The sequence below is a fragment of the Sminthopsis crassicaudata genome, chromosome 3 (genome assembly GCF_048593235.1).
Source record: "Sminthopsis crassicaudata isolate SCR6 chromosome 3, ASM4859323v1, whole genome shotgun sequence".
NCBI lineage: Eukaryota > Metazoa > Chordata > Mammalia > Dasyuromorphia > Dasyuridae > Sminthopsis > Sminthopsis crassicaudata.
The window spans coordinates 235338964-235561866 of NC_133619.1; the positions used below are offsets into that span (position 1 = coordinate 235338964).

The 222903-nt window shown below is 33.6% G+C and overlaps 1 long non-coding RNA gene across 3 annotated transcripts; it reads right to left on the reverse strand.

Moving 5' to 3' along the window:
• Window positions 1-22795: 22795 nt before the first annotated feature.
• On the reverse strand, window positions 22796-203376 carry LOC141559445 (uncharacterized). 3 transcript variants are annotated; one of them, XR_012487424.1, is made up of 5 exons: window positions 203280-203376; window positions 189206-189303; window positions 101137-101384; window positions 88787-89020; window positions 22796-23269 (listed from the first exon to the last, which is right to left on the reverse strand). It is a non-coding gene; the product is annotated as an uncharacterized LOC141559445 (long non-coding RNA). The 3 variants fall into 3 exon arrangements; XR_012487422.1 differs by lacking the exon at window positions 203280-203376 and adding an exon at window positions 202256-202520; XR_012487423.1 differs by lacking the exons at window positions 88787-89020; window positions 203280-203376 and adding an exon at window positions 202256-202520.
• Between the last annotated feature and the right edge of the window lie 19527 nt (window positions 203377-222903).

Here is a 222903-nt window from a genome sequence, read left to right on the forward strand (position 1 = left end):
ATTTATCAAAAATAATTTTCTACTTATCCCTAGAAAGAAATGCTAGATCATAATCAGTTTTCAAAAAGAATATTCACCAGAGAAGTTTAACATCATTTACCTCTTAGTATGATAGATCTTACAGCCAAAAGGGGTCATTTATTTCAATCCATCATCTTAAATAGGAGGAAACTGAGAATTTAGATGCTATGTCTGAAGGCACATAAGCATCAGTGGCAGAACTGGAATTGAAACCCTGGTTGTTCAACTCTCTATTCAACATCCTTCCACTATGCAACACCATATTCTTCTCCTGATGCTTTGATTTTTAGTAGAGGAAATTGTTTAGCCTCTTCAAATCTCAATTTTGTCATCTATAAAATGAGTGATGCATTGAGTGCAATGAGCATGGGGTTTGAAGTCAGGAAGTCTCATCTTCTTGAGTTCAAATCCAGCCTCAAACACTTACCAGATGTATGACCCTGAGCAAAACCCTGTTTCTCTGTTTCCTAATCTGTAAAATGAGCTGGAGAAGCAAATGGCAAACCACTCCAGTATTTTTGCCAAAAAACAAACAAACAAACAAACAAAAAAAACCCTAAAAAGGGTTGTGATGAAAAAGACACAACTAAAAAACGATTCATCCAATTATAGATAAAAAGATGGGAAAAAGCCCAATAATCCCAGGTAATCATCTCTTTATTTTTACATAATAATGTGAACTTGATTTCTGTCATGAATAGACAGCTAGGTGGTACAGTAGATAGATCACTAGACTTGGAATTTTTCCTAATTCCTAATTCCTAAAATTCAGTTTAAATCCTTCCTCAGGCAGGAAAGGCTATATGTTTATTCATATTCTTTTTAGCATGATATTTTCAGCAGTGTTGTCAGACACCTTCAACCAGGATGAAAAAAAGCATCAAGTTTAGCTACCATGCTACTAAAGATAAATTATTTAATTTGAAAAAGGCATAAGCCAAGACTAGAGAGGAGCAGAATTTTGTGAATAACTTTTTGTTCTCAGATGATATTGCATTCAATGCAGCCTCTGAGGCTGAGACATCTCCACTCCAAATGTTCAAATGTACTCTTTGTTCCCACTCTAAGTTAAAGGCTTCTGAATTCATATTAGTCTGATCAGGCACAGTCAGACAGACTGTATCTTGACTACAACATAGTAATATCATTTTTTATCTTATTTGAAGAACAACCACCCAACAAGCTAAATTAGCCTCTCAATCTTAGTTTCTTCATCTATAAAATAGGGATAATAATAACTGCACATGCAAAATGTTTTCAGACTTTAAAGCATTATATAAATAATCCTATTATTTACTCTGTTTTCTTTTTTTTTTCCTCCTAAAGGCTGTGTCTTTCTTTCCCTACAGTATAATGGCTGACTTCTATTTTGACTAATGGCCCCCTGTACTCATAAATGTTTTCTTCCTCTACTCTTGCTCTGTACCTCTCACTGAAATCAATTGCTTTCCCCTCATGCTTTTACCCAAAGTAAGTGAGGGTAAGAATCCAGAAAGCATTATAAGCATAAAAAGACAGAAAACTAATAAATTTTACTTCTATAGCTAAAGTCAAAGGAATATGTTGAATCATGATTCAGGTCACTTTCAACCTGAAGTTAAAGGGACCAATAGAGTTGGAAAAAGGATTGCCTTTTGTATAATCCATAATATTATTCTTTGGATACTATGATGATCCCATCTTACATCAATATAATAATACCCATAAAATGTTAATATCAAAGAGAAAGGGTTTTGCTTTCATGGGAATTTGGGGATGAACAGAAGAGTTTTGCAATTTTCTGAAAGTAATTCTGCTTTTTTTTTTCTCCTTTCTAGCTCACTGTCCACTTGTACTTTCTATCCCAAATATGCATACTATTGTTAAAAATCTACAGGGTAAGTGCACATTGAAATATGTACATTCAATATTCTTCAACCACTTGATTTTTCCTGCGTGGGTGTGTCAGCCAACTCTTATAAGAGATATTTTAAAGTAAGAGATTTTTATCTTTTCCAATAGAATCTGCAATACACTAAGATTTGTTATAAGTAAAATGTCATCCAAAAAGAAGAGCATCTAACGGGCTTTACTATCCACAGGGAATTTCTCCTTGATCTGAATATTGCCTTGGATCTTCTCCATCATAAAAACTCATTAATTCAGATTAAATAGAAGAAAATTTTAGGTTAATAAAAAGTTTGAAGGAGTATTTTAAAAGAAAAAAAAAGGTCTTCTTTCACTGTCTTTGTAACCTTGGGCAAGTTCTTAACTATTATATATAAGTGTTCTATAAAATCAGGAGGTTGTACTGAATGATTTCTGAGTGCTCTTTCAGCTTTAAATTCATTATCATATGATTCTAAAATAGTTAAGTGATCCTATCTCAGCTAAACTCCCTTTTATCATTTCAGAAAAGGAGGAAATTTGCCCAGTAAAAATAACATAATAATGATAAAAAGAAAAAAAAAAAAAAAAAGAAATGAAGATCTTAAAAGAAAAAAAATAATAAAAAAAGTGGGGAGGGAGGAATTGTGAACCAACAATAGCAAAAACAAATATGCACTATGGAATAGAAGAAATTGAGGACAATTCTCCTAGAGAAAGAAAAATATTGACTAAAAACTATATAAGTTTAAAAATAAATTTAGCATTACAAATGACTTAATATTTACATGTTTCAAGGAAAAGTTAAGACTTCAATAGTCCTACCTCTCCTGGGGGTCCCTGGTAAGAAAAGAGAATTCATCTGGAAGAACAAAAGGTCAAGAATATCAAAGGAAGTATTTTTTTTTAATGCAAAGGAAGTCAGGTTTACCATGCTAGATCTAAAACTATATTATGAAGCAACAATCATCAAAATTATTTGATATTCACTAAGAAATAGAAAAATAGATTCATGGAATAGGTTATTTATATAAGAAACAATAGTCAATGACTATAGTAACCTACTGTTTGATAAACTCAAAGACAAGATTAAAAGGAAAGTATAAAGCTAGGAACCAAATTTTACAGCCAATATTTCTGCTAAAGGCCTCATTTCTAAAATATACAGAGAATTGAGTAAAATTTATAAGAATGCAAGTCATTCCCCAAATGAAAAATTGACAAAGAATATGAACAGGCAGTTTTTAGATGAAGAAATTAAAACTATCTATAATATGAAAAAAAAAATCTCTGAAAAACTATTGATTAGAGAAATGCAAATTAAAACATCTCTAAGGTACCATCTCACACTTATCAGATTGGCTAATATGACAGAAGAGGAATATGGGAAAATTGGAACACTATAATGTATTGTTGGTGGAGATGTGAACTGATGCAACCATTCTGAGAGCAATTTGGTACAATGCCCGAAAAGTTATAAAATTGTGCATACCTTTTGATCCAGCAATACCATTACTATGTTTTAAAGAGATCATAAAAAAAAGAGAAAGAATGGACATGTACAAAAATGTTTATAGCAGCTTGTAAAGTTCTGTCATCTCTCAATTATAATCCTTCTCTGGGAGGAGGTTTCTTTTCTGTATAATCTTTTCCTCTGTGTGCAGGTTTCTTGGGAGGCTTCTGGAGCCTCCAGCCAAGGAGAAGGTAGAATCTCGAATCCTCTTCTTCCTGAATCCTGGCTCTGAATCTCCTCAAGCTTCCCTGATGTTCTCTCAGGAAGTCTTGTCCTTCCCCAATCCAGACTGTTCTTCAGACTCAATGTTGCCTTGTTTTATCCTCCCAGAGAATGGGCATGGGATAACTCAAGGGCTTGTGGGAAAATTACTTCAACCAATGAACTTGCTCCTTTTAAAAGTTGTGTAAACTCCTTTTCATATGTAAACTCCTCCTCAGAAGTTCAAAGGGGTAAACTCCCCTTAAAGGCCAGAACCAAAGGTATGAACTTAAGAATTATTAAGTACTGACTTAGCACTTAGTAAGAACCTAACATCTCCCCCTTTTTTTTTAATTTTAGAACATAGGGTGGTCATGACCTTGAAACATAAATCCATCAATATGGCAGGCATTACACATAATTACATAAATTACATAAATACATAGTAACATAACACATACTACAAGTGATGTAACAAATAACACGATCATAAATTGAGAATTTATAAAAGTCCATAAGTCCATTCTCCATTAGTCTCATCTTGTGTTAGAAAATCCAATGATTCCTGCTGGTTTTAAAGTTCTTTAACAGTCTCTTTATCAGCCATGCTCTTTCAGTGTCAGATGTTTCTTAGATCTTCTCCTTTGTTTTGAGGTTTTTCTCTTTTTTCTGTCTCTCTCTGATGGACAAGGCGAATATGACTCATTGGTACCCATCTGATTCCTTCTCCATCTGAAGAAATACAAGCAAAACCTCTCCCCCAAACAGTTAACCTATCTTACTAAGAACCTAATAGCAGCTGTCTTTGGGGTGGCAAAAACTAGAAATCAAGGGGAATGCCCATCAACTGGGAAATAGTTGAAAAAATTGTGGTATATGAGTGTAATGGAATACTATTATTCTATAAGAAATGATGAGCAGAGAAATTTCAGAAAAACCTGGAAAACTAACACAAACTGATGCTGGATAAGCAGAAAGAACCAAGACAAAACACATAAAAACAGCAGCCTTATGTGATGATCAACTTTGATTTTTTCTCTTCTCAGCAATGCAGTGGTCTAAGACAAGACCAAGAGACCATGATGGAAAAAGCTCTCCACATTCAGAGAATGAATTATGGAGTCTAAATGTATATTGAAGCATACTATTTTCACTTTTTTCTTTGTTTTTACTTTCTTGTGGTTTTTCCCTTTTGTTCTCATAACATGACTAATGTAGAAATATGTTTAATATGATTGTGCATGTATAATCTATATTAGATTGATTGCTCTCCCCAGAAGAGCCTTCAAAATGGTTGTTCTTTTATCTTTGGTTTCCACTTTTCATCCAACTTTCATCTATGGCTCCAAGTAGCTATAGTATATGTAGCAGCCACATCCAGGTAAACTGTCTCAGTAAGTTAAAAATAACTGAGAGACTTCAAACCTATTGGTGAGTGAGGAGCATGTCTATCCCAAACATGTAAAAACTTTCCCTAATAATGGACAGATGAGAATACTCTGCTCCCAACCAGGAGGATGGCATGCTTAGAGTTTGGCCAGACATAAAAAATGCCAAGGTCATCCACTGCATCCTGGGCCATCACTAGTCATCCTGGTCACCCTGACTTTTGCCTCATCACTGGACCTTGATGACTCTGGAAGAGAGGGCAAAGCTCATGACTTTTTGCAATTCTGCCTCACTTCAATTCAATTCACATTTAAGTCAAAATATCACCCCATGATATCATTGGTACTCTTTGAAAACAAAAGACAAACAACAAACCTAAGTAATACTATCCAAGTTATATACATATACTATTGTACTAATTAACTACTTACATAATAATATTTACATAAAATAGAAATTAAATAAGAAGGAGATTGTATGAAATCACATGTAGCCCCAAAGTCACAGGATTCTCCTGGATTCTATTTTGTACAGTGACATGGCCAGACTTGCTCTTTAAAAACAAAGTTTGGGGGGCAGCTAGATGGCACAGTGAAGACAACACTGACCCTGAAATCAAAAGGATCTGAGTTCAAATCTGGCCTCAAACATTTAATACTTCCTAGATGTGTGACCCTGAAAAAGTAATTTAATCCCATTTGCCTCAGAAGAAAAAAAAAAGATTTGTTTTGGCAATTTTGTAGAGGTTAGTTTTGAGAGGAAAAAGACTTGAGGAACAGAGGTCATTTGAGAAGCTAGTGACAGAATTCACCTAAAAGTGGAGGAGGATATGAACCAGGATGGTACCTGTATTCAAAGAAAGAGAGGGACACGTGAGAAATGTTATGGAGGTAGAAATGACTGGATATATGAGATGAGGGTTGCAGAAAACACCAAGATTGTGAACTAGAAGGAGAGTTAATTCAAACAATGTGTTTGTGAAGGAGGAGGGAGACTGGGAAAGGGATTATTTCAAGGAAACACGACAGTAGAGGCCTAATGTTTAAATATATGTGTATGAGTGGGGCATAGATCTCCATCAATGAGGAAAGAGATTTATACCAATGGACTTTGGGGCTGGGCTTTCATACAGTCACATAGATACATACATATATACATATAAACATTTATATACCATATACATACATATGTATAAAGAGAGAGACATAGAGAAAAAGAGAGAGAGTGCATTGTATAGATTATAAATTCTTGTGGTAAACTGGAGGTGATACTTTACTGAAAACAACTAAGTAAGTCTTGGGTGTACAATAAAATATTCTGTCTCAAATTAATATTTAGGACAGAACTAAACAGAAATTCCATCTTTTATAGAAACATAAATACAAATATGGAAAAGCAAACCATTAATGACATTATTTAGAAATCATAAAAGTCAAAGAAGTTTATTTCACTTCTTAGACCAATTCTCTCAATTTATAAATGAGGTCCAGAGTGCTGAAATAACTTGTTGAAAGAACTAGATCTGATCTCCAGGTCTCTAGATTTCCCAGCCTCCCCAGACTTGTTCTTTCTATTTTATCATGGTTCCTACATCGATAGTTTTTTAAATTAGAAATTGTAAGTTAGAATCAGCTCTCTCATAAAGAAACTAGTGCCTTAGACAATTAGTTTTGTCCCTCTAAAGGTAAAATTTGTTGACTAGTTTCAATTTCATATGCTTTCTAAAGCTTATGAGACATAGTTAGATACTGCACAAAGAGTAGATTAATCAAACTACAATTAATCAATCCTGAACTAGATCCTGAGGATACAATTACAATAAATAAATCAGTCCCTACTGACAAGGAGCTTATATTCTAACACAAGGCTTTTGTTTTATATATAGCAAAAAGTGTCTGGTAAATTTTTTGTTGAATTTAATGTAATCAATGATTTCAAAGACTTAGTCAACATATGTAAGCACTCAGGAAAAAAAAATGTCAGCTTCAAAGGGATTGTTTGAAATTATGCTTTATAATAGGTCCATAATAACCTAATTACAAAGACATATTTTCTGAAATGAAGATCAGACAGATATAATTATATGGATGATATATTTTTCCATATAGCTATAGTAGTATCTATTCATATGTGTATATGTAGCTTTCTCTATTCTTATGATTTTTATTGATATGTGAAAATCCATCCCTTCCCTTTCACTGTCCCATAGCTACCATTTTCTGATCAACTCATCTGTAACTTATCTTAAAAAATTATCTGGGACAATTTGCCAGCATTTTGTATAGCAGGTGCTTAATAGATCCCTAATTGGCTGATTGGTATAGAAATTAACGTGCTTTTCTTTAATCACATTGCTAGGATGTCAGACATAGCTTGAACTCAGGTATTCTTGACTCTCATAAATAGATGAGAGAAAAGAACAGAAAGAGAGAAACAGAAAAAAGATAGATGACCTGTGATCTTGCTTAAAAGAAAGTACATACACACAGTTGTTTAAATTGAATCATGGGAAAATGCTAGATATATTCTACATTGATTTTTATTTCTTGAATAATTTCTAATCACAGTTTTATCATATTAAAGAAAATATGAACTTTAGAGAGTACAATTACATTTATTTAATGTCCTAAGACCTAAAATTTCATACCATTATATATGATATTTTTGTTGAAACCTGAAAATTTCTCAACAAATCAATTGGTTTAGTTTTCATGAAGATAAATGACCACATAATTTAGTTGGTGCATTGACTGTATTTGTCCGTTTAACTGAATCACTTAGAGTCATTTTATCATTTATAAAATAAAATAAAATAAATGTTGATTAGTTTAAGTAGCATTCCATACTCCATTTGGGGATATGTTTCCATTTGAATTATATTAGTCATTGAAAGGTCCCAAGGAAGAGCTTGGAAACTTGACTAATCTAAACTATATGCTTTCACTGTTAAAAGGATTCAAATCCAGAAACCCTGTTTCCTCATCTTTAAAAATAGAAGTAAGAGTTGGGTATAACTAACAAGTATGTGAAAAGATTTGAAAGAAGATATATACTAAAGAAACTTTGAGGAAAAACAGCAACAACAATAGTAAAATTTGCCTCTTGTTTAGAGTAAAAAATAATCTAGGTCATATAAATCATCAAGAATGACAGTTTCATTATAATAATTACTAGCATAAATATGAAGACCATTTTAATATTTACAAAGGATTTTACAAATATTATCTCATTTTTATCTTTACAACAACCTGGGGAAACAGGTTCAATTTTGCTGATGAGGAAACTGAGGCATATTAGTAGTTTTGTAGTAGTGATTTACTCAGAGTCACAGAACAAGTGTCTGAATTAGCATCTCCCTGAATCCAGGCCCCAAACTCTATCCATTGTACTACCCAGCTGCCTTCTATATGTAAGAATATAGCCTAACAAGGAAAAATAAAAATAAAAGCTGGTTAAAAAATGGTTTTTATCCTATACAACTTTAAGCCTGTAGTTTCCTGTAGTTAAGAGAATAAAATAAATGCCCTATATATTTGAACATAATTGCAATAGCACAAAGCCTAACTATTTCCAGATGTTTGGGTTCAGTCAGGGCTTCATATTCACTTGCAAATGATCCAAATGTATCTATTATAATTGAACCATATTTCATAGTAAATAAAGTATTTAACAATAATGCTAAGTATGGCTTGTCAGTGAAAGTGTTGGTTTTACAGAGTTTATAAAACATACTAGATTCTGATGCTAGCAAAAATGCCTGAAACTATTTACCTTCAATGAGTGACAGCTCTTTCATATTATATGGCATAGCAAAAATAAAATAAGCTTAGTTAAATTAAAAATTAGTATCATTTGAATGTAAAAAAGTCATAGTAATTTCTTCTTTCCTGTGCCTTTGAATTTACATAGTTTGAAATGATTATAATTGTTAACATACTGCAGTTACATTTGAACATTTAACAAATATTTTAAAAGTTAGTTATGTTGTTTGATCAAGAGATAAGCTTCTTGAATTAAAAAAAAAAATACTATTTTTCTTTTTTTCCTCAGGAGTTCCTATTCTCCTGTTACCTATCCCTTAACCCTGTAGTTCATTTTTAGGTCTTGTTTCCCTAACCCACAACATAACTCTCCCTGAATTACCACTTTGCTGTTTCTGTGACTTAGTAAACCAGAAGAGTTATTTACACTCCCTCCAATGTAAATCCTAAGTCTTCCAAACCCTTTCATTCTGCAGAGAGTGTAAATCCGGTGAGCTGGCCACATAACCCAAATGCCAAATGCAGGCTTATCTAAAAGACTATTTTATTGAGAACTCACAGAAGGCAATCACTCCCAAAGTAGTCAGAAGTGTACAAGGATGCTCTCAAGATCTCTCTGAAGAACTTTAGTATTAATTGTAAGACATGGGAGAGTCTGGCACAGGACCAATTAGCCTAAAGCACTGTGGTCCATAAGAATTACAGTAGCACAAAGGAAAAGTGAGCCTCCCAAATTCATAGCCATCTCCAGCCCTAATATTCTACCAGACTATCTGTGCCCAGTATGTGGTAGAGCATTCTGAACTACTGGATTCAACATCATTAACTGAACACTCTGGACTTTGACCACAACGTCACAATATCACTGAGCCTCTTCAAAAATGAAGGATGAAAGCTTTTAAAGCCCTTCAAAGTCTGGATCTTCCTCTTTCCAGTCTACATATAATTCTACAGTCCAATGACATTGACCTACTTGCTGTTCCTTATACATGACAACCCATCTCCCCCACCTCCCTTCTCATCTAAGGCTCCTGGCCTCTCAGGATTCCCAGAAGTTTCAGCTAAAATTCCGCCTTCTATAAGGAGAGTTTTTTCTGATCCCATCTCTCATCCAATGCTAGTTCTTTTATTCTAGTATTTTCTCCAACTTATTCTATATGTATATTGTTTTTACATTATTGTTCATATGCTGTCTGTCTCATTAGATTGACAGCTCTTTGAGGGCAAGATTAGTTTTGCCTTTCTTTATATCTGCAATGCTTAGGACAGTACCAAGGAAAATCAATGGTTGGATTGTTAACTGGAGATGTTATATGTAGAAGTCCTACCACAGTAAAAGGATAAGTCTAAATTACTACATATAGGAATTAAAACAAAAATTCTGATTTATATAATTCCTCAGGGTTTTTCACAGTGCTTTTTCTTCAAAACAACCCTATGAAGTGTGTAATAAAAGAACCATAATTCCCATATAATAGAAGAAGAAACCAAAGCTTTAAGAGATTTGAACTTTGCTGTAGTCATGTAGTAAATTATTGAGGTGAGTTTAAAGTTCAGGTGCCCTAAGATCAAGATGAGCATAATTTCTTCAGTATCAAATTATCTTTTCAGAAGAATTAAACTTTACAAATAGCTAGTCTTTTATCTATGAACAAAATGATTACATACCTTTCCATTCTCTCTTAGATTCTACATTCTGTAATAGTTTGACACTTTTGGGGAGGAAGCAGGTTCCATATAGGACTTCGTGACTATAGATTTTGCCACAATTACATTAATCCTTTCAACTATGAAACATTTTTTCCAGCAAATATGTATTGGATTCCACTTTTGGCAAAGCTCTGTGTTGCTAAGTGCTAATGTATAGAGAAGTTAAGGAAGATTGAGAAATGAAGGTTATAAAAGAACTCCCTGCTCTCCAAAAATTTAAAATTAGGTGATGATAGAAAAACATGTGCACACAAAGAAAATGAACAATACAAGGTGTTACAATAGTAATGCAAGATTTTTATTTTTTAAATGGCTAATAGGAACTCAAAAAAGGAAAATTAATTAATAACATTTATTAAGCTCTTACTATGTGCCAGTCTCTCTGTTGGAAATATAAAGGAAAAAAAAGAAGAAGAATAGTAATATTTTAAAGTGCTTTAAAATGTTCAAAACTTTTTATAAATATTATTTCATTCTATCTTTACAACAACTTAGAAAGTAGGTTCTATTATCCCCAGTTGAGGAAACTGAATCAAAGAGAGTAAATGATTTGCCTAGGGTCACATATCTAGTGAACATCTAAAATCAGGTTGAACTCAAGTTTTCCTAAATCCAGGTCGGGGACATAATTCAATGCCCCACCTAGATGCCCTCAAGGATCTTAAAATCTACTTATATCAAGATCAAATGCTTATTTGTACATGAAAAGAAAAAAGTGTTCTAATAATTTTGAGTCTTGGATAACCAAAAAGCTTTGTGTTTATTTTTGTTGTAACTATTTATAGACTTCTTAGGTTGGGTTTAGGATTAGAGGTTATAGTTAGCTTAGGGGATAAGACTGATTCTTTCAGTCCCACAGTTTATTTCCAAGTCAAACCTCCCAAAAAGAAGCCAGGATTCTTTCCCCAAAAGAAGTAAGCATAATTTAATTTGTTTAATGTTATCTTTTTATCTTTCTTTTTAGGGAAAGAGTGAGTGGTAAGGGAATGGTTGATTAATTTGAGATCACTTTCAAATCTATATCCTAATGAATAGATAAAATAGGCAAATAAAATAGATTTGTGAGAGCATACATATATATCATAAAATTGTATAAGAGATTTTTGTTCAGTTCCATCGACCTGAGAAAAACAAGTCAGGCATCTAGAATAAGTTATAAAAGGCTGCTATTTTATTTATATGAAACTTAGCTTCTGAATAAATTGGGAAAACATTTTTACATTTAAGGATTCTGATAAAGACCTCATTTCTAAAATATATATAGAATTGACTCATATTTACAAGAATTCAAGCCATTCTCCAATTGACAAATGGTCAAAGAATATGAATAGACAATTTTCAGATGAATCAAATTAAAACCATTCCTAGTCATACAAGAAAATGCTCTAAATCACTATTGATCAGAGAAATGCATATTAAGACAACTGAGATATCACTACACACCTCTCAGAGTGACTAAGAAAAGACAAGGATGAATATTGGAGGAGATGTGGGGAAACTGGGACACAAATACATTGTTGGTGGAACTGTGAATGGATCCAGACATTCTGGAGAGCAATTTGGAACTATGCTCAAAAAGTTATCAAATTCTTTGATCCAGCAGTGTTACTAACTGGGCTTATATTCCAAAGAGATCTTAAAGGAGGGAAAGGGACTCACATGTGCAAAAATGTTTGTGGCAACCCTTTTTGTAGTGGCTAGAAACTGGAAATTGAGTGGATGGCCATCAATTAGAGAATGGCTGAATAAGTTGTTGTACATGAATGTTATGGAATATTATTGTTTCATAAGAAATGACCAGCAGGATGAATTTAGAGTGGTCTAGAGAGACTTACATGAACTGTTGCTAAGTGAAATGAGCAGAACCAGGAGATCATTGTATATGACAACATCAGTGTTATACAAGGATCAATTCTGATGAAGGTGACTCTTTGCAACAACAAGATGATTGAGGCCAGTTCCAATAATCTTGTGATTTAAGAGAGCCATCTATACTCAGAGACTGTGGGAACTTAGTGTGAACTACAACATAGCATTTTCACTCTCTGTTGTTTGCTTGTATTTTGTTTTTTTTCTCAGTTTTTTTACCCTTCTTGATCTAATTTTTCTTGTGCAGCAAGAAAACTGTATAAATACCTATATTGGATTTAACATACATTTTAACATATTTAACATGTATTAGATTATTGCTATCTAGGGGAGGGAGTGGGAGGAAGGAGGGGAAAATTTGGAACATAAGGTTTTGCAAGGGTCAATGTTGAAAAATTACCCATGCATATGTTTTGTAAATATAAAAAATAAAAAAATAAAATAAAATGAGAGGCACACATAAAGTTAAAAGGGAGGGGGCTGGAATAGGGAAAAAAAAAAAAAAAGAAAGGAAATTAGCTTCCCAGACTCAAGCAACTACAAATCAGAGTCATAAATGAATGTGCAGTTTACATTTTAGGATACACAGCTTTTAAAGCTTCAGGGGAACAGAGGCAGGATCTATGAGGTAAGGGGAAGAGCCAGGGAGGAGTCTGATAGCTCATAGGGATAGATCAAGGAGAAAACAGGTAGAATCCATCTTGCAGACCAGGTCCCAGACCTGTCTAAAGATGATCTCAAAAGTTGTTTCAAGTTGTTTCAAGGTTGGAAGGGTAGACAATGGAGCTTCATAAAGAGTTACATCCTTACATTATTCTATATAAACAGGACAATCTGGGACTTGGTTATGACTGATAATAGCCAGATGGGCTCTTTCCTGATAAAGGAAGAGAATAAGCGGATTTCAAAATCCACATGACTAAATCAGTGAGTCAGAAACATTTGGTTGGTCTGGTTTCCTGCATTTTAGCAATAGTGCAATCAGGTAACTAGGATCTGAAAATTCTAGTTTTGCCTTTCAAATTAAAATGACTTATAGAAAAAGAGAAGCAATTTGAATGGTACGGGTTCTGACTCATGATCATGAGAATATGGCTTGTATATTTTAACCATATTCTAGTCTGAAAATAAATAAGTTTTTTTAATAATTCATCATGAAATTTATCAATCAAATGAGATAATATTTTAAAGTGCTAAATTCAAAGCTAAGAACACAGGAAGTGCTGTTTATTTCCTTCACTTCCCTTATTACTCTTTCTTTAAACTTGTACTTCATTTGTCACTTAAGATGTTATAGAAGGGAGTGATTTTCTCCTTTGGATTGTTCCCACAAGCAAATAATAACAAAAACCTACTTTTAGAATTTATAGACTCCTGAGTAAAATGTCTTAGATGAACTATCATTAGAATTTTGCATTACCCTGAATATTTTCCACAGAATTAATTTTCCAAGTAATTATGGTGAAAGAACCATGGTTATCAAAGGGACCTTTCTGATCATTTCCTCCAGCTACCATCTGAAATATAAATCTACTCTTCAGTATTATAATCAACAACTAGAGGTTTATCATCTGGTTAAATGATTTCAGTATTCTTTCCAATATTCCTTCCAGGGAACTCACTATTTTATAATCCCACACGTTTCATTTGTGGACATCTTTTCCTATCTAAAGTTTCTCTGTTCCTTCCTCCCTAATATAGTTTCAAATCCTTTCACAATTTCATTATCCTTCTTTTGCATACCTTTGAGTTTATCAACATAATTTTAAAATTTTAGCATGCATTATAAATAATAATAATAATGCTAATATCAACCAATACAGAATGAAGTGAGGCTATTAATTGCCCTAATTCTGAATGATCAGCTTCTGTTTAGAAATCTACAAATACATTAGCTTTTTGGGGTTGGGGCAACCACCTCACACCATTGGCATATATGGAATTTACAGGCAACCAAACACCCAAATTTTTTAATCAAGATTAGTCATTTTTTCAAAATTGTTATGTTCTTTGGGATGCGAGTAAGATATTTGCAATCTGTTACATAGTGTTTAAATATAACAATGATAATAAGAGACTTTATAAAACATTTTTAGAAGGGAAGGCAGTTAGTTGTATTTGTTTAGAAAATACTAGTTTTCCTCGAGGCAGTAAGTTTTTGGCTCAAAAGAACAATTTTCCCATGGTCTGTCATATGTTGAGTATATTCTTATCTACCTCAAAGCCAATTTCATACCAGCATACACCTGTGTACATTTGACATTTTCTCCTTTTAGACCACATGCACCAGCTGTGTCCCACTGGGCACAGTGCTTCCTGAAAGGGATCCAGGGAGGCAAAATAACTTTCGCCTGAGTCAGGTTTCTATTATGTCATTCACTCAAAAACAAGTAAAATGATTTCTTTCTTTTCTTTTTTTTTTTTTTTTTTTTTCCCTCTCCTAATTCTGATATGGGCTGCTTGGAGTTGAAGATGCAAATGACGATGTTAAGTATAAGGGTTTCCTTGGGCCAGGTCAAGCTCTACATTCCAATTCATGTCATCTATTATTTGCTACCTGCAGCAATAGACTTACATAGGAGAAAAAGGTCCAAAGCAATTGGTTTTGTTTAGTTGTGAGAGTTGTAAAATTCTACAGTGTTTGGTGCCCTCTGGTGTAATTTAAAAGTAAAACCAAATCAACTCATTTGTCACCAATTTTAAACTGGAGAGACAGAGAGGAAAGGAGTGAAGAAAGAATGGAAAGAGAAAGGAAGTGAGAGGGGGAGGAAAGAGATAAGAAAAGAAAAATAAATTGGCTTCATACTTCTCCAGTGATGGATTTTCAAAAGGTGTTTAGGGCTTTGAAAAACCTGGAATTTTAATTTTCTGATCAAAACATAAGTTAGTATGTGAATTTGACAATAGTGTCATTATTTCCCATTTAAAATTAGCTGTTCTTTAAGATTTTCTGATCCCATGGCACTATGTAGGGTTTATTCTTGTTTTGTTTTGTTGCTTGGTATATGTGTGTGATTTTACTGGCATATGGAATTCCCAAGGAAGACATTCCTTTTATCAAGATAGATTAGATAACCATTCAACAATTTATAATCGTGGAGAATAACTGGAGTAATGAAAGTATAAGTAACTTATCCTGGATCATACAGCTAATATGAGCCAGAGGTGGTATCTAAACTCAAGGTATCCTGATTACAAAACCATCCTTCGATCTTCTATTGATTGATGATAATGATGATGATGATGATGATCTTGGTTATTGGTAATAGAAAGAGAATTTATAAAATTTTATTCTGAAGACTCCTTTTGGCATGGAGGTGATCCTGGGTTTTGGAAGGTGATATCAATAGAAAATAAAAGCTCGGTAGGTCTTAAAAAACTACAAAATATGGCACCAGTGATGACTTATATATTTCTAATCCAAGTAGTAGACTAATTTATTTTTAAAGAAGCTTGTTATATAAAGATAGCAACTATAACCCTCAAATATCAGATTGTAAGCTCCTTCAAAACAAGGACTATCATATATGTACATACATGTGTTGGTATTGAAAGGGGGACCCCAAAAAGGTTGGGGTTCCAAACCAGCATCACAAGGTTTCTCAAAAGAATTTGTAGGCTTGGATCCATCTCCAAGTTAAGGGGATAAAGTTTATTATAATTGTAACACCAATTAAAACAAGCTAAGTTCCAAAAGAAATTATCAAAGAACCAGGGCAAGAAAATAAACGTATAGGGAAAAGTTAAGAGAACCAGGTGCTTCATGTCACTGATATGCTAATTTTATGGCTTAGAGGTGGAGTTGAGGAGTGGTCTAGTTCTGACTTTGTGCACAGATGCAATACTCCTAATTCTCTGGCCAGATTTGAAGAGAGCAGGAGCCTTTTGGAGGTATGTTTTCAGACCTGAAACAGTCACTACGTCAAGTGGCAGGCATCCAATTTTGTTCTGTGCTTGTGGCAACTTTAAATACCTCATTATTGTTATCACTGTCCAACAGGCTGTTATCTAACAGTCAGCAATGTTTGTGACCATAGCCTCCTGGTCACATGGAATAACCCAGAGCAAGATAACTTAGGGGAAGAAATATATCATTTCTAGCAACAACCTTCCCAAGACCAGGTGGCCTTAGGTTTATTGCTACATCCTTCCTAATGGCTGTACCACATCAATCCTGTCTTCTCCTGTTGCTGATCACGGGTTCAATGAACCTATAGAAGATATACTTAACATTCCGTATTTTATTCAATTACAAAAGTCATTAATTTATTCTATTTTGCATAATTAACAGAATGGTAAATTGTTTGATAGAATTTTTGTTTATTCAACTCTACAAAAAGGATGGTAACAAGATAATAAAGAAGAAATTAAAATATCTTGAAGTTTTGTATTTTATCAGTAGATGACAGACATCAGGAACTATAATTGACATTTATAAAAGTCTTTAAAATTTTTAAAAACAATATATAAATTATCTCATTCAAGATTTGGGGGCAGATAACAGGTGAGTGGCAAAGTGGATAGGACACAAGTTCTGGATTAGAAAGATTTGAATTTAAAAGCTGTCTTAGACAGTTTACTAGTTAGTGACCTCAATAAGTCATTTAACATCTTTTTGTATCATTCCTTTTCTAATAAAATCAACCTCACAAGATTACTTGTGAAGATCAAGTTAGATAACATTTTGTTGTACAATTGTTCAGTCATGTCCAGCTCTTTATGGTGGTATGCCTCCTATACTCCACTATACAAAGCAGTTATAAACCATAAGCATTATATGCATTAGTTATTATTATTATGTCTTTTTAAAAATTAACAAATTGATACTTAAAAGAATTGTGTTTTTCACAGATTCCCATACCTAATAAGTGGCTTTGGCAAGTTTTCTAATGCCAATTGCAGCACATTCTCCACATCCATGCTATGCTTATAACTCTGATTTAAAAAAAATAATAATAACTTAATAAGAGAAGCTGAGGAGTTGAAAGGAACTTTAATACTCTTCTATTCTAACCCCTATGTGGGTGTGAATTTCCTCCATAACATATCTAAGTTTATCATCCAGCCTCTACTTTGCTATTTTGTGAATACCCATTCCATTTCTAAATAAATCTACTTGTTTACAAAGTACTTCCTAAAATAGAAGCAACATATAATCCCCTGTAGCTTTCTTCCACTGATCCTAATTCTGTTCTCTGAGTCCAAGCAAAATAAGTCTATTCCCTTTTTCACATGACAGCCTTTCAAAGATTAGAAAACTAAGATCCTATTCTTGTAAAGTATTCACTTCTCCTAACCAAGCATGTACACTATGGTGTAAATGTTTTCTACCAGCATAAGATGTTAGATCTCCAGGGAGATTTACATTTTAGCACAAATTCTAGCCTGAAACTAAAGTGGCTAAGCATTGACAACAGATGTACTGAGATCATCCAGCAAGTATAAGATATATATTTTGGGGAGGAGGGGGAGGGCAAGAGAGGGCAACAGAGAAAGGGAAGAGACTCAAGTATAAAAGGCATTTTGTTAGTATGCACTGGTTATTGCAAGCATTATTGAACATTGAAAGTAAAACCAATCAGTAATTTACCTTTCATATTAAAAATTTACTTAAACTATTCTGTAGATGAAGCATGACAACAATATAAACATTTCAGTTTAAAATATTGTGTTTTTTTATTCTATAGTCACACTCCCTAAAGTATACATGTTTAATGTTCATGCCATATTCTATAAATATTATTGATTAATCCCAGGAAAACATGATTTTAGGGGAAACAACATCACAGGAGGTAATGGGAGACATAGAGTCCCTGATGACTATTTTGTTGAAATTTTGTTGTTGGCTTTTAAAACATCACATTTTAGTGCTAGACAACTTTATCTAATGTCTTTCAAAATATTCTCCATCTCATACTCTATATTCCTGTTAAACTGACATCTTTGCCATATACAAATGCTCCATCTGTACCTCTGAATAAGCTTTCTTGGAATGCTTACCCTCCTCATCACTGAATATGAACTATGGTTGGACTAGGGTAAGGGAGGGAATGAAACAAGCATATATTAAATGTCTATTAAATAGTAAGAGTAATGGTTTATACAAATTGTGGTAAGAGTTTTACAAATATATTATTTTATCCTCTTCAACAATCCTGGGAGGTAAATGTTATTATTATACCCATTTCATAGTTGAGGAAACTGAAGCAGACAAAATTGCGTGATTTGCCCAGAGTCATAGATCTAATAAATGTTGAGAATCGTTTTGAAGTCAAGTCTTACCAGCTTTAGGCCAGAACTCAAGCAATCTCTGCCAACTTAAAGACTGAGTTTAGGAATTATGTGCTACCTGAGGTCTTAATTGGTTATTAATGCTCTCTCAATTACAGAAATTACTTTGTATCTAATTTGTGTATACTTGTCATTTAACATCTATCTGTGTACAGTTTTTATTCCCTTACTGTAAGTGAATATAAACTTGCTAAGGTCAAGGATATTTTTTGTTTGTTTCTTCCATTCCTAATACCAGTCATATGTCACTTCTTGTTGTCATTGTTGTTCAGTTATTTCCAGTCATAGATGATTCTTCTTGACTCCATTTGGGATTTTCTTGGCAAAGATACAGGAGTAATTTGTCATTTCCTTATCTAACTCATTTAACAGATGGGGAAACTGAGGCAAACAGTTACTTGCCCAAAAACACACAGCTAGTGTCTGAAGCCAGATTTGAACTCATGAAGATGACTCTTTCTACTTCAGGATTAGCACTCTGTCCACTGCACTACCTATTCAATGGTAATAGAAATATTAGAATTAGAAAACAGAATGAAAGTATAATTTGCTTTGAAATAAAGTTTTATTTCTACAGATAATTTTACATAATGGCAGATTTTTTTAATTTTAAAGTATTTGAGAATTAAAAGACTAAAAAGCATACCTACTATTCTGACTCCAGGACTAGCACTGTACTACCCACTCAATGGTAATAGAATAAGTCCAATTGAAATAAAAGTATAATTAGTTTGCTTTTGAAATAAAGTTTTATTTCCATCGATAATTTTACATAATGGCAGATTGTTTATTTTAAAGTATTTGAGAATTAAAAGACTAAAAAGCACACCTACTATAATGGATACAAACCTTGCCTCAAAATGACCAGCCAGTGAGTAACTGGAGTTCTTTATCCACTCCTCTGAACAATATCCTCAGCTCATAAATACAAAGGTAATGCTGACAAGAGAGTGTCGAATCCAGCTGTCACTAACTCAAGAGAAGCATTTGGAGGGGAAAAACTTTGGCCTCACAATCCATGATCTAGAAGAGACAGGAGAAAAGGTAAAATGAGAAAAGAAGGAAGAAAGGAGAGAGAGAGAGGAAAAATAGACAAGAGATAGAGACAGAATCAGAGACTCAGAAAGAATGGCAGACACAAGGAAAGAGGTTAAAAGTCTTCAGCTTTATCATTCTAGCCCTTTTCATGGCCCTACAAAAAAAAAATCACCTTGAAAAGCAAAAAGGGAAACTGGGAGTAGGTTTGGCTAGTAAAGAACCTCTTCATCCATTCCACCCACTCCATTTCCTCATGCTGTGATGTATAAAAAGAGAGAATTGTTCCTGCTCTAAGGCTTTCCTTCACTGCAAAAACAATTGGCATCCCACAGACCACCTACTGCACTATTACAAATTCAGGCTTGCTGAGATGCACAAGGTAACAGGGACCACCTGCCATTACATATCTATAGAGGCGGGAAAGACAGGTAAGGTTGCTGAGGACTGTGTGTTGCCAAATGGGCTATCAGTAGAATAGAGGTTCTTTCATGGGTAAGATTTCAAGAAATCAACTTTTTCTTCCTCTTGTTTCTTTTATTCCTATGTAAGTGATGTCAGAAATTATGTTTTAATAAGAAAACCTAATGAGTTGTATTATAGCAAAAAAACCAAGAGACTATCATAAAAGCCTGGAAATTGCTAGTGCCTGCTACCATATGAAATGTAACAAAACTATATGTAAATTAATAATACATTAAAATATGGAACACTGATTCTCACCTTGCTACAATTCTAATTTTATACAAAGGCAAAAAAAAATCTTAATATTCCTCACAGGGTCCATCCTCTTTTGTTTCTCTAGAAGAATAAATCTAGATGGAATTTTAAATTCTGTCATCCTTTGGTCTTTCAGCATAAAGTTATGAAATTAGATACTTTACCTTCTAATCCAGCCCCCAAATATTTATTATGTCTTCCCTGGCTTATTTCGAGTCCCAGCTAAAAATCTATTTTCTCTGAGAAGACTTTTCTGGTCACCCTTAGTCTGGGTACCATCTCTTTTATTTTATTATTATTATCTCCATTTTATCCTGTATATATTTGACTTTTACAAAGTTGTTTAAATGTCTCCTTCATTACTGTGAGTTCCTTAAAAGCAGGGACTGTCTTTTGCCTTTGATAGCACTCTCTGATGTCATAGTTCTCTCCCAAAACAAAGGACAAACAATAACAACAATTGGCATTTAGGGCATCACTTGGCATATAGTTTGCATCTAGCAAATGATTTTAGTAACCTGACTTCTGTATCATGTGTATGTAACTGCACTAAATATTGGTAAAAGACTTAAGGAAGACTTCATGAAAGAGAAAGTATCTGAGACATAACAAGTCCTTGCCTTGTAGGAGCTTACATTATTTTGGGGTGGTAGAACAAGGACAATAAATAAACTTCTATAATGCTATACAAACTAGTTTTCTATTCCATTTTCTCAAATATACATGTTTTGATGATTCAAAGGAAAACAATATATTATCATTATTAGTTATTTTATGATTCAGACTTGAATAATTAAGATGATTACAAATTATTAAATTTGTATACTGAATTTCAAGCCTCCATTCAAGTGAAAGCAGTTTAGATAAGCCATAGTTGCTATTCTCATGGAGAGCAAAATTTATTACTGACATCATCAAGAAAATAGTTGATAGGTAAACTAAGGATAAAATTCTTTTTTTCCCCCTGAAGCAATTGGGGTTAAGTGACTTGCCCAGGGTGTATACACAGCTAGGAAGTGTTAAGTGTCTGAGACCAGATTTTGAACTCAGGTCCTTCTGACTTCAGGGCTGGTGCTCTATCCACTGCGCCACCTAGCTGCCCCTAGGGATAAAATTCTAAGCATGAAAAACATCACAAGCCAATGAATCAAGGTGGGAGTGGATTGACTATGTTTGAGAATCAAACACCCAAGCTTGAACTCTGGCTCTGCCATTTTCCAAATGCATTATTTTGAACAAAAGAAACAGGAGAGCAAAGTAGATAGAATGTTGAGTTTGGGATCAAAAAAATCTATTAAATCTTGCCTCAGACAATTGCTAGCTCTTGAATCTTGTATCAGTCACTTAATTTCCCTGTCCCTCAGGTTTCTCATCTGTAAAATGAAATTACCTTATCATGTATCTTTCAGCTCTAAATCTATGATCCTAGGAGTCTTGGGTTCCAACCTAAACCTAGGCCTCAACATGGGTTCACATTTCAACCTTGGCAATTGCTAGCTATTGACTCAGGCAATTCCATAGTATTTAATTAAATATTATGTTATTCATAGATTGTGATCTGTATTCAAGAAACAAATTCTCTGAGCCTCATTTTTCTTTCTCTCTAAAGTGAGAATTATATAAATATTTATTATATTATATAAATTATATAATTTTTTTTACCAAATTCACTAAATCCTAATATTTCATTATTTATTTTATAAGAAATGATCATCAAGATAGTTTCAGAAAGACCTGGAAAGACTTATATGAATTGATGCTAAGTGAAATGAGCAGAATCAGGAGATCATTGTATATAGCAACAAGATTATGTGATAGTGGCTCTTTTCAACAGTGAGATAATTCAAACCAGTTCCAATGGACTTGTGATGGAGACAGCCATCTTCACCCAGAGAAAGGACTGTGGGAACTGAATGTGGATCACAACATAGCATTTTCACTTTTTGTTGTTGTCTGCTTGCTTTTTGTTTTCTTTCTCAATTTTTTCCCTTTTTGATCTAATTTTTCTCGTGCAGCATGACAAATGTAAAAATATGTATAGAAGAATAATACATTTAATATACATTCAATTACTTGTTGCCTAGGGAAAGGGTGAGAGGAAGGGAGGAAGAAAAAGATTTGGAACTTTTTACAAAAATCAATATTGAAAACTATACATATATTTTGAAAATAAAAAGCTTTAAAAATAAATCCTAATATTTCCTTTGTCATGGTGGTTGAGAAATTCTGGATTTCAGAGAAAGAGCACAAACTTTAATACAAGCCTGATGATAGATGTTTGTCTATTATTCAAAAACCTTTTGAAATAAATTTAGAATGTCATCACAAACTTATCTGTAGGATATTCAATTTTATAACCAAACCTTCAATCTAATGGAAGAGCAGCAGGAGAGGGTGCTCAAATACACAAAACCACAAATTATTGAACTCTATAGTTTTATTGTGAGGAAGAAATAGATGAAATTTGTGAAACAGCTGAGGGGAAATTACAGAATGTCCACATTTTTAAAAAAGTAATTTTTGTCTTCAGTGACCAAACTCATTTATCTCATCTCCATATCTCATGGGGCAACTCATCACTGCAGACGAGTATTTTCATATATCCTGTTCAATTCCCACTCATCCCCCTTGTTACACAGGACTACTATGATTCCATGTAAAAATGTGCATTTCTTCTTTGATTGATTTTTTTTTCTTACCCTTTATATCTAAGTCATTTCCCAAATTGTATCAATTCTTCTTTCATAGTTTTTTTCACTTCCATCACTTCCTCCCAATTCACTCAATAGCCATTTTGGCTCCATCTCTCACAGCTTCTTCCTTGGATAATTATAGTAGCCTCCTAAGCAGTCTCATTGTTTCCAGGTTCTCCTCTCTTCAATCTGTAAGAAAACTACCAAAATAATATATAGGTCAGACCAGATTATTTGTCTTTTAGAACCTTTTACCTTGTCAGCAGGAAAAGATATCAACTACTTAGCTTGACATTTATGATCCATCATAATTTATTTCCATTCTATCTTCCCAGATTTATGTCATTTGATTTCCCTTCTTTTACTGTGTTACATTCAAATTAAACTAGTCCATGCTGGAATTCAATTTGCCCAGTTTTGCTGCTTCCATACATTTGGAGAACTTTATCTCTTTGGAATGCATTCTTTTTGGTCAGCATATGTTAAGATTACAAGGTGAGAACTCAGGTTGTCTGGACAGTTCGCTGGCTCAGGATTCACACCTTTGTTTTGGGCCTTTAAAGGGAGTTTGCACCTTTATAATTCTGAGGGAGAAAGTTCATTGGTTGAAGTGTTTCTCACAAGCCCCGTTGAGTTCTCACTACAATCTCTTCGAGGATAAAAGAGGGCAGCATTGGGTCTGGAAAGTAGTCTAGTCTGGGATCGGGTTGAGACGGCAGTCCCCAAGGACAACTTAGAGACGACTGGACCTTTACAATTCTGAACCTTGACAAGCATATTGGAATTTTTTCTTACTTTTAAGCTCTGTTCTTTCTCCTTGAAAGCATTATTTCCATGAAGTTTTTCCTAACCATCTTCCCTCAAATATGTTTTCTTATAGCACTCATACCTAGAAAGCATAGTTTCTAAATCTCTCTTTGCCCTTATAACATTTATTATAATGCATGGCTTATTCCCACCTATTAGTTTGTAAATTCCTTGAGGAACAAGGACTATGTTTTCATCATCACATTACCAATACATAAGAGTACTTTTCACACTGTGGGGATTTCTTCCACCAATGGAAAATGTAAGCCTGCTTATCATAATGGATAAATATAAAGGAGTTGATAGGTGAGGGAGATGGATGGGAATAGAGAATAAGCATTTATATAATGCCTACTAATGTAACAGGTATGTACTGAGCATTTTGTAACATTATCTCATTTAATCCTTACAAAAACCCTGCAAGGTAGATATTGCAATTATTCCCATTTTATAATTGAGAAAACTGAGGCATACAGAAGTGCAAGGACTTGCCCAAGATCATGCAGCTAATTTATGAGGTCATATTTGAATTTAAGCCTTCTTGATTGACTCTAGGTCTCATGCTATATCCATTGTGCCAAATAGCTGCCTGAGGCACATAGAGCTTAACTGATTTTCTCAGAGACATACACCTAGTAAGAGAAAAAAAAGCAGGATTTAAATGCATTTCTAGTTCTAAACCTAGCATTCTATCAACTACCCCAAGTGCCCCTGATTTGTCCAAAACTGGACAAATACCCAATAAAATACCCAACAAAAATTTAACTGATTTGAATCAAAACCCAAAAAATTTGCCTTAATAAGACAAAAAAAAAATTCTTAGACTACAACTAATTAATTTAATAATTAAATAAATGAGTAGTAATGTGTTAACTCATCATTCAACAAGTATTCTTTGAGGTTCTATTTGCATGACAAAGATACCACATGAACTAATTTTCAGTGGTATAGACACTGCTGATAATTACCATAGCCTTTCTTTATTGATTTCCAGAGATGCTGCTTTCTCAAAAACCGGCATCACAGTAAATACTCCAGAATCAGAGTTGGCATTTAATTAATCTCTACCAAACCCAGATCGAAAGTCAGTATTATACCTTACTTGTGAAAGAGAGCAAAAAATTCCTCCATTCCTTGGCATATCACTGTCACAAATGTTTGAACCTTGGCATACTACAGTAGTAAAGTTGCCTTAGAGGCTCATTTGACTGTGTTATCTATAAAGACATGGTCATTGGGTACAATTCAGGAGAAGTGCCTCCTAACCCCCAGAAAACGAGCACACATTAAGAAAAAGAATATAAGTTTTCATCTTTATACAAATGCTAGATTGAGGATGTGTAAAATAATGTCAATTATAGGACAGTGAACTGGAAAACTTGATAGAGTCATAAAAGATGCAAAGGTTGGAGACATTCAGGAAGATGTGGGAATGGTCTTAAAGAAATAGAGAAATATGCTGAAATGTGCTCTGGCAACCAAATGTGAGTTTTCTACTTTTTAGGTGAAACTCAAAAAGAAAAATAGCCAGATGGTTTTTCATATAATTTCAGAGTTATTGTCTGGTTATTTGTGCCCTTTAAGGTAAAGCCATACCGATTTTTTTCATTTCATACATCATTTGATGAAATGCCCTTTAAAATGGAATGGTATATGGTACTTAACTTTTGGGAAACAAAATGTAGTAGAAAATAAATTAACTTCTCTCCTTACATTGGGATCCAAAGGCCTCACCTTATTAATGACCTTAGAGACTATCATAAAGCAACTATAGCTGTTTCAGACAGCTGAACTCTAGCTTAATGGGAAAGCTCATTAATCAGGCATGAACATCAAGGCCATGACCACTGCAGCTGGTAGCAGCAGCCTTGCAAGAGAGCTCATTCCCAAAGGACACATCAAGAGAGGATTCTGATGTAGAAGGCAGTGCAAAGGTGGGGAATACAGCCCAATTGGTTTTCCTTTATTTAATGGAAAAATCAGAGCAGAACAATGTTCCCAGTACCCTGAACACATACATTCTGTTATTCAGAAGACAGCTTTTGAAATTCCAGCCATTCATCCCACCATTCCACATTCAGTGTCTTCTACCTCATTTCCTCAAAAACATAGACAAATCGCTTACTTCATTAAGGGTGTCATGTTAGACAATGAGAATATCCAAAGATTACATTAGAATGTAATCCTCCTCCCACAGAGCTTGCATTTTAGAATGGTAATTTTACATATAGAGAAGACCCCACCCTACCCTACTCTGCATGCAAGGCCCATGTATAATAAGATCTATCCCCTTGTGTGGCTAGATGAGCTGGAGGTTACTATACTCTCCTCAGAAGGAGGGAGTGCAAGGCTAGAATTATAACTATTTTCTCTCTCCATTATGTCCCTATTCTCCACTTGCTATACCAAAAATGTTGGCAAGTTCTCTTTAGGAAAGATCTAAGATTCCTTTCTTTTGTTGAGCAGAGTTAACTTACTACCAATTGGAGAGATCCTTCACTCTGTATTATCTGCAATATATTCTCCTATGGATATCTTCCCTGATTACTGATTTGCTACAATTTGGATAAATGGGGTTCTCTGTTATTTTCTGTGTTTGTTCATTATAAAATTTGTATTCAGTGGAAAGAGTTCAAACCTTGAGTCTAAAGCTTGGGGCCCCCTTTCCCTAGTAAAGACACAGTGATCAGACATTAGACTGAACTTAATCAGAACCTTATGCTTGATAATATGGTTTTGACTTGTCGATGATCTTGAGATTTAAAACCACTTCTATACCCCTATTACTTTCTAAGATGCTCCCAAAGCTAAGACAGGACCTAGGAGTTAGAATACAAAAGTACCAAGATGATTGATTGCAATTCCACTTAAGTGGCTTACATATAAATATATATGAGATAATATAAGTCATGTTTTTATGGAAGCATAGATCAAAAAATAGTGGAAATTTTACTGGTCATTCTGTCTAAATCTTTTTTTGTACAAGTGAAGAAACTGAGGTCAAAGAAGAATAAATAATTTTTGATCATCTGAAAGAACTATATAAATGTTCATTATTGTTCCTATCACTTTTTGGTTCGTATATTTCTGATTTCTTAATTTCACTGGATAATAACCTCAGCTAATACACATCATATATCCCAATTCTACAAGTGAATTGATAATTTCCTATTTTGCCATTATTTAGGATTACTTATAGCAATGAAAATGTAGGTATTCTCATAAAACTTTGGTTATATGGTTTGTACACCTATTGAAGATCAAAAGTGAAAGTTAAAATGACAACCAGCTATTAAATTGTTTTTAATTATCTGCCAAAAAGAAACTAAACACTTTAACATTATATATATATATATATATATATATATATATATATATATATATATATATATATATATATATATATATATATATATATATATATGTTGTTGTTGTGGTTGAAACTTTTGGTTAAAAGGATGATATAAAGGGTCACATAAGAGCCTACCTCTTATCTCATAAACCAATATCTGAAAAAGGCCCTAAAGCAATGATAACAAACCTCAAAGAAAAATAGGTTATGTTCTTCCTTCTATTCAGTCCAGAAAAGCACACATACACACAAAGGTGTCCAAAGGTGGGGGAGTCTAAGAAATGGATTATACTGGAGAAGCCAGAGGGAATCCTGAAAAAGATTTGGACCTTCCCTGACCCTGTTTTGCCCAAGCACGAGCATGAGCTTTTTTCTCCTGTTCAGTATTTTGATAATGAGACTATAATTAGTTGTTCTTAAAGAATGACTTCTGCAGGTTACATTCTAAATGTCTTTTTATAGCCTAATTCTTTTCTTGGGATGCACTAGAAAGTGGATTTGATCCCTTGGGAGTCCTAATTTTCTGTCTTTTTCATTTTCAGATTTTTCTTCAGCCTTGAGTGAATAAAACAAAGTAAAATAACTTACAAAATCAACCCCAAATTTTAAGTTATGTTGCTTTATGGGGTGAAGGGCTGCCCATTCTTCCATAAAGAATTTGAAAAGCAAAATCTATACCCCCAAAAGGAGGTGACTACTGTGAAACTGGCAGGATAAAATTGCCAGACATTTGCTCTGGACTGTGGGCTCATGAAAAGATTCTTCAAGCATTTCACACTCCAACTATTTCATTTATTGGCAGATGCACAGGGCTAAGCAGCCTGCCAAAACTTGTGATAGTCTGGTCTCAAGGAAATTAATTATTCAGATTAGAAGGTCATCTTTGAATGCTAGTAACGATTACAGAATTTGTTATTCAACCAAATAGCCCAAATGTGGATTCATGCCTTCCCTATTACCAAGGGCAATTTGTGACACTCTAAGAGCAATGAATGAATGATGAGTAACCATTGTTTAAAACAAGAGTTACTGCACTGTGGTCCAAAGGAATTACCTAAACATGAATCTTATGCCACATCCATAGGACTACAGGGTCTGGATTTTTTTCTCTGGGTTATACTTTTCAAGAAAAGAAATTCTAACATTTATTAAGTATGATTTTTTTTGTCTTAAATAATATTTTTAATATGAGGACTTTTTCCATGGAAGCTTTATGGATAGACTGAACAATGACAACATGTTGAAATATATATATATATATATATATATATATATATATATATATATATATATATATATATATATATATATATATATATATATGTACATATATACATATATATATATATGTACATATATACATATATATATATATGTGGATGATACTTCCAACATTTTAAACAATAAACACATAATCCAACCTTTCTACTAACAATAGAAAATTGTTTTCTTATCAAAATAAGACTTTTTTCTGACAAACCTAGTCCTCCTCAATTTTGTAGCCTGAAACCACCTTCTTCATCTTGAGTGCTGACACTCCACTAATCAACAATTGGGGATAAAATAGAGGTTAGGGGGAAGATGAAATTTTAAGGAAAGTTAGACTCAAGACTTCATTGACTCAGAGAATTCCTTATGTGGAAATTTCCTCCACCAAAACCAAACTATAAACACATCTATAATTGAATCTTAGAAAGTTACTTTCAGGCACAAAAAGGGTAAGGAATTTGAGTATGGTCATCCTGTTAGTATTTGTTAAGAGGCCTTACTGGAATCCAGATTTTCCTAAGAGAGTATTATGACATGTTATTTCATTATATAAATAAATACATAAATAAATAAATAAATCAGAACAAGGACAGCTACTCTTTTCCCTAGCATCAGAACCTAATGCAGGGCTTAAAATCAATTCTGGTCACAGCTAAGAAAGACAAAAACCATTGCTTGTTCATTAAATGTGCTTCATCTTTAAAGAATAAATGTTTGCATTTATTTTATAATATTTTATAAAAGCATTTTACCGTTGGACCTATATCTCCTTTTTCTCAGACTCTATTTCCCAGAGATGATTGACAGTGGCATAGCAATTATATGTCAGTTGTTTTGTGAGACACTGTTAGAGACTGGTAACTCGAACTCATTGATAACAGTTATGTGGTCACTAACCATAACTCCATTAAATTGGATATTAAATTGTTTACACTTTTTGTTCTCTCCTTTCTATTATGAGAACTCCCTCTTGGCAGAGAAAGCAAAATCATTTTATTGACCCCATGAAGTGGAGTCCTGTTTTTAATCCTTTTTTTCCTTAAACCTAGCTTTAAAAAAGAAAAGATCAAGAAACTGTTTCAATGCTAATTTTAGATCATTCCTAACTTCATGATACCTAAAATTATCAATAGAAGATTTTGTTCTTATCTCTATTTATCACACATTGCGTGGAATTGCTTGTGTGATTTTATATATATGTATGTGGTCCCACATGCACATGTTTTTTGATGAACTTCCATTTCTACATTGGTCTCTTCAAATTGCTGACTAATCAGAAGCATTTAAATTTGTTGTTATAATCTCATTTTTGAGAGCTTGCCATTAGTCTTTGTCCAATATCTTCTATAACATATATATATATATACATATATATATATGTATGTATATACATATTTTACTAGGTTTTATCAGTTGTACTGCATTTCTGGGAAAAAAAATTCTTTTAAGCTGGGATCCAAGAAAATAAATACTATTCTCGGGCACCATCTTTGTAACCAAATGTTCACTTCCCAAATCCACATTTCTTTCTGTAGCTCCTACATTTAATTGGAAGCAGTAATGATAGCATCACTTGTTTTCCCCAAATCCTCTTTCTCTTGCCAAGAATGTAATAATTCTTACAAATGCTTTCTGGGTCCTTCTGATGGTAACATTTTTTCCAAGTGGTCATCAGACTCACAAGCTGTGATAGGCTTTTCATAACATCTCATATACATGCCATGGAAAGAAAGCTCTCTTATACCTTTTGTCAGCCAACCAAATAACTACATTCTCTAGCATGGAGACACTGACTCCTCATCTATTCTGCCTCTCGCCATCATTAGCTTCTCTTTTGACAATTCCTGTGAATTTCTTGCATCATAAGAAGCTGCATCTATCTTCCTCAAGGAGTTGAATTTATTCCATTGTGGAAAGGATCTGTTGCCTATAACTTAGCTCCAATATTCAAAAGACAATTGATAAATGTTTACACTGTACAAGGGACCAAGAAGCAGAGCAGAAAACAGAAACTGAGCTAGCAGATCACATTTCATTGGAGAGACACAAAATATAAAAATGTAAATGTATTCATGAATACTTGAGGATGAAGAGAGCATAATTAATTAAAGGTCTGTAGCACTTGAAAGAAATTAGGAATTCTAAAAGGAGTGTGCTGGTAAATATTTCAACAACTGACTCTGATAATGCATGACACACTTTTAAATTTCATCTTTATTATTAACATTTTCTTCATCAGTTTCTCAAACCTAAGAAATCAAGAAAACAATATAAAAGCTTTTATTTGTGGCATTTACCAATTTCCAGGGAATAAATATTGACACTGAAAATATAACAATTGGCTCTTGGGAGTCAGTACAAGCTGGCTCCAGAATAACCCCCATTTGGATTTAAAGATGGAGATAAAGAAATGCATTTCAGGCATAGCAGCCTTTGCAAGAGCAAAGAAGCACGAGACAGAATGACAAATTTCAGCAACCAAAAATATGCCACTTTAATTGGAATGTGTGCAAAGGAGAAAAAAATGTAAAATAATCCTGGGTAAACAGGCTGTGACCATAATGTAAATGCCAAGCTGAATAAGTCATATATTATCTTCAAGGAAACAGGGAGCTTGTTCAAATTCTTGAGCAGAAGAGTTACACTTTCAAACTTGAGATCTAAAAAAAAATTTGGTACCAGGTAGATTACAGAAGTCAAAGATTGGAAGTTGGGAGTTCCATTAGGAGACTGCTGCAAGAACTTACGTAAGACATGAAAACTTGTAATAGAGCCACGACTTTATAAATAGGACACTGATGAGAAATATAGTACAACTAAGATTTACAAGACTTGACAATGTATTGAAGATGGGGAGTGAAATGAAGAGTTCCATTTTTCTTGTCCTTCTCTGTTAGATTATCCAAATTTCCAGCCCCCTAACAAAAGCTATCATTCCCCTCTACCTCCCCTGTCCATTTTCTCCTTTGTGTTCACTTTCAAACATGTTTTGCATTTGCTCCAAGAATGCTTTTTTTTCCTCTGATAACCTTAAGACAAAAATGTTCCTCCCCATTCTTTTTTCTTCTCTTCTCAAGTAGAGACCAATCTGCATTCTGTGCATACAAAAGTCTTACTTGGCACCAGCAGAAACACTAATGAGGTGCCTTCTCAGGAAGCAAAGCAAAATTCTTTTTTCCTCCACTGTTGTTGAAAGCAAAATCCTCAATCCTCTTATCATTCCTGTTGGTAGCTCTCAGCCAAGTCTCAAGTTGAACTATTATGGCAATTTCCAGTGGTTAGCTACAATGGAGACTCACTTTCCTGGGGCTCTTGATAGAGGCTTAATTTATTTATCACAAACTCCCCTCCTTTTTTTCACAAGAGAATACCAGCTCACTCAGTTGTCTTTGATTGACAATTAGAAATTCATGCCAAGGTTTAATGCCAATGGAAACTATTCTCAGCTGTTCTCTGTGAGAGGGTCTCAAGCAGAAATCCAATTACCAACAAGGCTTTATCTCATTAAATCTAATTACCTACCTCTTCTTTCCTCTACCTGCTGATAGTCTTCAGCTGCTACCTTAATACTTCTCTGGCCACAGTATTCATGGAAAAATATTTGCTTCAATATGCACTCTTTCTACCATAAGACACTTGCTACCTATAGGTCACTGAAACCCTCTAAGTATCAAGCAAAGTCAATGAAACTCTCTAAATCTCAAGTATCTTCACTGTAAAGTTAAGGGAGCAGATGGATAATAATAGCTCCTGTTTCATAGGGTTAATGTTAGGATCAAAAGAGAAAACATATGGAAATTGCTTTTGCAAATCTTCAAACTTTATGCAAGTGTGATTTACTATTCTTGTAATACTTATTCATAAAGGATTTATTATTTCCATAATGTGAGTGTTTCTTCCAATTAGAATATTGCAAACTCCTCTCTATGCTTTGTGAGATGTTTTTCATAGACTAGCCTGGATTCAAAATCTTCCAACTTGGTCCCTGTTTATACTCCATTGACACATTGAAAAAATAAAGTCAGCTCCTCCCTGTATTGAGGTGTCAATTTTATATTTTAGTTATGGTCAAATGAGATATCATATGCAAAATACCTTGAAAACTTTAGAGTACTACATACATATTGGTGATTATTATTTTATAATATAGGAATGAGTCCATTTATAATTATATGCAAAATGAAATTGAAACACAATTTAACCATATAACTCAAACCTTATATGACATCTCCTTAATTATCTTCATAATACTCTGATGGAGTAAGTACGCTCAAGTATGTCCCCATTTCTGCTGCCATAAGCCTAGTTCAAGACCTCAAGATCTCTTTCTGTGATCAGATTAGAAGAAATGTACCAGTGCAATGATCAACTATGATAGATTTAGCTCTTTTTAGCAATACAATAATTCAAGAAAACTCCAAAAGTCTTGTGAATACTATCCACATCCAGAGAAAGAGCTATGGAGTCTGAATGTTGATTGAAGTATACATTTTCATTTTTTGTGGGGAGGATTTCTTTCTCTTGGTTTTTCTTTTTTATTCTGATTCGTTCACAACATAACTAATGTGGAAAAATGTTTAACATAATTGTACATATATAACCTATATCAGATTGCTTGCTGTCTTGCAGGGGGGGATGGAAGGGAGAGAGGAAGAAAAATTTGGAACTCAAAAATGTATAAAAAATGAATGTTGAAAATTATCTTTACAAATAATTGGAAAAAATACTATTAAGTGGGGGGGGAGTCAAAATTAAGGAGAAAAATAAATAAATAAAAATTAGAAATATATACTTATTAGACAGTGGTAAAGCTTAGGGAGAAGAAAATAAGTGGAAATAAACTTAACTGCCAAGAACACCTATGGAGAAATATACCTAGAAGTAATAGTAATCACACAAAGGTTCTATAATGGCTGCTGTAGTAGGAAGAAGCTAGTGGACATTTGCAGTTTCATAGAGACAAGAAATCAATCAGATTGTGAACAAGAGCAAAAATGCTCTTAGACTCAAGTGCTAAAATAGCTCCCAACAGTATAGAGAGTTATAGAATCATAGAGCAGGATTTCAAATTTTATCTTGTCTAATCTTTAATGTTGTAAATTTCATATGCATCTCAAACACACAGCCATCTAGTTATTGAATAAAGATCCCTATTCAATCAATCATTTAATAGTTAAAAAGCTTTAATTTTAAAAAATGACAAAGTTCACATGCCAAAAAAAAAAAAAAAGTGATTAGCTATACCAGTAGTCATACTAAGTATGGGAATACAAAGAAGGGCAAAAATACTAAACCTTTTTTACCACCTTCAAGGAACTTACATACTAATAGAGTAGACAAAACCAAAATAGGTAACTATAGAGAGAAAAGCTCAAGTAGCTGATGGTACCTGGATTTCTCCTTAAGATGTAAGATTTGAACTAAACCTTAAAAGGAGTCAAAAAATCTGAGAGAATGACCTAAAGAGGAATGAAAAGAAGGCCTGTATCACTGGACCATCAAATGTCTAAAGGGAGATAAATTACAAAAAACCTAGAAAGGTAAAAAGGATGTAGACTGTACACAGCCTTAAATGACAAAGGATTATCAGATCAGATCAATGATTTAGGCCAATCACTTTTGTGTCTATAAGGAAAATGGGTAGGAATGGGAGTAGACTTGAGGTAGGGAAATCAAGTAGAAGGATATTAAATTAGTCCCAGAAAATTTAATGATACCCTGAACTAGTGAGGTGACTATGTGAGTGGAGAAAAACATGCAAATGAAAGATTTTATGAAATTAGAAATCAAAAGACAGGAACAGATTGTATATGGGAAGAACATAAAAGAGTAAGGAATGAAAATGAGATTTCAAGTCTCAGTGACTAAGATACTGATGTCCTTGAAAATAAGGAGGTTCAGAAGAGGTTCAGAAGAGAAGAAAATTTAAAGGGAAAGATAATGTGTTTTATTTTGGACTTTATAGATTAATGTCCATAGAACATTCAGTTCAAAATGTCTAAGTCAGAGATGTGGTATTAGAACACCAAAAAAGAGTAGCTTGGATAGATAGACAGACAGACAGACAGATAGATAGATAGATAGATAGATAGATAGATAGATAGATCTGAGAATCATCTACATAAAGATAATAATGAATCCATGGGTTCTGATGAGATGACCAAGGGACAGGAACAACCATATGTCTAAATACTTAGGCAGTATGATAGTGACAAAGTAGACTGAGAAGGAGTAGTCAGTAAAGTCAAAGGAAAATTATGAGAGATAAAGGGGAGAAAAACAAAAGAAACCAGTTCCTGCCTACCTCCAGTGACATTGTATTTTGAATCAAAGAACATGGATTTAAATTCTAGCTATACTATGTGGCCTTGGTACTACTTCATATCAGTTATACTTCTTAATATGTTACATATATACATCCTCCATATTCTCTACTGTTATGCTTGATAATCTGAGTAATTTAGAATTTTCTTGTATTTTAACTCTTTTATGTTGTGTGTGGACATAATATATACTCATGTCTATTTGTTGGTGATGCCTTTCCATCTATATCATTGAAGAATATAGTATATTTCATCTATATTATATGAATTCAAAAACTCTTTTATAATCCTTTTGTAGCCTCTTTCCCTATATGATATCTTTTTGTCTGGCCTATTGAAATAGCTTTCTAACTTCTTCCCTTACTTCAGTCTTTTCTTTCTCTAAGTTATTTTACACAGTACTTCCAGAAAATTTGTTCTAAAATCACAATTCTGATCACATCACTTTCCTTACTCAAAATAGCCCTCTCTAAAATCCCTAGTTCTTTACCTAGTATTCAGGGCCCTCTACTATTTGGCCCCAATCTATCTTTCCAGTTTTACACCCCATGGGTCCCCTCAACTTATCCTATCTTTCTGATAAATTGGACTATTTGCTGTTCTCAGAACATGCCCTGCTGTTCTCTGCCTCTACAAAATTACTCCAGCTGAACCTGCTATGTGAAAGTCTATTATTCTCTTGTATCTCTCTACCCCCTGCTCTGCCTATCCAATTTTTACCCATTTATTTAAGACCAGATCAAAAGCCATAAAATTTTACCTAATCCCTTCAATTAGGAATAATCTCTTCTTGAAATACCATAGGACTTCAAATTTCTCTTGTGGCATATCCACATCCTATAATGCATTATAGTTTTTTGTATATGCTTTATCTTGCTATTAGACTTTAGACTTTGTGAGAGGAATCAGGTTTAATTATCTTTGTCTTCTTTAAAAGGATGTAGCACAGTACTTTTCACAGACATTTGATAAATATCTCTTTCCTCAACCAATCACAAGAAGTATTTACTAAGTGTATAGTATGTGCAATGGGGAAGTATTGTTGATGCTTATGAAATCCATAATAATATAATGGAATCTTAATGGACTTATGATAGAAAGAGCCATCTGCATTCAGAGAAAGGATTATGAAAACTGAATGTGGATCACAGCCTACTATTTTTGTGTTTTTGTTGTTATTTGTTTGCTTTTTTTTCTTTCTCATTTTTTTTCCTTTTTGATTTGATTTTTCTTGCACAGCATGACAAATTTGGAAATATGTTTAGAGCAATTGAACATATTTAATCTATATTGGATTACTTGTTGTCTACATGAGGGGTTAGGAGGATGGGAAGGAGAAACATTTGGAAAATAAAGTTTTGCAAAGGTAGATGTTTAAAATTATCTTTGTATGTATTTTGAAAAATAAAAAGCTATTATTATTTTAAAACAATATAAAGGAATCTTTTAAAATATATTTGATAAGAATTATGAATTAGATGTTGAAAGTTCATCTAAGGTCTTCAGACTGCATTAATCAAACTACTGGTCTCAAAGGAGCAAAGCAAGACTTGTTAGATGTACCATACTTAGGGGCTTGAGGAGATTTTTCAGAAGGGCATGGATGAGATTGTAAAGTATGAGTTCTCATTAAAGAGGTTTTATTTGACATTAACATAAAGAGTACCCACATAAATGAAATCAAGGATCATCATTAAAACTCAAAAATATCTAGAAAAAAGTCATTTTAGCAGATATGTAAGTTATTGATTGAGAAAGGGCTATATTTGAGTCAACCAAATTAATCATGAGATACAAATGTTCAAATGAGAAGTGAAGAGGACCCCAAGTGATATTCACTGTGTAACTATAGAAAAGATTGCCATAGGGAATATTGTAGGTAAGATTTTGGCAATTGATTACATATATGAAGTAAAAGAAATTAGCAGAATGAATGAATAAATAATGGAGACTAATAACTGCAGTTTGACTAAGGCTATCAGCTCTACCTTGGGACCTACTTTCATGTATTGTTATGCATTAGGAAAAAACTAATATAACTTCATTACAACTTGGTAGAGATTTTTTTTTCTTTTCATAAAAGCACTCTGGAAGCCCTACTTAGACTTTTTATCCACTGAAAAATTCAATGCATTCCATCTCAGAGAAAATTGATCAGGCTCAGTTAGATAAACATTTGCAAATATGTAGGCATAAGTTTAATTCTTAAAAAAAAAACAACTATTGCAAAACAGACATTTTCTTCCACATTTGGGGTATGCAAATGTAGGCATTTGATTAAGATTCTGTTTAAAAGACTTGCTGTTGTAACAGGTGTTGCTGTTACTCGAATTTTGGGGGGGTTGTTGTTTTAGTTTGGCTTTTGGTTTTTTTTAAATCTTTGCCAATTAGATTCCATGATGAATCTTTTCTCCAGAAAGAACAACTCCACAGGAGAACAAGTTTGTGTGCTTGGTGAGCCTCAGTGCTGATTGCAGCTCCCCAGTCACCCCCAGCAGCACCACAACTGAGGTTGTGCTTCAATGAATCCTTAAAGGACTTTATCTTGTCCTTACTGCTTGCAATTACCTTTCTTCAGGCCCACTGTAGAATAGTTGCTTGAATATCCTGCTGAGTTCTCTGTTCTGCACCTGTGACCAGCCCAGGGGAGTTAGCTACATTTTAATGAGCAAAGTTTCCTGGCTGGTCACATTGACAATGTGGCAGCACTTCATTATTGATGGTTCTGGCCTGCCACTTGATGTTCCAAAGGACCTGTAGGCTCCTTTGGAATAATCCTCCCAGATAAGATCCTTGACTACCTGGCAAATTGCCTAGGGAAGTTTAACAAACAGACCGAGGACCTTGTATTCATAGTAATCCATTTTGACTTTAATAAACTAGGCAATTCTTTACCTTTAGAGATATAATAGAAAAATTATATTCAATCCCTATAATTAATACTTTGGCCCTCATAAGGCTGAGCTGTATGTTCCTCATAAGAATATTCATTTGACACTCCTTTAAAGAGGGTGCTCTCTGAAAACAAAATCTAATTCTGCTGATAACTCTTTCCCCACAACATTGTGAGATCTTGTAGCACACTCTCAATTGTTTCATATTATATTAATTAATAAGTTCCTAAAAATCCTTAATTTTCATATTAATTATAAGATATGATAAATTTATATAAATCATTATACATATGTTAATTCATCAAAGTCAACTTTTCTATTTAAAATAAAACCAAATTTATACAAATACCATGGCATTGTGGAAAGAGTCCTGGCCTTGGAATCAGGAAGCCCTGAATTTAAGTCTTCTGTTTGACACCTGCTAGCTACATGATCATATGTAAGTCATTTAATCTCTCAGTGTCCTCAAGCAGCTTTCTAAAACTTCAAACTAACTTAGAATTAAACACAAAATAGGATAAAGTCTATAAGTATTTATAGATATACATAAAAGCATCCTTTTTGCAAATTAGATCCTGAAGCAAAATTATGTACATTAAATATATTTTCTCATTTTACATTACATGAAAAAAATCTTACTTAAATATAAAAATGACAATTAGATATCTTAAAGGGCTTTTTTGCCACAACTATTATCATGTAACAATGTTTGGGCCATCATACTATTTCTTTTTTTTAATATAATAACAAAAGAACAACAGCAAGGATGACCTTCAGTTACTAACTTCCCATAAACAGCAAAAAAGCACATGCATAAAAAAACATAATGGTATGTTTTTATAATGCTTATAAGATTTACCAAATACTTTGTTCTAAAAAAATTCTGGAGTATAACTATCATACTCCCAGTTTAAAGACAAAGAGACCAATGCCCAGAAAAGTGAGAGGTCTCACTCAACAGTACAGAACCAGCAAATGGTAGCACTTACTAATTCTTTCTGACTCAAAATACAATGTTTTTATATTCCTCTATGCCTTGCTTCAACATAAAGAAAAATATAAGAAAATGGCTAGAAATATTAATATTCAGCTAGTATTAACAAGCACTCTAGATGGGGTCAGTATGACCTAAGTTCAAATTTTATCTCAGCCACTTATTGCCTGTGGGACCCCAGACAAATTACTTCTTTGTCTTAATTTCCTCTGCAAAATTGGGATAACAGTAGCACCTACGAATAGCTGTTTTCTGTAAAGGGCTAGAACTGAGCAATGCACTTGGATAATGAAGCACATGAGACTAATTGCCAATTGTTTGAAGGTTGACCCTCCCCAGCTGTTCTATGCTGACTTGATTGGTGGGGCAAAGAGGGGGAAGTGACTTGTGTGGAAGGAGTAGGAGAAACTTGGGTGTGGAACTCACACACTCTCACACTCGTGACCTGGCGTTGGACGGGACAGTAAAGATCAAGAATAAAGACGTTTAGTGATCCTGACTCCGGCTGATTTCTGGGAAGACAGAGGTCCAGCATTTGGCGCCCAACATGGGGCGCCATTTGTAACGCGCTCTCCTGGCAGTTACAATTACTAGTCTGCCCTACGCCCAACAGAGTACCTTTGACCACTGACTTTTGCAGTGTGAACTCTACCTGGCTCGCCTCCTCTGAGGCCTTCAAAGGTCTCTGGCCTCAATCTCTTGAATCTATAGCTTAATAACCGGTAGCGCACTCAAGAACAGCCACGTGTAATCTTAAAAGCCTTTATTATATATATTATATATGTGATATTATATATCACATAATGCCCTGACTGATGCCCTGACTTGTTGATTCCCAAGTGAACACCTGGTCAGAAGACCCATGTGTTCACTACCAAAATCCTTACCTCTTTTGGCTATCCATCTTGTCTTGGCCACCCAGGCTAGGGAGCCAGGGTGAAGAGCGCCAGGTTAAAGAGCGCGACTGCTGCCTGCAGTGGGCTTATAAAGGGCCTGTGAGGTCACACACACAGCCAATCAGTGAGAGAGTCACCCATTACAAAGCTATCTCAATGTGGACAAGATCCCACCTACAAGGCAGTCCTAATATCCACAGAAATTACTTCTGGGCCTCAATCTCCCAATGCACTGTGTCCGCCCATTTAAAGAGCCCTTACAATTGTGAAAAGTGCAATTAATTGTGATAAGCTAGAAATGTTCTAGGATTGTGAAAAGTGCAATAGAGAATTGTGAGAAACTAGAATTGCTCTAGGATTGTGACAAGTGCAACAGAGAATTGTGAGAAACTAGAATTGCTCTAGGATTGTGACAAGTGCACAGAGAATTGTAAGAAACTAGAATTGGTCTAGAATTGTGATAAATGTAACTAGAATTGTGACAACCTACCTCACTGATATTTAATTGTTAACTAGAATTGTGATGTTTTACCTTGTTGACTTCCCACCTCAGTGTTGACATCCTACTTCATTGGCATCCAACCTCTTTGGCTTATTATCTCGAGTATGACTTTGATGAATGGGTTGAACACTTGGGCTACTCTTGAGCCTAGTTCTCATTGTTATACTTCTGTTTACTGATCTGCTGCTTTGTACCTCCTTGGGCATAACACTCTGTCATCTCATGGATCAAGTGAACTATAGCTGGTGCTAAAAGTTTAGCTTGATGAGATGTGCGGTTCCCGCAAAACAAGAGAAAGGAATTGTAAGGGCCCTTTAAATGGGCGGACACAGTGCATCGGGAGATTGAGGCCCAGAAGTAATTCTGTGGATATTAGGACTGCCTTGTAGGTGGGATCTTGTCCACATTGAGATAGCTTTGTAATGGGTGACTCTCTCGCTGATTGGCTGTGTGTGTGACCTCACAAGCCCTATATAAGCCCACTGCAGCAGCAGTCGCCCTCTTTAACCTGGCGCTCTTCACCCTGGCTCCCTAGCCTGGGTGGTCAAGACAAGATGGATAGTCAAAAGAGGTAAGGATTTTGGTAGTGAACACATGGGTCTTCTGACCAGGTGTTCACTCAGGAACCAACAAGTCAGGGCATCAGTCAGGGCATTATGTGAGTATATATAATAAAGGCTTTTAAGATTACACATGGCTGTTCTTGAGTGCACTACTGGTTATTAAGCTATAGATTCAAGAGATTGTGGCCAGAGACCTTTGAAGGCCTCAGAGGAGGCGAGCCGGGTAGAGTTCACATTGCAAAAGTCAGTGGTCAAAGGTACTCTGTTGGGCCTAGGGCAGACTAGTAATTGTAACTGCTAGGAGAGAACGTTACAGTTTTCAGAATAAAAACCAATATTATTTACATAGTACTTTAGAAACCTTAAATGCTAGATCTATCCTAGTCATTATGTAGGGTCTAATCAGTTTATATCTCTATCCTGAAGAAGAAAAATACAAATTACAATTGTACTCATTTCACATGCCAGTAGGTTATACTTAAGATTCTATAAGTTATACTTCAGTAATATGTAAACCAATATAATTATTAAAGTAAGCTGGTCTTTGAAGAAGCACAGGAACTAGAAACTAAATTGCCAACATTTGTTGAATTATGAAGAAAGTAAGGAAGTTCCAGGAAAAAAAAAAAAAAAAAACACCATCTACTTCTGCTTCATTGACTACACTAAAGCCTTTGCCTGTGTGGATCACAACAAAATGTGACAAGTCCTCAAAGAGGAAGGAGTACCTGATCATATTACTTGTCTCCTAAGGGATGTGTGTGATCCAAAAAGTAACAGTTAGAACTGAACACAGAACAACTGATTGGTTTAATATTGGAAAAAGAATACAACAAGACTATATATTGCCACTTTATTTATTTAACTTACATATAGAAAACATCATGTGAAATGCCAGGCTACATGAATCAAAAGATAGGATTAAGGACATCTGGAGAAATATCAGTAGCTTCAAATATGTAGATGATAGCATCCTGATGACAGAAATTAAAGAAGAATTTAAAAGTCTCTTAATGAGGGTGAAAGAGGAGACTGAAAATCTGGCTTGATGCTTAATATTAAAAAAAAACCTAAGATCTTGGCAATTGGCTTATTATTTCCTAGAAAATGGGAAAAGAAATGAAATCAGTATCAGATTTTATATTCTTGGGCTCACAAATCAAACTGCAGCCATGAAATTGAAAGACCTGTGCTCTTTGGAAGGAAAACTATGGAAAATCTGTACAGTGAACAACAAAAATCTGCATAGTCAAAGTTATAGTTGTTATTTAGTATTATTGTATGGCTATGAAAGTTGGATTGTAAGAAAAACTGAGTGTCAAAGAACTGATGCCTTCAAATTATGGTGCTAGAGAAGACTTTTGAGAATATCATGAACATTAAGGAGATCAAATCAGTCAATAGTTAAATTAATTCAGGCTATTCTTTGGCCACATAATCAGAAGACAAAATTAATTGGAAAAGGCATTAATATTGGGAAATATTGAAGGCAAAAAGAAAGGGAATGGCAGAAGATGAGATGGATTGATAGTATCATGGAAACAATGAGCATGGATTTGGACAGACTTTGAAAAACTGCAAAGGATAGAAGGGTCTAGTGTGTTATAGTCTGTGCAGTCACAAAGAGTCAGACATAAATGAACAATTGAACCATAACAACAAAGGTATCATTCATTCATTCATTCATTTATATATTTAACATATTCATTAAATATCTACTAGGTGCGGAGCATTGTTACAGAGACAAGGAGAAAGAACGACAATTATCTCTACCCTGCTGGTGGGATAGATCTCTTGTGTTTGGACTGTCATTGAAAACCCTGCTTTTTTAATTTGGGAGAGATAAAACATCATATAAATGGGACATGATTAGAACAGAGTATCACTGGTCATAGGAAGCCTTTGAATTGATGCTGGGAGAGACAGATTTAGGAAGATGGAGTAGAATTGGCACTAGAGAGACAGATACTCATAGAATGACTCATAGAAACATCGTATAATGTATCCTAAAATAGTGGAATGAGAGTGGCAGGCCTCAGAGCCATTCTATGCTTTATGGGACAAGAAATCCAGACAGCTTATTGCATGCATGTCCCTTTAATCACTGAAGAAATTCTGGAAAGGTTTTCTTTTTACAGTTCCCCACTTCCTGTGGTTGTATGCTGCTTGATGTAAGTTTATGATTTCTTTGCTATGCTTGTTTCTTTAGTCTGATTTTTGTTTTCCTTTCAATTAAAAATGGTTTACCTTTAAAAAGTTGTACATTGTATATTTAAAAACTAGTGGAGTACAAAAGGGGTTAAGATTATATGCCAAAAGCTAGCTAAAATTTACACAAGATTTAAAATAAGGCAGAAAATCTAGTTCTGGACAACAATTAGAAAATTCTTAGCTAGAGGACAATCAGCTATGATACATTCTATTAATAATTTTTAAAAACCTTCCTAACAAGAATTGGTTAAAGAAACTGAGGTTTTTCTTTTTTTCCCCCCTTATTTAAGTAGGTTATGGCTTTGTAGGCAGAGCAACTCCCTAAAGCTATTCAATTTCCCATCCCTGATGCTGGATGTTCCATCCACTGGCTCACTGTGCACCACATACTTCTGCAGGCACACAATGACCATCTGTGACTCTTACTTTTATTTCTCCCTACCTCCCCAAATCACTTTCAGTTCAAAAGGGCTCCAAGACTGGTATATAAGGATAAAGAATAAAGTACAAAGACAAACAACTATGTAATAGATTATTCCTCTGTGCCTCAATATAACTGAGAGGAAGGGAGAGGAATAGGAAAAGCAGATTCTAATATCCTTCTTTCCTTTATTTTTTCTTAATAATGTGCTCCAACATCACTGAGAAATTCCTATTTCCTCTTAGAGTCTACATGCCATTCCCAATCAACCTAGCTTGATATCATAATTTAAACAAATAGTTTAATTAATTTAGCAAAAGCAAGATAAAACCAAGAGATTACATCAGCTACAAATACTCCCATTTCTTATGGCAAAACCAGGCTATGTCCCTAGATGGAAATGTATGAATCCAATGTTTTTCCCTTTCTTATATGTTTTTCAGGTGTGAGAATGAAGTGGAAAGGAGGTAGTCAGTGTTTCCTTATAAAGCCAAGCCCTCTACATCCTGGGAAAGGGAGAATTCTCATTCTTGCCAGTTATTATTAACATTCATTAAATAATTATTAGGTGCCAGGCGCTATACTGTGACGATATAAGTACGAGCAAAATTTTAAAAATATCTCCATCCTCAAGGAGCTTATAGGCCAAAGGAAGAAAACAATAACAACAAAAAAGGAATTTAAAAATAGGGGGTAAGAGAGTTAAGGTACTTGCACTTGCCAGTAATGGCAGAGGGAAAAGTCAGAGGAAAGGAGCCTCAAAAAGAAAAAAAAGTAGTAAGTGTGGCTTGTCTAAATATAAGTGTGAAAAGATATATGAATCTTCCAGATTGAGAAGGCTTGCTGAGGCACAATGAAGAAAGAAGTATATACCACATTTGGAGAGAAATTTAGAAAGTGATGTTAATTGCATTAACTCATAAATAGATATTATTGGAATGAGTCCCTTTGGTCTCTTTGAAAAAGAACTATATAATGATTGCATCTATCTTTCCAAGGCCCTTCTGACCCTGCTGTTCTCCATTTTGCCAATTTGATAAGTATGAGGTGATTTATCAGAGTTGATTAATTTGCTGTTCTCATGTTATATTATTCAATAGTTTTTCAGTTGTGTCTGATTCTTTGTTACCCATGTTAGGGGTTTTCTTGACAAAGATATTAGAGTGGTTTACCATTTCCTTATCCAGTCTACTTTACAAATGAGGAAACTCAGGCAAAGTGTTAAGTGACTTACTTGCTCAAGATCCTGCAGGGATTGGTAAATGGCTCTTATTTTTACAAATTTGATTTAGTGCATATTTAATAAATGTGACCTCTATTAGAGAAACTTGCAATAAAACATTTTTGTTATTACTTCATTGTCTATAGCCCCTTTTAACAAAATGTAGTTTACCTTATTACCTCTTTACTCCATAGGAATTCTGTATGTCAGTTGAAAGAGGGAACAGGCAACCTAATTTGAGACCTGCCCCAAATCTAAATCTTATTAGCTTTTAGACTTTTAATTGTGTTATGGGTCTTCCAGCAATCTAGGGTCATTTACCAGTAAATATACTCACTCTTTCTTTATTGAAAGTAAGAACTAAATGCTTGATCTAGTTTGTTTTGTTTTTCTTGGAAATAACACAATTAAGTCTGTTCCCTTATGCCTTCATGAACCTATTGCTGTGCTCTCAGCCAACACCACTGTGGAACAAAGCTATAACCTTTCTATAGTTTCTGACTCCTAAACCTTTTAATGTTTTACAGTATCCATTAGTTTACTTTAAATGGCTTCCCATAACAGCTACTAATACATTACTTGATAGTCTCAGCATTAAGCTGTTAATCAAACTGATGGAAGAATTATCATAATTCATTCTTTAAAAGCCTTTGCACTATTGTTGATTGCCATTAGTGTATCAAAGAAAACTAAAATCACATCTTTATAAACTTTATTAACACGTGAATGAATGGCTTTTTCCCTAAAATGTATGTCAAGATTACAAGTCTATTTGCTTTTTAAGATTGTTTTTCTACCCATCTACCTACTTACCTATCTTCCTTTCTTCCTCCCTTTTCTTGCTCTATCCACATGGAGAATCATACCTACATTTGGGTGTTTTGTCCAAAGGAATATAAATTCTGATCCCTGAAACTTAACAAAATATTTTAGGATTTGAGAATTAGATTTTCTTGTTTTTCTATTTTCCCTATTTTAACATTCTAAAAAATAAAAACTGGAACAATTAGCTCTTTTGTCCATGTAGTTTCATTTATGATTTCTTGAAACAGAACTCCGAAAAACTAGTCTTTGATAAAGCTCATTGGGATTCAAATGGACCACGCCTCAAACCCAAATCACTGGCTCACTGGTTGGCTAACAATAGGTCTCTGCTCTTGCTTGGTCATTGTTTAGATTTTGATAACTCAGGGTGAGTGTAAATAGCAATTATTTCTATTCTTGTCTGATTTTTTTTTTTTTTTTTTTTTAGTAAGCAAACTAGGCCATCTTTTGGCTCAAGTTTTATAAAGCTTTAAATTACTGAATGGATATTGCTTAAGACAAACTGAGACCTGGAAAAGATCTTAGCTTTAAAAAGGCCAAGACCTCTTACTCCCTTTGGGGTCATTTATAGTCATCCTGATCTAAGTCTTGCCACTGGACTCAAATGATTTTAGGAAAGAGAATGTGATTAATGACTTTGCACAACCCTGCCTCATTTAAATCAAATTCATTTGTAGCCAAGACATCACCCTCTAATGTCAATGATCCTCTTTGAGAAGGAAGAACAAATAACAACAACAAATATATCTACCTGTCTCCTATACATTTATTAATCAAATCAACCAATTAATTTATTTTTGACTTAAACGTTTTTCACAAAGGTCTGACTCCTAAAATAAAGCTCTTATAACCATTTTTTCAAAACCTTCCCAATAGGCTTGCTCCCCACATAAGAAACCAAGCTCTGGAGAAATCTTAGGGCTTACTGTCTCTGATTGGTAACTGCCCATCTCAGACTATTTCAGGAAAGCCCAGCAAAATTTCAGGTATCTTTTTACTTCTCCATAAATTCACTCATATTTTCCCACATGATTTACCATACCCTTTCTTCTCCCTCTTCCACGTCAATCTCTGAGACTTTGAACCATTATTCCCCTATTGCCTATCTCAGGGTCTGTAATTTGCTGGACCAATATAATTCTCTAGCTATCTCCCATAGTGTGTTGTCTCCCCATTAAAATATAAGCTGTTTAAAAGCAAAGATGTGTTTTTCTTTTCTCCTACTATCCAAAGTACTTAATATAGTGCTTGGTACATAGTAGATACTTCACAATTCATTCACTTATTGTTTCTTTACAGACTATATTTTAATAAAAAAATATATAAATGTTAATGCAACTTGGCTGAATCCATGATTTTAAAACTATGCCAATCAAAATGCCAATGAGATATTTAAAACAAAATTGAGAAGGAAGAAGTAAAAGATAAATATTTGAAAGTGAATAAGGGTGAAAAGCAAGACTTTAGGGGTATCTCTCAAATTTTATTATTAATAAGTAATTAGGAACAATTATATGATAGAGAAGTTCATGGGAAATAAAATGGATTATTTTGATTACATGAAATTAAAAAGATTTTGTGCAAACAAAATCAATACACTCAAAGTTAGAAGGAAAGCAGGAAACTGGGGGTGGGGAAGTTTTTTTTAATAAGTTTCTCTGATAAAAGCCTCATTTCTCAAATATGTAGGAAACTGAATTAAATTTATAAAAATATGAGCCATTCTCAAATTGATAAATGGCCAAAGAATATGAAGAGGAATCAAAATTATTGAGTCCCATGAAAAAATGCTCTAAATAACTACAAACAAAAAATAAATAAAATCAGTATAAATTAAACTCCAAGGTACCACTTCAAACCTACTAATTTGGAAACTAGAAGAAAAAGAAAATGTCAAATGGTGGAAGGGATATGGAAAAATAAGTACACTAAAGCATTGTTGATGGAAAGGATTGTGAAGTGATCAAATATCATGGAGAGCAACTTGGAACTATACTGAAAGGGCTATATAATTGTGCACATTCTTTGATCCAGCAATTCTACTACTAAGTCTATATCCCAAAGAAATCAAAGAAAAGGGAAAATGACTTATTTGTATAAAAATATTTATAGCAGCTCTTTTTGTGATGGCAAAGAATTGAAATAGAGGGAATACCCATCAATTGGAGATTAGTTGAACAAATGGAGATATATGATTGTAATAGGCTATTATTGTGTTGCAAGAAATCATGAGCAGGATTGTTTCAGAAAAACTTGGGAAGTCTTGTATGAATTGATACAAAATGAAATGAGCAAAATGAAAACATTGTAAACATTAACAGCAATTTTATAACAAGAATCAACTGTGAAACACTTAACTACTCTGAACAAGACAATGCTGGAAGACAATTTCAAAATGTTCATGATGAAAAATTTATCCACTTTCAGAGATAGAACGGATAGATTCTGAATGCAGATTGAAGCATATTTTTAAAACTTTCTTTATTTTTCTTGTTTTATGTATATGTGTTTTCATTTGCAACATAGCATGTGAAAATATTTTTATAGGATTTCACAATCAATATTATGTTGCTTGCCTTCTCAATGGATGGTGAAGGAATGAGAAGAAGAAATAGAGAATGTAGAACTGAAATTTTTAAAAATCAATATTAACTTTTTTAGATATAATTGGGAAATATTTATAAAAGAAATATATATAGTACAGAAAATAAAAATGGAAAAAGATACATTAGGAGGAGGAAGGAAAAGAAGAATAAAGAAATTAGAGGCATGCAAGGAAATTTTTACTGTGGAGGAAATGGGTTAGGATCTTAATCAGAGCACATCAGCAACTAAGACCCTCAATCCTGGCTCAATAGAGGAACACAGCAGGGAGGAGGCAGATTCCAGTCCCAGGTCAGAAGGCAAACTCTGGGAAACCAGGGTGTTTCCTGAAAAAAGCAGGCAAAGCTACTCCCTTGTAACACAATAATAGCTATTACAAGGGGGACACCATGTTCAAAGTCAAGGCTCAGAGCTGCACAGGAAGGAAGCACGGGACAATGCCCCCTTTACCCCAGGAGCAGAGCTCAACCATAAAAGTAAAAAAAAAAAAAAAAAAAAAAGAATAAAAGAGGAAATATTTTTAAAAAAGGAAAGGAAATGAGCAAGAAACAGAAAAGAACCTTGACCATAAAAAACTATTATGGGAAAACAGGGAAAACCAAAACAAACTTAGATGAGGATAAAATGTCCATAGAGGAAATTTCAAAGAATAACATGACTTAGTCTCAAACCCAAAGACACTTCTTGTAAATGCTCATAAAAGACTTTAAAAGGCAAATAAAAGAGATAAAAGAAAAAATGAGAAAAGAAATGAGAGGTATATAAGACAGTCAACAGCTTAGAAAAGGAAGGGGAAAAGTTGACTGAAAAAAACCCAACTTTTAAAAAAATAGTAGTAGAGCACCAAGTGGTAGAACAGCCAAATTCCTAAAGAAGATTTTTAAGCCAGCTACAAGAAGAAATAGACAGCAAAACTGTATAAGTGGGGACCTCAACCTTCCCCTCTCAGAAATAGACAAATCTAACTACAAAATAAACAAGAAAGATACTAAGGAGGTTAATAGGATCCTAGAAAACTTATATATGATAGACCTCTGGGAAAAAAAATTGAATAGGGAAAGAAAGGAATATACCTTTTTTTTTGACAGCACATGGCACCTGCAAAAATTGATCATGTATTAGGGCATAAAACCCTCACAATTAAATGCAGAAGGCAGAGATAGTAAAAATCTTTAAAAAATAGAATTGGCCAGAAGAAGTTAGTGAAGAAGCTATGAGATGAAAAAACAACAAAACAGATTATAAAGAATGAAAAAAAAATAGAAGAGAATATGAAACATAAGAAAAACAACACCTCTGGAAAACAGATCAACAAGAAAAATATATAAGTATAATTGGACTACCTAAAAGCTATGACCAAATATTTTTTGACACAATAATGTAAGAAATAATCCAAGAAAATTGTTCTGAAGTTATAGAACATGAAGGGAAAGTAGAAATACAAAAAAATCATGAATCACTATCTCAAAGAAATCCTTTGAGGAAAACACATAGGAATATTATTGCCAAATTTAGAAACCCTCAAGTCAAAGAGAAAATTCTGCAAGAAGCAAGAAAAAACAATTCAAATATGCTTAAGTTACAATTAGAATTGTGCAGGACTAATCATCAGCCATAATAAAAGGCTATTAGTACTGGAATCACATAAACTGGCAATCAAAAGAACTAGGCCTGTGGGCAAAAATATCATACCTAGCAAAATTTTACATAATATTGAATGAAAAAAAATGGACACTCAGTGAACTTGCACATTTTCAAGATTTTCTTTCAACCACATCTGAACTCAACAGAAAATTAACACATAAGAGCCAATATCCAAGATTAATTTCAAGGAACTTAACATGGACAAATTGTTTATGTTTTTAATATGGAAATATAGACCATATGTTTAAGATTAATATCAGCAATAGGGTAGTTCAACAGAAAGATTGGGGCAGATTTGAGTAGACTTTAAAAAAAAACTGCCTAGAAAAAGGTAAAAATAGTTAATTATACAAATTAGGTGCAGAGGAAGAATAGATTAGAAGGGAGAAGGGCTTGTAGTTCTAGAAACCAACTCATATCAGGAATGGGTTAAATAGATAACACTATAAATTTATTATCAAGGGCACAACATTCTCCAAAATCTATAAAGAAATAAGGGAGGAAGGGGTGGGTGGAGAGAGAAACAAAAAGAGGGAAGAAGAGAGAGAGAGAGATCCATGGGTTGGGGGGACGTTAAATAATAGCCAAGCAATTAAGGAGCAGTTTTATAGTAAAAGAATTAGGTGGGATAGGAAAGAAGAGATAAGTCAAACTTAAAGATTCAATTAAAAGAGAAATTTACATTCTATGTCAGCCATACTAATGTTTTAGATGTATGTTTGCATGTAGATGGATATATGTATACATGTATGTCTGAGTACAAGTAAATATGTATGAAGGTTGCTCTATAGCTATGTGAATGGGTCTAAAAGTGGATGTGAATGTGTGTGTCTATATACATAGATATATAGATACAGATATCATATATGTATGTGTGTTTGTGAGTGTTTATGGGTGGATGTGGGTGTGTGTATGTACATATGTACATAGGTATACAACATTTATCTGTGCTTAACTATAGCTTGCTTGGGGGAGGTGTGAAATATAAAAGGGGAAAAAAAGAATAAAGTAAAAATAAATACAGTGGGAAATAAAAGAATAACCTACAAAGACACAAAAAATGAACACTCATGAATATAATTTCTCCTATTATTATATATCCTTTCTTGAGCTGGTAATTTATTATTCTATATTTTGGATCTTCCCTGATGTTCTGCTGGGCACTTGTCAGTGTTCTGTCTGTTTTGTTTTGTTTTCTTTTTCTGTTTTTTTGTTTTTGTTTTTATTGTTATTTAAGATTAAAAAAAGAAATAAAAACATAAAAAAACCAACAAAACAGCAAAGATAATAAATAAAATATATTTTTTAATATTTATCTATTGCCTTTTGTATTAAAACAAATACTTTCCTGTATGAGTCTGAAAGTGCTTCATAATCTTGCTCCAAGCTGTCTTTCCAGGTTGATTTCATATTATTCTCTATGCACACTCCAGTCATACAGTCCTACTTGGATGTTTCCAACCCTCTACATCTTTGAACATCTTTTGAGCCCCAATGATTAGAATGCTCTTCCTCCTTATATCCACATTTTGGAATTTCTACTACCATTCAAACCTTAGCTCAAGTGCCCTGTCTTAATAAGACCTTCCCTGATCATCCCATTCATTAGTTTTATCCCCTTTCTGGAAAACCATAATGGATTTAATTTACATACTTATCTGTATTCATGTTTACATATATATATGTATGTATGTATAACTTGTTATTTCCAAAAGTAGGATGTAAGCTCTTTGAGTTTAGGGCTTTGTTGCAATTGTTTTTTTCTTCGTATGCTTGGTATTTGATAAAATACCTGATGTATAGCAGGTACTCAGCAAATGCTTTGTAAATCAAGTGAGTTAAAAGAAATGTAATATTTCATTTCATTATATAAGCAGATTCTTTATTCTTATAGAATGGAAAATGGAGTAGGAAATGTTCCTTATTACTGCCCTGCTGACTTTCTGCCTTGTAATTACCAGCATCATTTATTTCCTTATTACTTTTATGTATGCCATCTTTTTACAATTATAGTAAAAGCACATGAAGATATTCCATGTATTCTAACAGCCTTTCCCTAGAGTGGATAGCTGTCAATATACTGTTCTTGAGGCTACACAGATGAAGATGTTCTGACATAGGAGTAGTATAATTAATAATTAATACCCTGAATCTTCTATATTTATAACAGTCAAATTTGGTCCCTGAGAAATGAGAAAGTATATCTCCTTCCTTTTTCTAAAGAAGTAAGAAAGGGTAGATATGGAATACTGTATATACTGTGATAATGATCAGTGTGTTGATAAGTTTTGCTGAACTTTTGAATCCTCTGAACAGATAATTAAATTCATGGCATATTTAACAGCCCTGATGCAAACCCTCAGATAAGTTTCTATCTCACAATTGTATATGAAGCTAGAAATTTCTACTGTCTCCCAGATGTTCAATTTGTTATGAAATTTTATATCAGATTCACAGAATCAGAGAATGTTAATGTTGGAACAAGTTTCAGAGGCCACTGTATCTAGTGCAGACCTGAATTGGAATTGTCTTTACAACATCACTGACAAATGATAATCCTACCAAACTGCTTAATCTAAGTAAAACATGTCATATGAAATTATGTTAAAATAATGATTCATGAAGTATGAGTGGCAGGACAATTAGGCTCTAACAAGTCACTCTGTCCTTATATTGAGTTAGCCAAATGCCAAAGCATAGGCAAGAGCAAATGGCCTCAGTGTTATATCATATATAACTCTCCTTTCATTTATTGGTTTCCACCTCCTTCCTTGTAGTATTTCTCTTCTTCCAGGTACCCACTATCATTATGTTATACCACTTCCACCTCCCCCCAACATTCCTAGTGCAATAGCCAACCCACACCTGCCTTCCTGGGAAGCACTCTAGACCTTCTTCTCCTATTAGAATTTGCCCATTCCCCCAGGTCCCTATTTTCAATTGAGACTAGGTAACACAAAACCATAGGGACAAATATATTAATGATAATAGTTTAGGTGAGTCCAGTCAAGTAACCCATATATTGCATTAGAAACAATTCTATAGTCACAGCTGAACCCCCCAAAAAGTAACTATAACCTAGGAGAGTTCAAGTACCATTAAAAATTGGGACTATGGAATTTGGGAAGCTAAGTATACCTTTTGCTACCTCATATCATTCAGGAAAGGTGACAGCTTTTACCGCCTACTTTCAGAATGCTACTCTGAGCCTGTGAACCAAACCCCAAAGTTCTGCTTTCCTTTTAGTACTGACATTGTTTGGAAGTTAGGCTTAACTTCAGTTCTCTATTGCACTTTGGACTGTGAGGAATTCACATATTGAACGGAATAGTGTTTCAATAACATTGCCTTGTGAGTGCTTTAAGTAAGGATTAATTCTAACCAGGAACAAACTCCATACAGAGAAAAAAATCTGAGACTAGGGAATATCATAAGACTCATTGTATTCTGTAGGTACAGCATAGAGAGTGCCAAATGAGTCCATAATAATTGAGTGCTCTGAATTAAGATCACATTTGGCAAGCATCTTAGCCCCAGCCTTCCTTATTCCTAATGGGAGAATAGCTATTATAATGAGGCCATTTACTTTTGCCTATGCTTAGACTATATGCTCTTCTAACTCAATATAAGGACAAGTGAGTTGTTAGGTGCTTAGGGACTAATTGTCCTGTCAGTCATAATTCATGAATCACCATTTTAACATAATTTCAATACTGGTGTTTCTTACCTGCTTCTTGTAAAGGAAATTTCTTGAGATTATTATTGCCATCCTATTTATCTTAACTATTCTGGATATCTCAGGGGAAAAGTAGTGAGGACTATGGTGAAAATAAATCTATAATGCTTATTTTTTATAAGATTTACTTTGATAGGACCCATGAAATTTAAATATCATAAAACAAGAGGGCAGAACAGAATTAGTAATTTTATTCAATTTTGGCATATATTATTCAAGGAGTTGTTCAAATCCATTCAATTCAAGAAACATTAATGAAATACCTACTAAGTGTTAAGCTTTGTGCTAGATATATAATTTTTTTTCAAAAAAAGATTTCAGTTTCTTTGAGAATTTTACATTCTTTTATATTCTTAGCTCTAACCCTATGTAAGTATCTGTATACTTATCTTATTCTTCCCTGTTAGATTATAAATTCCGTGAGGACACAGGCAATGATTTATCAATAGCTGAATACCTAATAGTGCATAGCACAATCTTATATATAGTAAGTATATATTAGATAGTTGGTGAGTATGGGGATATCTAGATCTGTGATTTATTAATCATAGGGAATAGTAAAAAAAAAAAAAAATACTCCCTAACAATTCATTTCAGCACCTGTTCTGTAACATAACTTTTAAGAGACATTTAGAACACTGACAACTAAGTGACTTTCAATGTGTCAGAGACAGACCTTGAAGCTCAGTCTTCCCCTTTGCCTCTCTACCGTGCCATACAATGCCTCATCCTGCATTCAAAAACATCTTGGGTGCCTCATCACCTTCAGATGGGCTTCCTCAAAGCCTTCAAGCACATAAGAGAGATCTGAATTAAGAGCAATTCATGTGAGACCTATTTGTGGATTTTAGCTGATTATAAGCCCATTATGCACAAAATTTGGCATAGACATAAAAAATAAGATCTTAGATTGTACTAACTGAAATATTTAGATCATGAGAAAAATTATCCTATTGTGTTTTTCAATAACCAAAACAAATTTCCAGTTAAGTAAGTCAGAAAAAGTTAATCAGAAGGTGGCCAAGAAGTTGAAAGTTCTAAATACTATGTCATGTGAGTAACAGTTGTGTTATTTATCTTGGAAATAAGACCTCAGAAGGATATGAGAGCTACTTCAAAGTATTAGTTTTATACATTTAAATAATATAATTGGTACCAAAGCATAGTAATTACAAGAAACTAGATTGTGGTCCATCATATTGAAGAACTTTTGAATAATTAGTCAGATGGATCATTTTATAGCTGATCAATAAAATAAAATAATATTTACATGTAACACCATAAAAATGTGGGTGTCCTTTTCAAATTAAACAGAACCAGCTTGATCCAGCCCAGTCATAATCAGCAAATATTGACTAGTCATGGAAATTAAAATAGAATGCCTATTTTGTTAGATAGTAGGCTTCCTGACTCTGATAATAATTAACCAAAGGTGAAATGATCACGTTATGAAATTTTTAGAGGAAATTCCTATTCCCTCTAGTTCATACTTTCATTTAAGAAATAAAACCTAATTTCTGGTTGTACATTTCAAGGCTTTCCACCAGATGGCCCCCATCACATTTCATTTTTAACTCCACATTTAATCACCCCATCTTTATCATTCTCCAACCTATATTCATTCTTCCTACTCTAAGACCATCCACAAAACAATGGTAAATTAATCTCAACTTTGGTTTTTTTGACAAATTTTTGACAAACAAAAGAAATTTTAGCCATTTTATAAAGTCTTTCCAGATTGAATGTAATGTTTGTGGGGAAGATAGGGAAAGTGAATTAAACAAAAAGAGATGGTAGGTGGATAGAGTGCCAGTCCTAGAGTTAGAAGACTCATCTTCCTGAATTCAAATCTGGCTTCAGGCATCTGCTATCTATGTGACCTTGCACAAGTTCTTTAACCCTATTTGCCTCAGTTTCCTATCTATAAAATGAGATGGAGAAGGAAGTGGAAAATCACTCCAGTATCTTTGCCAAGAAAACCCCAAATGGAATAACAAAAAGTTAGACACAACTAAAAAAATGCCTAAACAAAAAAGAAAACATCAAATTTTCTTTTCCAATAAAAGAAATTGGAGTCTTATTCCTGTGAATTCTGAATATTTTAAAGTCTGAATTCTCTCAATTTCCTCCCCTGTTTAAATGTTATATATCCTTCTACTCAATTCCAATTCCACTTCTTAAAAGAAACTTTCTTTCACCACTCCAGTTTAAAATGCCTCTCCTTCTTTTGTTCTATACCACAAAAATGTGAATCTGAACCATTTGGGCTGTTATGATATAGAAAATGGAATGGAAAAGGTATTAGGAAACTGAAGCCCAGAGATTAAGTGATTTGCCCAAAGTTACACAGGTATTTGGTAAATGAATTGGTTGTTCTGATCGAAAATAAATTATTCTTTCCACTACACTACTTTGTTTTGATCAACTATTTCCCTAGCTTTACAACAGATAACTACTTTGAACTTAAAATTATTATGAAGTAATCTGTTATTTAACATTTTGTGCATATATTGTTTGTCCAAAGCCACATTACAAGCAGAGTTCATATCTGATAGTATTTTGTATCCCCAATAGTAGACAAAATAATAAGGTAGAGAATGTAACAAATATTCAGATATTTATTAAATGATGAATATGAATAGTTGGATGAATTAATAGATGGTTGAACAGAGGAATGAATGAAGATAATCACCCAAAATTCTAATTTCCTACCAAATTGTCTATCTTTGCCCACCTCAGAGTGAAATTTTTGGAAGAGAACAATACAAAAACCACATTTAATACAGGCTGATAGAATCATAACAAACTTTATTAAATCCCTGCAAACACATTTTAAGCTTTAAAATCAATGTTGATGTTTAATCTATTTTGGATTACTTGCTGGATAGAGGAGGGAGGAATTAAAGAGGGAAGGAGAAAAATATGGAGCACAAGCTTTTGCAAGAAACAATGTTGAAAACTATATTTGCATGTATTTTGAAAAATAAAACAACTATTAATAATAATAAAATAAGATAAATGTTGAAAAATATAAAATAGTCTATTGATGGAAACAATTTTCCAACTAAAATCTAAAAATCTGATTGTTATAATTAAAATTTTTCAACATAATTAATTGATATGAAAATTAGAAGGCAAGAATATTTCCCATCTGAAATTGGGATTATTGGGTCAGAATATTTCTAAATTTCTGGCAGTTCTTGGTAGGAAGATTGATGGGTCTAGAAATAGAGAATTGAAATGATTATTTGTATAATAGGTTTTATTTCTCATTCTACAATATGTGACATTTATATAAGCATAAGTGTGAACACAGGTCTTGGAAATTTGAACTTTAATAGTCAGGTCAAATAGACAAAGAGCTGTGCAGGTACCATCCTTAAAATACTTGAGAAGGAGAGATTTTCATAGCTGGAAATAGTATGACAAGGAGTGATACCCTGATACCTGATTCTGCTAAAAATGAAGTTGAAATTTTCTACCCAAATGTCTACTATACCTTTTTTATTCCAGTTTGTAATTAATTTAATGGAAATTAATCCCCAAATGAAAATTAACCTATTTTTGCATAACTAAATATTGATAATATAGTAAAGTATTTGAATTTTAAATAATGCATTAAAGAAATTTTAATAAGTTCAACATTATCATTATGTCCCCCATTGCTCAGGGTCCACTAAGCATGGATTAGATTGTGGAGTCTGACCCCAAAGTCAGTTTCTCTCTTTGTTGTTTTTTTTGGGGGGGCAATAAAGTAAATAAATGTCTGGGGGAACAATAAATCTTACATATAAAAATTATACCTCACACTTCTCCAAAACTGGGTAACAGAGTCAGTAACTCCTGGACAAATACTCATTACACTCTGGGTACTGGATATGGCAAGCACTGCCTACATTTTCCCTACCACAGAAAATGTATATAATCCAGAGTCTATATAGGAGCTCTTAGAGCTCTTACATAGTTTATTAGGCTTCCCCTAGAAGGGAGGGATCACTAAACAAATATTTCCTATTCCACTCAGATCTATAGCAATTGAATAAGTCACAGCAAGAGCAGAATTATAAAAATCGAGATCTCTTGATTCAACCTCCATTCCTTTCCCTATCCCCTCCATTTATTCCATTAGCTGCAGCTCATTCTCCTAGTAAGGATTCTCTTCCTTATCTAAGGATAGTTCTAAGATACTTCTAAGAACTTCTAAGCTTTTTAACCTGGGGTTCTTGAATTTATAAAATTAATATTTTCAAAATAATGCTTCCTTGGTACTCTTATGTGTTTAATCCTTTCTAAGACATTATTCTGAGAAAGTGATCCATAGACTTCCTCGGACTGCCACAAAAAATTAACACAAAAAAGATTAAGAACAGCTATATGAGGAGCCTCAGTTACCAAATACTTGGACTCATAAATTATCAATCTTTTGGGAAGTCTTGAACTGACATAGAGATATAATTCTCAAGAATTATGATTTCTGATTTGCTCTTTAAAAAGGAAAAAGAAAATCAAAAGGCAATCAGAAACTGAAGGTAGAAGAATTCTCCACTCCAATTTGCTTGAACAAGCATATAATACTTGCTAATTGCTGTTTCTATAAGCAAGTATTTTGATCCTCAAAAAAAAAAATTCTCTCTTTTACACCCCACACCCATCTATCCCTTGGCACATGCTGGTCTGGAACTTCAAGGAAAAGCAAATACCATACCTGGGAGGCAGTACATAATTTATTTTTATAGTCTATGAAACTACAAGGAAAAAATTACACCCAATCCCATTTCTCTCAATTATCAATCTTCTTAGAGGCAGCCTAGTCATCTGGGACCAATCAGGAAGATTCTTTTCTTTTCTCAGTGAAGGAGAGTGGGCTCTTTTGATAAAGGTCCATGACCTATAATTATGTCAAGTTAACTGATGAAACTCATTAGATTAATTATCAACACCTCTGATCAACCTCCTGTACATTAAAAATTATAGTAAACATAATTTGATTGTGTACTATATAATTAAAGCAGTTGAAAGTAAAAGAGATGTTCCCCATATTTCTTGCCTTTATGACATTATAAATATCATTATAAGTGATTATATTATTAGTATTGTAGTATTACAAATACTAATATTTTTCTCCATAGCCAAAATTAACACAGGGTAGTCAGGGTTATATCTAAATTGGTTAAATCAGCTCCTCACTCCATCTTTTCCATAGGAAAGATCTCCAATTGATGTACTTTTATCACATGGGACACAAGCTCAGTATCTGGTTAGTGACATTAATCAATGGCTGTCATTGTTGTTGACTTTTCCTTAATTCCCATCTTGTAATTCTTCCATTCACTATGCTAAGATTTTCTTTTATGCTTCATCTCAAATCTCTTCCTCTCATGTGCCTTCAATCTTTTGGATCCTCAATAAAAAACTAATTTCCTCCTTAAGACTTCCTATCTTTTGGCCCCTTTCCAAAGCTGGTATACCCTGACACAAAGATCCAGAAGGATGAGTAAGATACTCCTTTCTTCTCCTTGTCATGTCTCTTTCTGCCTCCCTCCTTCTATCAACCAAACTCCTCATTTAAAATTCACTCACATTTTCTAGATCCTTGTCATTTTATCTGTGGATTTATGCAGTCAATTTAGAAGTTGGATCAGTCTTCTTCTCTGCCCTGACCCCTTTCTCCAAACCCTTCCCTTTTCAAATATCCTAGCTTCGCAGTCCCTTAATTTCATTTCACTTCCATGTTCTCTGTCTCCCATCTATCTCAAATACATACAGAAATTGCCATGTCTTAGACATTGTTTCCCTCTATGTCCCTCCAATCTCTGAATTTCCCCTAAGTTTCAGAATACTTAGGTATGACTTTTTCTAGAATTGAGTTTAGTAGAAATGATCTTACCACCTCATCTCTCTAATATCAGATTCAAAGTACATAACAATCAATATTATACAAGATCCCAAAATAACCAACTTTTTTCTTAATTGGTAAAGTAAAATACTGTCTCAGTGATGAAACCTTCTATCTCTAAAGATTATTGTATTTATCATTTTTCTGTCATCTTTAAAAATATGAATGTTTTATGGAATGAATTAAATTATCAGGATAAGTGAGTCAAGGGACATATATAACTTAATGAGGTAAAGAGTTCCAGGATAACTTATTCAAAGAAATTTGTTGCTTATCATCATTATCATTACAATGTTCATCATCAGCAACAAAATTGCCTATGACATTACTTACAAATCATATTTTCTATAGCTTTCTGAGAAGCAGGGTAGTAAAGCAATACTAAATGCTACGTCCATGTGGGCATTGAATAGGGTAGTAACTAAGGTTAAAGATACAAAATCAATCTATTATATTAACTTGGAAGGTCCTACTTTCCCACTAACAGCAGTTTTGATCCCAAATCTAAGAAACAAACTTCCTTTGAGTTTTTCTTTTTCTATTTATATAATATGCTTGCCAAAATGCTAGCTACTTTCTGTGGTGGGTCCCAGATGAGGGAAATGGTGTGATGCTTTTATCGCCATCAGCAGACACAGCTTCATGAAGCAAATGATGTGTTGCTAAGGCAGCAGTCAATTAAGGCTTTTATTTGTTTTCTTGAAGTCTTATGACTCGACTCTTAATCAAGAACTTCATTGTTTTTAGTAAAAAGAGAGCCTGAATTCACATTCGAGAGGAGATTATGGAGGAATTTATGAGTGAATAGAGAACTAGGAAATTCTTTTTTTTTTTTTTTTTTTTTTTTAAAGGAACCAAATGATGCTATTTTCTCACATTGCAGCTAGATGGCATCTGAAGCAAATGAACAAGGAAATTTCAAACGCACAAACTAAAGTCCCACTTTACAAAATGGAATTCTGCAAATGTTTTCAAAAGCATTTTGTGAAATATTAGAAAAGATGCATGATACATTCTCAGGGTAATATTTTTACAGTATAATTTTGCCAGATAATAGGTTAGGAATAAAATAGCTTGTAGGAGAAAAAAAAAGGATGTTTCAGGTAGGAAGTAGTTTGAAAATTATCTATGCTTTCTTGAGGTAAAAGTTATATCAATGTAGCCTTTTGTGTCTATCTGGGTATAGAATTGAGACAGGAGAGAAAGACAAAAGAGAAAAATGCACTTTTCCCCTCTTCTAGCCCTCATATTTGGAATTCAAATACTAATGGCTGGATATAGCCATCACTTTTTTTCCTCCATGTAACAGTCCCTAATCCCTAGATACTGCTCTTGAATATATACCTGTAACAAGCCTTCTCTGAGAATTGGAGGATAAGAGGGACTAGGAGCCAGGAAGGAAAGGAGGAGGCCACATGAACAAACACTTGTTCCTGACAGTAAAATGTCATTCTGACTCATTTTACTCTGAAGGGAAAATCTCAGGTCTAATTTAGTAATAATTTTGAGAAAATTATTCAAATTCAATAAATCAAAATCACAAGGTTCTTTCTTGAATGGATTTAGCTCACAGCCAGGAGAAAGCCTGGCACTTTGAGGGTATTCCAATCCTTTTTTCCCATAACTCTGTATACCAAGAATTAATCCCTGTTCCTCTCAGCTTTAGTTCAATTTTTTGAAAATAAGAGAACCCATAGATCAACAGATTAACTGATTTATTTAACCATCTAAATAAATTCAAGGAATTTATATAAAAATTAGATAACTAACTTTTCAGGAGAACTCTGAATCAGCTTTTCTATTCAAGAAGAGAGGAAGGGAGATGTATGTAACACTGAGGAACCTATTTGCACAAATGGAAGTGGAGAGGATTGCAGTGTCCATGCAATGGTCACACAGGCTTCTGTGCCTTTATGTTCAGTTCCCCAATCTCTAGCTTTACACTGCAACTACCATCCCATCTCTTTGATCAATAAAACATTATTATCATTATTTTTCCATAATTAGGTGCCCTCACAACTGAAATGCTCAGTTGAAAAAGTTCCAAAAAAGCAGCACTCTATCCTAAAAGCTCTCAATAGTCTCCCAGAGTGGAAAGAAAAACACTATCTGGTTGGGACCACATCTCCCAAAACCCCTTACAACTAAAGCCTAGGGATTGCCTCTGTTTTCAGAGATCCATTTCCAAATGCATCAGCTTGATGGATTTTCCTCCCTTCCAGTTTTAAGACCCTTTGTGATATTGTGGAAATGCTTTGGGAGTAGGATGATGAGATGACTAAAGCCTCCAGGACTCTCCAACACACCACTGGTTTTATTGATATATCATATAAGACAAAACCTTCACAAGGCAACATTATGGCATCTATGGATGCACTACTAACCTGAAAAAGTAAGTTCCTTCTCTGAATATCTGGATACTTCTAAAAAAATAATGTATGTCCTTTGAAATATTTCTTAGGCTAGAAACATTTTGTTTATTGACCTCTTCAGTTCTTATGTGCTTTTGCATTTGGTATCATCTAACAGGAAATTTGAAAAATGCTTGAAAAACTGGATTCAAATTCTATCTCCAACACTTGCTACCTGTGTTTCCTTACAGCAAAACACTTAACTTCTTTGAATTTCAGTTCCTCATCTGTAAAATGAGGGGATTTTTCTATATGGCCCCCCAAATCCCGTTTAGCTTTGGATATAAGAGCCTATGAGCCTCATTGGCTGGTGCTTTATCATATCAGTCCCAATAAGTTATCTTCATTGTATTTAGCTAGGAGTTATAGTGACTGTTCAGGGCTAGCACCAATGATGCAAGGGCTTTCCCAGCTCTTTTCAGGTTTGCTCATCCATCCATGATGTTCACTTATCACCCCACTGTCCCCAGTGGCTCCAAGAAGCTTAGCATGTTTAACAGCCACACCCTGGTAAAACTATCTTGGCAGACAGATTAAACCAGGAGGAGGGCAGTGAGACCCCGATGATTGAAGGCAACCAACAGGTATCAAACTTGTCAGCAAATCAGGATTATATCTACCTCAAGCATAGGAAGTACCTACCTGTGGTCATCTTAGACTCCCCAAGAACTCCTTCAAATAAGGGTATCCAAGATTGAAGATACTATATAAGTTTGTGGCCACTTAAGGCTATAACTTAACAGCCTCCACTAATGTATTTGCCTCTAACTAGTTAGTCAAAGGACATACTTCATTCAAGACAAAGTCATTTAATAAGAATATCATAAGAAAAGTAACATAGGAGACAAAAGAAAGTCTATTTTCTCTGAGATGCCACTCCTGGGGACTCAGCTGGCTCTAGGATCTCTCTCCTGCCTCATTCTCCCAGCCTCTATGGCCCTGTAAGACCCAGGCTATGTCTTCTGTTCAGGACACATTTCTCCTTTTTTCTTCTCCCATCCCACTTTGATATCTCTTCAGATTCGTTGCCTTTGTTAACACTGTTGCTTCTGTAGGCCATTGACCCAGCCAGAGCCAAGGGGAATGAGGAAAAGATCATTCCCTACTCCTAACCCTGGTAGACTACATTTGCCTTTCAATATTTTCTCTATGGGGGTGTCTGGCTATCTGATTTCTGGGTGCCCACAGCAATCCACTCTTCCCATTGCAACCTTCAAGTGATTTTGGGGAAACACAATCTTTGGTACCTGGAGTCCTTGAGGCAATAAGGGTGAAGCAATAAACAACTCACCCCAAGTACAACTTCAGAACCCAAAACAATGACCGGATACTGCTCTACTGCTCTACCTGCAAAGTACAGTTAAGCTGATCTGCCAAGTTAAACCCATTTAGCTTCCAGTCTTGGGACCTCCTTGTTCTCTGTCTCGAGAACTATTTCCAGTCCTTTGTCAAATACTCCAGCACTCCCCAGTGCCTGAAAATCAGAATCTTATCTGAGGAGGAATGCAGAAACACTCACCCAAAAGCCACCTTTCCAGGCATGGGACCACAGAGATGGAAAGGATTCCTACCAGGATGACTCTAGAAGCCCCTTGGTGTACAATGGGACTTTGTAGGGCTATGTGTCTTGGAGCATGAACCCTGTGCCCTGCCCAAGTTTCCTGGTGTTTATAACAGGATCTGGATCCCAAATGAAATGTAGAAGAAGCCTTGACAAACTCTTCTCATCCTCTCAGAAAGATTGCCCAGTGCAACCTGTCACCAGTCCTGCCTTCAAGGACAGGTGACCTTAAACTAGGAACTTACAAAAGAATCCAGGTCCCTGGAAGGATCATGATCCTTCCATATCTTGGAATTTTTACAAATGGAGAAACGAGGATTAAAGTGACCTCCTTAATGTCTCAGTAGCTAGGATGCAAAAAGTCAGATTCAAGACTAGTGTTCTCTCCCTGACCTGGAGGATCAGACCTGATCTGGATTCTGAAGGTATACGTCTCCCCCCAACCTCCAAAGCACCCTAAGTCCCTTTCATGAACTCACTGTCTTGTTCAGGTACCCAGAGTATAAGAAAACTGGGATGATTGATCCCTGTAATGTTCTCTTGTTTCGGTTTCTTAAGGGCCTCTGGAGACAGCCTTCCTTTCAGTTCAGTAATCACCACAAGTACAGCCAGGTGTTAAAGTCCAAATCCTTTATTGTCTCTTTCAAAGTCTTGTCACTTTTCCTGGAGCCAGGTTAGCTTTCTTAGAGGCCTTCTGGAGTCTTAGTTTCAGTGGAGAAGCTAAGGAGGAGAGCCTGCCACCAAAGCGGTGTGAGATGGGATGAATGTGTCTGAGTCCAAGGGCTTGTGCTGCCACCTCCATCCAACCTCCAGCCTTCTATCTGCTTGTCTTCTCTGGTTCTGCCCTTCTAGCTCTGCTTCTAGCTCTCTGAACGAATTCTGGCTAAGGCTCCTAGCTTATATATTCTACTTTGAATATAAACCAATCATTATATCACTAGGAAATCATTATTTGTTGTAAGATTAAATCAATTATACTGAACCATGCTAAACTAGATAACCATTGTCTCTATCAATTCCATCTTATAAGAATCCTTTGTTTCAAGAGTTCTGGCCCATAGCAGATCCCTCTAGGTCACTTCTCTACCAAAAATCTAAATTTAATAAAACCTATGAGACTTACTTTGTAATTGAGAGGAAAGAAAATAATAATAAAACATTTTCTCAATAAATCTGGTATATAATTTCTCACAAATGCATATTCCATCAATAGGAAAAGTAAACACATCTAGGAAACAAAGGAACACACCTGTAAAAATATATAAGATAGGGCAGCTAGGTAGTGCAGTGGTTAGAGCATTAGCCCTGAAGTCAGGCGGACCTGAGTTCAAATCTGACCTCAGACACTTAACACTTCCTAGCTGTGTGACCTTGGGCAAGCCAACCCTGATTGCCTCAGGGAAAAAAAAAAAAAACATATAAGATGAAGTTGTTTAAATGGATGGGCAGCTCACATCTCAGATATTACAGGGTATACTGGAAACTTCTGCTGATATTACTGTGCTGCTCCTCCAAGGCCTATTTTCTGCTGGCCTTAGTGGTACTTAGTTTCCACCAGATATGTAGTCTGGAATCCAAGTATGGAATTCCAGTCTCACGTGGCAGCTGCTAAGTGTTAAAATCTGCTCATGCCTGCTGGTTGTTTGTAAGCATAGTTCTTCTGGGAACAAGATTTAGGAGCTTTTCTCCCTTTCTAGCATCTAGATTCAAGTAATCTTTAGGTTAGGGAGGAAGGTTCTTTCTCATCAGGGACATCACTTTTTAAAGCTTAAAGCTTGTTGCTCTTGTACTTTTTTTGGAAGGGGAAAAAAAACTATCACATTCAGTCATTGGATTATTAAAAAAAAAGAAAGAAAAAAAGAAAGAAAACATCCCTGGGGACAAGAAAAATTCTGGATTTATTTTTCTTTAATGTTTTGTTTTGTTTTGTTTTCTTAGAGGCTTGGTTAGAAGGGGACTTTTTTTTTTCCAGAGTTCTTGCCCCAGGTTTCAAATTCTCTGGAACACAGAACTGTCTGACTTCCATCTAGTTAATGCCCTCAAGCTTTATTCTATTTTTTGAACTTGTTCACTGAAGCTTGTGTCTCTATCAGAGACTTGTTCTCTAGCTTAGCCTTAAGAAATCTATGAAGCTATCTGATAAATGCCCAAACTGGATCCAATGCCCCCAATTATTCAAGTTTCAATCCCAGAAATTCCAGCCTCGTGTGAGTCTTATCAATGACAGTATCTTAAAGAATCAAATGCTTTATGTCTACTACCCAAGTGCATGTAGGAAAATTCAAAAACTGGGCCCAATGGGCCCACACAACCATATTCTTGCCCTTTTATATGTATGTATTAGCAAAGCCTTTTTTCTAGACTTTGAGATTATAGTATATAATAATTCTGTTTTTACAGAACCTAGAAAGAATACTTTAGTAAATGGTCAACATAAGATTGCTTAGTGGCCACAGAAGAGACTTCTTTTAATACAAGTTCTGTTTTCATAAATGATAACCAGCTTGATCTAACTCAATAGTCATCAGCATAGATGAATCTGTGGCAGAAGTTGATGAAATTAATGAAAAGGAATAGTAACCCCAATAAAATCTTATTTTGTCTTGTTATCAGATAAATCTAGATGGATATAAAATATCAAAAGTATTTAGATATGAACTTACTAATAATTATTAGCAGAATTGATTCATTTTTGTTGCTCATATAGTGACATTTAATTGATGATAAAACTAAAGAATTTTTTTGGCCAGTTGGTAATAATTCATTTCAAGACAACAAAAGTAATATGAATCATTCTTTTAACCTAATGATTCATTCATCTCATCTAATAATTCTTTAGCCAACACTACAGTATTCTGATCTCATCATTATTACCTAAACTGCTATTATTCATTTCAGATTAACTCCCACTATGTAATTCCTTTGCTACTCCACTGTTAAGTGTCACTGGAGAAATTCATGAAATCTATCAGATTGCAATATCTAAAAATTATTATTTATAACTTCAGCTAGGCTTTTATTGCTGTTTTCTAATTTTCTATTCTATTCTAGTGTATACTTATTCCCTATAATGATTATTTCAAACATTTCATTCTAGGTCTCCTTTCATACTATTGTTCTGTCCCTATAGATACCCAGAGCAAATAATCCATCAGTCCAAAAGACCAGAACCATCAAATATCTATTCTCTCAGTTCCTTTCATCTCTACTTAAAATGTTTCAATAGCTCTCTCTTACCTATTACAGAGGAAGAAGTACTGTAATCTTTCCACCCCTTTGATTTTTCCCAATCTTCCTTTAATTCTATTGATTCCTTCTGTTAATTATTTCAACTTATCCCATATATAGCTTATTTGTACAGAGTATGAGCTGCTTGAAAACATGGATTGCCTTTTGTTTTTCTTTATATCCATAGTTTAGCACTCTATTGCTTTGTAGATATTGACTGAATATGCCCATAATCTCATTCTTTTTCTGTATCCTGAATTATATTCTAATAATACACCTCTCACATATGTCATCAATGTTTCCCTCTTTATTGACCCCTTCTTATTTGCCTATCAACAATATTCTGCCTCTCCAATACTAAGAATTTCTTTCCTTAAAGATTGCTTACCTACATTCTACCTCCTTCCTACCCTCATTCTAAACTTCTAGAAAAAGTTATCTATTTCTGAAGTCTCCACTCCCTCATCATGCACTCTCCCTTCAAACTTTTGGATGCTTTCTCCACCACTGCCATAATTTCTCAGAGTTCACTAGAGACCTCCTGATTTTTTTTTTTGCTTTTCATAATATTTGACTTCTCTATACCACTGGATTCTGCTGATACATGTTCTCCTTCTAGTTATTGTCTCCTCCCTTATCTTTAGAGATACCACACTCTTTATTCTCTTTCTCCACTAGTTCCTCATTTAGACTTTTTACAAGGTTCTACCCTCAGAAGTCTTCTCTTTATATCCTTTCTCCCTTGAAAATTTTATTTGCTTCAATAGTCTTATTTGTCACCTCTCTGCAGCTTGGTCCTAAATCCAATTAGGATGGGGATTGGGTATGGACAGCATTAAAATTTCAAAGGTGAAAGAATAAAGTCCTCCAGAGCATGTGTGGTGGTCAGGGGGCAATAGCTTTTCCTGAAATGTGGTCCAATCATGATATAATACTCTAAATATGGTCTGACCATAAAAGAATACAGATAAATTATCACTTTCCATATTCTGCTTACTATGTTTCTATCAGTGTAGTTTACAACTCATTAGCTTTTAGACTGCTTGTTATATTACGCATTTAATTCATATTGAATTTACATTTCACTAGGAATTTTGAGTGGGCCACTTTTACTCTCTAGCTCTTCAAATCTATCCTTCACACTGTTACCAGATTAAACTTTCTTATAGATCTTGTCATCTCACTCTTTTGCTTAAAAACCTTCCAGTTTTCCTATTCTTGTAAGATTCAAACTCATTCGTCATCCAAGATGATACACAAAAATAATACTGACATTTATATAGAGCTTTACAGCATGCAAGACACTTTACATTAGTTATCTCACTCTATTTCATGCTTTCATTGCTCTTTTCTCTCCTTCTGCTAAATGCTATTTTCCACAACAACTAGACTAGTAAAGCATCAAGGGCTTTGGAACTGATCTCTCATCTACTACTCACAAGTTAGGAGCCCAAAATACATTACTACAGGTCCCAGAAAGATTCTGATGAATTTTTATGGCACAAAGAGATAGTTTTTTTTAAGACCATAGTTCACAGTCCTTCCCTAACACACACACACACACACACACACACACACACACACACACACACACACACACACACAATTATAGTCTGAAATAAAAGAAAAACAAAAAGGTAGTTTCTAGTTTTTTTTTATTTTTTCCTAAATGGATCCTACTGACTAAGGTAACCAATAAATAAATATATTTTATGTATATAATAAATAAATAAGGTAACCAAAAAATAATTAAGAACACTGGGTGGGAGAATTTCCTGCAAATGCCAAGGGCACAATATTTATTCCTTAAAAGCCTCCCAAATGTTCTAGATGTTTTTTTTCTCAACCATTATTCACTTTGGCATGTCCTCAGACAGAGGTTACTACATTTTCCTTCATGTTTCTAATGGTCTCTGACGGTAGGGATGTTACTTTAAAAAAATACTTTAACTGATGAGCCCCTACTGGAGTTTTTTCTTCCCAATGATTAGCTGTCTTTCCTTCCAATGATTATATGTTGATATCAATAAGCCAGTCAGGCTTTAAAAGGTAATTATTATCTTTTTAAAAGGGGTATTTAACTAATATGGCATAGTTAAGAGTAGTCTATACAAAATACGACCCCAAAACTTGGTGACATAGTATATTGATAATATAAAGTCTAGAATAAAGTGGTATCAAATATGGAGTAGATGTGGCAAAGAACTAGAAATCCTCTTGCTGAAGATTTCAAGATATTAGTTATGTTGTAGCTTTTTTCTGGGATCCTTTTGAAGTCCTAAAGGTTTCTTTGTTCAATGGATTAGTTTGTCTTCAGTTCCAAATTCAGACACTGCCAGAAGTCTCTGATGTTTCATGAACACAACTCAGATCCTTCAAAGTTCACAAAGCTATATTCTGGTCAAGGAGAAAGGGAGGAAATAAAAGTTTTGTCCTATTCTTTAAATAAGGTAAAATCAAAAGCTTAATTAAATTCTTCTCTCTTCTATTTTGTCATATACTAGAATGCCTAGATTCTGAACTTTGTCTTTTATATAATACCCACAGAACATATCTCCTCAGCCAGTGAGACAATATACCTCCCATGAAATTAATCTATTCAGTGACTTTCAAGGGGTTCAAATACTCTTGATTGTCTGATTGATCTACTGAGTCACTGGAGCTATCTATCTCTTGTTAACACCTAGCTCTTACCTCTGATTGATTAAAATACTACCTCAAATTTATTTATTGCTTAAATTTTTATACTGTGCTTTCTTCCAAGGATTGAATGCTCTTCTTATATTTATTATTTCTTATCCATTCATTAAAATCTATCCCAAATGTCATCTTTTCCATAAAGCTTTCCTTGATCATTTCGGTTAGTAATCACATTTCTATCTCAAACTAAACAAGATTGAACCCTGCTTGTATTTCTCTTGTGCTCTAGATACTTTTTTTTTTACATTCTAGTTATTTGTAAATATTCTGTAAAGTACTATTAAACTTTGAATTTGTTGATTTTAAGTATAATATCATTTAAACTGTATACTTTCTCTAGAAAGTGGCAAAGACCTTATAAAATGTTGGTTGCATTAAATTGACTAGTGCTTTGCATATGATGAACCATGAAGATAACAGCTTACATAATGTTCCTATTTACAAGTTTCTTAAAGTCATCTGAGGTAAAGACAGAAAGAAATTAGATATGGTAATATTTATCAAGCAGTATGTTGCCAAAAACTGCTGCAGAGAGAAGCAAGATGAAACCAATATTGAAATGGCTTTGAGGATTCTATTTTATGAAGATCATTCACAGGGAAGCTTCTGGCAGTACCACATCTCAAACAATACTACAAAGAGATAACTATCAAAATTATTTGGTACTTGGGGTGGGGGAGAGAGTGAAAAGTTGCTTCCAAAAAATATTTTTAAAATAAAAAACAATAAAAAACAGACATTGTAGCATAGTGTTAGGTAAACCAAGAAGTCTAATTACTGAGGGAAGGACTCTTTAAAACTGGTGGGAAAACTGGAAAGGAGTCTAGCAGAAATTGAACTTAGACCATTTCACACACTATTTCACATATATAACAATGAGCTACAAATGTATACACAACCAAGATCTAAAATACCATGCCATATACAAGTTACAAAAAAAAATATTTTTCACAACAAATTATGAAGATGTGTAACCCAACAAAAGAGAGAGGAAAGAGAGATAAAATGGACAATTTAGGTTTTTTATAATATTTATTCAGTAATAATATACTTATCCTCTCATTAGGCTGGCCCCAGATTTGAATTTTTCTGAGTGCACTTCAGAAGTTAGAGTGCCAAAGCTTTTATGATGTTTATAAATATGCATATTTAGTGCCATATTGTTGTTTATAGTATTCTGTTGGTATCCTGAATATACTGAATAAGTTCCAAATAGAGCTGACTATTCCATTGTTATACATTAAATCAGGACACCCCTAGCCTAAGATATCTATCTATCACTTTTTTGACACCATCAAGTTCTTCAAGAAATTGAAAAATCAGTTGAAGGTATCCCAAGAATGGATTATCCTTGACAGTCTTCAAAGGCAAAACTTTCCATGTGGTTATAAAGATATATTTTTCAAATGTTACTAATAAAATAAATCACTAAAATGAACTGCCAGTATAAATGATACCATGAGTTTAGGATTTTGCAAGCCAATAATCTATAGTCAAGGGAAAGTATTTTAGGAATGGGGAAGATCTGAACATACTTGCAAGCAGCAATAAAAGGTCCAGTAGAGAGAGAGAAATTGAAGATGAAAAAGAGAGGGAGATCACTGGAGTAAGCTCCTGGAAGAAAAGTGAAGAAATGAGATCAAGAGTATAAATAATGGAGTTAGTATTGGGAAGAAAAAGAATTACTTATTCCTTGGAGACTGGAGCAATGTAGCAAAAAATATATAGATATTGTGAGATAGAGGATAAGGGGGGGAGGGAAATCATAGCCTTGATAAATAAATAAACATATAAATAAATTAACAAATGAATGAATGAATGAATGAATAAAATAAGATAAAAATTAAAAGAAATTAAATATTGTTAAATAATTAATTTAATTTATTGAGTTATTAGGAAAAATCAACCACTGAAAGAAAGAATATGGGCAATATGTATGAATGTGACAAGAAGGGAGAAGGTTAATAGAAGTCACATGTATTAGAAGACTACTTTACATATGTGTTGAAAAACTTAATAGTATGCCATCGTGACTCCTAATTTGTGAACCATAGGAGAAAACAAGGAATCCATATTCAAATCTCCAAAAGCAAAAATATATTTTTCTGACTTAAGAATGATTTATATGAAGAAATATTTGATTTTTCAAATGTATATACATGTCATAGAAATTAATAAAATTCTTATGCATTTTCTCAATTTATACAAATTGTACCCCATTAGTAGGTAGCAGTCCTCAAAATAGTTTTATTTTAAACAATGACCTTTATAGTGGAAAAGGTCAAGAATCACAAGCCATTATCCTACAAGGAAAGTCTCACATATGATGCATGAAACCAGTTTTATTTTATACAGGCCTTCTTTATCATTAAACATCTAGTGCCTTAGGGTCATCTGATATTCTGTGACTAAGCACAGTTTCAGCATTACAAGACAGAGAAATCATAACTGCTAATAAGTAGTGGCTTATGTTCTTTGCAATGTGTTAGCACAGATTCAGAAATCAAAAGCTGTTTAACATTCTGGAAAGTGTCATACTAGCTAAGACTATGTTCAGTCAAGTAAAAGAAGGATTGGGGGAAGGGAAGGAAAAAGTTTCATGATAATTATTTTCAAATTACTCAAAGGTCATATTATGGAAAATAGTTTGGAGTTCTTCATGGCCCAAAAGGGCAGAACTGGGATTTATAGGAAGAAATTACAAGGACAGTGAGAGTGTGCTCTCCATATTATTTTGCAAATATTGATTTTCTGAGAATCCAGGAATTAAACTGATTGACATGAAGAATCCATAGTTAGGTAGAACTAAATAGAGTAGAAGACAGAATCTTTGATTGAAACTCCAGCTCTGGATACTTACACTATTTGGATCACCATAGGCAAATTACCTAAGGTCTCAATTTCCTTACCTGTAAAATTAGGGTTTGGGGCTGGGTGATCTCTAAGATCCATTCTGGATCTAAAGTCCAGGATCCCCATGCTTATAACTCAGCACAATCATTTTAATCCCATGATCTACTTGGGTTGGAAAGAAGCAGTCATATTTAATTAGTTTCTTAGAATATTAGACAATGTAAGTACATTGCCTGAAGGTGTCTAGCTAAATTTAACAGGATCTCAAACATGTCACTAAGAAACTTGTTATGCCAAATGTTGGCAATAGACAAGGGAGGGGCAGGCCTTCAACATGTCTTTGTTTTATTATTGCAGAAATTATATATATATATATATAGCAAACAGATGGTATTGTAACATAACCAAACTCATCTCATTGTGGTATAGTTTTCTAAAACACACAGGTAAGCATAGTTCAGACCTAGAAAATTAGGCCTAAACTTCTATAATTTCAGGAGTTCATAACCTGGAGTCATTTTATGTGTAAGTATAAGAGTATGAGTATATACATATTTCTATATGTAGTTACTCCAATATAATTGGTTTCCTCTGTAATTAATATTTTGAGGATTCTATGGGGTTGATCAAACAACTAAAATCACCACTGCCACAAAAGATATTGAAAACCTTTTCCCCTAAAGTGAGTTAAATTGCCATGATTTTCCATGCACTTGAAATTCAAGAAATATTTGAAGTATTCAAGAAAACTTAGAAATTACTCAAAATTGTACATAAAAGTAATTATAACAAAGCAGCTGTAGATTTACAGTGAAGAATAGCTGAATTCAAATATCGTATTAGATGCTTAATGACTGTGGAACATTAGGGCAAATTACTTAGCCTCTCAGCCTCAGTTTTGTCATCTGTAAAATGGAAATAATAATAATAATACCTACTTCATATAGTTGGTGTGAGGACTAGATGAGATACCATATGTCAGTACTAGCTATTATAGTCTACAGAAAGTACAAAGACAAAAGGCATAAATAAAGTTAATTTTTAAAAGAAGACTAATATAAATAAAACTGAATTATAAGGAATTTCAGATTGGTGAATGTAAATGGAAAATAAAGATTATTTTACTATTTATACCCTTATCATCTCCTTCTTACATAAAACAAGCATTTCTTTCTTTTAAAAATCTTATATACAGGAATATTTCTATAGATATTGCTCTTTTGGGTGTGCATTTTACATTCCTATTTATGTCTATGTTTGCTTCCCATTAGAATGGTAATTCCATAATATCAAAAGATTAATCTCTGTATCCCCAAGCCCAGCACATTTCCTGCTACATAGAAAGTACTTAATAAATTACTTTGTGATTAACTGATTGGTATGTACCCATAAATATCTAATTTTTAAATATAAATATCTAATTTGATTTTTAGAAATTTAAGTTTGTCATCTTAACCCTTTTATGCTGTTTTATTTGCTTTCTTTTTTTCTAATAAGATCAGATTCAACTTATAAAATAAAAACTAAATATAATTACAAAATCAATCTTCCGACTGAGATTAACGCCTTTAATTTTTTTTTTTATAAGTGTAGGGACTCACTGTTGATATTCATTACTATGTATCTACTGCCACCTGTGATGTTCTTTCTTGTTTTCTTAAAGTTAACAGTACCTATAGCCCCAAAATGGCAAAAGAAAAGTCAAGCTATTCTCAGGAAAGAAACTATTGCCTGAAATAAGTCATGAACAGCTACAACTATGACTTTTGCAACAGAAAGAGCCTTGGAATAATTTTTTTGTGTTTACCCTGAAAAATCTACTAGAAGTACTTTAAAAAACTGGGCTTGAGATTATATTGTCATTGATTTTCCAGGATATACTTGAATTATCAATATAAAGCTGAGCTTAGAGTAGAGAAGATGAGAGGTTAAAACCAGTTTGACTTTAGGTAAGGCATTTAATCTTTCTCAGTCCCAGTTTTCTAATACGTGAAATGAGAAGGCTGAACTTAATGGCCTCAAAAGCCCCTTCTAGCTTCAAATCCATAATTCATGGCCAACCTGCAATGCTAAAAGTTGAATTCATTTGAATAAAGATGAAAGTTGAATATGATGATGGATGAAGCTTAGTTCACCTAGTGTGAAAGATTAAACTAGAATCAGTATTGGAATACCAACAAAGAAGGAAAAAGCCATTCCTCACAAATAAATTGCCACTTGGCACCTTTTTATCCTAAAGTCCAGCCTTAAGTATTTCCCTGACATGGAACTTCATTTCAGCTCCGTTATTGTAGGTTACTCAACAAAAAATCTCTCCCAAGAGATGTTTGTTTTGTTTTTCTTTTTCTCTAAGATGACAATCAAAGGCACTAATTTTTTCAAATGCCTCCTTTCTTTCGAACTGCTGTTGGAAAGAGAACAGAGAAGGGTGTTCTCTTTTGTAACTCAAAGAAATAACTTTAATCTGAAATTGTGTTGAACTGTGTCTGATTAAAATTAAAACCATAAGTTAACATTAGCTGGTATTTGGCAGTATAAACTGTGTGGCACCAGTGTTCTAAAGGCTGATATAGAGTAGATAGGTCCGATAATTAACTCCCATGGGGGAAAAAAAATCTCATCTGGGGTTTGGAACACTCTCTCCAAAAGCAGGAAGCTGGTATAATTTTCCTTCAGAATCCCTAGTGGTACATAGACAAATCTTACAATTAGTCCATATGTGAAATAAACATAGTGTTTCAGTGCAAGAAACATTTCTACCTCATGGCTTATAAGCAGGTTTATAGCAAGGCACATGATATAGCAATAAGCAATGATATAGAATAAGCAAAACCAGAAGGCAAACTCTGGTCAGAGGATCATTTCATCACTTTTTCCATTGAAGAAAAAGTATTCTTAACTAACCCTGAAAATTAACTTAGAAAGGTAAAACAAGCTTTCACACAAAGTAACTGCTTTCTTTCACAGCCATAATATTCTCTTTTAAGAAGAGAATAAAATTAAGAGTATTTAATTAAAAGGTCATGAATGAACATTAAAATATTTCTCAAAGAGAAAAACATTGCATGGGTCAACTTTCAAGAAAAGGACTGTGTGTCAATATTCAATGAAGTCAGATTGCACTTTTTTTCAAGACAAAGAAGAAGGAAATGTCAATATGTTCCACTAAGCTCCCCTTCTGACTTAGCTCTGACCCCATCCCTGTCATCTATCTGGTCATTATGTTTTAGTGTCATCATCAATTCTCTTGTGACTTCATGAACTCAATCTTGAGCCCTATACCCTGCCCTGAAGAAAATTTAATTTATAATGTAATATGCATCGAAATATGATGAATTTATCTGGCTCCCTAAGTTCTCAAAGTAGATTGAGGTTACTTAGGTTTTATATCCATCCTCAGACACCAAATATCATGTATATGATTATGGATATGATCATTAGGAAATCATATAGGCACTCAGAGTCTCAGTTTCCCCATCTATAAAACAGGAAACATAACAGTCAAAGAAATCTGGAAAGCCTTATTTGAACTAATCCAGAATAAAATAAAAATAATTATACAATGACAATACAAAGACAAACAACTTTGAAAGACATAAAAGCAAAATATAGCAATGACCAACCATAATTTGGAGGATCAATTATGAAGCATGCTACTTACCTCCTGGAAGAAAGGTGGCTGACTTGAAATATAGATTGATATAAATTTTTTGAATATGATGAATGCAGAAATTTGTTTTTCTTGAGTATGCATATTTGTTGCAAGATTTTTGTTTTTCTTCTTCATTAAGGGAATAGGGAAAGTAGAAAAATAAATTTTATTATAAGAAAATATTTTGTGAATTTTAAAATACTACACATATGTGTGTTACTACTACTACCACTATTCCTACTAGTCCCACTCCTACTACTACTCCACTGAATATCCCCCCCCCCCGGGGTTAAGTGACTTGCCCAGGGTCACACAGCTAGGAAGTGTTAAGTGTCTGAGACCAGATTTGAACTCTGGTCCTCCTGAATTCAGGGCTGGTGCTCTATCCACTGCGCCACCTAGATGCCCCCTGAATATTTCTAAAATAAAAGATTATATTATAAAAACAAAACAAAACAAACTGCACCCTCCTCTAATTAAAAGTCAAACAAAAATAATGACTCTAGGAATTAGATCACAGGAATTATTCATTCCTTAAGAACTAAACCTTCAAAACTCCACCATGGCATTTCCTTTGAGTGTTAGGAACTATGTAAAGAAATATATTAACTGGAAAATACTGTTTGCTGTGCTTGACACTCTGATGTTTTCATATCAAGAGTTCAGAATGATTCTACTTCTATCTTCTTTTGAATATCCCAATTTCAAGTTCCAGTTTCCAAATACTTTATTCCTTCTATCATCTTCTGCTTTATAACTAGAAATCTTGTAAATCACAGAAGAATAAGAAACTTACTTTTCACAGTGTCAAGACAGCATTTTGTAATCAAAGATGTCAAAGCTTGTAGGGGACTTAGGAGGGACTTTATTCAACTTCTTTGTTTATATAGGTTAAAAATTAAGGCTCAAAGTAGTTAAATGTCTTCTCCGTAGTAGCAAGAAAGGGGTAAATAAGAAATAAAACCCAGGTCTTCCATTGTTTCAATACTCAGGCAAGCAGTTTCTAAAAATCTAAGCTTTGTTCACCTTTTTTATCCAAATTGGCTTCAAAATGTTATGTATGTATACACATATATGTGTGTATAATTTTGGATACATATTTTAGACTAAAATATTGTCCCCTGATTGTTGTGCATGTAATGAAGATGGCTTGTATACTATCTTCTCTATAAAAAGGTTTCATGGTATAAGAAAAAAAACATTCAATCAATGAACATGATTCTAACATTTGTAATCTTTGTGATCTTGGGTAAATTGTTACATTTATTCAGGTCTAAGTTTTCTCATCTGAAAAGTGAAGAATTTAAATGTTTTCTGAGGTTCCTTTTAGCTAGAAATCTATGACCTTTAGCATATTTTCCCATTTCATATGGACAGACAATATGTAAGTAGTGCAAAAATATGTGTCTAACTTAAAATATATGCCTGATTCCAAAACAGTGACATGGAACTATCCCTAGAACTACAATCACTTTTTTGTGTGTGATGAAGAAGAGGTATACTTGTTTAAAGAATCATCAATTTTTTGGTTCCTTGGAGAGTATTTGGAAATATCCAAGAGCATGATCTCTTGATATCAGGTAAGCAAGGGGAAAAGCATAAGGCTCTGGCTATCTGCCAAAGTCCATCCCTGCTATTTTAATTTCTTTGTTTTGATGAGATGACCCAAATCACTAGAGAGGTCTGGAAGTGTATAGACAATTCAAAGAATGGTGGTGAAGATCATATTTCTTATTTCACAAAGACTATGTTTTCATACTCCAACACAAAATGATCCATTATCACCTGCTGAATTTCAGTGAGATACCACATATTTAGACAATGCAAAGAAATGTAGATTCTCCTTTAATGTATTTCAGCTGGTTCTTCAGAGAAAGAAATTTTATATTCTTTTAGCATAGTTTTTGTTTTAAACTACGTGCCTAAGCACGTATTTTAAAATTCCCATTCTCATCTTCTGTTTATTCTGTTATTACATATTACGTATAACTTTTTCTCATTTTATGAAAACTAGGTCAAATTCTATAGCCAAAGGGGAAATTACAACTTTCTTTTACCAACTGAATGTTTCTCAGATGGTGTTACAGTTCTGGCAGTTCCCAAGCTATAACTGGAACTCTATCTAGCTTCTGTCACTCCAAGAGTCCCTGAGTCTCCTTCTCATGTGTCACTATAGGCTGTCTATCAGCTCTATCAGTTCAGTTTCTGAAAGTCAAACACTTCTCAACAAAACTGTAGTCAACATGGGCAGACTTGCTCTAAGGGTTCCCAAGAGCCCACATGTACTTACATGCCCTTAAGCATGGTAAAATTTAAACCTCAAATAATTGTTTTCTCTTCTTAACGTGCCTTATTTCATTTGAGCAGGTAAGGAAATTATACAGAAATAGCAGGTGCCATGGGAGAAGCCACAGACTTAACTAGTTTCTCATATGAATGCCAGACTATAATGACCAATGGCTTTTCTCTATGTCAATTCCTGCTTTTCTCAAAAGTTCCATTTTTTTGTCTCTTTGGGAAGTATAAATGCATTTTCCATCATATAGGCCACTAATGTGAATTTCTGGAAGGCAGTTAAAGTATTCAATAGCCTTCAAGAATGTTACGTTATCGTTCACTTGAAAATACATTGGAAAAGCAATCCTTTTGGTCATGGAAAGAAAACATTTGTTATCAGGATCAGAGAAGAGTCATTTTACAAATACTCCTATTACCTGCTTTTACTCTTGGGTGGTGGAAACATACCCCAATTCTCTATCACCCATAGAATCTCAAGTGTTCATGGTATTGTTAGACTAAATGGCAAAGGCTGATTCAGAAGCGGCTGGAACTTCTCTGTAAAATGAACTCTTTTTTTCTTTGAAATACGGCTCTGTGTGGATATTTCTTTTTAGATAGGTTGTTGAAAAAAGAAGGAGTTGACAATGATAATAGCTGTGCTTCACCTTTCCCAAAGCCCCCTGTCCTTTAGTAACACCTTTGGAGATAGATTGAATTCCCTTCCAAATGCATTTGCTTTGTATCTAATTCTCCCTGTAAAAACATGCAATGGATTTGGTCCTTTTGTTTTTTCTTTTTTTTAACTTTGCTTTTTCAAAAGACTTCTCCAAGCCAGGAGCCAGCAATGACCTTAATTAAAGTCAGCCATGCATTCAACTAGAGAAACTCTTTAAGGGTTGTCAAGCAGAAAATATTCTGAAGAAAGATTTCGGCATAGAAACATTAAAATGAAAAAATTCAGGGAAAATAAGAGACCACAATTCCTGGCATCTCTGCCTTTCATGTTCTAGTGAATGGTAGTATAACTGATGAGTAATGAAGGGAAAAATAGAAACAGAGGAGGTGAGATAAATCCTTATTCCTAATCCTCTACATTTACAATTGTACTGAAAGATGAGACTCCCAGTTCTTTCAACCAACCCAACCCAACATTGATAAAAATCAAATAAAATCAAACAACTCTTTTTAATGATATAGAAAGATAACAATCCATCCACAAAAAACATTTAAAGGGTTAATTTCAACCTTATCAGATAACATTACATATACATATATGGAAACATACAGAGAGAGAGAGAAGGAGAGAGAAGGAGAGAGAAGGAGAGAGGAGAGAGAGAGAGAGAGAGAGAGAGAGAGAGAGAGAGAGAGAGAGAGAGAGAGAGAGAGAGAGAGAGAGAGAGAGAGAGATGAATTTAGAAGAGTGGTAAAGAAGTAAATGTGTCTATTATAACTATAAAAAGTTTAGAATAATTTGAATATAGTGGAAAGAGAAAAAAAAATCAGAAAATAAGCACTAAATTCCCAACTATTCTTTTGACTAAGCAACTACCATGGGCAATTACATAAAGAGACAACCTGTGGCAGAATCATACTAGCCCTGCAGTCAAGAATAATTGAATTCAAATGCAGTTATAGATACTAACTAGGTGAATGTCCCTGGGCAAATTACTTACTTGTTTCCCCAATTGTAAAATGGAGATGATAATGGCACTTTTTTCACAGGGTGTTTTAAAGATCAATTGAGGTAATGATATTTATAAAAGTGTTTAGCATAATACTTGGCAAACAGTTGATGCTAGATTTATGCTTACTCCTTTCTTCTACTCCCTATTATGCTTCTTCTACTCCCCTGTGCTTCAGATTCTAAGCTATAAAATTGAAAATATAATTATTACGTTTATATTACCTACATCACAGGATTGTTGTGAAGAAAGTACTTTACAAATTTTAAAAGGATTGAGGTTGGACCTGTGATTTCATTGACATAGTGAACTCCCAGATAAAGTAACTCCTTCTACTAATGCAGGTTAACATCTTTTCTGACATTTGGAGTCTTATGAAGTTTTCTGTATCATGGGAAGGTTAAGTAACTAGTCTAATGTCACACAACCAACACAAGTTAGAGGCAAGAAATGAGCCCAGGCCTTCAGGTACTATACTAGACTTTCTCTCCGACAAATGAGTTGCTATGTAAATATGAATATCTTTTTAAAATTTTAATAGTTTTTATTTACCAGATATATGCATGGGTAATTTTACAACATTGACAATTGCCAAACCTTTTGTTCTAATTTTTCCCCTCCTTTCCCCCCCAGATGGCAGGTTGACCAATACATGTTAAATATGTTAGAGTAATATTTAAATACAATAAATGTATACATGTCCAAACAGTGTTTTTCTGTACAAAAAGAATCGGACTTTGAAATAGTGTACAATTAGCCTGTTAAGGAAATATGAATTATTATTAACATGTTAATAATTGACCACATCTAGACAATTGTTGAAAACTAGTTCTGGGATTCTAGTGACATCTTTTCCCTCTTTATTCCCCCCCCTTTTTTTTTACAAACATCTTTCAAATGATAATTTAATTAAAATTAAAATCCTGTTTTTCCCAGGTAATTCTTTCGACAAAAGAGAGAATACTCTATATTCTTGGCAATTTTCTCCATGAAGAGAAAAGGCAGAGAAGTTCTGACCCTCAAGCACTCAAGCAGGGCTCCCTTCTAAAATCTGTTCAATTTTATGTGCACTAACCCCTCCATAGCTCTATCAGGGATGTGCTGTGACCTTCCTTCCTTCCTTTTTTCTTCCTTCCTTCCTTCCTTGCTCCCTTCCTTGCTTCCTTCCTTCCAGATGGCTCCTGTTCAGAAATGAGGATAGTGTCTGATAGCACTACCCAGTAGTTAAAAATACTCCCCATCTAAAGATGCTTGCAATATTGTCAATGCTTTATTATATTTTATTTACTTTGTTAAATTTCCCACTACAGCTTAATCTGATTCCTGTAGGAGTATTATGGGCTTCAGGCATATATTTTCCAATCCTAAAAAAGCATTGTGTCATAGTGGAATGATGGTTGAATTTAGAACACCAAGAGATCCAGATTAAAAGTCCTGGTTCCAGATCCTGACTGATATTTACAGTGTGATCTTAGATAAATCACTTAAGATTTCTGAGCCTCAATTTGCTTATCTGTAGTTATATTTGTCTTGGAGAGCTGATATGACATAGTCAATGAACAGCTGGTTTAGACTCAAGAAGTATTTTCAGTTCCATCCTGTGATCAGTGGCAAATCATTATAGTGCTATCAATAATATTAGATTTGGAGTTAGGAAGGTTTGAGTTTTAATCATGTCTCAGATACTTAAGATTTGTATGACTCTGCTAAATCATTTATTCTTCCCTAGCCTCCGTTTTCTTATCAATAAAATGGGGATAATAGCTTCTACCTCACAAAGTTGTTTGAAAAATAAAATGAGATAATGAATGGAAAATGCTTTTCAAAACATTGAAGCAATACAAAATGAGGCTATTTTTATTCATAGAATTTAACTTTTCTATTCCCAGACAACTTTCTAAGATAATATTGAAGGTAGTCAAGTTGTTGGTATTCAAAGATGGTTTATTCCCATTGAGGAATTCCTTACACTGATGAAATCTAATTTCAAACGCAACACCATTTACAAATGGTAAAGAGGCAAATGGAATAATATTACCTATTTCTGGAAAGTGCTATGAAAATAAAAACAATGCATAAATGTAAATTATTGTTATCATTAATAAAAAATCAGATATCCAAAGCTCTCCATAGCTTCAGCAAAATGTCTCTTTGAAGCTCAGGCATCTGGAAAGAAGGAGGAAGTTGAGTCATGGGAAAAGCAGTATACAAAATTAAGAAACAGGCAAGAGAAGAGCTGGTATGCTTTTCTCTACAGGGTTTAAAAAGTAACAGACTTTGCACATGAGCAAAAATTTTCAAATGGAGAGTGCCATTCTATTGACTAACAAAATGGTAAACATTGGCCTTAGACTCATCAGAAGAACACACCAGAAATGTTGATCTGATTGACATGACTCCAGCTAGATACTTGGAGATGATGGAATAAGATAATTTTAAAATATAGGTCCTTTTATATCCTCCTAGAACAATAATATAATCATATTATTCTATAATAAGTCCCCTTGGTTTCGTTTCACTTACAGAAAATGAAATCATCTAGCCTTCTCTAGAAGTTCAGATGAACTTTATATTCAGGAAAACAAATTCCTCCCCTAAAGCTGTCACCTTTCCTAGGAAGGCATTTAATTGCCTCTTGGAGAAACCTGCCGGGAGAAGCTGCAAAGTCCTTAAGGGAAATACATAAATAACTGTTTTTCAGTTAACTCATCAAGGCAACTCTTACTAGCAATCTGCTAACTCATGAAACCACACCCTCCAGAATTCCCAATCATTAGGGAAGAAATCCAGAATAAATCCAAGATATTCATCGAAATTAATATGCATTACTGCTTCCTTTTTTGGATAGATTGGAAGAGAAAATGAAAACACAAATACATGTTTTCCTCTAACCTGGAGATTTTTGAAGGCTTCTTAGTTCAAGACCCTGAATGTAGTCAGTATGTGAAAAACAGTATCATTTAATTATGAGCTCTTTTGCAAAGGATCAGAAATGGAAAAGATATACAAAACTGATTTTACCTTTATGTCAAATGTACTTCATATAGCTTTATTTAAAGGTTTGAAAGTGCTAATAATAACTATATGCTACTGTTATTAACAAAGCTATTAGAAATATTTTTAATGATTTTAAAGTAGGATATTTGGCTTTAGTAGAGTTTGGCAACTGTATTCAAGCATTCCTTCCTCTGGAATTTTTATACACGTATTCTATACTACTTATTTGACATTTAATCATACATGCTATTATTTGTTGCTTTATAGCTTTTAACTTTCCATAATTAGAGCTCTTTTCTTTTCAGATAGCTTGAATGTGACTTTTTTCCTGGATGTTAAACCCATAATGTACTATAGGGAAGATATCTGTAGTCAGTCCCATCAATATCAACTTCTCCTTAGGGGTTTAAAATCAAACCTCTAAAATTTTATCTAACACTATGCATGAAGACCTCAAAAGAGCCTACAACCAAGAATTCTACTATTTTGGTAAACACTATTCTGAGAAGGATAGTTTCTGCAGAAAATAACAATGATTCATTCAACAACAAACTGATAGAAAACCCAATCTCTTAACACTGCAACTACACATGGTACTTAAACATTCAGTTCTTGTTTCTTTGTAGGGAAAAAAGCCCCTTATTTCTTTGAATGTGGAATATAAAGGGCTGATATAGACCCCAAAGTATATTCATTATATCTGTTGCTTGTTTTAATCATCCATAGCTGCTAACTGCAAGCGCTCTGCTGCTTCCTTCCCACCTCAATCCTGAGCATAATCGCTTATTTCTTTTCTTGTTTAGTTTTAAACAATCCAGCCTGTCTCTGTGTGACAACCTCAGCCCCTAGGTCCAGTTTATTTTACCTCATCAAATCCTTTCTTCACTGAATGAGACAAGGTAGGAGAAATATGTATAGCTAATAGGTTTTAAATTCGTTTAACATCAAATTTATTTTCTACTCCATATATCACATTAGTATTTAAGGCAAAATTATGTACTTAGTTGTAACTCAATAAGTATTTTTCCATTGCACCTGCACTCAACATTCAAATTAATGTTAACTATTCAATATATTAAATACACAACTTCCACAAGAGGCCTATTTCATAAATCTAGATGCTAAGATCAATCTAAACATATTAATACAAAAGGAATAAGGGATCTCATCTATGTGGGTAACCTCTGGTGTAGGAACTGCCTTCCACTAAAAATGCCAGCTCTGGGTTAGAAGTGAAGGTAGGATTTTCTTAGTTCAAATCCAATTCTGATTCGTGTGCATTGTGTGACTCTGGGCAAGTCAGATCTAACCTAAGTTTTAGGTTCCTCAAACTTCTGCTAGGGATCATTTAAACTTTGAACATATGGTCTTATTAACTCTCAATGGAATCTGGGAAAAAAAGTCATTTATAACCTAAGTCTTAAGGAGTTTTCTGAAATAAATAGATGTTGTGACTAACCTCAGGTCAAATAGGCAGGAAGAATGAGAGGCCAGATGTCATCCTAGACCTTTCTGACTCCAAGATCAGTATGGTATCACTTACAACAAACTGCCTCTAAAACCAAATATATATTTTCAAATGAGAATAACCATTCATGCCTTATAGAATAATGAATTGCCTGTTTGTTCAAACAATGGCTGTATGATTGATAAATAGATGGAGGAATAGATAGATATAGAGAGATTAAACAGAAAGAGAGAAAAAGAGAGAAAGAGAAAGAACAAAAGAATGAGAGAGGGGGGGGGAGAAAGAGAAAGTTGGACTAGATACTTCTAAGGTCACTCCTATCTCTAGAGTCTAAAGGCAAACAAACACATTGCTCTATATCTACTGAATGCCATTCTCCTGCAGTAAACATCAGTGTTACTTTAATATAAGTAAAGTAGTTGTTTGGGCTTTGTGGTTGCCCACATACTCATTAAATGGCTAAAATATATATATGTAAATGTATGTGTAGTCTATTGCCTATGTCGATTGTATATGTTTACATCAGTCTGTCTAGATGAAAGGAAGCATGTAATACTATGTCTATTAAATCCTATACCCTAAGGAATATTAATATTAAGATAGTGGGACATTGGACTATATAGCTCTAAAGTCCTTCTCAATCCTGAGTCTGACTATATGTGTAAGTTAAGTATGGGTGCTGTGCTACTCTATGTGTATCCCTATCAATCTTCCTCAGATGCATGCAAACACACTAACAACATTTCTATTGAATTTATTTCCCTAGGGTAAACATCAGTATCATTTTAATATAAGAAAGCAAGTCTGAAGTCAGCAGCTCTGAGTTCAACACTCATACCCCTAGTTGGATATCAGTCCAGGTCTCTAATATATTTCCATTTTTCTTTGATGTTAGAGTCCATTTGTAAAAGAATTAAGAAATATTTAGGTAGTTTTGCTTTTTTCATTGTTTCCAAAATTATCCTTGAACAGAAGATTTGAAATTTCCCAAAAGTACATGAGTTCGAGTCATTCTACTAGTGACAAGAAAAGTGGTCTACTTTCACAGAAGCTCAGCATGTAATAACCATAGGTCATTATTATTTTCCTCTTCTAATTAAAATTAGAAAAACAGCACACCATGATATAAAGTGAGTCATTTATTGTGCTATATTTACCCTGACCAAAAATGAAAGAAGCTATAATTTCTTCTAGATATTATATTTAAGCTAGTGGCACAAATCACTGCCAAACTTAAATGTTATATTCCTTTGTTTAACTTTAGTCAATAAATCTACAAGTATTTTTAAAATATCCCCAATGTACCAAGCATTATGTTAGATATCTAGAGGAAAAAAGGCAAAATTCCATATTTGACTTCAAAGAGATAACAAAATATATAAGATAATTTTGTATAACAAGTGAGAGAATAATAGAAGGTTTTGTGTAGAAAGTGGCACTTTTGGCTGGACTCCTAAAAAATTAATTTTAACAGTCAGAGATGAAGGATCACGTATAGTAAAGGCATGTGGATAGCAAATGTATTGTAAAATAATAAAAAAAAAAATAGTTTGGTTAGAAAGGTAGCTTGTAACACATACCAGATTATGAAGGTCTTCAAATGTCAAATAGGAGCTTGTTTTTGATCTTAGATGAAATCAGAGGCCATTGAGGTTTACTTAACATAATCAGACCTATTTATTTGGTTATGGTCTGAAAGACAGAATAGAGAGGGGAGAGACTTGAAATACAAAGACCAATTATAGAAAGACAATGCCTAGGACAAAGATAAAGGCCTGATCTAGAAAAGAAATTATGTGAGTTGGGCAAAGATGGATGCAAAAAATGCTATGGAAGTTGGATAATGAAACTTATCAAATGAATAGATATGGGAGATGAGGGAGAATAAGCAGTCAAAGATGAGTCTGAGGTTATGAACAGAGATTACTGGGAAAATGTTGATGACTTTGATAGAAATAGTAAAGTTCAGAAAAAAGAATATGTTTAGGGATGATGATTAATGAATTTTGGTTTGAGATACTTTTGAGTTCATTATGCCTACAGAGCACCCAGTTTGAAATATAAAATGAGTAACTAGTGGTATGGCATAGGAACTTAATGAATATAAATAGTGTCCTAAAAAGCAAATTGAAATTTAAGCTTAATAAGAGCTAATCGGCTTCAAATGCACTAAGGCTTTTCAGACACATTTGGTTTGTCATAATATTTGTTTTAAATTAGAATACAATTTAAAATTATAAAAAACAAAAAAATCATATTATGAATTTATTGCAATGCTGCAAAATTGTAATCTAAATGAGAGTAAGATTCAAAAAATACATAGCAGCATTATTTGTTGGGTTTAAAAAAACATTGAAACATGAAAATTTTCAAAGTATAAATGTAAAGGAAGAAATCAAAATCTTCATGCTTTTATTCAATTGCAAAAAAAAAATATTTTACCCATCTTGCAAAGCTCTACAGCATATTCGGTATAAAAGAACAATACCATGCTGGCAACTTGTCCTAGGTGAATTCCATCTAAAATGGTTCAGTGGATAGAGTACTGGCCTTAAAGTCAGGAGGACCTGAGTTCAAATTTGGCTTGAGAAAGGTAATACCTAGGATTTATATAGAGCTTTAAGGTTTACAAAGCACACTTCATATGTCATTCTTGATCATCATAGCAATTTTGTTAAGTAGGGGTATTATTATACTTATTCTGTAGATAAGAAAATTGGGATTGAAAGGAGTTAAGTGATTTACCTAGAGTCATAGAGCTAGTAATCTTAATTCTCTATTCATTACATCACCTCTGCTAGGGACACAGTATATAAACCTTTAGACTTGGAGCCCAGAAATTCTGAGTTCAAATAGGGCCTTAGACATTGACTGTGAGCAAGCCAATTAAAGTCATAACCTCTATTTGACTTAATTTTCTCACCTATAAAATGGGGATGATAATGGCATTTATATCCCTGAGTTGTGAGGACCAAATAAGTGAAAGCATGTAAAGTGATGATAATATAATAAAAATAATAATAATAACTCCCTTAAAGCCTAACTCAACATCTATGTTCTATGTGTGGAGGAAAAGTGTAGTAGGTAAAAGAAAGGGGCTAATGGAATAACAAAGTAAGAAAATTCCAGTCAAAGTGATATACGACAGTGTCTCTGTGTACCCCAAAATTGATATGATAGCTATGAGAACCTATTAAGGACCCTGAAATTCTTTCCAATTGAGGTCTCATAATAAAACAGATTGGGATAGCAGCCTAGTTAGTGTGATAAAACTGTTCATATCAATCTTAGAAATATGCAAAGTATATAATATTGCAGATTGAACCTTCTCAAAACTATCATAATAACCAGTTTAATATGGTAGACAGTGGAACAAGTAATATTACCTTATTTTGGCACTGAGAAAAGACAAAATAAACTGGAACAAAAAGAAGAAATTTTAACAAATGAGTACTTCCAATATACTACCTGTTGGAAATGCATTGGTACTGGTGGTGTTAACCACCAAAAGGGGAAAATGTAAAGCAGATCAAAAAAATAAATTTCATTATTATGCACCAAAATACCCTAACAAAACCACAAATAGAACTCACTAGCTATAGACAAGGATTTGATATGTCATAGTTTTTTCTCAATGATATTATCAATTCTGTTACACAGTAAATGAGATTTTGAAGGCCTTGCATATGCCAAACACTGAGCTAGGCACAAGTTAAGCAAATAAAATGAAAGAAACCATGATGTATTTATGACCATTCCTGGGCAATTATAAGAAATCACTTCATTCCAAACCCTAAATTAGATGAAATAAGAACAGAAATTGATAAATTGTTAACTTAAATCTGATGCACAAAAAGCTACAATTAACACAAATGTCAGAAATGCTATTTAACAATGAAATGGAGAGAAAAAAAAAGTGTACTAACGACTTGAATGGTTTTGTACAAGAAATCATTCTTTAGAATTTTAAAGAGTTCTTTTTTAATTAAATGAAGCATATCTAACTAGTAGAGAGATCAAAAATAGAGTAATTGAGAGAAACTGGTATCCCTTAGAATCAAAATAAATAAATGCATTTTATGACATTTGTCAGAAAGTAGAAAAACAGTTCAGAACCTATGATAACATATGTTGCAACCATTTTTACAGTGCGAGCTATAGTAGGAAAGATAGAGCTAGGTCAGAATTTTGTCAGTGACAAGTATCAAGGTCTATCACAGCAGGAAAGACTTAAGAGAGCTCTTTAAAGAACTATATAGACACAATGAAAGATATCTGGGCAGTAAAAACAGGAGAAATCTTGAGCATTGTGCCACTCAGGTAAGGATCAAGGAACTTTTTTTTTTTTTTTCTCCAGTTAATGTAATGTAATTTTAAAAATAAAGATATATCCAATTAAAATCCAACAAAATTATATTCCAATTAAAGAACTGAAATAATTGAAACAAAAATTCAAAACCAAAAGCAATTCAGGAATTCTATGAAGCAACGAAGGAAAAAAAACAACAACCATGAATCAAAACCTTACAAAAGTAACCTAAGAAGCAAAGCAATTAGTGGAGAGAAATTCCTAAGAAAAAGAACAAGAAAACAAGGACAATTTCTAGTTAGCCATATGATTGTTATATGTATTCAACACAATGAAAAGCAAGATGGATCAAACCAGACACCTTAAAACCAGTAATACAGCAAATGACAAAGCATTTCTTATATCAAAGGAACTTACCGAAACTCTTAACTTCTTTGTAAAACTGTAGCAAAACAATAAGATCTTCAATTATTTACTCAAATGTTTATAATAGTGCATGACTGGCAAAGCACTTAGCTTCTTCTCAGATACAAGCCTAATCCCATTTTAACAGAAGTCATCATATATTTATTACCAAAAGATGAGAGCTCCAGTGACTTCTGACAAGAATGTGTTTATGTATTTTATTGAAAGCATTCACTGCTATATCACCTAAAAAAGAAAATTACACATATAAACATAATATTTTTGCTAAGAAACAAACAAACAAAAAAGACTGAGCCCCAAACCCCCGTAGTATAAAGAATAGCTTATTTACAATTTCATTGGTAGGAATGCTAAGTGGCACAATGGATAGAGCATTGGGCTTGGAGTCAAAAAGAACTGAGTTCAAACTGCCTTCAGACATTTATTAGCTATGTGACCCTTAACAAGTCAATTCAGTTCTTTTTGCCTTAGTTTCTTCATATGTAAAATGGGTATAATAATAACACCTTGTTACTAGGGTTCTTTCAAGATCAAACAAGATAATTGTAAAGCACTTAATCTGCCTTCCTGAAGTCTTTCCCCATTTCAATCCATTCTCTCTATTCATTCTCTAAAATGACTGGCATTCTGAAATCTAGGCTTAAGAACCAGAAAGATCTTGAGCAATTCACACCTATGTAATAACCATCACCATATACTTTTGGCACAATAAAATGGATGACAATGAGTCTAAAAAGGTTCTTCCCCTCAAAAAAAAAACCCATACAAAGATAACAATGTTTTATCATCCAAGGAAGTTGTAGAAATAAGAATATTATGCTCCATCATGAAAATGGAAGAAAAGGATCAGAAAACATAATGGACAGGTAAAATTTTTTCAGAAATATTTTCAGAATATAAGTTACATCACAAAGCAACGCTAAAAACTAGTGACATTCTTATATCACTGGATTTACCAAATGTAACTAAATGTGATTTATCACACTATGGCTAAGATCCAAGAACAAAATAGTAAAGACAGTTCATAGGCAGCATCTAGATGAATTCAACCAATAATATGGCTGATGAAACAAATGAAGAAACATCCAGAAATGGATATCATTCTAATCTGATTCTAGAAATGGAGGATATTATGATAGAAATTCAGGATCAAAACTATACCACAAGAATTTACAGAAAGGCATCATTAAAGAGTTTAAGTGTGTTGATCAATGAATATTATACAATGTAGTGATAAAAACTGCAACAGAATAGCTTCAAACAACAATTAGTAGAAGGCTAGAAATATTAAATCAGAATTGTACATGAGAAGCTTGATATATACTTCATAAACTAAAAAGAAACCCATACCCTACAGGTTTAAACCCTAAAATGTCTTTGAGAATTCCATAAATAAATCATAGTGAAAATGGGGCATTATAGACAAATTGTACCATATATAGCCATATAAGCAAACATAACACTGATTCATAAAAATTAAGACCATAAGAAAAAAAATTAAGACTATTCATAAATATATATCTACAGTACTGTATCAAATATTCATAATTTCTAAATCATTTGGGACAAAAGGCTTTCAAAATTTAGAGTCCTAGCAAAAGAAACCATATGGCAACTGAAGGTGAGATACAGGTCATTCCAGCTACTCTGTTTGTTTTCCAGAAATCCTACAAACATGCTTAGTGAACTTATGGAAAGTAAGCTTACATTTCAATGTACCTTATCAATTATAAAAGCAGTCATTTTGTCTACCTGAATAATGGTACACAGAACATTAAATGTAAAAGAATAATGCTAAGAAAAGAAAGCCAAAAAACCCTCTATTTTTATGGGAACTCCATATGAAGATGATAATAATTGTAATGTATGACCAGAATATGCAGAAACATTATTGCCTGGCTCAGTTGATGTAATTTTCCTTAATGTAAAACTTGGAAAGCTTGTTTCCCAAAGAATCATTATATATAAAGGAAGTGCCTTGAAGAAACTATGGATATGCATGGATATTCTGTAACTAATAGTAATTGGCTAACCACGGTTGAGAAGAGGGTTTTTGTCTGTTTAATTGTCTTGTATCTTGAGCCATGGGGTGAAAAACTACATTCAGTTACTGTGGATATGCAAACAGCTGCATATCTAGAGCTATCTGTATCATAAAAAAGGGCTGAGACAGTTTCAGCAGCCTGTTTTCTTCCTTTACATGTGGAGGTACTTGATGACTTCTCAGGTTATTGTATCTAATGAAACACTATGCTAGAAGAAAGGCTTCAGGACCTTGTCTCCTCAGAGCTCATATAAAACTAAGAACTGAACCTGTGTTTGCAGTGACCACAGATCCTAGGAACAAGGAAAAACCTTTGGAAGTAATCTTCAGACCTACTTGAAACAATTAACAGCTTTAGCAAAGTTATAGGATATGCTGATGATTTCTGTGGGTTTATTTTCTATCTAAAGGCAGCAAGAAATAGAAAAAGAAATTTCATTTAAAATAACAATAAACAAAGTAAAATATTTAGGTATCTGCCAGCCAAGAGAAACCCAGGAATTTTATGCACACGATTACAAAACACTGCTCATATAAATAAAGTCAGATCTAAACAATTGGAAAAATATCAATTGCTCATGAATAAGCCTAGCTAATATAATAAAAAATGACAATTTTACCTAAATTAGTCTACTTGATCAGTGCCATACTAATCAAAGTGCCAAACCAAATTATAGAATTACAAAAAAAATAATAACAAAATTTATCTGGAAGAACAAAAGGTCAAGAATATCAAGGGAATTACTGAAAAAAGACACAAAGGATGCCAGCTTAGCAGTACCAGACTTAAAACTATACTATAAAGCAGCAGTCATCAAAACTCTTTAGTACTGTCTAAGAAATAGAGTGGTGGATCAATGGAACAGATTAGATACACAAGACACAATAATCAATGCCTATAGTAATCTAGTATTTGACAAATACCCAAACTCCAGTTTCTGGAATAAGAATTCATTATTTGACAAAAATTGCTGGGAAAACTGGAAAACAATATGTCAGAAATGTGGCATAAATCTATATCTCACAACTCATATCAAAATAAGGTCAAAATGAGTACATGATTTGGACATAAAGGGTGATACTATAAGCAAATTAGGAGATCAAGGGATAGTTTGTCTATCTGATCTTTGGAGAAGAGAAGAATTTATGACAAAAAATGACTAGGGAACATTATAAAAGGCAAAATGGACAACTTTGATTACATTAAATTAAAAGGGGGTTTCATAATCAAAACCAACAGAAACAAGATTGAAAGGGAAATGCAAAATTGGGGGGGAAAGTTACAGCCAGTGTTTCTGATAAAGGTCTCATATTCTTGTCAAATTTATAGGAATACAAGTCATTTCCCAATGATGAATGGTCAAAGGATATGAACAGACAATTTTCAGATGATAAAATTAAAGCCATCTATAGTCATGTGAAAAAATGTTCTAAATCACTATTAATTAGAGAGCTTCAAATTAAAATAATTCTGAGGTACCCCCACACACACCTCAGATTGGCTGACAGAAAAAAATGATAAATGTTAGTAGGGATGTGGAAAAACTGGGGACACTAATGCATTGTTGATAGATTTGTGAACTGATCTAACCATACTGCAGAGCAATTTGGAATTATGCCCAAAGGGCTATAAAACTGTGCATATCCTTTGACCCATCAGTGCTGCTACTGGGTCTGTATCCCAAGGAAATCATAAGGGAGGGGAAAGGACCTATATGTGCAAAAATGTTTACAGCAGCTCTTCTTGTGATAGGAAAGAATTGGAAAATGAATATATGCCCATCAATTGGGGAATGGCTGAACAAGTTGTGGCATATGAAAGTAATGGAATATTATTGTTTTATAAAAAATGATGAATAAATTGATTTTGAAAGGACCTGGAAAGATTTACATGAATTGATACTGAGCAAAACAAGTACAACTAGGTACATATTGTACAAAAAGAATGTGCAATGATCAAGAATGAAAAACTTGGTTCTCCTCAGTGGTTCATTGATATAAGGTAATCCCAATAGACTTTGGATACAAAATGCAATCTGCATCCAGGAAAAGAACTAGAGAGATTGAATGCAAATCAACACATGCTATGTTCACTTTTTTTTTTTTTCTCTCTTACATGGTTTTTTTCTTATGGGCCAGAAGTTTGAACTTGAAACAAAGGATTCTTACAAGGTATTAAGTCAGTGGAATTGATAGAGATAATAGTTATCTAATTTAGAATGGTTCAATATGATTGATTTAATCCTACAAGGAGATGTTATGGGCCAGAACTTGAAACAAAGTACTAAATGGAATTGAGGAGACTATGGTTAAATCTAATTTAGCATTGATTTAATCCTACAACAAATAATGGTTTCCTAGTGATATAATGATTGTTGTATACTCAGTGTGGGGCATATAAGCAAGAAGCTCTCAGGCCTAGAAAGACAAGCGTACTAGAAGTTCTCTGAGCCTTAGCCAGGATTCAGTCGGGAGATTCAGAAGCCAAGACAGACTGAAAGGCTCTCCAGAAAGCTGCCCAGCCCCAGGAAGGAGATAATATAGGTTCTGGATTATAAGAAAGCTAACCGGTCACAGAAAAAGAGACAAGACTTTGGAAAGAGACAATAAAGGATTTGGACCTTAACCCCTAGCTGAATTTGGGGTGATTACTGAACTGAAACGAAGGCTGCCTCCAGAGATCCCAAGAAAACCCCACAAGAGAACATTACATTTTAGAGAGAATATTACAGTTTTTCCCTTTTGTTCTGATTTTTCTCTCACAACATAGTTTATAAAGCAATGTGTATCAAAACTAAATAAATAAAAAGGGAAAAAAGGAAGTAACCTTCAGGATCTTAATCCAGAAGAAGAATTTATTGTTGTGGTGATGGTGGTTATTATTGTTAAATTGTTCAGGTTGTATCCAACTTTGTCATGGACCATAACACACACTAAAGCTGCCCGTGGGATTTCTTTGCAGAGATAATGGAGTAGTTTGTCATTTCCTTTCCAGTGGATTAAGGCAAACAGAATTAAATGACTTGCCCAGGAATATATAGAAACAAATGTCTAAGGACAGTTTTGAACTTGGGTCTCCCTGACTCTAGATCCAGTAATCTATTCACTAAGCCATCTAGCTGCTCCTAAAACAGAAGGTTTAGCAAGCTGCAATCTCAACTTTGAATGTTATCTTACAAACAAAAATGCTATGCAGGAACTGAGCTAAATTTTGAACCTATTACTTCAGAGGTCATATAAAGGAAAGTAAAGCTTAGAAGTATTGGGGAAAATATTTGTACATCTATTCTTGCTATGTCTTTGAAAGAAATATCCCTTTATAAAATTTACTTAATGTTAACTTATTAAATGGAACTGAGGAACTAGTCCTTGACATTCTAATAAATGGAGAAACATAGCCAATAGGTATTCAAGCTAATGGATTGTAGAGGATAGTAGAGGAAAAGAGTGACCTTCTCAAATCCCTCACAATATTCTTCAGCTCTAAGGGAAAATGAAACATACATGACTCTAAGAGAGGAGATGAAAGCACATATATCATATGATAATAATAATAAATATCCCTGTCACCCTTTCTATTTCTGCAACTTTCTCAAAGACATGTTCAATGAGCCTACATTTCAGTTCTTTTATTTAATTATAGAAGTATTCAGAATATTCACATCATATATCTATTTGTTGCTTTTCAGTCATTTCAGACTATTAGTGATCTCACTTGGGATTTTCTTGGCAAAGATACTGGAATAGTTTGTCATTTCCTTCTCTAGCTCATTTTACAGATGAAGAAACTGAGCCAAACAGGTTTGAATGACTTGTCCAGAGTAACACAGCTAATCACATTTGAACTCATGTTTTCTTGACTTCAGGTCTGGCTCTCTATCCACAGAACAGCCTAGTTGCCCATCTATATATGCCTACACATCTAAATACATTGACATTACAGTCTTCAGAATATTAAAGAAAAAAGAATAGGATAGTGATTTGTCTCAGAATCATTTCAATTTGAACTCCATCTTTCAAAAATGAGAATGAGAAAAATGATAATAACAACAACAAAACAGTTTAAAATAGACAAAAAAGAATTCAGAAGGAGAAACAAAAGCCAACAGAACATTTTTGTTAACATCTTGTCAATGTTAATAGCAAAGGTTTTTTTTAACTATAAATAACAGAAATTTGTAATTTTATGTATTATCTTGAAAATTTTTGTTTGTGTATTTGAATAATTTGTTGGTGGTTACTAGATTTAAGATAAATTATAAAAGATAAATGCATGATTCAATTTTAGATTCAATAGACAGTACTTCTGGAAACATTAATTTTCAAACCATGTCTGTGTTAGAGCAACAAAGAAAATATTTGATGAACTTACTGAGATAATTCAAGCTTTCTTCAGACTACATTTTTTCTGAAACATACAGCTAAATGAATACTTTATCTTGCCCTTTTTTATCTCTTGCTTTTTTTCTCTTCTTAAAAAATATAAATAATAAGTTGAAAATAAATCTATATATAAATAATAAGTTGAAAATAAATCTATTATCAAATAACTGGCCCCAGAGAGAATTCCTTGCTTAAAGAAAACAATCCCAAACTGAAAATATCATCAAAATATAAAGTCTTCCTGTTTAATCTACCGTATTCAGATGGAATCACAAGCGCACATTTTCAGTAACATAATTTGGGATTTATAAGACAACTTTAAAGTACTGTAAATTAGTACAACACAGCACTCTATAGTTGTAAATCTTGACCATTACTCCTCCCTCTAACTGACGCACACAATACTCCTATGAGATGAGTTACCTTGGCTTTTTTAAATGGTTTACCCAATTCCCAGTTGAATATAAATATAAATAAAAATATTTATAATGGAAGGTGACTATTCCAAGAATTCAAAAAATAAGCCAGAGATTTCGTGTAAAACCTTACTCAAATTACCCAAATGTACTAAAGTGATTTAATTAACAGAACCAATAAAAGTAAGTGATTTGTTTTCATATATGCCATTAATACTAATTTGTTTTTTGTTTTTTTAATACTTACATGTTATATCTCCAGGACATTTATAAGAAATATATCTCTAAGCTTGAATATGTTTTTCAATTATTTGTATTTGGTAAATTTAAAATTCAAGACCCATTATATATACATATACATATGTGTGTGTATATATATATATATATATATATATATATATATATATATATATATATATATATATATATCATCTTCTGTTTTATGCAAAGATCTGCATAAGTATGTATTTATGCATTTATACATGTACATGTGTGTTATATGTAACATACGTGTAAACACCCACAAGTGTTTGTAAGTATAGGAAGTCTGTTAAGTCTGAGTATCTCTACTTTGCCCACATTGGAAAAGCAACAGTTATTCAAGATCTGCACAGAATTTTTGACTGACTTTGTTTACATCCTAGGTCAGTCTTCCCCTCTTCAAGCACCCACTCCCAGAGTCTCCCCATATTAGTATCATACAATGTGGACACTACCTCTGACTGTGGTTCAAAACTCTGAAACTAAAGTAATCCATTGGTGTCAGACTCTCAAATAGTAAGAATTATAGGTGTATGTTGCTACCACCTAGCTTAATATACTTTCTTTGACTTTTGCTCAGTTCTGGAAGTCATCAGTTCAAAGGAGCCAGCATGACCTATTTGTCATGAAAATATCTTGACCTAAGAAGCCAAAAAACCCAGAGTGAAAGTTAAAAAAGTGTTCATAAATTCCCAGACAGTTTAAATCCTCTCTACCACCAACACCACTCAGTCCTTTATAGTTTGTACTATAAAAATCTTCAGGTGCTTGAAGAGATTAAGATACCTTCCATGTGTACAGGAAAGAGTGTTACTTGATCCCCAGAGTGGGTGTGGCCCAAGGCTTGCCAGGGCAAAGCTAGTTTAATTTTCCTTAACTCAGATTAATAAAAAACAAAAACAAAAAAAAAAAACAACTAAAATAAAACATAATCTTAACATTTTTCCCCACTACTATGAAATTTTATGGCAAATACCATCTTATAGATGCCTTAAAATGTGCATTGTAAATGCATTTTAAAATAGGTATTCAAAGCCATTGTTTTCTCTGAGTAGTTCTTGACTAGTCAATTAATGTATAAATTTAAAAAGTTTTGCTTCAAGTCCTTGGGGTGCCAAAGTGCTCTGATCCCAAGCACAGCACAGTTTCCCAAAATAAGTCTGCTGACGTCAGCAACTTGTGTTGCTAAGAGGAGGGAATAAAGCTAGGTAAAGGTGAGCTGTTTGAACAAATCCACTGGAACCCACAAGGCTGATGAAGACAATAGAAATAGGTCAAAGTATACAACTGGTAATACATACCACATTCTTACATCAGCCATATTCAATGAACTAAAGCTAAATTAAAAATCACTGAATATACTAGCAGCAAAAATGCTCACTTTCTGGTTTTTGCTTCAAAGGTTTCACGATTAAAATGTGGTCCATCAGTCCCAGAATCACTGGAGAAATGAATGACCTACACAAAGCTAATTATGTTGATAGATATTCTCTGGAGAAACTGTTGGTGAAGTTTTCTTTATTTTTATCTCCCTTGTTAAATTTATTTACATGTTACTACAGCAAAAATGTCAGATTTCACTAACATTATAGATGGCATTTTTAGCTTGAGGTCATTGAGCCCTATTTTCTCCTTCTCACTAGATGGTATAAATAATACCATCTTACTCCAAACAGAGGTTTACAAGATAGGCTCTAACCCTTAGGCAGTGTTACCAGATCCTCTCTAACATAAGGTGTATTGAAGATAGACAAAACTAACTCTCCAAACTTCTAATTATCTTTTGTCATTTGGAATCAGTGGTCCATTTGAGGCCACTCTAGACCCCAGCTGAAAGTTTCTTTTCCACAGAGAAGGATATTATATTCACCATAACAGCGCCCTTACTTCCAGGTCTCTGACTACAGAGCTATTGAATGACAACAGGTCAGTTAGTGCCTATAGAAACAAAAGTTAACCATTAACAACCATCTTTTAAACAATAAGATAATTCATATCAGTACTTTATTATGAATTACATAACTAATTCAGAATTAAATTCTGGAATTAAAATTCTAGACTTTTAATCAGGAAGGGTCTGTCTAATGTAACAAACCTTTTATAGAGGGAAAACTGAAGCAGAGAGGTGAAAAAACTTGTGAAAAGTCACATATAAGCAGCAAAGGTCGTACCTGAATCCAAGTACTTTTAGTCCAAATTCATTGTTCTTTCTATTATAGACACTACTTCTATATACATAACTGTAAACATAACACATCTTGACAACAATGCAAATTAAGAAACCGTTTACAGAATAGCATTAAGTTCTCTCTCATGTATTCGTATTAACAATCTGACACCACTAGCAGAATTATGATATATCAATTGGAATGAAATTTGTGTGCCATAAGGGAGCACTACTATTTAACTACTCTGTAATAATATGGTCATTCAAATAGTGCCTTACTCATCTGTTGTGGACTATTCTGTCATCAATAAAGCAAAATGAGACTATGTGATAGAATCAGTATTATTCAATAGTTAAGCTTTCTATGCAAATAGGGAACTATAATTTGATAAGTGGCATTTCTGACATCCTACAGATAATTAAGTTCTCAGAAGAGATCTATTATCTCCTGGTCACTGGTCCTATACTTCACAATAGTGTTTTGATTTATTATGGCAGCACTGGACAACCTACAAAATTTTCCCTAGATATGGTAAAAAATGGAACAGCCTAAGTAATAGAATGCAAACTCATTAATTCAGCATTTTCAATAAGCAATGTGATTTCTTATTTAAATAATAAAGCATTAGATCACCTATGGTTTCAAAGTTATAGAATCAAAGAACTTTGAAGGTCATTAGATGTTTCAAATCATTTTATCTTTCAAGATTTATCTTACTGGTCAAACTTGATTACTAAAAAAGAAACATACATGCATGTATATACTCCTATGTTAATATATCAACATATCATAAAATCATATGTGCATATTTTCTCTGATTTTGGAAAGCTATTAAATATTAATAACTACACTAAAATATCCACAATAGACATAATAATTTAGTGAAAAATAACTTTGAAATAATTCAGAACTCTGTGAAACTCAATAATCAATCATGACTTCAGAAGCAAATAACACTTCCCATGTTAGTCTTGAAATCAGGAAAATCTGGGTTCACATTGCAGTTCAGACACTTAAGTCACTTAACTTTTGTGCCTCAGTTTCCTCATATGCAATGTGATAGGAGTGGGCCTATTTTTTTCTAAGTTCCCTCTTACCACTTGCACTATGATCCTATTTCCCCTATGAAGTGGCAGAAAGGCAGAAAGAATGAGAACTATCTTTCAGAAATGGCCAATTTATTGATTTCTTTCCCTTGCCAATACTTAACTTAAAAGAGATTTTTCTTGTAGGGGAAGAGGATATAGATATAATAGGAGTAATATTACAGAAGCAAAAGAAGAATGAAACATCATTAATAAAACATTTTAAAATGTAAAGAAGAAAACAAAGTTTATGAGAGGATACAAACATGGAAATGTTATAACATTGCTAAATTTAATGCAAACTTTTTAAAACTAAGCTGTATACACAGAGGCTTTGTTTCACATGCCATCTTTTTATTTAAATTTTAACAGATCTTTTATATGACATCAAAAAGCACATATGGTGTTGAGAGAATACTGACCCTGGTCACAATGACTGGCTAGATTCCCCTTGGGATTTATACTGCCCTTGCAATTCTGATCCTCTGATGTAAGAGCATGCAGTTCCCTTTTCAGCACATAGAAAAATAATTGGCATGGCTCTAGTCCTCATTCTCATGTCAGGGAGGTAATCAAATTACCCCTGGTGTGTTAGAACTACATTACTAAAGAGATAAGAACATTGGAATATATAGTGAAGCCTTTTCACCTTCCTGTCACTTGCTGACCTATATGGAAACAACCCCCATGTATTTCATATACCTATCTTTCTCAAAGAATGAGGATAACATCTCTGTGATTTCTTTTTGGAAGCCTGATGTGAACTGAACCTCAGGCAGCTGCTGGATAGACATGTTCAGTGAACATGTAGGGGAAAAATAAGAAATCCAAGGCTGACAAGAATATGAGCTACCTACATAAATTTAAACATAATTACCTTTATGAGAAGAAGTTTATAAGAACTGCAGTTTGGGAATGTTCAGCAAGATGATCTGTGAGGAGTGCAGACCAAATAGTCTCTGGGTAGCAATAAAACTGGAGAATATTTTGTTTGCTGATATTCTTTCCCTGAGAAGAGGTAAAAGGTGGGGTTCCCTAATAGCACTTTAGTTTTCCATCCATCAGTAGGAATTACACATCATTCATCTGCCCTACCTGACTAAAAACACAAACTGAATAAGTAACAAGGTGACTTTTCAACTAATTATGGCATATCAGAAGAGAATGGTATGGGAGGATAGTAGTTTCTATAAGACCAGCATAAGCAAGTCCAAACCCCAGAGGAAGACCAGAACCCAGAATTGGTCTTAATCAGAATTATACCCTCTGTGGTTTGCTCGGAGGTCCCTGGGGTGATTGTTAGAGATTCTATTCTCCTACTTGTCTTTCTCCTTCTCATCCCTCCTCCCCTGCTTTCCTTCCTTTGCAGTCATGTAGTCAGAAGGAAGAAGAGTTCTTTAGGTATAAATGCAACACCCCTCATATCTGGCAAGTTAGAGAAACAAGGCAGGAAAAATAAGATAACTATTTTCTGAGGTCAGATCCAAATACAGTGGATTTTTTTATATATTCATGATGAATTCCATGTAATAATAATAATAACTAGCAGGGGTTTCCAAAGCCATTTCCATATATTTTTGTATTTGATCCTCACAAATCTGTTAGGTAGATGTTATTATTTCCATTTTACAAATGAAGAAACTGAGGTTGAGATAGCTTAACTGGCTTAATCATGGTTATACAGCTAGTAATTGCGTAAAGCAGGATTCAAATTCAGGTCTTCCTAATAGCAAATTCATTAAACTACATATGGGGCAAAGTTTTTCCTGTTAGCCTAAATAAGTTTCTTTATCCATTCTCAGAACCATGTTACTATTCTTCTCTGAAATCTCCCATTGTTCTCTTTGTTTCGCCTGTGACTCCAAGAAGTTATATCATGCACAGCTGTCATACCCCAATAAACAGTAGGCAAGCTAAAACAGGCTGAGGTTAGCAGATGGGTTTACAAAACTCAAATCCATCAGTGAATTAGAGGGATGTCTACCTCAAGCATATGAAGACTTCCTCCAGTACAATGGGTTGATGAGAACAATTTGTTCTAGCAGGCATGAAGGCAGCTGCTGCAGGCACTGTGAAATGCTTATGGCTTTGCAGATATCAGAGATGCTAAAGTGATCTCCGGTTATCTTGACTTTGATGAACCCGAAGAGAAAGAAAGGCTGATGACTTTGTGCAACTCTGACTTACTTTTCTTCAATCAAATCTGAATCACCACATAATGTCATTGGTCCTCTGAAAATGAAAGATGAACAATAGGATTAAACACAAACTCTTCTGCCTGACATATAAGAACCCCAATGATCTAGCCCCAAACTAACCTTTTCATCTTATTTTAAATTTCTTTTTATATATTCTACATTCCAGTTAAACAAGACTATTAGTTGTTACTGTCTTATTCTATCATCTCTCAACTTCATGCATTTGTCCAGACAGTGCCTCTTGCTGGAAACATACTTCCTCCTCATTCACTGCCACTGAAATCATTCTTGTCCTCTAAATCTCTGCTCAAGTTGCACATTCTTTAAGATTCTTTCTTTGAACCCTCAAATGAAAGTGAACTTCTCATCTTATAATTATCCTAGAATACTTTGCCTCTACCTTTTCTTCACACATCTCTTCCCCCCTCACATTCTACTTTGTATGACCCTTATTAATGTACATGTACATTATATATATATATATATATATATATATATATATATATATATATATATTTATATATTTATATAATTATTCTCAATCTTTTTGACTATGAAGACTTTTTTAACATTTCAAAAGAATCACACATACCTATAAAATAGGACTCATTCAACTGATATTTACTGACTGAAAAAATTTACTATGACAAAAGCATAAATTCAATAATACTTTTGTAAGACTTTTTTAAATTTTATTAATCATAACATCTATATAAATTTGAAATATATTAATAATACTAATGTTAATATGAAGAATATACATTATAGAACATAATATAAAATCAAAATAAAATCTATCCAGAGAAGATATTTTACCTGTTTATAATGTCTATTTCAACATTTAATTTAATGAAATTAAATATAAAACAAAATTATAATGCTTGAAGAAAATATAAATTCATGAACTCCTTGTAATAACTTACTACTTCTACCTGCCCAACCTCATAGTCCACATGCTATCAAGTACTGTCTTAAAAGATTACAAACTCTTTGAGGGAAGCAATTAGGCTACTTATCCAGTTGCAGAGAAGAGAAATAATCCTAAATTTGAAGTCATAAAAATTTATATCCCGACTCTTCTATTTTACACCTGTGTGACTATTGACATGATAAATTTTTATTTTCATATAGAGAAGAAATTTCACAAATCAGTCAAAACAAGTTTATGCAATAATTTATTTAGCTCCATATATTTATGCATTTTTATCTTTTTGTACATATCCAGATCTCACATAGGAATATTAAAATATATTATTATTATTATTATTGTGTAACTTCCAAAGTCTTTCTTGACTTACCTAATTTTTCATTTAACAACCTATTTTCTATGGCATCTATTGCCATTTAACTTTAACACTTAATATTAGGGGCAGCTAGGTGGCGCAATGGATAGAGCACCAGCCCTGAATTCAGGAGGACCCCAGTTCAAATTTCATCTCAGACACTTAACACTTCCTAGCTGTGTGACCCTGGGCAAGTCACTTAACCCCAGCTTCAGGAAAAAAAAAAAAAAAAAAAACCACTTAATATTATTATTCCTAGGTAAATCTAATCTCCTAAATGAAGAAGCCTTTGGAACTTTAACAAAAGTTTCACTTTTAGGAGAGTTTGAACATAAACTAGTTGCCAATTTCTTCCCAACATGAGTCAGTATCTGATCTAAATCTTGATTTGTATTAGAGTTTTGAGGTCCCCCAGCACTTGATTCTTGCCCCTTCCCCTCTGCCCCCAATGCTTCATTCTGCTTGACCTAGATAAAAACTTAAAAATTCATGTCCATTCTCTCTCACTGGGCATTTAATCACATTCAGTATTCCCAACAAACTGACCTGTATGTATGCTCTCTGAGCCTTTAGTTTATACCATTTGATTACTTTCAACAAACCTTACTTGATGAACTTTCTTTCTATTTGGTCACATCTCATCCTGCATTTTGGTTTTATCCAATAATGTTGTCCCTTCTAGCCCCAACCTCTGACACTAGCAATTCAATTGTTGGGGGTTTTTTATTGTTTGTTTTTTTCTTGCTTTTTACTTAAGTAATATAGAAAGCAAGAGCTGAATAGGAAACCATGTACATGGAAGAAAAGAACCTCCTTATTCTTCCTAACACCAAGATTATTACTAAAGGCTTGGCCTCTGAATGCTCCCTCCAACTTTTTCCTTGACATCATAAAAGAGATTGTATTCTTTTCCTCTATAGACCTTTAGTATCCTGAAATCTCTCCAATTCTGTACTATATTATTTTTTTATTCCAGATGCAATAAGGAAAAAATAAGCTGCAGGAGAGGGCTTCATGGGACTCTTGTCTCAAAACATTCAGAATGGAATAACTAATTCAAGAGACTTTTATAGCTAGGGAAAACAAAGGCAGATGTTGGGGGGAGACCAGGATACTGGACAAGCCATAGTCCCAGGAAAGGATCATAACTCAATCCTGACAGGATAAGGGTAAGTGGGGCAAGGACACCAAGTGAGTGTACAAGATAAGATGGTTAAGGGCAGGAGACAGTGAGATGAGGGGCAATACTCAAAAGGAAGGGGAATTATCCCAGCAGGCATTTGAAATAAAGTACCTGGAGTTTTATAATGCAATGGTATTTCAGGGCCTCTTTTCTAACTTAATTTCTCCATTCCTAAGGAACAAAAGAGTAGGGCTATAATAATTTTATTCAGGGCAAAATAATTCAGTGAAAATGAGGCATTATAATTGTTGGTTTTGTTGTTGTTAACCTTTTCTTCATTCTCCTTTAAGTAGAAAATATAATAATTCACTTCTGAGGATTATAATAGTTAATTTTAGTTAAATTGAATATGAAATATACATATATATACTTTTTTGTGTTAATAATAAATAAGACTTTTTACATAATACTTTGATGTAACAGAATAGAATAATAGATTCAAAATCAGGCTGACGAGTTCCCATCTTGCTTTAGACATTGAGATGCTTATTACATCTATGATCTTGGCAATGAGCCCAAAAATGGTAGTGATAAGGCATCAAACACTTTTTGAAAGTAGAGTAGATATTCAACTTGTCAGGGTTTATTTTTTGTTTGTTTTCCATTTTGCTGATAATTTCACTTTTCTAAAGGAAGAGAAGGTTGTGACAGCAGGTTTGGGAGTATTCCAGACTTAGTTTAAACCCTATTTTGATCTAGTTAGTTCTGAGTAGAAAAGAGAAACTAATTGAGGAACTGATGATGAAACTAAATCATGAGAACCACAGAATGTGATAATCATGGCACCTTAGTTTTCCTGATAAGAAGGTGAATGAAGGTTAAGGATAATGTCACTTCTATAACTTTGGAAGAAAAAACAATAAAGAGATTCCATGCTCTGATATTAAAAGAACAGGAAGCTTAAAAAGAAGGAGGGAAGAGGAATCCCAAAAATTTTTTTTAATTTACATGCTAAAGATACTATATAATTTGTTTCCAAAATAATGGTGAAAAATATAAAGAAAAATGTGGCTGCACAAAGAACATATTGAAGTTCAAATATTAAAAAACCTGTACAAGGATAGTTAGATGGTGCAGTGAATAGAGCACTTCCTTAAAGTCAGGAAGACCTGAGTACAAATCTAGTCTCAGATAATTAATAGTTACTTTACAAAAAAAAAAAAAAAAAAAAAAAACAAAAAAAAAAAAACTTACTTTACACACTTATTTAACAGCTCTGTGACCCTGGGCAAGTCACTTAATCCAAATTGTCTCACCATAAAAATTAAAAAGTAAAATAAAATAAAGTTTGGTTACTGACTTAAAAAATTTTTTTTGGAAAAAAAGAAAAAAAAACAACATATACAAAATATGGTAACCAGGATAGATGTTTGAAGATAAATGAAGAAAAGGTTATATATATATATATATATATATATATATATATATATATATATATATATATATATATATATATATATATATATATATATATATACATATATATATATATATATATATATATATATACATATATATATATGTATATATATATGTATATATTTATGTGTATATATATATATATATATTTAATGTTGAAAAAGCTAATATCAAGTATTAGTTGAAGTTTGCAATACTAAGGGCCAAAAATAACTTAGCTATATTGGGGGCAAGAGAAGGAATAAATAAATATTGCCACTGATTTTTGCAAAATTTAAGAAAATTATCAAAACATAATACTAAAGCTATACCAATCAGACTCCCAAGAAACTATTTTAATGACCTAGAAAAAATAACAACAAAATTCATATGGAAGAATAAAAGGTCAAGAATTGCAAGGGAACTAATGAAAAAAAACTCAGAGGAAGGTGGTCTAAGTGTACCTGATCTAAAGCTATATTATATAGCAGCAGTCACCAAAACCATTTGGTATTGGCTAAGAAATAGACCGGTAGATCAGTGGAACAGATTAGATACAAAGGACAAAAAAGGGTACATCTATAGCAATCTAATCTTTGACAAACCCAAAGATTCCAACATTAGGGATAAAAATTCATTATTCGGAAAAAACTGTTGGGAAAACTGGAAATTAGTATGGCAGAAATTAGATATGGATCCACACTTAACACCATATACCAAGATAAGATCAAAATGGGTCCATGATTTAGGCATAAAGAGGGAGATAATAAATAGATTAGAGGAACAGAGGATAATCTACCTCTCAGACTTGTGGAGGAGGAAGGAATTTATGACCAGAGGAGAACTAGAGATCATTATTGATCACAAAATAGAAGATTTTGATTACATCAAACTAAAAAGTTTCTGTACAAATAATACTAATGCAAACAAGATTAGAAGGGAAGTAACAAATTGGGAAAATATTTTTAAAAACAAAGGTTCTGACAAAGGTCTCATTTCCAAAATATATAGAGAACTGACCATAATTTATAAGAAACCGAACCATTCTCCAATTGATAAATGGTCAAAGGATATGAACAGACAATTCTCAGAGGAAGAAATTGAAACTATATCCACTCACATGAAAGAGTGTTCCAAATCACTACTGATCAGAGAAATGCAAATTAAGACCACTCTGAGATACCACTACACACCTGTCAGATTGGCTAAGATGACAGGAACAAATAATGACAAATGTTGGAGGGGATGTGGGGAAATTGGGACACTGATACATTGCTGGTGGAGTTGTGAAAGAATCCAGCCATTCTGGAGAGCAATCTGGAATTATGCCCAAAAAGTTATCAAACTGTGCATACCCTTTGACCCAGCAGCGCTACTACTGGGATTATATCCCAAAGAAATACTAAAGAGTGGAAAGAGACATATATGTGCCAAAATGTTTGTGGCAGCTCTTTTTGTTGTAGCTAGAAACTGGAAGATGAATGGATGTCCATCAGTTGGAGAATGGTTGGGTAAATTGTGGTATATGAAGATTATGGAATATTATTGCTCTGTAAGAAATGACCACCAGGAGGAATACAGAGAGGCCTGGAGAGACTTAGGTCAACTGATGCTGAGTGAAATGAGCAGAACCAGAAGATCACTGTATACTTCAACAACAATACTGTATGAGGATGTATTCTGATGGAAGTGGAAATCTTCAACATAAAGAAGATCCAACTCACTTCCAGTTGATCAATGATGGACAGAAATAACTATACCCAGAGAAGGAACACTGGGAAGCGAATGTAAATTGTTAGCACTAATATCTGTCTGCCCAGGTTTCATGTACCTTCGGATTCTAATGTTTATTGTGCAACAAGAAAATGATATTCACACACATGTATTGTACTTAGACTATATTGTAACACATGTAAAATGTTTGGTATTGCCTGTCGTCGGGGGGAGGGAATAAAGGGAGGGGGGGCAATTTGGAAAAATGAATACAAGGGATAATATTATAAAATATATATATAATAAAAAAAAAAGTGAACTGTGGCTAAAGTAAAAAAAAAAACAAAAAAAACCATAATACTAAAAATTGGAAAATGTTGTTTTGATTTTTTTAAAGAAAATAATTTCTCCAATTTTATACTGTTTGATTAGACATCAACACCTAGTAAAATCCTAGAATTAAACATAAAAGAGCACTGAAGAAAGCAAGCTAGGATCATCATGAATCAGCATGAACTCATTAAGAATAATCCATGCACACACTGGGCACATTTTAGAGGGGCTAAAGGATTAAGTTCAATCACATATTCAGATATGCTAAAAATCACATTTTTTCTCTCATCCTTTCTTTGATGTATCCTATGTCCCATCACTGAAGCACAAATTATCAACCTTAGAATTACATTCTAAGCATCCAAGGGGACAGAAACCTTCTACATGGGCTTCTAGCTGCCTCTGCCAAATAAACATAGACAGAAATGGGAAAGGGATTTGAACATCGCATGATATTAAATGAGTTAAAAGGAATGTTAGTGAGAATTTAGCCTAAGCTATACATGAACAGAAATATCTTCCACAACATTATTCAGAACAAAAAGAAAGATAAATGAATATGTTTTCCATTATAATCTTAATAAACTCCATGCAAGATAAGGAAAAGAAAAGATCGTGATCTAATAGTTTAGCCTTTCTTTGTGAATTTTGCAAGATCAATGAAAGCAGAAGATATGTTACAGGTCTAATTTGGGGCAAATATTGTCCTGATTTGAAAAAAGTGGGGGGAGGAGGGAGAGAGAAAAGAGTTTGAAAATCATAGGCCAGAGATCTTGATTACAATTCCTTGTGAAATACTACATTTGTTTGTGAACATTTAGCAGTGATCATAAAGAGTTAGTATGGCTTCCTCAAAGGTAAGTAATTAGATGCAGGCTCCAGAGGGCTTGGAATTGAAATATCTGGTATATAAATTCCAGGTATGATTATAACTATTATTGTCATTATTGATGAAGATAGTATTTTTATTATGATGAATTTACCTAAGTTTCAATAAAATATATAGCAAATTCTCTCATATATTCCTTATGGATAAGATGAAAATAAGATAAAGATGGAGATAGGTACAGGGACTTTACCTGATATTTCATTAATACAGAGTACTGCCAGGTAAGGAAATTCCTTCCTCCAATAGAAGTGAGCATCTTTTCTGTAACTTATAATTTTAGAGTATTGCCTAGATCAATGACAAGTTAAATAACTTGTCCAGGGTCAATAAGCCAGTATATCAGAAGCAGAACTCGAACCCAAATTTTCCAGGCTAACTTTCTATACTTTGTGCTTCAAAATGAAAATAATGCTTAAAGACATCAAAATGCATATTTATACACATTTAACTGATCCCAAATTACTGAATATAAAACATATTTCCCTCCTTTCTATGTGCATATTTTGTCAAATGAAATTCATGTCAGTTATTTTTATTTATTTATTTTTCTTTTTGGAGAGAGAGGCTATTGATAAGTTTCAGTGACATAAAAAAACAAAAAGCATTGGTAAAGATTTTTTGGAAAGCAGTGAAAAGGGAAAAGAATACTACTCATTGTGCCCAGATAAGAGGAAAAATGAATGAGATTGAAGAGATGAATAAAGAAATCTGATAGAGACTTAGGGATAACTGAAAATTTATTGTGAAACTTTATGTATTGAATTAACTTATTCAAATGTAAATAGTCACAAAGAAAGTGTATTTGGTTGTATTGATGTTTAAGATTAAGCCTCTAGTAGATCATTTTAATGCAACTACCTAGCACAATGGATAGAAAGCCTGTCCTGGAGTCAAGAAGATTCCTTTTCTTCAGTTTAAATCCCTATTCTAACACTTATTACCTATGTGACTCTGGGCAAGTCACTTAACCCTGCTTAACTCAGTTTCTTCATCTGTAAAATGAGCTGGAGAAGGAAATGGCAAACCACGTCAATATCTTTGCCAAGAAAACCCTAAATTCAATGACAGATGATATATAATGCCAGAGAAACTGAGGCAAGACAGAGATTAGAGGTTTTTAATACTTTAATAATGGAGAATTTGGACTAGCAGCTGAACAGAGCTCCCAGATGGCTAAATGGGATTCTTGTCTCAAAGCATACATCACAAGTAATTCCAGAGACTTTTATAGGGCTATAGGTATCAGGGAAACAAAGGCAAAGGGTAGGGCAGAGCACTGGGTGAGTGGAAATTTTAGGAAGAAGCATAACTTTTTAATTCTTACAAGTGGGGGGTCAAAAGCAGGAGACAGGAAGTCTGAGCTAAAAAGACAGAGAGTGCCATATAGGTATTTGAGATAAATCATCTGAAGTTTTATGACTCTTTGGAATGCCAGAGTGGCCAGAGCTTGCAGCCCTAATTATTTCAGTTCTAATGGCCAGGAAGGGGGGAGTTGCTACCAGGGAAACTGAGGCAGAACAATTCAGGGAAACTGAGGCAAGGAAACTGAGGCATAACAATACATGAGAATGAAATGACTTAACAACAACAGATAATTTAAAAAAAGAAACCTTTTTCAGAGACTATGGTGATAAATAATAATCTTAGTTGGACTATAAAAAAAGAAATGATAATTATAAAAACAGTTTATATTTGTGAGTATACATATATTATATATATGTGTGTATTTTATATATTATACACACACACACACATGTGTATATGTTTATGCATAATATATACAGAGAGGAAATGTGTTAGAGTGGTTGAAAGATTGGCCTTATAGTCAGGAAAACCTGACCTCAAATTCTATCTCTGATACACATGGAATCACCATGGACAAATGCCTCAATGCCCCTAGGCAGCTCTCTAAAACAATAAGATGAATGCTAATTGCCTATTTGCCTTAGTTGAGGGAATTTCCTCATCGGAATCTCATGCTGAATATATACATACACACATATACATGTATATACATAAATACATGTACATATGCATAATAATGGACATGTGTATGTATATGTGTGTTGTTAATACATATATTCATGCATGTGTTTACATATATCATGTATTTGCACATAAACATATATATCCTCATAAAATCCTTAAAGTATGAGTTTATGGATCTATTTATAATAATAAAGAGAAAATCCTACAGCTGAAAAAGTTTTTAATTCTTGGGGAGAGGGGCACATTTTAACTAGAAATATTATTAACTTCAGTTTTATGAAAGCTTTTCTAGATTTCCTTATCTGTTTTTTTCATGTTTTTTAGAATTTATTACCATCTACATAAGGCTCCATATCCTTAGGGGATATGATTAGAGGTTTCAGGTCATCAGGTAGTAATTTTGCTCCTGATAAATGTTAATATGTCCAATTTTAAATGTGCTCATTTATTTCAATGAATATGTGCAGACAAATAAAACATGTGATAAATATATCATGCTTGTCATGTATCATAGGAATGCATTTTGCAAGATCATAGGGATCATGGATTTAGAAAGATTAGATCACTGGGTCCATTCCTCTCACTTGAGATCCAGAAAAGTTAATCTATTTCCGTAAAATAAATCATTCAGGGACGAAGTAAAAGGCCAGAAGAAAATGAAAGCTGAGTGGATTCCCATCAATTGGAGAATGGCTGAATAAGTTATGGTATATGAATGTCATGGAATATTATTGTTCTGTAAGAAACAATCAGCAGGATGATTTCAGAGAGGTCTGGAGAGACTCACAGGAAATGAGCAAAGTGAGATGAGCAAAATCAGGAGATTATTATACACGGCAACAAGATTATACGATGATCAATTCTGATGGACTTGGCTCTTTCCAAAATGAGATGATTCAGACCATTTCCAATGATCTTGTGATAAAGAGAGCCACCAGAAAGAGGACTATAAGAACTGAATGTGGATTACAACATAACATTCTCGCTCTTTTTGTTGTTATTTGATTGCATTTTGTTTTTTCTCATTTTTTTCCTTTTTGATCTTATTTTTCTTGTGTAGCAAGATTATTGTATAAATGTGTACACATATATTAGATTTAACATATCTTTTAATATATTTAACATATATTGGATTACTTGCCAATTAGGGGAGGGGAGGTGGAGGGAAGGAGGGGAAATTTTGGAATGCAAGATTTTGTAAGGTTCAATGTTGAAAAATTATCCATGTATATATTTTGAAAATAAAATGAATTTTAAAAAAAGAAAGAAAAAAAAAAGTAAAAGGCCAGGATTTGAACTTTGGTCCTTTGGTTCCAAAACAGGGGCTTTCCCCTGCCTCTGTTTTGCCTGATCTACCCCGCCTTGGTACCACTTGATATTACTTATTTAAAAAACTGTTTTAAAAGTATTTTTCTTACTTTGTTATATGGATCATTTCTTCCTTAGAAACTCTTCAGCAACCAATAAACATCACTAATAAACTTATCTTTTAAAACAGCAAAATTAATATTGTCTCTACTGGAAGAAAATGTAACAAGAACATTAAGATGATGCATGACGTAACATGCTTTATAAAAACATTTCTGCATGTCATAACTACTTAGGATGGATTGTTTCATATTTTTATTTATTTTTTTAAAAAGCTTCATGATAACTAAAAGATGTTATTTGGAAAAAAGACTAGCCTACTAAAAGGCTGTGGCTTCATTCTCTACTGAGAAAGGAAACCCACAACTTAGCTCTTCTAACCATACTCTCATGATGACAAAATTATAATTGGGATCTTCTGGGGTTATATTACAAGGTATACTATCATAGTGATCATCTGATTTCTGTACTCATAGTTCTGTCTAAGCTTACCAAGAAATAGAATAAGAAAAACATTTTTAAACTGATGTTTCACTGATTTGATTCTATGGTGATATAATGCAAATAATAAATTCACTCAGGAACAAACCACTTATTTATAAGTAAATTACTTCTTTCTGAACAGGTCATTAAAACAATTACTTGCTAATATGAAATGTAAGAAAATATATTTTATTTTTCCTGAAAACAAAAGCATTAGATCTTAGGAAGAAGGACATTGTTTTATTTTGTTTTGATTCTTATACCTCTTTGTGAAACTAAAAAAAAAATCTATTTACTTAATTCTTACATCTTCCTTAACAACACTTAACATGTGTGTGTGTGTATATATATATATATATATATATATATATATATGTACATATATACATATATATGTGTGTATATATATGTATATATGAATATATTTGGGATATCTGTGTATACTTCCCTTATATAATATGAAGGGCAGCATGGCACAGTGGATATAAAGCTGAATTCAGAACTAGGAAAACATAAATTCAGATTCATCCTTCAGCATAGGCTATCTATTTGATTCTGGCAAAGTTGCTTAACTTCTCAATATTATAGGCAATTTTCTAAATCTAGTAAATTATAAAGAATATGGTGACCTACATTGGTAAAAAGAAGTTTCATCATCTGTGTATTCTCTTCATCAATGAAATCAGAATTACAGTCCATACATTGTGCATATGTGTGTGTATATGTATATGTATATGCTTTGGACCCACTTTGTTTCCATTTCAGATGAACAACATGAAAATGTATAAAGACAATCCTTCATTTAATCCAAAGAGATACAAAAACTTTACCAAACATTTTCCCCAGAATTAAAATTTAGTAAGTACTCTGGGCATACCAAATTGTATCTGGGGTTATTAGTTCTGAGTAACTTACTTTATAATTTAGAAAAGCAGCAAAATCTCCCAAAAGGAACTAAGATGATGAAGGGATATGAGGATCAGTTAATAGAATGCAGGTTTTCATAATGAAATGAAGACTTCATGGATAATAAGAGCTGTCTCCAAGTATTGGTAGGATTATTATGTGGAATGCTTGTCAGTTTGGCTCCAAAGAACACTAGTAGTAGCAATGGAATGAAGTTAAAAAGACATCAAAATAAAAACTTTCTAATAGTTGGGAGCAATAAAAAAGTAGAATTGGAGTTGCTTCTGAAGGTATTAGATTTCCCCCCAGTAATTATTTTCAAACAAAACCAAATAACTACTTCTTAGATACATTTAGAGATGGGATTCTTCTTATTCAAACTAGAATAGAATTTATATTAGAATCCTATAAGATGGCTTCCAAATCTGAGATTAAGTGACCATAATAGCAAAATCTCTTCATAAGTAACATAGGCAGCTGCTATTCTGTCTAATTATGACAGAATGCCTCATTTTTTAAAATGAATATTGCTAATTATCTAAACAGTTCTAGGAATTTGGTTTTATTTGTGCTACAGGAAATACTGAACAAAACAACATAGAATTTAGGTTTTTAGTTATACTATATCTTTGGCAAATACTTATGAGAATAGTTAGGAACATCTATAATCTCCCAGCTGTGTATCATTCCTGTACAAAAACTGACAATATTCTAAGACAAAAAGCTTCATAAACAAATGAAGAAAAACAGACATGTTATTCTTCAATGACCACAATACCATCAAGTTGTATTTCAGAATAAATGGCATCTGAAGAAAGGATTCAACCTTAAATGGAAATAAAGCGATTTAATCCTAAATTATTGATGGATCAAAGAACAAATCATAGAAAAAAATTTAATGTTAGCAAATAAAATGCCAACAATGAAACATGATACCAGTGTTTGGGGGATGTAATCATAAGAATCCTTAGAACAATTAAATCCTTAGATTTATATTTCTAATACTGCTAATAACAAAAGAAAGAAATAAAAGATCAGTCAACAAACTTTTGTGAAGGGCAGATTTCCAATATAAAAATGAAACAAGGAGAACTTACAATAAATGAAAATGAAGTAAAAGAAATTATTAGAATTTATTTATATCCAAAATATTGACAATAAAAAGGATGTGTACTTATAAAAATATAAAATAACTAGATTGATATAAAAAAATTGAAAATTGTAATACCCCTATATCAGAAAAGGGAATTGAACAAGCCATAAATGAAGTTAAAAGGGGAAGAAAAAAAATCTTCCAAAGATGGATTGATAAATAAATCCTATCAAAATATCAAAAAACTATGCACCCCAATATTATTTAAATTGTTTAAAAATATCAAAAGATGTTATCTTTCCAACATTCTTTCTATGAGACCAATATTGTCTTAATATCTAAATCAAGTAAAGCAATGCAGATAAGGAAACTAGGCAACATACTCTGAAAGATATGGATACATAAATATTAAATGTATCAATTTATCAAAAGTTATCAATGAGCAATATGTTTTATTGCCAGCTTTTCATTTATATTATTAAAATTATTTTAAGAACCAGATAATTAGCAAAAACATGAATATTTTCATATACAAAGAGGTTCAAAAAATAGAAATGGTGAATAAAACAATATGCTATTGTAGATAGCTTGTTCCTTTTATATATATTTAACTTAGAAACAACAGTGGTGAGTAACAACATTTCCTTGTCTTTTTTCATAACTATCTTCCCAATACTTATAATTATTACTATTTCCCCCCATAAGTCTCTATTTTATTTTTTATAAAGAGAATCTTTACATTTATAATTCATTGTAGTCTAGTATAGGTTTTAGTGAGATATTTATTCTATAGTCATTTTGACTGGAATTTCTTTTTCAATCTTTTTTTCTGGGTTTTAATTTTGGTAATGTATAGAAAGTTTTATTTTTGTGGGATTATTTTATATCCTACTAATTTATGAAGTTGTTTATTTCTGTTAATTTTAATTGAATAATATTCAAGTAGTATTCTTTAAGTAACCTTGTATCATCTATAAAAGAGATAATTTTATTTGTCTATGCTTGTCTGTTTCAACTAGGGTGTGTGTGTTTGTGTGTGTGTGTGTGTGTTGTGTGTGTGTGTGCAAAATAAAGTTGACGATAGAAATTCTTGTTTTATGCCTGATATCATTAGAAAGGCTTTTAAGTGAGGGGAAGGAAGATGGTGGAATAGGTCAGAAAATTTCAGGTTCTCCAGATTTCCCAAAAAATAGAATAAATTTGTACCCAAGGGCAAACATAGACTACTAAAAAACAAAGGAAATTTAAGGTAGAACTGGGGTCTTCCTGGAACAATCTCAAAAGACCCAAAGAAAGACCCCAGACTAGGGATTAATCAGTGTGAAGTGCAAACACCTCCAGGCTAGCTCCACTGAAGCAGCCAGTGGGAGCCCTGGGGGCCTTTACTGAAACCACAGGAACTTTCAACTCCCAAATAGTGTATTGAGTCAGGATCTGAGTCTAAGACTGAAAGAACTCTACTAATTAGTAATGCTGGGCACATCTGGATTAAAAGGAACCAGCATACTTGGTGAATGCAGAAGCAGTGAGGCAGGGATGCTGCTGGCTACAGACACTTGCAGGAAGGTGAAACACTTGGTTTGGGATTCCAGGTCAGAAAAGAGAGCTGAAGTGAAGCTAGAAGCACTATCCTCCCCACTTCAGGATTAGAGGACTTTAATAGTTCTTATGTAGAATAATAATAATAATAATAATAATAAACAGAAAAATAAGAAAGAACCTAACCACAGAAACTTATTATAGGAGTAGGGAAGACCTACCTGCATCTTCAGTGGAGAGCACTGAAGTAAAAAAAAAAAAAAAAAAAGCCTTTTCAACAACAATACTGTATGAAGATATATTCTGATGGAAGTGGATATCTTCAACATAAAGAAGATCAAGCTTACTTCCAGTTGATCAATGATGGACAGAAACAACTACACCCAGAGAAGGAACACTGGGAAGTGAATGTAAATTGTTAGCGCTACTGTCTATCTACCCAAGTTACTTATGCTTTGGAATCTAATACTTAATATGTAACAAGAAAATTGGATTTACACATGTAACTGTAACACATGTAAAATGTATGGGATTGCCTGTCATCTAGGGGAGGGAGTAGAGGGAGGAAGGGGAAAATTTGGAAAAATGAATACAAGAGATAATGTTATTTTTAAAAAATTACTCATGCATATATGCTGTCAAAAATTTTTATAATTATAAAATTTTTAAAAATATACAAATTTTTTAAAAAAATCTTCTTAAAAAGGTAAAAAAAAAGCCTTTTCTACCCCAAAAAGTAACATTAAATGGCTACCTGCTCAGAAAGAATTTATAGAAGAACTCAGGAAAAAAACTTCAAAAATCAAATGAGAAAGATTGAGGAAAAGCTAAAATAAATAAATAAAAGCCATCTAAGAAAAGCAAAAGGATTGTAAGAGAAAAAAGTTAACAAACTAGAAAAGGAAATACAAAGTCTCAAAGAAGAAAATAATTCTTTAAAAATTAAAATCAGCAAGAGGAAGCTAGTGAAGCTACAAGAGATCAAGAAATAACAATACAAAATATAAATAATGAAAAAATAGAAGAGAATACAAAACATCTTATAAGAAAAACTCCAAATTTGGAGAACATTTCAAGAAGAGAAAATGTAAGAATAATTGGACCACCTGAAAGCTGTGAGGGGAGGGGGAACTTTAACACAAAAATGCAAGAAATAATCCAAGAAAATTGTCCTGTAGTAATAGAACATGAGGGGAAAGTAGAAATACAAAAAAAAAAAAAAAATCTACCAACCACTACCTTAAAGAGATCCTTTTTGGAAAACACCTAAGAATATTATTGCCAAATTGTGGAAACCCCCAGATCAAAGAAAAAATTTTGCAAGAAACAAAACAAAACAAACAAACAAAAAACAATTCAATATGCTGAAGCTACAATTAGAATTGTATAGGATTTATCTTCAACCACAATAAAAGACCACAGGTCTTGGAATTATATATATCGGCAATCAAAAGAACTAGGCCTGTGACCAAAAAGATAGCATCCAACAAAATTGTCGATACTATTGAATGAAAAAAAAAAAAAAAAAAAAAAAAGGACATTCAATGAACTTACAGATTTTTAGGATTTTTGTTTTCACCAAACCCAAAAATAATAGAAAATTTAACATATAAGAGCTAATATTAAAGATTAATATCAAGAAACTCAACATGGACAAATCATGTATGTGTTGTGTGTGAAAATGTGTACCATATATTTAAGATTAACATCAGTAACTGAATAGCTCAAAAGAAAGATTAGGGCAGAGTTGAGTAGGATCTGATTCTAAAAAGCAATATTGTCTAGGAAAAGGTAAAAATGAAATTATGTTATACAATGGAGTGCAGAAGAATAACTGACATAGAGACATTAGAGAGGAAAGGAGAACTTGTAGTTTTGATAATCTATTCACATTGGGAATGGGTAAAACAGAGTATACTACATATGCATATGTGTATATGTGTGTGTATATGTATACCATGAAGGATTCAGCCCCCTCCAAAATCTTTAAAGAAATAAAGAAAAAGGGAATAGAATATGGTGGAGTATAGAAGAATGCATAAACATACAGCAGTGGAACAAGGTATGTAGATTAATGGACAAGGGATATGGGGGGAAAGGTTAGCGTAGGATAAGGTGGAGTCCAAAATTTGCTTTTAATTTTAAATAGAGACTTTTTACTATTTTGAACAAAGTCTTATTTGTTACTGGTTTCCTAATGTTTTAAATATAAAAGGGTCATATATTTTCTCAAAACATTTTGTGCTTTTATTGACATGTTTTTTCTAACGGGGCTAATATGTTTATAATTTTATAAAACTTGAATTCTTATTATAAATTTAACCATGCAAAGACATGTCATTTATTTTGTTTAAAAACAAATATTGCTCATTGACAATAATATATTAAATATTTATGCATCCATTTCCATTAGAGTATGTTGTCTAATTTCCTTCTGTGCCTTACTTCTCCTTAGATATTAGGATAAGATTTGTTTAATAGAAGGAGCTTGGAGAGTTATTCATCTTTTCATAATTTTAAAATTTAAGTAATATTGAGTTATTTGACATCTTGATAGAATTTACTTCTAAATCCATCCTTGGAAGATGTTTTTCTTCCCCATTAGACTTTATGAACATTCTTTTTTTCTGATATAAGATTAGTCCGATTTTAGATTTCTTTTTCTATTAATCTTTTTTTCTATTTTTCTATTTTTATGTTATATATAAATATATTTTATGTTTTTGTAAACAGACTTACCTTTTATTTGCTATTATTTTAGCACATAATTAGATAAAATTATTAGTAATTTGTTTCATTTTTATTTATAATTTAGCCTTTTTCATTTTTATATTATGGTAATCTATCTAAAATGCTTAATGCAATGTAATAAAATGTGGATGCTAAGGATTCAACACCATCTTTCTTAGACAAAACCAAAATTAAAACATTATCTTTACTACTTTTTAGAATTCAACATTTAATTCAATACCAATATCCTTCAAACAACTAGGTTGGCAACCTCTGGCTCATCCTCAAATTTTTTCTCCCTCACCTCACATTAACAATCTGTTATTAAGTCCTTTCAATTCCACAACTATAACATTTGTCCTGCCTATCCACTCACATGGACCCTAGTTCAAGCTCTCAACACCTCTCCTACAGACTATGCAAAATCCTCCTAAATGAATTTTCTCCTTTTAAACATTGTTTTCTCCAATCTATCTTCCAAAAACCTTCCAAAATTGAAGAGATGCATATCAATTGATGAACAACTAGACAAGCTATGATATATGACTGTAATGCAATATTATTGTGCTGTAGGAAATGAAAAGCAGAGTGATTTGAAAAAAACTGTAAAGATTTACATGAATTGATGCATGATAAAGTGAACAGAACCAGAATATTGTACACAATAACATACTTGTTATTAATTGATAAATAACTGTGAATGATTTAGCTATTCTCAGCAAGACAGTGATCCAAGACAATACCAAAGGACTAATGATGAAGGATACTATCTGTCTCTAGAGATAGAATTGATATTGCTTATATTCAGACTGAATCATGCTATTTTTCACTTTCTTTCTGTCATTTTTTTCTTTTATTTTAATCTTCCTATGTAAAATGACTAATATGGAAATGCTTTACTTTAGAAATTAAATTAAAAATACTTTCCAAGATAATTTTCATAATGTACAAGTCCACCTATAGAATTGATCAGTGCTTGAGAAAAATCAATGCCTCTAAGTTAAAATGTAAACTACTTAGGGTGGCATTTAAAGCCCTCATAATTTGACTCTATTTTATGTTTCTGGTCTTATAGTACAATACTACTCTTAATTACTCTGCTTCCCAGTCAAATTAACTTACTTTATGTTCTCCAATACCAGAATTCCGTCTCCTCCTCCTAATGACTTTTGTGTGGCTGAAATGTATTTGGTAATCACTACTTAGAATCTCTAGCTTTTTTCATTCATTTAATGTGCTATTTTCTACAAGAAATTTTTCCTGAATCCTTGAGCTGCTAGTACTCACTCCTTTGTCCTAAAATTATCTTATATATATTTAGCTATTTATATGGTATATTCCATCAGTAGAAATTAAGTTCCTTCTAGAAAGACACTTTTCAAAGTGGTTTTTGTTTGCTAATTCATAATCTTAAATTTCTTCCATATAGGAATCCCTTAAAACATGTTAAGTTGAATTGGAATACAGTCTCAAGGTAAGTTGAAATCACCAGCCAGCTCTGCCAAGTATTTTCTCTTTTATTTCAACATTGGCATCCAGAATTTAGCTGCAATAAATTAGCTTAAAGTTACACATGGAAAAATAGGTACACCAGTAATTTGGAAAAAGAAAAAAGTTAATTTGATTTTGAATTAATGTTACAACAGTAATTTTACTAAAATCATTGGTTCAAGTGCTAAAATTCAGTCACAATATATGATCCCTACAATGAGTGCCCATTAGCTAAATTAAATTCCATAATTTGAAACAGGCCGTAATTTGAAACTAAAAAAAACTAATTAGTGTTGTATTAGTATTATTGAGAATAATAATTAATGCTGTATTAGCTGATCAGTCTGTTAAAATTGTTTCTTGTGGACTGTTAACAATTTGAGCTATAATATGGATTTATTTTGGGTTTTCAAATGGGGAAAATGATTGTTACATAACATGTTGACCATAAGCAAACTAAGGAAAATTCCTCACAAAAATACTTATTGATTAATATGATATTTTATTGGTAATGTAGTAGAATACATACATGAGGATTTAATGTCACTCATAGCTCTGCTGATACATGTCTATCTACATAGATATAGAAATATATATATATGAATATAGATACATTATAATTTTAGAAAAGTCACTGGACCTATATAGATCTTAAGTTTACTAATCTGTTAAATGATGAAATTATTAATTAGATGACCCTGAAGTCTTTCCAAGGAAGCTAAGTGGCTCAGTAGAGAAAGTAATGGACCTTGAGTCAGGAAAACCTGGATTCAATTTCTGTTTCAGACACTCACTAGCTCTGTGATCCTGGTCAAGGCACTTAACTTCTAATTACTTTAATCCGCTGGAGAAGCAAATGATGAACCACTCAAGTACCTTTCCAAGAAAACCCCATATGGGGTCTGAAAGAGCCAGCTGAACAACTAAACAACAAAGTTCCTTCTGATTCTAACATTCTTACTTTTCTCTGAAAAACAGCATATATTAAATATCTCATTTCTCAAATATAGAGAGAACAGAGTCAAATTTATAAAAATACAAGTCATTTCCCAATTGATAAACAGCCAAAAGATTTGAATAGGCAGTTTTCAGACAAAGAAATTAAAGCTATCTATAGTCAAAAAGAAAAAATTGTTCAAACTCACTATTGATCAGAACAATGCAAATTAAAAACAATAATGAGATAATTCTTCATACTCTCAAAGTAGCTAACATGACCAAAAAAAAAAAAAGGAAAATATTGGATGTTGAAGAGGATGTGGAAAAACTGGAATACACTGTCAGTGGAGTTGTGAACTGCTCCAACCATTCTAGAAAGCAATTTGGAACTATGTCCAACAGTATAATATATAAAACTATGCATAATATATGATCCAGCAATACCACTGCTAGGTTGTGAGAATTGGAAAAGGGTTTAGTTTTCATAAAATCATGGAAAAATGTTAAGAAATGAAATCTATAGGCTAGACTTATGTGGAACAAAGGAAATAGAACTTATAGAAGGAAGCCATAAATTAAAATAAGAAACATGCTATTCAGAGTGCAGAAAGAGTTTATAAACACCCAAATAAGGGTAAAGGAAAATAAGGGCTAGGGTCTCCAAAATGTGGGGAATGGAAGTTGTAATCAGGAGAGAGACTGAATAAGGTGAATGCTGATGGGAGATGTAATCAAAGATGGGGACTCACATTCATGTCGGGGAATTAGGTACTTTAGAAAAGCTGTACCTCTATCCAGCCAATGGGGAATCAGGGGAGAATTTAGGGGATAGGATAGAAAAAATCATGCTTTGATGATTTTAAGGTGAGCCTATTCTTTTAAACACCCATTCTCACAAGATCATGAATAAAAATATTTTCCTGGCTTCATTAGTAAATCTGCCAGAGTTCTTGTTAAGACTTTGTCTATTACATATCTTAAAGAAATCCCCCCCCAAAAAAAAGTGTGGGGGCAGAGAAGGACCTATTTGTACAAAAATATTCATAGCAGCTCTGTTTGTAGTGGTGGTGGTTGCTGTTGTTTCTCCTTCCTTCTCAAAGAGGACCATCACCAGGGAGATGATGCTTTGGCATGCAAGTAAATTGGATTTAAGTGAGAGAACCTTGTGCAAGGTCACCTGCCTCACTTTCCCCTCCATCTGGGTCCAGTGGCAAGAGAAAGATCTGAATGACTGGAGATGGCCTTGGATGCAGTGAGAGACCTTGGTCTTTTTTAAGGCAAAAATTTTAAGTGGTCTCACTTTGATTGAGACCACACCCATTCAGAGATTAAGGCTGGGTAGCAATTCAGGCAAAGACTTTCACCTAGTCAAAATCAATCAATCATTCAATCCGGGAGGGGAAGATTTTCAGAGTTTCTGACCAAAATGAAAATGATTGCTATCTACATTCACTCATAAGTGGGTCTAATATTGAGGGCCTGAAAATTTTATGAACAGACCACAATAGGCTAAGACAAATGACTGTATTATTTTGGGGGCTTGGTCCACCACCATCATTTTATTATCTAATAAAAACAAAAATTTACCCTTCATAGCATGATTTTTTGAAAGATAAAAAGTTTAAAATAGGTTTCCTGCCTTGCTCCTTTTTGGTCAATTTATAATCAGTAAGTATGGTGGTCCAAAGTCCTTATATCTTAAACTCATATGGACTAGGTTCTATAATACAAAATTTTAATATTTTGGTGGTAGCTCCCACCAAAATATTAAAATTTTGTATTATACTCACCCAAACATGGAAATCTGAAAATTAAATCTATGTCTTAGTCTTCACAGATGTGACCAATAGAGTTTACACATTTTAAACAAGCACTGAAGATTATAATGCTTTGATCAAAAAATAGGATAGCCTTTATTTCACCTTATAGATAATGCCAAATGTACAAGTAACTCACTAGATAAAGAGAATCAGATTTTAGTGTAAAATGACTCAAGGGTTAGCAGAGTTGTCTTTATGGATGAAACAATGTAGATGTAAAGAATATTATATATTTGAGATTTAGGTTTCATTTGGTTTAGTAATGAGTAAATCTTATCCTATTCTCTCATAACCATAAAGTCAAGATTTTTTTAGTCATACTGAGAAAATAATGTATTTTTTCCTCATCTCAAACTCAGAGTCACTGAGCATCACATTCAATAAACCATCAGTTCTGGAGTTAGGAGGCTTGAGTTCAAAGCTGGCTTTAGACACTTACTAGTTATATAACACTGGGCAAGTTACTTAACCCCAATTGCCTACGCGCGCTCGCACACACACACACACACACACACACACACACACACACACACACACACACACACAAAATGTGTGTACATATATATATATACATATTGTTCATGTGTATGTGTATATACATATATATATATATATATATATATGAACTCAAAAAACTCAACCCTGATAAATAAGCTCAAATCTCATTCAAATTCCTCATTGTATTTTAGGTGATTAACAGTTTTGAATAAAAGAAATGCATTATTAATTGTAGAACATTTGCAATGGAAATATTGATTTTGCAAATTCAGTTTTGTAAATTGCTTTAATCAAGGAAAGTCTCTTAAGCAGAATAATTAAATATAACTAATGAACACACATATATATAGTGATTTTTGATTCAAATATCTACTATTCTTTATTCTATTATAAGGATCTATGTATATATGAATGCATATGAAATGAGATGAAGTATTTAAAAGAATTTTTATAGCTTAAAACCACTATATTAATATGAGCTGTTAGCAGTGGGGTTGCGATGGTAACAGTGATGGTAGTTATGCTGTTTGATTTGAATTTTCTATTGCCATCTAAGTGTATGAATCTTTTGAAAAGATCAGTGCAAAAGGAAAAAATACGTTCTATATATTCATCAATATGTTTTTCTGTTTCCATAAGCACTACTAAAGAGTCTATTTAAATTTTGTTGGAATTATGATTTGTTTAGAGTTGAAATGGACTTTAGAAACCATTTACTCTAGCATCATCCTTTCTTTTCAGACCCAAGTAATCTGAATCCAAATCCACTGTTCTTTCCATTATATACCAAATTATATGATCTATATCTTCATAATCAGATTGATGCCATCAGGGCAAGATTAAAAGGTAGTACTGGGGCTCTGCCAGATTTCCTGCCAGTTTTGTCTAGAGAAAAACAAAGTCTCAGTGTACTGGGAATACTACTCAGCAGGTCACTGAGAGCAGTGTATACTCCATTATGGAATAAAAGGGCTTACCAACCTAAGACTCACACTTGTATGTCATTTAATATTGTCTTTATTATGAGAAGCAGCTAGGCTGCAAGATTTCAGCCTCTGCTCTTTTCTGACTCCTCTTCTTTCTAGGGATATTGTTGAAACATTGACTGACATTGAGAATGTCCATTGACATCTTCTTTAAAAGCCAAGGGTTCATAGAAGCTCTTATAGGAGAAGTGGCTACCATCCTGGGCTCCTACGTCTTGGTGGCCTTCAAGTCTGACTTGCTTTGGACTCTGGTCCATATAAAGCTTTGGCCAGGGTCTAAAAGAGAGAATATTGTTGCCTTGATTTAAAAAAAAAATTTTTCATACCATAGAAACAAAGTTTTGTTATTTCAACAAATGGAACTTTAGTTATTGGCTTTTTATTTTTCAATAAATACATACACACACACACAGAGCATCTACTCAGTTTCTGATCCTTTCTTTACCTGCTGTTTTCCATCCAATTCCAAAATGTTTCATCAAAAGAATAAGAATCCTACTCAATTTAAAGGGTCTGTTTGTGTGAGGAATCCATGAAGATTTGTATATTTAAGGTGGGAACAAGAGATCAAATATGAAAGAGTTTGAGACAGACCTTGTAGAGAAAAATGAGTACTAAATACTTAAAATGACAAAGCAAAGAGCAAAATTACATTATGGACATTAAGATTGCTAAGTGATATGGTAAGAAAGAAAAGTGTTAATAGATGATAAAACAGAACACTGAAGAAGGGGAAAGGGATATAGCAGGTGACAAGAGATAGGTATAGAGGAAGCAATAAGGTGTCAATAAAAAAACAAAAGTCCTTTGGACTTGGAATCAAGGGATCTCTGGAACTTATTGGATTTGGTAGGCTCAGCCTGACACAGTTCCATTCCTTTCCTCAAACCTGCAACATAATTGGCTCTAACTTCCCTGGTGCATCTTCCTGGTGTAGGGGATTAAAAATCTCTTGTATGTTAAACTCCTTGATAAGTAAGGGAAGTGTTTATTCCAATCATGTAAAGACCCCCTCCAATGGAATGAGTTGATGAGAACAATTTCTTCCAATGGCCACGAAGACACTACGGAGAGTGTAGAGCTTGGTAAGACATGAAGGTAGCATGGTCATCCATTATTTCCTGAATTTGACACTGTTGCTTTAGATGCCTCTCTAAGATTATAAATTGCAGAGGATATACCAAGCTGCATTGATAGAAGAACTTCCTACATTTCTTCATATAGGAATTTCTTATACCAATGAAATCTCAGATCCAATTACTACCTATATCTACTATTATTATTAAGGTTATAAAAGAGTGGAGTGATGGGGATGATGACATTAAGGAAGCAGCAGCTAGAGAAGGATAAAATAAATGTCTTCCTTCCAACTTGGTTGAATTTTTCCTATAAGGATAGTTAGAAATGAGAAATTGTCTAGTACTTAAAAATCTAAAAAGGACTTTCTAATTATTAACTAATTTTAGCCTAATTCTGTGAGACATATGCTATTATTATCTCTATTTTACAATTGAAAAACCTGAGACAGAGGTTAAGTGAATTAGCCAGTATCACAAAGCTAGTAAGGTTCAATTTTATTCTACTGCACTACTTCCCTGGTCTCAAATAATCCTAAATGATTATGTACCATTTACCTGGTTCTGCAAAATTCCAAGATTTGCTCAATTTAATCTGCAAACAGGATCATTTGTAGGACTTTACCATCTATAAGTAATCCCTTTTCTAATTGAATTTTGTTATGTTTACGCTTTATGATGGTGGTAACAAGTATTTATACTATGTGCCAGGCATAGTGCTGGGTATACAAATATAAAGAAGGAAGGAATCCCTATTTACAAAGAGATTATATCCTAATGGAGGAGAGAGGTACATAAATATGCATATCATGAGGTGAATAAATAAAAATATACTCTATGTATACTATTACAGATACCAAGATTCTCCTAGTTCCCCAGGCTCCAAATGTAGGTGTTGTATTTGACTCCCCACTGTTTCTCATCCACAATATCCCAATCTTTTGCCATTTATTTCATCTTTGCAACATCATTTGAATTCTACCCCTTCTCTCTCTGATACAACCATCAATCTGGTACAGGTCCTCATTTCCTCAACCCAAAACTACTGAAAATGCTAATCAGTGAACCTTAGGTTGTAGATCCCAAATCACATTCCACTCTAATCCATCCATCACTCTTCTGCCAAAGCAATTTCCAAAAACATAGAGCCAAGCAGGTCACAGACATCCACATCCAATCAGTAAAGTCTAACACCCTATCACTTTTTAGGATCAAATATAATTATTCTCTGTTTGAAATTCAAAGCTCTTCAAAACCTGTTATCTCACCCACCTTTCTAGTCTACTTATATATTATATTGTGTTTTGTTCAGTTTAGTGACACTGGTCCCCCTGCAGTTCTTCAAATAAGAAACTTAATTACTTCTGGGTATTTTCACTGGCCTGTGCCATGCACAGAGTGCTCTCCCTCTTCATCTCTACATCCTACCTTTCCTAACTTGGTCTTCAAGTCCCAGATAAAGTTCCACCTTCTGAGGAAAGCCTTTCCCAATCTTTCAATTCCAGTCTTTCCTCTTGATTATTTCCTATTTATCCTGTACATGATTCATTTTTACACAGTTGTTTGCATGTTGTCTACTCACCCCTGCCTCCTAACCATCTCCTAGTCCCAAGCTTGGATTGTGAGCTCTTTGAGGACAAGAATTTTGTCTTTTTTTTGTATCTCTAGCACTTAGCACATTGCCTAACAAATAGGAGGTATTTAATAAACTCCTACTGACTGATTGATCATTACTAATCAACAGGTCATCAAACAAAATTATCTCTATTGTTATATCTGTCAAAGATGCTGATATAATTTTGACATATATAGAAGTTACCATATTTTTGTACAGGCTACTGTATATTGTTGGATGGACAAGCAACTATACTTTTATCTTGGAAAGACACTGAGATGCACAAAAGAAAATAGGAGAGCAGGAGAAAACAAGAAAAGAAGAGCAGTCTTGCCTTGGAGAAATTGCACAATCTTTTTAATGATCTATGGGTCTTCTTATAGCAAAGGTCCATCTTTTAAATGTTAATTTTTTTTCCAGAAATGTATCACTGCACGTCATAACGTAACACAGGATCCAAAGAGTTCAAGTTATGCATTATACAAAAGATAATAGACTATTCTATAGTATGCATAAGTAGGTTGCAACATATCTCCAACTAAATATAGACTAGGAGAAACAGCATAAAAGATACCAAAGAAATGCATGACTGGAAAAGGAGAAAGTATAGGAAAGTAACAAGGAGGAAAGAGAAATAATTAATTATCTTGATGTCCCATTGTTATGCACATAAAGACATTAAAAACAAAAGATCCAGTGGAAAGCTCCCATGTTGGATTTACTTGCTGTGCTGAATTTATGAGAGGAAAAAGACAAGTAAAACAAGACATAACTAGTATCATTAGATGGAGGACCCATACTGATGAATATAATGATATAATACATCTATCAATATATCAAAGAAGAAAGATCCCATTTACAGATTTAAGAGAAGCAATAATGTTCATAAAGAGGCAAGGATTATAGGAATAACCATTTGGCATCTGTTCAGACAAGATGTTGTCTTCCCAGGTAATACATTTAATTTGATTTGTGTAAATAATCATTTTTAAAACACATGTTTGGGTAAACTGTATGTGCTTTTCCCTGAAATAAAAAAGGGAACTAAAAAAATTTTAAAAAAAGTAAAGTGGCTAGTCTGAGGAACAGAACAAGACCTCCTGGTTCTCATACCACTGGACAAATAGGTTTCCACTCTGGAAAATAAGGGTGGGTAAACAGGTAACACATTTTAATGGTCAACTCAAACTATTCATACGATAAATGGGATTTAGAAACTATTTAAAAGGTCTTTCTACCTCCCAATCATAACCGGGGGGTTGGTAGGAAGAGTGTCAGTTCATTTGTATTTTTTTAAAAAATTGAATTGTGTGTCTTTGGGTTTGTTTGAACTTTTGCTCATCAAAAGGTTGTGTTGTAAGAGCTATTTGATGTCTAATAAGGCCTTCAGAGCCTTTTTTATGGGTGGTAAACTTTTTTCCTAGGGAAAAAAAATCATAATTGAAAGTAAAGGAACTAAAAAATCCCAAATGGCTTGGCTTGAGTGGAAGTTTAAAATCTATGAATTCTCAGTGGGTTCTAAATTTGGCAAAATGAGTAATCTTCACCACCATGGGTTTCTTATTATTTCAGGCAATTATTCCAGAATATTTTAGGCAATGAATGTCTGTGGCAAAACAAAACAAAACAAACATTTTAGGGGTATTTCCTAAACCAGTTAATCTTTTTTTGTTTGCAATAGGAATTATCCCATAACCAAGAAAAATGAAATATTAAACATGAAACTGTATTAAGGAGAACCCATAAAATCTGTGTGTGAAATTTTTGGCCAATTTTTCAAAGTCAGAAAAATATTAATTCATATGGAACAAACCAAAACTTCATTTAATGGAGGGGGAAAATTCAACTATTTGGAATGTGGGCTCTTTTATTTGCCAAATTAGCTTGTTGTGGTCCGATTCCCTTCAGGCATTTAAAACAATAGCTCTGAACTTAGAGGAAAATGAAATTATATTAGAGAAAAACAACTCAAAGTTTAAGGATGTTAAGAAAACCAATGAAAATCTCTCATTAGATGCCATCCAAGATTTTTGAGGCTCTGGCTTAAAGCAGTGATGAATTTCATAAAATGAAATGTGGAAATGACTACAAAGCAAAGTATTTAGGTCATTAATGTAGTAGATATAGATACTGTACTGATACCTTATTTGCTGCAGTCATAGACACATAAATTTGTAGCTGAAAGGGTTGTTGTTTTTATTTCTTTTAGATCATCTCTTTGTAAGATCATAAATTGAAGTTAGATTGTCCCACCATCTCATTTTACATGTGAGGAAAATGAAACAAAAACATTATTACATTGTTTCCCTCTATTTGTATACCTAACTAATAACAGAACCAGGCCTGGAAAGAAGTCCTCTTACTGCAGTGTTCTTACCTGAGACTTTTGGGGTTGTATTTGTCAGTGTAGTTATTTTCTGCCTCAGACTCCCTTTTGAATTTATCACAACTCTACCAGGAATCAGGTTAAATAATTGATGCAGCAAGTTCTGCAGACTTTTTTTTTTTTTTTTTTTTTTTTTGGTAATAGGTTTTCACTGATCCCTCTGGTTCCACATTACTAATTATGGTTTTTCCATAAGGTCTTCCAGGACAAGCTCTATTTCATTATCAGCAATTGCAAATACAGCTCTAAGTGTTTTATATTGAATTCTTAGAGGTTAGCAGGCTCAAAAGCAATGCCATACATAAAATCCATATGAAGTTTGAACTAAAAGTGCATAGTCATTCTAAACAGTAAAATCAGTCCAATGGGTTCATGGCATTTTCTAGAAACCCAAACTGTTCAAAAGTTTCAGTCTTATTTTGCATAAAGAATTATTAGACTACCTGAAAGCCATGATATATGGGGAGAGAGAGGGAAGGAGAGAGGGAGGGAGAAAGAGGGAGAGAAAAGAGGAAAGAGAGACACACACACACACACACACACACACACACACACACACAGAGAAGGGGAAAGAAAGGGGAGAAGAGAGACAGAGAAACAGAGAGACAGAAACACTAAATCTATTTCAAGAAATTATAAAGGAAAAGTGCCCCAATATTTTAGATCTCAATGAAATTTTAAAATCAATCATCTCATTAAGGAAGTGAAATTAAAACTTCCAGAGAACCCAGGTCAAGGAGAAAACATAGTAAGCAGCCAGAAAGAATCAATTGAAATATCATGGAGTCACAATCAGGAAAATAGGTATACTAATGAACTGTTGGTGGTCCAACAATTCTGTAGAACAATCTGGAACTATTCCCAAAAGGCTATAAAACTGTCCATATCCTTTGATCCAGTAATACCACTTCTAGGTCTATATCCCACAGAGATCAAAGAAAAAGGAACAGACCTAAACACAGATAACATTTATAACAGTTATACTGTGGTGACAAAGAATTAGAAACTGAGGAGACAGCCATCAATTGGGGAATCTTAAATAAGTTTTATGTGATTGTGACAGACTAATACTGTGCTATAAGAAATGATGAGCAGGATGGTTAAAGAAAATTTTTGGGAAATGTGATACAAAGTGAAATGAATACAATTAGAGAAAAAATGTATACAGTAAAAAGCAATATGGTAACAATGATCAACTGTGAAAGACTTAACTACATTGATCAAGATGTTGATCAAAGACAATTCCAAAAGATCCATAATAAAAAATTCTATCTACTTCCAAGAAGAGAACTGTTAAACTCTAAGTGAAAATGAAGCATGCTTTTCCCCCACTTTCTTTGTTTCTTGCTTCTTTGTTTTATTTGCAGCCTTGTTAATATGGAATGCAGATCCCCCAAATCTGCAAACATATGAAGAAACAAGGCTACAACTAGTAACAGACATAACTATATGTATAATTCTCCACTGTTTTTTCCTCCTCTTCTACCTTTGCCTTTGTGTTTCCTTTGTTATAGGATAAGATTCTTCTTTTTGGAAGAAAAAAAAAAAAAGGAAAGTATCCATCTCTCAATATTAGCCTCTACTCAAATCTTTATTATTAACCATTTAATTCTTATTACCTAATTACCTAATAGCTGTTATTAACTCTTGACAAAGACAAAATCAAAACCATCTTTTTAAATTGAATCATGACAAAAGTAATAATGAGTTTGAATTTGAGGTCCCACAATCTCAGACTGTGGGCATTTATGGCCTCAAATTAACGGCCGGCCACCTTTCATTTCACAAGTATCCCTACTTTTTGACAAAACAAGTTATTTCAGCCTTTTGGAAAGCTTTTCACAATGACTGCCAATGAGTAATATTCTTACCCAGTTTTATCTATAAACTTTTTTCTAGCTCTATAAAGGCATGCAAGATGGAAGAAATTCTACTAGAGGCCAAAAATAAATGTATTGGTTTCTTATATGTAAGCAAATTCTATCAACTGCCAGTGAGTGAATTTTTTAAAAATTTGTTTTTTTAGCACTAACAATATACTTTTCTCCTGATTTTTGCTTCCTGGTTTTCTGACTTGGATCTTGATGAAAAATTTTTATCAGCTAAAATCCCATCTTTTGAAAAAAAAAAACTCCTTAATTCAACTTCCTTCTTTATGAAATTATCCTCAATTTATCATTTGTTCAAACATAGCTATTTGCATATTGTCTTCCTCATTAAAATGTGAGCTCCTTGAAGATAGGACCTAATTTTTGTATTTCTTTGTATACCCACTTAGCACTTCAAGCATATAATAGGCACTTAATAAATGTTTATTGATTTATTATGTAACATCAATCAACAATTATTTATTAAGCTCCCAGATATTGTGCTAAATGTTATGGATACAAATATAATCAATTGAACAATCATTACTATCAAAGAATTTACCTTCAAAGAGGATAGAGTAGACAGAAGGCAGAGAAAACAGAGAGAATATATATAATGTTCATAATGAAGATAAAGAAAATACAAACATATATAAAATAATTAAATAAAAGGTAGTTTTGTGTTAGGTTCTTACTAAGTGCAAGAGAAGCATGCTAATAGTTGAAAGTATCAGGAATGGTTTCATTAGAAAATGATGCTTGAATAGAACCTTGAAGAAAAAACGAAGGATTCTTTGAGGCAGATGTAAAGAGTGAGCATCTCAGATAAAGAGAGGCAGAGCAATGGTCCCAGTGGGAAGCCCGTATGCCATTTTTAAGGAAGAGAGAGAAGGTTTATGTCACCCACCTCTAATAAACTACAACAGCTCCCCATTACTTCTAAAGATATCACAGGAAATCTAGAGAATATATGTCTCTGTACAATTTACACTGTTTGCTTAAATGAAACTATTTATCAAGGCAATTTTAAAAAATATCTTCAAACATTTCCTGTAGTACTCTTTTTTCTTCATCTACCCTTTTTTGGTTTCCCTGGCCATCACTGAAATAGTTGTACAGTCATATCTAATTTCCTTAAGTCAACTGTAGCATGTCTAATAAGATAAACCAAAAAACCCTGTTTTCTTTTTTACTCATTATCTTTGAAGATTTTCATGATTATGGTTGTCAAGTATCACAGCATGAAAAGTAGGACAGTAAAGGCAAAAAGAGAAAAAAAAAAAAAAAAAGAAAAAGAAAAACAGAATTATTCCTCTGAAGTCTCACACCATTTTCATTGTACTGCAGTCATTTAGGTTCTTAGACTTAATAATAATAATAGGTAACATTTATGTAACACTTATTATGCACCAGACACTGTGCCAAGAACTTTGCAATTTTTATCTCACTGAGTCCTCACAACAACCCTGGGAGACAAGTCCTATTATTGTCCCTATTTTACACATGAGAAAACTGAGGCAAATAGATGCTAAGTTACATATCCAAGATCATACAGTTAGTGAGTGTCTGAGTCTAGATTTGAACTTAGGTCTGGTAACTTAAAGATCTAGTTCAATCCCTTTATTTTATAGCTAATAAATTAAAGTCACATGTCCAAGGTCACATAGATAACAAGTGGCAGAATTTATAATACTATCTTTAATAGAAAATTTGTTCATGTTCATATCCACTTCTCCCACTAGGTCATATGCTCCATGAAGGCAAAGAACTTAAGATCACAGTCATAGATATAGAACTGGACTATGTTTTTATCTTTGAATTACCCTGGAACCTATCATAATGCCTTGCATATTGATGGTATTTAATATATATGTTTGTTGGATAGATTGGGTGAAATTTATTTCATTTGTAAACAAAAAAAAAAAAAAAACTTTTGAAACAAAATACCATGAATTTTTAAATAATGAAATATAATTTTTATAACTTGATTTTTTCAAATTTCTTAAATACAAACTTTTATTTTTTGATTATTGTAATGGCACATGAAGGGCATTATCTACAAAAGCCTTTTGATATTCACCTACTTCTAATCATGACCTAAACTTAAGGCCAGAGATAGTGACTAGAAAATTCCTAATTCTTCTTGGATAAATTCATAAAACTAAGAAGTTTTGATAACAAATACTGTAGGAGAAGGAGTTTGTACCCGAGGTGACAAATTTTTCCCTTTTCATATGGTTCTATCACCCAGTCCAGCCCATAATATCTAGTATTTTCATAGTATTTCAAGTATGCAAAGAGTCTTGTAAGTATTCTCCCCTTTGATACTCTTAATCCTTCAGACAAAGAAAGTGAAGATGTGAGAGAGATTAATGGACTAACCCAGGACCACACATCTAGAGTAATTAAGGCAAGCTTTCACCTGACTCCAAATCTGATTCCAAATCCAGTGCTCTACCTATGGCAACAAATAGGTACCCTAAGGGAAAGATTGGGGATTTAGCATTGAATGAATTGGCTTAAAGAGAAAGTTCTGGCCTTAAGGGAAAAGCTCAGGACAAAGGAAGTGACAAGGTCTCCTGCTCACTAACTCTTAGCTTCTACCTTATAGTTAGATATATACTATCACCATAAGTAGATAGACAAAAGATTTTAGAAGGAGTCTATACTCTCCAACAATTGCTGATATTTGCATAGTGTTCTAAACTGCATGGAACACATTGCATATATTTTCATCTGATAGCATTCACTTTTAAAACTCAGTCTAATTCTAAGTTATGGTAAACATCATAACTATACATTAAAATTAGTTTTAAAAAATGAAACAAAATCAAGTATCAGAATCTGTCTTCCAGAACCTGCTCCTCTCTATCTACATTACAGACAAGGGTTCTCAACTAGCCTCAATTATCAGACTCAAGTCTACCCATAATTAAAATTGTTTCATCCTTAACCAAAATAATAATAATAATAATAATAAAAGCTCCTAGGCTGAAGCAAAAGGTTGCTATTGGGATTGAAATCTTTCTTGGTGTTTTCTATCTCCTGCTTCCTTTATCTTGCCCTTTCTCTTAGACCAATGCTCTAAATTTCGGTCCTCCTGAGACTTGTTTCTCTATTCTGATTCATGATTTTTTGTTTTTTCTGACTTCAGTGTTATAGACATAGTTCTGACTTGCCATCTTTACTTTGACTTTTAATTCTTTTATGTAACTTCCCTCTATACTTCTGACAATTTCAAAACATTGATCCTACTTTGAACATGATTTTCTAGGTGCTATAACTGAGTTTAATCTATTTCCACACTTCTTTCTACCCCTGTTTTTCCTCATTTATTCATCTTCCAGCATTCCTGGTCCTAGTTCAACCTACTATATTCCTTATTTTATGCTAGTAAGAAAAGAAAATAAAAGGCTTCCATATAGAGACCATCACACACATGCAAACGTTGAAACATTATTTAAATTTTAGCTATATTGAATTGTAGCAGCAGAAGCAGTAGGAGTAGTAGGAACAGGAGTAATGGAAGTAGTAAAGGCAGCAGCCATCTTCTGATCTCAAATAGGAATCCCTTAGAAACGAAACTATTCCTCCAAAATACTCCTCCATTTTTTCCCTCCAAAATAGTAGTCAGTGAAAACATTCTCCTGTTTTATAATCTTTAGAAATGAGTGAAAATGAAGTGATTCGGGCCAATTCCGATAGACTTGTGATGGGGAGAGCTATCTGCATCCAGAGAGAGGTCTAAAAGGACTGAATGTGAATCACAACATAGCATTTTCACCTTTTTGTTTGTTTGTTTGTTTTTTTACTTGTTTGTTTTTTCTTTCTCATTTTTCCCTCCTTTGATCTGATTTTTTTTTATATATCATGATAAATGTAGAAATAGGTTTAGAACAATTGTATGCTTAATATGTATTGGATTACTTGATGTCTAGAGGAGGGGGGTGGAGGAAAGGGAAGGAGAAAAACTTGGAACACAAGGTTTTGCCAGGATGAATGTTGAAAACTATCTTTGTGTGTAGTTTGAAAAATAAAAAGCTATTATAAAAAATGAGTTGAGTGTTAGATTGAGTTTTCTTTTTTTTTTTTCTTTTTTTTTTTTTTTTCTAGGTAACAAGTACATCTCTCCCAGATGTTACCGGAACATTGTGGAATAGTGAACAGTTGGTGCTAGAATCAGTTTCCAAGACATGATGGTAACAGCAATAAAAGTGCAAATGGTAACTAAATATTAGGTTCAATTTATCTTCACACCTGAGATGTAATTTGGATAGTGCATTAGGATTCTGCTGCAGATCTCTGAAATTTAGAGGGTTTAACTATACATCCTTAAATAATATAGGACAAGTCTTAGCATATAACTAAAAAGAATAATTAGTTAAAATAGGAAGTCCTCCCCATGGTAATTACATTCCAGGGGAATCTTACCCAAAATGTTCCCCAGAATTAATATCTTGATTTTCCTTTCTCTCTTTGCACTTTTCTTCCTATTTGTCCCCCACATAAAAGCTGCTACTTACATTTCTCCTTTGAATCCAAGGCACCAAAAATTATCAAGAACCAAAAAGCTGGGTTCAAGTTTAGAGGGCAGAAAAGTTTAAGAATCTTTGAAAGAAGAAATGCTAGAACAGTTTTGAGAAGGGACAAATACCTAAGAAGTTAATATGATCAGTAACCTCTATGGCAGGTAATAAGTAAGCACTGAGAATAAAAGAAAAATAATAGATAGATCTTGTTCTCAAGAAGTTCTAGTCTACTGAGATAAAAAATATAAAAACAGTTATGTGCAAACAAGATAGAGACAGAATAAATTGGAAAGAAAGAGAGAAGCCATTGGTATTAAAGGAGTTCAAGAAAATCTCCTCATAAAATATTTTAAAGTAGGCTTGAACATGACTTTAAAATTATAAATTATTCAGAGCTCTATATAACACTAATATTAATTAACGAATAGTTATTATTCTCTAAAATTAGATACTTTCATGGATTGGAGATATGTTGCCTAAATGCACATTTGGTATCCATATACCCAAGATTGCAAGTTAAAATTATGTTGTTCTTGAATATGTTTTATATTGGGTTTATAAAGAAAAAAGGCTCTGTCCCTTCTATTTGACCTTTACCATCACTAAGGGGTTTGTTTTGCTTATACTTTGATGATGACCCTTATTTTTACCTCTTGGTAGAACCAGAACCAAACTATGAGTCAATTGACCTAAGTTGAAGTTCAAGTTCTATTTGTGACCTTGGGTAAGTTATAAAATATTACTAACGTTTAGTATCATTTTTCATACAGTAAGCATATCAGAATCTGGAGAAACTTAGGTCCTTTCTGCTTTAACAATTTATAAATATCTTTTCTTTCAGTTCTAAAGCTATTGGAAGGATAGGCCTTATTGTTGGAGGAGATGAGGAAGGAGGATTGTTTCCTTATATTTCCTAATCCCTGAAATCTCATTATTAGTGATTTATGCAAATGCTTCCAGGGCTTTTAAAGTTCTTTCATACTATGATTCCAGATTCTCTCTAGAAAGAAGCAATGAGGGATAAGTAGCTTAGTAGCCCTGTCTTAGATTCCCCTAAGTCTTGGCCTCCAAGACTTGGACTCATACTGGTGATATGACCGTGGGCCAGTCACTTGATTGCCAGTACTTGACAACTCTCCAAGGCTCTGGATTTCAGAGAAGACTGTGGCCTGCTTTGGTAAAGAAAGTTTCCTTATCTAGGAATTGCCTATACCAATGAAGCCAAAAATCTAGCCTTTATCCCTTTCTTGAAATCTTTAATAGGAGAGGGAAAATGAGGCCAGAAATGTTCTAGTTATATTATTTGTGATGAAAGAAAAGTCAAAGAAACAAAATTTCTGGGTAATTAACACTCAATTTATTAATTATAGCTTACAAATAATTAACAAAATAAAGTCAGTAGCATTCCCAGAAACCAAAGACAAACTTTGAGGAATACTTGAAAGCTTAAAAAGCGTTTGGAAAATGGAGTCTACGTAACAGTGGAAATCAACTGATTGGTTAACAATCTTTGAGGGGGTAAATGAGGAGGTAGACTGAAAGTTCTCCGCTACCTCCTGCTATCTGGACAAAGACATCAATCTCTACTCAGTCACTGAAAAATGAAGAACTAACAATGGTAAGTAATGGTAATGGTAGTAAGAATGATACCTAAATAAAATTCTTTTTGAAAGGTCTTCTAGTTGAGTGAAGTCCCATCCAAGATTGAAAAGCATATATATACTCTGAGGATTTGGGCAATCTCATTTATCAACAATAACCTTCAGAGAATAACTAAATAACCTACGACAGACTGGTATGAAAAATGAGGAAATAGAAAGGGAAAACCTGAATTCTAATAGAATAATTTATTATTAATATGAGAAAGAGTTATTTCTTTCATATGGAAATGGAGGTTTTGAATAACCCACTTCAAATGTTAGCTACTAGGCTTGTTCTTTTCGTCTTTCTACTAGAAAGAAATTTTCCCCAATTCCCCAACCTATTCCAGCCTGGCCTTAGCCTGTTGTCATCAATTCAAGTTTTTGTGTGTTTCCTTCCTAATTAACTATTCCCTTGCAGAGAAGAATCTGTTTAGTAATGATGGGGAAAGTGTCAGAACTCCCCTGGCCTAAATCATTTGTTTTTTACTGCTTTAAGAAAATATTCTTATGAACTCAATATTGAATTGCTGAGATTTACTGAAGAACTGGTATTTTGTCAGCTTAAGGTTTATTTCCTTTTGATGATCTCTTGCCAGAGAAACAGTATGAACATTTTCTAACCGAAGAAGAAGAAATAAAGGCAACAGGGGGTAGGGCTTGTTTGTATCTATTTTTTATTATAAATTTTACACCCGCTTAGAAAACAGAGACTAGAAATAATAAAGGATTTCAGAACAAAAGTTTGCCAAGTCCAAGGTAAAATTTCTTGTGGAATATTAATTTTATGATTTATTTTTAAGGATGTATATATATATATAAACAGTCTTTTTATGTGCTATTACTTAATAGAACGATTAGGCATTAATAATAATACCTTGGATTTTAAAAGTTCCCTTTTCCTAAGAATGCAAAGCAAAATGCATTCCTATACTTAGTTAAGTACAGAGGCCTCATGCTTTTATATGTGGAAATGTTTCTCTTCTGATAACTAGAGCTAAAGTGACTACAGATACACTTGCTTTTAGTAAGTGTATTTCATTTCTCCATCTGTAAAAATGATGAAGAGGACTGAATGATGTAAAAGGTTCTTTCTAGTGCCAAACCTAAGATAGAATTTGCTTCATTTTGATAGTAAACTACTTTTGTGAATTTTGAAGAGAATGAAATGCATTAAAGATTGTATTTACATGTACTTTTTCAGTACAAGAGAAAAGGACACTGCTAAGAAATAGAGTACAACAAACAGTATGTCATAGGACTTCCTAAGTACTAATAAGAACAGAATGGAAAATATTTAAACAGATGAATTAATGTCTTCTTTGGTTAATATTGGTGACTCCTTTCTTTTAAACAAAATCCAGTTCTGTCAGTTATAAGCTGACAGGCAGATTCATGAAAATTAATACCCAAATAGCTCTCTATGAGCTTATAGGGATATGAGAAGATAGGTTGAAGATATCAAATATTTATGTAATATTAAGTTCCTCTATAAAATTATATATGGCTAGAATTCGGGGGGGGGGGGGAGAGATAGGTTTATAGCCTGATAATCATTAGCTCTATGAGCTATGAGTCATTTAACTTTTAAGTGCCTCCTACAATTCTCACCTCCACGAAGCCATGGATGTCTAGGAGCTGTGTTTGTGGAGAAAGTTGAACTCCTTGCCTTTCTCTGCCTACTTCAAGCCATTCTCTATAATTCTGACAAAGTGATCTTCCCAAGAGATTGGTGTGTGTCATCTTCAATGACCCTTATTATCACTATGGATAAAAATAAATTCATCTGTCATGTTGTCTTCCCAACTTGTCCCTTATCTATTCTTTCAGCTTTCTTATGCATTACCCACTTCCAAGAACACTATGACTGGTCACACTGGCATGGCATCTTCTACTTTGGCTGTCCCCCCATGCCTGAAATGCTGTTCCTTCTCCCCCATCCCCAAACCCTAGCATCTTTATTTCTCTTTCTTAGAATCCCTAACTTTTACCTTCAAGATTCAGTCTAGGGCCAACTTCTGGATAAAGCCTTTATGGTCCTCCATTTCTCCCACCAATCCCTAAAGCTAATCCCTTTCCATCTTGTATTGTATCTTTCAGGAATATATTTTCTCTGTAATATGTACAAAATTCTTTGTAAACCTCAAAGTGCTATATAAATGCTAGCTTTATTATTATTATTAACAGTTTAAAATTCATCCTTTGAGAACTACTTATTATATATTTTATCCATGTATTCATTTATCAATGAATGGCTCATATGTCAGCGGTAATTTCCTATACTGGGAGTTCCAAAAGCTTATAACTTAACTAAGACTTTTGGAACACCCTGTATATATTAGGGAAGTTCTAGATGAAGATTTTTAATAATGACCAACATTGCCTCAAAGAACACTTTGCCTCTAACATTCTTTTGGGTCTGATAAAAATGCCACATCAGTTGGATGACTGTTAATAAAATCAAAGAAAGGAAGAGGTTAATGACCCAAGGATGAGGAAATGGATATAGGGCCAAACAGTCAAGTTTCAAATCTGTGCAGCAGAAGAGGAGTGGAATGCAAATGGGAAGGGGTTGGTCCTCAGCAGGTGTACCAGGATTGGAAGCACAAAGAAAGTCAGAAGCTAAAATTTCAGTGTAGCAAAGCAGGTCATTTACCTACAAAGAGTGGCCAAATGGATGAACTTCTGTTGAGGAAGGGGAATTTGAAATGAAGCAGCACAGGAAGCAGCCCTTAAGTGTTAGACAGAAGTCTCATCCCAGAGGTTAGAGACTAAAGTCTTGTATTGTCCAGGATGAGGAGCAATAGAAAGCTGAGTCACATCCTGCTGGTCTGAAGAAAAGGAATCAACAAAGCCTGGGAGTGAGGAAAACAAATTGGGTACAAAGGACAGCAGTGAGAACACGAGGAAGAAGCGGTACAAAGTACTGGTCCAGAAAGCACTTAAAGAAAAGTCGTCTCCTCATACCCTGAGCCACCTAGCAGCCGCTAAGCAGCCTTACTCTGAGGTCAATGTGCCTCTCTCTATGAAAACAGAAGGGAAACTGGGACCTGAAAAGGGAACTAATTCCCTGCATTTAAAGCTTTACATAATCTGCCCTCATTCTATCTTTCCAGCCATGATAATCACCCCTCCCTAACCTCAACCCACCCACCCCCATCCTTGTACTCCAGTGTTGTTATACTCACTTACTTGCCCTCAAGTTCCTATCTCTGGGTCTTGATATTGGATGACCCCAAGCCTGGAAGGCTCTTCCCCCCTCCACCCTTGTGGGGATGTGGCTTGATGGGTGGGTTCCACAATCACATATATGGAAGACCCAGAAAAAAAAATTGCTTGTGACCAATCCTTGGCATAGTCACATGATTCAGAAAATATTATTGGTGGAAATTACATTAAAAAAGGAGGCATTAGATAATCTGCTTTGCTACTATACCTGAAGAACTATGGAAGCTTTCCATATGACTTACACCTAAAATCATCCAACATAGGTTACCTTCCTTCTTCCAGTAGGAGTTCCTTGAGGGAACAGAGTTGTGCTTTTTTTTTTTTTTTTTTTTTTTTAAACTTTTCTATTGGTATCCTTGGTACTTAATGGTGTGTGTGTGTGTGTGTGTGTGTGTGTGTGTGTGTGTGTGTGTGTATACCTTCATCTTCACCTGTTAGATTTCATATCTCCTTCCTAGATTTAGCTCAGGGACTACTTTCTGAGTGGGGCTTATTCCTCACCCTTTGCCTTGACTGCTTCATTCCACCATATTCCCCATGTCCCCACGCATTCCACTTGTTCCCAGTTACTATTGCCGGGCTTCACTCCAGGTTGCCTCGTATCTATTTTATATGTGCTTTGTATATATCTTTGTTAAGGAAGAGAAGATATAGTCCTGTTCTACCTATCTCATCTATATTAATCACTGAAGAGTCTCAAAGGAAAAAACCTGATCTCTACAGAGCTCCCAGAACAGCTGGGATTCATATTCTAATGATTAAAGACAAAGGGTCATGTGGAAGTCACCCCCTTAATCTTCAGGTGAGAAAACAAACCATTTTGGTTTGGTGGTTGTATATCAATACAGACCCCCTGGGGGTGATGGGAGTATTTGCTTTATCCTTCTCCACTAAAGACCCTTCTTCTCTAGCTTCAGTAAGCAACAAGCCTTGCAACAAATCGGCTCTAGAACCTGAGCAGTTGAGCTTTGTAGTTTCCATCCACATTGGGGGAGGAAGAAGGAAAAGGGAGTGGGTAATTTGATTTCCTCTCTCTCTTCTCTCTCTCTCTCTCTCTCTCTCTCTCTCTCTCTCTCTCTCTCTCTCTCTCTCTCTCTCTCTCTCTCTCTCTGTCTCTCTCTGTCTCTCTCTCTCTTTTCAAATTCTTCATTGTGGTCTTTATTAGTTTCTTTATAATCCTTACCTCCCCCCCCCCCCATACATCCCTTTTGCATATATATATATTATATATATACAGAGAGAGAGAGAGAGAGAGAGAGAGAGAGAGAGAGGAGAGAGAGAGAGAGAGAGAGAGGCAATTAGATAACAGCTGGTAGAATGTTGTACCAGAAATCTATGAAGATCTATGCTGAATTTGTGCTTCAAGCATAATCAAGCAGTCAGGTAAACTAGTAATGAAGCAGGTTGTGGTCCCTTTAAGAAACTGTTTTTTCCTATTAATCTGTGATCCCTTTCAGAGTCTCAACCATTCCTGGGGAAGGCATATCCTCCCAGATAAGTTATCTTTCCAGGATGCCAGGGCCTTTGATTCAATTAGAAATCCTAGTCAAAATGCACCCCTTTGAAGTGTTGTTAATTCCAATAGGAGATTGGGCAGTCCCAGCCCCCACTGGGTCTGACCTGCTTGGCTGTCCCAGCTCCTACTAAGACCCAATATAACAGCTTTCTACACTGAAGGTCTTTTGCAGATCAGCTTTCTACACTGAAGGTCTTTTGCAGATGGGCTTACATAGCTCATTCAGCTATCAGGATCCTTCTGTCCACTGAGAAATGAATTCTCAGTGCAAAACTCCATTTTCCATAGATCTGCCACTATAGAAGTCAGTCTCTTAGTAAACTGATTTCTATCCAACAATAAACTTTCATTTTGCAACTAATAATTTGGGAATGAGTGAATTCTTTCACTCCTAGAACTTGCGGCCGATTTAAAGAGGATTCTTAACAACTCTCTTATAGCCACTAACCTCTAGACTACCAGACCAGGCAAACGGCATCAGTATTAGTAAGTGCCTACTACTTGCCAACCACTGTTATTAAATAGAGATATTAAACAAAAGGCCCAAAAAGCAGTCCCTGGTCTGAAGACCCCAAAATCTAATGAGGTGAGGGTGATTCAAAGTATGAACAAATGAAGGGGAAAATGGAAGATTAAACTCAAAAGGAAAGCACAAAAATTAACTTTGGTATTTTGAGCAAATAATCTGATTTGATTCCAGTTTCTGTTTCTTTAAAAATAGGAATTTTAACCTACCTCCCAGGATTTCTTTAAGGAATAAATGAAATGTAATATTTTACAAATCTTAGAGTTCTATATAAATACTATTATTGTTGTTTTCTCATTAGAAATAAGCTCAAGACCAAAAACTGTTTCAATTTCATCTTTACTCCTCTATCACAGAACCTGAACAAATAGATATTTAAATATGTTTGTTGATTGCCCTGAAGACTTTGTACAGTCATAAATGAAAATGAAAAACTTAGGTGTGACAGAGAACATGCTTACTATTACTGATATGCCTCAGGAAATAGCCTAGAGTACATGTTAAATGTAAAGTAAAATGAGATTGCCTCAGGGTATTGAAAGAAGATGCTAGGCTTTGTGGTCACAGTGGCTGAATCAGTACATAGAAAGTATGTATGAACAGTCATTTTGTCAGTATATATTTAGAACAAATGATTGGGATAGTTAATGAGTAAGTCTGTTATGAGGGTAACTTCAATAAATGTTACTTCAAAAGTCTTGAACTGAGAGAGACACTGTGTACCTTAGGAATGATCTAGGTCCTGCTGCCATGCAATCACTATGCAGGTACATTCACCACTCTCTGTGTTAGAACAATACAATCTAAAAGAAAAGTGGTAAGACAAATGTAGAAATACATGCAGTGAAAATTATAATATGATCAAAAAGAAGAGATCTAAACTGGTAGATATAAGAAGTTCTGGAAGGGATGTCATTTATATGGAGATCTGAAAGGGAAGAGTTTCATGGAATTGAGCTTATAAATGGGAAAGATTTTAATTAGTGGAGATATAACACAAACTGTTCCAGACACAGATGTTGACAGTCATAAAAGTGTAGATACAAGAAGGAGCAGGACTACCGGAGCAGATTTTAAAAAACACAGGAAACATAGTGAATAGTTCAGTTGACTGTAGCTTAAGGAATAAAAATATGTAGCAGGGGCAGCTAGGTGGCACAGTGGATAGAGCACCAGCCCTGAATTCAGGAGGACCCGAGTTCAAATCTGGTCTCAGACACTTAACACATCTTAGCTGTGTGACCCTGGGCAAGTCACTCAACCCCAGCCTCAAAAAAAAAAAAAAAAATATGTAGCAAATCTCAAAAAAGAGGTTCCAGACAGATTATGGAGAAACTTTAACATATAATAGTAAGCTTCTAAATATTTATGAGCAACAGAATGAGATAGTTAGACTCATGCATTAGAGTAATACTTTTGTTGTTGTGCTTCATTTTTGAGAAGAATCATGACATAAGGGAGATGATTAATAGCTTTGTCAAGAATAATTGGAGAGGGAAATGGATGGAGGAAGAAAAAACAGTTGGGAATTTATTACAATAGTCCAGTTTAAAACTAACAAGGACCTGAAGTGAATTAATAAAATTAAAGATTCTTAGGTTAAAGGGACACAGACATAATTTAGTCTAATCCTTCTAGGGAAAAGAAGTGATAAGGAAACTTGCTACCCCCCTATAAGTTTTCTCCTCCTCCCTCCCTCTCCTCCTCTCCTTCCTTCCTCCTCCTTCTTCTTGTTTTTTGTTGTTCTTGTTCTTGTTGTTCTTGTTCTTGTTCTTGTTGTTGTTCTCCTCCTCCTCCTCCTCCTCCTCCTCCTCCTCCTCCTCCTCCCTCCTCCTCCTCCTCCTCCTCCTCCTCCTCCTCCTCCTCCTCCTCCTCCTCCTCCTCCTCCTCCTCCTCCTCCTCCTCCTCCTCCTCCTCCTCCTCCTCCTTCTTCTTCTTCTTCTTCTTCTTCTTCTTCTTCTTCTTCTTTCTTCTTCTTCTTCTTCTTCTTCTTCTTCTTCTTCTTCTCTTCTCTCTCTCTCTCTCTCTCTCTCTCTCTCTCTCTCTCTCTCTCTCTCTCTCTCTCTCTCTCTCTTTCTCTGTGTCTCTGTCTCTGTCTCCCTTATATTCAACCTAAATCTGAGTTCCCATAACTTTTATTCTTTGTCCAGATAGAACAAGATAATCTCTCTTCCTCATAGGAGGCATATTTTATTATAAGATTATTTTTCTCTTTCCCACCCCATCATCCCATGAGGAAAGCTTATAGAGTGTTGCCAACAAGGAGAAAATAAAGAAAATAGGGTCTTTGAACCATTACTCACAAAGAGATCAGAAGTCACATATGAATAAAAGTAAAATGTAGAATTTATTACGTACATATCTAACATATATATCTAGATAGATGGATATTAAAAAATAATAGTGATTAAAGGTTTCCAATTTTTTTCTGTTCTGTTTTCCCTTTTTTTGTTCTAATTTATAAACTGATATTTACAAAGTTCAGAATTTTTTAAAATAATTTTTTAAAAAAAGGTAATCTTTTTATAAGACAACTTTCAAAATACTGAAAAGATATCATGTATGCTATATATTTCTTCAGGCCACACACTTCATATTTCCTTTAATAGATTGTCAAATAATTTGATTTCAAATAAGATCACCATCTTGCTTAGCTTCTCTAATGTCTCTGGATATTCTTCTGGTCAATATAGATTCTAAAATTTAGGGTACCCTAAATTTTATGACTCTTTGTGACCCTATTTTGAGTTTTCTTGGCACAAACTCTGTAGTGGTTTGCTGGTTTCCTTCTCTAGCTTATTTTACAGATGAAGAAATTGAGGCAAAATAGGTTAAGCATGTTGTCCAAGTTACATAGCTAGAAAGCATCTAAGATCAGATTTGAATTCAGAAAGACCAGTCTTCCTGACTTGGTTCTATTCACTCTATCCACTTCCCCTATCACATCATCAAGTTGCTCTATGCTTTAAGCTAGTCCTTTATTCCATCTTTTGGGGAGGTGTGGCAACTGGTTCAGATTTTCTGAGCTTTGTTTTCTTTTGTTTTGTTTTAATATGGGCTCCAATTTTGTTTCCAGTGAAGGCTGTTTTAGCCATAAACTAAGCTTGTATATCAAAATAAAAAGAAATCCATACTATCAAAAATAAATAACATGAATTATGCCGCAAAAGTTATCAAACTGTGCATATCCTTTGACCCAGCAGTGCTACTACTAGGCTTATATCCCAAGGAAATACTAAAGAAGGGAAAGAGACATATATGTGCCAAAATGTTTGTGGCAGCCCTTTTTGTAGTGGCTAGAAACTGGAAAATGAATGGATGTCCATCAATTGGAGAATGGTTGGGTAAATTATGGTATATGAATGTTATGGAATATTATTGTTCTGCAAGAAATGACCAACAGGAGGAATACAGAGAGGCTTGGAGAGACTTACATCAACAGATGCTGAGTGAAATGAATAGAACCAGAAGATCACTATACACTTCAACAATGCTATATGAGGATGTATTCTGATGAAAGTGGATATCTTCAACATAGAGAAGAGCTAATCTAATTCCAATTGATCAATGATGGACAGAATCAGCTACACCCAGAAAAGGAACACTGGGAAATGAGTGTAAACTGTGAGCATTTTTTTGTTTTTCTTCCCAGATTATTTCTACCTTCTGAATACAATTCTTCCTTTGCAACAACAATAACAACAAAATTCGGTTCTGCACATATATATTGTACCTAGGATATACTATAAGATATTTAATATGTATGGGAATGCCTGCCATCTAGGGGAGGGGGTGGAGGGAAGGAGGGGAAAAATTCGGAACAGAAAGGAGTACAAGGGATAATGTTGTAAAAAAAAAATTACCTATGCATATGTACTGTCAAAAAAAAAAGTTATAATTATAAAATTAATTAAAAATAAATAAATATATAAATAACATGTAGCACCCCCAACTTGACATACTATTCCAGATATCTGACAAGGGTAGAGTTGTTCATTAGATGTTTTTAAATCCATGTAGGGTTATAAAGTTTCATTGGTTGTTATTGCAAATGTGAGTTAGTTATTGGTGATAGAAAGATGCAGTATGCTGTATTACATTATTAGCTTTGAAGTTAAAAAGGACTCGTTTTAAATCTTTCCTCTGACAAATATTGTCTGTGATGTCTGACCAAATCATTTAATCTCTCATTAGCCTAAGCAGCTCTCAAAAGCTATAAATTATAAAGAAGATGTTGATATCCATTAGTAGAGATGGTCTCCTACCTGATAGTCCCTGTGCAAATGAAATCATAGGTATAATCTCTGGGCCTAATTACTATTCTAAAGAATGCTCCCAATCACTAATAACAAGAGAAATGCATATTAAACAACTCAGAGATTTCATATCACTCCCAGAAAATTAACAAAGGTGATAAAAGTCAATGTGTGAGGGATTATGGAAAGGTAGACACATTAATAAACTCTCTTGAATTGGTTTAGCTCTAGAAAGCAACTTGAAATTATTCTAGGAAAGTCCTTCTGCTTTGATCCAGAAATTTCACTATTAGGCATGTGTCCCAAGGAGATCAGTAAATAAAAAAGGACTCTTCTATATTAAAATGTTTATAACAGTGCTTTCCAAAGGAATAAAGAGGTAGAAATAGTAGTTTTTGATTCAGGAATAACCAAACAAGTTGTGACATATAAATGTATTGCAATATTGCTATGCTATAAGAAATGGGGAATTCAGAAAAATCCAAAAACATGAATTGATGAAGAATGAAACATGGAGAGCTTTGTTGCAATAAAGGAAATGGAAAGAACAAAAAACCTGTAACTGTGTAATTACATTAATGAAATTGCGTCACCAAAGAGTTGAGAGAATGCACCTTTCCCTCCCTTCTTTGCAAAAGTAGCAGTCAATGTATGATTGTACAACAACAGATTCAATCTGTTGTTAATATGTTTGTTAGTTTTACTAAACTTTTTTCTCTCTTTTTTATTCATTATTACAAGGAGTAAAGGAGGGAAACGCAATTTAGAAATGAAAATTACATAGATAAATATGAATTAAAAATAAATAACTGAAAATAAATTTTAACTTATTAAGTACAACCCTTTTATTCTAGGCAAAAAAAATTTTTTTAATTCTAATTCTGTTATCCAAAATTTTCAGTAGCCTTTTTTTTTTTCCTGAGGCAATTGGGGTTAAGTGACTTGCCCACAATCACACAGCTAGTTAAGTGTCTGAGGTCATATTTGAATTCAGGTCCTCCTGACTTCAGGGCTAGTGCTCTATCCATTGTGCCACCTAGCTGCCCCCTTCAGTATCCTTTCAATGCATGCTACTAATAAATGTTTTCATATAAATACAATCACTTTTTTTTTAACAGAACACCAAGGATGGTTCACTGAAGCATTTCAGTAGAGATTCCCATATGGAAGACTACTTCTACTAATAAACAGTATTTTGATATAAAATCAGTCAACTACTTCTCAACCCAAGAAACTGTGTAAGAACTCCCAGAAAGAGTTAAATAAGAAGAGACCAGATTTTAACCCAGTTTTCCAAACTCCAAATTTAAAGCTCTTAACTTTTATACTACTAGGTGGTCCCATTGATATAGCAATGAGTCTCTAGTAAGGAAGACCTAAATTCAGATCCAGACTCAGACACTTCCTGGCTGAGTGACCCTGGACAAGCTAAATTACTCTGCATTATCTGCTAATTGGGGATAATAATAATAATATCTACCTTTCAGGGTTGTTGTGAGGATGAAATGAGATGATAATGGTAAAGCACTTACACACAGTGCCTGGAAAATAGTAATTTCTATATAAAGATTAGCTGATTAATTAATTGTTTCTGGTGGTATTATGAGAAATGGTTTAGAATGAGTAAAGAATAAATGTAGAAAAATTCAATGGGCCATGGCAATGCTCATGACAGATGGTAAAAAGAATTAATTCTAGTAACTATATAAGGATTAAAGAAAAAAGATTAGATGTGTGAGACATAATAGAAGTAAAATCAGTAGGGCTTGAGAAATGAATGAATATTACAGACAGAGAAGGGAAAGTATCAAAGATAACAAAGCAGTTCTTCAACATGAGAAATTGAATATATGTGGTGCCATTGACAGAAATGGTGGCTTTTAGGAAAGTTTCAAGGAGAAAGACAATTTCAGTTTAGGACACACTAAATTTAAGATGTCTATTCTTGTGAATATTTTCATTTGGAAATGTGGTTCTGGGTTTCAGAGAGAGGTAAGGAATGTGTGTATGTGTATGTGTGCGTGAGAGAGAGAGAGAGAGAGAGAGAGAGAGAGAGAGAGAGAGAGAGAGAGAGAGAGAGAGAGAGAGAGAGAGAAAGAGAGAGAGAGAGAGAGAGAGAGAGAGAGAGAGAGAGAGAGAGAGAGAATGATAAATAATTTACATATGAATATACAAATATATAATATAACATAATGCAATCTGCTTAAAGGTAAGAGAAAGAGAAAGAGATAGAGGGAGAATGAGAGAGGGGAGAGGGACAAAAAGGAGGGGGGAGAGAGAGAGACAGAGAGAGAGAGAGACAGAGAGAGAGACAGAGAGAGAGAGAGAGAGGGAGAGAGAGAGGGAGAGACAGAGAGAGAGACAGAGAGAGAGAGAGAGACAGAGAGAGACAGAGAGAGAGAGAGAGAGAGAGAGAGAGAGAGAATGATAAATAATTTACATATGAATATACAAATATATAATATAACATAATGCAATCTGCTTAAAGGTAAGAGAAAGAGAAAGAGATAGAGGGAGAATGAGAGAGGGGAGAGGGACAAAAAGGAGGGGGGAGAGAGAGAGACAGAGAGAGAGACAGAGAGAGAGAGAGAGAGGGAGAGAGAGAGGGAGAGACAGAGAGAGAGACAGAGAGAGAGAGAGACAGAGAGAGACAGAGAGAGAGAGAGAGAGAGAATGATAAATAATTTACATATGAATATACAAATATATAATATAACATAATGCAATCTGCTTAAAGGTAAGAGAAAGAGATAGAGGGAGAATGAGAGAGGGGAGAGGGACAAAAAGGAGGGGGAGAGAGAGAGAGAGAGAGAGAGAGAGAGAGAGAGAGAGAGAGAGAGAGAGAGAGAGAGAGAGAGAATTAATTAATTTATTTAAAGAATGAGTCTCCCTATCTTGCCTAGGCTGGAAGTGCTGTGGTAGCCTGATGTCACTACTAATCAGCCCAAAAACCTGAACTTTCTCTGTTTCTAGCCTACGGCAACTCACTTTTTCTTAGGCAACCTGGTGCCTTTCATCTCACTCAACTCATCCTACTCATGCCAAACTTAGTGAATATTCCAATCAGTACAGCCTACTGCAGCTCAGAACTCCCAAACTCAAGCATCCCCAGGAGCTCTGATTTTAGGAATGTGCAACAACACCCAGCTTTAACAGTTGATAATTGAAGCCATAGAAACAAATAAGTTGACAAGGAGAAAATACAAGGAGAGAAGAATGGTAAAGGCAGAACTATTAAGAAATAGGGAAGAGGGTGAAAAGCTGGCAGACAGGAGACTAATACTAGCCAATGTGAAATGTTTCAGATAGTTCAAGGAAGATGAGGATTTTTAACGTGATTAAATTTGACAGTTGACTCAAAAGTCATCAATGGTTAAAGGAACAATTTCAGGAGAGGGGTAGAGAAAGAAGCCAGAATGAAAACAGTTAAGGAGAATGCAGAGTAAGACAGTGGATGCATTTGTTATAGGTCCCAACATTTTGTACAGCACAATTTCAAAAGTGAAAATCACCAAGTAGATTTTTGGAGAAAAGGCCATTTTATTTTGGTCTTAAAATTAGGCAACAAAATTTCATCTCTGTATTATATTCCCCACTAAATGATCCTGAAAATCACTCCCCTAGTGCTAAAGACTATTATTGCATTGCCATATTCTGTGCTGGTAAATTTATTTTTATGTTCTTTTTTGTGAAATGCTGCCTTCTGTCACATACTTTGGGATTTTCTTATTACTGCCCATGTGAACAAATGTTCAGCATATATGTAATTAGAGAATTTTTCTTCTGAAAAGCTCGATCCATTTGGCTGTTTTGCCTTCAATTGGGAGAATATTGAATTAAATGCTTACATGTTTTCAACAGACTTTGGTTTCTAACTTTGGATTATTTTCCTCGTGAGTGAGCATGGCATTTGCAACTGCTAATAACAGATGCTTCTGTCTCTCACACAAGCACATACACATGCCAGCACACACACACACACACACACACACACACACACACACACACACAGCTTCATGCTAGAAAATTATACGAGAATAGAGACTATAGCAGTGAAAAAATGGGCATGTTTATGCTTGAGGTTCAAATAAACTAAGCTGAGAGAACAGATTCAATTGGGTAACTTCCAAGTTCATTCCTACATAGAAAGGATGAAAGTAAAAACTGATAAGAATCTTTGCAAAGAAAAGAATGGTAGTGACGTAAAGTTATTAAACTGTAGATTATAATAAGCTACACAAAATAAAGAGGAGAAAGGAACAGATGTGTGTATGATAACAGACTAGATCATTAACCCCAGGTAAAATAATTCTTTCAATTATAAACTCAGCAGGTGTTAATTTCTCAAGTTGTAAAGCCTAGGTCTTCAAGAAATGAAATAATTTAAAAGTTCTTTACTAGATAATAGCAAGTAATGGTTTCTTTGGTGTTTGTACTGCCATTAGCTGCCTGATGATGTCTTCTATGGAATAAGAAAAAAGTCATAATATTGTGAATCCTGGGCTAATCAAGAGAATTTTTATTTTTTGTATCTTTTTTTTGAGAGAGGGTTCCAGACTTATGATTTCCATGGTGTAAAAACTTCTCATATTAAAGGTAGACCAGTTACTCTTTTTTAACTTATATTCTTAGAAAATTATCAGAGGCACTAATTGATGATTTGCTCATGATCACACAGTAATATGTATAGCTAGAATATAGGTCTTCATGATTATAATGCTAGTTTTCTCTGGAATATTTCACTGCCTGTCTTTTCTTTTTAAATCTTACCTCTAAAATGTAGCAATATGACATTCTGTAGTATTTCAGAGGATCTTTGTGAATGTTTTTGTGCATATATGTAGACATATGGCTATGAACCCATATCGTAAATTCATACATTTACATTGGTATGTATACCTATACATTCACTTGTATGTGATTTGTGATTTCCCCTGTGTATATACGTATATACAATCACATAGCTAGTGAATCCATTGGGCAGCTAAAGTCTTAAAAAATTGTCTGAAGTACTGAGAGGTTAAGTGACTCCATAAGTGACAGAATAATCCCACAAATGTACAGTCACAGTCCCTGAGTAATTAAGAGGTTGTGGTTTACAAATATTCTTAATCTTTCAAAGAGAATGTGGGCCTGGAGTCAGGATAGCCTGAGTTCAAATCCCACTTCAGACACTTACTAGTTGTATGACGTTGGACAAGTCATTTAATTTCTGTTTGCTTTAGTTTCCTCATCTGCCAAATGGAGTGATATCACCTACCTCCCAGAGTTGATGCAAGGATGAAATGAGATAGTTATAAAGAACTTAGCACATGATAAGTGTCATATCAATGTTGGATATTATTATCATAATCATAATCATTATTATTGCTATTATCAATATTCTTTATTTAAGAGTATTTAATATAATTTTAGAGAACATTAAAAATACTTAATTATCTCTTGGATCTGCCAATCTCAACTTGTATTTAAAGGAAGCATTCATTTTAACAACCTCAAATAATTTTCCTTGATTTAAAACAAGAACAACTTGAGATTGCTATCAGACTTCCTTCATACATCATCCTTCATATATGATGATACATCAGTTATGCACCAATATGAATACAGAAACCACAAAAATGGCTGTGAATTGCTTTTCTAACAGTGCCATGCAAAGGCATTTATTTGCCCAGTGGATGGGCAAGCACATCTGTTCCCTACTGTAGTCTGAGCTGTTCCCAGGATAAGCTATTTAAAAATGAACCCTTCCCTGGAGCTTGTGGGTGCCAAGTTTTTCTATTACTATGGCATTCTGCTTTGCCCAGATGGAGGTCAGTCAGTGACTAATACGATTACATGACCAGGATTCTTCTAATAGGAAAATGGATTAAAAATCTACAATTAGATTTCAACTTATAATACTCCAAGAGGAAGGCAGATTTCCAAAGTCTTTAATTCCTCACTAATGGGTCAAGTAATATTTTATATATCTAAAACTGAAATGAAATATTTTTTAAAGTACTGAATAATAAGATTGATATAAGTGAATAGATAGAACTATGTCTAAGGTGATTATTTAATTGTATGTTGCAGTTCATTGGGCAAAATTCTTATTTACCTTAACTGAAGAAAATTATTTACCTTTAGTGGAATCAGGAGGATGCTTTAGGTATTGTAAACAGTGGTACAACGATTTTCTCTGATCCAATTTATTGCACAAAATATCCAAGAATTTAGGGAAAGAAAACAGCATGAACAATTCTATGGCTTTCTAGAATCATTTGGCCAAAGTCCAGTTGGGAGCACTTAGAGACAGATTGCCGGAATTCTTCTTACAGCAAGTATCCTGGCACAAAGAGGGACATTGAGCTCAAGAGGCTATTATTAGTTCTTTCACTTTCAAGAGCACAATTAACTGTCCTGAAAGAGCCAATAGAGTCTAATTAGAAAAAAAAGTGCCCATGAACTAGACTTTAAATATGCATTTCTAAAAAGTGTTGTCTTAATGAGTTTTGCTATTAACTACCTATGTGGTCTTAGACAAGTGACTCACCTTTTCTGGGCTACAGGTTACTCTTCTGTAAAATGGTTGGAGTTGACCACATGAGTTCTGAGAGTTTATTTCTAGTTCTATCATTCTGTGATACTTGGTTTAAAAAAAAAAAAAAAAAAAAAAAAAAAAGGCCTTCCCAATTGGATTAAAATTTTGAAAGATTTGAGATTATGCACTTTTTGGCTTACAAAAATTATATTGTTTTGGTTTGGGTTTTAGTTTTTTAAAGAAGAAAACCTCTTTTTTTGTTATCCCTTTCTTGGCTGTTGCAAATTAGTACTGGTTTTAGCACGCCTAATGCTACAGGCCTATCCCAGGCTTTTCTATATATTCTTCCGTTCTTCTCCTTGTTTCCAAATTCTTTGCACACTTAAAAAAAAAAATCTAACTTGGATAATAATTTCCCTCTCCATTTATAGTACTCTCTTTAGATAGCCCTTTCCCTATTTGATGGAATTATTTATTTTTGTATCTCTAGTATTTCTTTTCTGAGAATTTCCTATCCCTCACTCTTCATCTAAATTCCCTTGTAGAATTTTAGGCTATAATAACTACCTATTCTTGTACTTAATTCTTTAAAATCTGATCCTTCCAAATCCAGGGTACTTGTCTACATCCAACCTTTCTGTCCTTCTACGCTCAAGTTATAATATGATTTGGTCACATTCCAAAGAATATACCCCATTATTTTTATCTTTATTCCCTATATCTTTCAGTTTTAAGATAATGTGTTAGATGTGGGGAGGAAAGATTAGAGACGTCTGATTTTCAGATACAACTGTCACTGTGAAGAGATCTCATAGAAATTTCCTAAAATAGCCATCTCTGCTGCTAGGAGCAATATCCCTCTGGGCCATCCCCCTAGATAAATGGCAGCTTGGTGACAGCAGTTATTTTCCCCTTCTAAGGACAGAGAGTGTAGTGTTGTGCATTGTGATATAAAGAACTTGAGACTTGGAATCAGGATTGACTGAGTACAAATCCTCTTCCTAATAGTGCAAATAACTAATGATAATTATTTTAGTAATAATAACAAATAACATCTGAGTCTCAATTTCCCCATTAAAAAAAAAAAACAGGGATAATAATTATTACAGATCCTCCACGAAAGTCTGCATTTTATAATGAATGGAGTACTGGCCTCAGAGTTAGAACACTGATTTCATCTCACTTCTGATACCTACCAGCTCAGTGTAGATGGGGGGAAATCACTTTATCTCTCAGTGCACCTGGCAACACTCTGAGGTTATATCTTGCAGAAAAGGTACCAGTGATAAAGTCCCTCATCAGGCATTCCCAGCAGCAATGAACTTGCAAATCCAAGTCGAACAAAACCTACTTCATTAGAGTTGTTGTGAGAAAAGTGCTAAAAGGGCTATAAAAATGAGTTATTAATTTTAAGAGGTACATCCTTCTGGAAGGAATAAACCCCTTTGCCTGAGTGTTGCCATTTATACATTTTGACAAGAATTTAGTATTGTGGGTCAGGAACTATACTAGATACTGGTTGAGTTGGGGTATGGGGGAGGAGGGTGAGGGCAGATATAAAGACAAAATAAATTTTTTTTTTTTAAAAACCTGATCCTTGAACTTCAAGGAGTTCACAAACAAATATCCCCACTTAAGAATAGTTCAAAGCATTTAGCCTCTAGGGCACTCCCAAATTTATCTCCAAAAAAGGTCTTTTTCCCTAAGACTCATGGTCCTACTCTCAGCACTGACTCTTTCTTCCTTTTTGTTGCAACCAATACAGATTTGCTCTCCTTTCTGAGTAGTTACTGTAAGTGGGAACCTTGTAAAAAAAAAAAAAAAAATCCTGCCCCTCCCACTTCCTCACCCAAGCTTTCATTCCAAATGTCCACTTCAGCAATGTCTCCCATGGAGAAGGAAGATGTCTGCAGCTGTCTTGAATAATACTTATGCCACTCCTTAACAATCAACTCATCTGTGGTGACATTCTACACTGTGACTAGATATGAGCACACAATATACATAATTATATTTTACCTGTTAGTTATTAATAGGTACTCATAAAACTTGTCTGTCAAATGATTCAATTCAGTTAAACAAGTAGTTATTTAAATGCCTAAGCAATATGTGGTTTGCTTGAATAAACTTATTGTTTACAGAGAAATGGTTTCTTGGGGGGGGGGGGTTGAGAATTGAGAGAGAGAGGAAAGGTAGCAAAAATGATAAAAATAGAATTGATAAAAATATCAATGAAGCATTTTTTTAAAAGCACACAAAAGAAAACAGAAAGAGGTTCTAAGCAAAGTATAGATAAGAGGAATAGCTTTGTAATTAATTCACTGGGTGTATTATATACTTTAAAAACAAGCTATATAATGGAGATTCATGGTTTCATATACTCTTTCATATAATAGATGGAAAATCTTTTATGTAAAAATATAGTTATTTATTAATGTGCAACAAGAAAAAGGTATTTACACACATATATTGTATCTAGGTTATATTGTAACACATGTAAAATGTATGGGATTACCTGCCATCGGGGGGAGGGAGTGGAGGGAGGGAGGGGATAATTTGGAAAAATGAATAAAAAAAAATAAATATATATATATATATATATATATATATAGTTATTTGCAGATGTTTATTAAATTCAGAAAACAAAGTTTTGTTTTTGTTTTTTTTTTTTAATTTCTGAGTATATGTTAGACTTTGAATTAGTTCTAGAGGTACCAAGAACAACAACAAAAAAGGTAATAGTTTTACTTTGTCTTCAAAAAGCTTATAATTTAAAAGGTTAGGTATCTATGGATAAAAATATGTTTCTAGGTATAATGATTTTTGTTTTGTTTTGTTTTGTTTTATCTTAGATTGGGTTGGTATTACTGTCTCACCCAGGCTGGAAATACAGGAGTTATTCATGGACTCATTCCCATTCTGACCAATGCTTTAATATATTTCATTTCAAACCCAGGTCAGTTTGATCCTCCTTAGGCAATCTGGAGGGCCCTGCTCCCAGGGCCTCACTACCCCAATGCAGATCTTAGTGGGAACACTCAATCCACTGAAGTTCAGAACTTCTAAGCTCAAGAGATCCACCAGCTTCATCATAGCTGGGGTATTAGGGATGTGATACTATGGGCATAGCAGCCAGATGGTGCAGTGGCTCTGGAGGTAGGAAGATTGAAATCTGATCTCAAATACTTACTACCTGTAGAACTTTGGTAAGTCACTTAACCCCATTGCCTCAGGTTCTCATCTGCAAAATGAGAAGGAAATGGCAAACTTTTACTCCAGTAGCTTTGCCAAGAAAACCCTAAATGGGGTCACAATGAATTCAATAGGACAAACAACTCAACAACCATGAAGTAACCATGGTTAGCTTCAATGTATAACAGGGACTAAGGATTTAAACAAGAAACTTCAGCAAAAATTGAGTAAGATGAATTGCTTTCAGCTTGAAAATCAAAAAAGGCTTTATGGAGAAAGCAATATATGAATTAAGCTTTGAAAGAAGAAAAGGATTTTCACAGGTAGAGATGAAGAAGTGCATGAAATGTATACATTCAAAAGAATGCAAGATAAGATCAAGAAACTGCTCTTATTTTGACTGCAAAACAGAGTGCTTAAAAGGGAGTAGCCTGAAAATAAGATTGGAAAGATGAATTGAAACAAGTCTCTGAAGGGCTTTAAATGCCAAGTTGTCACAGCTGTAGTTTATCCTACAGGCAACAATAGCCATGGAAGTTTTGTAGTTAAACCACATTTTATTAAATTATGAAAGTTATTTTGTCAGATTTTTGAAGGATGAGTTAGCAAGAAGAATAATTGGCTTTTGGGAGGCCACATCTGAAGCTATTATAATAGAACAAGAAAGATATAATGAAAACCTGAAGTAGGATAATGGCATTGAGACTGAAGAGGAAGCAGCAGATATAAAAGATTATATATATATATATATATATATATATATATATATATATATAAATTCTGCTCATTTTAACTCTTTTGCCAATAATCTTTGGAATCTCTTTGATTTGCTCATTTCAGAGCTGAAGGTAATCCACATTTCCCTTTTATGCACAATGATACAACTTGAAGAATTTTTTTGCTTCCCTTATCACTTCTTTACACTATGCTGAACAAGGTTTTAAGTTCCTTCTTCTTACTAGTATTTCCCAGAGCTGTTCCTCTTTTCCTTTTTCCTCAGTGATCTCCCATCAATTGCTTGGGAGATAGTTTTTCTTGTTAGTCAGACACACTCAATCCTATAGCAGAATACAACTCTGTCATTTCGCAGTTACTGAGCATCTACTGTGCTGCATGCTGTGAGGAATAAAAAAGGATATTATAGACACATACCTTGCTCTCAAGAGGTCTAAAATTGAAAGTGTTGAGATAAGATATGCAAAAGAATGGACAAGTTAGAAAAGCATTCTTTTGACAACACAAATATCAGCTCATGTGTGTATAATACCTTTAAATATGACCAAATAGTTTCTTCATGACAACCCATGTGAGACAGAGTGTATAAGTATTTTCCTCATTTTACAGGTAGGAAACTGAGGTTCAGAGGAAGGAAATTACTTGCCATTTGTCATATAATAAGTGCCAAAGCCAAGAGTTGAACTAAAATTTCCTAACTTCATGTGTCATTCTCTTTTCCTTAAGTAATATTGATTATAACTGCTTCTGATGCACCTATATCTGATATAAATAACAACAGTTCTACAAACTCTATCATAGTCTCTGGATCAATACTCCTAGACTTTTCTTAGTTATGTACTGGAGCCATCCCAAGGTTAGAGATAATGTTGTTGAATTTTCAGTGTGAGCATTTACAACTTGGAAATTGTCAAAATGCATCAATAAAGTCTTGATTTATTTTTTTTGGATTCTCTAGATTTAAAAAGTGTTAATAATGCAGATTAAATTTAAAAGTATCTGAGGAACTTCTTCCACCCCCATCCTGAGAGCTGCTTGTTAAATATTTATCAGGACACTCCTGACTGTTCTATTCTCCTGAACTAAAATTCCACTGAGACATTACGTAAACAAGATGTCTAGTTCATCTCTTGAAAATGTGGGGAAAGAAAGCACAAAAATTAAGTTTGCTTAAAATTGAGACATAATTCGTGTTGTGAACAAATTTAGTGCCAGCTTCATTTTTTTGGTTTTGCTAAGAGGACTGTTATAAGAGATGAATCTCTGAGTTTTGGGAATATCTGTAAAGTTCAAAAAGAATATGACCCAAAGTCAGCTAGAGGATCAAATCAGACTTTCTTCTCCTTTGTTTTCTTACTTCTTAACCCCCTCAACCAATTGAACTGCTCAAAGATCGAAGATGGAAGGAAAAAAAAGCAGGGGTGGGGATTGGAATTATACAATAACTATTATATCGTTTTTTTTAAAAATAGCAAGTTGTACATAATAGATTTGCAGGTTCTTGTGCAATTATTTCTTTTTTCTATTCTACTATAATATGGAAATGCTTGTTTTATTTCTTAAGTCTAGAATAAAATAAATTTTTAAATTTTTAAAAATCCCAAAGCATAAATATGGAAGCTTTGCTTTCTCATCAATTACTGTTCCAGAACCTCTGAGAAGCAACAAAAACTGGTGAATCATCATGGAAAGAAGACAGTGAACTTTTTCTCTACCAAAATAAAAAGTGAAGAAACTATCTTTGAAATCATCTCCCCTGCTTTGCCACAAGTATATCTATTGATAAGATGCATATGATTGATAGGATGAGATTTATAGTATGCCGCAATATCCAACTCTTCTATGGCCTCGGTCATCTAGAAATAATATTTCTTTTTAATAAATTTTTTTAAAATTTGTGGAACAAACACTGAGGGTTGTAGCTCTCACTTTTCATAATTCTCTTCCCAACTTGTATAGAGGTAGTATAAAAATGAGAGCATTGTCATTTGAATTAGAAGACATGGGTTTGATTCTCTATTCTACTGTTTATTAGCTATACCTTTGGAGTACAATCATTTAATGTCTCTGAGTCTCAGTTTCTTCATCTTTAGTTGAAGATGCTATAAGCATAAAATGGTAAGGAAAATGTAGTGTTTCATAGCCATGAATCATTGTTAGTGTGCCATAAATGTTATCATTATACAATTATCTGACTTCTCTACATTAGAAAACGAGCTAATTAGTTTGCAATCCATCATTACAGATTGATATTGTATAAATAGTCTCTAATTACAGTTTTCATTGACCATATATCATTATAATAAATTATTTTTATCTCAGTTGGAAATGGACTAAAATCACTTTTATTAAATGGAATTTTGACAGCACACTAGCTACACTTTTAAAATAAGTCTTTCTTTTCTTTTTCTTTTCTTTTTTTTTTTTTTTTTGAGTGGTGGGGGAGGGGTGTATGTGAGGCAATTAGAGTTGAATGACTTGCACAAAATCACAGAAAGTGTTTGAAGCCAGAATTGAACTTAGGTCTTTCTGACTTCAGTGACAGTGCTCTATCCACTGAGCCATTTAGCTGTCCTTTGAAATCAGTTTTAAAAGTGGATCTATTTTTATTTTAGTTTCTCTTTAATGATTAAAAAAATCCCACCAATTATAATAGGCCTTGAGATAGATTTCATTTTTAGGCTGTAGAAATAAAAATATTTAATTCATGAATGTCATTTCTCCCCATTTTTATCTGAAATATTCACTCCAAAACAACTGGAAAAATACAAGAATTTTGTAAGGATATAAGCATTTAGACAGTTTAGAATAGTTAAAAGAATAATAAACCTAGAGTCAAGAAGGGATCTGGATTTGAAACTGTCTCCCATCCTCATTACTGAATGATTATGTGTAAGTGAGTTTAATCTCTTTATACTTCTATAAAATCTATAAAATTAGGATAGCGTCTACCTTATGGGATTGTTGTGAGGATCAAATGAGCTAAAATACATATGTAAGCCTTAAAGTGCTATATCAGTAAAATTATTCGTTGTTGTTGTTATCTACCCTGAAAAATTATAATGATAAAGCATCTTTTGCCCTCATGACATACTGCTGGCAGCAATACTGGTGGTTTCTTCAGTACTTCAAGCATTTGTGGTTTTGTCAAGATGCTTGATGAATCTCTCCAAATTTCAGTGGCTAGAACTTAAACAATAGATGTTCGTTTTGTCACCTGGCCCATAACTGAAGCCTTTCTATTTGTGAATGAGAAGAACTTATATTCTACTAGTATAGCTTTGAAGAACCCAGGTTCTTTTTCAAGACAAGGCATGGGAGAAGGGACTTTAATGAGGAGACTTGCTATTTCAAAGCAGAAAAATGAAGCTGTTAGAAAGAAAGAAGAGATTATGGGAGGGGAAAAGAAGAATCTCTCCTTTGGCTTTCTCTTCTTGAAATACTGAAGAGATAAACATGAAAAAGAGGGAATGCCCAAGTTAGTTGGTATCAGCTTCCACGGATGCTTTATTTTCACTAGTTAAGGCACTTCAAGAAAAGTTGTGACTTACTTTTCTTAATAGTGGCTTAAATGAGCCCCAAAAGGAGAGAGAAATTATAGTTTCTCCCTCTTAAGTGTGTTTAGAATGCCTCACTTCTGTTTGAATGCTTCTTATCATCAACATAAAGAGGCAATTATATGCTCACTGCCTAAGAACACCAGGTACCTATTTATAGATACAAGCTAGGAACATTGTGGTAGCAACTCACTTTCATTTCTTTAATTTCCGTAGTTATGTGTTCTGTTTCATTGCAGCATTAAAAAAAAAAAAAAAAATACTCAGGCTCAAAGGCAGCTCTTTAGCTAAAGCTGGAGAGGAACAAATGAATTATTGGAACAGTGTTCCTGCAAGGATGCTGTGACCCTCCCAAACTTTGCAAAGACTATGTAGAGATAAGCAACAACTGATCACATGCTTTCCTCTCAGGCTGATCTGTTTTCAGTGAATAAGATAGGCTCTCCCATCACTCATCATGATCTAATTTTAGGGAAGCTGTTCCTGAAGTGAGTATTGGGCATTAAACAAAAGGACAAAACTCTATCCGTTGTTCTTTGCTTGGCTATAAACTGAGAGCAACTGACTACAGAAAGGTATAGTCAGGGCAATTCACGAAATGAGTGGGAAGTGGAGGGGAAAATGCCTTCTAGTCCATCAGAAAAAGAATCAAGCTTCTGTAAGACTGTATACTCCAATAAAATTCAGTAAGAAGTTCCTTGAAGGCAGGGAAACTGTCTTACTCATTTTTGTATCAATTCAATTGAATTTAACATTCATTTATTAATGCTCAAGGCACTGACTGAGTCTTGAGGTAAGAGGGGAGATTAAGGATAGTGAACTATGGCAATAATTGATATTTATATAGTTATGTACACTATCTCGTCTGAGTCTCACAGAAACTCTATTTGATATGTAACACAGCTTTAAAGTGGCTATTATTATCCTCTTTTAAGAGATAAGTAAACTATGACTCAGAAAGTTAAATGACTTACTCTCATACACATACAACTAGGAGGTATATTTAGAAAAATTCAAATACAGAGCTTCCTGATTCTTCTATCTGTTATACTAAACTGACTCCCATGGCAAAACTTTTAACACTTATATAAAGACTAATAAATATTTGTTGAATGAATAAGCAAATGAAGAACTGGTTAGATGAGTAAATGAAATTAGCTTAAATCTATCCCCCCATTATTAATGAATAAATAATGACATGACTTGAAAGTAATACTAGTGCAAGTCCAAAAGAAAAAAGGTGTGGGGAAGTATAGACTATTGCTAAAATAGCTCTGGAAATCAGAAAGAATCACCAAGAAACTCAGAGGCCATTAGTCAAACTCATGTGAGAACAGAAGTCCCTTTTATAGCAACTTAGGAATTATTTAGATTGTACTTTAAAGTGATGGGAAGCACAAGTACTCCCAATGAAATGTGATCTATATTTCAATCCATTTTTGTTGTTAGAAAGTTTTTTTTTTTCTTTATATTGGTTGCTTGATTGATTAAAGCAATATCTGCTTTGTGATTAGAATTTGTATCCTTTTCTACTTTTCTTTTTTGGAAGCAAGTAGAATAATTCTTTTCCTTTTTAAATTTTTATTTATTTTATTTTTAATTTATGGAATAAAACAAACATTTCCATAACATAGTATTTTTTTTTGGATTTAACATATACTTTTTTTTTTTTTAGAATTTTTTTCCCACAGTATATATGCATGAGTAATTTTGTTTTACAATATTATCCCTTGCATTCATTTTTCCAAATTATCCCCTCCTCCTCTTCCACATGACAACTCTTCAAATTCTTGAACAAAGCTATTAATCTTCTTCCCAAAACCTTTCCTTGCCTAAATCTTGGCTAAATATCCTCAATTCCTTTACATATTAAATTTTTTTCAATAGTTAAACTGAAGTTTACTAGCCTTAAATCCGAAGAATCTATCGTTTCCCCGGTTTTTTTTCAAAAATCATATTTATTTAAGCCTCAGGATATAGCTAATAGGAAAGAGGGGATCTTAACTATCATTTATGTACCCTAAGGGCCAAGAACTGTCTCTTTTTTATATCCCCAGCACCCATGCTTAGTAAGTGCTTATTGAATTAAAACAATTGAATCAATCCCTCTGTATGGCTCTATTACACTTCCCATTGCTTCTTGGCCAATTAGAGAAGAGAGTGGTATAGTAAGAGACAGAGGAATCCACACTGCAGAGATGCCAAAGTAGCAGTTCTAAAAGGAAGATACTTACTGAGGACATTCTGCATCTCCAGCTTTTCCAGTTAGGCGAGATTCACTAAGCTGGGCTAGTGACAACTGAAAGTGACCCCTTTCTCCCCAATTTAGTGAAGTTTTAATTACATGTGAAAGCCTCCAGCCCTGTTCAGCAGGCCTGCTAAGGTCACCAAGCTATGAAAGATCTGCCACTGCACCACTGATCCCTGTCTGACCCATCTCACCATCCTATGTAAGGAGAAAGGACTGAAAGATCTCTCTCTCTCTCTCTCTCTCTCTCTCTCTCTCTCTCTCTCTCTCTCTCTCTCTCTCTCTCTGTCTCTTTCTCTCTCTGTCTCTCTCTCTCTGTCTCTTTCTCTCTCTGTCTCTCTCTTTCTCTCTCTCTCTGTCTCTCTCTTTCTCTGTCTCTGTCTCTCTCTCTCTCTCTATCTCTATCTCTCTCTCTCTCTTTCTCTTTTCTTCTTCTTCTTCCTCCTCCTCCATTTTTCTCTCTGTCTCTTTCTCTGACTCTGTTTCTGTCTCTCTTTCTCTCTCTTCCCTTCCTCCCTCTCCCTTTCTTTCTCTCTCTATCTCTTTCTCTGTTTCTCTGTCTCTCTGTCTGGCTCTATCTCTCTGGCTCTGTCTGGCTCTGTCTATCTGTCTCTCTCTCTTTCTCTCTTTCCCCCTTCCTCCCTGTCCCTTTCTCTATTTCTCTGCCTCTCTCCTTTCTGTCTCTTTCCCCCCCCCTCTTTCTGTGTCTCTCTCTCTCCCCCCTCCATTCCTCCCTCTCCCTTTATCTCTCTCTGTCTCTATTTTAGGGAACATGCCTGTCTCTCTCTCTCTCTGTCTCTTCCTGCTTCTCTCTCTCTCTCTCCCTCCCCCCGTCTCTCTCTCCTCCTCTCCCTCTCTTATCCTCTTCCTCTCTTTTCCCCTCTCCTTCTCCCTTTCCTTCTCCCTCTCCTCTTCTCTTTCCCTCTCCTTTCCTCTCCTAATCATTTTACAAATTTGCCTATGCTCCTATTCATTCTCTTCAGCTAAAACAGTGTTGCATTCTCCTCTCTCTCTCTTTTCTATAAGTCAAGTTCTCAGCTCCTTCTAGTTTTAGCACTTTCTCAGATACAAGTAAATGCTAGTTTATTTTCAAGACCACACTCAAGCATAAGACTTTTCTAGGAGTTTTATTCCCTAATAAATAATTAGGAATTCTGGGGGCAAGGTTGTATAGGACCTTAAAAGTTGCACATGGGAGTTTATATTTCAATTATTTAAACATCTATTAAGCAACTACTCTGTTAAGTGTTAATGATATAAAAGTTCCTGCTCTCAAGGAACTTACAATCTTAGCAAAATAAGGAAGCACTTGGGTATATTGAGTAGGGGAATTACATGGTCAAATTTTCACTTGGGGAAGATCATTTTGGCAGCAATGTGGAGAAATGAATAGGATGGTGAGTTTTGAGAAAAAGACATCAATTGTAAGGCAATTCAATAATCTGAGGAGTGATGAGGATTTGAACTAAAGTTTAGATATGTGACTAGAGCTAAGAGGTTGGATGCAAGAGCATTGGCTAACATGATTTGAGAGAATGAAGAGTTGAATGTTATTACTGGAATTATGACCCTATGAGAAGAGAGAAATGATGGTCCCTTCAAGTAAAATATAGAGTTTGGAAGATAAGTGGATTTAGGGGGAAAGGTAACAAAAGCTATTGTTGACTATTGTGTCTGAGAAGTCTCTGAGATATACAATTTGAAATGGTCACTAGTCAAATGATGATGTTACAAAGAAGCTCAGGAAAGAGATTGGGACTAGATATATAGATTTGTGAGGCATCTACATAGAGATAATAAACCCATGAAAATTGATGAAGTCACTAAGGAGAGCATAGAGAGAGAAAAGGGAAGGTCCAAGATAGAATGACCCTTACAGAACATTATTAAGTATAATATGGATGATGAGAATGAAACTGAAAAGGAGCAATAAACAGAGAGAAAGAGAACTAGAAGAGAGCAGTGTAATGAATGGAGAGAAAATGTGGGGGAGGTGGTCAACAATGGTAAATAAAACAGATAAATCAAGAAGGATGAAAACTGAAAAAAAAATCATATTTGGCTACTGACAGATTACTAGCAACTTTGGAGACAGCAATTTCAGCTTGCAAATGGTTAAGGAGTGAGAAGAGAGGAAATGGAGGCCATCAGGGGAACTAGCCATTTTTAGAAGTTTGGTTAAGAAATTGATTTAAAGTATAGGACAACTGTTGGAGAAGCCAGAAGGATCTAACAAAAAGGTATTTTTTGTTTTGAATGGGGAAGATCTGGATACGTTTTAAGAAAGGAGGAATTGAATAAATATAGTATATATGAAGAGGAAAAACATTATAAAGAGAAAATAGATTATTGAGGTTATAATTTGCAAACCCAGGACCCTCGTAACATCTTACATTACTTTTTGTCTCAACTACCCATTGGGGCACATGTTTATATTTGATTGAGTATGTGATTTGTTCTCATACTGCTTTGCTCTCTTATACTTTTTTGTGTATGTCTTATTTCTCTTGATCTTCTTGAACTTCTTAAAATGTGGGTTGTGATCCCTTATAAGGTCATATAACTGAATGTGGGGGGTCACAAAATTATGATTTATTATTAGTAAATGTTTGGTTTGTATACCTATTTTATATACTTATATACCTTGGGAGCATATAAAAATGTCTCAGGTGAGAAGGGGTCTGAGTAGAAAAAGTTGAAGGAGCTCTGTTTTAGATACTCTGTAATTTCTTAAGAGCAGGTTGATATCTCTTTTTCCTTCCATCTCCTCCATAATAACATCCAACATAGTACTGAACATACAAAGGGAAATGCTATCATGTAAGGCAAAAAGAGGTATCAGCTTAGAAAGGTGAGCAACACTAAGTCCATGAAAATAAGAATAGTCAGGGTGTGTGACAAAGTCCTGAATTTCAAAGCAAGTGAGCTGTGAGCTCTTTCTGACTCCACCATGCAGCCTTGGGTACATCATTTGAACTCTTAAATTTAGTATAATTATCCATAAAATAGGAATAAACATATTTGAACTACCTACCTCAGAGATCTCTTTGAAGAAAAGATTCAATATGCTATAAATCACCATGAATTAAATGTGAGGTGTTCCCCATCTCTGGCCTCTGTACAACTTTTCTCAAGGGATTCCACTGAGCTTCCTAGGCAGACTGATAGTAATGAAGTCCTGCTTTGATCTTGCTTTCTAGGCTCAAAAGTAATATCTATAACCTTCAGGGTCACTGTATTCTCAGGCACTCCCCAAAGCAATTTTTCAATACATAAGAAAGATATTTGTTCATCAGTCACAGAAATATGTAAATAAAATCTGGTGACTTATCAGGTTAATCATGCTGCCAATCCATTCTCTAGATGATTAAAATAAGTAATAAATTCCTTAGCAATCTTAATAGTTTGTGGAGCTGGAAAGTGAAGCTGAACTCATCATATATTCATCACAATCCAGTTTCACATATTTTTATCTTCAGTCATATACAGAAACGTAGAGATAAAAGTATATTTCCATTCTTTTCTGTCCCTGAGTTAAAATGTAATTGTTAATTCCAGCATTCCATTCTCATTTGTTAGAAAATCTATCCAAACCTTCAAGATTCAGGATAAATGCTAACCAAGAATCCTCACCTGACAAGAATCCTCTCCTGACAAGTCCAACTTATAGTGATCTCTTTTTTCTCTGAATTCCCATAGAAATCTGCTTGTTCTTTATTTATGCTCATAGGTAAAAGTCTCCTGGTTGGCTAAACCTGAGTTTTCACAATTTTTTCAAGAAGAAAATCTCAAGTGTTCCTCAGAAGGGGCCAATTGCAAAGTTTTATTTTGGAGTATAGAATATGCAACCCATGGAACATTAGTGAAGATTTGGATCAACACAAAGTACAATTTTTTTTCCAAATTACTGATATTTTATTATTTATATCATAACCATTTCCCATTATGCCATCTTCATGCAGCCTTCCCCTACCCTTAATGAATAAAGACAGTTAAGCAAAATGATAATTAATAACATATGAACCCTAGTAAGTCAAGAGGAAGGAAATGTGTTTCATCCTCTGACTTCTAGGACCAAGATTGGTCATTGCACATTTAATCTGAAATTAGTGTTTTCAGTTACAATATTTTGATTACTCTGAATATTGTGTTTCTGCTTTAGCTTTTTTTGTTTTGCATAAATTTATGCAATTAATCTTATTTTTTTATTCTTCGTATTGCTGACATGATTAAATTTGGAATTTAATTCTCAATAATTCTCTTAATAAACATTGCAATTCATTTTGTCCTCCTCTTAAAAGTCTCCCTGCCATATCAAGTTCTGGTTTGTGTTTCTCATGGATCCAGACTCCTGTAATTTACTTGAGGATACTAAGACATTAATAAGGTAAAATTTTTTTAAAGTCATGAAAAGAACAGAGTAGGATCTTGGCCAATTAGCAGGGAGCCACCTTATATCCCACCTTTAATTGAGTGTTAGTCCTTCTTTCTTCTCTGAAGAAAGTCTCTGAAAACAAATGGCAATAACAATAAAATCTCAACACTAATAACATGAGTAACATGAATGAAATTGAAGAACTCAGGAGAACAGTATCTGAATCTCATAGAAGACCATAAACTATCTATCTATATTATGTGTGCTATTAATTTATAGTAGTTTAAATATTATTGTTGAGGAAGGGATAGTGTTCCATGTAATGTAAATAATGTTTGGTATCATGTTTTCTTTTTTACTTAATTATATTTCAAATACCTTGATGCACTTCAAAATTTGATCCATTGGAAATTTGATCCTTGGAAAAGTTCTAGCAAAAATCAGACAATGCCTTCTGGGATCTCTACTCAAAATATAATTATAAGGATCTGAAGGTATACAGACATTGGAGAGGGGTTATTCCTAGATACCAATTTCCATAAGCTCAATTGTAAGCTCCATTTTTTCTCTTATAGCCAGTAAATAAACCTGTTTATTACTTGATTTATGTAAATATGTGCTTGAAGGGGAATTTAATAATTGCTAATGGATAATGTCAAATTGTGACATTTCCAAGCTGGGTGTGTGGGGGCGACAAGAGAGACAAATGAAAAATTGCACCTAAGGCTGTTAATAGTATGCAAGTGTTTCAGACACTTGGATCACATATCTGAAGACCTCAAAACAATTATAAATATTAAAACCTCTGAATAAAGAAGGAGAATTGACAGTTACATATAGCACTTGATCATTTGTAAATTGCTTTGTATATATGTACATATATGTACAAATATTATATAGATATATATGAATGCATACATATATATGCATACACACACATATATATATACATGTCCTTTGATCCTCACAATAATTTTCTGTTAAGTGGATATAATACTGTGAAATATATAACTGTATTAATTAAATATGAAACATTTATGATGCATTTTTTAAAGTTTTAAAAAGGCATTGGGGGAAAATTGTCAAATGGCTTAGACATAGAGATAAGTAAATGGACATAAGTCTTAGACATTATCATTCATTATGCCCAGACTTTGGAGTCTCAGAAACTAACTAGGCCGTGTAGCATTAGTGGCATAATGTGTACATAGATATATTAATCATAGTCATTGGCTAAATGCATTTTGGCCCATTTTTTTTTTTTTTTTGTCGGCTCATATAAAAACCAATATTGAGAATAAGGTGTAGCTCTCTGTACCTGATAGACACTTCATTCTCCTGCAAAATTATCTTTTAATGTTCAGGTCTAATCATCAGGAAACTTTAGTAGCTTTGTATTATCTGTAGAATCAAATATAAAGTTTATAATTTAACCTTTTTAGGGTAAAAACCTAGCATCTTCATACCTATCTTTTCTCCATATACTTCAAAATTCAGCAATACTGACTTTCACCTTATTCTAACTCTGTGTTTTTCATTGGCTGTCCCCATACCTGGAATGCTCTGCTTTCTCATTCTGTCTTTTAGTTTCTCTGGCTTCCTTCAAGACTCAGCTCAAATTCTGCCTTCTCATGAGGTCTTTCCTTCCTCACTCCCCTCTCCCCACTTCCCAATGCCTTTCCTCTGAGAATATATTTCATTTCTATTATATGTGTCTTATAGATACCTAGTAATGTGCGCATTATCTCCTATCTCAGTTAGATTTTGCATTTTGCCTTTTTTTGTCCAGATATTAGGAGATACCCTGTTTTCCAGGGCTAAGGCCCAGCAAACAATGTGCCTGAACTAGACAAAACAACCATCTTTTTCACTCACACCCTGGGTGATCTCACCTCTGACAAAATCATAATTTTTGTATAGCTTTGATCCCTATTTCCCCTAAGATCCTAAGGGACCTGGTACAGCAATTAACATGATACAGCAAAAAGCAATCAATCAAATCTTTTGAAATATTAAACCAACCAAACCAGTGTTTCATTCCTGTTCATGCCACGTACACTGAGGTCCTGTGCTCTGAACCCTCAAAGACTCAAAGATCCTAATGACTTGAGACAATCACAAGACCCAATGATTCTTAACTAATAACTTAGAGTTGGTTCTCATAGAACCCAAGAACACCTATATTGTCCCCCAAAATGCCCACTGTGAAAACTGTTTTCTCAAGATTTAAAAATGACTATTATGATCCTGGTTTTTTTTTGTTTTGTTTTGTTTTGTTTTGTTTTGTTTTTTTTTTTGTAGTTTTCATGAATAAAACCCTGCCAGAAGCCAGAAGCCTTCCTTCTCAGGAAGAATTGCATTTACAAGAATTTTCCTCACTTTGAAATTAAATTTCTGGTTGATCCCTAATTCTCCTGTCTTTAGTCTGGTTTTTTTTTTTTTATTTTTTTTTATTTTTTTTTGTTTTTGTTTTGTTTTGTTTTGTTTTGTTTTGGCTCTGGCCACCCACAGGTAAGAGATTGGTTCTAGTTTAGTTAACACTTTGTATCTTCAGTACTTAGCATAATGCCTGGCACATAGTTAGTATTCAATCAGTGCCTGTTAATCAACCTATTCAGATTGTCATTGTTGTTATAATAGACCAAAGTACATTTTTACTGTTGTATTTGCTTTCCCAAGGTTTATTCCCTCCTAGAGACCTGCACCTGTCGATGTTCATGATTGTTCATATCTATTATATTATTATTATTTGCCTCATTGATTAATTCTCTTCAAATCTTGACCCTGCATTTGGGAACAGAATATACTGGCCTTAAACTATTTGATATAGGTGGTAATACATAGTGAGACTGACAATAGAGTCCTACATTGCTAAAAGAAGGAATGATGGAAATATAGGAAGGAGAGATGAGGTTTCTTAACTACTATCATGATTCAACACTGGTCCTTATTAGCTAATAAGGCAAAAGCTACAAGCTCTGTGAGATGGATTCTACCACTGAAATAAATAAGTTAAATACCACACTCTCCCTACACCCCCCACTCTAAAGATTTGGCCTATTGGATCAAATAGAAGAGGAAGCAAACAAATAAACTTGTGCCTACTGCACTGTTCTATATTTATTGTAAATTGCTATTGAGAAGTTAGTTACCAAATTAGTTAGAAGGATCTATTTGGTTATTCAGGTATAAAGTGCTAAGAATTGATTAGGAGATTTTGTGGTGGCTAGTTGAAGCTGAGAGAAGAAAGAACACAATAAAGCAAGGAGCTGATTCTAATTTGATTTTTTTTTCCTCAGGAAAATTGAATAGATAGGGATGAGGTTGCAAAATTTAAACTCTTATCTTAGTTATAAATCAGCTTGAATATATAAGGGTGGATTTATTGCTTTTTTAAAGGAGAAATAGTCCTTAGGTTGCTATTAAATCAACCAAGATAATTAAATTATGAAAAACTTATTGGAAGCTCCTCAACTTGCCCAAAGCACCATTTATTGTTAACATCAAACAGTGAATTATAGCTAAGTGCCCTTGATGAGATTTTCACAATCACAGTAGATATGAATCTCATAAGTGTAGGCAATGCACAGGGATGTGTGAAGTCCAAGTTCACTATTGTCACTACCCTTCATAAAACAGTTTTATCCCCCAGTACATCCCTTCCCTTAAAATTGTTAACTCTTGCCACTTAGACAATTCCTGGAAAAGATTTAGACACTCACCTCCTTAATTTTGTTGAAATTCCAAAAGGACCAAAACTAAAGATCTTTGGTTGGTTTTAGGCAATGCTCTTCCTGTTCTGGCATTGGATCCTAAGCATCTGACTAGGCAACATGGCATTAATTAGTCATGAAGATTTGGAATTAGGATATGCCAAAAATTAGTCTAATATGTTCCTGAAGAGTGATATTAGAAAGATAAATAATTCAGCATTCTTAATATTTTAATCTATCAATCTAGCCATTTAAAATGATAATATTCTTTAGTTTGGATGCAAGGACAAGTTGTTCAGAGGTCATAGAAGGATAGTTAGATTCCATGGTTTTAAAAAAGTCAAATTAAAAGAAGATGAATCTAGAATTCTGTTTTTTTTTCTTTTTTGGCCATGATCATATATTCTTTAGAACTAATAATGATAAGAACTACCCTGAAAAAACACGTTTTGTTTTATAACTTTATAGCTATTCATCTATATGAATATTGTGCCTTTGTTTTTATGTTTTGAAGAGATTTTTGTTTTTTATTTGTTTGGTCTGGACTTGTGATTTCATTGGTATAAGGAATTCCTGTTGAAGAAACTTCTTCTACCAAGGAAGATCAGCAACTGTGCTGAAACTTGTAGACTTAGAGATCTGGTGGCACAGAAAGTCCCACAGCCATTAGGTGAATTCATGTAAAACAGGAATCTAAGTCATCCTGGTTCTGGGGCTACTTTTCTATCCACCATTTAACACTCTCTCTCTACCTTGCTATGAAAGTTCTTTAAATACTACCATCGACAATGATGCCATTTTATTTCAATGAACCATCAGGATAATATCAAACCTCTTCAGTGAAATCCCTAACAATTCAAAAGAGATTTCAATATCCACCATTAAAAATAATATTATTAATTACACTTCCTAGCTGTGTGACCCTGGGCAAGTCACTTAAACCCCAGCCTCAAAAATAATAATAATAATAATAGTATTAAAAATGTCTATTGCCTAGATTAACATTTAAACCTGATAGGCAAATTATTGAAGACTTCATTCAACATATGTGCCAAATAGATACTTGCAATTCTGAAATCCAGAGGACCTACAGTAGAATAAGTACAAATCAAGTCTGATCAGATTTAGAAAATAATACAGGGCTTTTAATAATCATTAATTGTTCATTCCTTCCCACCTCTTCCCCCTCCAAGTCCACATTTTTAGTATCACCATTTTATAAATGAATATATCATAGAAAATCAGGAAATATCAGTTCTCAGAAGAGTTAAAGGAATCAATAAATTAATTGTGACACAATAATACAAATAGTAATGAATGATGTATAATTATCATAAGTAAAAAGATTCAAGTTATGAATACTGACTTGTATGCAAAAAATGATATAAAATAGACTAGAATATTGATATTATATGTCAAATCAGATACATACAAGATAAATATTTCATAAATGTGTAAAATTTGTTAAAAGTGGTGAAAACATTCATTATTTGACAAATACTGTTGGAAAAGTATGATAGCTTTATAGTTAAAAAATGAAATCCATGCCTTATGCAAACCACATTAAATTTCATTTGAATTATAAATATAAAACATTTTAAAAATTAGAAATATATGAATGACAATAAAATTACATATATATGTATCTAGGTGAAAGAAAAGTGTCTCTATGGAATATGTGTGTATGTAGATGAAAGAAAAGAGTGTCTCTAGTCTATAGAAAATATATATTAGGGAAAGGTATCTATAATTATTCCATTAACATTAAATATAAGGGCAGCTAGGTGGTGCAGTGGATAGAGTACTAGCCCTGAATTCAGGAGGCCCGAGTTCAAATCTAGCCTCAGACACTTAACACTTCCTAGCTATGTGACCCTGGGCAAGTCACTTAACTCCAGCCTCAAAACAAAACAAAACAAAACATTAAATATAAATAGATAATAAAGTAACATAATCAAGATAAATGATTAAAATAATGATGCTAAATGTAACATATTAAATATCTGAAGTCTAAAATGTTTAATAAAATGAAAAAATACTCAAAGATAAAACATACTTTCCAACAGTCAATGGCCCGTTCCCTATGGACTCCAGTTCTGTTTTACATAATCACCTCAAACTTTCAATGTCAAGAGGAAGGGAGATCCCTGGTGCTACAAAAGACTAGAAGGCAGAGGAAGAAATGTGCCTCCTGTACATGAGAGCCTCAGGACCAACCTCCATCTCTCAGATCTAGTTATAGTTCTCATACTGATAGTGTTCTTGCAGAAGAACATGGTAGAAATAGAGAGATGAACAAAGAACAAAATTCAAGAAGATATTTTTGAGCTTTAGGGTCCTAAATAGAAGAGTATTTTAATTTCTTAAAAAAGGTGATCCCATGACTTCAGAGAGTCCTGAAGAGACTTGCATGAACTGATGCCAAGTAAACTGAGTAGAACCAGGAGAACACTATACACAGCAGCAGCAAGATTATATGATGATCATATCTGATGGATGTGGCTCTTCTTAACCATGAGACTATTCAGGCCAGTTCCAATGGTGATGAAGAGAGAAAACTGTGGGAACTGAATGTGGACCACAACATAGTATTTTCAGTTTTTTGTTGTTGTTTGCTTGCACTTTGTTTTCTTTCTCATTTTTTTTCCTTCTTGATCTGATCAGTATGAATTGTAGAAATATGTGTATAAGAATTGCACATGTTTAACATGTTGGATTACTTGCCATCTAGAAGGGGGAATGAGTGGAAAGGGGAAAAATATGGAACACAAGGTTTGCAAGGGTGAATGTTGAAAATTATCTATTCATATGTTTTAAAAATAAAAAGCTTTAATAATGAAAAAGGAAGGTAATCCTACAATATGGACTTCTAACTAGAGAAGAGCGTTGTCCTTAGCAGCACTAGCTATGGAAATTGGCTTATGAGTAACTAACTCCAAGTTCAAAAGTTGGCCTTTCCTTCAAAACATACAACCTACTCAGAGGCCCTTGCCTTTTTCTGTCCTGTGATGTTAGGACTTATATGTTAAAGGAATCTTATAGACGATCCAATGTAACTTCATATTTTTACAGATGAGGAAACTGAGGAACAGAGAAATGTGGATTTCCAAAGATCGAATAGATACTATATATTGTTCAAATCCAAGGCAAACAAGTTTATATTCCAATCATGGATGCCAAAGAAGCCAATTAGTCAATTCTATGAAACCCTACATTTTCTAGAAATCACACACACACACACACACACACACACACACACACACACACACACACATTCATTATAGGAGCTTAGAAGGCTAAAATAGGAATCAAAAGGTAATTGGAATACTAAGAGAGTTTGACCGCACATGGACATCACCAAATGGTTAATACTGAAATTGATCATATACTTTGTAGCCAAAGGTGGAGAATTTAAATAAGTTAAAATAAGAACAGGAGTTGATTGTGGCTCAGATCCATAAGCTTCTAATTGAAAAACTCAAACTTAAATTGAAGAAAATAGGGGAAATCATCAGATCAAATCAATGTGGCCTAATTAACCTAAATAACATCCCTCAAACTCTTATGAATATGACATGGAAGTGAAGAATAGATTTAAGGCATTAGATTTGATTGATAGAACTGACTGATAGAAGAACCATGGACAGAATTTCATAATGTTATACAGGAAGTAGCAACAAGAAAAAAATTCTTAAAAAAAAAAAAAGAGCAAGAAAGCAAAATGGCTGTTTGATGAGGTTTTACAAATAACTGAGAAAAGAAGGAAAGTGAAAAAGAAAGGAGAAATAAAAAGATATATCCAGTTGAATAAAGATCTTCAGAGAATAGTCAGGAGAGTTAAGGTTTTCTTAAATGAGTAATGGAAAGGCTGAAAGAAAACAATAGAATGAGAAAGACAAGCAATCTCTTTAAGAAAAGTAGAGAGATCTAGAGAACTTCATGATAAATAAGTATGATAAAAGACAAAAATGAAAAAAACTTAACAGAAGTAGAAGAGATCAAAAAGAGGTGGCAAGAATATACAGAGTTGATTACTATTTTAGAATAAGATATCCTGGAGAATTAAGTAAAGTGGGTTTTAGGAAGTATTGCTAACAATCAGACTACTGGAGGTGACAGAATTCCAACTGAGCTACTTAAAATTCTAAAAGTCCTGCATTCAATATGCTGGCAAATTTGGAAAACTGAACAGTAGTCACTGGATTAGAAAAAAAAATCAGCTTACATTCCAACCCTAAAGAAGGGCAATGCCAAAAAAAATTCAAATTATCTAACAATTATGCTCATTTCACATGCCAGCAAGATTATGCTTAAGATTTTGCAATTTAGGCTTCAGCCGTATGTAAACCAATAATTACACAGGCTGATTTTTGAAGAGGCAAAGGAACTAGAGTCCAAATTGCCAACCTTCTCTTGATCAAGGAGGTTCCAGGAAAAAAAAAAATCCATTTCTGCTTTACTGACTACTCAAAACTTTTGAATGTGTGGATCACCTCACAAAGTGACAAGTGTTCGAAGAGATGGGAGGACCAGATCATCTTACTTGTCTCCTGAGGAATCTGTATGTGGGCCAAGAAGCAAGAATTAGAACTAAACATGGAACAATTGAGTAGTTTAAGATTGGAAAAGGAATACAAGCTTGTATATTGTCACCTTATTTATTTAACCTATATACAGAGTATATCATGTAAAATGCCAGGCTAAAGAAATAAAAAGAGAGAATTAAGGTTACTTGGAGAAATGTCATCAATCTCTGATAGCAGAAAGTGAAGAAGAATTAAAAAGCATTTACATGAGGATGAAAAAAGAAAGCATAAAATCTAGCTTAAATTCAATATAAAAACAAACAAACAACTACAATCTTGGCAACTGGTTCCATCACTTCTTAGCAAATAGACGGAGAAGAAATGATAACAATATTAGATATTATATTCTTGGGCTCAAGGATCACTACAGATGGTTATTGTAGCCATGAAATTAAAAGATGTCTACTCCTTGAAAAGAAAGCTATGGCAAATCTAGACAGCATACTAAAAAGCAAACATCATATTGACATTGTGCTCCATATAGTCTAAATTGTGTTGTTGGGTTTTTTTTGTTTTTCCAGGAACAATGTAGTAGTGTGCCTGTGAACACTGAACTATAAAGAAAGCTGGGCACCAAAGAATTGATGCTTTTGAATTGTAATGCTGGAGAAAACCTTTGAGAGTCCATTAGAGAACAAGGAGATCCAATCAATACTTAAAGAAATTAATTCAAACTATTCACTGTGAAGTCAAATATGGAAGATGAAGTTTGAATATCTTCACTACATAATGGGAAGATAAGACTCATTGGAAAAGACCATGATACTGAGAAAGTTTGAGGGCAAGAAGAAAAGAGGACAGCAAAGAATGAGATGAATAGATAGTATCATGAAAACAATGAACATGAATTTGGACAGATTTTGGGAGATAGTGGAGGATAGGAATTTGAATAAATTTTTTTTGATAATTCACAAAAGGCATAATCTTCAAAATAAAGATATCCTGAGCAACCTTAATCCAAAACTAAATAAAAACAACTTGAAGGTCTCTGGATTAGGATTTTGAGGATTTATATTATATAAACAGACTAACATCCCCTTACAGAGGGAAACCTTGCTTATTAGAGTATAAAAAGGGGTTCCTAAAAGATTAATACAAATCAGGAAATGAGATTATATTCTACATGAAATAGTGTATTTATAGCTATGCTAGAATAGCTTCTTTGAAGACTTATTTAGAGGCAAAAAGTCTAAAATTATACTTTTAAAAGGCAGGGGTTGGGGAAGCAGAATTTTCAACATTTCCAAGAAAAAAATACAATTTCTGAATACCCAGGAGAACAATATTTAAAAGAATGTTGAAAGTAAAATATCAAAACATAAAAACTACCTTGAGGAAGAAAGTAAGATGGAATAAGAACAGGAAATTGTTAGAAGTTTAAAACAGTTTTGTATTAAGTAATTTCATCTAATAGGACACCTAGAGTTAGAACTTACAAAAAGTAGTTTACCTGGAGAAATCAAGTAGAATTCAGTTTTGGATTACGTTGTCAAGAAAACACAGAAATCCCATTAGAAGAACGTGGTGGAAACAGACTCATGGCCTAAGAGAGAAATGTATGTACATTTTTCTGAATCTTAATCTCCTAAATAGGAATGCATTTTGGCTTTCTAGGAAGTTATATATTTCATTATCCATTTTGTTAACTTGATATTTAGTTTAAATATGTATTATCCAAAGTCCTACTTCAATGCTTCTTTATGACTTTGAGATAATCCTAGGTTTTAGAAAGTTATGTTATATATGAAATTCTGACAGTTTGTAGCATTCTGAAAAGATTTGGGTTCAACTACTAACAACAGACTAATTTTGCTTTCCAAGGAGCATCCTAAGTTCATTGGTGTCTACTTGATGAATTCTTTGGACATTATAATACATTTTTTTAAAAAGATGAATATAAGAAAGTTCTTTGTGTACTATCAATGTTAAATAGATGAAAGGATATTAAGTATGACACTTTCTTATCTATCTATAACCAGTGATTCAGCTTCTGGTAATTCTAAATGTCAAATTGTTGTCCAGTGATAAATGACAGTACATACTATAGTACTGAGAAGCTGAATTATATTAATAGTGACATCCTTGTTATAAATAAAATCAGATTACCAAAGGAAGTTGCAGAAAAAAGAAGGGAAGGACCATAAGTTCTTCTTTGGGAGGCAGATAAAGGAGCTGTCAGAATTTTTGCTATATCACACATCCAAAGACAAAAAAAAAAAATTAATGAGACATTTGGCCATCTCTTATTTCAGTTCTCATACTGGGCATTTCTAGAAAGACCACCATGAGAGATAATTACAGTTTATGTTGCAATGTCTGTTAAAAGAAAATGAAGAAGTAGACAAATTCTATAAAGGAATTGATTACATTTCCCAAACTAATAAAGCCATGTTTTAATATTCACCACCTTTAAATTAAGAGGGCATATAGGGCAAAATGATGAAAAAAAATGCTCAAAAGCAAGGTTCGGGAATAAGAAACAAGACAAAGCAATGACTTGTAAACTATTTAACAACAACCTTGAACCTACATCTTATGAATATTTTCTGTAAAAAAGAAAATTAGGAGGTTCTAGTCAGGGGAACAGCAAATAACATCTAAAACTTGAAATTGATTCAGTTTTAACTGGAAAAAAAAAACTTGATAAGAGAGTAATTTCAGAATAAGATTCCTGGTATTATCAGAAAACTAACTTGTTATATTAAAGTACAAAATCTTTATGAAAATAGAAAAAAAAATTGTAAAATAAAAGAAAGATATAGCATACAACTAAGGCAACTGCTCCTCCACCTATTTAAACAGTCTATGGATGTTCCACCTCCAAATAAGGAAATATATTAAAAGAGCAAACATCAACTCTGGCTATTACCATTTCCAAAGGCATTTCTTTGATACAAATCACTCACCTCAAGACTGAAAGAGACTAGGACCTTTGTAAATCAGCAAACTCTTGGTCTTTTTTGCCAAGCAGAAATATATACCACCAAAGACAAAATCAATTTAGTGAATGAAATAAATTGTGAAAGAGTTGATAGAAAGCTTTAAAGGATAGGAAACTTGAAAAGATCATCCTAAGAGCATTTAATGATGAACCTGAAAGGAAGATAAATGGAAAAAAAATTCGATGAGATTTATATAAGAAACTCTTCCATCAATAACATTTGTACCATGACTATATTCAATGATGTGCAACAAGATGACATAGTAATGGCACCAATGGTATAGGAAAAGAACAAATGGGCAAAATCACACTGAAAAAGTCTGTGCTATAGTCAACAAAATGTTGAGTTTTGCATGATCAAATTATAAAATTCTCTGAACAAAAGAAGATTTCAAATACTTAAAAAATTAGAAAATACCTCAGGTCATATTAATGCTAAAAATGATCATTTAGAAAATAACAATAACTACTGACATCTCCATCTCTCCAAACTCTTTGTGAGAGTAATTTATTTTGGTATTGAGGGCATCATAGATAAAAGTATGAAAATATATAAACAGGCTTTCATAAATGGTAGTTTCCATCAGAATGCATCTTCCCAGTCACACAAAATTCCATTGTAATGGATAATTATTTTTTTTATTTAGAATTTTTTTTCACAGTATATATGCATGAGTAATTTTTTTATAATATTATATTATCCCTTGTATTCATTTTTCCAAATTATCGCCCCCTCCCTCCATTCCCTCCCCCCGATGACAGGCAAATGGATAATTATTTTTAAAAGTATTTGATTTGGCAAATCAAAACACTACTTTAAGGTATCTCCTATGCATGAAAATGATTCTATCCTTTTTTAGACATAAGAAACAGATACATTTGCAGAAAATTGCACAGCTAATAAAATCTATCAAAACCATTTTTGTGAAATAGTAGAAAGTCACAGTGTAGATAGTCATGGAAAAGTGAGGTTTAAATATGTAAGCAGAGATCTATTTGAGGACCTTCTGACTGTTCATTTTAAATAAAGCATAAAACAGAGCAATGTATGCTTAAATAAGGCATATATTTTCCTGGATAGTGGAAGGTACAGATGAAAGAGGTCCTTCAGATGTTTCTTTTTACATGACATTACATTAGTTGCATCAAATCCCAGATTTCAGAGTTTTAAATAAAATCCAAAATACCTCTAAGGAGTTTGACCAAACATATATACATAATTGTTGAAAACTGCCTATTGTCCAGACTACAAGATGTAGTTGAAAGGACAATCCACATAGATGCTTCATCATATATATTAAAGAAACAATGGGTAGACAAATTAATTAGATACATATTGAATAGGAGAGTAGTATGGATTATCTTTTAAGAGCTATATAGTATTTTTAAAGATCCTAAGCTTTGTTCCTAAAAAAAACTTTTTAATATGAATATTCTCCTGGTGATGCTATATGACTATAAGTTATAATATATTCCAGACTACAATAAATCTAAGTTGTATATCATCCAAAATATAATGAAGAAAAGAATGGTGGGTATGAGCAGTCTGAAAAATATTACTTGATGACAAACTGTGTAGAAGAAACAGCATAAAGAATATCATCAGGGACGTAGGACCACTAAGGATGTGGGCTAATCATTTAATGAGTTCGAAACAGTCCATATGCTTCTTTGTGCTTTATACTTAAAATACCTTTTTAATATGAAAGTTTCACATTTGAAAAATGGATAATTTCATAGAAAAAATAATTGAATGTAAAAGCAAAGTAACACCACAAAATAAATTATACTCTAAATATTGGAGAAATCCTAGTGTTAGTCTCAGGACAATTAACAAACAAGGCAAAGATTATGAAGGGGTGAAAAGGAAAAGGATTGGGCATTTGTCTTATGGAAACCCACAATCCTAGTGGGTATTCATATAAAGCATCAATTATTATGCAGTCAAAAGATCTAGAAAAAGAAGCTCAGTATTTTCAATGTTTACCCTTTAAAAGATTTATAGTAAAACATGCATGGGAGTGAAATGAGGGAGAAAGGAACAAATATAAATTAAGCCTCTACTATGTTAAGGTACTGTCCTAAGTTCTTTACAAATATATCTTCTGGTCATCACAGCTGCAACCTGCAATGACAAATCACAACCCGACAAGGTGAAATACTATCATCTCCCTTTTGTAGTTAAGGAAAATGAAAAAGACAGAAGTCAAATGACTTGCCCAAGATTATACAGTTAGTATGTATCCTAACCAGATCTGAAATCAGGTCTTCCTAACTTCAGATTCAGTACACACTATACCCACTGTACTACCCTAGCAATCAAAGTATAACTCAAGTTATTCTATTCCTTGAAATACATTTAATAGATATGAAAACAGAGGAGAAGTTAAAAGTAACTGCAAAGTCCATATCAGAATCCAGACTAGAAGGCATGAATTTTTCATCATGTCATGATGCATGTATTCAAATTAAACTATTCAATTTTATGGCTCACTTTGCTATGCTTGTCCTCAAACTGACTTTCCATTTTTTCACAAAAGTGAGCTTGTCAGACTTTATTACTTATGCAATGTTGCCCCTCAAACTTGCTACTTCATCCCCCTCACCCCTCTCTCCATATAGCTGTATATTGTTCCAATGATTAATTTGCCTGCTTTGAAGTTGATTGGGGAGGGAAAGTAAATCCTATGTATTTCAGACATCATCTTTTCCTGGAATCTATTAGACCTCTTTCTAATTTTAACGTGAGAAAAGAGACCTAAAAGAATATTTTTTATCAATAAGAGTTGGGATGGGGTAAAATGAGAAGCATCTTGTTCTTATTTGAAATTTAATTTTATTTTTTGAAATGCCTATCAAATGAAAAATAAAATTCAATTTATCTCAAATTAGAAGAAGATGCTTCTCAGTTTACTTCATCCTAATCTTTATTGATGGAAAATAGTTTCCAAAACCTCTTTCCTAATGTCAAGATTAGATAAAGTCTTCTAAATTTCCAAGAATCCTTTTTGGAGAAAATACTGAGAACTATATCCCCAGTAGTATTGAAACACTAGTGTTTCAATACTTTCAGTTTCGAATCAATCTCTGATCAAGAAGTTAGACAAAGTAAAGAAAAAGAACATATTGTTTTAAAATTACAACTTTACAAAATGGGCTTTTTTCCAATTTGTTTTTACTTCAGGGGAAAATACTTAAAATACATTTTTATTATGTGTTAAAGTTTCACATTTAAGGAATAGGTTATTTCATAGAAAAAAATAATTGAATTCAAAAGTAAAGTAACCCCACAAGATAATTAAGAATCTAAACACTGGAGAAATCCCAATGTTAGTCTCAGGACAATTATGAAACAAGACAAAAATTATAAAGGAGTGAAAAGGAAAAGGATTGGGCATTTGTTTTATGGAGGACCACAATCCTAATGGGTGTTCACAACAAGCATAAATTATATTTAAAACAGGATATTTTTTTTTGTTTAGATCTTATATTACTCCCTTTTTTGACTTTATTATTTCTGCCAGTAGCACAATCATTCACCCAGCAATGTTCATTGCTTTGGAATTACGTTCATTTCTTTCCTTTACTTCTTTTAGCCATTATCAAATACTATTTTTTCTACCTCTATCACAATATATCACAACATTCACATATATTCACTTCTGTAAACCCATTGACATCTTAGTACCCTATGGTCTCTACAGTTTCCAAAACCTCTTGATTATCTCCTAGTCAACAAACAAGTACTTATTAAGTACCTAATTTTATGTGTTCTTTTATAAATACTGGAGCAGAATACATAGATTTGTGAATGATTTCCATGGAAATGGGAGCTGATAAGATTATCCTGCTTCAATTCATTTTTCACAGGATTCCTTGGATAATCTCTCATACATATATAGATTAGATCATTTAACCCTTATTTAACCCATTTAACCCTTAACCCTTGAGAAGTTTTATATTATTTTCCAAATAAAGTTCAAACTCTTCTGCCTGTCATCCAAGGTCATTCCCAATATGCATAAGTGGATACAGGATTACAAACAATGGGCCAGCTTCACTTTGCAAATCTTTTATGAACTTGAATTCTTCTAAGAGAGCAAGCATGTCTAAGACTCTATCCATTGCCTTAGATGCAAGTGGTAATTACCTAATCTTATATCCATTGCCTTAGATGCAAGTGGTAATTACCTAATCTTATCACTCCCATTTTGCCCCACTCTTACTTTCGAACCTGTCATTTATTCTCTAGTTTATCATTTGATATCCTTTGGAATCTTTGTCCTATTCCTTCAATTCTTTAAATTTCCAGCCAACAATTCTTGTGTCTTCCCTAACAGAAATATGCCTTTTTTTTTTTTTCAGGGCAATTGCTTTTAAGTAAATTTTCCAGGATCACACAGTTAATAATTGTTATGTTATCCAAACACAGATTTGAACTCAGATTCTCGTGACTCCAGGACTAGTGCTCTATCCATTGTACCATCTAGTTGCCCCCTGAAATATGCCTCTTTACTAAGAATGTTACCATAACTGTTTGAGAAGAGAGAGAGAAATGCTTTGTGTTGGTTTGGTTTACCATTGAGATTTTCCTTGAACCTCTTTACCTCCAGTTCCAGATTACTTTAGTTTTGTTTTGGAAAGGTTAGAAATTAAAGTAGTTATTGAGTCAGTGAAATGAAATGGAACAAGCTATAAGAAGAATGGAAGTAGAATAGTGAGGAATGAAATATAATTCTTAATTCCTGGCAAAAGAACAAGAATGAAAAGTTTACAACCTCTAGAGAAGGCATAAGTGAATTTTAATCTGTATTATTGGTAGGAGTACCCAGACCAATAAGATCAAAATGTATAAAAATAATAGAGCTTTGAAGTTAGTGAAAGGAAACCCATCTTAATGTAGATCCTTAGATCTGATTATATAGAGAGAGCAAGTTCTAGGATTAGGCTATAGAGGATGATACTATAGAGGATGATACCCTGGCAGTATTGTTATCTAGAAGCATTGCAGGTCCTGAGTTCCAGTGGAAAATCGCAATAGATTTATATCATGTTTTGGGAGATGACTAAATCCTAGAAGATGCTGAATGCCTAATTGAAATAGTTGGTATTGAAGGATGTGGTAAAAAGCAGGACCACCAACCCAATGCCTGAATAATAAGTAGCAACTAAAGTGTATGTGTGTGTGTGCATTCATTTCAACAATTTACTATGAAGTTATTGAACATCTCTTCTGTATTAGGCACTGAGATGGATGCTAAGTATATGTACAAAGTCAAAAGCACAAAAAACAAAAATAAAAAACCCTACTGAAGAACTTGCTTCAGGGAGGAAGTGATGAAATGTATACGGAAAAATATACAGGATAAATACAAAGTAAATTTGGGGGGTTGGGGAGAACAATGACCATAGAGGAAGGTGAAATGTTGGTACCTCCCATAGCAAAGGTTCTGAAACATTTTCTTCTTTCTTCTCCCCAGTACCCTCATCTGCAGCTCTAACATTTGCAGAACATGACCTTGCCTCCTACTTATTACTCCATTGAGGAAATGGACATTTTACATCAACTTTTTAAGGCTCTTTAAACCTCATCCTGACTTTTCCCTCTGGTTCAAAAATGCTAAACATCATTAATTATTTATGTAATTCATATCTCTTTCTTCCTATGTATGTTTAATGAAATTTACTTCATTAAAGTAATAGAGAGATGAAAAGACTGCTATTAAAATACAAGATTCTTTTCAACCACGCATCTCTTATAACCAAAGGAAGTCTTCTATGTTGGTTATAATAGGGTCTAAACAACAACAAAAAAAATGAAAGGCTTGATTTGTGTTGAGTTGATAATATCCATTAAAGAAACAATGAAAAGATTCATAATAGCTATGTTAACTAACACAAGGAGCTGGTAGCCATTCATTGCAATTTCTATGGCCCTCATTGTGTAAGATTTAACCACTAGCTAAATGAGTAAAAGAAACTCCTCCCAATCCCCTGTCAACTGTATTATGGAGACCAGTTTAAAAACTGGGTAAAATGACAAAGTAATTTACACTGAATATTAGGGTTCCATTGAAGCTTGCATCAAAGTGAAATAATGGATAGTCAGCTAAAGTACAGAAAGTGGTTGGCAGAAACATTATGTGACTATCATAGTTTTACTGCCTTCCTGGGTTTTGAAGAATTTCTTATGTAATCATGTTTATGCAAGTCATTCTAAAGTCTTAGAAGTTTCAACAGGAAACTGTTCTCTGGATCTAGATGTAGAAAGAAATCTGACCTGGACGTGACTAATTTCATTTACCTTGTTAGTAAATAAGGTTCATTCCATTCTAAGTAACTTATTTAGAGTGCTTTCTTTTTATTTAACTTTTCATATCACAGTGGACTATCATAGTGCTTTATTTATTTCTCAACAATGTCAAAAATTAATCTGTAACTAAGGACAGAAACAGATATTAACCAAAAAGAATCAAATCATGAGTAAGAAAAGCAGGTTGTTAGGCTGAGGGGAGGTGGGGAAGGTTGTTTAGAAAGTAGGATACTGGCTTATAAAAAAAAATAGGGAAGTCTTTCTGATGTTTCATGAAGTATGATCATCCAGTCACTAGAAACTTTTCAGTTTTTTCAGAATCACTCCTATTTCATGCAAGCTTTCCCTGGAACTTCTATCTACACCAAATGGGATCAAGGTGAACCATTGTATGAATCAGATCTTTGTATTTTATAACATTTTCTAGCCAGTGACAAATCAAATACACACATGCACTGAGTAACATTCTCATTAAGGCAGTTAGTATATATAAATAGAGGGCATAGGTATGAAGTGAATATGATGGAATGATATCTAAACAAATGAAATCAAATTAAGGGGGTGAGAGGGAAATATATTAGGAGAAAGGAGAAGATGTAGAATAGGGTAAATTGTATCACATGAAAGAGGCAAGAAAAAGCTTTTACAATGGAGGGGAAGAGTGAGGATCTCAAGATTGGAAAGATAATCAAAAAAAAAAAAACAAAATGGGAAAAACTTCTATGTTGAAACCCTTTAAATTCACAAATCATTCATTTACAAACAAGTGAATATCACTATAATTATCACGCAATTGTAGGGTAACTTTAGGAATTCCTTTCTCTTATTGAAGGAGATGCCTCTCTTATCTAAAAAACTGCCAATTACACACTCATTAGACTGGGAATTGTATAGCTATTATGACTCAGATTGCATGGCGACTATAATTATAGCAACTATTTAAATCTATATTAATAATCATATAATGTCTTGGCATTTTCTTAGATAAATTAGATGTTTGATGTCTCCAAAATATAGATTATAAATAAATTCTACACTGAGAAAAAGGGAATATCATTTGAAACAGAGCTTTTCAAAAACAAGCAATCTATACCAGGGATATAAAATATTTAATCAATTAACATGCATTTATTAAGTGTTTCCTGTTTGCCAAGATCTCTGTTCAGCTTAGAGGGTAGGGATTACAAAGAAAGGCAAAAATACCCTCAACAGCCTAAAGTAGTTCACACTCTACTGGGCCACACAACAAGTAAACTAGACATAAATGATACCTACAGACTTGAAGGGATGCCAAACATCATAATAATCCCTTTCTTGGTCAGTGAGATAATAACTAAACTATACTGCAGTGCTTCAAAAGAACTGTGTTTTATTCACCTTCTACCAATTTAGATCATAATTCTTCCTTGATTTTTGAGATAGTCTTCATGAATCGCTGTAGTCAAAAAAAAAAAAAAAAAAAGAATCACTTGGTGGCCATTGTTCTAGCAACATCTTCTTCACATTTAGCCCAGTCTTAAGACACCAGACAAACAGTCTGAACCTGTGTTTAAAGCTTTGCTTACTCATTAGAACCTGATAGAATTTGTACTCTACTGACATAGTTTTTAAGAGCTGGGGGTTACTTTCCTACCATAATAAGGATTGAGAGTAGAGGATAAATATAATTCTTTTCTGGAAGGTATGAGATAACACTGTATTAGTAATAAGCTTCCTAAAGCACAGGTCTAAGAATGTCACTAACCTGCTACATGGATCTTGGTGGTTTATAATTATTTCTAGGATCAAATCAAATTCCTTTGTCTGGCGTTCAATGCCCTTCACAACCTGATTCCAACCTGTTTCCAGGTTTATTATATAGAATATATACATATATATATATATACATACATATATATATATGTATATATATATATATATATATTTGAACTCTATGGTTCACCCAAATTGGTCTTCCTATTGTTCTTCACATGTGGTATTCATAGTCTCATTTTCTTGCATTTCTCTTTCTTGGGCTATCCCCCATACCTGGAATATTCTACCTCTATCTTTTAGAATTCCTACTTTCCTTCAAAGTTCACCTCAAAGATCATCTTCTATTTCAAGACTTTTCTGATTCTTTTAGCTGATAACTATTTTGCATCTCAGTCTTTATTCACTAATCCCTTTATCTCATATAAGATTTCCCTGGTTATAAATACAAATAGTAAAACAAACAACGATTTTCTCATTAGAATATAAGCTCCTTGAAAATTAATGTTATTTGATTTTTGTAATTTTATTCCAAGTATTTAGAAAATTATCTGGCACATAGACCTGCACTTACATAAATGATTGCTATTGGATTGATTGAATGATTGATCATGTGATAAAAAACATTGACAAAATATGTCTGGACATTTTGACATTTTTAGAAACCTTGATATGTATCCTTCAAAATAATAAGATTAAATTTTATTCAATTCTACAAGTTATATATATGGACCAGAGGCAGTATAGTATAGTGCATCAATAATTGGCCTTATAACTTGGAATTTTTATATTTAAGTTGTTGCTCTGACATACATTGGCCATGTGACCCCAAGCAAATAACCTCTCAAAGATCTGGGCAGGTATCTGAGACCAAAAGTTACAGATAAGGAATCCGTGTGTATTAGTAAAGGGAATTTCATCACCTGAGAATGCTCTATGCCAAAGAAATTACAAATCCAGTCCTTATTCCCTATAGTTTGAGGACCTATTATATGCTCAGAACTATGCTGGGTGCTGCTAGAGTCTATACAAAGTAAAAGGCATTGACCTTGCTCTCGAGATTATTGCTTTCTTTGGTCAAAGAATTTCAACTACATTCTGTAGTGGGAACAAAAGGCAATAGAATAGATTACAAAGCCTATTTGATGGTCAGACACATTCTTGTTTGTGGTGGCAAGGATCAAACTTCTACCCCAAAGGAAGAAAATATTGGCCAAAATAAGGATTACTCCACCAAGTGTAAAATGTTTCTGCTTTGAGCCAAACATTTATTAAGAATCCAAATGTTTTCTCCCAGAGACATGTTTAATAACTACCTTAATGTTTCATTTATAGAACTATGATTTAGGCTTATGAGAAAGCATGTAATTAAAAAGAAAGCAATAGGACTATATTCTCTTTTGTCCTGTCTCACATAGAGGTCACTGCTCTGATTCTGAAAACATTCCCCCAAAAATCTCAAAACCTTACCATAGTTCACAGTAATATATAAGGAGCTAATGTAGTTTTCTTTATGTATCCTTCTCTGTCTTTGTCTCTTCTTTCTTTATCTACCTGTTTCTGTCTCTATCTTTTCTGTCTCGTTCTACTAATGCATAAGAGTAATCTTAATTTATTTTTATGCTTCATTGGTTTTTAAGTATTCTTCAGTTCTAGCTCAATTGTCATATAAATATATATATATATATATATATATTCAATTATATTTTCCAATTTGTAACTGTATCCAAGTTATATACACATATGTTAATATTATTATTAATTATGATAATAATTATTAGTTAATTATTAATATATGCAGTATTGTTGTTTGTCCTTTATTCCTGAAGACTACCATGACATCAGAGAAGTAATGCCATGATATGCAAGTAAACTAGATTTGAATAAGGGAGGCCTTTGCAAGGGCTTACTTTCTCCTCTAGAACCATCTGGGACCTTTGGACAGATATGGATCTGGACAACTAGAGTTGGCCCTGAATGCAATGAGAGATGTTGACCTTTTTAAGCTAAGATCTTTAACAGGTGTCAGTTTAACTGAGGCAACACTCATTCAGTGATTAAGGCTAGATAAGAAAGAAATGAGGCAAGAATGGCTTTTTTTATCTAGCCAACAAACAATTCTGAGACCTTTTGATGGCTAATCAAAGGGAGCCAGAAGGATCAGATAAGATAAAATGTATAAAGAGCTTTAGTGTTAACTAGATGTTATTGTTATCATTATTTCTTTCGAGTTAGAATTATGTCATAAATTCAATTCAAATATGCATGTATACTACTGACCATCATTTAGTTATACATTTAAAGTTTTTCCATTTAATAATTATGGGCTTATGATTTTTCCAGGCACAGATTTTTTTTTTACAAGATACCTTTTATGAACAACCAGTAGAATGCATTTTAAGCATGTAGTAAGAGTTAGGAAAGGATTATGGGACAGTAGGGATAAAGATGAAAGCTAGCTAATTTATAAACATAGGAATAGAAACCATAGCCTTGACCTTGTGTTCCTATCAAAGAAAATAATCAGTTATATCAATAGGATAACTTAACCCTAATAATAACAATAACATCAAAAACAACAACAAATAACTGGAGGGGGCATAATGGCAATGACCAGGGAAGTAATCCTTATTCTATACCTTGTCTTGCTTGGACAATATCTGGAGTGTTGTTTCAGCTCCTTGAGGGCCAGACTATCTTTTGTCTCTTTTTGTGTCCTCATTGCTTAGCACGGTACCTGGAACATAGTAGGTTAATAATTTTTGATTAATTGATTGGTGTCAACATTTTAAAAAAATTTAACAATAGCTTTTTATTTTCAAAATACACACAAAGATAGTTTTCAACATTCACTGTGGCAAAATTTTGTGTTCCAAATTTTACTCCCTCCATTCCCCCTACTCTTTCCTCTAGACAGCAAGTAATCCAATATAAGTTAAACACGTGCAATTCTTTAAACATATTTCCACATTTATCATGCTGCACACAAAAAAGTCAGATCATAAGGGGAAAAAGGAGCAAAAAAAAAAAAAAGCAAACAATAACAAAAAAAGTGAAAATACTATACTGTGATCTACATTCAGTCTCCATAGGTCTTCTTTTAGATACAGATAGCTCTCTTCACCACAAGTCTACTGGAATTTTCCTGAATCCCCTTAATGTTGAAAAGAGCCACATCCATCAGAGTTGATCATCACATAATCTGGTTGCTGTGTACAGTGATCTCCTGGTTCTGCTCACTTCACTTAGCATCAGTTCATATTAAATCTTTCCAGGTCTCTCTGAAATCATCTTGCTGATTATTTCTTATAAAACAATAATATTCCATAATATTCATATACCATAACGTAGCCATTCTCCAGCTAGTGGGTATCCACTCAGTTTCTGGTTCTTTGTCATTACAAAAAGAGGCTCTACAAATATTTTTGCATATGTGGATCTCTGTTTATAATATTTTTGGGATACAGACCCAGTGAGGCACTGCTGTTTCAACGAATAAGTACAATTTGAAAGCCCTTTGGGCATAGTTCCAAACTGCTCTCCAGAATGGTTGGATCAGTCCACAACTCCACCAACAATGTGGTACAAATGTACCCCATTTTTCCCACATCCCCTCCAACATTTATCATTATCTTTTCCTCAACTTAGCCAATCTGAGAGGTGTGTAGTGGTACCTCAGAGTTGTCTTAATTTGCATTTCTGTAATCAATAGTGATTTAGAGCATTTTTTCATATGACTAGAAATGGCTTTAATTTCTTTGTCTGAAAATTGTCTGTTCATATCCTATATGTACAAAAATATTTATAGCAGCTTTTTTCTCAGGGCAAAGAATTAGAAATTGAGGTGATGCCCATAAATTGGGGAATGACTGAATAAACTGTGGTATGTGATTAATACGAAATTCTGTGGTTCAAAGTTTTGAAATCAAAGTTTTAAAAACAAATGCAAAAAATGTTTTATGTAATTGGGAAAAATAAAATATTAAAAAAGAGGAGATGGAAAAATGCATGTGTATGTATATATGTATGTATGTGTGTCTCTACTTCTACCTCAGACAGATTTTGTGAATATAAACATATAATTAACCTCTATGAACCTTTGTTTCCCCACACATAAAATAGAGATGGTGACAAAACTTACCTCATTAAATCAGTGTAATTAGCAAATGAATGTGTGATTCACACAATACATACATCAATATGTACACCCGCACACACATATATATATGTATATATCCATTTGATTCTCACACTGATTTTGTGAAGTAGATGCTGTGATCATCCCAATTTTACGTATGGGTTAGCAGAGTCATAAAGATGAAGTGGTGGAGAGGTATTTATACACATATTCATATATGTGTATATATGGAATATGTATGTATATATGTGTGTGTATTATGCACACACACACACACACACACACACACACATATATATATATATATACATATACATATATATATATTTACCAGCCTTAAACTTCTATATAAACCTGAGTTATTATTAACATAGGATTCTGTGTTTTTGTGGAGGAGGAACCTTGATTAAACAATGATAGTATGGACTGGATTGACAAAAGCCTGGATAGAAGAAAATAAAAGTATATATGTGATTTGGTCTACACAGAGAATCCAGTGCAAGAATAAAGGTTATTCAGGGAAGTAAAAGGAAATACTGAAAGAGGAAATCAAGGATTGGGAAGATTTTTGTTAAAGTGGTCAAATAGAGATTCTTGTTGAAATCATTTAGCTGCACAGTGTTTTGGAAAATGAGGGATATATGCTTTGATTACAGATTTTCAATCCACTATCAGTTATGAGTGGTAATGAGAGACATATAAATATTTAAAAGGCACACATCATCTGGAGACCATATTTTAGAGACTATCTATGGATGCTTCATTCTTTCTGCCTCCTGTCAAAATAGTCAAATGGCAGCAAAACTGAATGCACTGAATTTCTTCTAACTAACTTTTAAGAAAACTAGTTAAATGCAAAGCAATAACCGGAAGACCAGCATTGAGTAGTGAAGCAGCTAGGTGGCGCAGTGGATAGAGCAGCAGCCTTGAATTTAGGAGGACCCGAGTTCAAAATGTGGTCTCAGACATTTAACACTTCCTAGCTGTGTGACCCTGGGCAAGTCACTTAACCCCAGCCTTAGAAAATTTAAAAAACAAATAAAAATAAAAATTATCCCAAGATGGAAAAAAGTTAATGAATAACCATGAATTGACTGAATTATCCTTGTAGTTAGCTACTTACCTACATATTTGTAGTGAGCCACAACTTAGATTTTTTTGAAGACAAATGAAAATGCAGCAGTTATATATTTAATAATGTGTGCAGTCTTGTAGGGAAAGAAAATAATGGATAGATATTTTTAAAAATTATTTATTTTTTAATGCTGGCTTATATAAACTAACTAGTAAAGTTGCTTATTACATATTTTGCAATGAAAAGTGCTAAATTATCACAGAATGGCATCAGAATGCTGAGGGTACTTGTATTGTAAAAAGCCATCTGGAAAACATTTAAACTCTGTCATGGGAAACCATTTCTAAATGAACTTTCTTTAAATGTTGGACTAGCCTGGGAAATCTCTCAGAAGTGCAAATAAGGCATTTATCCAATGTTCGGTGGTCATTATAATGTCCTGAAATTACCCTGTAAATGAGACAATACTTTATGAAGGGGAAGGGAGGTGACTATAGGATTCCAATCTGGGAAGGGTGTGAGTACCTTCAATGGGCAGGTGGCACCAATGCTAACTAAAGCTGCAATTAGAACCCCCAGTGAGTGGATCTTATCAACTCCATGCCTATATAATTCATTTGTTTCTCCTTCCTGTCACATAACCTGTAAAACTTGAAATTGAAAGGTGGGTGGACAACTCAGATGCTAGGTCTTGCTATTGTGAGTTATCAGATGCCAAGCTAACTCTTAAACTTATTTTCCTAATTCATATTTTATTAGAGCTAAAATGAGGCTACTTATATATTTAAAAAATGATAGAGACAGGCATAGGATGGATCATTGCTTCCCCATTAGAAATCTAAACTGATATGAGTTCCACCTCCATTTGTTTTTTTTTTTCCACTCCTCCTCAATTATCATCATTATTCTTCTAAACACCTTTAACACAACTGCCCAAATAATCTTTCTTATGGATATATCTGATCATGTCATTCTTTTCCACAAAAATCTTTAATAGCTCCCTTTTTCCTTTTACTTACAGTTTAAATTTCAAGCTCCTCTATTTATTATTCAATGCCTTCCACAATCTGGAACTACCCTGCTTTTCCAATTTTATTTCATTCATACTCTAATTTCAGGCCAAACAGTGCCTTCCATCTCCAGTATTCTAGTATCTACTATCACATTTTTTATCTATTACTACAAAAATTATATTTTGTTTCTTATTTTGAATACTTTCACTATTCTATCATAAAAGTATTGCATTGCAATCTGGAATTGTGCCAATTAAGTGTCTAAATGTCCTTTGATTCCAAAATCATATTGCTAAATATACTCCAAGTTACTGACAAAAATAAAAAATTCCATGTATACAAAATTATTTATGGCAGCACTCTTTGCAACACCAAAGAATTGGAAACACTATAGCACATGAATGTAGTGGAATATTACTGTGGTGTAAGAAATGAAGAGTGTGATTAATTCAGAAAAGCACGAGAAGATTTACATGAACTGATTCAGAGTCAAGTAAGCAGAGCTAGGAAAATATATATAATTATTATAACAATGTAAATAAAACAAATACAAAATAATTGAAATTAAACGTTGCAAAAAAACGTGTTTAGCTCCAAAGAAGAAATGCAAAAAGATATCTTCCCCCTTCTTCTTTTGCAGGAGTAAAGAATCTGCTTTTGTGAAATATTACAAATAACATTAAGATTTCTCTATCTGATGTTTGATTTTTTTTGTTCTTTCTTAGTATTTTAGTAACAGAGTCACAGTTAGCACAACAGTACTATATTTAGTTATGAATATCTACAGAGATGATAATTATCCCACTTTGTTTGGCTTCCTAAAACTTAACTGCTAGCTCCTAGGTCTAGAGATCAATATTAAACCAGAGTCAACCTTTCATGAATTTTTCACTCAGATGGACTGGGCATTTGACATTTTTATATAATTCGAGGAGGCAATTGAAGTTTCTTGCTTCAGAATATATTATTTTACTTTATTTTTTTCTGGAGATACATCTATTTTATTTAAATTTCCTCTTTCAAAATATAGATGTTTCTAGTATAGTTAATATATTGAGCTAGTTATTGATCATTCTCACTTTATTAATTAATCAGATTGTTTTTCCCCTCACTGGTAAGGTTCTCAAATGAAAAGAATAGGGGGTAGAATAGAGGATACAGGGTCAGATTAAGGCAGGAGAAAAAGAGATGTGAGTTGGGAGTTTGTTAGCACTGACTGTGGAAAGCAGTCCTAGAGGGGATAAGGAAAGGATTATAAAATATCCAGAAAACACCATGAAGATACTGAGCTCTCCCTAGGATTAGGGAAGAAAGGGGTTGCTGATAGTGGGAGGCAGAAAAGAAAAATAGTTCCAAAGACAATATTTGCCTCCTTCACAATTTCCTTAGCTTCCAATTTCTCTGCTCCCAGCCCCTACCCAGCTACAGTGGAGAAAAATAAAACAAAGGCCATATGTAAATAAAGAGCTAAATATCCCAACTAAATTGGGGCAATTTTTCTCTATGTTTTCAGAAATAGATTTTTTGGCTAGTATCCTTTAAAATTAATTGCAAATAGAATTCTACTCAATAAATACTTAACAATATAATATATGCTTTTTATGTCTTATTAATAATAATTTATTATGTATTAAGATGAAAGATGAAAAGGGGGAAAGAGGGAAAGAGAAATGAAAGAAAGATTCCAGGAAAAGAATAATAAGAAGAGAAAGAAATAAAGAAAAAACACAGAAGAGGGAAATGGGAAAGGGGGCAAAAAGGAAGGGGGGAAGAAATAAAGGGTAGAAGGAGAAAGATGTGAATTCTTTTTATCTTTAAATGATCAAAGACTGTACTGTACAAGAAAACCATAGCAGCAGACCAAGACAAAATTATGGTTTGGATTGCAGTAACTGTGGCCAAAAATCTAGTTATTGTATTTTTGTGGATTAAAGGAAATCAAACCAAGGGTGACATCCAGCCCTTAGGTCAGAAGTTCCCTACCCCTCCTTCAACCCAGCTTACTTCAAGCTTGTCTACAGCACAAAGTTATGGATCAGTGCTGCTCATGTGAATAAAGAGAAGTCAACAAGCCTTTGTTCTTTCAGAATTCCTATGCTGGCTTGATATTCTGACTTCCCAAATTTGCCTTTACTTATATTCTTGTTTTTGTTTTTTTTCTCTTTGGCATAGACCCCAACTTCATATTTTGGCCTCTGTCTTCCATAGTCCATCTCCTGGATTCTGACCCTGGCATGAAATTTGGACTCTGACTCCCTACTAAAGACACTTAACCCTTTGATTTCTGGTTTTGACTTTGTCTTCAGCCTGAATCTACTAAATCCTCTGGATTCCTGGTTCTGACTCTCAACTTGATCTATTGTCAGCTCATCTACCTCTGTTCTGTTTGCTGATGACGCCTTAAAATAGACACTGCTTGCTGTCCTGGAAGCTCTTGACAAAAAGCCAAATGAGCACAGGTTGTGAGTGAGCCCTTTGTGGAGGACCATTGATTAAAAACTAGTAGGAACTTTCCTGCCATCTAATCAAATTCATGCATTTAAAGATGAGTAACTGAGGCTTAGTGAAGTTACAGGCTTAAAGTCACAAAGGTAGTAAGTAGCAGAATTTAAGATTAAAACCTAACCCTCTCACTACAAATTCAGTGCTCTTTTCATTGTATTAGGTCTTTTTTAAAACCTTTAATTAAAATAGTTAAAGAGATTGTGTTGTCAAACATGCAAAATATACAAACTGTCAGATTGCTGGGAGAGAAAACTGTTATTTAAATAAACAGGTTTAAGAGAAAATTCAAAGAATGTTGAAGCAATCAGTCAAATCTTGTTTGGCTAAAGCCATCTCCATCATTAGTCTTTATTTGTTACAACTGATGTGGTATTGTCTAATTATAAAAACAGTTTGTTATCTAATCACCCAATAAATTCTAAGTTCTTTAAGAGCAGGGACTATTTCATTTTTTTTGTCTTTGTATCCTCAGTCTAGGTATAAATATTGATATGCTCAATGTTTAATTAATCACTGTTGAAATAAATTTTTGCGACATACACACAAATAATTTTGATGTAGCTATATGTAGTTATATTAGCAAAAATAATTGTATAAGCTGAAAAAGTCATACTTGAAAGTGTCCCATTTTACCTTTTGGGAAATAAAAATACTCGAATTTTCGTGACTCCAGTCACTCTCAGAAAGGTCATGAGTTTGGGCATCTTGCATAATGCCATATTCAGAAAACTCCATGGTATTTGATTATCATTAGACCTTCTTTGTGGTAAGTCAACATTGTAATCACTCCATTATAGATAAGGAAGTTGAAACACTGGGACATTGAGGCTAGCCCAAAGTTGCATAAAAAGTTAGTAATGAAGTCCATAATAAAATTTTATGGTTTCAGAGTCTCTCAGCTATAATGGGTTTGTTTGTTTGTTTGGGGTTTGTTTGTTTGTTTCAAGTAAGTGTTGGAAACTGCTTGATTCCCTGAGACTTTACAGTCAAATTCTAACAGGTGAATCTAATTTTTTCCAATTATAGGCTAAAACATGTCTACATTCTGAGATCCAGTTCTAGCTTTCAGCAGGAGGTAAATGAAATAGCCATATTTCATGAGGTCTTTAGCTCAATATTTAGTTATTTTCCTTTAAAATATATTAATACTAAAAAGTTTTTGCACACACAAAACCAACAGAAACAAGATTAAAAGGGAAGTGCAAAGCTGGGAAAAAATTTTTATAGCCAGTGTTTCTTAAATATGTAAAGAACTGTGTGGAATTTATAAGAATCCAAGTCACTCCCCAATTGATAAATAGTCAAAGAATACGAACAGACAATTTTCAGATGACAAACTAAAGCCATCTATAATCATATGAAGAAAAGCTTTTTGATGACAGAAATGCAGATTAAAACAACTCTGAGATACTACCTCACATCTCTCAGATGACAGAAAAAGATAATGATAAATGTTGGAGGGGATGTGGGAAAACTGAGACACTAATGCATTGTTGGTGGAGTTGCAAAATAATTCAACCATTCTGGAGAACAATTTGGAACTACGCCCAAAGGGCTACAAAACTGTGCATACCCTTTTACCCAGCAGTGCCATTATTAGTTCTATATTTCAAGAAAATCATAAAGTAGGAAAAAGGACTCACATATAAAAAAATGTTTGTAGCAACTCTTTTTGTGGTAGCAAAGAATCAGAAAAAGAGTGGATGCCCATCAGCTGAGGAATAGCTGAACAAGTTGTGGTACATGAAGGTAATGGAATATATTGTTCTATAAAAAATTATGAACAAGCTGATTATAGAAAGGCCTGGAAAGAGTTACATGAACTGATGCTGAGAGAAATAAGCAGAACCAGGAATGCATTGTATACAATAATAGCAAGAATGTGTGATGATCAACTATGAAAGACTTGGTTCTTCTCAGTGGTTCGGTGATTCAAAACAATCCCAATGGACTTTGGACAGAAAAAGCCATCTCTTCATCCACAAAAAGAACTATGGAGATTGAATCTAAATCAACACATGCTATATTCACTTCTTTTTTCTGTTGTTTTTTTTTTTCCTCTCCCGTGGTTTTTCCCTTTTGTTCTGATTTTTTTCTCCCAATGTGATTCATAAAGCAATGTGTGTTTAAATAAATAAATAAAATACATATTAATGCCTTTGTGCTTTTGTTTTATATACAATCATTTCTTTTTGTGCCCATCCTACTTCTCTTCCTTCCTACTTGCATCAACTACTATAACAGGGAAAAAAAAAAAAGAAAGAAAATTAACAAAACCAATCAAAGGCATTGACTATCTATATTGGTCTTCCACATTTATCATATATAGTCAGATCTCTAGATTTAATATTAGTCATTGCATTTATTCAATGTTCACTTGTTTCTGAACAAGTGTTAATTGTATTTATATTATTTTAGTCATTGCATGTGTTGTTCTACTACATCTATGTACATAAGTTTGTATAAATTTCCTCAATTTTTTCTGAATTGCTCATATATAGAATTCATTAGAGCAGTGTGATTGAAAGGATAGTTAGTTGGCCTTGAGCGAGGAAGCTTTGAATTCAAGTCTTAATTCTAACACATACTGGCTGTGTGACTCTGGGAAAGTGACTGCATTCTAGACAACTAAGAATATAAGCTGAAGAAAAGGTACCAACTTGAATGGATAGAGGTAACTTCCTCACCTAGGGAGGATAGCTGAGTGGATAAAGTGCCAGGCTTGTTTTCAGAAAGGTATGAGTTCAAATCTGACCTTGGAAATTTACTAGCTGGGTAACCCTGTTTTCTCTAGTTTCCTTATCTGTAAAATAAGTTAGAGAAAGAAAGAGCAAACCATTCTATATCTTTGCCAAAAAAACAAGACAATACAAAATGCAAATGGAGTCAGGAAGGATGGAGTCACAATTTAAACCACTGAACAAAAAACCTCACCTAGGAGTTTTCTCTTCCAGTAAAATCACAGGCCTAGTCCCTAACCATATCAGTTGTTATAGTACAATAATATTCCAGTTACATTGATAGACTATATTTTTTCTAGCCATATCCCAATCAATGATTACTACTTTTTTTGTAATTTGGGAGGATAGGGAACCCAAAAAGTTGATATTATGAATATTTTGGTACATGGGAGACTTTCCCTTTTTAGTCTTTAACTTCACTAGGGTATATGCCAAATTCTGTTCTTACTTTCTGAATCCTAAGATCCTTTTGTAGACTCCCCAGTGACAACTTCTAGATTCCTCTGACTCATTTGTTCTGCTACTTATATGTTTATTCTGTTCCAGTCTTGTCTGACCTATCATAATTTTTTCCTATACTATTAGTCTATTCTGTCCCTTACCTCTGGCATTCAATGGACTTTCTTGCCCTGCACCCACCAAAAGTCATCACAAGCAGCATTAATAGATTGGAACTGTACATGTATATGTCACCAACTTTAAAACAAAGTGGTTTAGACTTCCTAAAAAATAGAAAAGCAGTTTGGAACTATACCCAAAGGGCAATCAATCTGTGCATACCCTAGGATGCAGCAATATCACTACAAAGTTTGTATCCCAAAGAGATCATTAAAAAAAAAGAAAAAGGACCTAATTGTACAAAAACTATTTATAGCCACTCTTTTGTGGTAGCAAAGAATTGAAAAGTAAAAGTATGCTCATCAATTGGGGAATGATTGAACAAGTTGGGGGGTATGGATGTAATAAAATAATGCTGTTATAAGAAATGATAAGCAGGCAGATTTTAGAAAAATACTAGAAAAATTTACATGAACTGATGCTGGGTGAAATGAGTAAAAGCAGGAGAACATTGTACACAGTAACAGCAACATTTTATTGTGGTCAACTGTGCTTGACTTGCTCTTCTTAATAATAAAATAAATAATAATAAATAATATAATATAAATTATAAATCATATATAATTATATAATATAAATAATAAAAAATAAAATAATAAAATGATCTAAGACAACTTCAAAAGATTCATGATGAAAAATCGTGTTCATATTCAGAGAAAGAACTGATAGAATCTAAATACAGATGGAAACATATTCTAACTTTTCATGGATGTTTTTCCTTTTGTTCTATTTCTTCTTTCACCAAATTGACTAAGATGGAAATATATTTTATATTATTGCACATATACAGTCTATATAAGATTATTTTTCATCTCACAGAAGAGAAAGGGGAAGGAGAGAAGGAGAACAATTTGAAACTCATAATTTTATAAAAAATTAATCTAAAAAAATAAAAGAAATGATAAAAAAAATTTCCTAATAAACAGCTTGATGAGTAAATTAACATACAAAATCCTGGCACTGAGCAATTTATTGCTCTATTACTTAACATTTTTACTCTCATCAATAACATATAACTGAATGGGAATAAGAATACACTTCTATGGTATTCTCCTATGTCATAGAATAGTTTTCTCATGAATTCCTAAATGCATATAAATTCATTACAGGATAATTAACCCTTAGATGATGAGCCCCTTTGACCCTCAAAGTTATTATAACTTGAAAGTACCTGTTCAAGTACCTCTTCTAGTAGCTTTTCTAATTGATCAATAGATATTTAATAAGCACCTATTATGTACCTGATAGGGCAACTAAATAGCTAAGTGGATAGAGTGGTGGGTCTAGAGTTAGGAAGCCCTGACTTCAAATTCTACTCAGATATTTACTAGTTCTAGGATCCTGGGTAAATCACTTAATCTGTTTGCCTTAATCCACTGGCAAAAGAAATAGCTAAGCACTCTAGTACCTTTGGCAAGAAGACCCCATGGACTGTATAATCTATGAGATCAGAAAGAGTAGGATACAACTGAATTGAATGAACAACTACAACATGCCATGTATGGTGCTAAATATCTGGGACACAAAAGAAAGACAAAAACACAGTTCTTTATTTCCAAAAGCTCACATTCTAATGAGGGAGACATATTGGAAATGATTATTTCAAACAAAATATATGTTGCGTAGATCAGAGAAGAGTAGGGAGTGCACAGGGAAACAGGAGAAAAGAGTACCTGGAGTAGGGAGTACACAGGAAAACACTTCCTGCAAAAGATAGGATTTGAGCTGACTATTAAAGAAATCCAAGAAAGCTAGGAGATAACAATGAGTAGAGAGAGCTCAAATACAAGGGATAGGTAATGGCAGAGTCTGAAGGTAGAGTGGCTCCTAGAAGGTAACCCTGCTTAAGAAGCCAAAGTACTCAATTGTAATCCTAACTATTGTAAGATTTCTTTTCTGCATAAATTGATGGGATTTTTTTAATTACAAAAGGAGTAAAATCTCCTGTTTCACCTTCAAATGTCCATCTCAAAAGGATAGCACTAATTTTAGCTGCTATTGATCCTCCTATGCCAGACATATGGATGTCTGCCTTAATCTTTGGCCAATGACTGGGCCAATTGTCACTTCTAATGAATATAAGATCTGCACCTTTGTCTACCAACCCTTTCCCATGTTCTTCGTAGCCTGGGTATAAAAGGTATTTGTGCCCCCTGTGGCGCAGCATCTTATGATCTTCTCTAAGGAGCATCCTTGTATAGTCCTAGTATAATTCTTCTACAAACGTCATTAACATTTTCTCAAGCAAGTTGTCTTATAGTTTCTGTTGCTACATTTTCACCCATAGTTTATATGATAGCTGTCTGCAGATGTCCCACAAAATCAAAAAGGGTTTATTTGGACCTTGTGCTATTTTGGTGAAGGCTCCCTCTCTATCTTGCCTTCCTGGGAGAGTGCCTCATGCTTTGATAGCAGCAGCAGCAATTTGCTCATATGCTGCTATAGGGTAATTAATCTGTGCTAAAGTGTCTGCATAAAGTGCTACACCTCTTAGTTGATCAAAGGTGACTGGTATATTAACTTCAGGTTGTCTATTTCATTGGGCTTGTATCCTACAGAAGTCACTATACTCAGAAAGCCACAACAAGTTTTGTCCAGGTTATAAACATGTCTTTCCTATAGATTTTCAATGACTAAGGGTTAAAACTTCAAAAGCCAAATTCTCTAATAACATCTTAACATAATATCATATCTTTAATAATTTCCAGAATAAAAGGAATGTATCTTCTTCTTTCTTGATCTGAAGAGTCAAACTCTTCAATCACAGGGTATGCTTCTATTCTCAAATCAGATGTACCTTGTCCTTCCTTGTTAGCTTTAACTAGTACTAGTCATAGGGGGTGGACAAAGTTCCCATGGGTGGTGCTGATGGTGTCACTGCCCCTCCCACTTGTCCTCTTCCCTCCACCCACAAAGGCGAAATTGAGGGAGGAGGTCAGGAGAGGAGGAATGCCCTAAGGGCACCTGCTGAGAAGCACCACACTTCTTAAGTTCATCAGCACTGTACTTAACTCCTTTCTTGTACAATTCTTCATGCTTTTCAGCTGCTTTGCAGTATCATTCCTCTCCTGCTCTTTCTCCTCACACTTCCTTGTCTGGCTGTCCACATTAAATTTTTTTCTTATTTTAAAACTTTTGGGATTCCTTAAAGCCAATTGAATACAATTGTTGACTATATATATATATATATATATATATATATATATATATATATATATATATATATATAGAGAGAGAGAGAGAGAGAGAGAGAGAGAGAGAGAGAGAGAATGTTTCCTCAGGAATTGAATCAGGACCATTATCATTGTAATATTCAATTAGTTGCTCTCTCACTAGTTTCCACATATCTAGCTCTAATTTTTCTTCCTTAGAAAGCCACAGAGATGTTCACTCTAATATATTTAAGAATCCAATGATCTGTTTCCAAGCTACCAACAAAACTTGCTTTTTTATTAACCTAACTATGCTTGCTACACACTTCCCTTGGGGTGGAAAAGGCTCTTTTCTTGGTATTTGCCCCATTTTGGCTAGAGAAAAAAAAATGAAAGTGACTAGTTTAGCCTTTACCAAAGTTTTCTGCTTGTCTATTTTGTACTCACCCTATTTCCTGGTCACAGGAACTTCTCCACTAAGTTTATGATTGCATCAGTCAAACTGCTGAGTGTAGGTCCTTATGTCCAGACCTTCTAAATGTAGTGTGCTTCTTTCAGTACCCAATGTCAGACGCCAAAATGTAATGTCTAGGTTAGCTTTCTTGAGGATCTCTCTGGAGTTTGGAGTCTGAAATCGAGCTCAAACATATTCTTACTCAAGTCTCTCTCGAGTCTGCTTATTTCAAGTCCACTCAACCCTTATATATCATAGTACAATTATATCACTACAGAAAACTGAGCATATGACAACTATAGAAGCATTAGATCACCACACTAAATACTAAGTATATGTAAACTACAGAACCATTATCTCATCAATCACACTGAGTAAATATCCTTGTTTCAAGTATACTTTTCCAGAGTTCCAGCCCTCTATAGGAAAGGTCAGAGAAATGCTATCAATGGAATAAGTTTCAATAAAGAACATGTTAATAGCAGTTAATACTATTTCCCATCCAAGAATAAGAAGGGCAGTGTCATAAACAAGCAATATTAAGCTTTGGGGGAGTTTATTTTTATATTATTTTTCATTCAATTTGACAAATATTTGTTAAACTCTTATTATGTGCAAATCAATGATTATAATGACAAAAAATAAAATTGCTTCTGTCCCAAAGAAGTTTATGCTTTAGCAGGAGGGAATAATGTGCATTCATACATGTATATACAAATACATATACCAAATTCTATTTATCATATAATTACATGCATAAGCAGGATCAGATAAAATAATAATATTCAAAAAGTGAAATATTTCATGTTGGAACAGAGGGAAAAGTATAGCTATTATGCCAATGTTACTTAAAAATCAGGGCTTGAGCCAAAAAAAAAAATACTACTCACTCAAATCAAGCTATTTATTAGGCTAAGGATAGAATTTAAGAACAGATGTAATTAAATAATCCTTCAGAATCATGATTCTTAAATTCTGGGAAATAGCTGCACAGATATGATTGGAATATTTACCTACCAGGTGTTTGCCAGGCATTGCTTCAAACCAGTAATTGCCCAGGTAGTGGTTGGACACAAGGGACTAGGTCTGTAGGTATCAGCTTTTTATGAATAACATGAGTTTGTCAGAAATCATGAATCTCATACCAGTTGGTTTATAATGTCAAGAAATAGTTATGAGAGGGAAATATTATAGTATTACCAATTGTGAGTAAGCATTGAAACCTAGCCAAATAGTTCTGGAGAATTAGATATTTTCAATTAGGGTTCAGTAGAATAACACCAGAGTTGTACAAATACAGAAAGAAATACCAGGAATACAAAGTTGTTGTTATTTGTCCTTCCTTTTAGAAGACCAATGATATCACAGGGTGATAATCTTGACTTGCACAAAGTTGTCAGCTCCACTCTGACTTCCTGAATCATTGGAATTCAGGGACAAGACAAAAGTCAGAATGCCTAGTGATGGCCTAGGATACAATAGATGACCTTGGTGACTTCAATGTCTGACCAAGCTCTAAGCATTCCACAGTTCCTGCTTCAGCCTTCATGGCCATGGAAACAAATTGTTCTCATACATCCATTCCAGTGGAGGAAGTCACCAATGGGTTTGTGGCCTGTTGGTTACCCTCAATCTATTTAGTTTGATCTATGGGGTGTATGGATGTTCAAGGAGAACTAGTACTTCTGATGTGAGGGCTTGCCAAGCCTTTTTCAGAGTTGTTCATCCATGTTTCATGTCCTCAAGGTTAACCTGTGGCTCCAAGAAGCTGTAAATCCAAAGCCCAGTAAAACAAACTGGTATAATAAGGAGCAAATTACAAAATGAAGAATGTTAAAATTCATCTTATAGTTCTTCATGGCCCATGATAGCTAAAGCCTGTGCCCCACTACTGCTAAATATCTGGAAAAGGCTTCATGACAGAGATATTACAGGAGCTTTAAGAGTCCTTAAAGGAAAAAAAAATTAAATAGATAGATATGTGGGGGTCTAGAAGAGGAATTCTATATCAGTACAGGGATAATGTGCATAAATACAAGATACTGAAAGGCAAAATTAGACTGACTGCTGAAGAACAATCCACTTTGCATGGAGCATAGAATATTTGAAGAGGAAATCATGAAATTCAATAGAGGAGGTAATTAAAGCCAGAGTCCTATATTACTTTTCTCTAGCAGTCATCAACCCCCCAACCACCAGTGTATTCTTAACCTCTACTGGTTCTTTGCCTGAAAATATGCCCAAGTCTCCCTAAATGTGAAACAAAATTAGAAACAAATCAAATTCTTTTCCCTTGACATTCCTAAATATGTGTGTATATACTTTTTCTCCCTTTCCCTTATAATTTTTTTTTATCTCACCTTCACCCAAATTGAAGTCAAAATCAAGCTCATTTTGGTAATCACCCTTTTAAACTCAACCAAAAACATTTTCTTCATGAAATTTTAATTGTTATCTATGTCAAATAATTCACAAATTGACTTGTTGTGTCATGCTTTGTATTATATAGACCTGTATTCATTTCTTATCATTCCATTAGACTATAGTTTTGTTGAAGCAAGGGTATTATCTCTGAATTCTCCTACTGCTCATAATACAATGACTCTCTGTGATGTCTGAGCAGGAATGAAACATCACACTTTGCATAGATTATTAAATTTAAATTTTCTGCTTCCAATTGAATTTAAAACAGCACCATCACCTAAATAATTTTTTTCTGTTCAAAGAACTCTGCTATGTCCTGTAAGGGAGGGACAAGAGAGATAACAGTGTTCCTGCCTTCCAGATACATATAATCTAATAGTGAATTGACAGATACGCAAATGATAATGTGAGTTCCTACAGAGAGGGGATTATCTTCTGCCTTAAAAAAAAAATAGCTTTTAAAAAAATTTTCACAATATATACAAAGATAGTTTTCAACATTCACTCTTGCAAAACCTTGTGTTCTAAATTTTTCTCCCTTGCTTACCCCCACCCTCTACCCTAGATGGCATGAAATCCAGTATATGTTATGCTTCTATACATGTTTCCACATTTACCATGCTGCATAAGAAAAAACAGATCAAAAAGGAAAAAAAAAATGAGAAAGAAAAAAAAGCAAGAAACCACAACAAAACAGATGAAAATACTGTGTTGTGATCCATATTGTCCCCACAGTCCCTTTTCTGAATGCAGATGGTTCTATCACAAGTTTATTGGAATTTTGCCTTTATATCACTAGCATTTAGCATAACGCCTAGCATGTAATAAGTACCCTGTGGCATAATGGATAGAAGGCCTGGCTCAGAGTCAGAAGACCTAAATTCAAAATAGGCCTCACATACCCTGTTTGCCTCAGTTTCCTCATCTCTAAAATGGGATATCTCCTAAGACTTTTTGCAAGAATCAAATGAAATAAAAATCATAAAGGACTTAACACAGTACCTAGCACATTATAACTGCTATATAAACATTAGTTATTATATAAGCACTTAATAAATATATTCTGATCGACAAATCACAATGAAGCAAAATAGAATATGAAAAGTATATGATAGTCACAAGTTGCAATAACTGTTCAGAGGAGGGAAATAACATTTCTGACTTGAGAAATAAAGAAGGGCTTCATGGAATTGGGAGCTCCTTAGATAGATCTTAAAAGAGGTATCAACAGATAGAGTGAGAATATTTCAAATTAATCAACTAGGAAGTATCTATTAAACAATTACCATAGCCTAAGAACTGTGCAAGGATCTACATGAGCAAAAGAAGAGATTTAGAAAAGGGAAGAATGAGTTCATGGAACACTTTGGCTTACATAGTACATCAAGCAGAGTGGTATATAATAAGCCTTCAAAGGAAGATTGATTCATGATTGCAGAAGAAATTGAATACCATATTTAAGAGAAATGTTTATTCAATAACCCATTGAAAGGTTCTAATTAGAGGAATGACTTAAGTACATATGTACATAAAGAAAATAAATCAAACTTGTGGTATCCTTAGAAGAGTTTTAAGGAGGGGAGAGGGTGGGAGAGAGTACCCTTTAGGAAGCTATTGCAACAATGCAACCAAAAGGTAAGAAAAATCCTGAAGTATGGTGATAAGTAGAGTTATTGTATCATAAAAAGCAAAAAAATAAATAAATTAATGACGGTGCTGGAAACTATGTCATATGTCAAATCAGTTGAACTAATTTGGAAATGTTTAGCCTAGAGAAAACTTAAGAGAGATGTGGCAGCTCCTTTAAAGTATTTTAAAGACTGTCATATCTGAATGAAATCAATCAACAAACATTTTATTAAACACTTACTACTTAGCCTCCAGGCTAAGCACTGGGAAATACAAAGAAAAAGTAAAAACAATTCCCTCCTTCAGAAGCTTGTTACTTTTTAGTCTTTTAGTCCTGTGTGATGACTCTTTGTTACTCCAAAGACTATAGTACTGTACTCCAAGCCCTTCTATTCTCCATTATTTCTAAAGGTCTCTTCAAGTCCATGTTCATTGTTTTCATGATTCTATCTCTACATTTCATGCTCAGTCATTCCCTTTAACTTTTGCCTCCAATCTTTCAGGGCTTTTTCCAATGAGATGCATCTTCTCATTATGTCCCAAAGTATTCAAGCTTCATATTTGACCTTCCAATAAAAAGCTTGAGTTAATTTCTTTAAGCATTAATTGATCTGAGCTTATTACCCTAAGGACTCTCAAAAGTTTCCTCTAGCACCACAATTCAAAAGCATTGGTTCTGTGGCACTCATCTTCCTTATAATCCAATTCTCATTGCCATACTCTGCTATTGGAAAAATCATAGCTTTGATTATATTGATCTATGTCACCAAAGAAATGTCTCTGTTTTTAAATGTTCTATCGAGCTTGGCCATAATTTTCCTTCCAATAAGAAAAGTGTTTTAACTCCATGACTATAGTTGCTATCTACAGTGATCTTTGAATCCAAGAATATAAAAATTTGAGACTGCTTCCATTTCTTTTCTCTATTTTCCAGGAAGTTTTGAAACCAGTTGCCAGGCCACTTTTAATATTTTTCTCTTTCATCCTCATCAAGAAACTTTTTAATTTCTCTTTACTTTCTGCCATCAGAGCTTATCTTCTAATAAGGGAAGACAAGTACATAAATAGGTACAAATAGGTCCATATAAGGTAAATTCAGAGGAGTTATAGATAATCTTGAAGGGAAAAATATGAGAAGCTGGAAAAACAAGAAAAGGCTTTCCATAAAATGTAATTCTTGAGCTGAGTTTTGAAGTCAAAGATTTTATCAGCAGTATAATACTAATGACTAAGTGGGATTTATACCAGCAATGCAGGTCTAGTTCAATATCAGGAAAACTATTATCATAATTAATCATATCAATAACAAAACTAATAGAAATCATATGATAATCTCAATAGATGCAGAAAAAGCTTTTGACAAAATACATCATTCATTCTTATTAAAAAACATTAGAAAGCATAGGGATAAAGGGACCTTACCATAAAATAATAAGCAATATCTCTCTAAAACCAACAGCAAGCATTATTTGTAATGGAGAGAAGCTGAACCTATTTCTAATAAGATCAAGAGTGAGACAAGGATACCCATTATCACCAATATTATTCAACATTGTACTAGAAATGTTGGCTTTAGCAATAACAAAAGAAAAAGAAATAGAAAGAGAAATTGCATTTAAAATTACTGTAAACAAAATAAAATACTTAGGTGTAAGACAAACCCAAGAATTATATGAACATAATCACAAAAATACAAAAAATTATATGAGCATGAAAACACAAAATCACTTCTCACATAAATAAAGTTAGATTAAAACAATTGGGAAAATATCAATTATTCATGACTAAGCCAAGATAATATAATAAAAATGACAATTCTGCCCAGAATTGGTCTACTTGTTCAGTTAAATACCAATCAAACTGCCAAAACATCATTTTATGGAACTAGAAAAAATAATCACAAAATTCATCTGGAAGAACATAAGGTCAAGAATATCAAGAGAATTAATGAAAAAAAAATACAAACAGTAACAAACCTAAAACTATGTTATAAATCAGCAGTAATCAAAGCCATTTGGTACTAGGTAAAAAAATAGAGGGGTAGATCAGTGGGATAGCTTAAATACATATGACACAATAATCAAGGCCTATAGCAATCTAGTAATTGATAAACCCCTAAACTCCAGTTTCATGAATAAGAACTCACTATTTGACAAAAATTGCTGGGAAAACTGGAAAATAATATGTCAGAAACTCTGCATAGACCTACATCTCACAACCCTTACCAAAATAAGACTAACTGGATACATGATTTGGGCACAAAGGATGATACCATAAACAAATTAGAAGAATGAGGATAACTTCTTACCTATCAGATCTTTGGAGAAGGGAGGAATTTATGACCAGAGAAGAACTAGAAAAGATTATGAAAGGCAAAATGGACAACGTTGATTATATTAAATTAAAAAGGTTTTGCATAAACAAAACTAACAGAAACAAGATTAAATTAGTGAAAAGCTGGGAAAAAATCTTTATAGCCAGTATTTCTGATAAAGGTCTCTTTTCTAAAATATATAAAGAACTGTGTCAAATTTATAAGAATAACAGTCATTCCCCAATTGATAAATTGTCAAAGTATATAAACAAATAATTTTCAGATGATGAAATTAAAGCCATCTATAGTCATATGAAAAAAATGCTTTGAGTCACTACTGATGAGAGAAATGTTGAGAGAAACAAGCAGGACCAGAAAGATGTTGTACACAATAACAACAAGAATGTGCAATATTAGCTATGAGAGGATTGGTTCTTCTCAGTGGTTCAGTGATCCAAAGCCATCCCAAATAATGGTGGATAAAAAATGCCACCTGCTTCCAGAAAACTAAGTAAGGAAACTGAATGTAAATCAAGACATGCCATGTTCACTTCTTATTTCTGTTTTTTTTTTTTATTTCTCTCATGGTTTTCCCTTTTGCTCTGATTTTTGTCTCTCAATATGATTCATAAAACAATGTGTATTAAGAATAAATAAACTTACTACAATACAAATTTTAAAATAAAAATAAATAAATAAATATATTGCATTAGTCCAGGTGAAAGATAGTGAGGGTCTAAACTTGTTTGGTGATTATGTAAAAGAAAAGTGGCATACATCAGAAATGTTATGGAAATTGAAATAATAAGATTTGGCTTCTGTGTAGTCCCAGGGGGCAGAAGTAAAAGCCATGGGTTAAAGTTGCAATGGCAGAGTTAGGTTTAGTGCAATGAAAAATTACTACTAAGATTACTGCAGAGTGGAAGAGAGATAGCAGATTTTCATTACTGACTGTCAATTAGCAGATGGTGAATGACCCCTTCTTAGGAACAATGTTAAGAGAACTTCTGCTAAGGGATAAATTGACTACAAGACTTCTGATATTGCTTACAAAATAAAATTTGTGATTCTATAAAATAAATTGCCAACTTTTTGAATCTGGGAAATGAGGAAAAGAGTCAAAAATCATGACATGAAGATTTGGAGCATCAGTGACTAAATTGATAACATGGAAGTCTAGAGTAAAAGTAGGTTTAGAGGAAAACATTATGATTACATGGATGATAGACTTACTTCAGAAGTTAATAGGATACCCAAATTGGAGAAGTACAGGTAGTAATTAGCCATGGGTATGTACCTTAGAAGAGAGGTTAGTTTTTCAGGCCTTTAGCTATATAAAAGGTAAAATGCCTTTGCCTTTCATTCTGTAAATTTGAGAAATATATATTTAGTGTTCCAAAAAATGTCATATGTATTTAATAAATATTTTAAAAAAGATGGAATGTCAAAAAAAAAAAAGTTCCACCCTTAAATCTCTATTGTTAAGTTTATCTAACTTTAACATTAAAATAGCTTATATTCACTTTGCGGGGAAAAGTATTTTGTAGGTGGCATAAAAATAAAATTTTGTGAAACAGAAAATTATGTAAATTACCACTTAAAATTTTTAAAAATTCAAAATTTTAAGTAGGCAGTTAGATTACAGACTTTCATGCTCTCCCACCTCCAAAGACTAAATGATACTATTTTTTTGTTCTATCTATTCTTGTAAGAATTTCTAGTATCTATTCCTGTGGAATTTATTCTCTTCTATCACCTGCTACACCAATAGGAAAGCAAGGACCATTTCTTCTTTTTCTTCCTATGTATCCTGAGTACACTGTCTGGCGTGTACTATAGGAAGTGATGACAAAATATTGCTGATGGATTTATTGAATGGTAATTTTCCATGAACAGAAATCATTGGGATGAAATGTACAAATGACTCCTTCATTCATATTACCCAATCCTCAGAAGAAAGAAGAGAAGCCTAAGTCACCAATGCATGTGGATTTTTTCATAACAATAGGTATAGTCAACTAAGTGGTATGGTGGTTAGAGAGATGGTCCTGGAGAAAAACCTCAATTCAAATCCTATATCAGATTCTTCTTACTTGTGTAATCCTGGGCAAGTTACTTATCCTCAAAATACCCTACCACAGTGTTGCTGTTAGAATCAAATGAGATGATGGATGTGAAGCACTTTACAAACCTAAAAATCTTAACTATTATTATTAATCCATGGAGATTAGATATTTTTGGTCAGATATTCCCTACTTTCTGCTCATGTGACTTGGAAGAAATTAAGTCATTATTTAAAGATTAATCAATGAATTTAAATTTTTTCTTTTGAAATATGAAATGGAAGTAGACGGATCTTTCAAAGCATTACACTGAAGAAAACGGACAAGGATGAAAAGTGTACCTGTTGACATTAGTAATGAAAACTTGAGTCTTTATAAGTAAATAAATATAGTCATCAAAAATTCCATTTAAATTGGTATATGAAATGCATGTTTGTTTACTCTCACCAATAGAACCATTAGACAGCATTAATCTTTTCACTAATAGTCACTTGTCAGGAGCTGTCAGTTTCAGATGGTGTTTTAGCATGGTAGAGTGTTATAAATTGCTTTCATGCTGTTGGATTAGCAGAAAGTCATTTCACAGTCAGTCAAATTAATGTAACATGTTAGAAAATGAGCAGACTTTAATTTCTCTCTGCTGGCTTCTTTTTGACTAAGTGCTGATGTTGTAGAGCTGTGTATCCAAAGTGAAAATGGGTGAGCTATTTTTCCTTCATTTGCTGCACTTCAAAGAAAACTGTCTGAATCATAAAGTATCTTTTTAAGTAGAACATCCAAAATATGTCTTTAAGCATGAAAGATCTGAGCTGTTTTACATTCTCTAGAACTTTTTATTCTATTTAAATATCCAAAATGTTCTGGGCATATGCACATGTGGAAATTTACTCTTTGCAAAGAGTTCACTAGAGTATTTCCCCATTCCTAAGTGAATTACTTACTCCTTAATGTCTGCATTAGAGATAATAAAATGTTGTTAGAGGTTAGACATTGATTATAGCTTTAAAGGTAGTACCTGTCAATATCAAAAATCCTTATGGAAACTGTGAGAATGCAAATATTTAAGACTGATTTTAAGGGAAAAAATGTTTTCTCTTCTATTTGTTTATTTTCTTTCTTATTGTATTTATGACTTCACTGGCTAGAGAGTTCTTGGTAAGGAACTTCCTCTACTAATGAGTAACAGCACTTTTACCTGCAAGATATAGGCTAATGAGAAGGTAAAGTGAATAGTCCAAGGTCACATAACCAAAATGAAGAAGCAAGATTTAAATCTAGACCTTCATTATTCCAAGTCCAGCTTGCTATCTACATTGTGCTGACTCTCTTTTAAGTATATGTGTATGTGTGTTTGTATAGTCTGCATCAGCAATCTCAGCCAATCAGCCAGTCAGCATTCTGCAATCAAAATGTAATGTCCTGCTTTCTAGAGCCCCCAAGTTGGGGTGACAATATGTAACATTGCTTGCTACAGTCCCCACACCAGGATGGATTAAAATAGAGTGTCCAGACTAGCACTCTGGAGGATCTTGGGACCAGTCCCAGCCTTTGGTCTTAGTGGAGAAGTAATGAAGACAGGAGAGCCACCATGAAGCTGATCAAGTCTTCTCTACTGTGGCTGAATTTGTCCCCGTTTATATACTCTATTACAATTAAATCAATTCATAATACTGAGTATAAGCCAATCATTATATCACTAGGGAACCATTATTTGTTGTAAGATTAAATCAATCATACTGAACTAGAGAACTATTAATCACCATGCTAAATTAGATAATCATTGCCTTATCAGTTCCACTGAATTAACACCTTGTTGTAAGAATCCTTGCCTCAAGTATATTTCTCCAGAGTTCTGGCCCATTACATATATATGCATATGTATATGTGTAGTTATATATATATATGTATATACATATTTGCCATCTTCTGTGCATTTATATAATTTTAGCAGCTAATAATTTGCTACACACCAAAGATTAGAAGCTTGGTAGCATAACAGAGAGGAAAGAGCACAAGATTTGGAATCAGAAAATAAAGAGCTCTAATCCTGTCCCTGTTATCTTTGTGACTTTTGAGAAATCACTAAAATGCTATTTGGTTAAATCAATAATCTTTGCTAAGTCTCCTCATCACCAAAATAGATACCAGATGACCTCTAAAGTCTGTTCTAGGTCTAAATCTATGTTCTCTCACCATTCATATACATATTTTTTTAATTATAAAAAACCTAAGGGCAGCTAGGTGGCACAGTGGGTAGAGCACCAGCCTTGAATTCAGGAGGAATTCAAATTTGGTCTCAGACACTTAACACTTCCTAGCTGTGTGACCCTGGGCAAGTCACTTAACCCTAGCCTCAAAAAAAAAAAAAATTATACAAAACCTTCAGTTACTATTGATTTGTCGAAACTATCAATCTAAAAGTAACAATCCTAAAATATTTTGATACTTATGGAAGACAACTTATTGCCATTCTACGGTTCTCTTCTTTTATCTTGAGTTTTTCTTTGCTATTAATTGTTCTAATCTCTCCAGTTTAAAGATCAACAATGTGGGAGAGAAAACAAATTAAAGTAAGAGCTGAGTAATTTTAGTCTTCCTTTGTGGTTTGTTATCATCATCACATCCAGCCCAGACAGTAGTTCTACACCTTTTACACCTTTTATTCCCAGCATAGCTAAACACAGACAAACAGACACACACACACACAATTTTGTTGTTATATATAAAAATCAATTTTCAATATTCTCTGAGAAAGATTAGGACAATAGTGATGGATACCTGACACTTCAGAAACTGGTTTGGCCAACTGCTTCCAAGTTGTTTGATTTCTTTATGTGCATATTCATGCATATATATGTGTGTGTTCATATAAGTATTTATGTATATGCACACATATATGCTTCAATTACGTGTGTATAGTTGTGTATATATATGTGTATATATATATATGTATATATATATATATATATATGTATTTAGTATAATATAGTATAGCATAGGATGGTACAGCTAAGTAATACAATAGAGAAAGAGCCAAGTCTGGAGTCAGGAATACTCATGTTCCTGAGTTGAAATATGGTTTCAGACACTATGTGACTCTACACAAGTCATTTAACCCATTTGCTTCAGTTTCCTCGTTTGTAAAATGAGCTGGAGAAGGAAATGACAAATTATTTACTCCAATACCTTTGCCAAGAAAACCTCAAATGGGGTCATAAAGAGGTAGATATAGCTGAAACAACTGAACATTGAATGATTCAAGAGCAGTAGCCTTCAGTTAACCACTGTTGTTCTCAATGAAGGCTTGGTTCCTTAATGAATAAAATGAGGAGGGGAAAAATACTAATCTGTGTCTCTTGGGTAGCATCTTATGGGTTCGTTTTTATGCTTTAAAGGGAAAAATTATGCCAAAGTCTATAATCTCTTTTAAATGCATTAAAAGACAATCTGTTTAAGATTTATTTTTGAAACTATATATCTGCAAAATGTAATTAGGTAAAAGGAAAAAAATGTAATTGAAAGAGATAGGGAAAAAATATTGAAACTTTAAAAACACATCTTTTTTTTTTAATAGGAAAGGGGAAGAGGAAGGAGGTCTAGACTTATGATTTAATCAATTTGGGAAGCTTCTAGTATGGAAATTTACTTTATTGATGCAAATAAGCAATTATCTGTAACCTATAGTTTTAGGGAAATGAGAGATTAAATGGCTTTATCAATCATGTCAGAGGCTACATTTAGCTAGTGTATATTAGAAGAGGATTGGAACCATTGTTTTCCTACTTCTAAGGCTAGCCTCTATATTTTAGATACTTCATCTGAAGAAATAGCTTATCAAAGAAATTTAAATCAACTATGCCCCTTTCTCTAAATCATATCTATTTTTTTCTTCAGGTTTAATCGTAAAAATTAAGGAATCATAGAATGCTTCAAAATGGATCAAAATTGGGGGGAAAAATTGCCTATACCAAAAGACAGGGAAAAAATGATGGGGAAATCAAAGAAATTTTTGATTTGCCTACATTCACATAGCTATTTAAAGACAAAGTCATGAGTAGTGATCAAATTTCCTAATTATCATATTAATCATGTTTCTGCCACACCATGAGGCACCTTTAAATTACAAATATTTTACTACCTGATATTTACAAAGGGAAACTAGGTAGTGCAGTGAATAAAGTGCTGGGCCTATACTCCTCTTCCTGAGTTCAAATCTGACTTCAGATACTAGCTGTGTAACATGGACAAGTGACTTAGCTCACTTTTCTTATCAGGAAAATGAGTAGAGAAGAAAATGGCAAACCACTCCACTATCTTTGCCAAAAAAAAAACCCAAATGGGGTAACAAAGAGTCAGTCTGAAAACAACTGAAAAGGCCAGAAAATACTTAGAAAGCTGACATTTTTTTTTTTGTAATGGCAAGATACAGTAGTGTTATGAGTAATATTTAGAACTCATTCCCTCTCCCCCCCAAAAAAGGTAGTATGGTGTGGTAGAGCACTCCGTAATTTGGAAACTTGGATTATGTTAAGGACTCTGACCCTAAATTATTATTTGACAATGAATGTCATTTCCTCACCCTAAACCTTACTTTCTCTAACTTTTAAATGAGGAAAGTGGGAATAGATGAGTTTTAGATTTCTTTACAGATTTAATTTCCTATGATTCTAGACATATTGATTTATTTCTTTTATTCATTTTTTCTTCACAAGTAATGTTTTTGAATAAGTAAATATCTGTTTTGTGGAAAATTAGAGCAGTATACCTTCAAGTGATTTGAGAATTAATTGAAAACACATTTAGGTCAAGCTATTTAACTTCTCATTCCTTTATGCAGCAAAAGCAATAGATTAGGGCAGGTAGGTAGCACAGTGGATAGAGCACCAGCCTTGAATTCAGGAATTCCTGAGTTCAAATCTGACCTCAGACACTTAATACTTCCTAGCTGTGTGACCCTGGGCAAGTCACATAACTCCAATTGCCTTAGCAAAAAAAAAAAAAAAAAAAAAAGCAAGAGATTATATATAAATTGCTTACCTCAGTCAGTCTAAGGACTTTCCATACCAAAATCCCTTAAACTGATAAAATCACAGATCATGACTAATCTCTATTTCCCAGCCTACTAAAAAAAGTATTTTAAAATGTTTAATATTCTTGTTGATAATCTCCTTTTATTACTTTTTCCCTCGATAGTAAATTCCATTTTACAGATATATGGCATGAAAATGTGTATTAAATTGATTTCAATTTGTATGTACAAAAATTATCCATTCATTGTCATGATTTCTTCATTTTAATTCCATCTATTTATCTGTACAATAATCCAGATTGCTTGGAAAAAATAACTTTAAGTGTAGAAAACATAAGCTTTAGAGTATTTCAAGTGTTCTTTAGATTATTTTGAAGTATTTGAAAAAAACAAACCTTTTTTTTAAAAAAATCAAAGATGGGGGCAAAATGCTTTACTGCTATACATTACTTCTCTTCTTCTAGTCATATATGTGTGTGGAGTATGGAAAAGTGTTACTCTTCATTAACACTTTTCTGGTACACACTTAAAGAGAGCAGGAGGTCAACACCATAATTGTCATTTTTCTATAAAGAAAACAAAGATAAAAAGATGTTTTTCAGTTTTACTCCATCTGTTCTTGTTTTTTTGTTTTGTTTTTTGTTTTAATTTTGTGGATTTTTTTTCTCTCCACCACAGTCATTTCTCAATACACTTCCCCCTCCTCCCTTTCCCCACACTTCAGTCCTCTGTGGTAAGCAAAAAAAAAAAAAAAAAAAAAAAATTAAGCAATATATTTATTCTACATAATATGCACATTTTTAATCAATCCAGCACTTTCATCAAAAGTACTTGACAGACATTCTTACATCAAATGAAGAACTAAAAACTATTCTACAGAATTGTTTCATGTAACTTTTTAAACTCTTCATTCAATCAACAAGAATATTCCAGGTAGTAATACTAAGAGCTAGTACTATGAAAAAATGTTTCCTGATCCCAAGAAACTTATATTCTAATGGAAGAAACAATATGTAAATAACTAGATATGTAAAAAATAAATGCATGCCCACCTAGAAAGATCATAGATAGTATATAGAGGGAGAAATGGACAGAGAGAGGAAGAGAGGCAAATACAGAGAGAGACAGTCCAAGAAAGGGATAGAGAGAGTCAGAGGAGAAATGACAGAGTAATCTCAGAGGGAAGGATACTAGCAGCTAGAGGGACTAAAAAAAATCCTGAAAAAGGTGAAGTTTGAAAGAGCCAGGGAAGATAAGGGATGGATGTGAGGCAATAGAACATTACAATAGAACATTACAGAACAGAACATTACAATAGAACCAGTAAAGCTTTGCATTGGCAAAGATAAAGATGGAAGACGGAATGTCATATTTGAAGAATGAAACTGAATTCTTCAGAACACTAGGTAAAAAAAGCCATTGTCTGCTTCATTTATTTCCTAACCTTAATCACTGATTAGGTACTGCTTCAGTCAAACTGAGACCTGTTAAAGATCTTACCTTAAAAAGACCAAGTCTCCCATTGCATCCAAGGCCATTTCCAGTTGTCCTGATCTATATCTTGCCACTGGACTCAGCTTCAGAGAACAAAATAAAGCAGGTGACTTTGCACAGCCCTTCCTCACTTAAATTCAGTTCACTTGCACGTCACAGCATCACCTCCCTGATATTAATGGTCCATTTTGAGAACCAAGGACAAACATCAACAAGCATCAATATTGAGTCCAGCAGTACAGCTCCAATTTATTTTGTAAATTTCCCTTTGTAATTCACCCTAAAATGTATTTTAGAGTTCTCAGATACAAAGTATATATTCACTCAAATATATATGGTACTTATGATGTTTTGAGATTTGACAAAAAGCTAAAGAAAAGAACTTGATAATTTTCCTAAGCAGCAGCAGGGAGACTAAGAGGAATTTCTCCTTGGATAGAACTCCACGGATTTCTCCTCAGTATTGTTTGACTGCAGTGATGGAGACAACAAACAGAAAGATGAAGTTAATCTGGAAACTCAAGAGTTTAGTGGGTAAAGAAATAATCTAATGATAATGTAAAGTATCTAAATGGTTTTCATTTTCATCTACCTAACAGGAAATCATTGAAAAGCTAGACATCATTGGGCTTCTGAAAAGAAACAGGTTTATTTAAAAAGATTAGGAAGGCCTTTACTCTCCCTGACTGATTCTACTCAGTATAACAGAGCTTTTTGAAGGAGATTTGGCATATTAAATTTAAAAGTGGAAGAAACTTTGGGGTTCATCTTATTTAACATCCTCATTGTAAATGTATTGGAGGTTGAATTGACTTAATGGGAGACCATCTCAAGGATTGTGCATATGGCTTCTCTGGAAACTTCCAGGGAACCAGGAGAAATGATGACTCAGCATTTGGGCATGTAGGAAATGAGGCGTTTCCTGGCTGTTTTTGGCCATGTGGTGATTTAAGGCTGAAGAAGTAGGCACTTTGAAATGATGAAGCAATCCCTTTATTGGCTGCTGAGTCAAATGAAGCAATGACTCATTGGCTCTTTTAAAATTGGTGAAACCTTAGATTTTAGCATAAGTCCCAAGATTTGAGAAATTTGTCTCTGGAGAACTCATGGGGTTTTAATGAGCTGAAGAGTGTGAGTTTAAAAAAAAAAAAGGAGCCTGGTCTCCCTTTCCCTCTACTCTCTATGGAGACCAAAATTCCTCAGTCCTTAACTCAGTTGTATAGATACACCTCATTATATTGTGCTTCACAGAATTTATTTTTTATTTACTTTTTTTTTAATAACAAATTTAAGGTTTATAGCAACTCTGCAGTTGAACAACTTTATCCATGCCAGTTTTCCAAGAGCATGTGCTCATATCATTTCTCTGTCACATTTTGATAATTTGGGCAATATTTCAAATATTTTCCATTATTATTATTATATCTCTTAAGTTGATCTGTGATGTTACTATTATTATTGTTTTGGGGTTACCACAAACCACACCCATATAAGAGTATGAACTTAATTGATAATTGTTGTGTATGTTCTGATTAGTACACCATTCCCTGAGACACAACAATATTGAAATTAGACCAGTTCATAATCCTTCAAGGGTCAAGTGAAAAGAAGCTTGCCAAGTTCACATTGACAGTAAATGCCAAATCCTAGATCTGCTGATTTAAAATGCAGTCCTTTTTCTAATAGAAGAGAATGGAGAGACTGTTGATGGTGCAAAAATCTTAGTGCCCTTTTAAATTATTAAACCATAAAGCTATTAATGCTATTAAAACTTAAATCTACACTAAAAATTTGGGGCACCCTGTTTTTTCCATCCCTCCAATCCATGTTTCTCTTGGATATAGATAAGGGATATAAAATAAGGAACATTTAGAGAAGAAGTATCTTACAAGGATAAGGATACTTAGGTCAAAAAAAGTGAAATGATTTCCTGAAGTTTTGCAACAAGTTAATGGTAGAATTAGAACTAGAACCTAGATGTTCTATATCAAATCCAATATTCTTTCAATGTTCATTATGGTTTTTTCAATGTAGTTCTCTGAACTTTATCTGAAGTTCCTTCCAATTCTGATATTATAAGATTCTCTGAGATGCTATGCTAACAGTCTTATATCTAGTCTGATTGTATTTCTTAAAAGACTGGAAAACCATTTAAAATCCATTCCTACATTCTGCTTTCATCCCCATTATATCAAGTCATGTGTATATGACATGGTATAATTTTAAAAGATCCTCAACAGGATTTTCATTTTAGTAGCAAGGGTTTTGATTTTTGCTTTGGGGTTTTCATAAAGAAAGGGCTTACTAAGATTCTAATCCATACTTTAGGCTATGCAGTTTTAACAATATTTATTGTAGTGTCTGATCCTCATGCATTTCCAATTACAAATCAAATAGAGAAACCTATTTGACTATTCTACAATCAAACACATTTCAGCTATGCCCTGGAATTGGAAGGATACAAACCTCTGTTTTGTTAGGGACCATACCCTACCTGGGGATAGATTCTTCAGGTAATAGGACAGGCCATGTGATTGATAATTTCTCAGGTTTGACCTAGACTCTCCTTTTCAAAGTACATTGAATGTTTCCTGTGAAATGCCAGGCTATGTGCATTTTCTGAAATAGACTTTTAAATGATGCATAGTCTTCATGGATGATTTAATTCAGAATTTACTCATTAAACTTGTAGATTCCATTAATTGGGTGGGGCTCCTGAGAAGCTGAAAATAGAATTCAAAATAACTTTGATTTTTTTGTAGTTTTAGATGAAACTTCTTGACTATCATGGTTATTAAGTTTGGAAATAGTTTAAAAATTAAAGAAGTTTAATGAAGTTTCTTCTGTGAAAAAAAATTTTTAAATGAGAAACTAATTCTACTTGAATGGCTCAAGTATAGACCTGCTGGAGAAAGGAATCTGGACTAAATGACCTCTTAAATTCCATTCTGCAAGCTTGAAATACATCTGGATACACACACACACACACACACACACACACACACACACACACATACACACGGATTGAAAATGTCTTTAGATAACAGACCACAAAAATTTGCTTAACTTTGATTAGCAATGAGAGAAATTGGAAACTAAGAGCAAAAGTGAATTGAAGGAAGAGTGATGCAACTAATTAATAATAGATAGATGGCATATTTAACTAGGAGTCAATTTATTTAAAAAAGAAAAAAAAGAGTGTGGGGAGAGGGTCCAGAAGTAATAAATTTTGTATTAGGCAGGAGGAAAAAGATATAGGTTCCTTGAATGTACAGATAAACATATGCATAAGAATCTGTGGAAGAAGAGATCGTTAATAACACAGTTTTTGGGAAAAAAAAACAAAAACAAAAGTAGCCAAAGTGCTATAAAGCATTTTTTTAGTTTTTTTTAGTTTTAAAATACATGAATAGATAGTTTTTAACATTCACTCTTGCAAAATCTTGTGTTTCAATTTTTTCTCCCTCCCTTCCCCCAATCCCTTCCCTTAGACAGCAAGTAATGCAATATATGTTAAACATGTGATGCTATAAAACTTTGACTCCTTTTCTTGGCATTCAAGGCCCTTCTCATTTTGATTCTAATTTACCAATTCAAACTTTTCAATTTAATCTCAATCTACTTTCTACTTGATTTCTTTTTGTACTCAATTTTCCTTCTAAATAAGCCTATTCATTGCATCACCATAAAATGTCTCCTACTTTCGAATCTTCATGCTTTAGCTCATATATAAAGTACTGGGTTTGGAATCAGCGAGACTGGAATTCAAATCCAGAACCTCACTAGCTATTTGAGGCTTGGAAAAATAATTAACCTCTGTATGTTTCAGTTTCTTCTTCTGTAAAATAGGTATGCAGGTCTGTAGTAAGTATCATATGAGATCATATATTGTAAAGTGTTTTTCAAAACCTAAAATGTTATATAAATGTTAGCCATTATTATTAGACTGAATAACATGATGGTTGAGTTAACTAGGCAGGCAAAAGCACAACCCAACTGGGGCCCAGAAATACCACTCTGGAACAATACACTCTGGATAATCTTAAGGTTCTTGTTCAGTTAGTGAGGATTAATTTAACAAGAAATTACTCTAGGAGAAAGTCCAATATCTGGCCTCATGAAGAGAAATGAGACTATGAGATCTGATGATATAGATACAATAATAGCTATAAATAGCTATTATTTATGTCCAATTCCCATGCATAGGTATTTTCCCCCCTTTGGGATAGAAAGTGGTAAGCTCAACTGGTAATTCAGATAGCTAACACTAATTTTTTTCCTAAAAATATAATTTAAATTTTTATAATATAACTCAAAAAAATTCATAAAAACTCTCCAATTCATTTACATTGTCTATAAAATTAACTCCTAAATGATATGCTTGGCATTCTGCTCTCCTGATAATCTAGATCTACTTAATCTAACACACACCTCTCTTGACTTGCTTATCCAAAATATCCTTCTTTTTAAAGGCTTAGCTCAAGCAAGAAAGTGTTGAACTTGGAATCTGATAGACTTGGGTTAGAATCTGGCCCAGGCATTTATTAGCTGTGTGACTCTGGGCAAATCATATAACCTCTCAAGGTTTCGGATTACTCATCTGTGAAATTAGTAGGCTAATATGATATCCTCTAAAGAACCTTCTAACTCTAAAATTTATGATTCTATGATCGTTTCTTGGCCATTCTGACTAATGATACTTTCTTCCTTTTCTGAATCCCTACATCACTCCCTGAGGACTATCTAATGGAAAGAGCACAGGATTTGGAGCCAGAAGCCCTGGATTCTGATCCTAGCTACACCAATTACCAGTTGTTTGAATTTGAATAAATCACATCGCTTTTCTAACCCTGGTTTTCCTGTATGGAAAATCAGAATAAATATACCTACTCTGTTTACCTAACAGAGTTGTTTAAAGGTTTGAAACAAAAATAATCAGTTAGTTAGTATTTGTTATGTGTCTGCTATGTGCCAAGAATTGTGTTAAGTAGATGCTGGAGTCACAAGTACAGAAAATGAATAATCTCTATTTTCAATGAACTTACTTATTCTAATAAGAAAGATAATAAAGTATATGTAAAATATATACTACATAAGTTTAAGGTTAATAAACAAATGCACATACACAAAGTATTTTGGAGGGCTAGCATTAATAATTAGGCAGTCAAATAGTCAATAAACATTTCTGAAGTGCCTATTATGTGCCAGACATTGTATTAAGTAGTAGGGATACAAAGACAGACAAAAAACAATACCTGCTATCAAGGATCTCAGTCTAATGGAGAAAAAAAAATGTATATATATGATAAATTGAAGATAATCATCAGAAGAAAAGGACTATCAATAACATGGAAAAATAAAGGTTTCTTGTAAAAAATTAAATCTTAACTGGGACTTGAAGAAAGAAGGAGGCCAGCAGATAGATGAAGAGGGAGAGAATTCTGGCCATAAGGGACAGCCGGTGAAAATGCATATAATCCTGAAAGAATGTGTCTTGTTAAAACAAACAAACAAACAAACAAACAAACAAACAAACAAACCAGAAATGAAGCCAGTGTCATTGGTTCACAGAGTACGTGGAGGGAGTTAGGTATAAGAAACCTGGAATTGTAGGAAGGGACAAGGTTATGAAAAGCTTAGAGATACAGCATCAGCCCTAGAAAATTTCTAGCTCAAGTTGTGTCTGCA